At 45.6% G+C, this 288,358-nt stretch overlaps 2 protein-coding genes across 2 annotated transcripts; one reads left to right on the top strand and one right to left on the bottom strand.

The window, feature by feature from the left end:
- Positions 1 to 72,454: 72,454 nt before the first annotated feature.
- On the bottom strand, positions 72,455 to 211,575 carry SLC9A5 (solute carrier family 9 member A5). Its single transcript, XM_082270038.1, has 16 exons — positions 211,299 to 211,575; positions 189,397 to 189,699; positions 179,441 to 179,604; positions 165,590 to 165,668; positions 156,319 to 156,496; positions 136,837 to 137,057; positions 132,415 to 132,617; positions 121,089 to 121,178; positions 117,042 to 117,112; positions 116,266 to 116,395; positions 112,523 to 112,611; positions 111,785 to 111,911; positions 109,067 to 109,231; positions 77,563 to 77,632; positions 74,567 to 74,689; positions 72,455 to 73,182 (listed from the first exon to the last, which is right to left on the bottom strand). The coding sequence occupies exons 1-16, from the start codon at positions 211,444 to 211,446 to the stop codon at positions 72,713 to 72,715; spliced, it is 2,631 nt and encodes an 876-aa protein (XP_082126164.1). The 5' UTR covers positions 211,447 to 211,575; the 3' UTR covers positions 72,455 to 72,712.
- On the top strand, positions 211,414 to 276,311 carry LRRC36 (leucine rich repeat containing 36). Its single transcript, XM_082270047.1, has 14 exons — positions 211,414 to 211,528; positions 238,105 to 238,232; positions 240,601 to 240,793; positions 251,028 to 251,112; positions 255,386 to 255,474; positions 256,678 to 256,751; positions 258,192 to 258,246; positions 259,762 to 260,190; positions 263,728 to 264,017; positions 267,186 to 267,345; positions 269,626 to 269,750; positions 271,189 to 271,312; positions 273,377 to 273,491; positions 275,984 to 276,311. The coding sequence occupies exons 1-14, from the start codon at positions 211,426 to 211,428 to the stop codon at positions 276,192 to 276,194; spliced, it is 2,181 nt and encodes a 726-aa protein (XP_082126173.1). The 5' UTR covers positions 211,414 to 211,425; the 3' UTR covers positions 276,195 to 276,311.
- The last annotated feature ends 12,047 nt before the right edge of the window (positions 276,312 to 288,358 follow it).

Raw genomic sequence — 288,358 nt, 5'->3', positions numbered from 1 at the left:
GCATGGTCAGTTCCTTCTCTAGCAGCAGATAGTAAATCCCCACAGCAGACAGAAGCTCCCCGTTTCCAGTGATATTGCAGCTCACCATCCGGTCACCCACAGCCATTAGTCCACCCTCTGCTCTGCACCCAGGTAACTCTAGCTGTCGGCACACCTGGATTCAGCACTCCGGATCCTGCTCCAGCTGCCAACATGTAGTAGAGATGGTGCACACTGGACAGCGATGTGCAATCTCTAATTTCCCTCATGGCAACCGGAAGCGGTGTCCTGGCAAAATGCATCTCTTTCCCCTCCTCCTGCCAAGCCCCTTCTGGGAAATGCAGCGAACAAGTTCTGGATTACAGTAGAGTCTCTCTCCTCTGGAACTACAGTTCCCACAGTTCAGTGCTGCCTGCCTCAGTCTATTAAACTCTTATAGGATTTACAGGCTGCCATTGCTAACATCCCCTTCTAATGTTGTAATCTTGTCCATCCAGTCTTGAGATTTACCCAGCTCTGTCACGTAGCGCAGTCAAGTTGGTAATCTGCCCATTTACAGTAGATATATGTGTGTGCACAGAGAAGGGCCAGGACAAGGGGTGGGCAGGAGGGACGACTGCCCTGGGCACTGTGCTATCATGTGAAGGGGGGGGGACACCACGAGAATGGGGGACAGGGGATTTGTACTGGAAGGGGGAATTTTGAGGGCTGCAGGGGGTGTGTATTGTTCTAGGAGGGGAAATTCAGGGGGATGCTAAGAATAGTGATTTTGGGGGATTTGTGTTTGGAGGAGGATGGGGGGGAGACGATTTGTGCTAGGAGGGGAATTTGTGCTGGAAGGGGGGGGGGGTTGATGTGGGGGGGAACTGTTTTATTTTTGGGGGGGCATTTTAGCTGGAGGGGGGCAGATTGGTACTGGGAGTAGGGGGAATTTATGCTTAGGGCGTAAGCATATAGTCTAGTGCTTAGTGGTTTTTTTTTTGGGGGGAGGGGGGTTGTTGACATATGATGCGCATACATCTTGGGGGGGAGGGGGTGCAGTTCGGCATGTTCACCCTGGGCTCTAGATGACCTTGTCCCGGCACTGGTGCCAGGGCTGTCTTTGCTGCAGGGCAAAAGGGGCAGCTGCCCTGGGTCCAGTCATTGTTGTGGGGCCCCTTGAGCCCGCACTGCCCGCAAATAGTTGATAAGTGGATTTTAAGAGGGCCCAAGAAAATGTTTGCCCACGGTCCAATCAATATTAACCACTTGCCGACCGCTCACTGAGCTGCTACTGCGGCAAAGTTGCTCCTTATCGTCTGGCGACATAGACCTACGTCACCAGACTCTCCCCTCTCTCGGAGGCGCGCTCCCGCTGTATTCATACACAGCAGGAGTCGGGCCAGGGGAGGAGAGGCGGTGATCACCGCCGCTCTTCCCCGATCGTCGGGGATCGAGTGTGGAGATCCGCCCGCTTGCGTAAACAAAGCGGCCGGATCTCCTATGTGACAGGCAGTGACAGATTACAGGATTCAGCATAGCTGAACCTGCGATCTGTGTCTGTGTCACACAATCCCCTCCCCCCACACACGTCAGTAAGCATGAGGCATACATTTAACCCCTTGATCACCAATAAAGTTAACCCCCTTCCCTGCCAGTGTCATTATTACAGTAACATTGCATATTTATTATATTATAGCACTGATTACCGTAGTAATGTCACTGGTACCCACAAAAGTGTCAAAAATGTCAGTTAGGGGTCCGATCTGTCCGCCGCAATGTTGCAGGCCCGCAAAAAAAATCGCAGATCGCCGCCATTACTAGTAAAAAAAAATAAACAATAAAAATGATATAAATCTTTCCTGTAGATAGCAAACGCGATAACTTTTGCGCAAACCAATCAAAATACGCTTATTGTGATTTTTTTTTTTTACCAAAAATATGTAGCAGAAAACAAATTGGCCTAAAATGTTAAAAAATTTTGATTTTTAAATTTTTTTTTTGGGAATGTTATATATCAGAATGTGAAAAATATTTTTTTTTCAAAATTGTCGCTCTTTTTTTCAAAAATGTAAAATTGCACAGGTGATCAAATACCACCAAAAGAAAGCTCTAGTTGTGGGGAAAAAAGGACATAAATGTAATTTGGGTACAGCGTCGCACGACCGCGCAATTGTCCGTTAAAGTAACGCAGTGCCGAATCGCAAAATATGGCCTGATCAGGAATGGGGTAAAATCTTCTGGTCTTAAAGCGGTTAAAAATACGCTCATTGAGGATTTTTTTGTCAAAGACATGTAGCTAAATACATTTTGGCCTAAATATATGGCAAAAATTGAATATATTGGATATTTATAACTGTCAAAGTAGAAAATGTCAATTTTTTCGCAAAATTCTCGCTCTTTTTATTAATATCGCAAAAATTGAAAAAACGCAGAGGTGATCAAATACCAGCAAAAGAAAGCTCTGTTTGTGGGAAAAAAAGGACATAAATTTCATTTGGGTACGGCGTTGCATGACCGCGCGATTGTCATTTAAAGTCGCGCAGTGCCAAGTTGCAAAAAGTGGCCTGGACGTTAAGCAGGAAAATCCTCCGGTGGTAAAGTGGTTAAAGACGGCCCTGACTGGTGCAGAGATGCGTTTTTTTTTTTTGTAGCGTTAAGAAGCAGGTAGCCATCATGTATTAACGTGCGCTTCCCTTGTGCATTACAACAGGGGTATTAAATTGCAACTGTAGCAAATTGTGTAACTTGGATCCATCGTTTCTTTTTCTTTTTTTCCAAAACATAATTATATTAATTGGTATTTTTTAAATCTGCCTAAAGTTCAGCTTTAACAAATTTAAAGTTCACCAGCTCAGATCATACTGTCCAATAATAAGATTATAATCATCATCCACTATATCGAATACGCCATTATAATCAGCCCTATGAATTATGGGGGATATGCGATACACAGGAGACGCAGAACATGCATTGAAGCTCAGGGTTGAAGTGTTTCTCTAAGCTCACAGTCTGATGAAATGCAAACAGTCGGAAAGTCTGAGAACACTTCAGACAATAATTCTAATCAATGTCAGACTATAACAATAACATTTCCATCACATGAAGTCATCAGCTGAAACCAAATCGCCAAACGCCATAGAATAACATAGAGAAGACTCTGTGTGTAGCTCAACACTGCCCCTGCTGGTAAGATTGGGGTACTACATATTATTCAATCTTCATTATCATTTTCAGTACTGGGCCTCATGCACACAAGAGTATGCATTGATTTAGGAACTTGCTGGCCAGGGGGCAGGGGGGCAATTGCCCCCTGGGCCACTCTGATGCCCCTTAAAAAGGCTGCGCTGCTACTGCCACAGACATGCCTAAAGGATTCCTGGTGAAGAGAAGTAAAAAGTCCCCCACCACTGACCTACTGAGTGCAAGATGAAGACAAGGACAGAGCGCAGGCCTCAACTGTGTCTGAGCAGAGGCCGGTTTCATGCCCCACTGGAGACTCTTCTCCCCTGGGCCAGCCCCAACCAAGCTGTCCCAGCTTCCCCCAACCGCCCCCTGCTCAGGGCTGGATTAAGAACATCATGGGCCTGGTGCTGAGGATTTTGGTGGTTAAGGGCTTCAGGTATGAATGAACACAGTCAGTGATCATTAAGGATCAGTACCTAGAGAGCAGGGGGAATCTGATGGACAGTCTGGGGTGAATGGTGCAGGGGGGGGGGGAATTATAAGCACTGATCTCCCTCTATGGCTCACAAAGAAAGCAACTGAAAGCCCCATGAGGGAGAGGAGGAGAAGGGGCTTTCAGCTGCTTCATGTAGAGTCAAAGAGGGAGATTGGTGCTTGTAATTACCCCCCCCCCCCCCCACTGCACTGATAAACCCCCAACTGTCATATTTGCCCTGCTGTAGGAGGTGCCAGGAGCCTCCCATGGTGCCCCCTACTGGCCCTGAGCTGAATAGTCAGTCTGCCCCTACTGGGCCTATATTAAGGTGGGGACCTGGAGCTGCAGCTCCAATAGCCCCTACGTTAATCTGGCCATGCCCCTGCTGGCCATGTCGGAAACCCGGATTCAGCCGGTAAGTAGAGAGTATCTGGAGCAGGGCTTCAGCTTGGAATGGGGGTCAGGAGGAGGACTGGAAGAGGGAGAGTGGGAGGAGGGCCGAGTTGCTGCACCACGGGCCTCTGGTTTGTACTTGCCCCCTGGGCCGAAAGTTGCCAGGCTGCCCCTGTTGCTGGCAGAAAGTAAGTAGCAAGATCCTGCGTAAAAAGTGATCTGTAATACATCTCATGCATATGGGCATACCCAAGCCGCAGGAGCAGGGATGTGTACTTATATGTTGTTGTTAATCTCCGCCAGTCTTGAATGACTCAAAAGAGTCATTCACTAGGAAGCGGTGGTGGTGCAGGGCAGAGTAATCCTAACCCTCATTACCTGTACACATAAACAATATGCAGGTAGTGGCAACGGGGCAGAATGCACTTAGTTCTCAGTAACGCGTAGCACTGCCCCCTTGAGGACTGCTGGATTTTCACACTTTCGGGTCCCCCTGGGTTACCGTTAGCAACTTTGACATTCGCAGTCCATCACTTTACTTCTTGGCTCAGTCAATAATTAGTCCAGGGGTATGTAGTTGTTTTGTGTTTATTGTATAAATTAGGGATGGGAGAAGGGAATAGTGGGGATACTCCGAATTAACTATGCACAAAGTTTGGAGGACATCTATCTGTAGATTTGACAAAGTCGGAAATGACGAAACACGCGCCAGGGCGTGACCATACGGCAAACTGAATTTTCCAGGGGCGATGAGCGGGTGGCTTGGAGGACTCTACACCAGCGTGGAGCGGGTGAGGAGAGCCAGGACGGTCCGTGAGTGCACCCACATATTTTATCTAAATGCATTATCATTATTTATGCTTGTGAGTGGCATTTTTTTTTAAAGGGATATTAAAACTGGAGTTTTAAATGGTATCACACTAGTGCGGTCCTTTCTGTTGTTCTTTCCCCCAAACTGCTGTCATCCATTTGGAGACCGTGGAGGAGCTGAGAAGAGGGGTGTGTTATAGCTTGAGGGACCCGGAGTGGATACCATCTCAGGAACCAGGTGCCAGGCCAGTGTGGAGATCATCTATTATGCCTTTTTGCCTTATCCATGACAGTGGGTAGGCATTGGGCTCTGGTGAGTTACCATTTGCACTGAATCTATCTGCACAGTGGTGAAGGAGTGTTAGGTGGTCTCTGCTGCACACTGGGATTCCTGTGGGTCTGGTCTTCAAACATAAGCCTATCCACTGATATATAGACTCTACCAAGATGTTCTATCTAATCTAATGGACTGTGCATGTTCTGTGGATTGGTGTTTTATGGGACAATTTAATTGTTGCTCCTGACTAAGTTTTGTCTGCGCTATAAATACCAATTACTATCTTTGGATTGAATGGTGTTTTTTCTATCTGTAGATACAGCCAGGCTGTTGATCCACCTTGCCACTTAGATGGATTTAGGATTAAGTCTCTTGCTGGACGACTTGATGAACTAATGTTATCTTCAGGACACTCTCTTAGCATCCCCTTTCTTGACCACTGACACCCGTCCACTGACTATCCTACACCTGGGTGGCCCCCCTCAGGTCAGGCCCCTTGACACGATCCCCTCTACTCACAATACTGTTTTTCTAGGGTCTCTAGTGTCTCCCCCTCAGTCAGCTTTCCTGGACCTCTGGGTTCAGCTCTGTTCCTCTGGCCCTCAGGACGACCTCCTGATGCCATGTGCCACTGCTAAAGAGGAGGAGGCAGCCGCCACCCTCCCTCCGGGACTCTGCTCACCAGTCAAATGGCACTTTTCCACTGCAAGTACCGGCTCGGCTCCACTCGGCCCTGCTTGGCTCTGTTTGGTTTTCCACTGCATGGTACGGTGAGGTGGTACTGTTTAAGCGAGCCGTACCGTTCGGTTCCATATAAGTGAAAAGCGCCGCCGTACCATACCGTACCGTACCGAACCGTTCCTACACCGTACCATGTGGTACCATGCAGTGGAAAAGCACAAAAGCGAGCCAAACCGTTTGGTTCCATGCAGTGGAAAAGCGCCAAAAGACTCCGCAGCACACATGCTCCTGGCTTTTATACAGTATCCCAGAATGCACCGAGACAATCTGTCTCTGACAATCACCAGGGACTGTATCAAAGCCTATGTACCCATTGGTCAGGTTCCCTTCCACTGTCCAACATGCCTCCCTATTGGACCAGTGTGAAACACTCTCTAGACATAATGAATCACACACTGAGCACAATGAGCAGACCTAACTCACAGATCCTGCTCTCTTGTAAGCAGAAAGCAATATAGATTTGCCTGCTGCTCCTCTGATGGGCAGACAGAGCCAAAAACTATACTCTCTCACTAGCACCTACCTAGGAGGGTGCTACACATAAATGAATGAAGCCTGTAAAAATAAACAATGTGTAGGTAGTGGCGGTGGGACAAAATGACCTTGGCCTTTGGTAATGAATGAATGAAGGCTGTAAACATAAACAATGTAAAGGTAGTGGCGGTGGGATAAAATGACCTTGGCCTTTGGTAATGAATGAATGAAGGCTGTAAACATAAACAATGTGTAGGCAGCAGCAGCGGGACAAAATGACCTTGGCCTTTGGTAATGAATGAATGAAGCCTGTAAACATAAACAATGTAAAGGCAGTGGCGGTGGGATAAAATGACCTTGGCCTTTGGTAATGAATGAATGAAGGCTGTAAACATAAACAATGTAAAGGTAGTGGCAGTGGGATAAAATGACCTTGGCCTTTGGTAATGAATGAAGGCTGTAAACATAAACAATGTGTAGGTAGTGACAGCGGGACAAAATGACCTTGGCCTTTGGTAATGAATGAATGAAGCCTGTAAACATAAACAATGTGTAGGTAGTTGGCCGCAGGGCAGAATTTCCTTTTGCCATCGGTAATGTGTGATGGAAAGCCGTAAACATTAACAAAATGTAGCCAGCAATGTCTGAGTAAAATGACCTTGGGCCTAAGTAATGAATGACTGAAGGCTGTAAACATACAATATACAGATGTTTATGTTTATGTAAACATCAAAAATGTGTATGCAGTGGCATTGGGGCAGAATAAACTTGGCCTTCAGTTATGAATGACTGGAGGTTGTAAACATAAACAATATGCAGGTAGCGGAGTCTAGGCAGAATTACCTTAGGCCTTCAAAAATGAATGACTGAGGGCAGTAAATAATAATAAAGTGTAGCTAGCAGTGTCTGAGCAGAATGGCCTCAGCCCTCGGTAATGAATGACTGAAGGCCAAAAACATAATCAATATGTAGGTAGTGGTTGGTATCTGGACAGAATGTCCCTGGCGTTTGTTAATGAATGACTGAAGGCTGTAAACATAAACAATGTGCAGGAAGCGACATCTGGGAAAAATGGCCTTGGCCTTTGGTAATGAATGACTGAAGGCCGTAAACATAAACAATGTGCAGGCAGCAGCATCTGGGAAAAATTACCTTGGCCTTTGGTAATGAATGAATGAAGCCTGTAAACATAAACAATGTGTAGGTAGTTGGCGGCAGGGCAGAATTACCTTTTGCCATCAGTAATGTGTGACGGAAGGACGTAAACATTAACAAAATGTAGCCAGCAGTGTCTGAGTAAAATGACCTTGGGCCTAAGTAATGAATGACTGAAGGCTGTAAACATACAATATACAGATGTTTATGTAAACATCAAAAATGTATATGCAGTGGCATTGGGGCAGAATAAACTTGGCCTTCAGTTATGAATGGCTGGAGGTTGTAAACATAAACAATATGCAGGTAGCGGAGTCTAGGCAGAATTACCTTAGGCCTTCGAAAATGAATGAATGAGGACAGTAAATAATAATAAAGTGTAGCTAGCAGTATCTGAGCAGAATGGCCTCAGCCTTCGGTAATGAATGACTGAAGGCCAAAAAACATAATCAATATGTAGGTAGTGTTATCTGGACAGAATGTCCCTGGTGTTTGGTAATGAATGACTGAAGGCCGTAAACATAAAGAAACAATGTGTAGGTAGCGGCATCTGGGGAAAATGGCCTTGGCCTTCAGTAATGAATGAAGGAAGGCCATAAACATAAACAATGTGTAGATAGTGGCAACGGGGCAGAATGAACTTACTCCTCACTAATGAATGACTGAAGACCGTAAACATAAACAATGTGTAGGCAGTGGCGGCGGGACAAAATGACCTTGGCCTTTGGTAATGACTGAAGCCTGTAAACATAAACAATGTGTAGGTAGTTGGTGGCAGAAGGCCGTAAACATTAACAAAATGTAGCCAGCAGTGTCTGAGTAAAATTACCTTGGCCCTAAGTAATGAATGACTGAGTCCTGGTTCACACATATGTGATATCAGACATCGCATGTGATTCGCACCAGACTGGTACACAAATCACATGCGCTGTCTGTGCGATGCAAATTTAGCCATACAGATTGTATGGCTGAATTCGCATCGCATTCGGACCAAAGTTGCAATGGACCCTTACTGGTCCCCCCAAAAGTGTCAAAAATGTCAGTTTAGGGTCCGATCTGTCCGCCGCAATGTCGCAGTCCCGCTAAAAATTGCTGATCGCCGCCATTACTAGTAAAAAAATAAATAAATAAAAATGAAATAAATATTTCCCCTAGTTTGTAGACGCAATAACTTTTGCGCAAACCGATCAAAATACGATTACTGTGATTTTTTTTTACCAAAATTATGTAGCAGTATACAAATTGGCCTAAAATGATGAAAAAATTATTGATCTTTACATTTTTTTTACTGGGAATGTTATATAGCAGAATGTAAAAAATATAGTTTTTTTTTTTGTCAGGATTGTTACTCTTTTTGTTTATAGCGCAAAAAATAAAAATTGCAGATCGCCGCCATTACTAGTAAAATAATAAAAAAGACATAAATGTTTTCCCTAGTTTGTAGACGCGATAACCAATAAAAATACGCTTATTGGGATTTTTTATAACAAAAATATGTAGCAGTAAACAAATTGGCCTAAAATTATGTAAAAAAATAAATAAAAATGACATAGATCTTTCCCCTAGTTTGTAGACACGATAACTTTTGCTCAAACCGAAAATACGATTATTGGGATTTTTTTACCAAAAATATGTAGCAGAATACAAATTGGCCTAAAATGATGAAAAAATTAGATTTATCCATTTTTTTTATTGGGAATGTTATATAGCAGAATGTGAAAAATATTGTTTTTTTTGTTTTTTTTCAGAATTGTCGCTCTTTTTTTGTTTATAGCTCAAAAAAAAAAATCGCAGATCGCCGCCATTACTAGTAAAAAAAAAAATAAAAAAAAAATTACATAAATCTTTCCCCTAGTTTGCAGACGCGATAACTTTTGCGCAAACCAATCAATATACACTTATTGGGATTTTTTTTAACAAAAATATGTAGCAGAAAACAAATTGGTTTAAAAGGATGAAAAAATTAGCTTTTTCCATTTTTTTTTATTTGGAATGTTATATAGCAGAATGTGAAAAGTATTGTTTTTTTTTTTTCAGAATTGTTGCTCTTTTTTTGTTTATAGCGCAAAAAATAAAAAATCCTTGATCGCCACCATTACTAGTAAAAAATAAAAATGACATACAGTAAATCTATCCCCTAGTTTGTAGACGCGATAACTTTTGCGCAAACCCATCAATATACACTTATTAGGATTTCTTTTACCAAAAAAATGTAGCAGAATACAAATTGGCCTAAAATGCTGAAAAATTTCGATTTTTTTAAAAAAAATTTTATTGGGAATGTTTTATAGCAGAATGTGAAAAATATTGTTTTTTGTTTTTCAAAGTTGTCGCTCTTTTTTTGTTTATAGTGCAAAAAAAAAAAAAAAAATCGCACAAATACCACCGAAAAAAAGCTCTATTTGTAGGGAAAAAAGGACATCAATTTTATTTAGGTACATCGTCGCACGACCGCGCAATTGTCAGTTAAAGTAACGCAGTGCCGAATTGCAAAAAATGGCCTGGTCATGAAGGGGGGTAAATCTTCCAGTCCAGAAGTTGGTGAATACCCCTGTAGTCAGTGTTTGTTGCCATGATTTGGGTGCAACAACAAGGTTGCTGGTGTGATGATGGCAGCCCATGAAGAGGAGAGTTTTGCTGCGTCTCATAAAACACTGACTGGCTGGGTGTCACAGACAAGCCGGGGACAAAGCGGTGACCTTGCATGTCCTCTGCTGTCTGTCACCGCGGCCAGATACCTCTCTGGGACATCACAAGACAATGGCGATAACACAAAGCCGCCTCACTACCATAGGCCAGCCTTTATCAGCCTCCACCGCTTCCTCCCACAGAGCCTCTGCATTGTTCCTCCACACAGGGCAGCCAGTGACACGCATTTCTTTTATCCCACGAGGTCTGCAGATTTAACCCGTTACATTGTTTCATCCTGGAATTCCAAAAAGAAATCCAAAAAGTACCCACGGATGTCAGAGAAGTTTGGTCCAGTCCATGACTATGATTGGATAAAGCGGGGGGGGGGGGGGACAGTTTACTGTCCTTCAGACTTTCAGGGAGGGAGGGGGTCAGTGGAAGAATTATGCCCCATCATTGGTGTCAGTGGAAGAATTATGCCCCATCATTGGTGTCAGTGGGAGGAATAGTGCCCCATCATTGGTGTCAGTAGGAGGAATAGTGCCCCATCATTGGTGTCAGTAGGAGGAATAGTGCCCCATCATTGGTGTCAGTAGGAGGAATAGTGCCCCATCATTTGTGTCAGTAGGAGGAATAGTGCCCCATCATTGGTGTCAGTGGGAGGAATAGTGCCCCATCATTGGTGTCAGTGGGAGGAATAGTGCCCCATCATTGGTGTCAGTGGGAGGAATAGTGCCCCATCATTGGTGTCAGTGGGAGGAATAGTGCCCCATCATTGGTGTCAGTGGGAGGAATAGTGCCCCATCATTGGTGTCAGTGGGAGGAATAGTGCCCCATCATTGGTATCAGTGGGAGGAATAGTGCCCCATCATTGGTGTCAGTGGGAGGAATAGTGCCCCATCATTGGTGTCAGTAGGAGGAATAGTGCCCCATCATTGGTGTCAGTAGGAGGAATAGTGCCCCATCATTTGTGTCAGTAGGAGGAATAGTGCCCCATCATTGGTGTCAGTGGGAGGAATAGTGCCCCATCATTGGTGTCAGTGGGAGGAATAGCGCCCCATCATTGGTATCAGTTGGAGGAATAGTGCCCCATCATTGGTATCAGTGGGAGGAATAGTGCCCCATCATTAGTGTCAGTGGGAGGAATAGTGCCCCATCATTGGTGTCAGTGGGAGGAATAGTGCCCCATCATTGGTATCAGTGGGAGGAATAGTGCCCCATCATTGGTACCAGTTGGAAGGAATAGTGCCCCATCAGTGGTGTCACTGGGAGGAATAGTGCCCCATCATTGGTGTCAGTGGGAGGAATAGTGCCCCATCAGTGGTGTCACTGGGAGGAATAGTGCCCCATCATTGGTGTCAGTGGGAGGAATAGTGCCCCATCATTGGTATCAGTGGGAGGAATAGTGCCCCATCATTGGTACCAGTTGGAAGGAATAGTGCCCCATCATTGGTGTCAGTGGGAGGAATAGTGCCCCATCAGTGGTGTCACTGGGAGGAATAGTGCCCCATCATTGGTGTCAGTGGGAGGAATAGTGCCCCATCATTGGTGTCAGTGGAAGGAATAGTGCCCCATCATTGGTGTCAGTGGGAGGAATAGTGCCCCACCATTGGTGTCAGTGGGAGGAATAGTGCCATCATTGGTGTCAGTGGGAGGAATAGTGCCCCATCATTGGTGTCAGTGGGAAGAATAGTGTCTTATCATTGGTGTCAGTGGGAGGAATAGTGTCTTATCATTGGTGTCAGTGGGAGGAATAGTGCCCCATCATTGGTGTCAGTGGGAGGAATAGTGCCCCATCATTGGTGTCAGTGGGAGGAATAGGGCCCCATCATTGGTGTAAGTGGGAGGAATAGCAAAGGGTCGCTGTTTGGAGATCACTGGGATAAAGGATTGTATGGTTTAGGCCGGGGTCACACATATGGTAATTGGATGCGGGTTTTCCTGCATCCAATTCACATGACAGAAGACTGTTACCGGCTCTCAATGGAGTCAGATCACACAGCTCTGGGGAGGCAGAGGCCACGATCACGATCTGCATTTGGAAAAGGTCCTGTGTCTCTTCTGGTCCCATTCAGGTGTGAATTCAGCCAAAAATTTGGACCTGATTTGCACCTGAATTGGCCGTGGCCACTTAGATGGGCCATTCCTATGGCTGTACAGGACGGGAAATCGGTGGAAGGATCAAACTGGGAGGAACTTCACTTGTGACTATTACATATATCTTTTTTAGTTATTTGTTCGGCTTTAAGGATTTTGGTTCTGTAAGAAGTCAGCAGAGCGGCCCGGACTCTACAAACTGTGAACACTTCTCTCTGGAAGAGACTGAACCCCCCCATCCTATCACCCCCCCCCCCCCAGTCCTATTTACTAAACTGAAGGAATACTGAATGTTATACTGCAGACTGTTAGTGGGAAAGTGAGAAACAATGTTTCAGGTGAGTGTGAAGTCACACCTCGGGGTCTCCGGTGAAGCCGGGTTACGAATATTTGTGCTACAAAAACACAGAGGTGTGAAATCTTCCTCTTCCACATTTCTGAAGTTCCCATGAAAAGGAAATAAAATGCAGTGAAAGCGGAGCGCGTACACACGAGGATTTTGGGAAAAAATTTTGGAACATTCCCAGAACAAGGCGTAAAGTCTGCAAACAATTTCCGAAACTGCAATTTTCATCAAAGTTGTATCAAAAGAAAAAGTGCGGCTCGAAGTAATGAACCTCTCCCCAGAAGAGAGGTCCGCCCGACGCGTTTCACCCCGTAATTGCTCACAGAACGCCAACTCACTGCAATGTATGATGGCTTTAGCTCTGCTCTCCCTCCCCAAAAGAAAGGTCCCTCACACGTTTCGCCCCGTATTCGCACACAGGACGCTGATTCACTGAAATGTATGATGGTTTCAGCTCTCCTCTCTCCCTGAAAGAGACGTCCCTCACATGCATTTCGCCCTGTAATCTCACACAGGGCACCGACTCACTGGAATGTTTGATGGCTTCAGCTCTTCTCTGCCCCAGAAGAGAGGTCCTTCAGATGCGCTTTGAACACAGGACGCCGACTCAGTGTGACTGTGACCCTACTGCAACCCAATAGGACCATACCTCCACCCAATAGGACCGTCCCGCAACCCAATAGGACCATACCACAACCCAATAGGACCATACTGCAAGCCAATAGGACCGTACTGCAACCCAATAGGACCATACTGCAACCTAATAGGACCATACTGCAACCCAATTGGACCATACTGCAAGCCAATAGGATCGTACCACAACCCAATAGGACCGTACAGCAACCCACTAAGACTGTACTGCAACCCAATAGGACCGTACTGCAACCCAATAGGACCGTACCGCAACCCAATAGGACCGTACCGCAACCCGAAAGAACTGTACCGCAACCCAATAGGACCTTACAGCAACACAATAGGACCGTACTGCAACCCAATAGGACCGTACCTCCACCCAATAGGACCGCACCGCAACTCAATAGGACCGTCCCGCAACCCAATAGGACCATACCACAACCCAAAGGACCATACTGCAAGCCAATAGGACCGTACTGCAACCCAATAGGACAGTACCGCAACCCAATAGGACCATACTGCAACCTAATAGGACTATACTGCAACCCAATTGGACCATACTGCAAGCCAATAGGACCGTACCACAACCCAAAAGGACCGTACTGCAACACAATAGGACTGTACTGCAACCCAATAGGACCGTACAGCAACCCAAAAGGACCGTACTGCAACCCAATAGGACCGTACCGCAACCCAAAAGAACTGTACCGCAACCCAATAGGACCGTACCGCAACCCAATAGGACCGTACCGCAATCCAATAGGACCGTACCGCAACCCAATAGGACCGTACCGCAACCCAATAGGACCGTACCGCAACCCAATAGGACCGTACCGCAACCCAATAGGACCGTACCGCAACCCAATAGGACCGTACCGCAACCCAATAGGACCGTACCGCAACCCAATAGGACCGTACCGCAACCCAATAGGACCGTACTGCAACCCAATAGGACCGTACCGCAACCCAATAGGACCGTACCGCAACCCTGGTGGTGACAAACTACTACTTCAGCGTGGAAAAAAAAACGCACAGACATTCAGGAGGCAGTGGAATCACTTCCTTACTGCCTGATGCCTGCAAACCACCTTTGAAAAGCGATCCACCACCAATCGGGAAAAGGGCGGCAGGGACTGCGGTTTGTATGAGGGGGGTCTAAGAAAGAGTTAAGGCCGCAGCAGAGCTGGAATCGCTGGTGATGTAATCGATGTGACGGCAGCGGCACTGAGGCAGAAAGAGGATTAGGAATCAGCAGAGATGCCGGACTAATACCTGGCAGTCCTCCCATCCCCCGATACTTGCACCTCTTTATTATACATCTGCAATATATCCCTACAGAAACCTATTCTCACTGTGCTGCATGTTACATTCTCAGAACCATTTCACCCTATACACTGTGCTGGGCCTGATATACTCCAATCTCTCCCGCTCTATACACTGTGCTGGGCCTGATATACTCCAATCTCTCCCGCTCTATACACTGTGCTAGGTGTGATATACTCCAATCTGTCTCACTCTATACACTGTGCTGGGTGTTATATACTCCAATCTGTCCCACTCTATACACTGTGCTGGGTGTGATATACTCCAATCTGTCCCGCTCTATACACTGTGCTGGGTGTGATATACTCCAATCTGTCCCACTCTATACACTGTGCTAGGTGTGATATACTCCAATCTGTCCCGCTCTATACACTGTGCTAGGTGTGATATACTTCAATCTGTCCCGCTCTATACACTGTGCTAGGTGTGATATACTCCAATCTGTCCCACTCTATACACTGTGCTAGGTGTGATATACTTCAATCTGTCCCGCTCTATACACTGTGCTAGGTGTGATATACTCCAATCTGTCCCACTCTATAAACTGTGCTGGGTGTGATATACTCCAATCTCTCCCGCTGTATACACTGTGCTGGGTGTGATATACTCCAATCTCTCCCGCTCTATACACTGTGCTGGGTGTGATATACTCCAATCTGCCCCGCTCTATACACTGTGCTGGGTGTGATATACTCCAATCTGTCCGACTCTATACACTGTGCTGGGTGTGATATACTCCAATCTGTCCCACTCTATACACTGTGCTAGGTGTGATATACTCCAATCTGTCCCACTCTATACACTGTGCTGGTTGTGAAATACTCCAATCTGTCCCACTCTATACACTGTGCTAGGTGTGATATACTCCAATCTGTCCCGCTCTATACACTGTGCTAGGTGTGATATACTCCAATCTGTCCCACTCTATACACTGTGCTAGGTGTGTTATACTCCAATCTGTCCCACTCTATACACTGTGCTGGGTGTGATATACTTCAATCTCTCCCGCTCTATACACTGTGCTAGGTGTGATATACTCCAATCTGTCTCACTCTATACACTGTGCTGGGTGTTATATATTCCAATCTGTCCCACTCTATACACTGTGCTGGGTGTGATATACTCCAATCTGTCCCGCTCTATACACTGTGCTGGGTGTGATATACTCCAATCTGTCCCACTCTATACACTGTGCTAGGTGTGATATACTCCAATCTGTCCCGCTCTATACACTGTGCTAGGTGTGATATACTTCAATCTGTCCCGCTCTATACACTGTGCTAGGTGTGATATACTCCAATCTGTCCCACTCTATAAACTGTGCTGGGTGTGATATACTCCAATCTCTCCCGCTGTATACACTGTGCTGGGTGTGATATACTCCAATCTCTCCCGCTCTATACACTGTGCTGGGTGTGATATACTCCAATCTGCCCCGCTCTATACACTGTGCTGGGTGTGATATACTCCAATCTGTCCGACTCTATACACTGTGCTGGGTGTGATATACTCCAATCTGTCCCACTCTATACACTGTGCTAGGTGTGATATACTCCAATCTGTCCCACTCTATACACTGTGCTGGTTGTGAAATACTCCAATCTGTCCCACTCTATACACTGTGCTAGGTGTGATATACTCCAATCTGTCCCGCTCTATACACTGTGCTAGGTGTGATATACTCCAATCTGTCCCACTCTATACACTGTGCTGGGTGTGATATACTTCAATCTCTCCCGCTCTATACACTGTGCTGGGTGTGATATACTCCAATCTGTCCCACTCTATACACTGTGCTGGGTGTGATATACTCCAATCTGTCCGACTCTATACACTGTGCTGGGTGTGATATACTCCAATCTGTCCCACTCTATACACTGTGCTAGGTGTGATATACTCCAATCTGTCCCACTCTATACACTGTGCTGGTTGTGAAATACTCCAATCTGTCCCACTCTATACACTGTGCTAGGTGTGATATACTCCAATCTGTCCCGCTCTATACACTGTGCTAGGTGTGATATACTCCAATCTGTCCCACTCTATACACTGTGCTAGGTGTGTTATACTCCAATCTGTCCCACTCTATACACTGTGCTAGGAGTGATATACTTCAATCTGTCCCACTCTATACACTGTGCTGGGTGTGATATACTCCAATATGTCCCACTCTATACACTGTGCTAGGTGTGATATACTCCAATCTGTCCCACTCTATACACTGTGCTAGGTGTGATTTACTCCAATCTGTCCCACTCTATACACTGTGCTAGGTGTGATATACTCCAATCCGTCCCACTCTATACATTGTGCTGGGTGTGATATGCTTCAATATGTCCCACTCTATACACTGTGCTGGGTGTAATATACTTTAATCTGTCCCGCTTTATACACTGTGCTAGGTGTGCTATACTCCAATCTGTCCAACTCTATACACTGTGCTAGGTGTGATATACTCCAATCTGTCCCCCTCTATACACTGTGCTGGGTGTGATATACTCCAATCTGTCCCACTCTATACACTGTGCTAGGTGTGATATACTCCAATCTGTCCCGCTCTATACACTGTGCTGGGTGTGATATACTCCAATCTGTCCCCCTCTATACACTGTGCTAGGTGTGATATACTCCAAACTGTCCCACTCTATACACTGTGCTAGGTGTTATATACTTCAATCTGTCCCACTCTATACACTGTGCTAGGTGTGATATACTCCAATCTGTCCCACTCTATACACTGTGCTAGGTGAGATATATTCCAATCTGTCCCGCTCTATACACTGTGCTAGGTGTTATATACTCCAATCTGTCCCACTCTATACACTGTGCTAGGTGAGATATATTCCAATCTGTCCCACTCTATACACTGTGCTAGGTGAGATATGTTCCAATCTATCCCGCTCTATACACTGTGCTGGGTGCCCCCCCCCCCCTGTGGTGCCCCTCCATCTCACATGATATCACAGTGCCCAGGGCAGCCGTTCCTCCTGCCCCCCCCCTGTGGTGCCCCTCCATCTCACATGATATCACAGTGCCCAGGGCAGCCGTCCCTCCTGCCCCCCCCCCGCCCTTTGTTCTGTCCCTGGTCCTAGGAGTGACAGGTACTCTGTAGTATCCAGTATCTGCAATGGGATTTGCTGGGAGTCCAGTATACGGCTTGGAGGACCCCCCCCCTCCCCCGAACGGGACCCCATTTCCTCCTCTCTCTGCAGTGCGGATCAGCCCACCTGGGCTACTATCTCTGCCGGAAACGCACTTCCTCTTCCATCATCTTGCGTTTGTTTTCCTCTTATGGGAACTGTGAGCCAATCACAGCCCAGAAAAGTCATGACTTCACCGCGGTGTACACTGACATGTCATTGGCAGATGTCGGCGTAGAATGGGAAGACAAAGTAATCACCGAACACAAGAAATTCATTCCCCGCATCAGCGAGCGAATAAATTCCTGACGTCTCACAATGTACAGTGACAGCAGGGCCGGGATAAGGGGGGGGGGGCAGAAGGGACGGCTGCCCTGGGCACTGTGGTATCGTGAGAAATCAGGGGGGGGGGGCACAAGGAGATTGGGGGGGGGGGGGATTTGTGATATTGGGAGTATTTGGAGGGAATATGTGCTGGGAGGGGGAATTTAAAGTGGGGGGAGGGAAATGTGTGCTAGTAGGGGAAATTGTAGGGGACAAGGGGTGGGCAGAAGGAGCGGCTGCCCTGGGCACTGTGGTATCATTAGAGGTGGGGGGGGGGGTGCCACAAGGAGATTGGGGGGGAGGGGGAGAAAAGATTTGCGCTAGTTGGAGGATTTGAAGGGAATATGTGCTGGGAGGAGGAATTTAAACTGGGGGGGGGGGGGGATGTGCACTAGTAGAGGAAATTTTAAGGGACAAGGGGTGGGGGTGCCACAAGGGGATTGGGGGGAGGGGATTGGTGTTACAAGGGGGATTTAGGGGGCTGCAGGGGGTAAGTGTGGTTCTAGGAGGGGAAATTGCGGGGGTGCTAAGAGTGGTGATTAAAAGGGATTTGTGTTAGGAGGGGGATGGGGGGAAGAGGATTTGTGCTAGGTGGTGGATTTGGAGGAAATATGTGCTGGGAGGGGGAATTTAAAGTGGTGGGGGGGGATGTGTACTAGTAGGGGAAATTTTAGGGGACAAGGGGTGGGCAGAAGGGTCGGCTGCCTTGGGCACTGTGGTATAATGAGAGGTGGGGGGGGGGGGTGCCACAAGGAGATTGGGTGGTGGGGGGGGGGAGATGATTTTTTGCTAGGTGTGGTATTTGGAGGGAATATGTGCTGGGAGAGGGAATGTAAAGTGGGGGGATTTGCACTAGTAGGGGAAATTTTAAGGGACAAGGGGTGGGGGGGGGGTGCCACAAGGGGATTGAGGGGAGGGGATTGGTGTTACAAGGGGGGATTTAGGGGCTGCAGGGGGCAAGCATGGTTCTAGGAGGGGAAATTGCGGGGGTGCTTAAAGGGGATTTGTGTTCGGAGGGGGGTGGGGGGGGGGAAAGGATTCGTGCTAGGTGGAGGATTTGGAGGAAATATGTGCTGGGAGGGGGGATTTAAAGTGGGAAGGGGGGAGATGTGTACTAGTAGGGGAAATTTTAGGGGACAAGGGGTGGGCAGAAGGGGACAGCTGCCCTGGGCACTGTGGTATCATAAGAGGTGGGGGGGGTGCCACAAGGAGACTGGAAGGGGGGGGGGAGAAGATTTGCGCTAGTTGAAGGATTTGGAGGGAATATGTTCTGGGAGGGGGAATTTAAAGTGTACCCCAACATGTACCCCATAATACTAATATTCATTATTTTATTATTATTATTTTATTATTTAGTATACAGTACCGAAGGAACTACTTTTAAAACATTTATTACACGGCCGCAAGTCTCCTAAACCTCCCCGCCCCGCCCCCTGTAAGAACTCGATGATATTTGCATCCGTACCGCCTCCTCTCAGGTGTACCGCCTCCTCTCAGGTCTACTAATCCTCCCCGCCCCGACCCCTGTAAGAACTCGATGACGCCTCAGCTCCGCCTCTTCTCAGTCAGCTGTTCATCGGACCTCCAGAAAACCTTGTGCGCATGCGCGCCGGGGCGGAAGTGACGAGGGTCTGAGCGGGTATAGCATTCTGTCACAACAGCGGCAACTTCCTCAACATTGCCGTCCCTATGGAAACCAGTACTATGCCAATCGCATAGTACTGGGCATGCGCGAGATTTTGCGCTGGACTCACAGGCCTCCGCCCACGAGAACAAGGAAGAAGAGAAGACATTTCCCCACAACGGACTCGGCGATCCAGAACAAAAGATGGCAGCGCTCGTCATACATTTTATAAAGTAAGATTTTATACGTGCAAACCGATTATTTCATTGTAAGAAACAGGATTAGCGGATGTATAGAGGTCTAAGGGTCACTGTTTGGGGGACATTAAAAAAAAAAACGATTCTGTGCCCGGAGCTCCGCTTTAACTGCTGTAGAGAAAAATAAGGCGACTGACCAAGCCAAGCATAAGTGCCGTCATCCCAAGACTAGCCAAAAACACTTTATGTATCTATACAATCCCTACACAAATCATATTGTAATTGAATGTTATTAAAAATCACCTTTCCTTTTCAATCTGCAGCCGCTGTCATTTTCTGTAAAATGCAAAATGGCCACCTGGAGGCGCTCTGTACACAGATGGTATACAGAGCCATGTCGTCCCCTCCCCCGCCGGAAATGTAATTTCCTGCTTGTGTGATTGGCTCACTGATTTTTTCCCAGAAGTCTGCACTAAGATACAAGTCAGATTTTAGGCATCCCCTGCATCAAAAATTTCATTTTTGGTGAGATACTCCAAACAGGAAATCACATCTAAAGGGATGCAGACCCAGCAACATTCCTCATAAGAGCCCTGCAAGTTCAGCAGCTGATTGGTAATTATAAAGTCACTCCCTTTTACAATGACTTAGCACATGGACACAGAGAAACAATCAGCTATTTCTTCAGAATAACAAAAGGAATCTGTAACAAAGGAGTAGGAATCTGCAACAAAGTTTGCTACTATCCCTGCAATGTACAGAGATCACCCAGAGGGGAATGTTTTTTTTTTCTCAACTAAAGTAGAGTTACTCTTTAAAGGGGTTGTAAAGGCCGATAATAATTCCTGGCAGCCCCTCTGCAATGAGAAGAATTAGGTGACCGCACATTAGTGACGGGAACAAAGGTATTTACCTGCAGAACTAAAAAAAAACACAAACTTTCTACTACATCTTCTTATTGCAGAGGGGCTGGCAGGAATCGACAGTTACATTTTACAAGCAAAATAGTGGCAGGAGGGGAGGTGAGGAGAGGGAAGGGATGGGACGGGGAGGTGAAGGGCAGGGTGGGGAGGAGATGGGAGGGGCAGGGCGGGCAGGTGTGGGAAGGGGAGAGGAGGGGTGGTAAGGGGAGGGCAGGGGTGGGGAGGAGAGGGGAGGGGCAGGGAGGAGAGGAGAGAAAAGGGGTGGGGCGGAGAGGGGTGAAGAGGGAAAGAGAGGGGTGGGGTGGAGAGGAGAAAGGAGGGGTGGGGAGGGGGGTAGAAGGGAGGGGGAGGGGTAAATGAGGAGGGGAGGGGGGTAGAAGGGAGAAGGGAGGGGTAAATGAGGAGGGGAGGAGAAGGGAGGGCCGGGGAGGAGAGGAGAAGGGTGGGGAGGAGAGGAGAGAAGGGAGAGGTGGGGAGGAGAGGGGGAGGGGCAGAGAGGAGAAAGGAGGGGTGAGGCGAGCAGAAAAGGAGAAGGGAGGGGAAGGGAGGAGAATGAAGGGGTGGGGCAGGGAGGGGAGGGGAGGAGAGGAGAGGAGAAGGGAGGGGCAGGGAGGAAAGGAGAGGAGCGGGGAAAGAGAGGAGAGGGAAGTAGAGGGGTGGAGAGGTGAGGAAAGGGGTGGGGAGGAGAGGGGAGGGGAAGGGAAGAGAGGAGAGGGGAGGGGCAGAGAGGGGTGAGGAGGGAAAGAGAGGGGTGGGGTGGAGAGGAGAAATGAGGGATGGGGTTTGGAGGGGGTAGAGGAGAAGGGAGGGGTAAATGGGGAGGGGAGGAGAAGGGAGAGCTGGGGAGGAGAGGAGAAGGGAGGGGAGGAGAGGAGAGAAGGGAGGGGTGGGGAGGAAAGGGGGAGGGGCAGAGAGGAGTAAGGAGGGGTGAGTCGAGGAGGAGAGGAGAAGGGAGGGGCAGGGAGGAGAATGGAGGGGTGAGGCGGGGAGGAGAGGAGAAGGGAGTGGCAGGGAGGAAAGGAGAGGAGCGGGGAAGTGAGGAAAGGGACAGGTAGGAGAGGGAAGTAGAGGGGCGGGGAGATGAGGAAAGGGGCGGGGTGGAGAGGGGAGGGGAGGAGATTGTGTTCTTCACTACTGACTATGGAACTGACAGGGAGAGGGAGGTGCAGAGACGCACAGGGGAGAGCTGTTATAATGGAGGCATGTAAACTGACCATACTTTCTTGGCTCAGCAGCCATGATAAGCGTGGTCAGCTTACAGAGGGGTAATCGGGACCAAGCCGGTGTTGTAGAAGATAAAAAGGGGCATTGAAAAAGTAAAAGCACTATGCTACAGCTGGCACCCTAAAGGGACAGGAACAGGATTTTTTTTTTTGGGGGGGGGGGGGGGGTAACAATCACTTTAACTGTGTAAGTAGCCTGTTGCCTGCAGCTTTAAATGAAATACGTGTGTAATATAAAATCTGGGTAAACTGATGGAAAAAAGACTAAAATAAATAAATAAAAACCCAAAATATCATTTTACAAAGAAGCAGAAAAAGATGTCTAATGATAGTCCTGTAATGTTCTGCGCCAGTTCAGACCGCTGCAGCCTGTGATTTCCCAGGCCGGGGGGGGGGGGGGGGGGGGGGAAGACAAATAATAACAGTTTATTAATTCCCCGATGACATCATCCTTCCATGACTTCAGCCGCGTACACAAGAGGACGCTTGTGATGTAACCCGACACGGGCCGAGCTGCGAGCTCCATTATAGCCGGGAAGCGGGTAATTATAGCCGGGAAGCGGGTAATTATGGGCTCAGTGATTCAGCAGCAAGGCCGCAGCGTCTTCCCCTCTGCAGGGATTGCGGTTTGGAAGATTTCGCCAGGAAAACTTCTGCGCAGCGAGCGGGAGCCGAGGACCTCACTCCTAGGAAGACCCTCCATGTCTGCCTGCGGGGGGCGCTCTCCTATCTGAGAGAAAATCACACACCCAATGTACAGATATAAAGAGGACCTGTCCCCCCCAGAAACTGAATATAAAGAGGACCTGTCCCCCCCCCCCCGAAACTAAATATAAAGAGAACCTGTCCCCCCAGAAACTGAATATAAAGAGGACATGTCCCCCCCCGAAACTAAATATAAAGAGAACCTGTCCCCCCAGAAACTGAATATAAAGAGGACATGTCCCCCCCAAACCTGAATATAAAGAGGACCTGTCCCCCCAGAAACTGAATATAAAGAGGACCTGTCCCCCCCCCCCGAAACTAAATATAAAGAGAACCTGTCCCCCCAGAAACTGAATATAAAGAGGACATGTCCCCCCCAAACCTGAATATAAAGAGGACCTGTCCCCCCAGAAACTGAATATAAAGAGGACCTGTCCCCCCCAAACCTGAATATAAAGAGGACCTGTCCCCCCTGAAAATGAATATGAAGAAGACCTGTCCCCCCAGAAACTGAATGTAAAGAGGACCTGTCCCCCCAGAAACTGAATGTAAATAGGACCTGTCCCCCCAGAAACTAAATATAAAGAGGACCTTCCCCCCAGAAACGAAATATAAAGAGGACCTGGCCCCCCCCCAGAAACTAAATATAAAGAGGACCTTCCCCCCCAGAAACGAAATATAAAGAGGACCTGTCCCCCCAGAAACTGAATGTAAAGAGGACCTGTCCCCCCAGAAACTAAATGTAAAGAGGACCTGTCCCCCCAGAAACTGAATGTAAATAGGACCTGTCCCCCCAGAAACTAAATATAAAGAGGACCTGTCCCCCCCAGAAACGAAATATAAAGAGGACCTTCCCCCCCAGAAACTAAATATAAAGAGGACCTGTCCCCCCCAGAAACTAAATATAAAGAGGACCTTCCCCCCCAGAAACGAAATATAAAGAGAACCTGTCCCCCCCAGAAACTGAATATAAAGAGGACCTGTCCCCCCAAGAAACTGAATATAAAGAGGACCTGTCCCCCCAAGAAACTGAATATAAAGAGGACCTGTCCCCTCCAGAAACTGAATATAAAGAGGACCTGTCCCTCCCAGAAACGAAATATAAAGATGATCTGTCCCCCCCAGAAACTGAATATAAAGAAGACCTGTCCCCCCCGAACCTGAATATAAAGAGGACCTGTCCCCCCCAGAAACTGAATGTAAAGAGGACCTGTCCCCCCCGGAAACTGAATATAAAGAGGACCTGTCCCCCCCAGAAACTGAATGTAAAGAGGACCTGTTCCCCGCCCCCCCCCCAGAAACTGAATGTAAAGAGGACCTGTCCCCCCAGAAACTGAATATAAAGAGGACCTGTCCCCCCCAGAAACTAAATATAAAGAGGACCTTCCCCCCCAGAAACTAAATATAAAGAGGACCTTCCCCCCCAGAAACTGAATGTAAAGAGGACCAGTCCCCCCAAGAAACTGAATATAAAGAGGACCTGTCCCCTCCAGAAACTGAATATAAAGAGGACCTGTCCCTCCCAGAAACGAAATATAAAGATGATCTGTCCCCCCCCAGAAACTGAATATAAAGAAGACCTGTCCCCCCCGAACCTGAATATAAAGAGGACCTGTCCCCCCCAGAAACTGAATGTAAAGATGACCTGTCCCCCCCAGAAACTGAATATAAAGAGGACCTGTCCCCCCCAGAAACTGAATGTAAAGAGGACCTGTCCCCCCCCCCCGAAACTGAATGTAAAGAGGACCTGTCCCCCCAGAAACTGAATATAAAGTGGACCTGTCTCCGTGGATGCCTAATACACAGATTCAGGGCTAGTTCACACCACATGCAGTCCAGTGCGGTTTTTTTTTCTGCATCAAAAATGCATGTATAGTAGGTTATATGGTTTCCAATGGCATAGTTCACACCAGTGCTTGTCATTCCAGTGCCTTCCAGTTCCAGAAAAGAAAAGTAGAACATGCTGCTTTGTTTTTGCACTGTACTGTACTGGAACGCTATAAATTGCATCACAAACGCACTGGAACACACTGGAACGCACTGGAACGCATCTGAAAAAAGGGGAAAAATGCGCTGGACTGCATCATACACACCCTGGAAAACACGTCAAAAACACGCATACAGAAACGCATTTGGAACACATCCAGACTGCGTTTCTATGGTGTGAACTGGCCCTTCTCAAAACCAAAAATTTAATCCATTGCAGCTTACTAATCATTAGATGTGGCGCCTGCATTCGTTTTCTTTTTTTAGGCTTTATTCCCTCTGTTATCACCTGGTGATCTGGCCAGTGACACACCTCCTGTATTAGAGCCCCCCCCCCCCACTCTGGATGACAGAGCAAAAGAAGCAGCCGCGTTTGGGGTGCCATTGCAAGTCACAGGAATCGCACGGGGGTCCCGTAATTTATAATGATTCGGGACTGCGGGCAGAATTGCCGCTATTCTGCCCGCGATGCCTATATGTGAATGGAGCATAAATATAATACAGGTAGACCGCGCTCATAAACAGCCAATGAAAACATTCCTATTGATAATATATTCGTTTTATTTCACAGTTATTGTATTAATCCTGTGCACAAGTGCGGGGGTGTACATACACTCTATAATATAAATTATATGTGAATGGAGCCTAAATAATGTGTTCCAGTGCGTTTGGTGCGTTTTTGATGCGTTTTACCGCGTTCCAGTACAGTTCAGTGCAGAAACAATGCTGCATGTTCAACTTTTTTTTTCTGGAACTGACCGCACAGGTGTGAACTAGGCCATTGAAAACCATATAACCTACTTTCCATGCGTTTTTGATGCAAACGCACTAGACCGCATGCGGCGTAAAATGGTCCGAAGAACCACTTTAAAGCAGACCTATCCTCCCAGACACTAAATATGCAAAATTAACCGGTTCCGGACCGCCCTCCGCCGATTTACTGCGGCAGGGCGGCCCTCCGGCGTGAAACTACGTAGGTCTATGTCGGCCGCATGCCTGCAGCTAGGGGGCGAGCGCGTGCCGCCGGCAGCTCGCTCCTGCCCCTCACTCATTAGCGGGGAAGCCGATGCACGGGGCCGGTGGCTCCGATTGCCGCCTGACACCCACGATCTCTCCCCGCTGAGAGAGAAGGACGGTCGGCTGTTGTAAACACAGCCGACCGTTCTTCTCTCTGGAATGATCACAGAGTGCCTGTGATCCTTCTATATAGGATCACAGGTCTCTATGGTCATTTCACAAGCCCAACCCCCATACAGTTAGAAACACACTCCTAGGTACATATTTAACCCCTTGATCACCCACAGTATTAACCCCTTCCCTGCCAGTGTCATTATTACAGTAACAGTACATATTTTTAGCACTGATTACTGTAGTAATGTCAATGGTCCCCCCAAAAGTGTCAAAAATGTCAGTTAGGGGTCCGATCTGTCCGCCGCAATGTCGCAGTCCCGCTAAGAATCACAGATCGCCGCCATTACTAGTAATAAATAAATAAAAATGACATAAATCTTTCCCCTAGTTTGTAGACGCGATAACATTTGCGCAAACCAATCAAAATCCGCTTATTGCGATTTTTTTGACCAAAAATATGTAGCAGAAAACAAATTGGCCTAATAGGATGAAAAATTTTGATATTTAAATTTTTTTTTGGGAATGTTATATAGCAGAAAGTGAAAAATATTGTTTTTTTTTTTTCCAGAATTGTCGCTATTTTTTTGTTTATAGCGCAAAAAACTAAAAATCGTACAGGTGATCAAATACCACCAAAAGAAAACTCTATTTGTGGGAAAAAAGGACATCGATTTTATTTGGGTACAGCGACGCACGACCGTGCAATTGTCCGTTAAAGTAACGCAGTGCCGAATCGCAAAAAATGGCCTGGTCATTAAGGGGGCAAATCCTTCCGGTCCAGAAGTGGTTAAAGTAGACCTAAATATGCAAAATTAAAGAGGAACTGACCCCACAGTTACTCAATATACTGACTTCCAATGGACTCATGTTTACAATTAACAAAACTTTCTTAGGGCCGGTTCACACATATGCGATGCGGGAGCCCTGCGAATCCATTGCGGGTTCCCGCATCCCCCCCAACTCGCAGGCAGTTCACACTGCCATATGCCAATCACTCGGGGTGTCAATACAAAGTTAACGACACCCCCAGATCAGTTTGCATATCGCAGTGCAAACTCGGATCTCATAGGTGTGAACACCCAAGTGATCCGATTCTGGTGCGGTCCAAAAAAAAGGGTCCTGTGCGACTTTGGTCCGAATGCGATGCAAATTCAGCCATACAGATTGTATAATAAAGAAAATTGCTGCACTAACTGAAATTCATAGCTTCAAACATACAAACTTCAGAAGTTGGTAATAAAATCCAAATAGAAAAGCTGCTACACAGAATCTGGAATAAAAAACAGATCTAAAAGCAATATAAGAACAATGTAGCGCTAATCATCAGTAAAAAGTCTGATGATTAGCGCTACATTGTTCTTATATTGCATACAGATTGTACGGCTGAATTTGCATCTCTCAGACATCGCTTGTGATTTGCAAAGCAGTGCGCTCCAAATCACGCGCGATGTCTGACATTGCATATATGTGAACCGGCATTCAGAGGTGATATATTAGTTGTTAGAGCAAAAAATAACCTTTTTTCACATTTAGGGCCCAATAATGTGTTTTTAATTAAAAGCCCTGAAGCCTACAAAAAACGAATTCACAGCTGCTGCAGCTGTTAGCGTGTTTTAAGCACTTGAGCATCTGGGCGTATCCGACACGTCCAAAGACCTCAAGTCATTAAATAAACATTTCGGGAGACATAAGGTACAAGATTACGCTTTAACTTTGCATTTTCCAAACCTGTCCTGGGGGACCAATAGCAGCTCATGTTTTCCAGATTTCATGACGCAATCAGAAGTTAAAGAATTGTTTCCTTTACATAGTTACATAGTTACATCAGTCCATCCAGTTCAACCTATGATGTGTATGTCCTTTACATGATGGTCAATCAGTGCATCTTGGCCATCTGGAAAACATGACCTGTTGGAGGTCTCAGAGGAGCAGAATTAAAGACGTTGTAAACCCTCTTATAACTTGGACCTATAATATTATATAATATAATATATATATAATATAATAATAATAATATAATATAATAATAATAATAATAATAATAATAATATAATAATATAATAATAATAATAATAATAATAATATAATATAATAATAATATAATATAATAATAATAATAATAATAATATAATATAATAATAATATAATAATAATAATAATAATAATAATATAATATAATAATAATAATAATATAATATAATAATAATAATAATAATAATAATATAATAATAATATAATAATAAAATAATAATAATAATATAATAATAATAATAATATAATAATAATATAATAATATAATAATAATAATAATAATATAATAATAATAATATAATATAATAACAATAATAATAATATAATATAATAATAATAATAATAATAATAATAATAATATAATAATAAGATAATAATAATAATAATAATATAATAATAATAATAATAATAATAATATAATATAATATAATATAATATAATATAATAATAATATAATAATAATAATAATAATATATTTATAATATAATAAATAATAATAATAATATATAATATAATATTTATAACTTGTACCTATAGGTAAGTCTTTAACCACTTCAGCTCCGGAAGGTTTTACCCCCTTAAAGAGGAAGTAAACCCTCCTCTGACACTTTTCCCTATAGGTAAGCCTATGATAAGGATTACCTATAGGTACTGTAAATATCTCCTAAACATGTACCGTTTAGGAGATATTTACCTTACATGCAGCCAGTGACGTCACTTGCGCATGCGCTCTGAAGGAACGCCCACTGGGGCCCATGCGCGGGAGTGACGTAATCGCGGGTCCAGCCAATCAGATAGCCGGATGCCGCAAACCCGACACATGTCACCCATGGGAGAGGTGAGCGGTCGGCGCTTTGGGGCTTCGTTCTAAGGTAAGTATATCATAATGAGCTAGTATGCAACGCATACTAGTTCTTTATGTGTTTGTCTTTCAGGTGTACTTTAAAACAAAAAAAAATTCTGAGGTTTACAACCTCTTTAATGACCAGGCCATTTTTTGCGATTCGGCACTGCGTTTTTCCCCACAAATAGAGCTTTCTTTTGGTGGTATTTGATCACCTCTGCGGTTTTTAGATTTGTGCGTTATAAACAAAAAAAAGAGCGACAATTTTGAAAAAAAAAAATAATAATATTTTTACTTTCTGCTATAAAACATTCCCAATAATAAAATATAAAATAATCAATATTTTTTTTATCAGTTTAGGCCAATTTGTATTCTGCTACATATTTTTGGGAAAAAAAAAAAATCTCAAAATGCTTATTTTAATTGGTTTGCGCAAAAGTTATAGCTTTTACAAACTACGGGATAGATTTTTGGACTTTTTATTTATTTATTTTTTGTTTTTATTAGTAATGGTGGCGATCTGCGATTTTTAGCGTGACTGCGACATTGCGGCGGACAGATCGGACCCCTAACTGACATTTGACACTTTTGGGGGGACCAGTGATATTACTACAGTAATCGGTGCTAAAATTATGCACTGCTACTGTAATAATGACACTGGCAGAGAAGGGGTTAACCCAGGGGCAATCAAAAGGTTAAATGTGAGCCTAGGGGGCGCTTTCTAACTGTGGGGGGGATGGGCTTATGGAATCAACACAGAGACCTGTGATCCTAAATAGGAGGAACACAAGAGCTCTGTGCTGATTCCGGTCTGCTGTGTTTACAATAGCTGACTGCCGTTCTCTCTTCGTGGGGAGCGATTGCGGTACTTTTTGGGGACCAGTGACAGTGATCAGTGCTAAATAATAGGAACTGTTACTGTATAAATTACACTGGCAGGGAAGGGGTTAACACTGGGGATGATCAAGGGGTTAAGTGTATGCCTAACTGTGCTTACTGACTGTGTGGGGGAAGGGCTCTGTGACAGACACAGAGAGATCGGGGTTGTAGCTTAGCTGAGACTCCTGATCTCTCTCTGCCTGTCTGACAGAAGACTCCCCTGCTTTGTTTACATAAGCAGGTGGGTCTTCTGTCAGTTTTTCTGGCAATCGCCGCCACTCCTCCCGTGGACCGCCTCCGGCTGTGTCTAAACACAGTGGGAGTGCGGCTCCAGCGGCACCGCCGAGATCGCATGCACAAAATCACGTAAACCTACGTGATTTTGCACAGGCGAGCCACCCTGCTGCAGTATATTTTCGTGGGGCAGTCGGAAAACGCTTAATAAGGCTTACCTATAGGTACTGTAAATATCTCCTAAACTTGCACCATTTAGGAGATATTTACTTTTAATGCAGCCGATGACGTCATCGGCGCATGCGCTCTGCAGGAACGGCCACCCGTGCCGTTCCTTCGGAGCCCTGTGCCATGAACGGCGGCTCCCGCGCGCATGCGTGGGAGTGATGTCATTGCGCCTCCAGCCAATCAAATGGCTGGAGGACACGAACCAGGAAGCAGGACGGCTGAACATGTCGGCCATCCTGTCGCTGAGCGGGCGGCACTGCGAGGGGCTTCGTTCTAAGGTAAGTATGCGATGCATACTAGCACATTATGCCTTTGACTTACAGGTTTTTTTTCTTTTTTTGGGGGGGTTTACTTCCTCTTTAAGGCTCGTGCACTTTGCAGCTAAATAAAAAAACAAAACAAAGTGCTGCTTTTTCCAGGCGTTTGAGCTTTCATTTCTCTGCCTCTAATGATGAGAAGGAACAGGGGAGAGGACCTGTAGGAACAAAGCCCCCGTTGTACTCATCCCCCCCCCCCCCTGTAGTAAGTCTGAGATGTAGGTTGGTGTGGTGAGGAGTCCCCAGGTGCACATAGTGATCTCCGCCGTCCCCGGCCATATTCACAATGACAATATTCATGGACGGCCTACCCCTCCCCCATCCAAAAAACAGCTGCTCAGATCATCAAACGCTCGCAGGCTTCCGAACAAGTGACAGGCGGGGGGGGATTCCGAAAGGTGAACCCACAGAGCTGACAGCGCCAGTATCAGCTGACACAGGAGAGATGAAGACTGCAAACTGCAAAAGAGTATTTGTTTTATTTGTTATTATTATACGGGAATTATACAGCGCCAACAGTTGGCACAGCACTTTATTAAAGGGAACCTGTAACTGGGAAGAGAAGTCAGCAATCCACAACTTATACAAAGTAACAAAGTTTCCCCTGAGTCTTTCTGTCTCTGGATTCAAGTTACAATGTAACGCTAAGTTCACATTAGACAAGGCCATGGGAATAATTACCAGGGCTGCCTGGCCATGCTGCATGGCTCTCTTTTATAGACTTAAAGTGGTTGTAAATCCCCCTCTGTAAGTTGTACCTGTAGGTGAGCCTGTAATAAAGCTTACGTATAGGTACTGTAAATATCTCCTAAACTCGCACCGTTTAGGAGAGTTTTACTGTATAGTGCGCCAATGACGGCCGCCCGTGCCGTTTCTTCAGAGCCCTGTGCCGTGACCGGCGGCTCCTGCGCGCACGCGCGGGAGTGACGTCACACGGCTCCCTGCCAGTAGCATAGCTGGAGTCCGCAGACCCAGAAGGAAGGCGGCTGAAGATGGATGTGGCCTCCAGCGGGGACGACGAGGGCTTCATTTGGAGGTAAGTGTCACATAATGTGCTAGTAGGCGATGCATACTAGCACAGTATGCTTTTACTTTTCGGGGGGGGGGGGGGGGGACAAAAATAAACCACGCTGGGTTTACTTCCTCTTTAAAGGGGCTCTTCAGTAATTTTTTCATCTTTCCATCAATTAAATCTTCTGCCCTTTTGTTTTAACTTTGAATAGTAAAACATTTTTTTTTTCTGCCAGTAAATACCTTATGCAGCCCACTTCCTCTTTCTTGTCTGGTAATTAGCCTAAGCTAATGACATCATGCCCAGCTCTCTCACTCATTCTTGTGAGTTTGCCAGCAAGGGAGGGAGGGATTAGTCATAGGAGAGCCAATGAGAGCTGCAGAGCTGGAGGGGGCTGGATAAGGGCAGAGATAAAAGGAGACCGCAGAGATCCATGAGTATTCATCAAGAGAGTAGAAATGTGCAGGTAAGCAGAGGTGTGTGTGTCTGTATATATATATATATATATATATATATACAGACACACACACTGTCTCCACGGGGAGCGATCGCGGGTGCCTGGCGGCAATCGGGCCGGCCTGACCCGCGAATTGGCTCCCCCTGTGGCGAATGGTTGTGAATGCTTTCGGCGGCACGTGGGCTCCCCCCTCTAGCGGTCCTGCAAAGAGACGTACGGTTACGTCGTTTTGCGGGACAGAGGCGACACGCCGTAGTATATGTACTGCTGGCTGGTCGGCAAGTGGTTAAAGAAGGAGCATCAGTACAAATGTTAAAATCCTTATACAGTCCCCAAGGAACCTAATGCATGGAGCACTTGATCTTGTTCTGATCCGTAACTGCATTTTATAAGAAAATTAATTATTTTTCTATGTTTCTGCTGGCTGTAGCTCCACCCTAGGCAGAAGCCCAATTTACGGTCTTTCCTATGAGGGAGCTACAGCACCACACTGTTTGCAATGCATACCTTTTTGTTTGCAATGCACTTTTAACCAGCTTTTCTCTTATTCATGCAGGATTTTGCTGGCTGGCTATCCAGAGGAGCATGAACACCAAGCAGACATAATGGTGGCATCCATAGGCTGACTCTCTGCTCAGAATGGTGACATTGATTAATCTTCTTGCAAGCAGTGTCAGTGTAGTCCAGCAACAGTAGATTGCTTCTCATTTTGATGCTCAATTGGGATCCTGAATTACCCACCCTGTGCTGGAGTATGAATATCCAAGTTGCCTTTGACTATCAATTTACTAAACTTTATTACATGGGTTATGAGATCTTTCGCAGTTCCGTAGTTTTGAGGCTCTAGGACTCTTTGCAAAAAAGGCTCTTATGATGCATAATGTATATAATACCTCTTGTAACTCCTGATGAAGCAGATGTTGAGAATTGGGAAACATGTTGAGTTATCCTCATCCAACTGCATGAATCAGCGTTATTGAGTGGAAATATGTCATTTATCATGCTGAGTCAGCCTTTGAAGTCCAAATTTGACTTTGTATTAATTAGCTGAACAGCAGGTAGTTGAGATTCAATATGGAGGCATTATGGATTTGTCCTTGAATATTTGCTGTGAAAACATGAACCTTTCTCATATGTTTTGTTATTTTATTTATATACACTATATTGTCAAAAGTATTGGGACGCCTGCCTTTACACGCACATGAACTTTAATGGCATCCCAGTCTTAGTCCATAGGGTTCAATATTGAGTTGACCCACCCTTTGCAGCTATAACAGCTTCAACTCTTATGGGAAGGCTGTCCACAAGGTTTAGGGGTGTGTCTATGAGAATGTTTGACCATTCTTTCAGAAGCGCATTTGTGAGGTCAGGAACTGATGTTGGACAAGAAGGCCTGGATCGCAGTCTCCGCTGTATTTAACCCACAGGTGTTCTATTGGGTTAAGGTCAGGACCAGTCAGGTACTTCCACCCCAAACTCACTCATCCATGTCTTTATGGACCTTGCTTTGTGCACTGGTGCGCAGTCACGTTGGAACAGGAAGGAGCCATCCCCAAACCGTTCCCACAAAGTTTGGAGCATGAAATTGTCCAAAATGTCTTGGTATGCTGTCACCTTAAGAGTTCCCTTCACTGGAGCTAAGGGGCCAAGCCCAACCCCTGAAAAACAACCCCACACCATAATCCCCCTCCATTAAATGATATGGACCAGTACACAAAGCGAGGTCCATAAAGACATGGATGAGCAATGTTCTGATGTCTCTGACCATCTCCTGTATCAGGCCCATAGACTATGACCATCTCTTGTAGCATGTGCATAGTCTCTGACCATCTACTGTAGCAGGTTCAGAATCTCTGCCTATCTCCTGTATCATGTTCATAGTCTCTGACAATCTTCTGTAGCATGTAAATAGTCTATGACGATCTGTTGTAGCATATTCATAGTCTCTGACCAACTCCTACATTATTGTTTGCAGTCTCTGACCATCTCCTGTTGCATATAATAATTATTATATCTCCTGTAGCATGCCCATAGTCTCTAACATCTCCTGTAGCATGCCCATAGTCTCTAACATCTCCCGTAGCATGTCCATAGTCTCTAACATCTCCTGTAGCATGTTTATAGTCTCTAACATCTCTTGTAGCATGTCCATAGTCTCTAACATCTCCTGTAGCATGTTCATAGTCTCTAACATCTCCTGTAGCATGTCCATAGTCTCTAACATCTCCTGTAGCATGTCCATAGTCTCTAACATCTCCTGTAGCATGTCCATAGTCTCTAACATCTCCTGTAGCATGTTTATAGTCTCTAACATCTCTTGTAGCATGTCCATAGTCTCTAACATCTCCTGTAGCATGTCCATAGTCTCTAACATCTCCTGTAGCATGTACATAGTCTCTGGCATCTCTTGTAGCATGTCCATAGCCTCTGACCATCTCCTGTAGCATGTCCATAGTCTCTAACATCTCTTGTAGCATGTCCAATGTCCATAGCCTCTGACCATCTCCTGTAGCATGTCCATAGTCTCTGACATCTCTTGTAGCATGTCCATAGTCTCTAACAACTCCTGTAGCATGTCCATAGTCTCTAACTTCTCTTGTAGCATGTCTATAGTCTCTAACATCTCTTGTAGCATGTCCATAGTCTCTAACATCTCTTGTAGCATGTCCATAGTCTCTGACATCTCTTGTAGCATGTCCATAGTCTCTGACATCTCTTGTAGCATGTCCATAGTCTCTGACATCTCTTGTAGCATGTCCATAGCCTCTGGTCATCTCCTGTAGCATGTCCATAGTCTCAACATCTCTTGTAGCATGTCCATAGTCTCTGACATCTCTTGTAGCATGTCCAATGTCCATAGCCTCTGACCATCTCCTGTAGCATGTCCATAGTCTCTAACATCTCTTGTAGCATGTACATAGTCTCTAACATCTCCTGTAGCATGTACATAGTCTCTGACATATCTTGTAGCATGTCCATTGTCTCTAACATCTCTTGTAGCATGTCCATAGTCTCTAACATCTCCTGTAGCATGTCCATAGTCTCTAACAACTCCTGTAGCATGTCCATAGTCTCTAACCATCTCCTGTAGCATGTTCATAGTCTCTAACATCTCCTGTAGCATGTCCATAGTCTCTAACCATCTCCTGTAGCATGTCCATACTCTCTAACATCTCATGTAGCATGTCCATAGTCTCTAACATCTCCTGTAGCATATCCATAGTCTCTAACCATCTCCTGTAGCATGTCCATAGTCTCTAACATCTCCTGTAGCATGTCCATAGTCTCTAACAACTCCTGTAGCATGTCCATAGTCTCTAACCATCTCCTGTAGCATGTTCATAGTCTCTAACATCTCCTGTAGCATGTCCATAGTCTCTAACCATCTCCTGTAGCATGTCCATACTCTCTAACATCTCATGTAGCATGTCCATAGTCTCTAACATCTCCTGTAGCATATCCATAGTCTCTAACCATCTCCTGTAGCATGTCCATAGTCTCTAACATCTCCTGTAGCATATCCATAGTCTCTAACCATCTCCTGTAGCATGTTCATAGTCTCTAACATCTCCTGTAGCATGTCCATAGTCTCTAACCATCTCCTGTAGCATGTCCATACTCTCTAACATCTCATGTAGCATGTCCATAGTCTCTAACATCTCCTGTAGCATATCCATAGTCTCTAACCATCTCCTGTAGCATGTCCATAGTCTCTAACATCTCCTGTAGCATGTCCATAGTCTCTAACATCTCCTGTAGCATGTCCATAGTTTTTAACATCTCCTGTAGCATTTGCAACAAAGGAAAAGGTTTGGGACTTTATATGAGGCAACGCCTAATCAAGGCTGAGGTGCCTCCATCCCTGGTCATAATAACAAATGGGGGAAGGGTTTTTGTTTACTTTAGCCATGTTATACACCCCAACCAATATGCACTTCATATAAAGTCCCACTTGTCCCCCTTATTTATGTTTTCCTTAGTGTTTAGGTTGCTAGGCCTTCGGCTTTTTATAAATTACTATTGTGGCATGGATTCATCCACATGATACCTGTCTTTACCTTATGCCTTATGCACGCCGATTGTCCTATGTATTTTAATTCTACCCCCTTCCCCCATTTGTTATTATGACCAGGGATGGAGGCACCTCAGCCTTGATTAGGCGTTGCCTCATATAAAGTCCCAAACCTTTTCCTTTGTTGCAATTGATCAGGGATGGAAGCAGGGCCGCTGATAGGGCAGTACAACCAGCCCTGTTGTACCGGGCCCGGGCTCCATCAGCTCTACAAGGGGCCCGGGCAGCATCACAGTTAATTTCTGCATGTTCAAAAAAAAAATCGTTTTTTCTAAACCTTTTCCTAATTTGTAATTACTTGGGGTGTAATTACATTTTCCTGGTCCCTATAATGACAGCAGAAGGGCCCAGGAGGTGAGTGCAGTGGCGGGACTTTTTTTCCATTTTCGGGTCGCATGTATACATGGGATTTAGTTCCATGGTGATTTGCTGCCATATAGTCCTGGCTGCTGCTGTCCACTGCCTTGCCTGGCGGAGGGATACAATAATTCTCTGCTCAGCCCCGCCTCCCCTTACTCAAGTGCAGAGTGTGATCATGTACGGAGGCAGATTGCTCAGCAGCTGACAGGGAACAGCAGGAGGACAGCGTGGCTGGATAGGACACAGTGAGTGAAGAACAGATAAGAGTCCTCACTGTGTCCTATGATCAGCAGCATGAAAATCACACAGGCTACAGGTGCCCTGTCACATTGTCACATGAATGCTGGGGATGCTGACTTTAAGCTATGACTGTAGTGAGTGTTACTGCATAACAAAGTCAGCATCCCCAGCATCCATATGACACTGTGACAGGGCACCTGCAGCCTGTGTGATTTTCATGCTGGTGATCATAGGACACAGTGAGATGCTACTTTAAACTTGTGTTTGGGGGACAGTAAACATGTGCAGTCAAACCACTCCCCTTTAACCTCTTCCCGCCCATTGATGTATCAGTGTTCTGTCAGAATAGCGCTACCTATCAGATTCTGCTAGCAGAAGTGGCATTCGGAAAGAACAACTTACTGCGCATGTACCATGTGTTCCAACATGGCGACTATGCGTTCCAATAGGTTTCCTAATGTGACAGAACACCAAGCAGCGGCGGACATCTTCTTACACCCACGCAAGTTTTGAATTTTATATTTATTTTAGCAGTAAACTCACCTTATATACTGAAATAGACTATTTCACCGCGACCGAGTGGAACAGTCTATTTCACTATAGAATCAGTTTGTCGCTGAGCAGTGCGGGTGTACCAAGATGGCCGTCACCACATTGGCCGCAGGTTTCTCGCTATATTTACTAGAATACAATAATAATACAAATGTAATACTGTGATTTATTCTATAAGGTCAGTTTACTGATAAAATAAATGTAAAATTGAAGACTTGCGTGGGTGTAAGAAGATGCTTCGTGTTCTGTCACATTAGGAAAGCTATTGGTACGCATAGCAGCCATGTTGGAATGCATGACGCATGCGCAGTAAGTTGTTCTCGTCTGTATATTACTTCCGGTAGCAGAATCTGATAGGTAGCGCTATTCTGACAGAACACCGGCACGTCACTGGATTGGAAGGGTGATATCTTGGTCATCCCTGCAGCATGATAGCCCCAGCAACTTTGCACAAAGTAACATAAATAATAAAATAAAATGTAAAACCTTTTTAAAACCCCCATTCCCCCTTGCTCATGCGTAATTGCAAACATGCATGTTGGTCCCGCACATATACGTAAACGGTGAAAAACCTGCATTTTGTTTTGAGGCAGGGCCAGGGATGGGGTTGAAGGGGGCCCCATCAGGTAGGCTGTACGGGGCCCCATCATTCCTAACAGCAGCCCTGGATGGAAGTGCTTATTTGGTTGGCTATATGGCTTCTTTACCTATCTACTATATTATGGGGTGCCCTATGCCGCACTTTTTCATTGATTGTAACAATTGCCATCACCTGCCCTGTACTATGATCATGTTGGTCAACACTATGTATTGATTCATGTCACTGTGTGGACGGTGGTGCCGTCCGGGCTGCCGTCAGGCGCCGGGAGCTGCGAGGCACACCGGGAGCCTCCCTCCTCCCCCTCAGCCTTGACGCGGGGACGTGGGAGGGCTTTGCCTGCTGTGCTTCAGCGTCACGCATCCCGTGCCGCTACGTGCGACGTCATCACACTTGGCGCCACGGCGTCGGCACGTTGGGTTCCATCTGCACTACTTAATGGGGGGAGTTCATGGCGCCACAGCTCGGGTTGGCTGCTGCCACCCGTGTTGTGGCATCCTCTTCCCTCCTTGTGAGTGCTGACGTGACGATGGGAGCTATTCTGTGGCCGTTATTGGGTACTATTTAAGGACATCTCTTCTGGTTATCTTCATTTATCTCTCCTTTTCTTTTTCCCAGTCTTTTCTCTGGCAGTCTTGGTTTCTTTGCTTCTATTGGGTCTATACCTACCGCTTCTTGCTTTGGGATGTGGCTTATTACCCTGGCCACTCCTTGTTCTATATACTTACTATTTCTTTACCTACTTCTTACTAACTCTCACATTCATTTTCTATATGCAGTATCCGTTGGCTAGTCACCCATCTATGCCATCTACTCCACACACTTGGGTTTATTCAACTCTTCCTTTTGATGTCCTCTTGTCGTCCCCTACTGGCCGGGGACCGGGCTCCCACAGCTCCCGGTGAGACGTCTTCCCCGGTTGCACTGTTGCCCACACAGTACATTACCATATTTTTTCATCATCAAGCTGTAAGTACCAAGGGTGAAGCTGGCTCAGATCGGGCTGTTATATTCTTTCTTCATTTACGCCTGTTTATCTGCTACCATGTTTATTATATTACTGTCTATAAGGGGGATCTCTTTTTTCTCTCTTTTGCAGTGACAAGGGATGCATCTGCTCCTGAAGAAGTGGAATTTATTCCACGAAACGCGTAGAGCCGTTACCATGCATTCCTTTCAATACCTATTATATCGAATTGGTTTTACATGCCCAATTTTAGCCATGGCTTCATCTGTTCAGGATCCATCAGCTCTCGATTACTGTGTTTTTATACGTTATTTCATTGTGTTACCTTTGTATTCATCGTTTTTATACTTATACCTATGCCTTTTTGGTCTTTTGTATGGATGGTGACAATTATCATTAAAATGTTGTTCTTTCTGCTATTTGGTTGCACACCCATTTGTTTACTTTAGCCATGTTATACACCCCAACCAATATGCACTTCATATAAAGTCCCACTTGTCCCCCTTATTTATGACGGCATAGTCTCTGAACATCTCCTGTAGCATGTCCATAGTCTCTGACCATCTCCTGTAGCATGTCCATAGTCTCTAACATCTCTTGTAGCATGTCCATAGTCTCTAACAACTCTTGTAGCATGTCCATAGTCTCTGACAATCTCTTGTAACATTACATTCACTGAACATTATGTGTGGCCCTTTTCATGACATTGAAGCCCCCTATATTATGAAAGTTGACCACTACTAGCCTAGGGTCACATGAGAGCGTCTCACGTCATATCAGATGAGACTATTGCCTTCCAAAAATCTCTGACAGTCCCTACAGAGTAGTCTCAGTGACAACAGTGAAGCTGCTGGATCAGCATGACTGGACAGCAAAGGATGGCTATTTATTTCTCTTGCTGCATTTACACGGAAGACAGATGCATGTAGCTCATATAAGTAATTATACACATTAAGTAAATAAAAACCCAGCAACAAATTTTCATATAAGATTTAACATGTTAATACTATTCTAAAAGTTGCTGTTAATCTATTAAAATCTCCAGCTTTGATGAGAATTATACACGGTGATCCTGCCATGAGAATCCACGTTCAGGCACTTCCTGTTATAGGGTGACATTGCTCTGTCCTCCTGTCCTAATTGTGCTCCTGCGTTGTCACCCTGTCACATGCGCCCCTAGTGGTGATTACGAGCAGCCAACACACATTGCACTAGTATGGTTCACTCACTGTTGTCACTATCAGGAAGCCACTCCAGTCCAATGATGTGCAGCTGATGCTGGAGAGATCAGGAAGTGTCTGAAACAGGATGCAGGAGACCAGCAGCACTGGGAGGCAACGATGGGCAAAAACAGCATTTAAAAAAAAAAAGTCTACTGTTATGCATCACTGCTTTCAGAAACTAAATGGTTTGGAGTAACACAGGAATATACCATTTGTCATATTGCTATTGTGAAAGGGGATACTAGGAGAGTATCAATAGACTTCCACTTTCTATCAGCTAATATAAAAATATATATAAAACACATTATTAATATTAAATACTGTAAATAAGCAGCTGCCAGTACTAAGTGGCTGTATGACTTACAATATAAAGTGATATTGTAAAAATGACATATCAATAGATTTCCGTGCTCTATCAACTAATTTACAAATATATACTGTATATAAATACACAATTAAACATTTAAAAATTAAATAAACAGCTACCAGCACTAGGTAAAAGTAGGAATTACAGTATAAAGTGTGCATATTATAATCACATAATATTTGTGAATATGGTATATATTGTATATCAATGGACTTCCATGATCTACTGATATAAAAAATATATAAATAAATAAATAATAAATAATCAGCTGCCAGCGCAAAGTGACAGTAGGATTAACTGCATAAAGTGAGTATATATTGTATACTCATATGATTTTGTAAAATATATATATCAATAGACTTTCATGTTCTACTAATTAATTTAAAATATATAAATACACAATAATAATAATAAAAAACAATCATCATCATCATAATAAATAAAAAAAAAATCAACTGCCAGCACTCTGTAACAGTAGGACTAACAGCATAAAGTGAGTATATATTTTATACTCACACTATATTGTGAATAATTATATACCAATAGACTTTTATGCTGTACATACCAATATAAAAAATATATTAAATACATAAAAATATTAATAATATTAATAATAAAATAATCAGCTGCCAGCGCTAAGTGACAGTTGGACTGTCCGCATATAGTGAGTATATATTTTATACTCAAATGATATTATGAATAATTATATACCAATAAACGTAAACACTCCACAAACCAATATAAAAATATATGAATACATAAAAATATTAATAATAATAAAAAAATAATCAGCTGCCAGCACCAAGTAACAGTAGGACTAACAGCATAAAGTGAGTATATATTTTATACTGAGACGATATTGTGAATAATTATATACCAATAGGCTTTTATGCTGTACAAACCAATATAAAAATTATATAAATACAAAAAAAAAAAAATAAAAAATAAAATAATACTATTAATAATAAAATAATCAGCTGCCAGCACTAAGTGACAGTTGGACTGACAGCATAGAGTGAGTATATATGTTATACTTACGTGACATTGTGAATAAGCCCCCAGCAGAGGGTTAGTACATAAGGGGATGGGACTCCCGGTGACAGCTATCCGCAGTCCTCAGACCTCAGCCATGGAGGCTGGAAGCTCCTGACACTACAAGCCAAGCTAAACTCCAGTTCCTGGGATTAAAGCAAGAGTCTAAACAGGCAGAGAGGAAACTTCTGCAGGAAGAAAACTTCAGCACTGACATGAATCACAGAGTCAGCTTACTGTGCCCCCCCCCCTCCTCACCCCCCCCCCTCACCTCTCCCCTTCTCATCTGCATACACAGACTGCCCTCCCTGGCTGGCACTCAGATCTCTGCCCATTGACACTGCAGGCATGCGACCATCGCTGCAGGTACGAGCAAACTCCATGGGAAACATCGCCTCCCATAAATGCCACATTGTAATTATCGCCGTCATTGCTAGAATCTCTTAGAGATGAAACGTTAAGAACATTTGTGAAGACGCATTTCAAGTTTCTGCAAAACAGATGTGCAAAGCTGTACACCAAGGAGAAAGTTACCATGGGTACAAATACAACTACACAAACTGTATCACACAATGAATACAAGGGCGGCAACAACAGTACTGCAAAGGGAGTATAACTTTTCTATTAACTTACATAGGTCGTTCAAATTTCACATGTTCTATAGTAACTCTTCTTCTTCTTCATTTTCATTGCAGGTAAATAATGGATTCCAAGCTGAAGTGTTGGTATTGAGTTCTTGATGAAGGAGGGGTGCAGGCAATCTGACATCCACAGAAAGCTACAGAAATTTTACAGAGGTGACATCATTGGCAAATCACCAATGGCAATGGTGTCACCTCTAGTACAGGCTGTCTGACATCCACAGAAGGCCACAGAAAGTTTATGGAGATGACACCATTGGCAAGTCACCAATGGCAATGGAGTCACCTCTGGTGCAAGGCTGTCTGACATCCACAGAAAGCTACAGAAAGTTTATGGAGGTGACACCATTGGCAAGTCACCAATGGCAATGGTGTCACCTCTGGTGCAGGCTTTCTGACATCCACAGAAAGCTACAGAAAGTTTACAGAGGTGACACCATTGGCAAATCCCTAATGGCAATGGTATTACCTCTGGTGCAGGCTGTCTGACATCCACAGAAGGCTACAGAAAGTTTACAGAGGTGACACCATTGGCAAATCACCAATGGCAATGGTGTCACCTCGGGTGCAGGCTTTCTGACATCCACAGAAGGCTACAGAAAGTTTACAGAAGTGACACCATTGCTATTGGTGACTTATCAGTGGTGTCATCTCCATAACCTTTCGTTAGCCTTCTGTGGATGTCAGACAGCCTGCACCTCTCCTTCATCAAGAACTCAATGATGTCACGTTGCTTCTGCTTGGAATCCATTATATACCTGCAACGAGAAAGAAGAAAAGGAAGAGTTACTATGGAGGAAGAGTTTCTCAACACCATGTGAAATTTGGATGCAATGCTGCAAAATTGGTTTATCTCAATTTTCAAAATAAGGTCCTGGGCAAGCACAAATATTAAATGAATATATGTGTAGCACCCTCCTAGGTAGGTTCTAGTGAGTGAGTATAGTTTTTGGCTCTGTCTGCCTATCAGAGGAGCAGCAGGCAAATCAATAATGATTTCTGCCGACCAGAGAGCAGGATCTGTGAGTGAGGTCTGCTCAATGTGCTCAGCGTGTGATTCATTGGGTCTAGAGGAGTGTTTCACACTGGTCCAATAGGGAGGCATGTTGGGACAGTGGGAGGAAACCTGACCAATGAATACATAGGTTTTTGATACAGTCCTATTGATCAGTAGAAGCAGGCTGTCTCAGTGCATTCTGGGATACTGTATAAAAGCCAGGAGCACATGTGCTGCGGGGTCTTTGGCTGGTAAGCAGAGTCCCGGAGGGAGGGTGGAGGCTGTCTCCCCCTCTGTAGTGGTGGCACATAGTCGCAGGCGGACGGCCTGGGGAATTGAACCCAGAGGTCCAGGTGAACTGACTGGAGGGGTAGAAACACTGGAGACCCTCAAAAAACAGTATCATGAGTACAGGGAATCGTGTCTAGGGGCCTGACCTGAGGGGGGGGGGGCACCCCGGTGTAGGATAGTCAGAGGACGGGTGTCAGTGTGTCAAGTGAAAGGGGATACTAGGAGAGTATCCTGAAGATAATCAAGTCCATCAAGTTATCTGGGTAGAGACCTAATCCAAATTCACCTAGTGGCAAGGTGAAACAGCAGCCTGGCTGCATCATCAGAAGTAGGAGTCCTCCGCATTGTGAATAGTTAATTTGGAGTATCCCACTATTCCCTTCTCCCATCCCTAATTTAAATAAACCACCAAACACAACTCCATACCCCTGGAGTGATCATTGACTGAGCCAAGAAGTAAAGTGTTAATCTGTGCATGCTGAAATTGCTAATGGTAACTCAGGGGGACCCGAAGGTGTGGAATCCAGCAGTCCTCAAGGGGGCAGTGCTACATACTGTATGTATTTTAAAATTAAATATAAAAAAATCTTTTAGCATTTTTTGCACTCTGTGGCTAGGGTGTCCCTTCAGAACCCCCACTGGTCAGTTGTTTAAGCCATATTTTTCTAAATATATTTAATGTTCTGATGGGCAGGTGCTCCCTCTAGTGGCAATCTGTATGTGAGACATTAAAGTATACTATTTTTGGATAGGGTACTTTTGGCCATCTGTGTCCCATTGGAGCTCTATATATTCACATGTTCTATAGCAGGGATCTTCAAACTACGGCCCTCCAGCTGTTGCAGAACTACACATTATTTATTGTAAAACTCTGACATTCACAGACATGACTAGGCATGATGGGAATTGTAGTTCCTGAACAACTGGAGGGCCATAGTTTGAAGACCCCTGTTCTATAGTAACCTTTTATTCTTTTTTTTCATTCCAGGTAACTAATTGGTTCCAAGCTGAAGCAACATGCTGCTATTGAGTTATTGACGAAAGAGGGGTGCAAGCTGTCTGACATCCACACAAGGCTACAGAAAGTTTATGGAGATGACACCATTGACAAGTCAAGAGTTTTAAGCCTTGCCATTGTTGACTTATCAGTGGTGTCATCTCCGTAAACTTTCTGTAGACTTCTGTGGATGTCGGACAGCCTGCACCTCTCCTTCATCAATAACTCAATGACGGCATGTTGCTTCAGCTTGGTATCCATTATTTACCTGCGATAAAAAAGAAAAACAGCTACTATAGAAGAAGAGTTACTCTACCAGCATGCACAGTTTGAGTGACCTATGACTTTTCTTTTGGCTGGGCAATGAATGACCAAACAAGTAATAATGTTACATTTATATAAATCCAGTTGTATAATGATGGGGTCAAAGGGATGTCTCAATGCGTTTTGTGGACATAACTACTTCTTTAGGTGACTTGGCACTTTTCCACTGCAAGTACCGGCTCGTACTGGCTCGGCTCATCTCGGCCCTGCTTGGCCCGGTTTGCTTTTCCACTGCTGGTACCGCATGGTATAGTGTCGGAACGGTTCGATACGGTATGGTATGCTTTTCCACTAAAGTAGTACTAAAGTTAAGTGGGTGGGATAACAACGGGGTGGGTGGGATTCTCTGACCAATCAGTGGCTAGTAGTGACTGCATGCAAAGGATTGTGGGATATGGTACCAGTTTGGTACCTGTTGGAACCACAATCGAGTAGGTACTGTTTTTTCAGAGCCGTACCGTACCGTACCGTTCGGTTCCATGCAGTGGAAAAGCAAACCCATACCGTACCGTACCGAACCGTTCCGACACTATACCATGCGGTACCAGTAGTGGAAAAGCACAAAAGCGTGCCGAACCGTTACGGTTCCATGCAGTGGAAAAGCGCCAGAGGATAAGAATCTTAGAAATAGTGGGCATGAAGAAGGCATAGAGAGCTATGAATGAAGGGATGAGTCCACCAGATAACCAGTGGAGACCCCTACATTAACCTCAGATGACTGGCAGGTTACCCTGATTGGGTGCATCTGATGCTCTGAGTCTGTTGATCAAAACTTGCAAGTTTAGTGTTTGGAGGATAATCAGCTTTAAAATAAGATTCCAAGTCTCCTAAAGAAGTGGGTTTTTTTTATGTCCAAAAAAACGTGTTGGAAGTTCCTGAGTCTGCACACATGAAAATATAGCCTTATGTTATAGAGCCCTTTATTCCAAATTGCATACAACTGGTTCAGGCTTCTTTGGTCATCATCAGTGCAGTGTACAGGAACCATGGCTTCCATGATGTAGGGCTTGGGACTCAACAGGACAGTATAAAAATACAGATCATGATGGGAAGGAACTAAAGCCCCGTACACACGCGTCGAAAATTGGCAGGGAATTTTCGTCCGACGACCGATCTGCCGATTTTCGGCTTGCTAGTATGATGCTTCCGACAACCAACTCCGACTTTTCGGCCGAAAAAAATCTGGTGTGCAGGCTATAAAATTTTTGTTGGCCGTCAACACAACGGCCGATTTTCGTGCAGTCAGTACAGATTTCGACAGGGAAAAATCTGATGAGCAAGTCTGGGCATGCTCAGAGAAGAAAGAACACAAAGAAAGCAAACCAACACATGACATCACTTCTGAAGTAAAATTTTGTTGGGCGAGAAAATTCGTGTGCAGTCTAAGCACATTCCAACCAACATAACACCACTCTGGACAAAAGACGGACGATCGGTCGGCCGGTAATCGTTGCGTGTGTACGAGGCTTAAGGGAATCATAAAGCCCTCCAAACAAATCAGAGTGAGCACAGTGATGCCTTCTTTATTCAGGTCTCATTCCATCAAATATCCTCAAAAATAAGAGGATTTTTCCATCTTTCAGGACACTGAAGAATGGAGAACGTAAGAAGAGGAGGAGATGGAACTCCCAGGTAGACAGAAACAGAGTCAGGAATTATGGAGGGGAGATCTTATCCTTGAGTTAGCCACATACAGTACCTTGGAGTCTCAAGCTTTACCAAAACTATTCAGTAGAATCTCTACACAAACAGTCTACTCTGAATCTGGTCAGTTAAGATCTCAGAACAGTGGAAGCCACTGTTCCAGGGGACCAAAGGCAGAGTTGTACAAAGTACTCGAAACCCATACTTGAGTAAAAGTACAAGTGCTCGATCAAAAAGTGACTTGAGTAGAAGTGGAAGTGCTCGATCAAAAAGTGACTTGAGTAGAAGTACTAAAGTATTCAACATTTTTTGTACTTAAGTATAGCAAGTAGTTTTTTAAAAAATTTTGCTACTCAAGTACTGAAAGTAAAAGTACAAGTACTGTGTTATGTAGTTATTAAAGAAAGAAGTCAAAAGTTTGAACATCATATTGTTTTTTTATTATTTCAAATGCAGCTTTTATTTATACATACAGTAGCATTTATTTTCAAATGCGCTGATAATACACATGTTTTGAGCTTCATGAAACCTGCCATCTACTGTTCTGGCAGTGGTAATTTTTATAATAGTAACTAGTAACTATGCAGCACAAAAAAAAAATATCGGAGTAGAAGTATTGAAATCATCGAAAAAATGTAGTGAAGTAAAAGTGGAAGTAGGAGAAAAAAATTCTACTCTAGGAAAGTACAGATACCGCCTTTCGGTACTTAAGTACAGTAGTAAAAGTAGTTCTACTTAGTTACTATACATCTCTGACCATAGGACCTGCTAAAGCAAGTGCTTGAACCCAGAAGTGAAGCTGCAAGATGGAAACCTCCCTCGCCCAATGTCACTCACTGGGGAACGTGTGTTGAAGCATTCACGCCTCTTCATCACATCAGCAAGTCATGTTTGGCGACGGTACGGCCCATGTGTACAGCCTTGAGCAGCTGCATGCACTTACACCATATTGTCAAAGGTATTGGGACGCCTTCCTTTACACACACATGAACTTTAATGGCATCCAAGTTGGTAGGGTTCAATATTGAGTTGGCCCACCCTTTGCAGCTATAACAGCTTCAACTCTTCTGGGAAGGCTGTCCACAAGGTTTAGGAGTGTCTATGGGAATGTTTCACCATTCTTCCAGAAGAGCATTTGTGAGGGCAGGCACTGATGTTGGGGAAGAAGGCCTGGCTCGCAGCCTCCGCTCTAATTCATCCCAAAGGTGTTCTATCAGGTTGAGGTCAGGACTCTGTGCAGGCCAGTCAAGTTCCCCCACCCCAAACTCGCTCATCCTTGTATTTATAGACCTTGCTTTGTGCACTGGTCCAAATCATTTGGTGGAGGGGGGGGGGGAGGGATTATGGTGTGGGGTTGTTTTTCAGGGGTTGGGTTTGGCCCCTTAGTTCCAGTGAAGGGAACTCTTAAGGCATCAGCATACCAAGACATTTTGGACAATTTCATGCTCCCAACTTGGGGATGGCCCCTTTCTGTTCCAACATGACTGTGCACCAGTGCACAAAGCAAGGTCCATAAAGACATGGATGAGTGAGTTTGGGGTGGAGGAACTTGATTGGCCTGCACAGAGTCCTGACCTCAACCCGATAGAACATCTTTGGGATGAATTAGAGTGGAGACTGCGAGCCAGGCCTTCTCGTTCAACAAACAAAGAAACACAGCTGTAGAAAGGAGACAGACAGCGCACAGCCAACCTCGCGTAATAACGTTTATTAAGGCACATAAAACATAACAAATTAGTTCTACTCACATGTCCAATAAAAATGACAGGCACTTCAGCAAGGACCTTCTCCCCCTCTCCCTCTCAGATGGCCTCCGGTGTACCCTGTACACAATGATCCGCCTAGGATACCGCCTCTGCCTCTCCGTCTATGTCCGGTCTCCCTTCCAGGTACCTACAGGTACGGGCTGTGGTTTTGCTGTGATTGTTGCACGGTAAATCTCGCTGCAATCGCAACATAAAAAAAGGAACATGAGCTTCTTTTGGGATGACAGCGTTGAGCGATTTTCCGCGATTGCAGCTTGATTCATCACACAACAATCGCTGCAAAATCACGGCATTTTGGGGTGACATTAGAAGCAGTGGCAGCTGGTGCTCCATGGGCCGAGGGGGGGGGGGGACGGCAGACAGACCACACCATACCCCCCTGACCACTCCTGCTCCAGCCCGCACAACTGTTCCTGCGATCCTTATCCGGACTCGTGTTATCCAGTGACTACAGTTATTCCTGGACTTCCCTTCCCATTGTATTCCTGCTGGTCCTGCTTATTGGAGCACCTTCCCTGCCAAGCCCCCGTGCACAGATTCACAGCCCAGGTGGCTTTCTTACCTGGTCACCTTGGACTGTGGATATCTGCAAGTGTGAGCGTACATCTCTGCGTTACAGACTCCAACAAAGGTAAGCCCCCGTGACACCCTGGGCAGGCAGCGGCGGCTTCCCCCTCAGTCTTCTCGGTGGGCTTCCCCTGCGTCTCCTCCCTCCTCCTCCTTGGCCAATAGCATGGCTTCTCCTTTTGGCCAATCGGGAAACGGGTCTCAGGACCCGCTTCCTGATTGGCCAGGAGGAGAATTAGTGTGGAAATAGCGAATATTCATTCGGTATTGTCACACAACTGGGTGGGCTCGGGCGCAGTGCTCTGCGCCCGAGCCCACCCTTCTTTGAAGCCTATTAGAGCCTCTGGCTCTAATCACGTGCTTCAAAAAAAAAGACCCATTGGAATCCATGCGTCTGGCGCCCTGCATGAAGATTAGGGTGCCGGATGCATGGATGGGTGGGCGGGCCCCTGTGCCCCCAATGGACGGACCGCCACTGATTAGAAGTAATGGCATCGCAAACGCTCCCTAGGCCTTGCAGCGTTATGAAATTGCGGGTGAAATAGCGACAATTCCGCCCGCAATCAGGTGTGAGAGAAAGAAGTTTTAGGCTCTATTCACATCAATGTCGTTTGCTTTTGAGCATTTCTGCAGTGCTTTTTGCATTTTTTTTACAGCGATTTTACGCCTTGCAGCGATTTAGGATCACAGGTGGAATAGCTGCGATTCTGCCCCGCGATTAGGTGTGAATAGAGCCCTAGGCTCCATTTACACCTATGTATTTTGCTTTTGAGCATTTCTGCAGTGCTTTTTGCATTTTTTGCAGCGATTTCACGCTTTTCAGCGATTTAGGATCGCAGGTGGAGTTGCGTCGCTTCCGCCCTTGATTAGGTGTGAACGGAGAGCCTTAGGCTGGCCTGCACAGAGTCCTGACCTCAACCCGATAGAACACCTTTGGGATGAATTAGAGCGCAGACTGCGAGCCAGGCCTTCTCTTCCAACATCAGTGCCTGACCTCACAAATGCGCTTCTGGAAGAATGGTCAAACATTCCCATAGACACTCCTAAACCTTGTGGACAGCCTTCCCAGAAGAGTTGAAGCTGTTATAGCTGCAAAGGGTGGGCCAACTCAATATTGAACCCTACGGACTAAGACTGGGATGTCATTAAAGTTCATGTGTGTGTAAAGGCAGGCGTCCCAATACTTTTGGTAATATAATGTATATTGTGATATCAGGAATGTATTGGTGCAGAATTGAAGAGTTACTGAAACAAATACCGGCATGGCCAGCAAACCCATACAAGCTGCCCTTGTGTACAAAACCTAATTGTCATTGACCGGTGCGGTGCAATGGGAGGTCAGGTTCACAGAGCCGGGGATAAAAATACCCCTCACTATAGTGGCAGCTGCAGAACACCTGGCTTCTAACAGTCACTGCTAATCACAGGCCTCTGTCATCAAACACAAGGTTCCCTATGAAGATAGGGAGGATCCCATGCTGGGGCGGCCCAGCCTGTCACACACCAGTTAATCACAAGTTCCCCTGATCATGCCGAGCAGCCCAGGGGGGAGTTTATGGGTTTTTGGGGGCTGCAGACTGGACAGAGGTGATTGTGATTTCTGTGTTGTGTCACTCTGAAGACACTCAGCCATAACTAGTTTTAAAGGGTCAGTCCACTGCTGCAGCCATCACAGCTAAGAAATGGTAAGTTGCAATATAATAAATGTTTACTTTTGGGTTTAATAATAAGTTTCTTAACCACTTTCCAACAGCACTATAGCACAAAGATGGCTATCGGTTCCTCCCCATCAGTGCTGCCTATCAGTGCCCATCAGTGCCACCTACCATTGCCTCTCCATCAGTGCTGCCTATCAGTGCAGCCTCATCAGTGTCTCTTACTAGTGCCTACATTGCTGCCTGATCAGAGCCGCCTCATCAGTGACCATCACTGCCGCCTATCATTGCCTCTCCATCAGTGCCGCCTATCAGTGCCCATCAGTGCCACCTATCATTGCCTCCCTATTAGTGCTTCCCATCAGTGCATTCCCATCAGTTTTGCCTATCAGTGCCTCTCCATCAGTGCCACCTTATACTGGCCATCTGTGCCGCATATCATTGTCTCCCCATCAGTGCCTCTCCATCAGTGCTGCCTATAAGTGCCACCTATCAGTGCCCATCAGTGTGTCATCTATCATTGCCTCTCCATCAGTGCTGCCTCATCAGTGACTCTCATTAGTGCCCATAAGTGCTGCCAGATCAGAGCCGTCTCATCAGTGCACATCAGTGAAGTAGAAAGATTACATGTTTGCAAAATTTAGTAACAGAGACAAAGAAATATACTTTAGCCAATTGCCTGCCGGACAATTTCACCCCCCCCCCCCCCCTTTCCTGCCCAGGCCAATTTTCAGCTTTCAGCACTGTCTCATTTTGAATGACAATTGCGCAGTCATGCAACACTGTATATGAAAGTTTTATCATTTTTTTTTCACACAAATAGAACTTTTTTGGTTGTATTTCATCACCACTGAGATTTTTATTTTTTGCAAAATAAATAAAAAAAGTGCAAAATTTGGGGAAAAAAATTGTTTTTTTCCCCCCCAAAAAATGCATGTGAAAAACTGCTGTGTAAATACTGTGTGACAAAAAAAATTGCAATGACCGCCATTTTATTCTTTAGGGCCTCTGCTAAAAAAATGTATTAAACACAATTCTGAGTATAAAACTCAGAATTTGGAGAATAAAGGCAGAATTCTGAGTTTCAAAGTCAGAATTCTGAGATTAAAAGTTTGGGCCATAATAAAATTTATTAAACACGATTCTTAGTATGAATGTCAGAAATCTGAGTTTCAAAGTCAGAATTCTAAGATTAAAATTTTGGGCCATGCTAAAAATTTAAACACAATTCTGAGTATGAAACTCAGAATTTTGAGAATAAAAGTCAGAATTCTGAGATTAAAAGTTTGGGCCATAGTAAAATGTATTTAACACAATTCTGAGTATGAATGTCAGAAATCTGAGTTTCAAAGTCAGAATTCTGAGATTAAAAGTTTGGGCCATGCTAAAATTTAAACACAATTCTGAGTATGAAACTCAGAATTTGGAGAATAAAGGCAGAATTCTGAGTTTCAAAGTCAGAATTCTGAGATTAAAAGTTTGGGCCATAGTAAAATTTATTAAACACGATTCTTAGTATGAATGTCAGAAATCTGAGTTTCAAAGTCAGAATTCTAAGATTAAAATTTTGGGCCATGCTAAAAATTTAAACACAATTCTGAGTATGAAACTCAGAATTTGGAGAATAAAAGTCAGAATTCTGACTTTGAAAGCCAGAATTCTACGTTTCAAAGTCAGAATTCTGACTCCGAAACTCATAATTCTGTAGAATACATTTTAGAATGGCCACAGGGCTCTTCCATTATTCCAAAAGTAACAAAACTGCTGTAACCGACTATAAAGTGTGAGATGGAGTTTTGCTTCCATTTGTTAGTGTATCTAAATCTGCAAGTATATCTAACACTCCCCTCCCCCTGGACTGACAATGCTGCTGTCCAAAGGAGTCTTCTGTCCTCCTTCATGCAGAGTGGGGGCGCTCTATTACAGGAGGTGTGTTACTGGCCAGATCACCAGGTGAAAACAGAGGGGGGAAAAGAAAACGAATGCAGCCACCACATCTAATGATTGATGTGTGAGATTTTTGGTTTGGGGTTTAATGCTGCTGTAAACAGCAATGTCAGTTCCCATATTTGTACCCTGATAGGGTCCCTTTAACAGATTTCTTGTTTGTTCTTCTTATGCTTTGAACATTTACACAATGGGGATATTCAGCTCGGATCTTAAAAAATTTTTTTTTCTTCTGGTGAAAAGTTCTGGATTGGTACACGGTGGGACGAGCTGCTGCGGCTGCTACTTCTTGCTTGGCTGCCAGCCGCAGATTAAGCTGGCGGTGGTCTTAAAGGGTTTGTGGATTATGTCTGTGTGGGGGAGGGGAGTAGAGGACGGTAAGAGGAACAGCGTGATCACACGGGGCGATTGTACTGATTGTAATGTGGGCCGCCATGTCCTTCTGGTAGTTGGAACACGGGAACCCCTTACCTCAATGGGACGTACTGTACATGCATGGTCAGCCCAACGCCAGACATAATTTTCCTTTTGTTTCGCTTTGGACAGAGTAGGGAAGGGTTAGAAGCTCTGTCAGGCTTTTATTGGAGACAATAAAAAAGTATCACTTTCAAAACTTCTCTTTATTGTTTCCCATAAACGTATTGTACTTTGAAGAGTATCCATTAATAGACTTTATAGGTGAGTTTAGGGCGGTATTAAACCCAAAAAGAAAACCAGACCTGTTCTGACACTTCTTATTTACAAGTGAAAATCTGTATTTTTTTGCTACAAATTTATTTAGAATACCCAAACGTTATATATATTTAGCGTGGCCCAAACTTTTAATCTCTGAATTCTGACCTTAACCACTTTACCACCGGAGGATTTTCCTGCTAAAAGACCAGGGGGTTTTTTGCGATTTTTTACTGCGTGAATTTAACGGACAATTGCGCGGTCGTGCGACGCTGTACCTAAATGAATTTCACGTCCTTTTTTTCCCACAAACAGAGCTTTCTTTTGGTGGTATTTGATCACCTGTGCGATTTTTTGATCACGCGCTATAAACAAAAAAAGAGCGTAATTTTTTGCAAAAATAACAATATTTTTCACTTTTTTTTATATGAAATTCCCCCCCCAAAAAATTAAAAAATCTAAATTTTTTAACATTTTCGGCCAATTTGTTTTACGCTACCTATGTTTGGTAAAAAAAAATCGCAAAAAGCGTATTTTGATTGGTTTGCGCAAAAGTTATCGCGTTTACTAACAAAGGGAAAGATTTTTGTCATTTTTGGTGTTTTTTTTTTTAACGAGTAATGGCGGCGATCTGCGATTTTTTTTGCGGTACTGCGACATTGCGGCGGACAGATCGGACCCTTGACTGACATTTTTGACACTTTTGGGGGTACCAGTGACATTACTGCAGTAATCAGTGCTATATATATGCACTGTTACTGCAAAAATGACACTGGCAGGGAAGGGGTTAACTGTATTGGACAGGGAGGGGTTAAGTGTGTCCTAGGGGCGTGCTTCTAACTGTAGTGGGACATTGCTATTGGTGTAAAAACAAAGATCAACGGTTCTACATAGTAGAACCGTCTGATCTTCATTTTTACACAGGGAGAACTGACAGGCGGCTTGTATACATAAGCCGCTCTGTCTTTCTCCCGCTGTACCGGCGATCGTAGTGTGACCGGCGGACATCTGGTCCGCCAGTCACACTCCCGCACTCCTCCGTGAACGAGCCGAGGCGGGCGCGCACCTCGGCGGGCGCGCGCTCGCCCGCTATTGGCTCTAGAAGGAGTGACAGGCGAGCGACGTAGACCTACGTCACTCTGCCTGGCCGGGGCCGACTGCCGCAGTAAATATACTGTGAGCAGTCGGCAAGTGGTTAAAAACTCAGAATTCTGACATTCATACTCAGAATCATGTTTAATAAATTTAAGTATGGCCCAAACTTTTAAGCTCAGAATTCTGACATTGAAACTTAGAATTCTGACTTTTATTCTCAAAATTCTGAGTTTTTTACTCAGAATTGTATTTAATAAAATTTTAGTATGGCCCAAACTTGTAATCTCAGAATTCTGACTTTAAAAACTCAGAATTCTGACAGTGATACTCAGAATTGCGTTTCATAAATTTTACTATGGCCCAAACTTTTAAGCTCAGAATTCTGACTTTGAAACTTAGAATTCTGGCTTTCAAATTCAGAATTCTGACTTTTATTCTCAGAATTCTGACATTGAAACTTAGAATTCTGGCTTTCAAACTCTTAATTCTGACTTTTATTCTCAAAATTCTGAGTTTCATACTCAGAATTGTATTTAATAAAATTTTAGTATGGCCCAAACTTGTAATCTTAGAATTCTGACTTTGAAACCCAGATTTCTGACTTTCAAATTCAGAATTCTGACTTTTGAATTTAGAAATCTTCCTTTCAAACTCATAATTCTGACTTTTAATCTCAGGACTCTAACTTTCAAAAAGCGGTAACCTCGAGTCACACTCAGGGTTACACTGTAGTATCTCTGTAGTGTCACCTATCTTGTCCCTGTGATCCCCCGATGTCCTTCCGCTGTGTCCTCCGGCCGATGCCAGCATCCGTCTTCCGGGCTCCCTTCCCTGCAAGCACTGGTGACGCAGAGGGGCGGAACCAGGCGGGAAATTCAAAAAAGTACACAAAACATGACATGATACATTGTAATCTGTTAGGACTACATTACTGTATCAAAAATTTCACCTCAGTTTTGTCCCCAGTGCTTTGTCCAGGGCCCTGCCTGCACTTTTACCGTTCTTTCTGCCTGGAAACTTGATGACGTCCATGGCATCCAAAAAGCGTTCCTTTAGGTGAAAAGCGGTTTTAGACCAGATAGAAAACAGCGATAGTGAATTGGAATTACTTCCAGAATTGAGCAATAGTGATTCATCAGACACTGAAAGTGACGGCAGCGACGATTCTGGGACTGAGCTCAGTGAGAACTTGGTGCTCTATTGACTGCGGTACGGATCTGGCAGCACCCCTCAAGATTCCCATTTACAGGAGCACCTGGTATGAAAGTTGACGTTGACTATGACAACCCCTTGGCATACTTACAATTATTTCTGACCGATGAGGTTATTGAAAAAATAGTTACGGATACAAAGAGCAACAATTAGCTACTCTGCATCAGAAGTTTTCAAGAAGCAGAAAGTGGGAACCACTGACCAAAGAGGACATTTGGAAATTTCTGGGCCTAATAATTCTTCAGGGAGTGGTGGGGAAACCCCTGTAGAAGTGGTATTGGCAAGGCTTTTTTTCCTCAGAGAAAGGGTGCAGGAACTCCCCTTTCAAGTCACCCCTTGTCTCCGCCCCCTACCAACCTGTGTGTGAGGCAGCAGCAGCAGCAGCAGCAGCTGCAAGCAAGGCAGGGAAGAGAGAGCCATGTGAACCAATAACAGCGGCGACGACAAGGACCTGACAGGACCTGACTGGGGACGTAAGGTAACAACTGATCAGCTGGTGGGGTGACTAAAAGCACAACACTACTATCACCGCGACTGACCGCTCTGCGACCGACTGACCGCTCTGCGACTGACTGACCGCTCTGCGACGGACTGACCGCTCTGCGACTGACTGCTCTGCGACCGACTGACCGATCTGCGACCGCTCTGCGACCGACTGAACGCTCTGCGACCGACTGACTGCTCTGTGACCGACTGACCGCTCTGCGACCGACTGACCGCTCTGCGACCGACTGACCGCTCTGCGACCAATTGACCGCTCTCCGACCGACTGACCGCTCTGCGACCGACTGACCGCTCTGCGACTGTCTGACTGTGCTCTGCGACTGACTGACTGTGTTCTGTGACCGACCGACTGGTGAAGATCTTTGGACGGGTGAGTATCCTTGCGACTGGTGAGTATCTTTGCGACTGGTGAGTATCTGCGACTGGTGAGTATCACCTTGCCTTGATTCCTCCCTCTATCCACCTCCCAGTTCTACCAAGTATCATTTTGTAGTCATTTTTTGGAATTTGTTATTGATAAGCCATAAAATATATCCACTGCATCCAGCAACAATACACCCCCCCCTTTCAACAATAGTTTCCCCCAGGAACAAAAGACCCCCCCACAACAAATTACCCCCCAAGCAACAATGGATCCATCAGAGCATTATTAGACCCATTCAGCAACAAAAGATCTCCTAGCAGTCAGCATCAATAGACCCTCTATATCAGTGGTCCTCAACCCTGGCCTACAGGGCCCACCAACAGGCCAGGTTTGCAAGATAACTGAAATACATCCCAGGTGATATCATTTGCTGCTCAGTGATTGCAGTACTCTAGTCTGCATCTCCCCAAGGTAATACTTAAAATCTGGCCTGTTAGTGGGCCCTGAGGACCGGAGTTGAGGACCACTGCTCTATATTATATAAATAGTATATCCCTCCCAGCAACAGATGAACCCCAGCAACAATAGATCCTCCAGCACACCTCAACGCCCCTTGCCATTTCATGCATTCAGTGCTAGAGGTGCCGGAACTGCGTTCCCCCGCTTTCGCGCTGAAAAAAAGCCCTGGGTATTGGACAACTATTACATTACTTGCCATTCCATTCTTCGGCACGGTCATATCAAAGTACAGATTTTCCCGGGTCATGAAATTTTTACACTTCGAAAACCAACGAAGAATTTGATGAAACTACTCATCCTGCACCAAAACTAAAGAAAATTTGGGAAGTATCTCAAAGGATTCTAAAGAATTTCCAATGGAGCTATGAGCCAGAAAGAGACATCAGCATAGATGAAAGTCTAATGGCCTACAAGGGAAGTCTCAGCTGGGTGAAATACATTGCATCAAAGAGGGAACGATTTGGTGTAAAATCTTACAAGCAATGCGAATCGTCAACTGGCTACATTTGGAATTCAGTCATATACACTGGAAAAGGAACAAATTTCCATCCAAAATACAGCAACTATGGAATGGCAACATCTTCTGTTCTTTCACTCATTGAGCCATTGCTAAATCAGGGCTATTGCATAACAACCGACAACTTTTATACGTCTCCTGAACTTTGAGTTTCTTCTGCAAAACAAAACCAATGCCTATGGAACCGTCAGGGCTAACATGCCGCCAATGTTTGGCAATAAGAAGCTGAAGACAGAAGAAATGGTTGCCTGGCAGAAAGGAAAAATGATGGCACTGCGATGGAGGGACAAGAAAGACGTGTGCCTAATGAGTACAGATCATTACACCTCCACTGTTATGGTACGCACGAAAGGTGGGGAAGAAATCTTCTATTATTATTATACAGGATTTATATAGCACCAACAGTTTGCACAGCACTTTACAATATGAGAGAAGACAATACAGTTACAATACAATTCAATACAGGAGGATTCAGACGGCCCTGCTCATTAGAGCTTACAATCTAGAAGGGAGGGTCAAGTGAAACAGAAGACAATAACTGTGGGGGATGAGCTGATGGAGAAAATGGAAGTACGGTTGTTAGGTGAGGATAGGCTTCTCTAAAGAGAAGGGCTTTCAGGGATCGTCTAAAAGCTAATGGAGTAGGAGATAATCGGACAGATTTGGGTAAGGAGCTCCATAGGATTGGAGAGGCTCTGGAAAAGTCCTGGAGGCGAGTATGGGAGGAAGTGACGAGGGAGCTAGAGAGCAGGAGGTTTTGAGAGGAGTGAAGAGAGCGATTAGGTTGGTATTTTGAGACGAGGCTAGTGCTGTAGCCGGAGGCTAACTTGTGGATGGCTTTTTATGATAGTATTTTGAATTTAATTAGTTGGGTGAGCGGAAGCCAGTGGAGGGATTGACAGAGAGGAGTAGCGGACACTGAGCGATTGGTAAGGTGGATGAGTTTGGCAGCGGCATTCATGATGGATTGAAGGGGGGATAGCCTATGTAGAGGTAAGCCAATGAGAAGGGAATTGCAGGAGTCGAGGCGCGAGATGACCAGGGAGTGAACTAGGAGCTTTGTTGTGTAATTGGTTAGAAAGGGGCGTATTTTGGAGATGTTGCAGAGATTGCAGCGCTGTGGAGGAAGTTAATATCGCAGTGCTACACTTACACAATACAATAGCAAATGGACTAGAGCATGGGTGTCCAACCTTTTGGCTTCTCTGGGCCACTTTGAGTGTAGAGAAATGTCCTCGGGCCGCATATAAAATATATACTATAGTTAAGATATGTAATAAAATGCCGCTGCGCCCTTCCCGCGCCGCCGCGCCCCCCGCACTAATTTAACACAACTAGAGGGTGATGAAATTAATGGAATCAGTATACGGAGGTTTACTTCTTCTGAGAGCTAATAAAGGAACACTCTAACCACCATGACCACAGGTTGGACATGCCTGGGCCGCAGGTTGGACATGCCCGGACTAGAGTATTATTAATCCTAAAAGACTGGGGACATCTAGTGGTGGTAAGCAATTACTGCAGGGGACAGTTCTGTAGAGGAGTTGAACATTGCAGCACTACACTAACATAACACAATAGCGCATGGACTTGAGTATTATTCAACCCAAAAGACTGAGGGCATCTAGTGGTAGAAAGCAATTACTGTAGGGAATAGTTCTGTAGAGGAGTTGAACATTGCAGCACTACACTTACACAACTGACGACATCTAGTGGTGGAAAGCAATTACAGCAGGGGGGCAGCGCTGTGGAGGAAGTGAATATCGCAGTACTACACTTACACAATACAATAGCAAATGGACTTGAGTATCATTCAACCTAAAAGACTGAGGACATCTAGTGGTGGAAAAAAATTACTGCAGGGGGACAGTTCGGTAGAGGAGGTGAACCATGCAGCACTTCACTTACACAACACAATAGCGCATGGACTTGAGTATCATTCAACCCAAAAAACTGAGGACATCTAGTGGTGGAAAACAATTACTGCAGGGGGACAGATCTGTTAAGGAGTTTAATATCACAGCGCTACCCTTACACAACACAATAGCACATGGACTCCAGTATCATTTATCCCAAAAAGCCGAAGACATCTAGTGGTGGAAAGCAATTACTGTAAGGAACAGTGCTGTAGAGGAAGTGAATATCGCAGTGCTACACTAACACAATTATATAGCACATGGATCTCAGTATCATTAAACCTAAAAGACTCAGGACATCTAGTGGTGGAAAGCAATTACTGCAGAGGACAGCACGGTAGAGGAACTGAATATTGCAGCCAGAGATGCTTTTTTTTTATTTTAAAACTTCCAGTGGCACCATTAATAAAAAAAAAAATCGAAGTTGGGCTTCAAACGCAGATTACCATGGCAAACGCAGATTACCATGGCAGCCAGAAAGCTATTTTTTCAGCAATCGTTGACCGTTTTCACTTCAGTGTGGCAGTCTGGTGCAAATAACCACATGTTCAGGGTGAGCAAATTGTTCCCCTCGTGAGCATTTTAAGGTTTCATTTTAAATTTTGATTGGAGTGTCCCTTTAAGCGCTTACCTGATGCTTTTCTCCAACTGAATTTGGACCCCGTCTTTGCCGATCTTGGTCTACGACAGGTTTAAGATCCTGGGTCAACCTGGGACTGAAATTTAGCAGGTCCTTCCTCTAGTTCATAGTGTCTTTGTAGCCTCTGTAATATTCAAGTTTCCTGAGCTGCCCAGGAGGAGGTGGGAGGAGGGGAGGGGGACCTAAGCTGCCCAAATCAATAGAGCAGGCTTTGTGCAGGTGGTGACAAGGTATTTAACAAGTCCTCTATAAAAGCCAGGGATTTATATCCACACACATACTGAGTCACAGAGAGGCTAGAAAAACAATAATCAGGTTCCTCAAATCCTCTCCTGGTGCTGCAACCTTTGGCTGAACTGCTGCAAGTGGCCTCCTTCCACCCTCCTGCTACACAATGCCGCTACCGATGGTGTTTAAATTGGCATGGGTCACCCTACTTGCCATTACTTTTCCTCACATCCAGTCCTACTGCAGCTGGCTGTATCATTTTTTTTTTTTTATTTTAAACGTACTGAAAATAGCCGCTCTAGTGAGAACAGGACCCAGGGACACCAGTTTTTTAAGCAGTATACAGTCTTTATGTCATGAAACTGGGCAAGCATGGAATTCTGCATCTCCGGTGAATAAGCTGCATTAAGGTGCCATTTACACTTTCACCTTGTGGTATCACAAGTAGCATGCGTTGCAGGGTCATTTATATTGCACATCAGGCTGCCTTCATTTTCTGAATTTTTCGACACCCCTCACCCTTTGTACCCTTTTCCACAGCTCACCTCTGCACCCTTTTTGTCCACAGTTCACCTCTGCACCCCCATCTACAGCTCACCTCTCTACACCTATCTACCTGCAGCTCACCTCTGCTCCCCTGTCCACAGCTGACCTCTGCACCCCTGCTCACAGCTAACCTTTGCAACCCCATACACAGCTGACCTCTGCAACCCCATACACAGCTGACCTCTGCAACCCCATCCACAGCTCACCTCTGCATCCCCATCTACAGCTCACCTCTATAAACCTCCCCACCCACAGCTCATCCCTACATCCCCATCCACAGCTCACCTCTGTACACCTCCTTACTCACAGCTCACCTTTGCACCCCTGTCCACAGCTCACCTCTGCACCCCCATCCACAGCTCAACTCTGTACACCTCCCCTCCCACAGCTCACCTCTGCACCCCCATCCACAGCTCACCTCTGTACCCCCATCCACAGCTCACCTCTGTACACCTCCCCACCCACAGCTCACCTCTGCACCCCCATCCACAGCTCACCTCTGTACATCTCCCCACCCACAGCTCACCTCTGTACCCCCATCCACAGCTCACCTCTGTACACCTCCCCACCCACAGCTCACCTCTGCACCCTCATCCACAGCTCACCTCTGCACCCCCTGTCCACAGCTCACCTCTGTACACCTCCCCACCCACAGCTCACCTCTGTACCCCCATCCACAGCTCACCTCTGTACCCCCATCCACAGCTCACCTCTGCATCCCCATCCACAGCTCACCTCTGTACCCCCATCCACAGCTCACCTCTGTACACCTCCCCACCCACAGCTCACCTCTGCATCCCCATCCACAGCTCACCTCTGCACCCCCTGTCCACAGCTCACCTCTGTAAACCCCTGCATTAACAGCTTACCTCTGTACACCTCTGCACCCACAGCTCACATCTGTACCCTTTTCCACAGCCCACCTCACCTCTGCACCCTTTTTGTCCACAGTTCACCTCTGCACCCCCATCTACAGCTCACCTCTCTACACCTATCTACCTGCAGCTCACCTCTGCTCCCCTGTCCACAGCTGACCTCTGCACCCCTGCTCACAGCTAACCTTTGCAACCCCATACACAGCTGACCTCTGCAACCCCATACACAGCTGACCTCTGCAACCCCATCCACAGCTCACCTCTGCATCCCCATCCACAGCTCACCTCTATAAACCTCCCCACCCACAGCTCATCCCTACATCCCCATCCACAGCTCACCTCTGTACACCTCCTTACTCACAGCTCACCTTTGCACCCCTGTCCACAGCTCACCTCTGCACCCCCATCCACAGCTCAACTCTGTACACCTCCCCTCCCACAGCACACCTCTGCACCCCCATCCACAGCTCACCTCTGTACCCCCATCCACAGCTCACCTCTGTACACCTCCCCACCCACAGCTCACCTCTGCACCCCCATCCACAGCTCACCTCTGTACACCTCCCCACCCACAGCTCACCTCTGTACCCCCATCCACAGCTCACCTCTGTACACCTCCCCACCCACAGCTCACCTCTGCACCCCCATCCACAGCTCACCTCTGCACCCCCTGTCCACAGCTCACCTCTGTACACCTCCCCACTCACAGCTCACCTCTGTACCCCCATCCACAGCTCACCTCTGTACACCTCCCCACCCACAGCTCACCTCTGCACCCCCATCCACAGCTCACCTCTGCACCCCCTGTCCACAGCTCACCTCTGTAAACCCCTGCATTAACAGCTTACCTCTGTACACCTCTGCACCCACAGCTCACATCTGTACCCTTTTCCACAGCCCACCTCACCTCTGCACCCTTTTTGTCCACAGTTCACCTCTGCACCCCCATCTACAGCTCACCTCTCTACACCTATCTACCTGCAGCTCACCTCTGCTCCCCTGTCCACAGCTGACCTCTGCACCCCTGCTCACAGCTAACCTTTGCAACCCCATCCACAGCTCACCTCTGTACACCTCCTTACTCACAGCTCACCTTTGCACCCCTGTCCACAGCTCACCTCTGCACCCCCATCCACAGCTCAACTCTGTACACCTCCCCTCCTACAGCTCACCTCTGCCCCCCCATCCACAACTCACCTCTGCACTCCCATCCATAGCTTACCTCTGTACACCCCCCACTCACAGCTCACCTCTGCACCCCCATCCACAGCTCACCTCTGTACACCTTCCCACCCACAGCTCACCTCTGTACACCCCTGCATTCACAGCACACCCCTGTATACCTCCACACCCACAGCTCCCCTCTGTACACCTCCACACCCACAGCTCACCTCTGTATATCTCCACACCAACAGCTCACCTCTATAAACCTCCACAGCCACAGCTCACCTTTGTACACCTCCAAACCCACAGCTCACCTTCCCCCCCCCCCCCCCCACAGTCCACAGCTACCTTTGCACCCTCTGTCTACAGCTCACCTCTGCACACCTCCCCATCCAAAGCTCATCTCTGCATCCCCATCTGCAGCTCACCTCTGTACACCTCCCCACCTACAGTTCACCTCTGCACCCCTGTCCGTAGCTCACCTCCTCACCCCTGCCCACAGCTCACCTCTGCACCCATCAACAGCTCACCTCTGCACCCATCAACAGCTTACCTCTACACCCCTGTATCCACAGCTCACCTCTGGAGCCCCTGTCTGTGGCTCCCCTCTGCACATCATCCCCATCCACAGCTCACCTAGGCACCACCCCATCCACAACTCATGTCTGCACACCTCCCCATTCATAGCTCACCTCTGCACCCCCTATCCACAGCACTTCTGTACACCCTATGCCCACATCTTACCTCTGCACCTTTTGAGCAGGCTGCCCTAATGCAACGATCATTACATCACCATAAAGAATTGAATGGGCCTTAAAGTAGAGGTAAACCTCATCTGAATGACATTTCATTTCCTAAAGTGGCTTGTATCATAAATAATTGTGTTTTTTTTATACACTACTTGTTTACACTTTGTTTTTTTTTTTTATTGTTTTTGCATCTTTTGTTGCATTTCAGTGCTCCTACATCCTCTTTGAACCTGCTTTATGTCTACATGCACTTCAGAAATCAATAACTGTATGGAATTTCCCAGGGTGGGTTTTCTGATGGTAACAGCAGCGGCCCATGCCTACATGATGTGCCCCGGTACAGCTGCTTCTAATTGCCATCACCTGTGTGACAATGCAAGAGCTCAGCTGGGACACAGGGACAGAGCGTTGTCACCTTACAACAGGAAATGCAGATAAAGGACCTTTATGGAAGGACCACCATCTATAAAAGCTGCAGATTTTAAAAGATACAAAATAACTTTTGAAATGACACGAACACAATAGAGCCTGTGCAAGGACAGTTTATTGACTTGAGATACTGTAACATAATTTAGAGGCAGAACATTTTTGAGTAACGAAAACAGAATTTAAAAAAGATGTATACAGTATCTCACAAAAGTGAGTACACCCCTCACATTTTTGTAAATATTTTATTCTATCTTTTCATGTGACAACACTGAAGAAATGACACTTTGCTACAATGTAAAGTAGTGAGTGTACAGCTTGTATAACAGTGTAAATTTGCTGTCCCCTCAAAATAACACACAGACATTAATGTCTAAACCGCTGGCAACAAAAGTGAGTACACCCCTAAGTGAAAATGTCCAAATTGGGGCCAATTAGCCATTTTCCCTCCCCGGGGTCATGTGACTCGTTAGTGTTACAAGGTCTCAGGTGTGAATGGGGAGAAGGTGTGTTAAATTTGGTATTATCGCTCTCACTCTCTCATACTGGTCACTGGAAGTTCAACATGGCACCTCATGCCAAAGAGCTCTCTGAGGATCGGAAAAACAGAATTGTTGCTTTACATAAAGATGGCCTAGGCTATAAGAAGCTTGCCAAACCCTGAAACTGAGCTGCAGCACGGTGGCCAAGACCATACAGTGGTTTTACAGGACAGGTTCCACTCAGAACAGGCCTCGCCATGGTTGATCAAAGTGCACGCGCTCAGCCTCATATCCGGAGGTTTTCTTTGGGAAATCGACGTATGAGTGCTGGCTGCATTGCTGCAGAGGTTGAAGGGATGGGGGGTCAGCCTGTCAGTGCTCAGACCATACGCTGCACACCATCAAATCAAATTGATCTGCATGGCTGTCGACCCAGAAGGAAGCCTCTTCTAAAGATGATGCACAAGAAAGCCGCAAACAGTTTTCTGAAATCAAGCAGAGTAAGGACATGGATTACTGGAACCATGTCCTGTGGTCTGATGAGACCAAGATAAACGTATCTAGTTCCGATGGTGTCAAGCGTGTGTGGTGGCAACCAGGTGAGTGAGGAGTACAAAGACAAGTGTGTCTTGTCTACAGTCAAGCATGGTGGTGGGACTCCAGTGGCTCCCTGGGAAGCTCTGGTGAACTCCATGCCCAAGAGGGTTAAGGCAGTGCTGGAAAATAATGGTGGCAACACAAAAAATTGACACTTTGGGCCAATGTGAACATTTTCACTTAGGGGTGTTCTCACTTTTTTTGCCAGTTATTTAATAAAATATTTACAAAACTGTGAAGGGTGTACTCACTTTTGTGAGATACTGTAAAAGACCTATCAAGACAAATGTTTTATAGGTATCAATGCCAACATGAGCTGTATAATAAAGTTAGCAGGAGCATTTCAGTATCTAGTGCTGGTCTTAAAGAGTTAAAAAGTTTCAGTACTTTGCCTGTAGATGTACAAAATATGATAAAAGTTTGTGGATACCTGAACATCACTCATACCCAGTAAAGGGACAAAACCATCCAGTGCTCAGGCCACAGCAAACCTCTGCAACCCCCCCGGCCACAGGTCACCTCTGCAACCCCCAGCCAAAGCTCGCCTCTGCACCCCCCTCGACAGCTCACCTCTGCACCTCCCCTCCACAACTCACCTCTGCACCCCCCTCCACAGCTCACCTCTGCACCTCCCTTCCACAGCTCACCTCTGCACCTCCCCTCACCTCTGCACCTCACCTCCACAGCTCACCTCTGCACCTCCCCTCCACAGTTCACCTCTGCACCCTTCGTCCACAACCCACCTCTGCACCCTCTGGTCACAGCACACCTCTGCATCCTCTGGTCACAACCCACCTCTGCACCCTCTGGTCACAGCTCACCTCTGCATCTTCTGGTCACAACCCACCTCTGCACCCGCCAGCCACAGCTCACCTCTGCACCCCCCCAGCCATAGCAGCTCACCTCTGCACCGTCCGTACACAGCTCACCTCTGCACCCCCCAGCCATAGCAGCTCACCTCTGCACCTCTGCACCTCCTGGTCATAGCAGCTCACCTCTGTACATCCCCTATCCACACTTAACCTCTGTACAACCCATCATCCACAGCTCACCTTTATACCCCCTCTACAGCTCACCTCTGAACCCCCCCTCCTCCTCCACAACTCACCTCTGCCCCACCCCTCCACAGCTCACCTCTGCTCCCCCCCATTCACAACTTACATATACACCCCCCTTCCACATGTACACCCCTGATACACAGCTCACCTCTGCTCACCAACCTATTCACAGCTCACCTCTAGACCCCCCCACTCCGCAGCTTGCTTCTCCACCCCACAGCCCATCTCTTCACCCCTTGTACACAACTCCCCTCAGCACCCATTGTCCTAAGCTCACCTCTGCACCCTTTACCTATGCACTTCATGTCCAAAGCTTTCCTATTCACCCCTCACCTCTGCACCCATTATCCAAAGCTCAGGTTTGGACCCCGTGTCAAAAGCTCAGCTCTGCGCCCCTTGTCCTCACCCCTCTCCTTTGCCATCTAGCTCACCTCTGCCCCCCCCTCCCATCTACAATTCATGACTGCACCATCCACATCTCACTTCTGCACTCCCTCTCCTCAGCTCTCACTTCCGCACCCCCTTTACCCCACAGTGCTCACTCCTGCACTATCTTCCCTTCCAAAGCTGACCTGCCTTCATGCCTACCTGTGCACTACTTTCTCTCTTTGTTAAAGCGGCTTGCTCGGCTTTAGTACCTAATTGGCTTTTGGCTGTGTTTTTTTTCCCCCCAAACAGTGCACTAAGTACATGCTCATTTGCTGCTCTGTCTCTCTCAGCTTGCCAGAAACGGCAGCGAGAATGAACATGGCGGAGGCATGGGAATCTGGGCAATGGTCAAGAAATAGGTATTCATGAGGTGTGCAGCTTGACCCCAACCCCCCCCCCCCCCCATAAACACCTTGCAGACATGGCAGCTGTTCCTCCTGCCCTTCTTTCCCTCATCCTGGCCCTGCTACTACCACTATATAGCAAAAGTATGTGGTCACTCATTCCAATTTTTGATTTCAGGTGTCCTGTGCACTTCCAACCTGTGGTAACACTTTTTTGAAGGCACTTTTCTGTTCCAGTATGACTGTACCCCTGTGTACAAAGCCAGCTCCATAAAGACCTGGTTTTAAGAGTTTGGTGTAATGGAATTTGAGTGACCTGCATTAACTCCGTCCTGACCACAACCCTACTGAACTGGAACATTGATTCTGACCCAGGTCCTCTCATCCAACATCAGTACCTGACCCCCCCAGACACACACCAAGATCTCGAGGACAGCCTTCCCAGAAGAGTGGAGGCTGTTATAGCTACAAAGAGAGAGGGGCAATTCTGTAATAATGGCCATGGTTTTGGAATGGGATGGGCCACAAGCTTCTATAGATGTGACGGTCAGTTGTCCACAAACTTGGCCATATAGTGTAAAGGTGCCAAATTCTGCTGGGCTTCAGTTCTCCATACATTAAACACTGGTGGGCAGAGCTGAATGGGTTTGACAATCATTGCTGAAAATTTTGCGGAAGAACAAAATTGATGCAATCTCTAAAAGACCAGTACTGATACACTACGCATTTCAGGAGAAGCAATGAAGACATCTTGTGCTGCTGTTACAGAAAAAGCCAGAGTCAAAGCTGCAGGTAACAATAATAAACAGGTCCCTAGTGTGTAATATTACAGTTCTTCATACAGTAGTTGTTTCTACTCACCAACATAAATATTACAAAGTGTTAGTTTTGGCACTTTTCTATTGCTTTGGTCACATAACCTCTACGACTTCCTCTTATACACGTGGACCAAGGCAGCGTTTCATCAACAAGCACCAGGACGGTGGAATGACATACCCATGGCATGGAGATTAGGAAAAATAACAATCTATAAATTAAAACAGAAACGTTTTCTTTCACAGTCATAAAAATTCACGCTTGGCTCACAGTTCTGAGCAAAACAGTCTCATTCTTCATCTGATTCTGTACATATACGTCCTGCTGCTATGAAAAACCTGGAGGTTCTCAGGAATGCTGGTCCTCAAACAAGCATGAGAAGACCTTAAAGGGCCTGTCCGCACAAGGCAGTGCAAATTGCAAAGAGGATGTGCAAACTGCAACAAACCACCGTAGCCAACCAGATCTCAGTTTTCTGATGTCTTATCAGTGCAGGGTGTGTTCTGGTAGCTATGGGTTACTGCACTGGGCATCTAGCCGTAGAGCGAGAACTGGTCATGACTAGATTTATACAAAAACCAGAATATAGTCTAAAATATTTACCATTAAAGTGTTACTAAACCCAGGAGCCTGCAGTCACTATACCTGCTCTCCCCAGGAGCCTGCAGTCACTATATCTGATCTCCCCAGGAGCCTGCAGTCACTATATCTGATCTCCCCAGGAGCCTGCAGTCACTATATCTGCTCTCCCCAGGAGCCTGCAGTCACTATATCTGCTCTCCCCAGGACTCTGCATTCACTATATCTGATCTCCCCAGGAGCCTGCATTCACTATATCTGCTCTCCCCAGGAGCCTGCAGTCACTATATCTGCTCTCCCCAGGACTCTGCATTCACTATATCTGATCTCCCCAGGAGCCTGCATTCACTATATCTGATCTCCCCAGGAGCCTGCATTCACTATATCTGCTCTCCCCAGGAGCCTGCAGTCACTATATCTGATCTCCCCAGGAGCCTGCAGTCACTATATCTGCTCTCCCCAGGAGCCTGCAGTCACTATATCTGCTCTCCCCAGGACTCTGCATTCACTATATCTGATCTCCCCAGGAGCCTGCATTCACTATATCTGCTCACCCAGGAGCCTGCATTCACTATATCTGATCTCCCCAGGAGCCTGCATTCACTATATCTGCTCTCCCCAGGAGCCTGCAGTCACTATATCTGATCTCCCCAGGAGCCTGCAGTCACTATATCTGATCTCCCCAGGAGCCTGCATTCACTATATCTGCTCTCCCCAGGAGCCTGCAGTCACTATATCTGCTCTCCCCAGGAGCCTGCAGTCACTATATCTGCTCTCCCCAGGAGCCTGCATTCACTATATCTGATCTCCCCAGGAGCCTGCATTCACTATATCTGCTCTCCCCAGGAGCCTGCAGTCACTATATCCGATCTCCCCAGGAGCCTGCAGTCACTATATCTGCTCTCCCCAGGAGCCTGCATTCACTATATCTGTTCTCCCCAGGAGCCTGCCTTCACTATATCTGCTCTCCCCAGGAGCCTGCATTAACTATATCTGCTCTATCCAGGAGCCTGCAGTCACTATATCTGCTCTCCCCAGGAGCCTGCAGTCACTATATCCGATCTCCCCAGGAGCGTGCAGTCACTATATCTGCTCTCCCCAGGAGCCTGCAGTCACTATATCTGCTCTCCCCAGGAGCCTGCAGTCACTATATCTGCTCTCCCCAGGAGCCTGCAGTCACTATATCTGCTCTGCCCAGGACTCTGCAGTCACTATATCTGCTCTCCCCAGGAGCCCACATTCACTATATCTGCTCTCCTACAGTACACAGAACATGGAAATGCAATTAGTTTAATAAATATAAACTGCTAAATACCGTTTCTCATCAGCAGTATATAGCAGTCTTGTGACTTCTATCAGTGTCTGGTTAAAGCTTGTAGGAGGAGTTTTCAATCTCCTCTGGTTGTCCTATGAGGCTAAATGACCCCTGATTCTCTGCCTGGACAGTGCTGATTGGCCCTGTGCTATTTGTGATGGTACTCACCGTCACTGGGAGTGAAAGACAGATACTTAAAGGACACTGAGAAAATGGTTTGGATAACTTCAAATGGGAGAGTAATATTTATCAACAATATCTCTCAAGAAATATGAAGATTTAATCCCATTTTACACTGTGAGACCTATAGCCTGGGTCCAGGAAGTCTGACTCCAAAATAATCATAGCAATACGTAGATGTGTATTCTATGTACTTCAATGTAGGAGACGGACAGACTGTCATTGGCAGTCTTGTCCTATTGTCTGTTTTGAGGTGGGATGTGGATTGTGTTACGTCTGCCTGTCCCATTGTTAAATGTTAATGAGCCCACATTGTTCTGTCCAGATGGCTAGATAATTAGTTCAGGTTAATTCGGTTTCTGTATACAATTCCATCAGCATATGCTAATGTAATCAGACTCACCTGACCTGATAGTGTATATAATGTGTGTGAGTGGGTTCAATAAATAGTTCTACTTCACCCTCAACTTAGAGTCCTGTCTCTTATTGGGGGAATCTGCTACAAGGGATTGCTATACTCTTCATACTCCTTTGAATAATCAGTAAGCTCTTGTAAGAGCTTGTTCCTGTTCCTGCTTCACTCTCTGGGGAAAGAGGTTAACCCACTGGAACCTGGAGCCTTGTTGTAGGTCCAGGGTGGGTAGGAGGCGGCGAGACCGGCAACAAAACTGCGGTGGTTCCTGGAGTCTGAGGGGGTAAAGTGTCTGGTTGAGAGCTTGGAGCCCTCGGGAAGCACTAGGAGCATCCGTCAACGGAGATACCCAGTCGGGGTGCCAGGTGCACTGTTACGCTATTCACATACACCTTCCCAAAAAAAAAACTCTCTAGCAATAAAGACCAAACTGAGCATGTGCAGAGTGACTCCAAAGGCTCTGTCTTATCAGGAGACAAATTTGGCACAGTGGAAAAAGGGGAGGATCAGAGAAGACAGGATCAAACAGTCTTTTTACCCAATGTGCAGGAATAACCCCTTAGGTTCCACAGTGAGCATACCAAGCATGCGTTACTGCATATACAGACTGATTTTATTGTTGTTGGTTTAGTAACACTTTAAGCAGACTTTAAATTAAAGATTTATTTTTGCACCCTTAAAAAGGAACCTATAATTTGCCTGGACTACTATACACAAGCAAGCTATACCTACCTTTCCACACCATTCTGATCTGCTACTGTTGGTCATCAAAAACCCAGTGCTTCAGTGGGGAATATGTGAAGTTTCACCTGCACTCCAGGGCTGAGGGTTGTCACATGGGGGAAGGGGGTGGGGCACAGACACAGGAAAATTTAGACTTTGTGAAAGTCGAAATTTGCACAGGAATTTTCCTGTGCAGTGACTCTGGGGAAAGAGGAGAGGAGGGCATGGGTAAGAATGTATATCTTGAAGGCCTCACTATCAAGCACACATTTGCCTTTGCCTAGCAGTGTTTGTCCATTCTCAAAGTGGTTGTAAACCCTTCCATATACCCAGTGAAGTGACTGGCCTCAGATGATACACAGAGATTAAACAAATCCTCCTGCATAAGTTGTACCTGTTTATCTGTTGTCTTATCTTCTCTACATCTGTTCAAAGTCCAGAATTTATAAAGCTTGTCTGAGCTTTCAGAAAGCAGGAAGCTGAAGCTACACTCTGCAGAGCTCAGTGAGGAGCAGGGGTGTAACTACAGGGGTTGCAGGGGTCGCAATTGCAACCGGCCCCATGCTCCAGGGGGCCTGTGCTGCTCCCCTGTACACCTTGATAGGAGGGGCGGCGGGGGCAGCAAGTAGAGAAATTACTGTCTGCCTTTTTCCTCCTGTAGTTGCAGGAGGAAAATGGAGGAGATTGGTTCCTCTGTATGCTGCCCCCGCCACTCCTCCTATCCAGTTCACTTGTTTTTCTGCTGTCTCTGGACCCCTGTATGCTCCCCTGATTCCTCCCCCCCCCCCCCCCACTGTGCTGCCAGCTTCCTCCCTCCCTTCTCCCGCCAGCTGCTGCAGGGGATGTGTCACAACAGAGAACCAGGAAGGGGTCAGTAAATATGTAATTTACCAGCTCCTTCCTTTTCTGAATTGACAGAGTCATAGTCAGTAACATTGTAAAAAAATTAAATAAAATGATAAAAAATAATACAATTAAAATACCAAAAAAATAAAAACTACTGACACCAGTGGGGGAACTTCCAGGATCGCAAAGGTCCCACTTGCAACTGGGCCCTGGCATTCCACCACCGTGGGGAGACCCCAAGATGGCAGGAAGGGGGCCCCCTGCAAAACTTGTGCAAGGGTCCCGCTACGGGACTGTAATAAAGGGCCCCACAACGAGAGTAAAGGGCCCCAGGATCAGTGGGAAGAGCCCCAGGCTTGAAGAAAAGCGCTAAACCGGGCCCTAAAGGTTTTAGTTACGCCTCTGGTGAGGAGAGCTTTGAGAGCTGATTGGATGGAAGGGACAAGCCCCTCCCCTCCACATAGCACACAGCAACAAAGCTGAGGATGTCAATCACAGGCTGTGTGATGGAGCTCCCTCCTCTATCACCTTTTTTCTCTTGGTGTCAGGAAAACTTGTCACTCACTTGTGACTCATGCATATAGATAAATATGTAAAAATTACACCTTGTGCTCTGGATTGAGACAAGTACATACAGATATGTATATAGAGGGATATGCTTTGTTTGTATTTCATGTCTGAGGTTTACAACCACTTTAGGTATTTGAGGCCACATAGAGTCTAAAAGCTCATTCCCTGTCTACTGACTGGCCTCATACAATGTCCTCCAGCTCCTATATTGTCACAATAGTGTGACAAATACAGAGCCCTCTAGTTAAACAACAACAGGGCACTGTTTGTTGACACTGTTATGCACACTCAGAAGCTGGGAGGTAGTATGTGAGGTCTGGCAGTTGACATGGCAACAACTGTCAAACCTCATGTGAACTCTCAAGCACACTATTCGAGAGGTGAACATGCAACATATGTTCGGTCCCTGTAATATAAATCTTTCACACTTTTTAGCTTATAAAGTGAACCTGTGCTTTGTATGTGCAGCACAGAAGACTAGAGTGACTCTAGTGAAGCCCCCCACCCCCATGTGACATTGCAGGGCCAATGCATACTATGCCATACTATGCCATGGCCCATACTATGCCATACTAGGCCAGTGGATAGTATGCCATGCATACTCCTCCATACTCGGAAGTACGGGTATTTTCTTAACTCAGTAGCTGATTGCGGCGGTGGGTAGCGGAGGAAAGGTGCGTATGTGCAGCTGGAGAAGGGTTTACAAAAATTACCATGTTCCTTTGCCCTACATGGAAACCGGTTTGCTTTAGGACTGAATATTCAGATACTCCCAGCAGATGTTTCTACAGCTAAGGTTTAACACTGCTACTCCAAAGCCTCATACCATTGCTTATGTAAATGCCGAGATAACTTTGGACCTTAACCTGCAAGACCAAAGTTTTCCATTGCACTGATATGTCAAATTCTTCTTGGCCAGGCTCAGGCCACCCACACTGTATCAGATTTTAGAGGGCCGATGCAACTGCAACAGTCTTTTGCTATGACTGTGTCTGCTGGGCTGAGAACTATGTCCAGAACCCTCTCCCCTAGGCATTAAGGGTTGTAGTTCTTGCTGCTCGATATCTGTTGGGTCTCGATGGCTTCTGCAACTGTGTGACGGAGAATTAGTAAAAGGAAAACAGCTACAGGTCTCCGGGAGAGTCTGAAGGCCAGGAGGACTGCGGAGATCTTGTCTCAAACACCTGGCTGCGTCTACCTGTAGGTCAGGAGCTGGAGGAGACCCAATACTCTCTAAAGAGGAGATGCTCTGCTTCCAGGACCTCTTGAGATCCACAGGGACGATCTTTGTAGTCTCTGAAGAGATGCACACTGTGTTCTGATCTGGGTCTCCTTTCCAAGGCAGCACCTTCTCAGCCATGGTTGGTGATGGTGGCACCAGATGAGGACTCTGACAGACTCCCAGCATTCCTGTGGACAATAAACCTTTGTCAGACATCAATCATAGGCAATACATTGGGGGGTTCCGGGTCTAGTTATGAGATGAGGTACACTATATGCCCATACCACCTACATGAGTTTCTTGGATATCCCATTCATAAACAATGGGCATTAATATGATGATGACCCCACATTTGCAGGCAATTAAAATTCCATCACACGAAACCCATCAAACCATGTCTTTATGGAGCTGGTTTTGTACACAGGAGCACAGTCATGCTGTAACAAAAAGGGGCCTTCACTAAACTAGGGCTGATGTCAGGGCTCTGTGTTGGCCACTCGAGTTCTTCATAATCCAATTCACCCAACCATTGTCTTTATGGAACTGGCTTTGTACACAGGAGCATGGTCATGCTGGAACAGAAAATGGCCTTCACCAAACTAGGGCTGATGTCAGGGCTCTGTGTAGGCCACTCAAGTCCCCCATCGTCAAATTCACCAAATCGTGTCTGTATGAAACTGGCTTTGTACACCGGGGCACAGTCATGCTGAAACAAAAAAGTGCCTTCCCTGTTCCCATGAGGTTGGAAGTACAGAATTCTTGAAAAGGTCTTTGTATGCTGTAGCATTAACAATACCCTTCATTGGGAACACCCAAACTCAATCTTTTGGAGTGGTGTCAACACAGTGCTCTTTTTCCCATATACTTCAGGGGTCACCAAACTTTCTTAACACAGGGCCAGTTTACCGCCCTTCAAACTTTATGGGGGCTGGGCCCTGTCATTGGTATTATTGGAAGGAATAGTGCCCCATCATTGGTATTAGTGAAAGGAATAGTGCCCTGTCATTGGTGTGAGTTGGAGGAATAGTGTCCCATCATTAGTATTAGTGGAAGGAATAGTGCCCCATCATTGGTATTAAAGGAAGGAATAGTACCCCATCATTGGTATTAGTGGAAGGAATAGTGCCCCATCATTGGTATTAAAGGAAGGAATAGTACCCAATCATTAGTGTTAGTGGGGGGAATAGTGTCCCATCATTGGTGTTAGTGGGGGAAATAGTGCCCCATCATTGGTGTTAGTGGGGGGAATAGTGCCCAACCAGTGGCATTAGTGGGAGGAATAGTGCCCCATCATTGGTGTCAGTGGGAGGAATAGTGCCCTGCCCCATCATTGGTGTCAGTGGGAGGAATAGTGCCCCATCATTGGTGTTAGTGGGGGGAATAGTGCCCCATCATTGGTGTTAGTGGGGGGAATAGTGCCCCATCATTGGTGTTAGTGGGGGGAATAGTGCCCCATCATTGGAGTTAGTGGGGGGAATAGTGCCCCATTTTTGGTGTCAGTGGGAGGAATGCTGCCCAACCAGTGGCATTAGTGGGAGGAATAGTGCCCCACACACTCCTTTTGCCTCTTACCTGTCACTGTAACCCCCTGAAGGATCTCATCTGTTGCTCGAGCCACAAAAGTGATACCCTCATCTTCTTCTACCTCAATGTTGGAAAACTCGTCCTCAGAGTCCGCTGTTATCACGATGGATGCTGATCAGGAGAGATAGGACAGCGTTGGTCTTACAGTATTAATTTTATGATCAAAAAACACCCGACCTAAGGGAAATACAGAAGCTGCACTGCTGACCTCCTTCTGAAAATGCTCCTTGCCTGGCTTTCTGAGTCACCTGCTGTATACTTGTTCTGAGCCTGGGACTCATTATTGTCAAACAATAATCATCACAGCCAGGTAAGTTGCATTCACAGAGGGCACAAAAGGCGACCATCATTATCGTTTTTTCTTGGACCATTCATGTGCTCCATGCTGCAAAACATTTCAAGTTGGTTTTTGGAAGCTGTGCCCCCAAAAATTGCCAGGCAGATGACAAAGGAAAAATGTTCTACACCGTATGAAACAAACACAAATTGGACTAAAAACAAAAACAAGTGAAATCAACGTAGTGATAATTAACCACTTAAGCCCCGGAAGATTTTACCCCCTTCCTGACCAGGCCCTATTTTGCGATTCGGCACTGCGTGAATTTAACGGACAATTGCGCGGTCGTGCGATGCTGTACCAAAAAGAATTTGGCGTCCTTTTTTTCCCCACAAACAGAGCTTTCTTTTGGTGGTATTTGATCACCTGTGCAATTTTTTGATCATGCGCTATAAACAAAAAAAGAGCGACAATTTTGCATAAATAACAATATTTTTCACATTTTTTATATGAAATTCCCCCAAAAAAATGTAAAAATCAAAATTTTTTAACATTTTAGGCCAATTTGTTTTCTGCTACATATGTTTGGTAAAAAAAATCGCAATAAGCGTATTTTGATTGGTTTGCGCAAAAGTTATTGCATTTACTAAGGGAAAGATTTTTGTAATTTTTATAGTTTTTTTTTATAACGAGTAATGGCGGCGATCTGCGATTTTTTTTGCGGGACTGCGACATTGCGGCGGACAGATCGGACCCTTGACTGACATTTTTGAGACTTTTGGGGGTACCAGTGACATTACTACAGTAATCAGTGCTATACATATGCACTGTTACTGTAAAAATTACACTGGCAGGGAAGAAGTTAACTTTATTGGAGAAGGAGGGGTTAAGTGTGTCCCTAGGGGTGTGATTCTAACTGTGATTGGCTGTGGCTTGAGATGTATGAACAGTGATCAACGGTTCTACATAGTAGAACCATATGATCATCATTCATACACCGGGGAGAATGACAGGCGGCTTGTTTACATTAGCTACCTGCCTTTCTCCCTCTCCACCGACGATCACGAGTGACCGGCGGACGATCGGGTCCACTGGTCACACGCGCGGGGGGGTTGTGGGGAAAAAAAGGACGCCAAATTCGTTTAGGTACAGCATCGCACGACTGCGCAATTGTCCGTTAAAGTCATGCAGTGCCGAATCGCAAAATAGGCCCTGGTCAGGAAGGGGGTAAAATCTTGCGGGGCTTAAGTGGTTAAACCACTATTTTTGGAGCGGCAGCTGCAAGTACTAGATTATTAATTAACACAGTTTCATATGTTTTTCACTATTGCCACAAGTGGATTTATATTTTTCAGTGGACAAAGGACTAGTCACAAGTATTACCTGTGATATCCCTGCCGCTGATCATCCCCATTACTGACTAACCATGCCTTGTTCTGCGCTGTGTGGAGGCGGCCATCTTGGTAGAGGCAGGGCTTTGTCTCCTCATGTCTGAGCCTCCAGTAAGGAGAACAATAAAGAACTTCACCAGCTTGACTACCAAATCTTCAGAGACCAGCAGCCAGAGGCAGCAGTGCCTTCCATCTCACACTGCAGATAAACAGCTATGAGGATCCAGGCACTGGAGCGCCTAGCAGTGTTGCCAACCTATCAGATTAAAATCTACTGACAAGACACCCAAAATTTACTGGCACAGCCAAGTTTTTACTGACATTACCAAAAGTTACAAAATTACAGTTTTAAGTGCAAATTTCAGTATTTAAGCTACAAACAAGTACAATATGCAGTTAGCAATGTTATTTAGGGTCGATTTTAAGGCAAAACACTTATTTCTTACTTTATTTTCGATATAGTAATAAGTATCTCAGGGAAATTAGAATGGGTGCACACACACACACAAAATTGATTCAATTCAATGTAGGAGACAGACAGACTGTCACTGGCAGGCTCTCCCTATTGTCTGTCTATTGAGGTGTGATGTGGATTATGTTAAGTCTGTCTGTTCCATTGTTGAATGTTAATGACCTCACATTGTTTCTGTCCAGATGGCTAGATAATTAGTTCAGGTTAATTATATTTCTGTATACAATTTCATCTGCATATGATAATGTAATCAGGCAACCCCTGACCTGTGTTTGGTAATCTGATCAGGAGGGGGAGGTCCATGCTGTATAAAAATTCTGTGTGACTGTTCATTAAAGGAAGATTCCAGTACAAGCTAAGTTGTTGGCTAGCTTTGTATGGGGCTGGCTGGAAAATCTGATATCTATGTTCACGACTGGGAGGAAGCCATATACTGACGGAAGTCCACAAGTACAGTGTGGGTTGCGGTTTCGTTACAGGCTCCTCTCATGTTCTCTCCTAGTGACGGAGAAGGGGGGCTGGGTGTAGGGAAAATCTCACAAAAATAGGACACAGACAGCAAAAAAAAAACTGTTAGGGGTTCTAACCATTATCTACCCCATTACTAAAACCTTTAGTTCAGCTTTTCCTTTAAGCCGTACACAGGGCCAGGAAAGGGGGTGGGCAGGAGGGGTGGGCAGGAGGGACAGTTGCCCTGGGTGCAATGGCTTATTGCAGGGATGGGGGGGGCTTTGACCTTAACCCTAAGGGAAGGGGGGAGCGCAGTTTGGCATCCTTGTCCTGGGCGCTGGATGACCTTGTCCCGGCACTGGCCGTACATCACTAACAAGGTTCAAGATCTCACCTGTGTTCTGCCAGCTCACGGCTCTACTTTGCCTTCCTTTCTGTGGCTCGAAGTCTTCGCTAACTCTTCTCTATGTGGGAAAAGTAAAACAAAAAACATATATTATAATATGATAGCATGAACCAATCACATGGCAGGTATTAAACCCAAGCAACGACCTTCTCTTGTTGGCTGCTATGTAATCTGCTAAATGTATCATTAAAGTGTCATTGAACCCCAATCATCAAAAACTGTCAATACACGCTTTATTACATTGTGTTCATACTCACCCACTACAGCATTTGTTTTATGTAGACCGCAAAAATCCTTGTTGATCCTGCTGTTCGCTGTCCCTCCCTCCTTGTCTATGTCCCCACTGCAGCCTGAGATTGTGTAGAGCAGCTATTGACATCTACTGAGCATGCTCCAGTTTCAGTTCCCTTCTAAGCTACTCATTTGCTCCTTTTTCTTATCTGTGCAGCCCATGTGATTATAGATTCACACATGTAGACTGAAAAAATTATGGTTGATCCTGCTGTTCACTGTCCCTCCCTCCTTGTCTATGTCCCCACTGCAGCCTGAGATTGTGTAGAGCAGCTGTTTACATGTACTGAACATGCTCCAGTTTCAGTTCCCTTCTAAGCTGTTCATTTGCTCCTTTTTCTTATCTGTGCAGCCCATGTGATTATAGAGTCACACATGCAGACTGAAAAAATCCCGGTTCATCCTGCTGTTCGCTGTCCCTCCCTCCTTGTCTATGTCCCCACTGCAGCCTGAGATTGTGTAGAGCAGCTGTTGACATGTACTGAACATGCTCCAGTTTCAGTTCCCCTCTAAGCTGTTCATTTGCTCCCTTTTCTTATCTGTGCAGCCCATGTGATTATAGAGTCACACATGTAGAATGAAAAAATCCTGGTTGATCCTGCTGTTCGCTGTCCCTCCCTCCTTGTCTATGTCCCCACTGCAGCCTGATATTATGTAGAGCAGCTATTGACATCTACCGAGCATGCTCCAGTTTCAGTTCCCTTCTAAGCTGTTTATTTGTCATTTTTCATATTTGTGTAGCCAATGTGATGTAGACTGAAAAAATCCTGGTTGATCCTGCTGTTCACTGTCCCTCCCTCCTTGTCTATGTCACCACTGCAGCCTGAGATTGTGTAAAGCAGCTGTTGACATCTACTGAGCATGCTCCAGTTTCAGTTCCCTTCTAAGCTGTTTATTTGTCCCTTTTTCTTATTTGTGTAGCCTATGTGATTATAGAGTCACACACGTGGGCGTATACACAGTGATCAATGACACTCCTCCTCTCTCCCTCCTCCTCCATGTCCTCCTATCGCCATATGGTCTGTTAAATATATAATTAAGGTATCATTAACCACTTGCCGCCCAGCCGCCATAGTTTTACAGTGGCAGTCGGCTCTGTTATGCAAGACGACGTACCTGTACGTAACGTCGCTTCGTGTAGCAGATAGTGGGAGTGCGCGCACGCGCCGATTGGCTAGAGGGGAAGCCAACCTGGGGTCCGGTGGCCGCGATGTCTGCCGGGCACCTGCGATCGCTCCCCATTGAGACAGAACAGTGGTCTGCCGGTGTAAACGTGGCAGACTGCTATTCTGTCAGTAATGAACACAGGGATCCTCCTATTTAGGAACACAGGTCTCTGTGTTCATCCAGTGAGCCCATCCCCCACACAGTTAGAAAGCAACCCTTGGCACACATTTAACCCTTTGATCACCCTGCAGTTAACCCCTTCCCTGCCAGTGTCACTAGTACAGTAACAGTTTATATTTTTAGCACTGATTACTGTAATAATGTCACTGGTCCCCCCAAAAGTGTCAAAATTGTCAGTTAGGGGTCCGATCTGTCCGCCGCAATGTCACAGTCCTGCTAAAAATCGCAGATCGCCGCCATTACTAGTAAAAAAATAAAAATAAATAAAAATGAAATAAATCTATCCCATAGTTTGTAGACGCGATAACTGTTGTGCAAACCAATCAATATATTGGGATTTTTATTTTTTTTTATTGGGAATGTTATATAGTAGAAATATATATATATATATATATATATATATATATAGCAGAAAGTAAAAAATATTGTTTTTTTTTTTTTCAGAATTGTCGCTCTTTTTTGTTTATAGCGCAAAAAATAAAAATCGCACAGGTGATCAAATACCACCAAAAGGAAGCGCTAACACACCTCCTGTATTAGAGCGCTCCTACTCTGGATGAAGGAGCACAGGGGGCATCTTTGGACAGCAGCATTGTCAGTTTGGGGGGAGGGGGGTGTTAGATGTACTAGAAGATTTAGATACACTAACAAATAGAAGCCAAACTTCAAAACTTCAGCTATTACAGGTGCATCTCATAAAATTAGAATATCATCAAAAAGTTAATTTATTTCAGTAATTCAATTTAAAAAGTGAAACTCATGTATTTTATTTAAATGCGTTACACACAAAGTGAGAGATTTCCAGCATTTCTTTCTTTTATTTTTGATGATTATGGCTTACAGCTAGTGACACCCCAAAATTCAGTATCAGAAAATTAGAATATTACATAAGACCAATAAAAAAAAATGATTTTTAATACAGAAATGTTGGCTTAGTGAAAAGTCTGTCCATGTACAGTATAGGATGCACTCAATAGTTGGTCGGGGGTCCTTTTGCATGAATTACTGCATCAATGCGGCGTGGCATGGAGGCGATCAGCCTGTGGCACTGCTGAGGTATAATGGAAGCCCAGTTTGCTTTGATAGCGGCCTTCAGCTTGTCTGCATTGTTGGGTTTGGTGTCTCTCATCTTCCTCCTGACAATACCCCACAGATTCTCTATGGGGTTTAGGTCAGGCGAGTTTGCTGGCCAATCAAGCACAGTGATACCACGATCAAGTGACCAGGTATTGGTAGTTTTGGCAGTGTGGGCGGTGCCAAGTCCTGCTGGAAAATGAAATCAGCATCTCCATAAAGCTGGTCAGCAGAAGGAAGCATGAAGTGCTCTAGAATTCCCTGCTAGAGGGCTGTGCTGACTTTGGACTTGATAAAACACAGTGGACCAACACCAGCAGATGACATGGCTCCCCAAATCATCACTGTCTGTGGAAACTTCACACTGGACCTCATGCAACTTGGATTCTGTGCCTCTCCACTCCTCCTCCAGACTCTGGGATCTTGATTTTCAAATTAAATGCAAAATTTTCCATAGTCAATGGTGATTTGTGGAGCTTTAAGTACCCCTGCCAGAGTTAAATGGTTTGTCTCATCTCTGTAAACTGATACATCTGGAAGAGAGCTTGTTCTTTTGAAAAATAACAGACTTACTGGCAAGATCACCAGATAGAAATAGAAGAAAGAAAGCCTTAAAAAGAAAACGAATGCAGCCATCATGTCTAAGAATTAGTAAGCTGCAATATCATAAATGTTTGCTTTTGGGTTTATTACAGCTTTAACCACTTCCCGACCATCATATAGTAAAATGACGGCCGCAAAGTGGTTGTCCCATCCCGGCGTCATATGATATCCAGCAGGATGCCGGGGGGCGCGGCGATCGGTGGTTCGGTGTGGTACTCTGACACACCGCATCTCCGATCCCGGTAAAGAGCCTATGATGTATGCTCTTTACCATGTGATCAGCTGTATCCAGTCACAGCTGGTCACATAATAAATAGGAAGTGCTGTTGATCGGCTTTCCTCAGTTCGCGCCTGACAGGGGTGGGGGGGCTGTGCTGGTAATCAGAGCATTGATTACCAGTGCAGACTCTTGGGGGGTGCCACTAGAGCCACCAGGCATTGCTCACCCCTGGCCACCAGGGATGCCCACCCATGGCCACCAGGGATGCCAATCAGTGCTCAGGGAGTCTGTTAGTGCCCTCCTCATCAGTGCTGCCCATCATTGCCATCTATCAGTGCCTCTCACCAGTGCCCATCATTGCCCATCAGTGCCGCCTATCAGTGCCCATCAGTGCCATCCTATTAATGCTCATCAGTGCCACCTATCAGTGCCCATCAATGCTGCATATCAGTGCTACCTATCAGTGCACACTAGTGCTGCATATCAGTGCCACCTATCAGTGCCCATCAGTGCTGCATATTAGTGTCTCATCATCAGTGCCACCCCATCAGTGCCTGCCAGTGTGGCCTCATCAGTGCTCGACAGTGCAGGAAAAAAACGTATCTATTTACAACATTGTATAACATAAACAAAAAAATTTTTTTTTTTTTTTAACTTTTCGGTCTTTTTTTATTTGTTTAGCAAAAAAGAAAAAACCTTGCGATGATCAAATACCACTAAAAGAAAGGTCTATTTGTGGGGAAAAAAATACATCAATTTTGTTTGGGTACAGTGCTGCATGACCGCTCAATTGTCATTCAAAATGCAACAGCGCTAAAAGCTGAAAATTGGCCTGGGCAGGAAGGGGGTGAAAGTGCCCGGTATGGAAGTGGTTAAAGAAGAAAACTAATGCAGACTGGTAGGCTACAATGTATTACATTTTTGCTTTTAGATTTAGATACACAAAAGCGGGAGGAGGCAGACAGTTGATCAGGTGACCAGGCTATTATTTTCCAGAGCAGGTGTAACGTGAGAATTACCTACCCCTCGTCACTTCCGGCCAGAAACAGCTGAACAGCGCAGCAGTGCGCATGCTCAGAGCCCCGGATACCTAATGGAAGAACTGAGAAGCTGACTAGTGCGCATGCGCACTAGTATGAAGAGATCATGGTGTACCGTGAAATAAACCTACCGACGCGGCGCTTACATAAAACAGCTGTGCAGAAATACGAGTCATCCCCGCTCCTGTCCCGGTCACTTCCCTGCTCTCGGCAAGTAAATATAAAAGCGGCTTTCGGCTCCGTGATGTATGTTTTCATACACCCGCCGCCGCTTTTATATTTACTATCCGAGAGCAGGGAAGTGACCGGGACAGGAGCGGAGATCACTCCTATTTCAGCACAGCTGTTTTAATGTACCCGCTGCATTACATACAGTGCCGAGTACCGGAAGTGACGAGGGGTAGGTTTTTCTCACGGGTAGGTAATTCTCACGGAACACAGGCACAAAGCCTTGACCTCAGGGGCTCCTGAACAATGGACGTGACCTCTGACCCCTATGGTTGGCAGGATGTGTTGATACATTAAACTGTCACGTGAGACAATCACAGGTGGGAAACTTCACCAATAAAGAGACAAAGGAAATCCATAACAAAAGAATGGAGTATAAAGGGACACAAAGCCAACATTGCAAAATATGTATTGTAGGCAACACATGGGAAGCTGTGTAGTAACCAGTTATAGGATCGCCAACCAGGATCGCCAACCAAAGAGGATCAGTCCACCCAAAAGAGATCATTTGTGCTTGGGGAGTTGAGGCAGCCCTGCTTTCTTATGTCTTGGATGTTCTAACAAGTGAGATCTCCCAATCATAATTACTGCCTCTGTCTACCTGGCAGTTTTGGGTGTTCCCGCCCACTTTTGTGTGTCCGAGCTCCTTCTATTTTCACATTCTACAATATATGAAATAAATAGAAAAGCCATCATCAGGGATGGTGGGAACCCCTCATAATGGTCACAGCAGGTGTGCAGAGCAAGGAACTCAGCACAGGGATGATGGGAACCCCTCATAATGTACAAAACAGATGTGTAGAGCTGGGAACTAAGCACAGGGATGGTGGAAAAACCCCTCATAATGGCCACAAGAGCTGGGAATTTTAGTAAAAGGATGGTGAAAACCCCTCATAATGGACACAACATATGTGTAGAGCTGGGAACTCAACACAATGATGGTGGGAACCCCTCATAATGGACACAACAGATGTGTAGAGCTTGGAACTCATGCAGAATACCATCTCTGAACGTATAACACATCGAACCTTGAAGCAGATGGGCTACAGCAGCAGAAGACCACACCGGGGGCCACTCCTGTCAGCTAAGAACAGGACACTGAGGCTACAAGTCGCACAGGCTCACCAAAATTGGACAATAGAAGATTGCAAAAACGTTTCCTGGTCTGATGAGTCTCAATTTCAGCTGTTACATAGTTACATAGTAGGTGAGGTTGAATAAAGACAATAGTCCATCCAGTTCAACCTATGTAGGTGTGTGTGACTGTAATCATCTAACATAGCCCTTAATCTCCTGATCCTTGAGATGTAAGTCTAAGAGTCTTTTGAAAGTCACCATACTTCCCGCAGAAACCACCTCTTGTGGTAGAGAATTCCACAGTCTTGTAGCCCTTACAGTAAAGAACCCTCCTCGTTGCCTGAGGTTAAAACGCTTCTCCTCTAATCGCATTGTATGTCCTCGAGTCCTCATGCAATTCCTTCGAATGAACAGCTTTTTTTCTAAGCTGAGATCCCCATTAAGATATTTATAAATTGCTATCATGTCCCCTCTCAGACGTCTCTTCTCCAGGGAAAATAAATCGAGCAATTGCAGACGCTCTTCATAGTTAAGGTCCTCCAACCCCCTAATCAGTTTAGTTGCCCTTCTCTGGACTCTCTCCAGCTCCAACACATCCCTCCTGAGGACTGACGACCAGAACTGGACAGAATACTCCAGATGCGGTCGGACCAGAGTTTTATAAAGTGGAAGGATTATAGTCTTATCTCTGGAATACATCCCTTTCTTTATGCATGCTAATATTCTGTTGGCTTTGGAAGCTGCCGCTTGACATTGCATGCTGTGACATTCAGATGGTAGGGTCAGAATTTGGTGTAAACAACATGAAAGCATAAGTCTATTGTGCTATGTATCAATGGTTCAGGCTGGTGGGGGTGGTGTAATTGTGTGGGGGATTTTTTTTTTTTTTACACACTTTGGGTCCCTTAGTACCAATTAATCATGGTTTAAATGCCACGGCCTACCCGAGTATTGTTACTGAGCATGTCCATCCTTTTATGACTACAGTGTCCCTATCTTCTGATGGCTCCTTCCAGCAGGATAATGCACCATGTCACAAAGCTCCAATCATCTCACCACTGGTTTCTTCACCATGACAATGAGGTCACCGTCCTCCAATGGCCTCCACACTCACCAGATCCGGTCACTGTACTTCAATGGCCTCCACACTCACCACATCTCATCCAATAGAGCACCCCTGAAATGTGGTGGAACGGGAGATTGGCATCATGGATGTGCAACCAACAAATCTGCCACAACTGCGTGATGCTATCATGTCACTATGGATGAATGTTCCCAACACCTTGTTGAATCTATGCCATGAAGAATGATGGCAGTTCTGAAGCCAAAAGCGGGTCCAACCTGGTACTAGCAAGGTGTAGCTAAAAAAAGTGTCCGGTGAGTGTATATTTTTATTACTAAAGAGCTCGATGTTCTTGACTGGGCATGTAAAGACACTCTTACCTGACAAGGCTTTAAAACGGCCAACAGGTCCTCGCTATGGTACACACCACAAAGGCATACTGCTATAAGTGGTTGCAATGAGAGAGAAATATTTTTTTCTTTTGATTTCCATCATCGCAGTGTTTTCCCAGATCCGTCCTCGAAAGGCCATTTCCAACAGTCCGTATAGCCGAGCCTCAATCGTATCTCCGAAGGCCATTTATCCTCAAGACTCGCCAGTCACGCTCCATTTTGCACCAAAAGATCAAGAGGTGGCTTTGTAGTCTGTTCAGCAGAGCAGAGATGACAGTCTCTAATCATCGCCCCTCATCCAGAGAAAGATAAACCTACTTAGCAATCATCGGAAGAATGAGCAGGATCCCAATTTAGAGGAATCAATCAACTATTCCAGTAAATGGCGCGGCTAATCTTTCTACGTCCCGCCGCTTCAGGAGGTTGAAAGAGATTTAAACCCTACCTGGATATTTAGGGTACCAAAACACCATGGGGTGGACTTACTAGCGCAAGTGCAGTTGCTCCAGAGCAGGGGTCTCTAAACTTTCTAAACAAGGGGCCAGTCTAGTGTCCTTCAGACTTTAAGGGGGCCGGACTGTGGCCATTGGAAGTAGAAAAAGTCCCGGCATCAGTGGTAGTAAACAATGCCCATCTTTGTTGTCGGTGAGAGGAATTGTGCCTCATCATTGATGTCAATGAGAAGAATCATAATCATGCCCCGTCATTGAGAGGAATTTTGCCCTATCATTATGTCATTGTGTCCCATAGTTGGTGTCATTGGGAGGAATTGTACCTCTTCATTGGTGTCATTGTGTCCCATTATTGGTGTCATTGGGAAAAATTGTGCCCTATCATTGATGTCATTGTGTGCCATCTTTGGTGTAATTGAGAGGAATTGTGCCCCATTGTTGGTGTCATTGGGAGGATTTGTACCCCTTCATTGGTGTCAGTGGGGGGAATTTTGCAGCATTGCTGGTGTCATTGGGAGGAACTGTACCACATTGTTGGTGTCACTGTGTCCCATCGTTGATTTCATTGGGAAGAATCATGCCCCACAGTTGGTTTCATTGGGAGGAATTGTACCCCTTCATTGGTGTCATTGTGTCCCATTGTTGGTGCTATTGGGAGAAATTGCACCCCATCATTGGTGTCATTGTGTCCCATCGTTGGTTTCATTGGGAAGAATCATGCACCATAGTTGGTTTCATTGGGAGGAATTGTACCTCTTCATTGGTGTCATTGTGTCCCATTGTTGGTGTTATTGGGAGAAATTGTGCCCCATCATTGGTGTCATGGTGTCCCATTGTTGGTGTCATTGGAAGGAATTGTACCCCTTCCTTGGTGTCATTGTACCACTTCCTTGGTGTCATTGTGTCCCATCATTGGTGTCATTGTGTCCTATCGTTGTTGTCATTGGGAAGAATTGTGTCCCAAATTCCCAATGTTGGTGTCATTAGGAGGAAATGTACCCCTTCATTGGTGTCAGTGGGTGGAATTGAGCCCCATCATTGGTCATTGGAAGAAATTGTGTCGCATCATTGGGAGGAATTGTGCCCCATTATTGGAGTCATTGGGAGGAATTGCGCCCAATCATTGGTGTCATTGTGTCCTATTGTTGGTGTCATTGGGAGTAATTGTACCCCTTCATTGGTGTTGTTGTGTCCCATCGTTGGTGTCTTTGTAAGCATGCCAGGAGTGGTGAAACGTGTCAAGGAAGGTTGGTTTCCAAGTGGAGACATTGTTGTATGCTGTTGTGCTGTCTATGCTTGGGAACCAATCTTCAATGACGCGTTTCACTACTTACTCCTGGCTTGCTCACAAGGATAGTGGAAGTTGTATCCTTGTAAATATGCCAGCAGTGGTGAAACGCATTAAGCAAGGATGGTTCCTGGGTGAAGATATTATTGTATGCAGTCGTATTGTCTCCACCTGGGAACCAACCTTCTCTGATACCTTTCACCACTCCTGACTTCCTCACATGGATGGGGGAAGTCCTATCTTTGTGAGCATGTCAGGAGCGGTGAAATGCGTCGAGGAAATGGATCCCAGGTGAACACATTGTTGTATGCAGCTATGTTGTCTCCATTTGGGAACTAACTTTCTCTGATGCGATTCACCACTCCTGGCTAGGACCTCCCTATCCTTGTGAGTAAGCCAGGAGTGGTGAAATGCATCAACAAAGGTTGGTTCCCAGATGCAGACAACACAAATGCATACAACATCTCCACCTGGGAACCATCTCTCCTCCTTCACCACTCCTGGGTAGGCTGGCTCTCAGAATGGTTACTGGAGATCAGTGTAACCAGCATATGGTAAATTGGCATAGCTCTAGATGATAGTGGTGCAACTATGTATAAAACATACTGTGAGAATATGGAAGTCCATCGAGGAAGAAGAGGCAGTCCGCAGCAGAGGGCAAGCTCCGCAACACAGGAAAAGTCTGGGCTCTGTGAAAGGGATGAGAGAAAAGAAACACGGAGCGCCTCTAAGTGCAGTCTGCTTTAATCAACGATTACACATACAATGTAACAACTCCCATGAGGTACAGGTGTTATAGGCTCAAACAATGGTGGCGGCAGATGGTAGTAAGTCCAGTGTCCGAAGGTGGAATACGGGTGGAAACCAAGGGATACAGCGGGGAGACAGACTGAGCCGGCTGTTGTCATCCGGGATCCAGTACTTCCGCGTGTCGGCTGGAACGCAGCGCAGAGCCGCGTGACGTCACCAAAGTCAATAGGAAGAACACAACGCATTTCAGAGCATGCGCCAAGCTCCCATGCTCTGAAACGCGTCGTGTTCTTCCTATTAACTTTGGTGACGTCACGCGGCTCTGCTCTGCGTTCCAGCCCGACAAGCGGAAGTACTGGATCCCGGATGACAACAGCCGGCTCAGTCTGTCTCCCCGCTGTATCCCTTGGTTTCCACCCGTATTCCACCTTCGGACACTGGACTTACTACCATCTGCCGCCACCATTGTTTGAGCCTATAACACCTGTACCTCATGGGAGTTGTTACATTGTATGTGTAATCGTTGATTAAAGCAGACTGCACTTAGAGGCGCTCCGTGTTTCTTTTCTTTCATCTCCTTCACCACTCCTGACTTGTTCACAAGGATAGGACTTTCCCCATCCTTGTTAGCAAGGATTGACAGGTGGACTTTCCCCATCCTTGTGAGCAAGTCAGGAGTGGTGAAACGCGACAAGGAGGAGATGGTTCCCAGGTGGAGATATTGTTGTATGCAGTTGTGCAGTTGTGTCTTCATTAATGCGTTTCACCACTCCTGCCTTGTTCACAAGGATAGGGGAGGTCCTAGCCAGGAGTTGTGAATCACATCAGAGAAAGTCGGTTCCCAAATGGAGACAACACAGCTGCATACAACAATGTCTTCACCTGGGAACCATCTCCTCCTTGACGCCTTTCACTACTCCTGACTTGCTGACAAGGATGGGGCAAGTCCTATCCTCGTGAGCATGCCAGGAGTGGTGAAACGCATCAAGGAGAAGACGGTTCCCAGGTGGAGACATCTCCTCCTTGTCGAATTTCACTGCTGCTGGCATGCTCACAAAGATAGGACTCCCCCCCATCCTTGTGAGCAAGTCAGGAGTGGTGAAAGGTATTAGCCGCTTGCCGACCGCCGCAAGTAAATTTACTGCGGCGGTCAGCCCCAGCCAGGCAGAGTGACGTTAATTAACGTCACTAGCCTGGGAGGGTCTGGGGAGCGAGTGCGCGTCCGCGGAGGCGCGCTCCCGCTCCCGCGCGGTCACGGACCCCCCCGCGCGTGTGACTGGCGGACCCGATGTCCGCCGGTCACTCAGCGATCGTCGGGGGAGAGGGAGAAAGTCAGACGGCTTGTGTAAACAAGCCACCTGTCATTCTCCTCGGTGTAAAAACACTGATCAGACGGATCTACTATGTAGATCCGTTGATCAGTGTCCTTACACCTCAAGCCACAGCCAATCACAGTAGAAAGCACGCCCCTAGGGACACACACAGCCCCTCCCTCCCAAATAAAGTTAACCCCTTCACTACCAGTGTATTTCTACAGTAACAGTGCATATTTATAGCACTGATTATTGTAGAAATGTCACTGGTAACCCCAAAAGTGTCAAAAATGTCAGTCAAGGGTCCGATCTGTCCGCCACAATGTCGCAGTACCGCAAAAAAAACCGCAGATCGCCGCCATTACGCGTTAAAAAAAAACCAACAAAAATGACAAAAATCATTCCCTTTGTTAGTAAATGCGATAACTTTTGCGCAAACCAATAAAAATACGCTTTTTGCGATTTTTTTTTACCAAACATAGGTAGGATAAAACAAATTGGCCGAAAATGTTAAAAAATTTTGATTTTTACATTTTTTTTGGGGGGAATTTCATATAAAAAAATGTGAAAAATATTGTTATTTTTGCAAAATTTACGCTCTTTTTTTGTTTATAGCGCAAAAAATAAAAATCGCACAGGTGATCAAATACCACCAAAAGAAAGCTCTGTTTGTGGGAAAAAAAGGACGTCAAATTCGTTTAGGTACAGCGTCGCACGACCGCGCAATTGTCCGTTAAATTCATGCAGTGCCGAATCGCAAAATACCCCCTGGTCGTTTAGCAGCCAAATCCTCCGGGGCTTAAGTGGTTAGAGAAGGTTGGTTCCCAGGTGGAGGCAATACAACAATGTCTCCACCCAGGAACCCTCCCTGCTTGATGCGTTTCACCACTGCTGGCATATTCACAAGGATACAACTTCCACTATCCTTGTGAGCAAGCCAGAAGTGGAGAAACGCGTCATTGAAGATTGGTTCCCAGGCGGAAACAGCACTACAGCATACAACAATGTCTCCATCTGGGAACCAACCGTCAATGACGCGTTTCACCACTCCTGACTTGCTCACAAGGATAGGAGAAGTCCTATCCTTGTGAACATGCCAGGAGTGGTGAAATGCGTCAAAGAAGGACGGCTACCAGGTGGAGACATTTTGGTATGCAGTTACTTTGTTAACAACTAATAAATGCAGCTGATACAGTTTTTCATATTTCTGAACTTCTACTGAATGCACTCAAGATGGGAGTGCGGGAATAGCTCCACCAGGGATGCATACAGCCATAAAAAGCTTCCAGGGGTTCTAGCTTTCCCCCACTCTGCATTATTTTTTCAGTCGGTGTCCCCATTTTAGACTTTCCCTCATTCCCCAACTGCTTAGACTGGTGTCACCGTGACTACAAATAAGGAGAAATTTTTCCTAAGGATTACCAAATAGCAGCAAAAACCCCGAAGGGGCTCTAATCCTTTCCTACTCTATCCAGAACAGAAAAAAAATTGGCTAGATTTGCACTTTTATTGGACACGTTAACAATTGTTTTCATATGTTTTCTGAAGTCTCTGTCTATATTGGAAACAGAGGCCATGTGAGTGTGCGAGAGTCCCGGGGACATGCATCGGTCTGGGTACAAGGAGCAGAGAAGGTTCAGCCAAGAGCCACTGGTTGGGAATTGTACAGAAAATAAACTCCAATCTGGATCTGTCTCTGCCTCCGGGGGGAGGGGTGGTGGATTGTGACCAGCGTGTCATTCAGCTGACAAAAGTTCACGCTTTACATGTGATAAGTAAGACGAGATGAAAACTTAATTCCATACTAAGCCCACCAACAGGACTGTCCAAACCTTTATTTGTATTACACAGTCCTGACTTCTCTTTTTGAATGTCGACTGGCTTTGGTCAGGTTTTTATTGCTCATCATTAGGAGACTTACCATCACTTCCTGTGCGGGGTCAACAGGACCAGAAGTGAGGAGAATCCCTTCAATGGGGACACAGACAGCAATTAAAACACTTTTAATAGTTGTAGAGAGTAGGAGAGAGTGCAAACCTCTGTTTTTTTGTTGCCTTGTTTTCTTATTTTTTTGTTGTGCAAGTAAAGAATCAACACGATGGGGGACACAGACAGCAATAAAACCTGGCAGGGGCTCTAACATTCTCCACTTACCCTAAGGCCTCATTCATGCTTTTGCATCTACTGTAGCACTGCAATGCATGACAATGGAAATCACATTATTCTCTATGGTGCCTGTTCACGTCATGCAATATGGCATAGCTCCCAACTGTCCCTGATTTCAAGGGACTGTCCCTGATTTGGAACAAAATCCCTCTGTCCCTCTTTCCTCCTCATTTGTCCTTCATTTTGGTCTGATCTATATAGTTGTATAAAAATTACACTTTTTATCTTTCATAAAAGTGTTTTCCAGCGCTAAACTTTTCATCCAATTTCTAAATTGCTGCAAAGCCAGTATAAAGTAATAGTAGTGATACTTAAAAAATAGGTGCAGGAACTCCCCCCTTATGAGTCAACTCTTGTCTCAACCCCCACCCACCTCCAAGCTCGGTTCACTGGTTCCACCCCCTACCCACCTCTAAGCACCGTTCATTGGTAGCACCCCCTACCCACCCCTGAGCACCGTTCATTGGTTCCACCCCCTACCCACCCCTGAGCACCGATCATTGGTCCCACCCCTGAGCACCGTTCATTGGTTCCACCCCCTACCCACCTCTGAGCACCGATCATTGGCCCGACCCCTGAGCACCGTTCATTGGTTCCACCCCTACCCACCCCTGAGCACAGATCATTGGTCCCACCCCTGAGCACCGTTTATTGGTTCCACCCCCAACCCACCTCTGAGTACTGTTCATTGGTCCCACCTTCGAGCACCGTTCATTGGTTCCACCCACTACCCACCTCTGAGCACCATTCATTGGTTCCACCCACTACCCACCTCTGAGCACCATTCATTGGTTCCACCCACTACCCACCTCTGAGCATCATTCATTGGTTCCACCCACTACTCCCCTCCAAGCATCCTTCCTTGGTTACACCCCCTACCCACCTCCGAGCACCGTTCATTGGTTCCACCCACTACCCACCTCTGAGCACCATTCATTGGTTCCACCCACTACTCCCCTCCAAGCATCCTTCCTTGGTTACACCCCCTACCCACCTCCGAGCACCGTTCATTGGTTCCACCCCCTACCCACCTCCGAGCACTGTTCATTGGTTCCACCCTGTACTTACCTCCAAGCACCATTCATTGGTTCCACCCTGTACTTACCTCCAAGCACCATTCATTGGTTCCACCCCATATCCACCTCCAAGCGCCGTTCATTGGTTCCACCAACTACCCACCTCAGAGCACCGTTCGTTGGTTCCACCAACTACCCACCTCAGAGCACCGTTCATTGGTTCCACCCTGTACTAACCTCTGAGCACAGTTCATTTGTTCCACACACTACCCACCTCCAAGCACCATTCATTGGTTCCACCCCCTATCCACCTCCAAGCACCGTTAATTGGTTCCACCCCTACCCACCTCCAAGCACCATTCATTGGTTCCACCATCTACCTACCGCCGAGCACCGTTCATTGGTTCCACCCCCTACCTACCTTTAGAGCACCATTCATTGGTTCCACCCCCAACCCACCTGCTGGTGCTGCCCCTTTTAGAGAATACAGAGGTAGAGTTTGAAATTTGAGCTTGTAACTCTAGTACACTATGGCTGTCTACCATGCGTCAAGGATGCTTTTGGGCAAGGTGGTAGCAAATGCCAACAAATGTCTCCCCACTTTGAGCATGAAAGGCAGTGAATGAGTATGCATGCACTACAAAGGCAATGTGCACATGTGCAGTAGCTATGACAATTGGAGGAGGCCGCACAGATGCAGTAGAAGGGCTCCCGCCAATGCCAGTGAAATTACCAGTGAAAGCCAAGACATTAACCCTAGAAGGGATGAGTGGCCCAGCACACAACAGAGCTCCCAGAAGGGCAAAGCCCTGACTTATTTTTGCTGAGATTAGCAAGGTGCCCTGTGACTACTAACACAGCAGGTGCCAGCAGGACCTGGGATCAAGCCCCTTTAAGTCTCTTGCCCCACCAGTGGGCATAACACCTAGAAGTCTTCATGGACAGGCCTCCACTAGCCAGTGTAACATGTCCATAGACACGTAAAGCACTCTGCAGATAACTTACATAGTGCCTAAAAAGGTCCCCAAGAGGAGCCAAGTGCCAAATGGGTCCCTTTACAGACCAACCTTGCATCTTGAAAGGTCTAGCGATTTGCTGATTGAGGAAGGTCACGTGCTTCCAAAGATAAACTGGGGGAGCAGCAAAGGTAGGTATCAGTAGGTGGGAAGAAATGGGCTTTCAAGAGAACCTGTGATTTTGCCCTGGATGGGCCAAGTAAGAGATTCCTTTTAAAGAGCCAGAAAAGGTGCCACAAAGGTGGGCAAAATTGCCCTGGGTGTGCAAGAACACCTCTAACTGCAATATCATTTCTGGGTAGATTGACACTTCTTTTAAAGAGCCAGAGAAGGTGCCACAAGGGTGGGCATCATTGCCCTGGGTGTGCAAGAACATCTCTAACTACAATATCGTTTCTGGGTAGATTGACACTTCTTTTAAAGACTCAGAGAAGGTGCCACAAGGGTGGGCATCATTGCCCTGGGTGTGCAAGAACATCTCTAACTACAATATCATTTCTGGGTAGATTGACACTTCTTTTAAAGAGCCAGAGAAGGTGCCACGAGGGTGGGCATCATTGCCCTGAGTGTGCAAGAACATCTCTAACTGCAATATAATTTCTGGGTAGATTGACACTTCTTTTAAAGAGCCAGAGAAGGTGCCACAAGGGTGGGCATCATTGCCCTGGGTATGCAAGAACACCTCTAACTGCAATATAACTTCTGGGTATAGATTGACACTTCTGTTAAAGAGCCAGAGAAGGAGCCACAAAGGTGGGCATCATTGCCCTGGGTGTGCAAGAACACCTCTAACTGCAATATCACTTCTGGGTAGATTGACACTTCTTTTAAAGACTCAGAGAAGGTGCCACAAGGGTGGGCATCATTGCCATGAGTGTGCAAGAACATCTCTAACTACAATATCACTTCTGGGTAGATTATCACTCTTTTTTAAAGAGCCAGAGAAGGTGCCACAAAGGTGGGCATCATTGCCCTGAGTGTGCAAAAACACCTCTAACTGCAATATCACTTCTGGGTAGATGGACACTTCTTTATTTTGTAGCATCAACTATATTTTAGTTTTGCTTGGCCTTTAAAACAAGGATCCCGGCACAATGCATGCTTGGCAATTTGGCATCCGCTCCAGACAAAGTAAAATGAAAAAAATAAAAACGGGGTTAGTATATTAAAACCAGACTGAAAATCTATCACACTCTCACCACCATGCAAGCTCTCAGTGGAAAATACGACTCAGAGCATCATCTATGGATTATTTAGGCAGCAGCCTTCCCTCTTAGTGAGTGTGTGTTCTAGGCTCGTAAAGTATTGGAGCCGGTAGGAAATTAGGGTTTTTGACTCCAAGAATGGCTGTAAACCTGCGGCTGAGGATTGGTTGTTGGCACAATGTGGACAGGACACGTCTCCCGCTCCCCAAATCACGTTTTGTTGGATTGCTTTCTTGCAGAGCTGGCAAGGTCTGGGTACGGGGGGGGGGAATTTGGATTAATAATGAGAGTGTGTGCTTTCAGATTGCTGACTTAGCATTTGCTATTAAGGTACAATGTGGTAGGTCCCACTCTCGTGCATCTGGCTGATACATATTTCTATAGGCCTGCACAGGCTTCTGTGAAACAAAAGAGAAGGTTGTTTTATAGTAATATGTGTCAGCACAAATGCTTGAGCGCTGCAGCTTTTTTTTCTACCCTCATTGAACACGTCGGTGGGGAATTCTAGCGTTCTTCAGATGTATTTTTGGTTATTGCTGCCTTAAAGTGAACCTATGGCTAGGAACTGTGGGCCCTAACGTGGTCTCATAGAATGCCTCATCTCATAGACCTTTGGTCCTGCATTGTACTTGGTTACATCAAAGTGTGACCTCCAGGGTGCCCCTTAAGTCTAGGGGGTGGAAGAGTAAGCTTTAAAACGTACCTTGTTCCTCCCTTTGGCAGGCTTCAAGCGCTTACAACCCAGACAGGTCCTTACTATTCCCACATAGATTGCAGGACTTCTGGTCCTGGATTGTACTTAGTTACATCAGAGTGCAACCTCCATGTACGCAGGTGTAGTCCACTCCACTGAAGGTGGCGCTCATCTGCAGGTATAAGAAGAAGTCAAGAGGAACCTAGTTCCTCTGTGGTTTCCTCAGTCACAGAGGTAGCATCAGACTCGATGCTGGCACCCCATGTGACTTTGGTGGCCATCTTGGGTCAGGCAGAGTCTATATAAGACAATAGGCACTTTTCCACTGCATGTGTACCGTTTTCGTACGATTTTTGTACAAGAAAAATCAGAAAAGAAAGACTGCGCATGATCAGAAACAATAAACAACAAAAAAAGCCTTTGTCGTACGAGAATTTTCGTAAGAAAATTCTTTCATCGGTTCCGATTTGCTGTGAAACAACGAGGAAAATTGGACAATCGTTTGCCAAATTTTCTGATAGTGTGTACCCCACTTTACTCTAAACAGTTAACGTATAGAAATTTTTATAGTGTCACCTATAATGATTTTAAAGTACCAATGTTTGACGCCATTCCACGAGCGTGCGCAATTTTGAAGCATGACATATTGGGTATCCATTTACCCAGCATAACATTATCTTTTACATTATAGAAAAAAATTGTGCTAACTTTACTGTTTTTATTTATTTTTTAATTTAAAAAAGTGTATTTTTTCCAAGAAAATTGCGTTTGTAAGACCACTGCACAAACACGGTGTGATATTATTGTAACGATCTCCATTTTATTCCCTAGGGTCTCTGCTAAAATAAATAAATGTTTGGGGGTTCTAAGTAATTTTACTAATACTAATTTTAAGTTGTTAACAACATGTGTCAGAAATAGGCCTGCTCCTTAAGGCCACTTTCACACAGGCGGACCGTTCAGATCCGCCTGTCCGTTTTTTTTGGCGGATCTGAACAGTCCCCCCATGCATTCCTATGGGGCATCGGATGTCAGCAGAGACATGTCCGCTGCATCCGATCCGATCCGTCAAATCTGGATGGATGGAAACCCTATTTTCCATCCGTCCAGCGGATTGGATCAGATGGGATCGGATGAGAACGGACCGACGGTCCGTTCCCATCCCATTTCCCCCATAGAGATGTATAGGGAACTGACAGCTGTGTCTCCGCACACAGCGCGGAGACACAGCTGTCATCCTCAACTCAGTGGGGGATCGGCGGATCGATCCCCCGCTGAGAAAAACAGACTCCGTCCGACGGACGGAGTGTGTGAAAGGGGCCTTAGGCTATGTTCACATGAGGGCGTAGCGGATCACGGGCAGAATCAGCGCGATTCTGCCCGCAATCAGGAATCATTGCAAATCACAAGACGTCTGTGCGTTGCCCGTGATTTGCAATGGCACCCCAAACGATGTGCAATGTTGCCGCGACTCCCGCCTGCCGAAACGCGGTAACATCGTGCAACAGAATCGCGGGACGCATGACGCCCAAAAGAAGCTCTTGTACCTTTTTAGGGCGTCAAGCGTCCCGCGCTTTTGTTTGCGCGATGTTACCGCGAATCGGCAGGCAGAAATCGAGGCAACATCGCACATCGTTTGGGGTGCCATTGCAAATCATGGGCATTGCACAGGCGTCCCACGATTTGCAATGATTCTGGATTGCGGGCAGAATCGCGGTGATTCTGCCCGCGATCCGCTACGCCCACATGTGGACGTAGCCTAAGTGGTTAAACATTGCATATATCAGTCCCATTTTCTCTCCACGGATAAAATTTCTGTCTACAGAAACAGATACAAGTTGCCCCTCAATCAACGGTCCTCATGATGACAGGCACACGTCTGGCTGGCAGACCCAAGCGAGATTTGACCATAGCACAGAACTGCGCAGAGAATACAGTATGTGCAGACAAAACACACAACTGAAGAAATGAATCATAGCTGAGAAAGTGACTCGGATCTTCCATGAAACAAATCCATCGGAGTCTTTCTTTAGGGGTTTGTGTTTTGGCCAGGCGCGGTGATAAGTTGTAACAGGGATTTCTTGGCAGCGGTTCTGCCAGTGAATGAGGCACGGAATAGAAAACAGTGCAACATTTCATGAAATAATGGAAATTCTGAGTTTTCGCAGCATAAAACATCTGAACACTATGGAACCGTCCATTCTATGGAGCCTGCAGAAAGTTAAGACGTCCAGCCTTTTGCTAAGAAGGAACTTGTAAGGGGACTTGCGGATGGCTAAAGTCCCTGTAAAGTCCCTGCCCTGCTTCAGAACACCCCGACCCCCCCCTTTCACCCTCTGCTATCTTGTGCCCATCTCCTTGCCAAAGGCCTCCTCACGACATTCAAGGTCATTGACTTTTTTTTATCTTAAAGCGTAACTCCACTTTGGTTGAGAAAAAAAAAAAAAAAAAAAAAAACATTCCCCTCTGGGTGATCTCTGTACATTGCAGGGATTTTACCAAACTTTGTTGCAGATTCCTACCTTTTTTTATTCTGAAGAAATCATTGTTTGTTCCTCTGTGCTGAGTGGGTCAAATGGGAGTGGTTTCATAATTATCTATCAGCTGTGGCAGCTGCAGGGCTCTAATGAGGAAATGAAAGTGTATAGCCTCAAGATAGGGGCTACCTATAGCGCTTGCTAATTGTTATGGTTATTGGCGCGAGGGATATACTCTTAGTATATTCACCCCACACTCTAATAAGGAAAGCTGCTGCATCCCTTTAGACGTGTTCCTATTGGGAGCATCTTACCAAAAATGACATTTTTGTTGCAGGGGATGCCAAAAATCTGACTTGTATCTTAGGCAGACTTCTGGGAAAATTGGTGAGCCAATCACACAAGCAGGAAATGATGTTTCTGGGGGTGTGGTCAGTATACATTCTGTGTACAGAACAGCTCCAGGCGGCCATATTGCATTTTCAGAAAATTACAACAGCTGCAGATTGAAAAGGAAAGGTCATTTTTAATAACATTCAACCACAATATGATTTGTGTCGCAATTGTATACGCTATATTGTTTTTTCTGTATTTGCTATTTTTTTTCCCCCCACGAAAGTGGAGTTACCCTTTAACCACTTAAGCCCCGGAAGATTTTACCCCCTTCCTGACCAGGGCCTATTTTGCGATTCGGCACTGCGTGACTTTAACGGAAAATTGCATGGTCGTGCGACGCTGTACCCAAATCAAATTGACGTCCTTTTTTCCCTACAAACAGAGCTTTCTTTTGGTGGTATTTGATCACCTGTGCGATTTTTTGATCATGCGCTATAAAGAAAAAAAGAGCGACAATTTTGTAAAAATAACAATATTTTTCACATTTTTTTTATATGAAATTCCCCCCCAAAAAATATAAAAATCTAAATTTTTTAACATTTTAGGCCAATTTGTTTTCTGCTACATATGTTTGGTAAAAAAAATCGCAATAAGCGTATTTTGATTGGTTTGCGCAAAAGTTATTGCGTTTACTAACTAAGGGAAAGATTTTTGTCATTTTTATTGTTTTTTTTTTTAACGAGTAATGGCGGCGATCTGCGATTTTATTTTGGGGGACTGCGATATTGCGGCAGACAGATCGGAACCCTGACTGACATTTTTGATACTTTTGGGGGGACCAGTGACATTACTACAGTAATCAGTGCTAAAAATATGCAGTTACTGTAAAAATGACACTGGCAGGGAAGGGGTTAACTTTATTGGAGAAGGAGGGGTTAAGTGTGTCCCTAGGGGTGTGCTTCTAACTGTGAAGGGATGTGGCTGTTTGTGTAACCACAGAGATATACGATCCTACATAGCAGGACCGTATGATCTCTGTTCTTACACAAGGTAGAATGACAGGCGGCTTTGTTTACATTATCCGCCTGCCTTTCTACCTCTGCAGCGGACGATCGCGAGTGGCCGGCGGACATCGGGTCTGCCGGTCACACGTGCGCGGGGGGGTCCATTCACGAGCGGGGGCGGTAGCCCTACATCGCTTTGCCTGTGAGGGGCTGACTGCCGCAGTAAATATACTGTGGGCGGTCTTCAAGTGGTTAAGGAAGGAATGTTCACACACATTAGGACTGTTACACCTTACTGATGTTACTTTATGATGGTATTACAGTCACATCACAGAGACATACTGTCTGGGGTCACTTATTTATTTATTTTTTTCAGTTACTTATATAGCGCCGTCAATTTACGCAGCACTTTACATATACATTGTTCATTCACATCAGTCCCTACCCTCAAGGAGCTTACAATCTAAAGTCCCCGAACTCACATTCACACATACACATACTAGGGTCAATTTGGACAGGAGCCAATTAACCTACCCGCATCTCTGTGGAGTGTGGGAGGACTTCATTTTGTCAATTACATACAGTGGACGAAACGCAGCAGTCACATGTGAAAGCAGAACACTTTTAGTAATCCATCTTCCCTGTTCAGTAGGGAATTTATATTTTATAAATTTTATATTTTATTTCTTTATCATTGGTTGATTGATGCTACCAGCTGTTATCTTACAAGCGCGGTTTTCTTTCTTTTTACATAAATATCGTGTGACATAAAAAATTGCACCCCTTTTTTTTTTTTCTACAGAGTCTTTGCTTTTAGAAAATATATAATATGCTGGAGCGTTTCAGTAATTTCATAGCCAAAAATGCAGATTTTTACATGTGTGCAAAAAATAAAATTATAATACAAATTAGAATACAAATTGGCAAAATAAAAATCAGAATACAAACTGGCCTAAAAGGATGAAAAATTTTGATTTAAAAATTTCTTTTTGGGGAATGTTATATAGCAGAATATGAAAAATTTTTTTTTTTTTTTTTTTTTCCAGAAATGTCACTCTTTTAGCACGCAAAAAATAAAAATCGCAGAGGTGATCAAATATGTTTTTTTTATCAAATATATATTTTATCAAATATACTTTTTTGCACATATAGATAGCTCTTTAATACAAATTAGTAGAGTGAAAGTCTTGGGGAGGGGTGAATAGCCTTATGTTTTTCCCCCTCACATGGGGTCTATCTTTGGGGGAGCCCCACCTAGTACTTGGGAAGATCTTGCCTCAGCAGGTCTCGTGAAGAATGGGGTCTGCCTGGTTTATGCCAGGTGTGGACGATGAGTACCCAGTCTTCATCAGGAGACTTAAGCCTAGGGGGTTTCTTTCTCCCAGGGTCATCAGCACTCACTTAGAGGGTCTTGGTCAGCCCTGGGCCATGTGTATACAGCTCACTGCTCCTCACAGGTAGCCCGCCAGAGTAAGGGTCACTGCAGTCCCCTCTGGCTTGGCTACACTTTTCCCAGGTTCTCCAGGGGGTTAGCATCATTACAGAGAACACCTGGCCTGGCCTAAAAAGCCTTTTGCAACCCGCCCTAGCCTCCTCCACCATAAGAGTCAGGATGTCTACAGCCAGGGCCGGTGCTAGACTGTTTTACGCCCTAGGCTAGATCAGCTATTTGCACTCCCCCCCCCCCCAAAAAAAATAAAAAGGGAAGGGGTTAAAAACTGTCATATCCAGTGACCCCGATCTGATGGTTCCCCCATGACACCTGGGGACCCTGATGTCCCCCTATGTCACACCCAGAGACCCTGATGTTTTTCCATGTCACATCCTGGGACCCCAATATTCCTCCATATACTGCTGTCATACCCACTGGCCCTGATGTTCCTCCATGTCATACCCAGGGACCCCTGTGTTCCTCCATGTCATGCTGTCATACCCAGTGACCCCAATGTTCCTTTATGTCACATCAGGGGTCCCTGATGTTCCTCCATGTCATACCCGGAGACCCTGATGTTTTTCCATGTCACACCTGGGGACCCTGATGTTCTCCATGTTGCACCTGGGGACCCTGATATTCCTCCATGTCACACCTGGGGACCTCAATCCCCCATGGCACACCCAGGGATCCCAATTCCTCATGGCACACCTGGTGACCCCAAACCCCTGTTACACTTGTGACCCCTCTCCCCCATTTTACACCTGGTGACTCCGATTCCCCATGGCACACCTGGTGACCCCAATTCTCTTTCACACCAGGGATCCTCCATGTCACACCCAGGGACCCCGATTCCCTGTTCTGGGGACACTCACTGGGCAGTATGAACAGAGTGGCCCGCACTCTGCCCTCCTTCACCGTGATCATGCTTATTCCCTCTCCCAGGACGCTCCTCTCCTGGACCACAGTGCTCACCACAGCTCCAACCAGCTCCTGGTGGAGGGAGAAGCAGCAGTCAGAGAGCTTTGCACCTCCATCACCAACATTCTCAGACCATTCCGGTGCCTCATCGCTTCTGCTCCAGTAAAGGTTCCGCCCTCCAGTGCCGAGCTCCGGTTCAGCTCTCCTCCATTCCCTGCTTAATACCGACCCAGGGAAATGAACGGCTGCCCACCAGCTCAGTGTAGAGAGTCACTTCCCGCCCAGGGATTGGGCCACTCAGCTCCAGGCGAAGAGGATCATTATGCAGGTAGCACTCCGGTGGGCTCCTTTCCTGCCCCTTGGGGCTACCCCAACAATGGTGGAAAGTCAGGGCCTGGTAGTTCTGCCACTGCCCCAGACACCTGGCATCTTCCTCTGTCCCTTCTTCCTCCCCCACTGCCGCCCCTCCCCTCAGCTCACAAGGATCATTCATGACGGAGAGTGAGTGCTGACTCGTGGCTCTTCTGTATGCAGGTCTACCTCCCCCTATCCTACAGCCCAGTCCAGGGCCTTCACTTGCTGACTACATCTGCCTGATGTTGGAGTCTCTGCCTCCCATGCCCCAACTGCAATAGGACTCCTCCAAACTTGGCTTATATATGGGGGCTGATTCAACCATGACATCACTACAGGACGGCTCTAACTAAAAGGGACCTAACACCTGCTTACACTATTCTCTGTTACCAGCACTATTCTGGAAGACTAGCTAACTGCACCTGCTTACAAATGCTTTGTACAGAGGTCAACAGCTAAAGCCCTATTCTAGACATGTTCCTTTCTGTCCGAATTACAATTCGGACTAATTTTTCGTTATTTGGAAATTCAGATGTATGGAATTTGAGTTTGAATGGTTTTCAAATCAAATTCCAATAGTTATCGAATCAGAATAGTTTTTGAATGGAATTAGAATAGTTTTCGAATCAAACTCGAATTTTCAAAGAGAATAAAATAGAATAGAAAATAAAGGAATAGAAAATAAAAGAATAGAATGTAGAAGAGTAAAACAGAACAGAATAGAATAGAAAATAAAAGAATAGAAAAAAAAATAGAAAAGAAAAAGCCAGAATAGAAAAGAATAGGGTATAACAGAACAAAATAGAATAGAAAATAGAAGAACTTAATAAAATAAAATAGAATAGAAAATAAAGGAATATAATAGAATGGAATAAAAATTAGAACAAAATAGAAAAAATACAACCATCTTCTAATATTCTAATTTCGAATAGAATAAACTCAAATTCGAATAGAATGGAAATGAATGGAATAGAAAATAAAACAATAGAATAGAAAAAAATACAATAAAATAAACAGAAAATAATAGAATAGAATAGAAAGAATATAACAACATAACCATTTTCTGAATAGAATATAATAGAAAAGAAAAGAACAAAATAAAAAATAAAAAAATAGAATAGAAAAAACAATAGAATAGAAAGAATATTACAATTTCCAAAATTTGAATTTCGAATAGAATAAATTTGATTTTGAATGTAATCGATTCGAATTGGAATGGAATTTAAAAAATTTGATTCGATAGGAATAAACTAAACTAATTCCGAAATCAAATTAAACTAAATAAACAAATTTAAAGGACAACTTTATAGGATAATTCCACTTTGGGGGAAAAAAAAAATAGCAAATAAAGAAAAAACAACATAGCGTATACAACTGTGACACAAATCATATTGTAATTGAATGTTATTAAAAATAAATTTTCCTTTTCAATTTGCAGTCGCTTTAATTTTCTGCAAATGCAATATGGCCACCTGGAGGCGCTCTGTACACAGAATGTATACTGACCACACCCCCAGAAACATCATTTCCTGCTTGTGTGATTGGCTCACCAATTTTCCCAGAAGTCTGCACTAAGATACAAGTCAGATTTCTGGCATCCCCTGCAACAAAAATGTAATTTTTGGTGAGATACTCCCAATAGGAACACGTCTAAAGGAATGCAGGCCCAGCAGATTTCCTCATTAGAGCCCTGCAGCTGCCACAGCTGATAGATAATTATGAAGCCACTCCCATTTTCCCCACTCAGCGCAGAGGAACAAACAATGATTTCTTCAGAATAACAAAAGTTAGGAATCTGCAACAAAGTTTGTTACAATCCCTGCAATGTACAGAGATCACTCGGAGGAGAATGTTTTTTTCTCAACAAAAGTGGAGTTAAACTTAAGGCTGCATTCACATGTCAGCGTTTGGATCGCGGGCAGAACCGCCGCGGTTCCGCCTGCAATCCGGAGATTATTGCAAATCGCGGGACGCCTAGCGTTGCCCGTTGATTTGCAATAGCCCCCCAAACGCCGAGCGATGTTGCCGCGATTTCCGCCTGCCGAATCGCGGCAACATCACGCAAACAAAATCGCGGGACGCAATACGCTCCAAAGAAGCTCTTGTACCGTGGCGGTTCTGCCCGCGATCCAAACGCTGACATGTGAATGCAGCCTTAAAAAAATTTATGTAAATAACAAATCTAAACAAAAGAAAACAAATTTTTCTCGTTCATGTCCACCCCATTCATGTTTTCTTTTGTGTTAAAGGGACATACCTCCCAGCTCTTTAATAAAAAAGAGAAATTTTAAATTATCTGTAAAGTTAAAAGCAAAAGTAACACCTTTCCCTATCCAAGTTTCTCTTGACTTCAAGTCTTGTGCCTCTTTATTGGTCCTTTATTGTGATGGGTTGCCTCACTGACCAATAGCAAGGCTCAGGAGGCGGGGAAAAGACAAGACTCATATAACTTCAGCTGCCTATATCTCTGGATGTACGGATCATTTTTTTTACATTACCTTTTCACTAATTGTCACCTTTTTTTCGTCATAAGCTCATTTTATTTTAGTGTCGGATCGGATCGCAGAGCACAGCCAGTAGACGGTTAAACATTAGAGGACGTGAATTGAAATGATCTGCAATGAAGGCAAATTAAATACTATCCAGTTATATGTAGCTCTTGGCTTGTCTTAAAGATTCCATTTTGCTGGTTACCCTGAGGTTTTCCTTTCAGTTACTTTCGGAGAAGTGGGAAAAATGTTGACATGAATCCGACTCGATAACCATCTGCGGATTGAATTACCGTTTGCTAACAAACCGAGCGGCAGGGCTCAGTATGGAACAATTACGTAAATAGGACAAGCTTGTAAATAAATACATCGCAGACGTCTCCGCTATCCAGAAGGTTGTCTTGGAAACGGCATTCGCACAGCATTATGCGTCCTGCTGCCAAAATACATTAAAACCCTTTATAAGACAGAATGTACCAACTTACGGCATCCTATTATATCATTTATACAACTGGCCAAGAAAATAAGTTATATCTGTTCAGAGAATTAAAATATCATAAGGCCAATCGGTAAAGAGGACCTGTAGTAACTGCCAAAGGTGTTCTTGGCTAGTCACAATATAGAGCAGCATTTCTCAACCTTTTCAACACAGAGGAACCCTTGGAATATCTTTTTGGTCTAAGGGAGCCCCTGCTAAAACTGACCGACTATATCTACAACTCATGATACATTAATGTGATAGTCAGTGGGAAAAATGCTCCTCACACTTGTAGTCATTGGGATGAATTGCCCCCTTATAGATAAAAAGGTCAATGGTGGAGGAACCCTAGGGTTCTGTGGAACCTTGCCTGGGGAAGAATGCTCCTTACATTTATGGTCATTGGGAAGAATTAGCCCCTTATGGATAGCAAAAAGATCAACGGTGTCAGTGGGAACTTACATGAGAGTTAGAAATTCCTCAGTGCTCAAGGAACCCCTAGCAACCTCTGGAGGAACCCCAGAGTTCTGTGGAACCTTGGCTGGGGAAGAATGCTCCTTACATGTGGAACCTTGGCTGGGGAAGAATGCTTCTTACATGTGGAACCTTGGCTGGGGAAGAATGCTCCTTACATGTGGAACCTTGGCTGGGGAAGAATGCTCCTTACATGTGGAACATTGGCTGGGGAAGAATGCTCCTTACATGTGGAACCGTGGCTGGGGAAGAATGCTTCTTACATGTGGAACCTTGGCTTGGGAAGAATGCTCCTTACATGTGGAACCTTGGCTGGGGAAGAATGCTCCTTACATTTTTGGTCATTGGGAATAGTTAGCCCCTTACAGATAGCAAAAAAGATCAATGGTGTCAGTGGGAACTGATCTAAGAGTTAGAAATTCAACATTGCTCAAGGAACCCCTAGCAACCTCTGGTGGAACCCTAGTTGAGGAAGAATGCTCCTTACACTTGTGGTCATTGGGAAGAATTGCCCCCTTACAAGGAACCCCTAGCAACCTCTCGTGGAATCCTAGTTATTTATCGTTTTGGTCCAAGGGAGCCTGTGCTAAAACTGACCGACTATATCTACAACTTATGATACATTAGTGTGATAGTCAGCGTGAAGAATGCTCCTCACACTTGTGGTCAATGGCATGAATTACCCCCTTACAGATAAAAAGGTCAATGGTGTCAGTGGGAACTTATCTGAAAGTCAGAAATTGCTCATTGCTCAAGGACTCCTTAGCAACATCTGGAGGAACCCTAGGGTTCTGTGGAACCTTGGCTGGGGAAGAATGCTCCTTACATTTGTGGTCATTTGGAAGAATTAGCCCCTTACGGATAGCAAAAAAAATCAATGGTGTCAGTGGGAACTTATCTGAGAGTCAGAAATTCCTCATTGCTCAAGGAACCCCTAGCAACCTTTGGTGGAACCCTAGTTATTTATCTTTTTGGTCTAAAGGAGCCCCTGCCCCTGCCTGCACTGACGGACTATATCTACAACTCATGATACATTAGTGTGATAGTCAGTGGGAAAAATGCTCCTCACACTTATGGTCATTGGGATGAATTACCCCCTTACAGATAAAAAGGTCAATGGTGTCAGTGGGAACTTATCTGAATGGCATAAAATGGCATTTCTCAAGGACCCCTTAGCAACCTCTGGAGGAACCCCAGAGTTCTGTGGAACCTTGTCTGGAGAAAAATGCTCCTTACATTTGTGGGCATTGGGCAGAATTAGCCCTTTACAGATAGCAAAAAAAGATCAATGGCGTCTTTGGGAACTTATCTGAGAGTCAGAAATTCCTCATTGCTCAAGGAACCCCTAGCAACCTCTGGTGGAACCCTAGTTGAGGAAGAATGCTCCTTACACTTGTGGTCATTGGGAAGAATCACCCCTTTACTAGTAACAAAAAAGAACAATGATGTCAGTGGGGAAATATCTGAGAGTCAGAAATTTCTCATTGCTCAAGGAACCTCTAGCAACCTCTTGTGGAACCCTGGTTGAGAAACCCTGATATAGAGCAACAAAATGATCATCTTCAAAAAAATTCTGCCTTTTTTTGTTAAAAAGCCATCCTGGAACTCCAGTCCCATGATGTTGCCTAGGCTCAGATGATGTCATCAGTATGCTGCAGGCATTCCATGAAACCTTGGTTGAGGAAGAATGCCCCTTACACTTGTAGTCATTGGGAATAATTACCACCTTACAGAAGGTGAAAATTATCAGTGGCGTCAATGGGAACTAACTTGATAAGCAGAAATTGCTCATTGCCCAAGGAACCCCTAGCATCCTCTGGAGGAACCCTAGTTGAGGAAAAATGCTCCTTCCACTTGTGGACATTGGGAAGAATTACCCCTTTACGGATAGCAAAAAAGATCAATGGTGTCAGAGGGAACTTATCTGAGAGTCAGAAACTTCTCATTGCTCAAGAAACCCCTAGCAACTTCTGGACGAACCCTAGGGTTCTGTGGAATCCTGGTCGAGGAATCCTGATATAGAGCAACAAGATGATAATTTTAAAAAAGGTTCCACGTTTTATCGTTACAAAACCATCCTGGAGCTCCAGTCCTGTGACGGTACCTAGGCTGAGATGATGTCATCAGTCTGCTGCAGGAATTCCATGGAACCTTGGTTGAGGAAGAATGCTCCTTACAAGTGGTCATTGGGAATAATACCTTACAGATGGTGAAAAAGAACAATGGTGTCAGTGGGAACTTCTCTGAGAGTCAGAAACCTCTCATTGCTCAAAGAAACCCCTAACCACATCAGGGGGAACCCTAATTGGGAATCGCTGATATAAAGCAACAAGATGATCATTTTCAAAAAAGCTCCCCCTTTTATCGTTACAAAACCATCCTCAAGCTCAAGTCCTGTGCTGTTGCCTAGTCTGTAATGATGTCATCAGTATGCTGCAGGCGTTTCCTCAGTCTCCTCTCCCCAGTGATCTTTAAAACAAAGCGCTCCTCCCCTTCATCGAATGCCCCCATAGAAAGCCGCGTTCAATGGGGGGCACCCATGCAGACTAACTCCCAAATCCCGCTGCTGCGTCCATTGACACAGACAGCGGGACTCGGCCCCGTCCCCCGCTCCCATGTCACTGGTTTTGATTGACAGCAGCGGGAGCCAATGGCTCCTGCTGCTATCAATTTGTCCAATGAGGAGAGAGACAGTGGCTGGAGCACCTGGGCTCGTGCACATTGCTGGATCGGGCTCAGGTAAGAAAATGGAGGACTCTAGGGGCAGCTGTACCAAAGAAGGCTTTTCACTTTAATGTATAGAATGCACTAAGGTGAAAAAGCTTGAGACTTTACAATCACTTTAACTGTATCCTCTCTAGTTTTGGACAATGCATTGTTTGGGCTAAGTCCTTCATCTGATTCTTACATGTACTAGGATATGTAACAACATCACCTCTGTGTGCCTAGCCATGCAGCACTGTGGAAGAAGCCGGTGTAAACATATAAAAACAGCAATTACAGTATTTGCAGCGTGGATCCAAAAGCTATTGGTTCTCCTAGGAGGTCCAAATGGCTGGGATCTGTTCTGACAGCAATCCCAATGCTAGTCATACCAGCCAATCAGATGTTTCTTTTAAAGAGACCCTGTCGCCAAATTAAACATAATAGTGATGTAGCGGCCAGCGGGAAAACCCTCAACGCCCAACTAGGGGACACTATCTGATACTCTTGGAATCGTTACCATCAGAAGCGCCTACAAGTCTTCAAGAAAGCCAAAATTTTGCTTTTGTGGTAAGTCGAGACCTGGATATTTACAAGCTCAACTGAATTCCAGGAACTTATCAACTTTGGAAAAAGCGTAGGCACACTATGAGTTAAGTTCAATTAGGTGCACGTTATCTCCAGGACTTATTGCTATTAAATATGTGTGACAGGTTTTTTGCACTCGTCTAGGATATACTCTGGCTCTGAAAGGAAAGAAGCACACACAGCATCTATACCCACCCCTATCCTGTGCTTCACTTTCACAGAAGCCTTTGTATTTTGTGAATGAGCTCACATAATTCAAAGGCTTCTGTGAATGGGCAGAAGGAGGGGGAGGCATAGCAGTTCTCTTGAAGGAACCACAGTGAGCAGCGAGTTATCTTCCTGGAGCATAATAAACCTGTTGAATGTGAATAATAGAGATAAGTCTACGAGGTGGGCATGCTAACCCAAAAAAAACATATCTTTAAACAAAACAAAAAAAAAAAAGAAAGCTGAAATTTCTTGCACCATGTGCCGGAAAGATAAGTAAAAATTAGAGGGACATGTGCCCTGGGCACTGCATTGAGAGGGGCACCGCCATCCCAATGCTCCAAGGGGCCAGTGTGGCCTCCCTGTCACAGGAGGGGTGGCAAGGAGAGCATCGGGGCAAAAACTAGGTGGGGGTGGGGTCATGTGCCCCGGGCACATTGAGAGGGGCACAACCGAGTATAAAATATTTTTTTACTGTTTGCCATTTCTTTACGGGGTCTACTAATGCTCACCTTCTAAAAGTGCTGGCTGCTTGGCTGTTTTGCTGCCAATGGCTCCCATACCTTCTAAGCCTCCAACTTGGAAAAAGTAAGCAGATCACAGAACAATCAGAGGTCCTTTTTTGTACTAGTATCGAAGCCATAGGATCAGTATCACAGCCAGGCACTTTCAGAAGGAGAGCTCAGCAAAGGAAGCCTACATCTTGACGGCTTATCTAAGGCAGTTTACAAAATAAAAGGAAGCATGGGATGCGTCATTCATACAGTCAGCTCCTCTTTCAGGACCATCCCTACCTTCTTACGACCGTCTTTTTTGACTCGGGACTTGGACGCGCAGGTGTTGTGTTTGGTAGATTTGAACGACTCCAGCCTCCGCTTCATGTTTTGCTGGAAGACTTCCTTCTCCTGGCGCTCCTGCTCATCCTGCGTCATAAAATGGCGACTGTAGCTTGACTTGCACTGCAAGAGTTATAGACAATGGGCTGAATTCACAAAGCTAACACACGGGAATAGGCATCCTTATTTTCAAAAAACATGACCATTTTTTTCCAGTTGAGTCCAATGAAATTTGAAAAAAATGACAGTCACGTGGCTGAAAACAGAGTGCTTAAGGCTAGTGTTAAAATGTTACTAAACCCACAACAGTAAAGTCAATCCATGTAAATAAAAGATAGGGGGATCCCAGTTGAGGGTCCAATAGGTGCAAATCCACACAAAGGGTGCTGAGAAGAATTCGTCACCAAAAGCAGAAGTACACATTGACCCATACTCTAAGTGATGGACTACTAAGCCAAAAGCAGTCAAATGCGCTTGAAGATAACAAACTCCAGCTCTCCACACATATAGGATAATGGGTCCCTTAAGCATTGACAGGATCCGACACAGACAGGGTAAACATATTAGTTAAGATCGCATGTATATCCTTGTATCACTGGGAATGTTTCCAACTGGTAAGATGGCTAAGTACCAAGCTTGGCGACGTCACATGACCAGAATCCTCCAAATGCGTTTCGTCACACACAGACATCATCACACAGCAATAATAGACCCCTAGGTGCAAATCCACACAACGGATGCTGAGAAGAATCCATCACCAAAAGCAGAAGTAAACGCTGACCCTTACCCTAAGTGATGGACTACTAAGCAAAAAGCAGTCAAATGCGCTTGAAGTTAACCAACTCCAGCTCTCCACCCATATCCGATAATGGATCCCTTAAGCATTGATAGGATCCGACACAAACAGGGTAAACATAGTAAAGATCGCATGTATATCCTTGTATCACTGGGAATGTTTCCAAACAGTAAGGCGGCTGAGTACCAAGCGTGGCAATGTCACATGACCAGACTCCTCCTGATGCGTTTCGTCACACACAGACATCATCACACAGCAATAATAGACCCCTTGGTGCAAATCCACACAAAGGGTGCTGAGAAGAATCCTTCACCAAAAGCAGAAGTACATGCTGATCCTTACCCTAAGTGATGGACTACTAAGCCAAAAGTAGTCAAATGCGCTTGAAGATAACCAACTCCAACTCTCCACACATATAGGATAATGGATCCCTAAAGCATTGACAGGATCCTTGTATCACTGGGAATGTTTCCAACTGGTAAGATGGCTAAGCGTACAAAGTACAAAGCGTGATGACGTCACATGACCAGACTCCTTCCAATGCATTTCGTCACACACAGACATCATCAGATGGACCCATTATCCTATATGTGTGGAGAGCTGGAGTTGGTTATTTTAAAGCGCATATGACTGCTTTTTGGCTTAGTAGTCAATCACTTTGGGTAAGGGTCAGCGTTTACTTCTGCTTTTGGTGATGGATTCTTCTCAGCACCCTGTGTGTGGTTTTGCACCTAGGGGTCTATTATTGCTGTGTGATGATGTCTGTTTGTGATGAAAGGCATCGGGAGGAGTCTGGTCATGTGATGTCGCCACGTTTAGTAGTCAGCCATCTTACCAGTTGGAAACATTCCCAGTGATACAAGGATATACATGCAAACTTAACTACTATGTGTACCCTGTCTGTGTCAGATCCTGTCAATGCTTAAGGGATCCATTATCCTATATTTGTGGAGAGCTGGAGTTGGTTATTTTCAAGCGCATTTGACTGCTTTTGGCTTAGTAGTCCATCACTTAGGGTAAGGGTCAACGTTTACTTCTGCTTTTGGTGATGGATTCTTCTCAGCACCCTTTGTGTGGATTTGCACATAGGGGGTCTATTATTGCTGTGTGATGATGTCTGTTTGTGACAAAACGCATCGGGAGGAGTCTGGTCATGTGACGTCGCCACGCTTGGTAGTCAGCCATCTTACCGGTTGGAAACATTCCCAGTGATACAAGGATATACATGCGATCTTAACTACTATGTTTACCCTGTCTGTGTCAGATCCTGTCAATGCTTAAGGGACCCATTATCCTGTATGTGTGGAGAGCTGGAGCTTGTTATCTTCAAGCGCATTTGACTGCTTTTGGCTTAGTAGTCCATCACTTAGGGTATGGGTCAGTGTTTACTTCTGCTTTTGGTGACGGATTCTTCCCAGCACCCTCTGTGTGGATTTGCACCTAGGGGTCTATTATTGCTGTGTGATGATGTCTCTGTGTGACGAAACGCATCAGAAGGAGTCTGGTCATGAGATCCCTCTATCTTATATTTACATGGAGTATATTTAGCTTATAAGCTCGGCATTTATATCTTATTATTGTTGTTTTTTTAAACCAGGAAAACTGTGCTAGCAGCTTTGTTATACAACTTTTGACACTTTGTGAGTTTATGAGTGCAGGGTGGGCAATATTGTATAAGACCCCTCCCTCAACAATAGATCCCTCCCAGCAACATAAGACCCTCCCAGAAAAAATGGACCCCCTGCAACAATCAATATCCCCCCCAAGCACATCCCACCACTCCTTGCCATTACTTAAAGGTGCAGGAAATGCGTTGCCCCACAGGTCCTTTAGGTGGTTTCTATGAATGTGAAAGTAGATTCCATTTAGTAGGGTCTTACCATGCGCCGTGGCTTGTAGAGGCCCCCCCTCAGCACATGGTGCATGACTGCATCCTCCCTGTCCCGCCCACTGCGCACGGTGTCTATGGCCTGCAGGTCCAGACATGCCTTGCTTCCGTTCTCCCTGCTGAGGGGTGAGAAGCAGAAAGAAGTCAGCAAAAAAGAAGAGTACTGATGACAGAATAAAAACATTGGATTTTACCAGCCCATATACAGACTTTAATCCTGGTTCAAAATTGGTCGATTAAAAAACGAGTGCAGGTTATCTTCAGTGCAAACCACAGATCCAAAGGACCAGCCGATCCAGACATGGTTATGACTTTTCCTCTAAAGTCAAGCTTGGCCTCACCCCCTCCCACCACCTTATTGGTCAGTGTGCCATAATATTTTGGATAGAGTGGACCCCTGTCTGTTTTTTTTTGTTTTTTTGTTTTTTTGCAATCTGTGTCACACATAAATGATTTCTATCCCCAAACTCTTCCAAGTAAGGTAAATCCCTTCTTAGACAGTTGTCACCAGAACAGGTGTCCCCACTGGGAAATTTTCCTTCTATTCCCGTTTTGGTGGCACCTTAAAATTTTACATTTTCCAAGCAAATAAAAGGCAATAAAAGTGGGGTTCTAAACCCTCCAAAATTCAAAACTCAAAAGAAAAAGTTTTGATTTCAGTTATACTTAGAGCAAATACACTGCCCCCCCCCCCCCCCAAAAAAAACAAGAAAATTAAATTCCAACTTACAGCAGGTTAGTCACGGAGGTCTCAGACATGGAGGCACGACTTGGCATTGATGGCAGAGAGAGCCTATCGGGGGACAGTATGTGACCACCCTATAGGGAAAGAGACTAGAATTAGAAGTGTGGACACGTGGATGATTTCACTGGGTTACTGCCTCAGCCTTGTCCTGCTCGCTGTCCCTCATTGGCCCTTGGTTTATAAGCGGGCCACTCCCCTTTCTCCACACACCCAGGGTAGATGCCTCTGGTGTGGGTCCTTTTGTAACATGGTAAATGTTAATTTTTTTCTTTTGTGGACCAGTGACCACAATGATTAGAGGACCAGTGACCACAATGATTAGTGGACCAGTGACTACAATGATTAGAGGACCAGTGACCACAATGATTAGTGGACCAGTGACCACAATGATTAGAGGACCAGTGACCACAATGATTAGTGGACCAGTGACCACAATGATTATTGGACCAGTGACCACAATGATTAGTGGACCAGTGACCACAATGATTATTGGACCAGTGACCACAATGATTAGTGGACCAGTGACCACAATGATTAGAGGACCAGTGACCACAATAATTAGTGGACCAGTGACCACAATGATTAGTGGACCAGTGACCACAATGATTAGAGGACCAGTGACCACAATGATTAGTGGACTAGTGACCACAATGATTAGAGGACCAGTGACCACAATGATTAGTGGACCAGTGACCACAATAATTAGTGGACCAGTGACCACAATGATTAGTGGACAAGTGACCACAATGATTAGAGGACCAGTGACCCCAATAATTAGTGGACCAGTGACCACAAAGGTTAGTGGACCAGTGACCACAATTATTAGTGGACCAAACACCACAATGATTAGTGGACCAGTAATCACTATGACTAGTGGACCAGTGACCACAATGATTAGTGGACCAGTGACCACAATGATTAGTGGACCAGTGACCACAATGATTAGTGGACCAGTGACTACAATGATCAAAGGACCAGTGACCACAATGATTAGTGGACCAGTGACTGCAATGATCAGAGGACAAGTGACTACAATGATCAGAAGACAAGTGACTACAATGATTAGAGGACCAGTGACCACAATGATTAGTGGACCCGTGACTACAATGATTAGAGGACCAGTGACTACAATGATTTGTGGACCAGTGACTACAATGATTAGAGGACCAGTGACCACAATGATTAGTGGACCAGTGACCACAATGATTAGTGGACCAGTGACCACAATTATTAGTGGACCAAACACCACAATGATTAGTGGACCAGTGACCACCATTATTAATGGACAAGTGACCACAATTATTAGTGGACCAGTGACCACAATGATTAGTGGACCAGTGACCACAATGATTAGTGGACCAGTTACCACAATGATTAGAGGACCAGTGACCACAATTATTAATGGATGGAGGCACTGGACTGGCCTGCACAGAGTCCTGACCTCAACCTGATAGAACACCTTCACGTCAGACATCAGTGTCTAACCTCACAGATGCTCTTCTGGAAGAATGGTCAAACATTCCCATAGACACACTCCTAAACCTTGTGGACAGCCTTCCCAGAAGAGTTGAAGCTGTTATAGCTGCAAAGGGTGGACCAACTCAATATTGAACCCTGCGGACTAAGACTGGGATGCCATTAAAGTTCATGTGCGTGTAAATGCAGGTGTCCCAATACTTTTGGCAATATAGTGTATATGGTTTTTCTGAGCCTTATAGTTTTTAAAACCATCTAAGCGGGAGAGGTTTGGAGGATGTTGGGCTGCAGGAGGAAATGAGAACAATCATATGTGCTCCATCAGTGCTTTCTAAAAAGGTTCCTCCAGCTGCCAGCCCAATCCCAGCCTGACTCATGGTCTATAGTAATGCCGGATATCTATTTCTGCTCTTATGGATGGATCTGCGGTCCTGCGATGTCTCTGCTCCGCAGCTGTGAGATTAATAATCTGTCATCCTGCCTGGTGTGGACATGACAGCTCTGCTGACTGCACAGTCCTCCGTCCTCCCCGTCCTCCCCGTCCTCCCCGTCCTCCCCGTCCTCCCTGATCACCACAAATCCCCCATCTTTTCATTCGAGTTTTTAACCACTTCAGCTCCAGAAGACTTTCCCCCTTAATGACCAGGCCATTTTTTTGCGATTCGGCACTGCGTTACTTTAACGGAAAATTGCGCGGTCGTGCAACGCTGTACCCAAAAAAAAATTGATGTCCTTTTTTTCCCACAAACAGAGCTTTCTTTTGGTGGTATTTGATCACCTCTGCGATTTTTATTTTTTGTGCTTTAAACAAAAAAAGAGCGACAATTCTGAAAAAAAATATATATATATATATATATATATATATATATATTTTCAGATTCTGCTATATTACATTCCCAAAAAAAAAAAAAAATTTAAACATCCAAATTTTTCATCATTTTAGGCCAATTTGTTTTCTGCTACATATTTGTGGTAAAAAAAAAAAAAAAAAAAATCGCAATAAGCGTATTTTGATTGGTTTCCGCAAAAGTTATGGCCTCTACTAACTACGGGAAAGATTTGTCATTTTTATTTATTAATTTTTTTACTAGTAATGGCGGCAATCCGCGATTTTTAGCAGGACTACGACATTACGGTGGACAGATCGGACCCCTAACTGACATTTTTGACACTTTTGGGGGGACCAGTGACATCACTACAGTAATCAGTGCTAAAAATATGCACTTTTAGGGCTCTTTCACACGGGCGGTCCGATCAGATCCGCCTGTCAGTTTTTTAGGCGGATCTGATCGGATGCCCCATTCAGCCCTATGGAGCAGCGGATGTCAGCGGTGACATGTCCGCTGACACCCGCCACCATCCGCATCCGATCCTGTCCGTGAAATCCGGACGGATGGAAACCCTATTTTCCATCCGTCCTGGGGATCGGATCGGATGGGATCGGATGAGAGCGGACAGGCGGTCCGCTCTCATCCGATTCCGCATAGAGAGCAGCGGGGGCTGTGACACCTCCCTCTCCGCACTGCAAGCGGAGACGGAGCTGTCATCCGCCGGCTCAGCGGGGATCGCGGATCGATCCCCGCTAAGCAGCATGGATCCGCCTACGGAGGCGGACCGTGTGAAAGAGTCCTTACTGTAATAATGACACTGGCAGGGAAGGGGTAACCCTGTGGGTGATCAAGGGGTTAAATGTGAGCCTAGGGGAGTGATTCTAAATGTATGGGGGTGTGGCTTCTGAAATGACCATAGAGACCTGTGATCCTATATAGAAGGATCACAGGGGCTCTATGATCATTGCAGGGAGAAGAACGGTCGGCTGTGTTTACAACAGCTGACCGTCCTTCTCTCTCAGCGGGGAGCGATCGCGGGTGTCAGGCAGCACTCGCCCCCTAGCTTCCCGCGCGCGACCGACGTAGGTCTACGTAGGTTTGCGCAGGAGAGCCACCCTGCCGCAGTAAAAAGGCGGAGAGTCATCGGGAAGTGGTTAAGTGGTGAATTATTTTTAATATTCAAAGCAAACTGACCAATCCCTCCATGTCTCCATGCTTTATTTTGAGAAATCACCCTGGAAAACAGACATAGCTGCCTCCATCTTAAGTAAGGGCAGATGATTCATGTAGCATTTACTTCCTGGAATCCATCTGAGTTTAGCTCAGGCATGCAGGCAGGAGGTCACCCAACCCCTGCTACAAAGAGTACCTGACACACTACAAGACACAGCTGAGAAAGGATGGAGGTAGTGAGGCCGATACCTGGTCTGCCAGACTTAAAGCATCGCGGATGTTGAGTTTGTAGCAAACCTCCCAGATTTCGTCTTTGATGCGGTACGCGGATTTCCTCATCAGCCATTGGCTTAGATATTTCTTATCAAACTGTTCCCACCTGTGTAATGAGAGGAAGAATAAAAGTTAAAGCAATATTAACCCCAAAACTAAAAATGTCAAATATTTCAACATACCTAGATGTGGTGGCTGCATTCGTTTTCTTTTTTTTAGGCTTTTTTCCCCTCTGTTTTCACCTAGTGATCTGTCCAGTAACACCCCTCCTGTATTAGAGTGCCCCCACTTTGGATGAAGGAGCACAGGGGGCACCTTTTGACAGTAGCATTGCCAGTCTGGGGGAGGGGAGTGTTAGGTGGACTAGCAGATGTAGATACGCTAACAAATTAAAACCAAACTCCAGCTCACAAGTTATCAGCAGTTACAGCATTTTTTGTTTCCTTTTGGGATATAGGTTTTACATGAATAAATAAAAGCTGATTAATGTAAGCACCCCCGCCAGTGTTAAATGGTTTGTATCATCCCTGTAACTGATACATTTGTTGGAGAGCTTGTTCTTTTGAAAAACAACAGACTTACTGGCTGGATTACCAGATGAAAATAGGAGTAAGAGATGAATGCCACCATCACATCTAAGAATTGGTAGGCTGCAATACAATACATGTTTGTTTTTGGGTGTAATGCCGCTTTAGGGATCTTCAACCTTCAGATGTGATTAATGATAGTTTCAATAATCTGGATTTACTCACTTATCCCTCCAATGGTGATAGCCATGATGGCCGACTATGTCCTCTACAGCTGCCAGGATATGATCAAAAGCCTCGAAAAGACAGAAAATTCACCATAAATATTATGTTTTAAAAAATCATGTAATGCATATTTCGAAAAAATCTTCAACAATAGAATAAAGCCTAACATGAGGTTTTATGTTGTACGCACGGGCTTCATCATTACTTAAAGTGTTACCAAAGCCAGGACTCTGCATTCACTGTATCCGGTCTCCCCAGAAGCCTTCATTCTTTATATCCGGTCTCCCCAGGACTCTACATTCACTATATCTGATCTCCCCAGGAGCCTGCAGTCACTATATCTGATCTCCCCAGGACTCTGCAGTCACTATATCTGTTCTCCCCAGTAGCCTGCAGTCACTATATCTGCTCTCCCCAGGACTCTGCAGTCACTATATCTGCTCTCCCCAGGACTCTGCAGTCACTATATCTGCTCTCCCCAGGACTCTGCAGTCACTATATCTGCTCTCCCCAGGACTCTGCAGTCACTATATCTGCTCTCCCCAGGACTCTGCAGTCACTATATCTGCTCTCCCCAGGACTCTGCAGTCACTATATCTGCTCTCCCCAGGACTCTGCAGTCACTATATCTGCTCTCCCCAGGACTCTGCAGTCACTATATCTGCTCTCCCCAGGAGCCTGCAGTCACTATATCTGCTCTCCCCAGGAGCCTGCAGTCACTATATCTGCTCTCCCCAGGAGCCTGCAGTCACTATATCTGATCTCCCCAGAAGCCTGCAGTCACTATATCTGATCTCCCCAGGAGCCTGCAGTCACTATATCTGATCTCCCCAGAAGCCTGCAGTCACTATATCTGATCTCCCCAGAAGCCTGCAGTCACTATATCTGATCTCCCCAGGAGCCTGCAGTCACTATATCTGGTCTCCCCAGAAGCCTGCAGTCACTAGATCTGGTTTCCCACAGTACACAAAACATGGAAATGCAATTATTTTAGTAAATATAAATTGCTAAATACCTTTTCTCATCAGCAGTATATAGCAGTCTTATGACTTCTTTCAGCGTCTGGTTAAAGCTTATAGGAGGAGTTTCCATTTTCTCATGATTGTGCAATGAGGCTGCAGGACCCCTGACTCTCTGTCTGGACAGTGCTGATTGGCCCTGTGCTAATCACATGCACCCTCCCCAAAAAAAAAAACTCTCTAGCAATACACACAAAACTGAACATATGCAGAGTACCCCCAAGGCTCTGTTCGTTCAGGAGATGGATTGGGGACAGTGAAAGATGGGGAGGATCAGAGAAGGCAGGATCAAACAGCCTTTTTACACAATGCAGAGGATTAACCTATTAGGTTCTACAGTGAGTATAACAAGCATGCTTTACTGCATATACAGACTGATTTTACTGTTGTAGGTTTAGTAACACTTTAATCCACCTACAGAAGAATGTCTTACTTTGTCCCTCCCCCTCCCTCTTACACAAACCCTTCTACTTCTATTCTACTTTTTAAAAAAATATATATTTTTGTGCTGCAAGGCAACACTTTCAGGGCTTCCAGCCTGGGCCGGGCACCACTGCCTCCTGGGATTGCTATGTCACAGTTAACCCAGGAAGGCAGTGTGTTACTAAATTGCAAGTTTGTGGAGCATGTTGCGCACTTGCATACATGCAGCAGTGCACTATAGTGCCCATCCATCAGAAGTTGGCAGCATTTGTGCGCACGCACAGAAATCTGCCATGTGTGCGCAAATGCCCTGCTGGTCTCTGCCAGCTCTCAAATGCCTTGGAGAGACCAGCGGCACATATGCACGTGTGCCTTTCTTTTTACTATAGTGGCGCAGAACAGCAGTAAGGGGGAGATAATTTAGGAGTGGTCAAAGCGGATCTTCTCTCATTGTCAAGTTCCCTCCTCTCCACCTATCCTCACCCTCTTTTACATGGGGGGTGCACTTTTTTAAAAAATTTCCTTTTTTTTTTAACTGAAAGTTCAGTGCCAACCCGCCCCGGGCCAAATGATCTTCACTGTCTTTCTTTTGCCTCTCTGCCTTCTGGAATATGTGACATGCGTATCCGAATTGATAAAGGAGGAGGGGGGGTCCTGCAGCGTGTCAGAGCTGGCGGGCCTCCAGATGATAATCACAAAAGAATATGGCGGCACGGGACTGAGTGGGGCAGATTTCTGAGGGGATTCTGCAGGAAACCCCTGGATCCATTGGGAAAGTAAGGATCTGAGATAGTTAAAACCCGCATCAAAGTAGGCAGGGGTATGAGAAAAAAATGAGAGGGGCGAGGCTGGAGATCTGCTTTAAGTTTCGCTTTGAAGTGTATCTATAAACATAAGTTTTCTTTTTAGTTTTGGATAAAGTAGAGAATTTTTAGAGCCCCTGTCAGTTTTTTTTTTTTTTTTTTTGTTGCTGTGTCCCATTGGGGTGATTTCCCATCACTTCCTCTTCTGCAGACACAACAGGAAGTGGGAGGAAATCACATTTTAGTGAGATGTCATTGGAACAGGTGTGCCCTATTGCCCCAAGATTTCCCCTTCATGTCTTGTTCTTGTTATCAGAACAGATAGAGAAGGTGACTCATCCTAGTTGGGGCACAGACAGCAATTAAAATCGGGTTTGAGTCCTAACCCCTCGCTAATCTATCCAATATTTAAAAAAAATAAATAAAAAAAAAAGTTTTGTCAATAAATATACTTTAACCTCCCTGGCGGTATGATTATGTCAGGAATTATGTACCAAAAGCGGTACAATTTTTTGATATTTATAATTTAATATATATATATATATTATAAAATATAAATATATATTATAAAATATAAATATTATATTAATAATAGATATATTATAAAATATATTATAAAATATAAATATTATAATATATATTATATATATATATATATATATATATATATATATATATATATATATATATATATATATATATATATATATATATAATATATATTAATAATATAATTTATAATTTACAATTTATAATATTTGATATTTTTCTGATACTAAGGTGATACAGTGTAATCCTCTCAGATTACACTGGATCACCTCCTTTTTATGTGTTTGTGTTGGTGCAACATTTGAATTTCCCTCCCAGTTCCGCTCCCATGCACCATTGCTGCTGCAGGGAACGGAACCAGGAAGTCATCACAGCGACGGACGGCGCGGCGGGGATCTCGGCGGCGATCACAGAAATGGGAGATCATCGCTGGATCGCCAGGAGAAGGTAAGGAACCCCGCTGCAAGCTCTGCACATCTACCCCGAGCGTGACCCGGGGATACCGATCCTAGCATGAAAAAACCACCCCGAGTCACGCTCGGGTTTACCACTAAGGGAGCTAATAAAGATCTCACAGACAGAAGCTACTGAAATTGGCTCTGGCTCTGCTTTCTGGTAGGGGTGCTGCTCACATATACTGTATGTATCTCAATGAGGGGCGTAGATAAGGGGGGGTGGGGGCATCGGTCAATTTCACAGCAGCTAGGCAGGTGTAGCCTATCAGCTGCGGGAGCCGCACTGCCACCGGGAAGACCACCTGTCTCATCCACGAGGCTGACAGGCAGGGCCCGGCTTACATTGAAGCCATGTTCACTATTTGCTTCACTAACAGATGTGCCTGCTGGGGGCGCTGTATATACTGTATATATTTACACACCACAATTTGTCACAGCGTGGCAGGCGTGATAATTATTGTTCTCTGGGTACTCAAGGCTGAACCCCCCCCCCCCCAGGAAAAAAAATCATCTACGGCCCTGATCCCAACAGTCTATTTAGCTATATAAATGCAATTATGATTTCACTTTAACAACTCTTTAAAATGCCCTCTGCCAGAAGACGTAACTCCCCTCCATGCCAATGTGATGACCTTCCCTGCTACTCACTCCATCCATGGCCTTTCTTTCCTCCAAACCACAGAAAACATGAGCAGGTCTTTGTGGTCGGATGAGGACACCTAATTAGATGGCATGGATGATTTACCAAGGACGGAAGTACAACAGCTGCTGGGGGGGCCGAAGATCTGAAAGGCTTACATGCTCTTGTAATTCCTCATTTAAGGTCGGCTTGTGGTGGTCTCTTCTTTTCACTTTCAGCCACTTGACAAGAGGTTTGATGGTCAGGCCCTGAAATAGAAGCGAGAGGGCGGCCATTTTACTCTACATGCAGCAAATTAATCAGCTTGCCCAAACTTTGTATGGCTTTGTGTACGTGGGAAAACATTTCATCTTTTCACCCAAAACAGTCGGTTCCTGAACCTTCATAGAAGGATCATAATTATAAGACAGTTGTCACTTCATAACAAATAGGTTCCTGAACAAGGACCTTCATGGAAGGACACGACCAGGAAGTAGTTGTCACCCCCTAACAGGTTCTTGATCAGGAATCTTCATGGAATAATCAAAACCAGGAGACAGTTATCACCCCATAACAGGTAGTTCCTGAACAAGGACCTTTATGGAAGGATCACAACTAGGACACAGTTGTCACCCCATAACAATGCGTTCCTGAACAAGGACCTTCATAGAAGGATCACAACTATAAGGCAGTTGTCACTCCATAAGAGATAGGTTCCTGAACAACAACAGTAATAGAAGGATCATAATCAGGAGACAGTTGTCACCCCATAACAGTCGATTCCTAAACAAGGACCTTCATAGAAGGATCACAACTATAGGACAATTGTCGCTCCATAACAGATAGGTTCCTGAACAAGGACCTTCATGGAAGGACACGACCAGGAAGTAGTTGTCACCCCATAACAATGCGTTCCTGAACAAGGACCTTCGTGGAAGGATCACAAGTAGAAGACAGTTGTCACTCCATAACAGATAGGTCCCTGAACAACAACATTTATAGTAAGATCACAACCAGGAGACAGTTATCACCACATAACAGATAGTTTCTTGATCAGGGATCCTCATAGAAGATTTAAAACTAGGAGACAGTTGTCAACCCATAACTAATATGTTCCTGAACAACAACAGTTATAGAAGGATCATAATCAGGAGACAGTTGTCACCCCATAACAGTAGATTTCTAAACAGAGACCTTCATGGAAGGACACGACCAGGAAGTAGTTGTCACCCCATAACAGGTTCTTGAACAGGAATCTTCATGGAAGAATCACAACCAGGAGACAGTTATCACCCCATAATAGGTAGTTCCTGAACAAGGACCTTTATGGAAGGATCACAACTAGGAGACAGTTGTCACCCCATAACAATGCGTTCCTGAACAAGGACCTTCGTGGAAGGATCACAAGTAGAAGACAGTTGTCACTCCATAACAGATAGGTCCCTGAACAACCACATTTATAGTAAGATCACAACCAGGAGACAGTTATCACCACATAACAGATAGTTTCTTGATCAGGGATCCTCATAGAAGATTTAAAACTATGAGACAGTAGATTCCTAAACAAGGACCTTCATGGAAGGACACGACCAGGAAATAGTTGTCACCCTATAACAGGTTCTTGAACAGGAATCTTCATGGAAGAATCACAACCAGGAGACAGTTATCACCCCACAACAGGTATTTCCTGAACCTTTATGGAAGGATCACAACTAGGAGACAGTTGTCACCCCATAACAGTAGATTCCTAAACAAGGACCTTCATGGAAGGACACGACCAGGAAGTAGTTGTCACCCCATAACAGGTTCTTTAACAGGAATCTTCATGGAAGAATCACAACTAGGAGACAGTTGTCACCCCATAACAATGCGTTCCTGAACAAGGACCTTCGTGGAAGGATCACAACTAGAAGACAGTTGTCACTCCATTACAGATAGGTCCCTGAACAACAACATTTATAGTAAGATCACAACCAGGAGACAGTTATCACCACATAACAGATAGTTTCTTGATCAGGGATCCTCATAGAAGATTTTAAACTAGGAGACAGTTGTCACCCCATAACTAATACATTCCTGAACAAGGACCTTCATGGAAAGTTGTCACGCCATAACAATACGTTCCTGAATAAGGACACTCGTGGAATGATCACAACCAGAAGGTAGTTGTTTTACCGTAAGAGATAGGTTCTTGAACAAGGACCTTCATGGAAGGATCACTACCAGGAGGCAGTAGTAACCCCATAACAGTAGGTTCCAGAACAAAGACTTTCATGGGAGGACAAAACAGGAGAAAGTTGTCACACCATAACAATAAGTTCCTGAAAAAGGACCTTCATGGAAGGATCACAAGCAGGAGGCAGTTGACACCCCATAACAGTAGGTTCTTGAACAGGGATCTTCATGGAAGAATCACAACTAAGAGACAGTTGTCGCCCTATAACAATAAATTCCTGAATAAGGACATTCATAGAAGGATCACAACTTGGAGGCACTTGTCACCCCATAACAGAAAGGCTCCTGAACTACAACATTTATGGAAGGATCATAACAGGTGGCAGTTGTCACCCATAACAATACGTTCCTGAACAAAGACCTTCATGGAAGGATCCTAACCAGGAGGCAGTTGTCACCCATAACAATAAGTTCCTGAATAAGGACCTTCATGGAAGGATCCTAACCAGGAGGCAGTTGTCACCCATAACAATACGTTCCTGAACAAAGACCTTCATGGAAGGACACTACCGGAGAAAGTTATCAAGCCATAACAATAAGTTCCTGAACAAGGACCTTCATGGAAGGATCACAACCAGGAGGTAGTTGTCACCCCATAACAGTAGGTTCTTGAACAGGGATCTTCATGCAACAATCACAACTAAGGGACAGTTGTCACCCCATAACAATAAGTTCCTGAATAAGGACATTCATGGAAGAATCAAAACTTGGAGGCACTTGTCACCCCATAACAGAAAGGCTCCTGAACTACAACATTTATGGAAGGATCATAACAGGAGATAGTTGTCACCCATAACAATACGTTCCTGAACAAGGACCTTCGTGGAAGGATCACAACCAGGAGACAGTTGTCACCCTATAACAGGTAGGTTCTGGAACAAAGACCTTCATGGAAGGACACAACCGGAGAAGGTTGTCACACCATAACAATAAGTTCCTGAATAAGGACCTTCATGGAAGGATCCCAACCAGGAGACAGTTGTCACCCTATAACAGGTAGGTTCTGGAACAAAGACCTTCATGGAAGGACACAACCGGAGAAGGTTGTCACACCATAACAATAAGTTCCTGAATAAGGACCTTCATGGAAGGATCCTAACCAGGAGGCAGTTGCCACCCCATAACAGTAGGTTTCTGAACAAAGACCTTCATGGAAGGACACTACCGGAGAAAGTTATCAAGCCATAACAATAAGTTCCTGAACAAGGACCTTCATGGAAGGATCACAACCAGGAGGTAGTTGTCACCCCATAACAGTAGGTTCTTGAACAGGGATCTTCATGCAACAATCACAACTAAGGGACAGTTGTCACCCCATAACAATAAGTTCCTGAATAAGGACATTCATGGAAGGATCAAAACTTGGAGGCACTTGTCACCCCATAACAGAAAGGCTCCTGAACTACAACATTTATGGAAGGATCATAACAGGAGATAGTTGTCACCCATAACAATACGTTCCTGAACAAAGACCTTCATGGAAGGATCCCAACCAGGAGACAGTTGTCACCCTATAACAGGTAGGTTCTTGAACAAGGACCTTCGTGGAAGGATCACAACCAGGAGACAGTTGTCACCCTATAACAGGTAGGTTCTGGAACATGGACCTTTATGGAAGGAGCACACCTAGAAGATGGTTATCACCCCATAACTAATAAGTTCCTGAACAGGGACCTTCATGGAAGGATCACCAGGTATTAGTTTATAATATTTAGGAAGGGATTGGGTTTAGGGGTCCATATGAGGATGAATATCACATCAAAAGGCTACAAAGTAAAATAGCTGATACTGAAATAAAGACGATCAAATGCTGTCTGAAGAATATAGAGTCAGTAGAGGATGAATAAATTATCAGGAGTATTAAATTGTAAACACATGTCTGCTGCTAAATGACAAGCAGAATTTAATTAATGTAAAAGGGGGATGCATCAACCCCCCCCCCCCCCCCCCCCAAAAAAAAGCAGAGTTTAGAGAAGTACATTGCATTAGTCAGCTATCAAGTCATCACAATGACTGGCAGCTCCAACCCCTTCCAGACAGGCTTCATTTGTCCTGAACCTGGTGGGCGAGACAACGTGAGCCGAGGCAAATCTGTCATTATCAGTCTGGGCTGTCATTAACCGCTTCTCGTGTCACGACAATTCAATTCTAGTTTTTGTATCTCCCTTGCACATTGACGTGGCTGTGATGGGGTTAAATCTCGGTAATTCGCTGAATAATAATCAAATCACTTACCGCACACAGATGTCCATACACAATGAGATGCAGATCTGATTTAACTATTGAAGTGAATTAGGAGAGACGCGTCTGTCGGACGGACGATAAATCTCTGCCTGCTTTTTGTATAGCACAAAGTATAATACACAAGCAGGGTGTAAATAAATTACACGGTAAAAGGAAAGTTAATGGACATGTCATATTATCATGTTAACCTAATCGGACGCGAGCTGCCGCTTCTCTCAGTGACCACAAATAAACCGTTTTGTGACCTGCGGGTCACCGCTGAGGATGAAAAGCGGAAAGGGAGAATGGTTTGAGATTGCTGATGTCTTAATGAAAAAAAAAAAATGAATCTGGAGGGATAACATGACAGACAATGGCTAGAATAAGCTCTAATGAAGGAAAATAGATGTTCCCAGGCAGGGCTGCTGTTAGAAATCGCGGGGCCCCCGTACAGACTACCTGGCAGGGCCCCCCCAAGAAAATATTAACCACTTTACCACCGGAGGATTTTGCTGTCTTACGTCTGGGCCTCTTTTTGCGATTCGGCACTGTGCGACTTTAACTGACAATTGCGCGGTCATGCAACGCCGTACCCAAACGAATTTGACGTCCTTTTTTTCCCACAAATAGAGCTTTCTTTTGGTGGTATTTGATCACCTGTGCAATTTTTTGATCATGCACTATAAACAAAAAAAGAGCGACAATTTTGCAAAAATAACAACATTTTTCACATTTTTTTATATGAAATTCCCCCAAAAAAATTTAAAAATCCAAATTTTTTAACATTTTAGGCCAATTTGTTTTCTGCTACATATGTTTGGTAAAAAAAATTGCAAAAAGCGTATTTTGATTGGTTTGCGCAAAAGTTATTGCGTTTACTAACTAAGGGAAAGATTTTTGTCATTTTTATTGTTTTTTTTTTTTAACGAGTAATAGCGGCGATCTGCGATTTTTTTTGCGGAACTGCGACATTGCGGCGGACAGATCGGACCCTTGACTCACATTTTTGACACTTTTGGGGGGACCAGTGACATTACTACAGTAATCAGTGCTATACATATGCACTGTTACTGTCAAAATGACACTGGCAGGGAAGGGGTTAACTTTATTGGAGAAGGAGGGGTTAAGTGTGTCCCTAGGGGTGTGCTTCTAACTGTGATTGGATGTGGCTGTGTGTGTAACAGCAGAGATCAACGGTCCTACATAGCAGGACCGTATGATCTGTGCTGTTACACAGGGAAGAATGACAGGCGGCTTTGTTTACATTAGCCGCCTGCCTTTCTCCCAGTGTAACCAACGATCGCGAGTGACCGGCGGACATCGGGTCCGCCGCTCACACGAGCGGGGGGGTCCGCGAGCGAGCAGGAGCGCGCCTCCAGCGGCGCGCGCTCGCTCCCTAGAGCCTCATAGGCTAGCGACGTAGTACTACGTCACTTTGCCTGTGAGGGGCTGACTGCCGACGTAAATCGTTAGGCAGTCGGCAAGTGGTTAATGTTGAAAAATGTAAGGTATTGCCAGAAATACGAATGCAAGTTCCTCACTAGGGGGAGAGCCTTTGGGGGAATCTAAGATGGAGAAGGACCTTGGGATCCTAGTGGACGACAAGCGTAGCAGTGGCATGCCAAATCAAGCTGCTGCAAGCAAAGCCTACAGAATACTGGGTTGTATAAAAAAGGGGATTCACTCCAGAAATAAAGAGATTATTCTCCCTCTCTACAAGACTCTGGTCCGGCCACATCTGGAGTATGCTGTACAGTTCTGGGCACCGGTCCTCAGGAAGGATGTGCTGGAACTGGAGAGAGTCCAGAGAAGGGCAACAAAAATAATTAGGGGAATGGAGGATCTAAGCTATGAGGAAAGACTACAAGCACTGAACTTATTCTCTCTGGAGAAGAGACGATTGAGGGGGGATATGATATCAATGTACAAATACTGTACTGGCGACCCTAGCATAAGGAACAAACTTTTCAGTGAAAGGGAATATAAAAGGTCTTGCGACCATTCGCTAAAATCAGAAGAGAAGCGGTTTACCCTTAAACTGTGTAAAGGGTTCTTTACCGTCAGGGCGGTAAGGATGTGGAATTCTCTTCCACAAGCAGTGGTATCAGCAGGGAGCATCAATAGTTTCAAAATCTATTAGATGGGCACCTTAACCACCACAACATACAGGGGTATATACAATCATAGGTTGAACTAGTAATAAATGCCACAGCAGGTATGTAGATTTCACAAACAGAGCCTCTGAAGGATAGAAGAAACTGCCAAAGGGTTTAACTCTACAGCATCTACCAAATACTGAATTATCAGCTTTGGGTGGGAAACTGACCTGCTGAATTACCTTTCAGTTGAATGCAAACAGAGAAACTTGAAATGTGACTTTATCAATCAGAAAAGCATGCAGAGTGTGCCATCTTGTGGACATTTTTAAAAACTACAGCTATGGAAAATGAACTTTTGTAGGTAAATTATTGATTCAGTACAGCTTTTCAACAAGCTTTGCCTGCATTACAGTTTCCATCTAGACTTTTTGTTAAAGGGGGGGGGGGGGCTAAAGTTCCATTGTTGGTTGCTGCAAGCAGGCAGTTTTTTTTAAATTACAAAACAGACATGTAATGCATCTTCTGCAATAAAATACACTTACCTGCCTGTTTGCAGTGTCCCCAGCATGTGAACTGAGCTGCGCATGCACAGCTCAGCTTGAAATAGCCAAGTCAATCAGTATGTGCCAGAATGGTGGCCTCCTGTGCATGAGCAGGAGGGATGTCACCCTGCGCCCACCAATGAAGATGGCTGAAAACAGACACATGGGGGGACCATGCCGGCACCAGCAAGGGATGAGACCGTTGGAGGAAAGGTATACTATAAAGTAAACTGCCTTTGATTCTGCTTTAGGTCCAATTATAAAGGAACACGCTCTAGCTTCAGATCCAGCAGGGAAATTTCCAAAATATGCACATAGCAATGCAAGAGGTTCCAATACAGCAGCTTGCTATGGGGCAATCGACAGGGGGGAGGAGCCAGGAGCGCCCAAGAGCAGGTAAATTTAACATGTTTGTTATTTAAGAAAGATAAAAATCCCTTTAGCACTCCAGCATCTGCCAAAAACTGACAAATCAGTTTTGGGTGGCTTCAGACCCCGTTCACACAGGGGCGACGCTACTTGCTGGGGCGACCTGTGAAGTCGTGGTGCACAGCGTGCACCGTGACCTCGGCGCGACATGCACGGACTTCATATCATTGAAGTCAATGCAGGTCGCCCCAAAGTAGCTCAGGACCCTTTTTCTAAGTCGGAGCGACTTGTGTCGCTCCTATTAGAACGGGTCCTGTGATAATCAATGGCAGGCGACCGACCACGACTTGTCAGGCGACCAAGTCGCCTGACAAGTCGCGCTAGTGTGAATGGGGACTAACACTTTTAACAGTTCACCTTTGTATCGAAATTTGTGTAAACATTTCCTGAATCCTGCTGCTATGAAAGGGGAAGGAGATAGCACGGAACATGTACAACCACTTGTATGAGCGCTGCTGTCCTTAGATCAGCAAATGTCAACTTCTGAGATAAAGGGGGGCCTCAAATACGGCGCCTGACACCCCCAAAGGGCCGAACATACTGTTGAATATATGTAATGCTTGGGAGGACTGTCAGAGACTGCAGACCTGATAGAGGAAATGAGGGTCAGAGAGTGAGGACAGGATACATTGTTAGATGGGGAGATGCTGCAGAAGATGATACAAAGCTGGGAACAGGATACATGTGGCTAATAGAGATCAATGTTATTCCCCTAATCAATGTTCCCACTACAGACTGCTGGGGTCCAAGGGCTGCATGTGGCCCTCAGGCGTATTTCCCAACTGTCCCTGATTTCAAAGGGACTATCCCTGATTTGAAACAAAGTCCCTCTGTCCCTCTTCATTTGTCCCTCATTTTGGTCTGATCTATAGAGTTGTATAAAAAATGCACTTTTTTATCTTTCAGAAAGAGTTTCCCAGTGCTAAACTTTTCACCCAATTTCTAAATTGCTGCATTTGGAAATGTCAAAAACCAATATCAAGGAAAAGTAGTGTGGAAAAAAAAAAAGCACTTGTGGGTTTAACTAAAGTTTTTTTTTGTATAATTCTCCTTTAAGGGGGCGTGGCAGGGGGTGTGTCCTATGACTACATACTTTTGCTAGGTGTCCCTTGTTCCCATCTCAAAAGTTGGGAGGAATGCCCTCGGCTGCAGGTTGGGGTACCATGGCCTTAGATGTTGGTGGAGCTCCTTAGATGCTGGTGCTGCACCCAATGGTTCCCATTTCCTAGATTCTGGCAGATCTCTCTCAAAAAGGGTTTCAGGAAACTTCAGGATCACTCTTCAGTGATGTCGGCTAGCATGGATCAAGAGACTCTCTGAACTGCAGATTTCAGCACCAGCCAGAGTGATCAGCCCATCCATCCATCCCTGAGGGTTTTCTCCACCCCTCCCCCCCCAGTGGCTGTTTGATACTGTGTACCTGAGCCGGTCCCTCACAACGAGAGACCCTCACCATGAGATGTCCTCAATAGGTTTGTACAGCCAGTGCCGGGACAAGGTCATCTAGAGCCCAGGGCAAACATGCCAAACTGCACCCCCCCCCCCCCCACAAGGTGTATAAACATTATGTGTCAGAAAAAAACAACCCCCACCATCCCCTACACACAAAAGCACTGAGCACTATTCTACAAGTTTAACCCCTAAGCATTCATCCCCCCCCCCCCAGTACAAGTCCGTCCCCCTGCTGAAATCCACCCTCCTTTTGCCTCCCCCCAAAATGTCCCAGTACACATCTTCTCCCCCCCCCCCCATTTTGAATCCCCCCTCCCAGCACAAATTCCCCCCAAATCCTCCCTCCTAACATGAATATACTCCCCACCCCCATCTCCCCTCCCAACACAAATTCCTCCTAAATCCTCCCTCCTAGCATGAATCTACTCCCCCCCCCCCCATCTCCCATCCCATCACAAATTCCCCCCAAATCCTCCCTCCTAACATGAATCTACTCCCCCCCCATCTCCCATCCCATCACAAATTCCCCCCATATCCTCCCTCCTAACATGAATCTACTCCCCCCCCCCCCCATCTCCCCTCCCAACACAAATTCCTCCTAAATCCTCCCTCCTAACATGAATCTATTCCCCCCCCCCCATCTCCCCTCCCAACACAAATTCCTCCTAAATCCTCCCTCCTAACATGAATCTATTCCCCCCCCCCCATCTCCCCTCCCAACACAAATTCCTCCTAAATCCTCCCTCCTAACATGAATCTATTTCCCCCCCCCCATCTCCCCTCCCAACACAAATTCCTCCTAAATCCTCCCTCCTAACATGAATCTACTCCCCCCCCCCCCCATCTCCCCTCCCAACACAAATTCCTCCTAAATCCTCCCTCCTAACATGAATCTACTCCCCCCCCCCCCCCCATCTCCCCTCCCAACACAAATTCCTCCTAAATCCTCCCTCCTAACATGAATCTACTCCCCCCCCCCCCCCGCCATCTCCCCTCCCAACACAAATTCCTCCTAAATCCTCCCTCCTAGCATGAATCTACTCCCCCCCCCATCTCCCCTCCCAACACAAATTCCTCCTAAATCCTCCCTCCTAACATGAATCTACTCCCCCCCCCCCCCCATCTCCCCTCCCAACACAAATTCCTCCTAAATCCTCCCTCCTAACATGAATCTACTCCCCCCCCCCCCCCATCTCCCCTCCCAACACAAATTCCTCCTAAATCCTCCCTCCTAACATGAATCTACTCCCCCCCCCCCCCGCCATCTCCCCTCCCAACACAAATTCCTCCTAAATCCTCCCTCCTAGCATGAATCTACTCCCCCCCCCATCTCCCCTCCCAACACAAATTCCTCCTAAATCCTCCCTCCTAACATGAGTCTACTCCCCCCCCCATCTCCCCTCCCAACACAAATTCCTCCTGAATCCTCCCTCCTAACATGAATCTATTCCCCCCCCCCATCTCCCCTCCCAACACAAATTCCTCCTAAATCCTCCCTCCTAACATGAATCTACTCCCCCCCCCCCCCCATCTCCCCTCCCAACACAAATTCCTCCTAAATCCTCCCTCCTAACATGAATCTACTCCCCCCCCCCATCTCCCCTCCCAGCCCAAATTCCTCCCTCCTAACATGAATCTACTCCCCCCACCCCATCCCCACTCCCAACACAAACCCCCCCCCAATCCTTCCTCCCAACAAAAATTTCCCCCAAATCCTCCCTCCTAGCATGAATATACCCCCCCATACCCCTCCCAACACAAATATCCCCGAAATCCCCTCTCCTAGCATGGATCTTCTAATCCCCCCTCCCAACACAAATCCCTCTAAATCACCACTCTTAGCACCCCCCTTCGCCCAAAATTTTCCCAATTAGAACAATACTGTACATACCCCTGCCGCCCCCCAAATTCCCCCTTCCAACACAAATCTCCCCCCTCCCCCATCTCCTTGTGGTGTCCCTCCACTTCACATGATATCACAGCACCCAGGGCAGCCATCCCTCCTGCCCACCCCTTGTCCTGGCCCTGTGTCCAGACACTTCTGGGGTTTCCTGCGTTTCACCGCGGTCAGATCATTACACTGTGCAGTTCATTGCTACTTGTTTAATTTGTTGTATCATATTGGTGTATGAGTGATCCTGGGATGTGGGCTTTTTAGCGGCAACCTTGTCATATTAACCCTTATCTGTAATCTGCTCTTACTATTATCTGTGTTTGATTTTTACATATTATGCATCAATAAAGATTGTTTTACATAAAGTCACCGTGGTCTGCCTGATTCCCTATAGAACTTCTTTGGGTTCCTCCCCCCCCCCCCCCCCCCCACTTCCTTTTCAGGTGTCAGGAAAGCCATCCTTGGCCTACAGGGTTACCATTTAAAGTAAACTCTTTTTTTCTCCATTGTTTTAAAAAGTCTGGGGCCCATTTATTGCATAGCAAAATGAACGAACGTTTTAATCTCATGCAGCAGCAGAGTTAAACCATCAGAGACAGAAGAAGACACAGATGTGAATCCGTATACTGACCTGAAACATCACCGTGAAAAACACTACGACTATTGTTGTGGCCACAAAGTATCCCTTGGCTTTGACTTTCTTGCTGTCCAACAAGGTCACAAGAGCGAAGGCCACCGCCCCTCGCAGGCCGCCATACGACATCACAACCTGATCTATCTTGTCCAGTGGGAGGAGTCTAAAGTGATTTAAAACGCAAGTCTGCAGGATAACACCTGGAATATAAAGCAAACCTGTCATTAGAGTTTATGTTTTACCGTAGGTCCACATACAGTATCTGCGTTTGCACGGGCACGGCAGTCTATTCAAATGAATGGGCTGATGTGCCTGCAAAAAAAAAAAAAAAAGTGCATGCGCATTTTAAAAAATGCGACCACAGGGGCAGCGTCTTTTTGACCATGTGATTTCTCTGCAGTTCTCGCATTCACTAACGCGCTGAGATGCATGGGGGTGCCATTCAGAAAGAGCAGCGCGATTTGGCTGCGGGTGGCTGCAGGAACAGATGCGACCAGTGGCGGCGTGTCCATTGGGGGCGCAGGGGGCGCCGCCCCCCCCCTTTCCAGCCATCCGGCCCCCTAATCTACATGCAGGGTGCCGGACGCATGGATTCCAATGGTTTTTTTTTTTTTTAAGCATGTGATTAGAGCCAGAGGCTCTACTAGGCTTCAAAAAACGGTGGGCTCAGGGTGCAGAGCACTGCGCCCTGAGCCCACCCAGTTGTGTGACTATAGGGAAAGAATATTCGCTATTGTCACACGGATTCTCCTCCTGGCCAATCAGGAAGTGGGTCCTGTGACCCGTTTCCTGATTGGCCGAAATGAGAAGCCATGCAATTGGCCAAGGAGGAGGAGGAGGAGGGAGGAGACGCAGGAGACTGAGTGGGAAGCCGCCGCCACCGCTGCCTGCCCTCCACATGACCGGGGGGGGGGGCTGGTGTGGCCCGGAGGGGGGGGGGTATGGTGTGGTCCGTCTGCTGCCCTCCCCCTGCCCATGGAGCACCAGCCGCCACTGGATGCGACTCCCGCAGCTGCAGGCAGAGGTGTGGACCAAGCCTTAAAGGTGATTGTTTTCCCATCTTCAGAGCTCTTAGAATTTGGAGAGTGGCAGTATGCAGTCCTTATTCCTGCATGATCTGTGATGACATAACAATGTGTGATTTCCATTAAGAGTAGTAATACTGTTAGCCCAGGGAGCCATCAATACACCCACAGGCAGGGCTGCTGATAGGAGGGGACCACCAGTCCTCAATTAGGGGGCCCCAGGCACATAGGGGGGCCCGAACAGCAGGGAAAATCGGTGCGATCGGGCAGAAGGGCAATTACAGAAAGAAGCCCCGTGCAGCTCTCTGCAGCAGCTGAAAGCCTGGTTCTCTCCCTCCCGCTGGCTTTCAGCTGCTGCAGGGAGAGACACAGACACAGGGCATTGTTCCTGTAACTGCTTCCCCGGCCCCCTCCCAATTCTGTCTGTTTCTGATGCCCCCATGTGCCCCCGTCAGTCTGACACCTCCAGACTTTTAAACATTGTAATCAATAATTTTTAAAAATTGTAAAATAAAATAAAAGAGTTTTAAAAATGTAAAAATGTAAAAAAAAACAATTATAAAAGGGATAATTCACACGGGTTCTCTGTTATGTTTGTGTCCACTAATAATGATTTTAGTGTATTTTAAGTGAAAAAATTGCTTTGATATGGGTAGGCTGTACGGGGGTCCCATGATTTCTAACAGCAGCCCTGCCCACAGGGGGTGTGTCCATGACAGCCTGGGCTTAAGGAAGGGGTTATACAACGCATGGTGTCATTGAACCCTGAAGCCCAGTGGCAGCCGGATGTAGCAGGATTTCTGCAGTGGATACTGGCAGAGAGGAGGTAAATATCGCAGAAAAAGCTGATTTGTGTTCAAAATGCACTTGATTTCAAGTGATTATACCGGGATGATGCCCGAGCATTCATCATTTCCGGTTTTCCTGGATGTAAACAACGCCATTTTTAAAATTGGAAAGTATCTTATCACACCGATCTTGGTATGATCAGATGCTTTTAAGGGCAAAGGAGAGATTTGGGGTTTGATAGACCCCAGTTCTCTCCATAAACAGTACCTGTCATTGTCTATTGCTATGACAGAGTATATTCATAATCCCTGTGATAAACATAAAAGTGATAAAAAAAATAAATTAAAGAGAAATAAACTAAATAAATATTTGAAATACATTTTTTCTCTTAAAGCGCCCCCTGTCCCCCTATGCTCGTGTTGGTCCCGCACACATGCAAACAGCGATCGTAGGTAACGAGGTAACACCGCAAACGTCAGATCATGGGCAGTAATTCAAGCACCAGACCTCCTGTGTAAATCTAAAGTGGTGACCTGTAAAGGCTTTTAAAGCGTTGCCTATGGATAGTACAATTTACGTTGTTTGTCGCCAGTGCACGAGCGTGCGCAATTTTAACCACTTTACCCCCGCTCACTGTGCCTCTACTGCAGCACAGTGGCTCGTTCTCATCCAGCGACGTAGACCTACGTCGCTAGACCACTCCCCTTGTGGGCGGCGCTCGCGTGCCGCCGGAGGCTCGCTCCCGCTGTATTCAGTCACAGCGGGAGTCGGGCCAGGGGAGGAGAGGCGGTGATCACCGCTGCTCTTCCCCGATTGTCGGGGAATCGAGTGTGGAGATCCGCCCGCTTGTGTAAAAAAAGCGGGCGGATCTCCTAAGTGACAGGCAGGGTCAGATTGCAGGGTTCAGCATAGCTGAACATCCGATCTGTCCCTGTGTCACTCAGTCACCTCCCCCCCCACACGTTAGTAAGCACCAGGCATACATTAACCCCTTCCTCTCCAATAAAATTAACCCCTTCCCTGACAGTGTCATTTTTACAGTAACAGTGCATATGTATAGCACTGATTACTGTAGTAATGTCACTGGTACCCCCAAAAGTGTCAAAAATGTCAGTCAAGGGTCCGATCTGTCCGCCGCAATGTCGCAGTCCCGCAAAAAAAAAAAAAATCGCAGATCGCTGCCATTACTCGTTAAAAAAAAAACACCAAAAATGACAGAAATCTTTCCCTTAGTTAGTAAACGCAATAACTTTTGCGCAAGCCAATCAAAATATTGGGATTTTTTTTACCAAACATAGGTAGCAGAAAACAAATTGGCCTAAAATTAAAAAAAAAAATTTGATTTTTACATTTTTTTGGGGGGGGGGGGGATTTCATATAAAAAAAATGTGAAAAATATTATTTTTTCAAAATTTACGCTCTTTTTTTGTTTATAGCGCAAAAAGTAAAAATCGCACAGGTGATCAAATACCACCAAAAGAAAGCTCTGTTTGTGGGAAAAAAGGACGTAATTTCGTTTGGGTACGGCGTCACACGACCGCGCAATTGTCAGTTAAAGTCGCACAGTGCCGAATCGCAAAAAGTGGCCTGGACGTAAGACAGCAAAATCCTCCGGTGGTAAAGTGGTTAAAGAATGACATGTTTGGTGTCTATTTACTTGGTGTAACATCATCTTTTACATTTTACCAAACAATTGGGTATAATATGTTTTTAAAATCGCGTTTGAAAAAAAACGCTGCGCAAATAACGCGTGACATAAAAAATTGCAACACCCACTAATTTATTCTCTAGGGCAGGGATTCCCAAACTATGGCCCTCCAGTTGTTCAGGAACTACAATTCCCATTGTGCCTAGTCATGTATGTGAATGTCAGAGTTTTACAATACCTTATGGGATGTGTAGGTCCGCACAGGGCAGCCATCGGAAATTTTGGGGCCCCTTACACAGCTTAAGGCCTGTGCCCCACCGGGCCTGACCACCAACATTCCGCAGGGCCTGCCCTCTGGCCGTCCCACAGAATCCACCCACTGGCCATCCCACCGAGTCCTTCAGTGCACCCACTTCTATTTTAACACTCTTACAACTTAAGAGTCAACGCAATCCAGCAAAGAGACATCCGTCCAGCTGCATTGGCTTACTCTGCAGTCGCTATGCTTTAGCAATTGCTAGTTACTGCAGCTGCAACTACTCGGTCTCCTTGGTTGGGGCCAGGGCAGCCGGGCCCCTCGGAACGCCTGGGCCCCTTACATGTGTATGGGCTGTGCCCCCCTGATGGCTGCCCTGGGTCCGCAACAGCTGGAGGGCCGTAGTTTGGAAATCCCTGCTCTAGGACTTCAGCATTAAAAAAAAAAAAAGGTAATTTTCTAGCAAAAACGACTGATTTTTACATGTAAACAAAAAGTGCCAGAAAAGGCCCGGGGGGGTCAAATGGATATATAGACAACTGAATTTTTTTTATTTTTTTTTTTTTTATAAATTCAGGATTTGAAATTAAATGTTCTGTTGGCACAGAATACAGACGTACGGAATCCTTTACCAAGGAAAATATTTTATGAAACATTCTGCAGGTATTGTGGATAATAAATAGTTTGAGAATCGGACTCACCGATTGCTCTGAAGACAAAGATAAAGATGAGCGTGGAAAGGACCAGCGCCGAGTCCCAGATCCACTTGGAGGTGTCCACAGCGGAGATGCCCAGGAAGATAAAGATGATGGTCTCGGAGCTGCTGGCCAGGGTCTTCATGGTGTATTTGACGGTGGTCCGGGATTTGTTGGAGATGTTGGCTTCTACGTACTTCTTACAGCACAATCCGCAGAACGTCACCCTGCAGGAGGAAAGTGAAAGATTCCACCACTCAACACATTCATCAGGCTCATAAATTTCAGATAAACTCAAAATCAAAGTGGACCCAATTGAATGAAATTCCTGACATGTAACAGTATGCAGCAACTGTGGGGGTCGACCAATATAGTTTTTTTAGGGCCGAAAACTACTTTTTGCCCACCTTTCAGGCCGATAGCCGATGTCAGGTGCCGATATTTAACCACTTAAGCCCCGGAAGATTTTACCCCCTTCCTGACCAGGGCCTATTTTGCGATTCGGCACTGAGTGACTTTAATGGACATTTGCGCGGTCTGTTTGTGGGAAAAAAGGACGTTGTATCTAAACGAATTTGACGTCCTTTTTTCCCACAAACAGAGCTTTCTTTTGGTGGTATTTGATCACCTGTGCGATTTTTTGATCATGCGTTATAAACAAAAAAAGAGCATCAATTTTGCAAAAATAATAATATTTTTCACATTTTTTATATGAAATTCCCCCAAAAAAATGTAAAAATCAAAATTTTTTAACATTTTGGGCCAATTTTTTTTTTTACCATATGTTTGGTAACAAAAAATCGCAAAAAGCGTATTTTGATTGGTTTGCGCAAAAGTTATTGCGTTTACTAACTAAGGGAAAGATTTCTGTCATTTTTGTTGGTTTTTTTTTTTTTAACGGGTAATGGCGGCGATCTGCGATTTTTTTTGTAGGACTGCGACATTGCGGCGGACGGATCGGACCCTTGACTGATATTTTTGACACTTTTGGGGTTACCAGTGACATTACTACAGTAATCAGTGCTATACATATGCACTGTTACAGTAAAAATGACACTGGCAGTGAAGGAGTTAACTTTATTGGAGAGGGAGGGGTTAAGTGTGTCCCTAGGGGCGTGATTCTTACTGTGATTGGCTGTGGCTACTAGTGTAAGAACAGAGATCAACGGTCCTACATAGTAGAACCGTCTGATCTCCATTCTTACACAGGGGAGAATGACAGGCGGCTTTGTTTACATTAGCCGCCTGCCTTTCTTCTGGTGTAACGGAAGATCGCAAGATCGGGTCCGCTGGGCACATGCGTGGGGGGGTCTGTGACCGCGCGGGAACACGCTTTCGGAGGCGCGCGCTCGCTCCCTAGAGCCTCACAGGCTAGTGACGTAGCCCTATGTCGCTCTGCCTGTGAGGGGCTGACTGCCGATGTAAATAGTCGTGCGGCGGTCGGCAAGCGGTTACATAATATACATTAACCAGTTCCGGACCGTCCGCGGCAGATATACTGCGGCAGGCAGGCTGCTCCTGCACGAACCGACGTAGGGGTACATCGGTCGCGCGCCTGGTGCTGGGGGGCGAGCGCGCACTGCTGGTGGCGCGCTGCCGCCCCCACTAGGCAGCGGGGACTCCGATGCACGGGGCAGGCGCCTCCGATTGCCACGGTCACCCGCGATCGCTCCCCACTGAGAGAGAAGAACGGTCAGCTGTTGTAAACACAGCTGACCGTTCTTTTCCCTGGAATGATCATAGAGCCCATGTGATCCTTCTATATAAGATCAAAGGTCTCTATGATCATTTGCAAACAAAAACACAAAAGAAGGGCGCACCGACCTAGCGCATTATCCTCAATATAGGCTTTTAATATTAAAACATAAAAATGGCTACTCACAAACGCAGGTGAAAATCAATCACATCAGACTCATAAACTTGAGTATCAGAAGTAGTCCATGCATGTGTCCATAGTCTTGTTAGGATGACGGCTGACGCGTTTCGAGGCATATGCTCTTCCTCAGAGCCCCAGCTCTATGATCATTTCACAAGCCACGCCCACCACAGTTAGTAAACACTCCCCTAGGCTTACATTTAACCCCTTGATCACCTCTAGGTTTACCCCTTCCCTGTCAGTGTCATTAGTACAGTAACAGTGCATATTTTTAGCACTGATTACTGTAGTAATGTCACCGGTCCCCCCCAAAAGTGTCAAAAAATGTCAGTTAGGGGTCCGATCTGTCCGCCGCAACATCGCAGTCCAGCAAAAATCGCAGATCGCAGCCATTACTAGTAAATAAAAATTACATAAATATTTTCCCCTAGTTTGTAACCGTGATAACTTTTGCGCTAACCAATCAAAATACGCTTATTGCGATCTTTTTTTTACCAAAAATATGTAGCAGAATAAAAATTGGCCTAAAAGGATGAAAAAATTTGATTTTTCAGTTTTTTTTTTTTTGGGGGGGGGGGGGGGGGGGAATGTTATAAAGCAGAATGTAAAAAATATTGTTTTTTTTTTTTTTTTTCAGAATTGTCGGTATTTTTTTGTTTATAGCGCAAAAAATAAAAATCGCACAGGTGATCAAATACCACCAAAAGAAAGCTCTATTTGTGGGGAATCAAGACATCAATTTTATTTTGGTACAATGTTGCATGACTGCGCTATTTTCCATTAAAATAACGCAGTGCGGAATCGCAAAAAAATGGCCTGGTCAATAAGGGGGCAAATCCTTCCGGCCCAGAACTGGTTAAAAGTTTTTATTTTTAGACAGTCCTTTTACATTTTTTTTTATTTATTTTTTTATCACTTTTATTGCTGTCAAAAGCAATGTAAACATCCCTTGTGACAGTAATAGGCAGTGACAGGTACTCTTTATGGAGAGATCGGGGGGGAGGGGGGGAATGTGACAGTAATAGGCAGTGACAGGTACTCTTTATGGAGGTATCGGGGGGGAGTGGGGGGAATGTGACAGTAATAGGCAGTGACAGGTACTCTTTATGGAGGTATCGGGGGGGAATGTGACAGTAATAGGCAGTGACAGGTACTCTTTATGGAGGTATCGGGGGGGGAGGGGGGGAATGTGACAGTAATAGGCAGTGACAGGTACTCTTTATGGAGGTATCGGGGGGAGGGGGGGAATGTGACAGTAATAGGCAGTGACAGGTACTCTTTATGGAGGTATCGGGGGGAGGGGGGGGAATGTGACAGTAATAGGCAGTGACAGGTACTCTTTATGGAGGTATCGGGGGGGAGGGGGGGGAATGTGACAGTAATAGGCAGTGACAGGTACTCTTTATGGAGGTATCGGGGGGGAATGTGACAGTAATAGGCAGTGACAGGTACTCTTTATGGAGGTATCGGGGGGGGAGGGGGGGAATGTGACAGTAATAGGCAGTGACAGGTACTCTTTATGGAGGTATTGGGGGGGAGGGGGGGAATGTGACAGTAATAGGCAGTGACAGGTACTCTTTATGGAGGGATCGGGGGGAGGGGGGGAATGTGACAGTAATAGGCAGTGACAGGTACTCTTTATGGAGGGATCTGAGGTCTAAAAGACCCCAAATCCCTCCTCTGCACTCAAAAGTATTCAAAACGCCAAGATCAGCGTTTTTAAATACTTTCTATTTTTTAAACCTGGTGCCTTTAAGATGCCAGTAAACCGGAAGTGATGTCATGATGTCGCTTACCATTCCGGCTTTGTTTGGGTCTCCAGTCAGCCAGCGGACATGGCGGCTGGTTGCTCGGGCCTCCCGGTGGGACAGGTGACCCGGATGAAGCGACAGAAGGCGGTGGGGGGGGGGGGGAACAACAACATCCCCTTCCGCTGCTTGTAATAACAACCGAGCGGCTGATTAGCCCCATCGGTTGTTATTACAAGAAAGCCGACCAGAAACTATTATCTCTACAAAAACCACATCCACTTGACCTCCAGGCCTTTTCTGGCACTTTTTTTACATGTAACAATCAATTTTTTGTCTACAAAATTATACATTTTTTAACCAGAGGCCCTAGAGCACAGGTGTCAAACACAAGGCCCGCGGGCAAAATGCGGCCCACCAAGCCATTTTATGTGGCCCTCGCACCCAGGGCATTTTTTCAGCTGGAATGTGGTGGAACTCAGTTCTGCCACCCCAGACTCTTGCAGCCTGCATGCACTCACAGCAGGGCACAGCAGTGCCAACCAAAGATCTCCCTTCAAGTAAGAGAGAGAGCCACCTACACTGCCGGACGGTACTAGAGCCAGGCAGATGAGATGTATGGAAGCTTTTTGGAGGATGGGCACTCTGTGCTCCACATACTCCTGAACTCTACACACCGTGAACTTCTCATCTCTGCACGTAGTGCACCCATAAACCCTGCACTCTGTATGTCATACACTCCTCAATCCTGCAGTCTGTACATAGAATTCTGCATTCTGTATGTAGCACACTCATGAACTCTACACACCTTGTACTTCTCATCTCTGCACTCTGTACATAGCGTACCCATAAACCCTGTACTCTGTATGTCATACACTCCTTAACCCTGCAGTCTGTACATAGCGCACCCCTGAATTCTGCAATCTGTATGTAGCGCACTCATGAACTCTACACTCTGTACAGTGCATATTTCCGAGTATCTCTAAGAAGATGCATAGTCTTACAGATACAACAGGTCCTTTGAGAACAACACTAATGCTGATGCGGCCCACAATGAAATTGAGTTTGACACCCTTGCCCTAGAGAATAAAATGATGGGTGTTGCAATTTTTTATGTCACACAGTAATTGCGAAGCCTTTTTTCAAAAAAGTTTCTTTGAAAAAATATATTTTTATGAATTTTAACGCTAAAAACGCAATATATAACCTATTTTTTTTTTTTATAAAATATAAAAGATGATGTTAAGCCAAGTAAATCTCCATAGGCGACCCTTTAAAAATGTTTACAGGTTACCAGTTTTGAGATTTTCAATACTAATTGCTCTTATTGGTAATTTTATGTTCTGTTCATTATTGTGATCTTGTGTTGTCTTTGTTGAGTGTAGCTGTATAGCAATAATGGGAATGGGATTTTTACAGTATTCTGAATCTGACTCTAAATAGCGTTACGGAGGAGGTATAGCGCTAGAATTATTGCTCTCGCTATAATGTTCGTGGCGATATCTCACATGTGTGGTGCAGACACCGTTTACATATGTGGGCGTGACCTATGCATGCGTTCGCTTCTGCGCGCAAGCATTAGGGGATGGGGGCACTTTAAACATTTTATTTAAATTATTATTTATTTTACACTGTCCCTATAAGTGTTTTTTTAATCACTTTTATTCCTTTAACAAACAGAATGTTCCTTTATTGTAAGCAAAGCAATGGTACAACAATAAAAAACATGGAATTAGGCAAAGTTATATCATCACAATAAGCCCTATGAATACGTCATATAAGACGAAACGCGTCAACGCCGGTTTTTTTTTTTAATCACTCTATTTACTACATGCTGGTTACCTGCAGGTGTCTGTAAGTGTTTTTGACCATTTTAAATAAATCTTATTGAGGCAGTTTCACACTATGTATGTACACTTTGGCTTATTTCTATATATCGGTGTGCTGCCGGGAGACAAAGCCATCACAACCCAGTATATATATATATATATCACAATAAGAAATGAAAGCGAGGTAATGACCATATAACAGAAACACCCATAAATTGAACACCTGTACACCCTTACAGAGAAAATAGAGTCCCCTCCATTATTTATAGAAATTCAATCAAGGAGGAGAGGGGGTATCGCAGCCAACCAGCAAATCATCGAAGCAGGGATTAGGGCCAAGGCGCCACTAAGCTGTCCATGGCTGTCACACCCTTTAAAACTTCTTAGGACAATTCCTTCCAATGTAAGTCCGTTTATCTAACGGCAGGGCTGCATTATTAGCTTTTTCCCAGGAACCCATGGAGGGAGGGGGGGGGGATGGGCATTCCATTTAAGTATGATTTAATCAGTTTTATTCCTTTCACAAGAAATGTGAATATGATAGAAATAAGGCATGACAGGTCCTCTTTATGGAGACATCTGTAGTCAATAAGACCCCAGATATCTCCTCTACCCTGAAAAGCATGAGATAAAAAAAAAACAAAAAATAAAAAACATTGATCTCTGCTTTCCAGGAAAAAAAATGGCAGTGTTTACATCCGCCATAACCAGGAGTGATGTCATGTGGTCGCTTCTGACCTCCCAGAATCATAGAGATGGCCGGGGGACCAGCTCTATGGTAACCCGGTGGCACTGCCGGACTGGATACTGGGATCCCCTGGAGAGCCCCCGAGAGAGGCGCACTAATCAGCCGCTAGGATGGCTTTTATATTGTAGGAATCGCTGGGTAAAAAAAGTCTAGGACGTCATACGGGCAGGAAGTGGTTAAAGATGTGTATGATAGTAAAACACAGATCTGCAAATACTACCAAGCAGTGCTAAAATAAAATGTGCCACAATGTGCTATTTAAAATGAAATGTGCTAAAATTCATAAATAATTCATTAAAAATTGTAAGAATAGCTTGTGTGCGATTGCTGCTAATTTCTATATGTGCAATAAATAATACATAAAATATAGTGGAAGAAACATATATAATATGTTTATATACAGTATATATATATATATATATGCACACACACACACTATATATAGTGATTTACCAGGATTATGGCTGAAGATACAGTATTTCACAAAAGTAAGTACACCCTCACATTTTTGTAAATATTTTTTTCTATCTTTTCATGTGACAACACTGAAGAAATGACACTTTGCTACAATGTAAAGTAGTGAGTGTACAGCTTGTATAACAGTGTAAACTTGCTGTCCCCTCAAAAATGTGAGGGGTGTACTTATTTTGTGATGTACTGTATATCTGAAATCTGCAGCTAGAGGCATCATCCCAGTACTGGTGTCCATAGCTGACGGTTGGCTGTCTTGTAATGACAACTGATGTGGCTGAGAAGCTGCGGAGCTGTCATTACAACAACTCCTATATACCGCTCCCCTATAACCCTCTCTTATATACCTCTCCCATATACCTCTCCCCTATACCCTCTCTTATATACCTCTCCCCTATACCCTCTCTTATATACCTCTCTCCCATATACCTCTCCCCTATACCCTCTCTTATATACCTCTCTCCCATATACCTCTCCCCTATACCCTCTCTTATATACCTCTCTCCCATATACCTCTCCCCTATACCCTCTCTTATATACCTCTCTCCCATATACCTCTCCCCTATACCCTCTCTTATATACCTCTCCCATATACCTCTCCCCTATACCCTCTCTTATATACCTCTCTCCCATATACCTCTCTCCTATACCCCTCTCTTATATACCTTCACTATACCCCTCTCCTATACCTCTCTCCTATATACCTTTCCCCTATACCCCTCTCCTATATACAGGACCCCCCCCCCCCCACCCCCGGGCTTCTGCCTGCACGGTCGCTGAAGACCCGATCAAAGCCGCGTTTGGCTCTGATCGGGTCTCCATGTAAAAACCCGGAAGTGAAGTCATGACATCACTTCCGGGTACTCGGCACCAGATTAAAAAAATGACAGCATTCAAAACGGCCAAACTTGGCGTTTTGAATGCTTTTAAGTGCAGAGGAGGGGTTTGGGGTCTTTTAGACCCTCAGATCCCTTCACAAGAGTACATTAAAAAAAAAAAATAAATAAAGATTTTTTTTTTTTTAATGTACGAAAATATCGGCCGATATCGATATGCAATAACCAAAATATCGGTATCGGTAATAAAAAAACGATATCAGTCGATCACTAGTTAAAACTGTTGCTATGAACTTGAACTATACTTTATCATGTCACGCTCCCATTGGTGGGTGAGCCAAATTATTTGCTCCCCCCCACTTTTTATTGCGATACAAACACTGATTTGTAGCCCCAGTCTGACCCTGAAGATCACACAAAGTGGCCTTTCCATGTTTTATTGAAGGAACCGGACGAGGAAGAAGTGAGAAGTGGCAGTTGATGATGGCTGCGTGGGCGGCGTCGTGACTATGCTCAGCGAAGCGGGTCACATGTATGAGTCACCGGTGTGTGTGAGACTCTGTGTTCTCTATGAAGACCCTCTTCACCTTCTCACATCTCTCTTGTGACTCAGCTGTTCTGTAACGAGCCGACGGTCTATAGACGACTTTGTATCTTCTGCAACAAAGCAACACAGCGACAATGTGCGGCACGCATCAGAGTACGCTACGTGGGCGCTGTCTGTGTCACCGCTGTTGTCTCACTCCGTGTTCAGCCTGTTTTCACGGTCACAGATGTTTTAGAGTCTCTGGAGTACGCACATTCTGGGAAATCTGCTACTTCACTCGATGTAGCAGGATTTCAAAGCCGCAGGTCAGTGTGATTTCAGGTGCGACTTGTGTGATTTCAGGTGCGACTTGCCTGACCTTTGTGCGACTTCATGCACGAATGTCTATGCAAGTCGCACCTGCAATCGTGAAAAATAGCACGAGAGCCTTCGTTTCAAATCGGTGCAGCAGCGCAAAGTCGGAGTCGCATCGATTTGAACAGTTCCATTGCCGACAAGACTGGTGCAAGTCGCAACCAGTGTGAACGGGGACTCCTCAAAGCCTAATAAGAGCCGGTTCACACGAATCCGACTCAAAGTCGCCCCGACTTCATCGCGGCTTGCAAACGACTTCTCATAATAGAAGTCAATGCAAGTCGCTCCGACTTCGCCAAAAAATAGCGCAGGAACCTTTTTCTAAGGCTACGTTCTCATGTAGGCGTTTTGGGGCGTTTTTGGGGAGTTTTTCTGCTCTAGGATCAGCTCTCAAAACGCCCAACAAGACAAATCCTATTCATTTCAATGGCCCCTGTTCACATCTGAGCGTTTTGACGCTGTGAGCAAAACGCCCAACGCTCAAAAAAGTACATGAGCTTCTTTTTGGGCAGATTACAGGCGTTTTCCATTGGTCTCTAATCTAAAAACGCCTGCACAAAAAACGTCTGTAAAAACGCCTGTAAATCACGGTAAAAATTGCGGTAAAATTGCAGTAGAAAACGCTACGCTCAGGTGTGAATGTAGCCTAAGAGCCGGTTCACATAGCAGCGACCCGACTAGCCGGGGCGACCTCAGAGAGACCTGCACGGACTTCATATCATTGAAGTCAATGCAGGTCGCCCCAAAGAAGCTCAGGACCCTTTTTCTAAGTCGGAGCGACTTGTGTCACTCCTATTAGAACGGGTCCACAGCTTCTCTATGGCAGGAGACCCACGGCGACTTGTCAGGCGACCAGGTCACCTGACAAGTCGCCCCAGTGTGAACCGGCTCTTAGTTGGAGCGACTTGGGTCGCTCTGATTAGAACGGTTCCATTGCACAGCATTGGGAGCTACTTGCTACAAGTCGGAGTAGTGTAAACCGACTCTTTGGCTGCATTCACACTTGCAATTTACCGCATTTTTTCCCGCGATTTTTCCCGCGATTTTACCACGATTTTCAGATGTTTTTTTCAGGCGTTGTTGGAGGCAGGCATTGACATCTATCAAAAACGCTGGTAATCAGCCCAAAAAGAAGCTCATGTACTTTTTTCAGCTACAGGCGTTTCGCAAAACGCTCAGATGTGAACAGGGGCCATTTAAATGAATGGGGTTTTACTTGTTGGGCGTTTTCGGAACGTTTTTTTTGAGCGTTTCTGGAGCTGAAAAACGCTCAAAAACACCCAGGTGTGAATGGAGCCTTGAACAAGCTGACGTTAGAAGCTGGATACCATGCACAGCTGCACCAGAATCTGGGTAAATCCCCCCCCCCCCCATGGGTTGTAGTTACATCATTATCCACTTTAAGACCAGAAGGATTTGCCCCCTTAGAGTTGGTTCACACCAGGGCGACTCAGTCGCCCCGACTTTGAAGTCGCCCGTGCAGCACGACTTCATCGCGGCTTGCAAACGACTTCTCATAATAGAAGTCAATGCAAGTCACTCCGACTTCGCCAAAAAATAGCGCAGGAACCCTTTTCTAAGTCGGAGCGACTTGAGTCGCTCTGATTAGAACGGTTCCATTGCACAGAATGGAGCGCTACTTGTCAGGCGACCAAGTCGCCTGACAAGTCGGAGTAGTGTGAACCGGGTCTTAATGACCAGGCCCTATTTTGCGATTCGGCACTGCGTTACTTTAACTGACAATTAAATAAAATTGATGTCCTTTTTTTCCCCACAAACAGAGCTTTCTTTTGGTGGTATTTGATCACCTGTGCGATTTTTATTTTTTGCGCTATAAACAAAAAAGTGCGATAATTTTGAAAACAAAAAAACAATATTTTTCACTTTCTGCTATATGACATTCCCAAAAAAAAAAAAAATGTAAAAATCTAACATTTTAGGCCAATTTGTTTTCTGCTACATATTTTTGGTAAAAAAAAAAAAATCGCAATAAGCGTATTGTGATTGGTTTGCACAAAAGTTATCACATCTACTAACTAAAGGAAAGATTTATGTCATTTTTATTGGTTTTTTTTTGTTTTGTTTTACTAGTAATGGTGGCAATCTGCGATTTTTTGCGGGACTGCGACATTGCAGTGGACAGATCGGACCCCTAACTGACATTTTTGACACTTTTGGGGGGACCAGTGACATTACTACAGTAATCAGTGCTAAAAATATTGTATTTTGCCTCTACATTTCCTCCAGCCCTGTGAGCATCTCCAGCGGCCTCGGTGAACCGGTTAGCCCTAAGTAAATTATTTTGCATGTGGCCAGATATTAACTGTGAGTTCTAAATTTTTTTTAAAGTGCCCACCAGATGGCGCTTTAATCCCTTTCTATACACACGCACAGGAGCGGTGGGGGAAATCGCATTCTTTGCAGTGCAATTTGCACCTATTTATTTTGTATCGAAGCAAATCGCACCACGAAGTATCGGTTGCGATATCAGGAGCGATTGTGCTAGTTCCGATACTCGCGCAAATACATGGGATTGGTATCAGTGCATCCCTAGTAGCGATATCGCCAAATTTCACTCCAACTCTGGTCAGATTCTAGCAGAATTTGATTCTAGAACTCTAGCATCAATGCCTTAGAATCAGGGGTGTCAAACTCAATTTCATCGTGGGCCGCATTAGCATTATGGTCAGTGGCGGCCCGTCCACTGGGGGCGCAGGGGCGCCGCCCCCCCTATCCATGCGTCTGGCCCCCTAATCTACATGCAGGGCGCCGGACGCATGGATTCCAATGGGGTTTTTTTTTAAAGCACATGATTAGAGCCAGAGACTCTAATAGGCTTCAAAAAAGGGTGGGCTCAGGGCGCCGAGCCCTGCACCCCGAGCCCACCCAGTTGTGTGACAATAGCGAATGAACATTCGCTATTGTCACATGTATTCTCCTCCTGGCCAATCAGGAAGCGGGTCCTGAAACCCATTTCCCGATTGGCCGAAAGGAGAAGCCATGCTATTGGCCAAGGAGGAGGGGGAGGGAGGAGACGCAGGGGGAGTCCGACCCATGGAGGAGACCGAGGGGGAAGCCGCCACCACTGCTGCTTGCCCAGGGTGAGTGAGCCAGTAACCCGGGGGGTGGGGGGGTATGGTGTGCGGGCTTGAGCTGGTGTGGTCGGGGGTGGGGGGGTATGGTGTGGTCCATCTGACACCCGCGATCGTTCCCCGCTGAGAGAGGACGGTCGGCTGTTGTAAACACAGCTGACTGTTCTTCTCTCTGGAATGATCACAAAACTCCTGTAATCCTTCTATATAGAATCACAGGTCTCTATGGTCATTTCAGAAGCCCCTCCCCCCACAGTTAGAATCACTCCTCTAGGTACACATTTAACCCCTTGATCACCCACTAGGTTAACCCCTTCCCTGCCAGTGTCATTATTACAGTAACAGTGAATATTTTTAGCACTGATCACTGTAGTAATGTCACTGGTCCCCCCCAAAAGTGTCAAAAATGTCAGTTGAGGGTCCGATCTGTCCACCACAATGTCGCAGTCCCGCTAAAAATCGCAGATCGCTGCCATTACCAGTAAAAAAAATGAAAACATTTAAATGACATAAATCTTTCCCCTAGTTTGTAGACACGATAACTTTTGCGCAAACCAATCAAAATACGTTTATTGCAATTTTTTTTTTTTACCAAAAATATGTAGCAGAAAACAAATTGGCCTAAAATGATGAAAAAATTAGATTTTTAAATTTTTTTTGGGAATGTTATATAGCAGAATGTGAAAAATATAGGTTTTTTTTTCCCCAGAATTGTCGCTCTTTTTCGGTTTAAAAAAAAAATAAAAAAATCGCACAGGTGATCAAATACCACCAAAAGAAAGCTCTATTTGTGGGAAAAAAAGGACATCAAATGTATTTGGGTACAGCGTCGCACGACCACGCAATTGTCCGTTAAAGTAACGCAGTGCCGAATCGCAAAAAAATGGCCTGGTCATTAAGGGGGCAAATCCTTCCGGTCCAGAAGTGGTTAAACTGACAATAGAAGGAGACCCCCCAGTAGCAGACTGTCCGTCTCCTACATTGAAGTACACGGAATCCACATCTAAGCAATGCTTTGATTATTCAGGAGTCACAGACTTCATGGCAGCGGTCTACAATAGTCTATGAGGCAAAAGCTCATACAATCTTCTATCATTCTGATACAGTGTAATTAACCGCTTGCCGACCGCCGCACGACTATATACTGCGGCGGTCAGCCCCTCACAGGCAGAGTGACGTATCGGTACGTCACTAGCCTGGGAGGGTCTGGGGAGCGAGCGCGCGCCGCCGGCGGCGCACTCCCGCGCGATCGGCGGGGGAGAGGGAGAAAGTCAGGCGGCTAGTGTAAACAAGCTGCCTGTCATTCTCCTCGGTGTAAAGACACTGATCACACGGATCTACTATGTAGATCCGTTGATCAGTGTCCTTACAGCTCAAGCCACAGCCAATCACAGTAGAAATCACGCCCCTAGGGACACACACAGCCCCTCCCTCCCAAATAAAGTTAACCCCTTCACTACCAGTGTATTTTTACAGTAACAGTGCATATATATAGCACTGATTACTGTAGAAATGTCACTGGTAACCCCAAAAGTGTCAAAAATGTCAGTCAAGGGTCCGATCTGTCCGCCCCAATGTCGCAGTACCGCAAAAAAAAATCGCAGATCGCCGCCATTACGCGTTAAAAAAAAAAACAACAAAAATGACAAAAATCTTTCCCTTTGTTAGTAAACGCGATAACTTTTGCGCAAACCAATCAAAATACGCTTTTTGCGATTTTTTTTACCAAACATAGGTAGCATAAAACAAATTGGCTGAAAATGTAAAAAAATTTTGATTTTTACATTTTTTTGGGGGGGAATTTCATATAAAAAAATGTGAAAAATATTGCTATTTTTGCAAAATTGACGCTCTTTTTTTTGTTTATAGCTCATGATCAAAAAATCGCACAGGTGATCAAATACCACCAAAAGAAAGCTCTGTTTGTGGGAAAAGAAGGACGCCAAATTCGTTTAGGTACAGCGTCGCACGACCGCGCAATTGTCCGTTAAAGTCTCGCAGTGCCGAATCGCAAAATACCCCCTGGTCGTTTAGCAGCCAAATCCTCCGGGGCTTAAGTGGTTAATGTATCATAGATTTCTTAAGGGGTATTTCTGATAAATCTTGCTGTCCCATTTGAAGTAATCCAAACCAAATTCTCAGTGTCCATAAAGTAGTTGTCCATTCCTTGGTCACCCTGTGCCCCTATTAGACACGGGGTGACTTACACATAAGAGGGGCCTAGGGGGCTGAGAGGGATTTCCTAACCTATCTAAGGTAAGCTGGGTTCCATGCCCCCCCCCCCCCACAGCCAAAGTGACTCCCATCACAGGTACCAAGGTCCACCGAATGCAAGATATAAATAAACAGCCCAAATATGTGGTTTCGTCACACCGGCATCTACCAAACCGGACATTTCTACCCAGACACATTGCAGAACAAGGTCAGTAATGGGGAAAGGTCGGCTGCCGCCTGCAGACAATACTGGTGACTTGTTCTGTGTCCTCTGCTTGGCTCTCTTGGGCACAGCTTTCTCTGTATATGTCCTCATTAGGATCAATCAATACAGGCTTTTCAAGCTAAATATCAATCAAAAGATTAAAGAAAATGGCCACCTCCTCCTGATCATTAAGGTCGATCAATGTTTGTTTTTCAGGGTAAATATTGATAAAATTATTGATGACATTTAGTGTCATTTTCTGGTTATTAAAGTGTTACCAAACCCACAACAGTAAAATCAGTCTGTATCTGCAGTAAATTCTGCTTCTACAGCCTCGCACACACGTAGCGATTGTCGGCCGTAAATATTCGGCCGACGACCGATCGGCCGATTGTAGGCCTGTTAGTATGATGCTTCTGACAGCCGACAGCGCATTTTCGGCCGAACAGAATCTGTCGTGCAAGCATTAAATTTTTTGTTGGCCAACACCAGAACGGCCGATTGTTCGCCAGCCAGTACAGAATTCGGCCGACAGACAGCAGATTTGCAAGACTGGGCATGCTCAGAAAAGAAAAAAAAACAGGAAAGTTAACCATTACACTTCTGCAGTCGGGTGTTGTTGGCCGACAAAATTCGTGTGCAGTCTTTTGCAGTTTTCAACAGACAAGACATCCCTGAACAAAAGACGGCCGATCGTTCGGCCGATGATCGGTACGTGTGTACGGGGCTTTATACTCATGGTGGAACCTAAGGGGTTAATCCTCTGCATTGTCTAAAAAGGCTGTTTGATCCTGTCTTCTCTGATCCTCCCCTTCTTTCACAGTCCCCAATCCATCTCCTGATAGTACAGTAGTGTTGCCACCACATCCCTTTAACCACTTAAGGACCGGGCCTATTGCTGACACTTGTTGTTTACAAGCTAAAATCATTTTTTTTTTTTGCTAGAAAACTTGGAACCCCCAAAAAATTATATATATATTTTTTTTAGCAGAGACCCTAGGGAATAAAATGGAGATTGTTGCAATATTCTTTTTCACACCGTATTTGCGCAGCGGTCTTCCAAACGCAATTTTTTTGGAAAAAAATCACTTTTTTAATTAAAAAATAAGAAAACAGTAAAGTTAGCCCAATTTTTTTCAATAATGTGAAAGATAATGTTACACCGAGTAAATAGATACCCAACATGTCATGCTTCAAAATTGCGCACACTCGTGGAATCCGCCGCTGAGATTACCCTTATCTTAAAGAGGACCGCCCGCCGTTTCGAAAAATACCGGGGTTATGGCAGCTATCTGCTGCCATAACTCCGGTATTTAGCGTCACAGTACCGACGTAAATCAACGGCGGGCGGACGGTCGGTAAGGTCACATATTTAAACAGGTTCTGAGGCCAATATAATGCAGATAAGGCACTAATTACCACCTTAATCAGCCACAGAATCTGTGTCATTATTATGTGTCCTGGATTAAAGGGATGAGGTGACAACCATATAGTACAGAGCCTTAGGGGCATCCTGTCTGGTTTAGTGTGTATTGCTAGAGAGTTTTTTTCTTTTCTTGGGATGGTGCATGTGATCAGCACAGGGCCAATAATCACTGTCCAGACAGAGGGTCAGGGGGTCCTGCAGCCTCATAGGACAGTCAGAGGAGAATGAAAACTCCTCCTACAAGCTTTACCCACTTCTGGACCAGAAGGTATTGCCCACCTGTGCGATTTTTATTTTTTGCGCTATAAACAAAAAAAAAAGAGACAATTCTAAAAAAAAATATATATATTTTTTCACTTTCTGCTATATAACATTCCCAAAAAAAAACATTTAAAAATCAAATTTTTTCATCCTTTTAGGCCAATTTGTATTCTGCTACATATTTTTGGTAAAAAAAGAGCGACAATTCTGAAAAAAAAAACAACATTTTTCACATTCTGCTAAATAACATTCCCAAAATCAAAGTTTTTCATAATTTTAGGCCAATTTGTTTTGGTAAAAAAAAAAAACCCCAATAAGCGTATTTTGATTGGTTTGCGCAAAAGTTATCGCGTCTACTAACTACTGAAAAGGTTTATGTCATATTTATTTTTATTTTTTTTGGCGGCGATCAGTGATTTTTAGCGGGACTGCGACATTGCGGTGGACAGATCAGACACCTAACTGACATTTTTAACACTTTTGGGGGACCAGTGACATTACTACAGTAATCAGTGCTAAAAATATGCACTGTTATTATAATAATGACACCGGCAGGTAAGGAGTTAACCCAGGGGTGATCAAAGGGTTAAGTGTATGCCTAGGGGGTGTTTTCTAACTGTGACGGGGAGGGACTTGTGGAATCAACACAGAGACCTGTGATCCTAAATAGGTGGATCACAGGCGCTCTGAAAGAACAACGGTCGGCTGTGTTTACAACAGCAGACTGTCGTTCTCTCTCACCAGGGAGCGATCGCGGGTGCCTGACAGCAATCGCGGCTGCCGGTCCCGTGGATCAGATTACCTGCTTCCTAATGGGGGTAGGCGCGTGTGCACCGTCGTAGGCTCCCGAAAACCTCACGTATCCGAGCCAGCCTGCTGCAGTAAATCTGCGGCGGGAGGTCGGCAAGTGGTTAACCAGACACTGATAGAAGTCACAAGACTGCTATATACTGCTGATCAGAAAAGGTATTTAGCAGTTTATATTTAGTAAAATAATTTCATTTCAATGTTCTGTGTACTGTGGGAGAGCAGATATAGTGACTGCAGGCTCCTGGGTTTAGTAACACTAAGTCCCCATTCACACTAGCGCCACTTGTCAGGCGACTTGGTCGCCTGACAAGTCGCGGTGGGTCGCTCGCCATTGATTAACACAGGACCCGTTCTAATAGGAGCGACACAAGTTGCTCCGACTTAGAAAAAGGGTCCTGTACTACCTCGGTGCGACCTGGAGGCGACCTGCATTGACTTCAATGATATGAAGTCCGTGCATGTCGTGCCGAGGTCACGGTGCACGCTGTGCACCGCGACTTCACAGGTCGCCCCAGCAAGTCGGGTCGCCCCTATGTGAACGGGGTCTTAGTAAGATTGAATGATACCATCCTTTCCAGCTAAATATTGATAAAAATTGATATCTTCCCGCCACAACAGATTGTCTGAATTGTAATAAAGCTGTAAAATAATCATGTACGGTCCATGGCAGTCTTTGGCAGAAATTATTTTGAACCAATTTGATTATACCATTAAAAATGGTGATTTATTAGCTGGTTAGAGATGTGAAGTATAAAGAGTGAGGATTTGCTATATTATAGAGTGGGGCCTCCAAACTTTCTAAACAAAAGGGCATTTAAATGTCCCTTATTCTTTAGGGGGGGGGGGCAGTAGGAATAGAGTGTCCTGCCATCTCTAACAATGCCCCATCATTGGTATTAGTAGGAGGATAAGTATCCCATTGTTGGTGTCAGTGGGAGGAATAGTGCCCCATCATTGGTGTCAGTGGAAGGAATAGTGTCCCATCATTGGTGTTAATGGGAGGAATAGTGCCCCATCATTGGTGTCAGTGGGAGGAATAGTGCCCCATCATTGGTGTCAGTGGGAGGAATAGTGCCCCATCATTGGTGTCAGTGGAAGGAATAGTGTCCCATCATTGGTTTCAGTGGGAGGAATAGTGCCACATCATTGGTGTCAGTGGGAGGAATAGTGCCCCATCATTGGTGTCAGTGGGAGGAATAGTGCCCCATCATTGGTGTCAGTGGGAGGAACAGTGCCCCATCATTGGTGTCAGTGGGAGGAATAGTGCCCAATCATTGGTATCAGTGGGAGGAATAGTGCCCCATCATTGGTGTCAGTGGGAGGAATAGTGCCCCATCATTGGTGTCAGTGGGAGAAACAGTGCCCCATCATTGGTGTCAGTGGGAGGAATAGTGCCCAATCATTGGTATCAGTGGGAGGAATAGTGCCCCATCATTGGTGTCAGTGGGAGGAATAGTGCCCCACCATTGGTGTCAGTGGGAGGAATAGTGCCCCACCATTGGTGTCAGTGGGAGGAACAGTGCCCCATCATTGGTGTCAGTGGGAGGAACAGTGCCCCATCATTGGTTTCAGTGGGAGGAATAGTGCCCCATCATTGGTGTCAGTGGGAGGAATAGTGCCCCATCATTGGTGTCAGTGGGAGGAATATTGTCCCATCATTGGTGTCAGTGGGAGGAATAGTGCCCCATCATTGGTGTCAGTGGGAGGAATAGTGCCCCATCATTGGTGTCAGTGGGAGGAATAGTGCCCCATTATTGGTATTAGTGGGAGGAATAGTGCCCCATTATTGGTATCAGTGGGAGGAATAGTGTCCCATCATTGGTATCAGTGGAAGGAATAGTGTCCCATTATTGGTATTAGTGGGAGGAATAGTGTCCCATTATTGGTATCAGTGGGAGGAATAGTATCCCATCATTGGTATCAGTGGGAGGAATAGTGCCCCATCATTGGTGTCAGTGGGATAATAGTGCCCCATCATTGGTGTCAGTGAGAGGAATAGTGCCCCATCATTGGTGTCAGTGAGAGGAATAGTGCCCCATCATTGGTGTCAGTGGGAGGAATAGTGCCCCATCATTGGTGTCAGTGGGAGGAATAATGTCCCATCATTGGTATCAGTGGGAGGAATAATGTCCCATCATTGGTGTCAGTGGGAGTAATAATAACCCATCATTGGTGTCAGTGGAAGGAATAGTGTACCATCATTGATGTTGGTGGGAGGAATAGTGCCCCATCATTGGTGTCAGTGGGAGGAATAGTGCCCCATCATTGGTGTCAGTGGGAGGAATAGTGCCCCATCATTGATGTTGGTGGGAGGAATAGTGCCCCATCATTGGTGTCAGTGGGAGGAATAGTGCCCCATCATTGATGTTGGTGGGAGGAATAGTGCCCCATCATTGGTGTCAGTGGGAGGAATATTGTCCCATCATTGGTTTCAGTGGGAGGAATAGTGCCCCATCATTGGTGTCAGTGGGAGTAATAATAACCCATCATTGGTGTCAGTGGAAGGAATAGTGTACCATCATTGATGTTGGTGGGAGGAATAGTGCCCCATCATTGGTGTCAGTGGGAGGAATAGTGCCCCATAATTAGTGATGGCTGGCTCTATCTAAATTGCTACAGCTTCTTACGCACTCTGTTTTAAGCTCACAGTGTGCAGTGAAGTAATATCAGTCCGGGAGAGGAGTTGGTAAAACTGTGCTAGACTGAAGGGAAGGTTGGAAATCAGCTTCAAATATGACTCAACTAGGGCAGCTTGTGTACTTCTATCATCACAGGCTCTCTTTCACCTTTCTGCAATACTCCATACATAGACAGACAGATACATGGAAGTGGCAGCCAGGTGGTGTAGAAGGAGCTCTAATGAGGCTTCCTGACGTTCTGGAATGTTCCCTTTTCTGAACAGATGTCACCTGCACTGGGAGCGTCACAGCAGGAGTATAATTGATTGCTACGAGAGACGATTCTAGTTCCCATCATCTCATGTGAAATCTCCAAGGAATGAGCCTCTGTCTCCGAAACGCTGATACATGATGATCTTACCATCATAACGGTGAGCAGTAAAGAGTACTTACGCCAGTATGGAAGACAGCGAGACCATTTCTGCGGTGAGGTGGGCGAGATAGACGATGAGGAAGATGAAGAGGGGCTCTATCATGCGCACCCGCTTGGTGAACCGTGTGATTAAGGCGAGCAGGAAAGCGAACACCAAACCCACCGCCGTCCCTCCTAGACTGACCACAAAGAAGGAGCCTGCAAGAGAAGCAATAGTCAGCTGAGGTTTTGTGTATATATATATATATATATACATATACAGTCCGGACCATAAATATTGGGACATTGGCACAATTCTAATCTTTTTGACTCTATACACCACCACAATGGATTTGAAATGAAACAAACAAGATTTGCTTTAACTGCAGACTTTTAGCTTTAATTAGAGGGTATTTACATCCAAATCAGGTGAACGGTGTAGGAATTACAACAGTTTGTATATGTGCCTCCCACTTTTTAAGGGACCAAAAGTAATGGGACAGAATAACAATCATAAATCAAACTTTTACTTTTTAATACTTGGTTGCAAATCCTTTGCAGTCAATTACAGCCTGAAGTCTGGAACGCATAGACATCACCAGACGCTGGGTTTCATCCCTGGTGATGCTCTGCCAGGCCTCTACTGCAACTGTCTTCAGTTCCTGCTTGTTCTTGGGGCATTTTCCCTTCAGTTTTGTCTTCAGCAAGTGAAATGCATGCTCAATCGGATTCAGGTCAGGTGATTGACTTGGCCATTGCATAACATTCCACTTCTTTCCCATAAAAAACTCTTTGGTTGCTTTTGCAGTATGCTTCGGGTCATTGTCCCTCTGCACTGTGAAGCGCCGTCCAATGAGTTCTGAAGCATTTGGCTGAATATGAGCAGATAATATTGCCCGAAACACTTCAGAATTCATCCTGCTGCTTTTGTCAGCAGTCACATCATCAATAAATACAAGAGAACCAGTTCCATTGGCAGCCATACATGCCCACGCCATGACACTACCACCACCATGCTTCACTGATGAGGTGGTATGCTTTGGATCATGAGCAGTTCCTTTCCTTCTCCATACTCTTCTCTTCCCATCACTCTGGTACAAGTTGATCTTGGTCTCATCTGTCCATAGGATGTTGTTCCAGAACTGTGAAGGCTTTTTTAAGAACTCTAAGCTGGCCTTCCTGTTTTTGAGGCTCACCAATGGTTTACATCTTGTGGTGAACCCTCTGTATTCACTCTGGTGAAGTCTTCTCTTGATTGTTGACTTTGACACACATACACCTACCTCCTGGAGAGTGTTCCTGATCTGACACACATACACCTACCTCCTGGAGAGTGATCTTGATCTGGCCAACTGTTATGAAGGGTGTTTTCTTCACCAGGGAAATAATTTTTTCGGTCATCCACCACAGTTGTTTTCCGTGGTCTTCTGGGTCTTTTGGTGTTGCTGAGCTCACCGGTGCATTCTTTCTTTTTAAGGATGTTCCAAACAGTTGATTTGGCCACACCTAATGTTTTTGCTATCTTTCTCATGGGTTTGTTTTGTTTTTTTCAGCCTAATGATGGCTTGCTTCACTGATAGTGACAGCTCTTTGGATCTCATATTGAGAGTTGACAGCAACAGATTCCAGATGCAAATAGCACACTTGAAATTAGCTCGGGACCTTTTATCTGCTCCTTGTAAATGGGATAATGAGGGAATAACACACACCTGGCCATGGAACAGCTGAGCAGCCAATTGTCCCATTACTTTTGGTCCCTTAAAAAGTAGGAGGCACATACACAAACTGTTGTAATTCCTACACCGTTCACCTGATTTGGATGTAAATACCCTCAAATTAAAGATGAAAGTCTGCAGTTAAAGCACATCTTGTTTGTTTCATTTCAAATCCATTGTGGTGGTGTATAGAGCCAAAAAGATTAGAATTGTGCCAATGTCCCAATATTTATGGACCTGATTGTATATACTGTATATACTGTATAAGGGTTTTAGGGTAACATGAATCATTTTATGTAACTTTCCAAGATTCATTAAAAATAAGTTGTTTTTTTAAATACATTTTATGATATAATAAAATATCATATCTGATCATCTCTTTCAGACATTCTTCAGTCTCTGACCATCTCCTTTAAAATACTGTAGTCTCTGACAATCTCCTGTAGACAGTTTGCCGTCTCTGACCATCTCCTCCATCTCCTGTAGAAAGCTCCTGGAGACTCACTGAGGAGCTGGAAACGCATGATGCCAGTATAAGCTTGGACGTGGCGGCCATCTTGTTGGTTTGGAATGCTGATCGACCATGTAAAGCCATGATCTTTGTTTATCATCACCATGCAGTGTTGCCAACCGGTCGTTAATTTACGGGCAGCCCGTAAATTTCAGCCCATTTTCGGTCTGCCCGTCAATGCCCTTTACGAGTAGCGGTGCCCATAAAAAAAATGGTTGCGGGCCAACATTGTAACTGCGCATGCGCCGTTCCCGACGCCTGCCGGGCTCAGGAAAGCTCGTACAAGCTCGGTCTGGCAGGCGCATGTGCAGTTACGTAATGGCGCCGCCTGGCGCCATTTTTTAATTGAAGGCACTCATTTTCGACGGCGCCTCGCCGCCACAGCAGAGGGGGAATCCCCAGAGCGAAGACAGGACAGTCACAGACATGAAGATAGGATGTGGCAGCTAGAGATGATTCTTTGAAAGGGAGGAGGGCAGAAGCAAGGCAAGCATATGTTCTCAGACTTCCTTACCTTAAAATATCAGATAATTCCCACATATGTACATGCAGTCTTGCTTGCAATCACCTTTGTGGATAGAAGGATGACATCATTGGGTTATGGAGGGAGAAAGTGACGAAGGGATGAGGTAATAAATAGAGGAGGGGGATGGAGTTTTGGATGGAGTGAATGAAGGAATGATGGAGAAACAAAGGACAGAAGGAGACAGGATGTGATGGGGGCAGGAGGTGATGGAGGGATGGAGACAGGAGGTGATGGAGGGATAAATGGAGACAGGAGGGGATGGATTCAGGAGGTGATGGAGACTGGAGGGATGGAGACAGGAGGTGTTGGAGGGATGGTGTGATGGAGACAGGAGGTGTTGGAGGGATGGTGTGATGGAGACAGGAGGTGGTGGAGGGATGGAGCCAGGAAGTGATGAAGGGATGGTGTGATGGAGACAGGAAGTGATGAAGGGATGGTGTGATGGAGACAGGAGGTGTTGGAGGGATGGTGTGATGGAGACAGGAGGTGATAGGGGCAGGAGGTGATGGGGGCAGGAGGTGATGGAGGGATGGAGACAGGAGGTGATGGGGGCAGGAGGGGACGGAGGTGATGGAGACAGGAGGGATGAAGACAGGGGGTGTTGGAGGGATGGTGGCATGGAGACAGGAGGTGATGGAGGGTTGGAGACAGGAGGTGATGGGGGCAGGAGGTGATGGAGGGATGGGGGCAGGAGTTGATGGAGGGATGGAGACAGGAGGTGATGGAGGGATGAAGACAGGAGGGGATGGAGGGATGGAGACAGGAGGGGATGGAGGCAGAAGGTGATGGAATCTAGAGCGATGGAGACAGGAGGTGTTGGAGAGATGGTGTGATGGAGACAGGAGGTGTTGGAGGGATGGTGTGATGGAGACAGGAGGTGATAGGGGCAGGAGGTGATGGAGAGATGGATACAGGAGGTGATGGAGGGATGGAGACAGGAGGGGATATAGGCAGGAGGTGATGGAGACTGGAGGGATGGAGACAGAAGGTGTTGGTGGGATGGGGACAGGAGGTGGTGGAGGGATGGAGACAGGATGTGATGAAGGGATGAAGACAGGAGGTGATGGAGACTGGAGGGATGGAGACAGGGGGTGTTGGAGGAATGGTGGGATGGAGACAGGAGGTGATGGAGGAATAGAGACAGGAGGTGATTGGGGTAAGAGGTGATGGAGGGATTAGGGCAGGAGGTGATGGACTGGACAGAGGTGATGAAGACTGGAGGGATGGAGACAGGAGGTGTTGGAGGGATGGAGACAGGAGGTGATGGGGGCAGGAGGTGATGGAGGGATGGAGACAGGAGGTGATGGAGGGATGGAGACAGGAGGTGATGGAGGGATGGAGACAGGAGGTGATGGGGCAGGAGGTGATGGAGGGATGGAGCCAGGAGGTGATGGAGGGATGGAGACAGGAGGTAATGGAGGGATAGAGACAGGAGGTGATGGAGGGATAGAGACAGGAGGTGATGGGGGCAGGAGGTGATGGAGGGATGGAGACAGGAGGTGATGGGGGCAGGAGGGGACGGAGGTGATGGAGACAGGAGGGATGAAGACAGGCGGTGTTGGAGGGATGGTGGGATGGAGACAGGAGGTGATGGAGGGTTGGAGACAGGAGGTGATGGGGGCAGGAGGTGATGGAGGGATGGGGGCAGGAGTTGATGGAGGGATGGAGACAGGAGGTGATGGAGGGATGAAGACAGGAGGGGATGGAGGGATGGAGACAGGAGGGGATGGAGGCAGAAGGTGATGGAATCTAGAGCGATGGAGACAGGAGGTGTTGGAGGGATGGTGTGATGGAGACAGGAGGTGTTGGAGGGATGGTGTGATGGAGACAGGAGGTGGTGGAGGGATGGTGTGATGGAGACAGGAGGTGGTGGAGGGATGGAGCCAGGAAGTGATGAAGGGATGGTGTGATGGAGACAGGAGGTGTTGGAGGGATGGTGTGATGGAGACAGGAGGTGGTGGAGGGATGGAGACAGGAAGTGATGAAGGGATGGTGTGATGGAGACAGGAGGTGATGAAGGTATGGTGTGATGGAGACAGGAGGTCTTTAGAATTGGGGACATAAATTCTGGTGATCCTAGGGATTTTCCATCACTTTCTGTGGTAGCTATGGAACACAAATTAAGGGGAAATCTCTCCAGTTGGACATAGGTGACAAAAACTGATGGGCTAAATAATCCGCCCTTATTATATCGAAAATAACAGCAATATGTTTTTTTACCTTAATATTCACTTTAAATCACATTGCTATTTGCATATTGTACTTGTTTGCAGCTTAAATACTGCAATTTGCACTTTAAACTGTAGTTTTGTAACTTTTGCAAAATGCCAGTAAAAACTCTGGCTGTGCCAGTACATTTTGTGTCAGTAAATTTCAATCTGGTAGGTTGGCAACACTGCCATCATGTGAGTGAATTTCTAACAGATTTATAATAAATTGGCTGGAAACGTCTACTATGAGGAGCGTTCTGTTGGCCTCTATGAGTCATTTAAGCCCTGGGGAGAAGAGGAAAGAGGTTGCTGGCAGTCCAGGGGCCCGCTGAGATATAAACCCCGCTGGTTCAGACCTTTGTAGTGAGGGCCATGAACGGATGGTAAGCGGCCGTATTGTTGGGTGTCGGTGGTGGCCTCTGCACACTATTAGAAGTTGCACTCTAGCACGTGAACCTCTCTGCGATTATTCTACTTCATGTGGACTTTTAAATTGATTCATTGTATTTACTATTTAGCGCTGCACCACTCTCCTTTTTTATGTTTATTATATTGTTTTTATTCCACAATATTGTGTTAGCTGCTGCTGTTATTATCGAATTATTATTGATATACTCGTACTAAGCGCAGCAGGTTTAAAGCTTTGATTCCTGTTTACATGCCCCATTATGCCATGCCCTGAAAGCACTGGCGATCATAATACATTAGCATTGACTCACAGGCTTCTTCCTTGTCTCAGTAATGACACGGACTGTCGAGGCGGGCAAGATGAAGCAGAATAAATATAGCTGGCATTTCAATACGGGGATGGGAACATTAGCCGTGTTCAATAAAAAAATAAAATTACTGGTGGAGCTTTAAGTGTGCTCATCAGAGTCCTGCATGGCACCCATGAGGCTATTTATTTACAAGTATGCTGAAGATTCAACCAGCCAATCTTTTATTAGCGGGGATTGGATAAAGAGAGACTGCTTAGCATCCGTGTTGGAGACTATCTAAAACAGTGCTGGTCAACTCATATGACGGAGGAGGCCTCCAGTGTGGCCCCTGACATCACCGAAGGGTCTCAAATAATATTATGTGAATAGAATGTCACAGAAAGTTGACAAGGACTGCAAATGGGCAACAGAAGATGGTCAGAGACTACAGGCATGCTACAAGAGACAGTCAGAGATTGCAGACTTTCTGCAGGAGATAGTCAGAGAACATGGGCATGCTACAAGAGATAGCTGACAAAGCTTCTACAGGAGATGGTCAGAGACTGCAAGTATGCCCCAAGAAGCAGTTAGAGACTGCAGAAATACCACAGGAGATGGTCAGAGACTGCAGAAATACCACAGGAGATGGTCAGAGACTGCTGACTTTCTACTGGAGATAGCCAGAGACTGCAGAATTTCTACAGGAGCAGGTCACAGACTGCAGACATACTACAGGAGATGGTCAGAGACTGCGAATTTCTACAGGAGATGGTCAGAGACTGCAGGACCGCTACAGTTGATGGTTAGAGACTGCAAAGTTTCTACAGGAGCAGGTCAGAGGCAGCTGCCATACTACAGGAGATAGTCAGAGACTACAAACATGATACAAGAGATGGTCAGGGACTGCAGACATACTACAGGAGATGGTCAGAGACTCCAGAGATACCACAGGAGATGGTCAGAGACTGCAGACATACTACAGGAGATGGTCAGAGACTGCAGACATACTACAGGAGATGGTCAGAGACTGCAGACATACCACAGGAGATGATCAGAGACTGCAGACATACTACAGGAGATGGTCAGAGACTGCAGACATACCACAGGAGATGGTCAGAGACTGCAGACATACTACAGGAGATGGTCAGAAACTGCAGGAATGCTACAATTGATGGTCAGGAACTGCAAAGTTTGTACGGAAGTTGGTCAGAGGCTGCAGACAGTCTCTGACCATACTACAGGAAGTGGTCAGAGACTGCAGACATGATACAAGAGAAGGAGAGAGAGTGCAGACATAATACAAGAGATGGTCAGAGACGGCAGAATTGCTACAGGAGATAGTCAGAGACTGCAGGAATGCCACAGTTGATGATCAGAGACAGCAGGAATGCTACAGGAGGTGGTCAGAGACTGCAGACTTTCTATGGGAGATGGTCAGAGACTGCAGGCATACTACAGGAGATGGTCAGAGACTGCAGACTTTCTACAGAAGCTGGTCACAAATTATAGACATACTACAGGAGACGGTCAGAGACTGAGATAATCAGAGACTGCTAACTTTCTACAGGAGATGGTCAGAGACTGCAAACATACTACAGGAGATGGTCAGAGACTGAGATAATCAGAGACTGCAAACTTTCTACAGGAGATGGTCAGAGACTGAAAACATACTACAGGAGATGATCAGAGACTGCAGAATTCTTACTGGAGAGGGCCTGACTCTACAAGCTTGCTACAAAAGACAGTCAGAGACCGCAGACTTTCTACAGGAGATGATCTGAGAATATGGGCATGCTACAAGAGATAGTCTGATGAAGTGGTGAGATGGTCAGAGACTTCAGACATACTACAGGAGATGGTCAGAGACTTCAGACATACTACAGGAGATGGTCAGAGACTGCAGACATGATCTAAGAGTTGTTGCAGACTGGAGATGTGTTGGGGATAGATATAGCTCGGGGACACATTATATGAGACTGCTAGAGATCACAGACTCTTTACAAACCAATGCTTCCACACAATAAGTGCCATAGGGTGCTCTAGGCTGCTGGTTGGGCCCCAGGGTTCTGGCACCTTTAACCACTTGCTGACCAGCCGTCATCGATATACGGCAGCCGGTTCCCATGAATCGCCGTACCTGTACGGCAGCTCGCGGGAGTGATCCCATGGATTGAGAATGGCGGCATACTGTTGTAAAAACACTAGACTGTTGTTCTCTCAGGAATCAATACAGAGTGCCTGTGTCCCTCCTATTTAGGAACACAGGTCTCTGTGTTGATTCCATAAGCCCATCCCCCCCACAGTTAGAAAACACCCCCTAGGCTCACATTTAACCCATTGATTGCCCCTGGTGTTAACCCCTTCCCTGTTAGTGTCATTATTACAGTAACAGTGAATATTTTTAGCACTGATTACTGTAGTAATGTCACTGGTCCCCCCCCCAAAAGTGTCAAAAATGTCAGTTAGGGGTCCGATCTGTTCGCCGCAATGTCGCAGTCCCGCTAAAAATCGCTGATCGCCGCCATTACTAGTAAAAAATAAATAAATACATTTTAAAAATGACATAAATCTTTCCCCTAGTTTGTAGGCGCAATAACTTTTGCGCAAACCGATCAAAATATGCTTATTGGGATTTTTTTCTTACCAAAAATATGTAGCAGAATACAAATTGGCCTAAAATGATGAAAAAATTTGATTTTTAATTTTTTTTTTTATTGGGAATGTTATATAGCAGAATGTGAAAAATATTGTTTTTTTTTTTTTTCAGAATTGTAGTTTTTTTTTTTGTTTAAAGTGCAATAAATAAAAAAATCGCACAGGTGATCAAATACCACCAAAAGAAAGCTCTATTTGTGGGGAAAAAAGGACATAAAATTTATTTGGGTACAGCGTCGCACGACAGCGCAATTGTCCGTTAAAGTAACGCAGTGCTGAATCGCAAAATATGGCCTGGTCATTAAGGAGGTAAATCCTTCTGGTCCAGAAGTGGTTAATTAACCCCTAACCGTAACACAAAATAATAAATAAATAATAATAGTACCGGGAAGTTTGCCAGGGGTCTGCCCAGGAAGGGGACCACTCCAGTGGAGTGTCAGTGGATAGGAGTTCAGCACACACAGAAAGTAAGAAAGGGGGTGCCAAGTTAGACCCTGAAGAGTAACACAGCCATTAATGTCTAAACTGTTGGCAACAAAAGTGAGTACACCCCTAAGTGAAAATGTACAAATTGGGCCCAAAGTGTCAATATTTTGTGTGGCCACCATTATTTTCCGCACTGCCTTAACCCTCTTGGGCTTCACTTCAGTGGCAAGGTGAAGCAGCGGCCTTGCCGCACACATTGCAGCTAGTGTCCTCAGAATTGTGCATAGTTCATAGTCGGAGTATCTCACTCATCCCTTCTCCTATCCCAGTTCAAAATAAAATACAACTAAACCAACATCCCCCTGGATTGATTATTTACTGAGCCAAGGACTTTAAATGGTATTTGTCTGCTATCAGGTGCTAAGGGTAACCCAGGGGAATCCAGAAAGTGCAATTCTCAGCAGTCCTCTAGGGGGCAGTGCTACGGGAATTTTTTTTTTATATTTTTGCCTTTATTCCCGAAACGTGTCTGGCAGGTAAAACTTTGTGAATCACATCCCACATTACTCACCGACGCCTTTCATATAATCCACAGCCTGGACGTTGTGTGGGCCCATCTCAACAAAACAGTTAAACACCTTATACAGAACCTGCAAAAAAAAAAAAAAAAAAAGTTAAAAATAACCACGATAAACAGGAGACGGTATAAATGTCAGTGAGCGCAGAATCTTCACAGGTACAGAACAAGAAATGAAAGCATAAACCATATAAACATCGTTAATTACAGCTGGGAGAATTATGAAATAGGAAAAATTTGTGTAGTGTAGTCTGTAAGTAAAGCGTTCAATCAGAGGCAAACAGCATTTGCGCAGGCTGTGCAGCCGCATAAGGGCCCTTTAGGATTTAGGGGCCCATTGACACCACATGTTGGCCTGGGCTGGTGCTGGGACCTCCTGCTGCCACATACAGTTTCTCACAAAAGTGAGTACACCCCTCACATTTTTGTAAATATTTTATCCTATCTGTTCATGTGACAACACTGAAGAAATGACACTTTTGCTACAATGTAAAGTAGTGAGTGTACAGCTTGTATCAGAGCCCATTCACACTAGCGCGACTTGTGAGGCAACTTGTGTTGCCCCAGGTCGCTTGACATAACAAAAGCAATGTTAATCAATCAGTGCCGTCTTAATTGGCACTACTGAAGTCGCTCCGACTTCAGAAAAGGGTCCTGTACTACTTTGAGGCGACCTGTGATCCGACCTGTCCCATAGACTTCAATGGGAGTCGCCTCCTTATCTTTCCAGGAAGAAGAAAGAGATTAGCCAGGCATTCCCCACATTGCAGCCATGCCTATAATGGAATATATATACCATTACATATATATATATATATATATAATGGTATATATATTCCATTATCTCTACTTGGTCTGTGTGAGTGTCACTGGTGGACACAGATAAGTGGCACTGGTGGACACTGATTCATGGCACTGATGCGTGGCACTGATACGTGGCACTGGTGGACACTGATTCGTGGCACTGATACGTGGCACTGATTCGTGGCACTGATACGTGGCACTGATACTTGGCACTGATACGTGGCACTGATATGTGGCACTGATACGTGGCACTGGTGGACACTGATACGTGGCACTGATACGTGGCACTGATACTTGGCACTGGTGGACACTGATTCGTGGCACTGATATGTGGCACTGGTGGACACTGATTCGTGGCACTGATACATGGCATTGATACTTGGCACTGGTGGACACTGATTCGTGGCACTGATATGTGGCACTGGTGGACACTGATACGTGGCACTGACACGTGGCACTGATACGTGGCACTGGTGGACACTGATACGTGGCACTGACACGTGGCACTGATACGTGGCACTGGTGGACACCGATTCATGGCACTGATACGTGGCACTGGTGGGCAATGAGGAAATGAGTAAAAAAAAAACAGAAAAGGGGAATTAGGTCACAACACATCATATTCTGATTGGCCAAACACAAAGTCGTCTGTCATATAAGTCCTGCAAAATGATTCACAAGTCGCGGTAAATCGCGGTAAAAAGTCGCTCAGACATGGGGCGACTTTATGGTCGTGGCAGTGTGAACCGGCTCTAACAGTGTAAATTTGCTGTCCCCTCAAAATAACTCAACACACAGCCATTAATGTCTAAACCACTGGCAATGAAAGTGATCCCCGCTGAGCAAAACAGAGTCCGTCGGGTGCACCGGCCGCGTGAAAGGGGCCTAAAGGGGGTGAATATAAATGCACCCCACACTTTTCACATATTTATTTTAAAAAATGTTGAAAACCATTTATCATTTTCCTTCAACTTCACAATTATGTGCCACTTTGTGTCGGTCTATCACATAAAATCCCACCAAAAAAAAAAACATTTATGTTTTTGGTTGTAACATTAAAAAATGTGGAAACTTTCAAGGGGTATGAATACTTTTTCAAGGCCTGTAGATTAAAATAAAAACAAGAGTTTAATACGGCTTTCACTCAGAGCGAGGCCCACTTGCTGACAGAGAATTGCTAAGGCCTGCCAAGGCACAAAATTAAAATCAGCAGAATAAAACAGACAATAAAACAGACAATAAAACATGAGAAATCCAAAATTCTGTTACCGGACAGACTACCAAAATTCCAAAAGATTTGGTACCACGGAAACTGAAATAACATTCATAAGACCCTAGAACAAACTCTCCTCACAATCTAATAAATCCCTAAAAGAATGTTAAAGCGTATGTAAACCCAAGAAGAAAAATGTTATATATTGCAGCTTTCCAATCCTTAACCGGTTGCCGACCGCCGCAAGTACATATACTGCGGCGGTCAGCCCCGGCCAGGCAAAGTGACGTACCGGTACGTCACTAGCCTGTCACTGGCTTGTGAGCCAATAGCGGGCGAGCGCGCGCCCGCCCCGGCTCGTTCCCTAACAAGTCAGTGCGTGTGACCGGCGGACCCGATGTCCGCCGGTCACTCGCAATCGTTCGCCGGGAAGGGAGAAAGGCAGGCGGCTGATGTAAACAAAGCCGCCTGTCATTATCCCCTGTGTAAAAATGGAGATCAGACGATTCTACTATGTAGGACCGTTGATCTCTGTTCTTACACTAGTAGCCATGTCCAATCACAGTTAGAAGCATGCCCCTAGGACACACTTAACCCCTCCCTCTCCAATACAGTTAACCCCTTCCCTGCCAGTGTCATTTTTACTGTAACAGTGCATATGTATAGCACTGATTACTGCAGTAATGTCACTGGTAACCCCAAAAGTGTCAAAAATGTCAGTCAAGGGTCCGATCTGTCCGCTGCAATGTCGCAGTCCCGCAAAAAAAAAAATCGCAGATCGCCGCCATTACTCGTTAAAAAAAAAAAACACCAAAAATGACAAAAATCTTTCCCTTTGTTAGTAAACGCGATAACTTTTGCGCAAAACAATCAAAATGCGCTTATTGCGATTTATTTTTTACCAAAAATATGTAGCAGAAAACAATTATGCCAACAATGATAAAAAAATTTGATTTTTACAATTTTTGGGGGGAAGTTCATATAAAAAAATGTGAAAAATATTGTTATTTTTTCAAAATTTTCGCTATTTTTTTTGTTTATAGCGCAAAAAGTAAAAATCGCACAGGTGATCAAATACCACCAAAAGGAAGCTCTGTTTGTGGGAAAAAAAGGACGTCAATTTTGTTTGGGTACAGCGTCGCACGACCGCGCAAGCTGTTCTGTCTCCACAGGGAGTGATCGCGGGTGCCCCGCAGAAATTGCGGCCGCCGGACCCGCTGATTGGCTCCGCCTGTAGCTGATCGGCGAGTGCGCACGCCCCCCACTAGCGGTCCCATGAAATGACGTACAGTCACATTATTTTGCGGGACAGAGCCGACCTGCCGCAGTATATGTAATGCTGGCGGATGGCAAGTGGTTAATTAAACATGTCTATTCCCCCATTCTCTCGCCTGACCTCCTTCTGTACCTTTTTTATACTCCGGAAGCTACAAAGAAACTTCCCCCACACTGCAGCAGCGTGAATCTTCTCTTACATCTCAGGTCAGTCGTCCTGCAGCATTTGGCCGCTGGGAAAACTGGGTTAATAATGCACAATAAAAAAGCGCACTCCCGCCGTGCATACAGAACTCCGACTTCTAAGGAGCCGCTGAGACTTTCATAAAATGTAATTGGTGTTATCGATCACGATTTGGAATTCTCGTTTCGTTTTCAGTAACCCCCACAGGGCTACAGCTTGGAAAAAGAAACAAAATGACGTGCAGGATATTGATTAAACACAGCGAGATGTTCAAATCACTAAATGCACCCAATTAAAACATATACTGTCTGTACATAGGTCTTCCTGTATCCGGAGGGGGGGTATAATATAATTTTTTTTACTTTCAGAGCTGCAAATGAGTAAAAATGACAACCGCTCCCTATATTTTACCAAGCGGGCAAGGTATCTATTTTGACCGGTTCTGGACCGGAAGGATTTGCCCCCTTAAAGCGGAGTTCCACCTAAAAGTGGAACTTCTGCTCATTTGCTTCCTCCCCCCCTCCGGTGCCACATTTGGCACCTTTCAGGGGGGAGGGGTACCTGTTTTTGACAGGTACCCTTCCCCACTTCCGGGAGACGGTGCCGCAGCGCTGTCCCTCAAAAGTTTGGCCCCCTCCTCCTTCCCCCACCAACGAGCCAATCCGAATGCGCAGCACGCTTCGCGCATGCGCATTAGGGACTCACCCGTGAAGCCGCAAGGCTTCACTGCTGGGTTCCCTCACCGGCAAAGGGGGCGGCAGCACCTGACAACCAATGGGAACATCGGCTGTGGTGCCGACATCACTGGACTCCAGGACAGGTAAGTGTCCTAATATTAAAAGTCAGCAGCTACAGTATGTGTACAGTGTGTGTACAATATGTGTAGCTGCTGACTTTTAATTTTTGGAGGGGGGGGGGCGGAACTCCGCTTTAATGAGCAGGCTAATTTTTGCGATTCGGCACTGTGTCACTTTAATGGACTATTGCGCGTGCGACGCTGTACCCAAATAAAATTGATGTCCTTTTTTTCCCACAAATAGAGCTTTCTTTTGGTGGTATTTGATCACCTCTGCGATTTTTATTTTTTGCGCTATAAACAAAAAAAGAGCGTCAATTTTGAAAAAAAAAAAAAAAACAATATTTTTCACATTCTGCTACATGACATTCTCAAAAAAAAATGTTTTAACATTTCATGCCAATTTGTTTTCTGTTACATGTTTTTGGTAAAAAAAAAAAAAAAAATCGCAATAAGCGTATTTTGATTGGTTTGCGCAAAAGTTATCGTGTCTACAAACTAAATAATAAAATTGATGTCCTTTTAAAAAAGATAAAAATGCACAGATTAAGAATATAATGACAAAGGGAAAGATTTTATATCAGAACTTGAAACAGAAAGGAGAGTTAAAGACTTTGAATGAATGGCGGTTAGAGCTGCACGATTAATCGTTAAAAAAATTGCGATCTCGATTCACCCCCCCCCCCCCCCCTCACGATCCTAAAATGGCATTTCCTCGATTCTCAGGCTCCTTTCACACGGGGCGGTGCACCGGATGGAGTCCGTTTTGCTGGCAGGCGGAGGACAGCTTAGTCTACACTCTGTGTGCAGAGACGGAGCTGTCAGATCTCCTCTATGGGGAGATCGGATGAGAACGGACCGCCTGTCCATTTTCATCGGATCTTATCCAATCCGATCCTCCAAATGGATGGAGAATAGGATTTCTATCTGTCCGGATTTCACGGACAGGATCGGATCAGATAGCAGCAGGTGTCAGCGGGGATGGAGCATCCGATCCAAACCGCCTAAAAAAACTGACAGGGACCGGATTGGAAAGCCCATGTGAAAAGGGCCTAAGGGGCCTAAGGCCCCTTTCACACCTGGCAGTCCGTTGGCGGACTCTGTTTTTCTCAGATCGATCCGCTGATCCCCCGCTGAGCAGGCGGATGGCTGCTCTGTCTCCGTGCTGTGTGTGGAGACACAGCTGACAGGTCCCCGCTGCTCTCTATGGGGGAATCAGATGAGAACGAACCGCCTGTCTGTTCTCATCCTATCCCATCTGATCCGATGGACGGATGGAAAATAGGGTTTCCATCCTTTCAGATTTGACGGATCGGATGGGATGTTAGCGGATATGTCTCCGCTGACATCTGATGCCCCATAGAGATGCACTGCGATATGCGAACTGATCTGGGGGTGTCGTTAACTTTGTATTGACACCCCCAGTGAAAAATATTGTTTTTTTTTTTTTTCAAAATTGTCGCTCTTTTTTTGTTTAGCGCAAAATCTAAAAACCGCAGAGGTGATCAAATATCACCAAAAGAAATCTCTATTTGTGGGGAAAAAAGGACATCAATTGTATTTGGGTACAGCGTCGCACGACCGCGCAATTTTTTATTAAAGTAATACAGTGCTAAATCACAAAACATGGCCTGGTCATTAAGGGGTAAAACATTCCAGGGCTGAAGTGGTTGAAAACAAAAGAAATAAAAGCTGAAAAAGCTGAAATACCCAGCAACAAATGATGCAACAGATGATTGCTTTCTCTATTGGTTAATAAAAAAAATGCAAAAGCTCACACACTGCATAAGTCGCGCATAAAAACGGTCCAAAATCGCGCATAAAAACACCCAAAGATGCTTCGCTCGGGTGTGAATGCAGCCTTAGGGTTGTCATAAAACTCTTCTGTAATACGAACATTGTCCTATTTTACAGAAAGTTCCACCTTATTGTCATTCACCTTACAACACCTCCAGAGCACGACGTCTCTGTGTGACGGCCAACGCAAATAAAGAGCGAGGAAAAACAGATCAATAATTCCAATTACTTGGCAGGGGAGGAAAAAAAAAATGGGTTTAATCCGTGTTCTAGACAAACAATTCATATCTGCGTTCGGTGTTATCAACCTAGATTCTGGGCAGCTGATTATATTGACTTAGCTTTATAAAGGTTTCATTAAAAAGCCACTTTCACGGGAAAAAAAAACCGCAAATAAAAAAAAATAAATAAATAATCTAGCATATTTGTTCTCTTTGTTCCTCCCAAGACCTCCTGCTCTCAAGCTGTCTTGTCACCTCCTCTCATTCCTGCCTCCAGGACTTCTCCAGAGCCTCCCTCCCCCATCCTCTGGAACTCCCTACCCCATTCTGTCCAACTATCTCCTACTCTGTCCACTTTTAGACAATCAGAAACAGTGCAACGTTTCAGAGCCACGCAGGACCTCTTCGTCAGGCATCCCCCAGGACCCCGTCCCATGTTTGACGAAGGGGTCCTGCGTGGCTCCGAAACGTTGCACTGTTTCTGATGTGATCTTTTCTGCAATAAAAATCTTTTGGACTGTATGTACCTGTGATAGATCCAGTGTCTAGCTGGTGATCGCTTCAGCACCCAGTACATATGTGCCTATATCCAGGAAGGTGTGCGATGGGAATATGAACTTCAATAAATCAGGGGAGGACTGGGCCAGGGGGCTGGGGGGCAATTGCCCCCCCGGGCCACTCTGATGCTCTGTAAAAAGACGAATATGTATGTACCTCCCCTGATTTAAATCCACTTTAACTAAATAGTAAGCTCTTCTGCACAGACATTGTGTATTTTCTGCCAATCTGGATACATCTGTCATATACTAGCATACATGTGATATGTACACTCGCAGATAACTGCAGCAGTTGGTCTCCTGCTCTCATGCCATCTGATAGGAATAATGATCCTATAGATGGCTCAGCCAAGAGAGCGCAACACGACAGAACGAAAGAGGTCTGCGTGTCACTCAATGCCGATAAATAAAGGATGAGACCAGCAGGGGAGCTCACTTCCAAAATGTCTAAATTAAATTATAATGAGGACAGATTAAAGAATTTAAAACTTAAATGGAGGACTTTTTGTTTGCCTAAAGCACTACATAAGATAAAATACTTCTTTTCGCTTTCTTTTAAATCTTCTGTTGCAACTTGATACAACGGACCTCCTGCAGCCCCTTTCTGCCTAGATGCACTCCCTCCAGCAATAGCTGCATGGCATTTCTCATGGCAGGTTTCCTGATTATGACAATGGTGATCCATGCCTACATAATATGTGCTGGAACGGCCACTTGAAGTCTATGTCTATAGCTTGGGTGACAACTGTAAGATTCTGGTACCTTTGGTACCCTTATTGCCCATTTTCCTTTTCATATTGCGTCCCACCTTTTTAGTTAGGTGGAACTCATATACCTTTAAGCCGTATGACATCATCACTGAGCGCCGCTCTGAGCGGCTATTTCAATCGCCGGCTTTCTCTCTCAGGTTGTTCGTTCAAACCGCATGCTTACAAGCCTTGTCTTATGCTGCCGGAGCCTCCAGCTATTCTCTTTACCTGGAACAGACCGGAACCTCGATACTGATCCCGTATCTCGCTACCGGATCACTCCCTCACTACCGGACCCCTCTACTTACTAACCTTACTAGTGATAAGTACCCCACAGGGGATTCCTCCATAACAAACTTACACTATCTACTTCTGCACATTAAGGACTGTACTATCTATGCATTACTAATTCTATCATCTGCACTGTTACATAGATTGCTAGCTCTTGAGTCTACTACCATCTATCCTTGCACTGGGTTAGTCTCTCCTGTATATCATCTGCTGTCCTTACCACCTATTACCATACATGATTACTAACCTATCTGCATCCTACCTATTACCGTCTACTACTCTCCTGAACATTACTATCAAGTGCTTATCATTGCTATCACTGCTCACGCCTGTCCCTTCAGCACATCACCTCTATACTATCATATACATCCTATCACTCCAGGAACATCTTATTGAGTGTGTGTATATCTGTATGCTGAAGCAGGCGGGTCCACAGTGATGAGTCTGGAGAGTTGGATCTGGTAATTCAACACATCTCTACATGACTACTGAGTGGAGATTCTGCAGCTGCAAATCCAGCTTACTATAAAAACGCAGGAGCGTTACAACAACATAGAAGCACAATTGGGAGACAGGGACAGAGCGTTGTCAATCTATAATAGGGAGTGCTGAACAAGAGCCTTCATGGCAGGATCACCAGGGATTATCATAATAAAAGCTACACATTTAAACATAATAAACCCTGCAATAACATGCTTAACTGGTTGCCGACCGCCCGCCACAGTTATACTGCGGCAGGCAGCCACTCCTGTGCAAACCGACTCAGGTATACATCAGTCAGGCGCCTGCAGCTAGGGGGCGCGCCCCCGCCCCCACTTGTCAGCAGGGACTCCGATGCACAGGGCAGGCGGCTCTGATTGCCGCCGGCCACCCGCGATCGCTCCCCGCTGAGAGAGAAGAACGGTCAGCTGTTGTAAACACAGCTGACCGTTCTTCTCCCTGGAAAGATCATAGAGCCCCTGTGATCCTTCTATATAGGATCACAGGTCTCTATAGTCAATTCACAAGCCCCTCCCCCCACATTTAATAAACACTCCCCTAGGCTTACATTTAACCCCTTGATCACCCCTTAGGTTAACCCCTTCCCTGCCAGTGTCATTATTACAGTAACAGTGCATATTTATAGCACTGATTACTGTAGTAATGTCACTGGTCCCCCAAAAGTGTCAAAAATGTCAGTTAGGGGTCCGATCTGTCCGCCGCAATGTCGCAGTCCCGCAAAAAATGGCAGATCGCCGCCATTACTAGTAAAAAAAAAATAAAAAATAAAAGTGACATAAATCTATCCCCTAGTTTGTAGACGCAATAACTTTTGCGCAAACCAATCAAAATACACTTATTGGGATTATTTTTTTTTAAAAAAAAAATGTAGCAGAAAATAGATTGGCCTAAGAGGATAAAAACATTTGATTTTTAATTTTTATTTTTAGTTTGGGAATGTTCTATAGCAGAATGTGAAATATATTGTTTTTTTATTTTCAGAATTTTCACCCTTTTTTTTGTTTATATTGCAAAAAATAAAAATCGCAGTGATGATCAAATACCACCAAAAGAAAGCTCTATTTGTGGGAAAAAAGGCAATCAATTTTTTTTGGTACAGCGTCGCATGACCGCGCAATTTTCCGTTAAAGTAACGCAGTGCCAAATCGCAAAAAAATGGTCTGGTCATTAAGGGGGAAAACCTTCCCATCCAGAACTGGTTAAAGTGATAATAAAGTCTCTTTTTTTAAACAAACATGCTATTCTTACCTGCTCTGCGCAGTTGGTTTTGCACAGAGCACCCTTAATCCTCCTCTTCTCAGGTCCCCCGCCGGCGCTCCTGGCCCCTCCCTCCTGCCGAGTGCCCTCATAGCAAATAGCTATCCATACTTCTCTTACTTGACCACTTAAGCCCCATAGGATTTGGCTGCTCAATGACCAGGCCCTATTTTGCGATTCGGCACTGCGTGACTTTAACGGACTATTGGACAGTCGTGCGACGCTGTACCCAAACTAAATTGACGTCCTTTTTTTCCCACAAACAGAGCTTTCTTTTGGTGGTATTTGATCACCTCTGCGCTTTTTATTTTTTTGCGTTGTCTGCTTCCTCTGACCGGCCACCGCAGTTGGCTTTTCGGAGCAGAGCTCAGCCATTTGGGGTGATGGCAACTGCGAGTCGGAATGTACCTTTTGTTTGAGATTCTAAGCATGGAGGAGTTTCAGAGTGGATTGAAGGTACATTGAAGGCTCATCCCTATTGATATCCCGGGGGCACACCAAGGCTGTGTATTATCCCGCATCTGAGGCTGGAGGTTGATTCTGAGGTGTAGTTTTCATATATATATATATATATATATATATATATATAAGGCTCAGAATTCACCTAAGTCTGGTGAGTGGATCCCCAAAAGGGTTCTTTGGAAGCACTTGGCACTTTTGTGTGGAGCACGATATTCAGCACCTTATTTGATTCAAGTGGACTGTATACAATCTTTGGACTGCACTATATATTTGTTTGCACTTTTTGCACATCTGGCACTTTATATACAATACATTTTTCTGCACTTCAAATAATCATATAGTACATTTTTCTGCACTTTAAATAATTATGCGATTGTATGGTAATTATTTTTTATCACTGATGCACTTTACTAATATCATCAATACATTTTTTAGTGCACTTTATATCTATTTTTTACGCCTGGTAGTGCTGTTTTAAAATATCCTATTGTTTTCTTGGTCTTATCCTAAGTGAGCAGCGGCTGCAGGTAGTAATAGTACACATTAATTTAGCACCGGTTTTAACATTATCTTAGTTCACGTCATTTTTATTGTTTTTTTTTTTTTTTTACTAGCAACGGCAGCGATCTGCGATATTTAGCAGGACTGCGACATTGTGGCGGACAGATCGGACCCCTAACTGACATTTTAGACACTTTTTGGGGGTACCAGTGACATTACTACAGTAATCAGTGCTAAAAATATGCACTGTTAAGGTAAAAATGATACTGGCAGCGAAGGGGTTAACTGTACTGGTGATCAAGGGGTTAAATGTGTCCCTAGGGGCGTGATTCTAACTGTGGGTGGGCGTGGCTTGTGAAGTAATCACAGTGACATGCGATCCTATATAGCAGGATCACATAGTCTCTGTGATCGCTTCAGGGAAAATGACAGATGGCTGTGTTTACATCAGCTGTTTGTCCTTCTCTCTCAGCTGCGGGAGATCATGAGTGACCGGCGACCATCGGAGCCGCCGGTCACACGCGCTGACTCCCCAGGGAACGAGCGGCGGCACGCACTCGCCCCCTACAGTCTCCTGAGCGAATGCTGAAGGAGGGCTACATCGCTTTGCCCAGCAGTGGCAGAGTGCCGCAGTATATGTACGGTGGGCAGGGTTAAAGTGGTTAAAACAAATCAAGAAAAAACAATATAGCGTATACAATTGTGACACAAATCATATTGTGATTGAATATTATTAAAAATGACCTTTCCTTTCCAATCTGCAGCTGCTGTATTTTCTGAAATTGCAATGCAATATGGCCGCCTGGAGCTGTTCTGTACACAGAATGTATACTGACCACACCCCAGAAACATAATTTCCTGCTTGTGTGATTGGTTCATCAATTTTCTCAGAAGTCTGCCTAAGATACAAGTCAGATTTCTGGCATCCCCTGCAACAAAAATGTATTTTTTAGTGAGCTACTCCCATTAGGAACACCTCTAAAGGGATGCATGCCCAGCAGATTACCTCATTAGAGCCCTGCAGCTGCCACAGCTGATAGATAATTATGAAACCACTCCCATTAGACCCACTCAGCACAGAGGCACAGAGGAACAAACAATGCTTTCTTCAGAATAACAAAAGGTAGGAATCTGCAAGAAGTTTGATAAAATCCTTCTAATGTACAGAGATCACCCAGAGGGGAATGTTTTTTACTCAACAAAAGTGGAGTTACATTTTAAGATGCCGGCTCCTGGACCTGAAGTTGATTGAAAAATCGGCTCGGGTGAAGAAATCGCTGGATCCCTGGACAGGTAAGTGTCCTTATATTAAAAGCCAGCAGCTACAGTATTTGTAGCTGACTTTAATTTTTTTGGGGGGAGAGTGGAGCTCCTCTTTAAGGAGAGAAGTGTTGAGCCGCTTACCTGTCACTGACATACATCTTCTAGAACTGCAGCCAAGGGGGCCAGATGTGGCCCTTTGCTTTAGTTTATCCTGCTCTTGGGGCAATGTTCCTCTCGCTGATACAAGACACAATTCCTCCCACTGATACCAATGATGGGGCACTATTCCTCCCACTGACACCAATGATGGGGCACTATTCCTTCCACTGATACCAATGGTGAGGCATAATTTCTCCCACTGATACCAATGATGGGGCACTATTCCTCCCACTGATACCAATGATGGGGCACTATTTCTCCCACTGACACCAATGATGGGGCACTATTCCTCCCACTGATACCAATGATGGAGCACTATTCCTCCCACTGACACCAATGATGAGGCACTATTCCTCCCACTAACACCAATGATGGGGCACTATTCCTCCCACTGATACCAATGATGGGGCACTATTCCTCCCACTGATACCAATGATGAGGCACTATTCCTTCCACTAACACCAATGATGAGGCACTATTCCTCCCACTAACACCAATGATGAGGCATAATTCCTCCCACTGACACCAATGAGGGGACACTATTCCTCCCACTAACACCAATGATGAGGCACTATTCCTCCCACTGACACCAAGGATGGGGCACTATTCCTTCTACTGACACCAAGGATGGAGCACTATTCCTCCCACTGATACCAATGATGGGGCACTATTCCTTCCACTGATACCAATAATGAGGCATAATTCCTCCCACTGATACCAATGACGAGGCACTATTCCTCCCAGTAATACCAATGATGGGGCACTATTCCTTCCACTGACACCAATGATGAGCCACTATTTTTCCTACTGATACCAATGATGAGCCACTATTTTTCCTACTGATACCAATGATGGGGCATTATTGTTATTACTGATACCAACAATCGGGTACTATTCCTCCCACTGACCCCACTGTCCAGCCCCCTTAAATTCTGAAGGATAATAAACTGACCCTTAGTTTAGAAAGTTTGGAGACCCCTGTTCTAGAAAACCAATGAGGTGTCACAGCTTTCTTGGTTGGTGCTTGGGTGTGGGACTTATCCCATGTCTTTTTAGGGTTCTCTCATGCTGGTAACAAAACCAATACATAGCTTTAGGCCTCGTCAGGGGAGGACTAGGCCAAGGGGCAATAGCCCCCTGGGCCACTCTGATGCCCCATAAAAAGGCTGAACCGCTTCTGCAACAGACATGCCTAAAGGATTCTTGGTGAAGAGAAGTAAAAAGTCCCCACTGCTAACCTACTGAGTGCGGGATGAAGACAAGGACAGAGCGCAGACACCCCCCCCTCCCCCTCCAGCATTAATGGTGTAAACTGTGTGTGAGCAGAGGCCGGTTCCATGCCCCACTGGAGACTCTCCTTCGCCATGCAGCTCCAACCAAGCTGTCCCAGCTCCCCCCAACTGCCCCCTGTTGGCCAGGTCGGGAACCCGGATTCGGCCAGTGAGTAGAGAGTACTGGAGCCCAGCTTCATTCTAGAATGGGGGTCAGGAGGAGGCTGGAAAGAGGGAGAGTGGGAGGGGGTCCAAGTCGCTGCACCATGGGCCTCTGGGTTGTACTTGCCCCCCTGGTCCGAAAGTTGCCAGTCAGCCCCTGGGCCTTATTCACACAGGCTTACTTAAGCGTTTGCCCGTGTGAGGGACATGTTTGCCCAACGGAGATGCACAGGTATTCCATGCATCCCCATGCAGGCGGTCCTATTCATATCAATTAGGATGCAGTTGGTGCTCCTGGTTTGAGTGCACAGCCCCCTACACAGTGTGCCTTTGTCCTATCACGGGGAAATCGGCTGAAAACTTTTGAGCATGCAGCACCTACCACGGTCACGGCGTCATTCAGCAGAGACTCTCCGAACACGATGATGAAAAGGGTCTCGTTGACGTGAACCTCCTCAAACACGGCCAGCACAGCGACGGGGTCCACAGCGGAAATGAGGCTTCCAAAGAGTAGGAAATCCATCAGGCCGGCCTCTACCTGGGGGTCTTAAGCAATAATGGTTCCAATTAGGGATGCACCGATACCATTTTTTTTTACAATGAGAACCAATACTTTAGTTTTTAGTTTTTTTAAACCCTCCCATATACTCAGTGAAGTGAACAGCCTCAGATGATACACAGAGATGAAACAAATCCTACTACATACATTTTTATTTGTTTACACTGTTTAGAAAGTAAATATTGCATTCAAATTTTTACTTCCTGTTCCAGCACTGGGTGTGGAGACTTGGCATACACTGTGTGACAGCTGATTGGAGGAAAGGCAAACACCCCCTCCACATAGGCAGAGGAAGGAAGAAACATGCAGAGCTGTGCTGTGAATAGACCAGCTCTCTGTTAATCTACCTCTATGCACCCACCCCGACACAAATTTCAAGCTGCTTTTATCTCCTGTGTCGGAGAACTTGTCAGAAGTTATCATGCTGATAACAGAGGATTGGAGCAGAAGAAAGAAACGGGATTTAGGGCTTCAGAGAGAGATAAGTAAACACTACAGATATATGTGCATAGGTCAGATTTTATGAATGGGGTTTACATCCACTTTAATTAAGGCTGGTTAGAATAAATAAGGGTTAATAAGGGGTTAAACAGAGGAACATTTAATAAAAAACAAATATATATATATATATATATATATTTATTTATTTTACTTGACAGGTTGCTTTAAACTGACTTCATCTGCAGAGAAGTTCATCCCTTTGATCTGGAGATGAATAAACAGAAAGATACAAAAAGAAACAATGTATCTTTTTATCTTCCTGTTTCACATTGCCCAGCTGCTTTTTTTATTTTTTGGACAGCCCCAATTGCCAGGACTTTGTATACACTTCAGCTGTCAACAGGGGAACCCCACTGACAGCTGAATGAGTCATCAGTTTTTAAGGACGCGGCAGCCCGCTCATTAACAACCAATAATTGCTAGCTTTTTTTTTTTTTTTTTTTTTTTTTACATTTCAGCTATCAGTGGGGGAATCCCGCTGACAGCTAAAAAAACTGAGCCTGAAAGTATTGATTTCAGGTATCGGAGCATTAGCATTAGTATTAGTACTCATGCAAATGCTTAGTAACGGCACTGATACCGATATCGGTGCAACCCTAGTTACAATTTAGAAACTATTCTGACTGCTAGCTAACCTATAGCATGCTTGTAATGTTAATTGGCTCTGATTGTCTTAGCAACGTCCTAGCAACAAGACAGGACGATGCCATCTCAGGGAGTTTTTTTTGGCCAGGCTTCGGGAGGTATGTAAACGGCATCTATAACAAGGGCATTACCGTGTTTCCCCGAAAATAAGACCGGGTCTTATATTAATTTTGGCTACAGAAAACACATTAGGGCTTATTTTCAGGGGGGGTCTTATCTATGTCCCCTGTCTTCTCTCCCCCTGTCAGCTCAGGAGTCATCATTATCACATCTTTAATCCCCAAAATAAACCTTATACAAAAGTCGAGACTTGGGGGTGTGGGGCATAGGTTGGGACTTTACAGGGTACCGTTGTTAAACCAATAAATATGGTAGATTAAATATATTAAAATATACTTTATTAAATACACATAGTTATACAAAAGTCATTGTAAAAGTATGTAATCTGTTTTATAACAAGATTATATAATGTCCAGTGAGTCTCCTTTTGTAACTTTATTGTCGAAAATACCTTATTTACAGCGCCGCTGGGCGCTCACGGGATCCGCCGGATCTCTTTTTCCCCGCTCTGAGCACTGCCGAGGAAAGGGCCAAGATCCTCGTTGACGTCAGCCCCACTATAAGCACTGCAGAGAGAGAGGGGCCGCTGATGTCAGTCGGGAGGAAATGAGAAGATTTCACGGCGGGTCACGTGAGCGCCCAGCAGCGCTGCAAATAAGGTTTTTTTCGACAATAAAGTTACAAAAGGAGACAAACTGGACATTATATAATCTTTTAACAAAACGGATTGCATATTTACAAGAACTTTACTAGGGCTTATTTTCGGGGTAGGGTTTATATTGCAACACTCCCCGAATATCATGCTAGGTCTTATTTTCGGGGTAGGGCATATTTTTGGGGAAAACTGTATATTTACCTTTGGTCATAGCTGCACAGTTTGTTTTTATCTACAGATGCCCCTAACCTGCATAGGCAGTTTTTTTTGTGTAAAAGTGAATCAACCCTTTAATCATGTAACCATGAGTTCTGCTTAAGGTTTCCCGCACTCTGATAGGATAATTGGTAAGCATGCATCGACTCTTTCCCTTGAAAACACAACCGAGCGGAAATCTGTCTTGCTTTCTTGAAAATGGGAACATCAGCTTTTTTCTCGTCTCCGCTAACAGCATGTTATTATCCATCATTTCCCACACACAAACATTCTGCGGAGTGCTCCGGATTATAGGCATTGTGTTATGTATCATCTGAGTGACACCGCTCCCTAAATGAAACCCTGGAAAGGAAAGCGGAATTTTCGAAGGGCCAACATAGAAAAACAAAGAAGCGCTATACACATATTGTGAAGACATAATACTGACGTTATAGCTTTGTGTCTTCTTATAAGTGTCTAAAAAATTGTTTTTTCATTGAGCCTTTTATTTCAACTGAGCCTTAAAGCAGGACCTAAGGAATAACTGTGAGCTTCTCCAATGTGCATTGGAAGCTGCAGCAAGTCAGAAAGAGCCGGCCAAATTTCCAGGATGGAAGACATCCAGCACCATTTAGCTCTTTTCTTCTCAGCCTGACTGTCTCTGGCTCCTGTCATTTGCTGGATTTCAGTTTTTTTCAATCAGGGAGGAACAACATCACAGGTGGGCGTTACCTAGGATGATCTGCATGTAAATGTAACCTGTTTAGGAACACCCACCGTAATGGCGCTGACCAATCAAAATTAATCTTTCCTGGAAGCGCTGATGGAGAAAAGGGAGAAGAGAGGGGCTTTTTAAATTCCTGGACTGCTAGACCAGATTCGGGGGCACTAACAGTTCAGTATTCCCAGAGGAAAGTATAGCAGGGACCGAGGGGGGGGGGGTGTGTGTTGGGTGCAGTGCGGGGAGAGTGCCCAGTGTTACTTTTTTTCAGTGAAGGTAAACTAACCCTTTAAGTTGCTACACTCTCCCAGCTGCTAGAGTAGGGATGTGGCTCCTCCCACTGACACCAATGGTGTGGCACCATTTCTTCCACTGACACCAATGATGGGGCACCATTCCTACCACTAATACCAATGTTGGGGCACTATTCTTCCCACTGACACCAATGATGGGGCACTATTCCTCCCACTGACACCAATGATGGGGCACTATTCCTCCCACTGACAGCAATGATGGGGCACTATTCCTCCCACTGACACCAATGACGGGGCAGTATTCCTTCCACTGATACCAATGATGGGGTAAAATTTCTACCACTAATACCAATGCGGGGGCGCTATTCCTCCCACAGACACCAATGATGGGGCATCATTCCTCCCATAAACACCAATGATGGGGCACTATTCCTCCCACCGATACCAATGATGGGGCACCATTCTTCCCACTGATAACTGATACCAATGATGGGACACCATTCCTCTCACTGAAACCAATGATGGGGCACTATTCCTCCCTCTGATATCAATGATGAGGCATCATTGCTCCCACAGACATCAATGGTGTGGCACCATTCCTCCCACAGACACCAATGATGGGGCACCATTTCTCCCACAGACACCAATGATGGGGAACCATTCCTCCCACTATTACTAATGATGGGGCACTATTTCTCCAACTGATACCAATGATGGGGTATCATTCCTCCCACAGACACCAATGATGTGGCAAGGTTTCTCCCACTGATACCAATGATGGGGCACCATTCCTCCCACTGATACCAATGATGGGGCACCGTTTCTCCCACAGACAACAATGATGGTGCACCATTCCTCCCACTGACACCAATGATGGGGCACTATTCCTCCCATAGACACCAATGATGGGGCACCATTCCTCCCACTGATACCAATGATGGGGCACCGTTTCTCCCACTGACAACAATGATGGGGCACCATTCCTCCCACTGACACCAATGATGGGGCACTATTCCTCCCATAGACACCAATGATGGGGCACCATTCCTCCCACTGATACCAATAATGAGGCACTATTCCTCCCAATAAAACCAAGGATGGGGCATTGTTTACTCTCACTGATGTTGGGGCATTTTCTACTCCCACAGCCTGGCCCCCCTAAAGCCTAAAGAACAGTAAACTCACTCTTGATTTGAAAGTTTGGAGACCCCTGGAGTAGGGAATGGTTAGATCCTCTGTCCACTTTGTTTTGCCTTCTGTATCCTGCTGGGGAGAATTACTCTTTACTTCTCAGTCCCGGAGACAAAACAGGAAGAGAGAGGACATCTTTTCAGAATGACAAAAAATCCTTTCTTAGGTCCTTTTCACACGGGCCCCTCTGTCTTGTGGATTCCACTTGCTCAGCGGGGGATTTCTTCGCTGATCCCCGCTAAGCAGGCAGATGACAGGTCCTGTCCGTTTCGCCATGCAGAGCAGACACGGACACATCCTCGCTCTCCTCTATGGGGAAATTGGGTTGAAATGGACAGCTTGTCCATTTTTATCTGATCCTATCTGATCCAATCCGCTGTGCCCCCAATGCACCAGACACCACTGATCTACAGTCTTCTCTTCTCTTCTCTACAGTTCAATGTACAGAATCTACACAACATTCCTCAGCTCCAGAAGACAGGGTCGGGATCTGATGTTAGACACTGCACAGCATCTAGCAGGAAACTGAGTGTAACCTGAGACCTGAGTGGTAGGAATGGACACCCCCACCCCTTATACACTGTCTCATAGGGAAACATGCAGAGTTGAGGCTGTCAATCACCGCCCGTATGTTGGAAAGGGGGGGGGGGGCAGGGCCATCTCCAGGGATTGTTGAATGTTGGCACAGACTGTCGTGATTGACTCATATAGATAGCGGAGGAATAAGACAGCAGACAGGAATCACACTAGGTGATTTGGGTTTATGCAAGCACACACTATAGAAGGATATGCTTTGTTCATTTTTTTATTTCAGAGGTTTACAACCACTTTAACCACTTAAGCCCCGGAGGATTTTCCTGCTAAACGACCAGGGGGTATTTTGCGATTCGGCACTGCATGACTTTAACGGACAATTGCGCGGTCGTGCAACGCTGTACCTAAACGAATTTGACGTCCTTTTTTTCCCACAAACAGAGCTTTCTTTTGGTGGTATTTGATCACCTGTGCGATTTTTACTTTTTGCGCTATAAACAAAAAAAGAGCGTCAATTTTGCAAAAATAACTATATTTTTCACATTTTTTTATATGAAATTCCCCCCAAAAAAAATTTAAAAATCAAAATTTTTTAACATTATCAGCCAATTTTAATGTTTTATGCTACCTATGTTTGGTAAAAAAAAAAATCGCAAAAAGCGTATTTTATTGGTTTGCGCAAAAGTTATCGCGTTTACTAACAAAGGGAAAGATTTATGTCATTTTTGTTGTTTTTTTTTTTAACGCGTAATGGCGGCGATCTGCGATTTTTTTTGCGGTACTGCGACATTGCGGCGGACAGATCGGACCCTTGACTGAAATTTTTGACACTTTTGGGGTTACCAGTGACATTTCTACAGTAATCAGTGCTATATATATGCACTGTTACTGTAAAAATACACTGGCAGTGAAGGGGTTAACTTTATTTGGGAGGGAGGGGCTGTGTGTGTCCCTAGGGGCGTGCTTTCTACTGTGATTGGCTGTGGCTTGAGGTGTAAGGACACTGATCAACGGATCTACATAGTAGATCCGTCTGATCAGTGTTTTTACACCGAGGAGAATGACAGGTGGCTTGTTTACACAAGCCGCCTGACTTTCTCCCTCTCCCCCGCCGATCGCCGAGTGACCGGCGGACATCGGGTCCGCCAGTCACATGCGCGGGGGGGGTCCGTGACCGCGCGGGAGCGCGCCTCCGCGGGCGCGCGCTCGCTCCCCAGACCCTCCCAGGCTAGTGACGTTAATTAACGTCACTCTGCCTGGCAGGGGCTGACCGCCGCAGTAAATTTACTTGCGGCGGTCGGCAAGCGGTTAAGAATGGAACTAAGGAGCAAAGGGTTAAAAGTGAAGCTTTCCTTTCATGTTAATTATTATTAAAAGATCAGACCATTGAATCATCCTTCATAACCTTCCTCTTTGGGTCTGACTCTCTCTATGGATGCCACTAATTCCTTCTGAACTAATAAAGAGAATATTTTATAGATTAAACCGCAGCCTCCGCAGATCAAGCTGATGCATCTATTTAATACTCGAGCATGGATTTATCTTTGAGCGGGGGCAGGGAGGGAAAAATGGCATGCATTACCATATAATTTCTGATACTGAAGTCCTTTAAAGTCAAATTATAAAATTTTTCAGCTTTCCATAATTTATGACAAGATGATGAATATGTGAATTCAATCATCTTCACAAAAACGGAGTTGAAGCGAGAGTGACAGAACCTCTCCCCTCCACTTTACTTCACGGAGAACCTACAACTGCAAAATCCCTTGCTTGGAGTGGAGGTAAACCTTAACAGAAGGATATTTAGTATGCCAACGCATTGTATTGTATTGTAGACTATTTACTTTTTTTTTTAAAATAAAATGCTTCTTTCAACTTTTCCTTATCCCATGTTGCATCCTAGTGCTGGTGATCTTCTGTAGTCACTATGACGGGAGTCACTTTGGCTGGGGGGCTCGTGGAACCCAGATTACTTTAGAGAGGTCAGGAAACTCCTTGCCCAGCTTCCCCAGCATGGGCGTCCGCAGAACTTTTTTCAGGGGGGGGCAACATTTTAAGGTCACCCATGTTCCGCCCCTTTTCAACAATGTCATTATACCTATTTTGAGTATTTATTTTTAAAAAGCAAACAGCAGCAATTACAGTACAGTATTTATAAAGCCTCTAACATAAAAAGAAAAATTGATCCTGTTACCTTAAAGCATGTTATACAGCACAGTGCTTTGCTGTGTAATTTGGCCCCTTCTATGACCTAAAATACCTGGCTGATCCTGCCTGGCTATGTCCTCCCCTCTGTAAACTGACCACGGTATACCATGGTGGCTGAGCCCTGACACTGTTGTCAGTTTACCTGCCTCCGTCATCCTGTGTACCCCCTGTGTCTGTGTTTTATAAAAATAAGCCATTCTTTACAAGTTTTCAGAGCGCCACTCGTCGCTCATGTGACCCGCCGCCTCTCTCCTCCTCCCCTCCCGACTGACATCATTGAAGAATCCTCGGCCCCGCCCGCTGTAGGCAGCTGTCAGATGGGAGAGGAGAGAGCCGACCAGTCACGTGAGCGGTGCTGGACCCTCTGAACATTGGTAAAGAATGGCTTATTTTTTTAAAACAGATACACAGGCACACAGGATTATTAAACAGACCAGACAGGATGGTATAAAGTGGTTTAACAATCACTTGAAAGGGGAACTTGAGATTCCAGGGGGGGGGGGCATTTTCCCCCCTTGCCCCTACCTGCGGATGCCCATGCTACCCACAAAGGACCCTTGGACAATCCAGTCAGTCCAGCGCAGTCTCCAACACAAGCAGATATTTTAAGGAAAGCTGCAGATACAAAATTACTTTACAAATGACGTTATCATGTTATAGCATGGATGACATTTTAGTAAATGGGTTTGCATATACTTAAAGCAGTCTTTCTCAACCGCTTTACCCTGGAGGAACCCTTTAAAAACTTTTGAGGTCACTGACACCAGTGATGGAGCACAATTCCTTCTATTAATGCCAATGATGGGGCACTATTCTTCCCACTGACACCAATGATGGGGCACAACCCCCCCCCCCCCAAACACACACTGATACCAATGATGGGGCACTATTCCTTCTGCTGATACCAATGATGGGGCATAATTCCTCCCACTGATACCAATGATGGGGCACTATTCCTCCCACTGATAACAATGATGGGGAACTAATTCTCCCACTGATGCAAATGACGGGACACTATTCCTCCCACTGATACCAATGATGGGGCACTATTCCTCCCACTGACACCAATGATGGGGCACTATTCCTTCCGCTGATACCAATGATGGGGCATAATTCCTCCCACTGATACCAATGATGGGGCATTATTCCTCCCACTGACACCAATGATGGGGCACTATTCCTCCCACTGACACCAATGATGGGGCACTATTCCTCCCACTGATGCAAATGACAGGACACCATTCCTCCCACTGATACCAATGATGGGGCACTATTCCTCCCACTGATACCAATGATGGGGCACTATTCCTCCCACTGATACCAATGATGGGGCATTATTCCTCCCACTGATACCAATGATGGGGTATTATTCCTCCCACTGACACCAATGATGGGGCACTATTCCTCCCACTGACACCAATGATGGGGCACTATTCCTCCCACTGATGCAAATGACAGGACACTATTCCTCCCACTGATACCAATGATGGGGCATTATTCCTCCCACTGATACCAATGATGGGGTATTATTCCTCCCACTGACACCAATGATGGGGCACTATTCCTCCCACTGACACCAATGATGGGGCACTATTCCTCCCACTGATGCAAATGACAGGACACCATTCCTCCCACTGATACCAATGATGGGGCACTATTCCTCCCACTGATACCAATGATGGGGAACTAATTCTCCCACTGATGCAAATGACGGGACACTATTCCTCCCACTGATACCAATGATGGGGCACTATTCCTCCCACTGACACCAATGATGGGGCACTATTCCTTCCGCTGATACCAATGATGGGGCATAATTCCTCCCACTGATACCAATGATGGGGCATTATTCCTCCCACTGACACCAATGATGGGGCACTATTCCTCCCACTGACACCAATGATGGGGCACTATTCCTCCCACTGATGCAAATGACAGGACACCATTCCTCCCACTGATACCAATGATGGGGCACTATTCCTCCCACTGATACCAATGATGGGGCACTATTCCTCCCACTGATACCAATGATGGGGCATTATTCCTCCCACTGATACCAATGATGGGGTATTATTCCTCCCACTGACACCAATGATGGGGCACTATTCCTCCCACTGACACCAATGATGGGGCACTATTCCTCCCACTGATGCAAATGACAGGACACTATTCCTCCCACTGATACCAATGATGGGGCATTATTCCTCCCACTGATACCAATGATGGGGTATTATTCCTCCCACTGACACCAATGATGGGGCACTATTCCTCCCACTGACACCAATGATGGGGCACTATTCCTCCCACTGATGCAAATGACAGGACACCATTCCTCCCACTGATACCAATGATGGGGCACTATTCCTGCCACTGACACCAATGATGGGGCACTATTCCTTCCACTGATACCAATGATGGGGCACTATTCCTCCCACTGATACCAATGATTGGGCACTATTCCTCCCACTGATACCAATGATGGGGCACTATTCCTTCCACTGATACCAATGATGGGGCACTATTCCTCCCACTGATACCAATGATGGGACACTATTCCTCCAATTAATAACAGTGACAGGGAACTACTCCTCACGCTGACACCACACATGGCATCATTGGGCAGATATGAATTCTCCCCATTGGTATCCAGTGATGTAATCTCTGGGGACTGCTCATGGAACCCCTACAGTTCTGCCGAATCCAGGTTGAAAAACCCTGTTTTAGAGAAAACAGGTTCTGACTGGCATTCAAAAATTCAAAAGCATATTTGTAAACTATAGGTTTTAGATACACCTTAAATAACCTTGACACTTACCCATGAGGCCCATAAGCTTTACCCCCCACAGCGCAGTCCCTGTTGCAAAGGAATTCCAGACAGTGCCCACCACAGCGTACATCAGGATGGCTCCGATGTTATCAAAGAAGAGTCGACTGGGCATAAAGTATCCAGAGTCCAAGACAATGGGGGGCAACAGAAAGAGGAAAAATAGGCTTGGCTCCAGCTGGAACTCTGCCCTCTGGGCTATGGCCAGGACGATCCCTCCGAGAGCCAGACCAAGGATGATGAGGAGGCAGCTCTCAGGAACCACGGTCGTCACCTTCCTGGACAGGTGGAACACTGCAATGGACAACAACAAAAGGAATGTAAGGAAAGGCATTAAAGTATTGTTCATGCTTTACTTTTTTTTGTTTGTTTTCAGTCAGGTAAAGCATATATTAAAATATACCAAAAGCCAAAATGTAATTTTCCAATTTAGACAGAATAATGATGGGTTAACACCTATCATTCTTTTTGACATCTCTGTCCCATCCAAATGATTTCTCTTCACTTGCTGCTGTAAATACAATAAGTGAGAGGAAATTTCCCCTCTTAAACAGTTTTTACCAGAACAGGAGACCAATTTATAAAATGCCCCCCTATTTCTGTTCTGGAGTTCACATTTTGGATTCTCTATTACTTTTTGTCCCAGTAACAATGGTCACCACAACAAATAGAGAAGGCGACTATATGCAACAGAGAAACAGATAGCAATAAAAGCATGACACGGATTCCAACCCTTCACCTTAATCCAAAAAAAGCCTTTGAGTACACTTTAATATTAGACAGTCTTCTATCTAGCCACAAGGTGGAGCTCTAGTCTACGTTTCACACCATAAACATTGTATCCTTTTCAGCTGTGCTGTTTACAAAATAAATCATCACAGTAGCAATTCATCCCCTATTAAAAGGCTCAATAGGGCTCTCTGGACCAGTATCTGAACCTTTGACCTCTGCTGTGTCTGGCAGCTGTGTCTGCTTGCTGAGCCACAGCTCCCTGCCTGGTTTCTTTAGACTTGTGTCTTGGTTCTCCTGAACCTTGAACCCTTTGCTCCTCCCATTTACTTCCTATTTAAGCCATGTCTCAGCACTTCCTGTTTTCAAGATTATTGTGCTCTTTCCAGCCAATATCTTGCTTTTGTTACTCCTGCGGCGAAAGGAGATATATTTGCTACCACTTGTTACTGACCTTTGGCCTGCTCCTCAACTACGCTTCTGCTTGCTCCTAACCTGCGACCACTTGTTACTAACCTTTGGCTTGTTCATTGACTATGCTTCTGCTTGACCCTTGCCTACTATATCTGCTACTAGATACTAGATACTAGATACTATCAGCTGGGCTTCCATTATGCCCCCAATTACCTTTCAGGAGGGATGGGCCACCTCCAGGCTCACCTGCCCCCTATCTATCCATTAGCTTGCATGTGCTCCCACTGTGGAGACTCTTTAAAATTCATTAGAGTTAGGACTGCAGGTAACAGGGAGCCTTGACGTGGCCCTGCAGCTTTCACATGCGTTTGCAAATGTGTGCTAACTAAACCCCTGTATTGACGCAAACTGTTAGACAGGCCAATTTGGTTGGTAAGCAGACTGGTTGGCAAATTGAACTGGGAATTTTATCTTTGTTTGTTTCATATATCTGCTACTAGACCCAGGCTTTCTCACCTCCTGGTGGGGCTATGCCATCCAGAGGATCATGACTTGGTACTAACACGCAACAAAACCCATCCAAACATCAGGAGATCCTGCAACTGGGGTGAGCCTGTGTCCTTCGCCAGGGTGACCTGCTTGAATACTTATCCTGTTGGTTGGTGGGAGCTTCTCTACTGCTTTAGGCACTGGTCTCCGAGCCTGACCCCTGACCATGACAGGCTCATTTGGAGGTTAAAATCAGACAAAATTAGCTTTTATAGCATGTTGCATCTGCTGTGCTGACTCTTTAGCTAACCCATAGTGTTCTGGAAAACCTTTGTCATGTATTATATGTCACGGCGGTCACATGACCTTAAGCCCTGCCCTTCCTCCCGGCATGTAAAACCCCTTAAGGGGCCGGCACCCACTATCTCCAAAGGGTTAATAACATTCAATTACATTATGACTTATGTAGTAATTGTATATGCTATATTATTATTTTATTTGCTATTTTTTCCCTTTCGAAAATGGAGTTACCTTTTAATTTTCAGCACTCTCTGCCATGTTGCGGTTCTATAACCCCCGCGTCTAATGCAGCATAGCGGTGTAAATTTGCTCTGTGCAGCACTAATATATATATATTTGTATGAGTCATAGGATGTTCACATTGCGTAACCCACCCATGGAAACACTGCTGAGGTTTGCAAGATTCGGAAACATCAGGCAGAATCAGACCGGGAGCTTCGGCATGAAGGTTAAAGCGGCGTTCCACCCGTTTTGGTGTTTATTAAAAGTAAACAGCTATAAAAAGTGTATCTGCTGACGTTTAATAAACACGCACTCACCTGTCCCACGGCCGAGCGATGCGGCGGGTGGAAGCCTCCGTTCTCTCTCTCTTTTCCCCATCTCTAGTGTGGACACCCGGCTGTGACAGCTTGCGACTTCACAGCCGGGTGCGCACTGCACATGCCCGTCCTGAGTGGTTGGGCAATTTTCTGGGACCTGTGACGTGTCCCAGAAGATTGCAGGGAGGCAAGGGGAGAGGAAAACTACCGCTCGACCCGTCTAAGTATTCAAAATGCCATTTTTTTAAATCGGTGCCATTAGCAGCCAGGTAAACCAGAAGTGAGGCCGTGACTCCGGCTTCGACTCCAACCAGCCGGCGGGCGTTTTGACTGGTTGCTTGGGTCTCCTGGTGGGACGAGAGATCTGGGCAGAGCCCCAGAAGGCGGAGGGGGGGGGGGACGTCCTTTCCTGCTTGCTGGGATAATGGCCGAGCGGCTGCTGAGCCGCATCGACTGTTATCTCCTGAAAGCCGATCGCTGGCTCTAAAAAACGGTACCGGTACAACCACTTCTGCAAGTACGTCGGTTTGCGGGAAGTGGTTAATTTGTTTTTAATGTTCAAAGAAAACTCTCCCCCTATCAATGTCTCTGTGCTTTATTTTGTTGAGAAAACACTTCTAGCTGTGGCCATCTTGAGTAAGGGCAGATGATTAACCACTTCAATACTGGGCACTTTTACCCCCTTCCTGCCCAGCCCAATTTTCAGCTTTCAGCGCTGTCGCACTTTGAATGACAATTGCGCGGTCATGCAACACTGTACCCATAATACATTTTTATCGCTTTGTTCACACAACTACAGCTTTCTTTTGGTGGTATTTAATCACTACTGTTTTTTTTAATTTTTCGCTAAATAAATGAATAAAGACTGAAAAGTTTGAAAAATAGGCATTTTTTTTGGTTTCTGTTAAAAAAGTTTGCAAATAAATAATTGTTCTTCATAATTTTAGACCAAAATGTATTCTGCTACATTTATTTGGTGAAAATAACCCAAATCAGTGTATATTATTTAGCCCGTAGGAAAGTAAGGAGTCCACAAACTTTGGGATATACTGTATCTGAAATTTGATCAATCCTGATGTACTGACAGCCCACACGGGCTTTCTGATCCGGTCCGCCTCTCAGTTTTTCATGGATGCTCCATGCACCCTTATGGGGCAGCGGATGTCAGCAGAGACATCTCTGCTGACACCCGCTGCTATCCGATCCTGTCCGTGAAATCCGGATGGATGGAAACCCTATTTTCCATTCGGGTGGAGGATCGGATCGAATGAAAATGGACAGGCGGTCCGGTTTCATCCGATATCCCATAGAGGAAAGCGGGGATCTGACAGCTCTGTCTATGCAAAGTAAGCGGAGACGGAGCTGTCATCCGCCTGCTCAGCGGGGATCAGCGGATCGAGTCCGTCAGGCCCAAAAATGCCAGAACAGTACAAATATCCCCCAAATTACCCCTTTTTGGAAAGTAGACAGTCCAGGGTATTTAGTAAAAGGAGGCATAGCGAGTTTTTCGAAGTTGTATTTTTTTTTCATAATTTTTTGGAAAATGAAGACATTAAAAAATAAAAATTTCAACTTTTTTTTACATACTATCACCAGTGCAGTCCAGCGCCATCATTGTACTGTTCTGGCCAAAAATGCCAGAACAGTACAAATATCCCCCAAATTACCCCTTTTTGGAAAGTAGTCTGTCCAGGGTATTTAGTAAGAGGCATGGTAAGTTTTTTAAAGTTTTATTTTTTTTGTCATCATTTTTTGTAAAATTAAGACATTAAAAAAAAAAAAAAAAATTCTCAACTTTTTTTTTTTTTACATACTGTCACCAGAGCAGTACAGCGCTGTCATATACCTGGTGTGGTGGTGATCAGGGACACTGACTGTTGACAGTACAGACATTTTTTTCATTATATCATTTTTATTTTTATTTCTTTACAAATTTGCTCAACACACTGTGACCCGAGCAATATATTGTTACCATAGTAACATTGCACAACTCTGGGGAAGTGATCAGGATTGTTTTTTTTTTTTTTTAACACATTATGATTGCCTAAAGCAGTGAATTTCATTGAATTAGAATTTTGCATTTAACTGAATGAAAGGGTCTGGTATGGATTTTGGGGGGATCCCTCTCAGTCCTTTATTTTTTTTTACTGGCACTTTTTTTTTTTTTTTTAATTCAGCTGTCAGCGGGGAAACCTATTGACAGCTGATGACTGATCGGTTGTTAAGGACGCTACGGCCGGCTTCCCGGCCCCGCTCCTTAACAACCAATTTACACTGTGTTTAAATGGCCAAAGCTTTGCCCAATCAAGGCGCAGAATGCACTGTGCAGTGCTCAGTGCATTGCAGGTTTTTCGTCTGCCCGAACACCCTGCAAATTCAGGTGTTTGGCGAATGGCCAAACAAGCAAACTCATGCTCGGGCTGAGCCTTTCGCCCATCCTTAATCTTGAGTAAGGACAAATGAGTCAAATGAAGCATTTTCTTCCTGGAATCCATTTTCCCTTAGCTCAGGCTCGCAGGAAGGAGAGTGTGCTTAGTAGGGATCGACCGATATCGTTTTTTCATTGCCGATACCGATATTTTGGTCATCGCATATCGGTATAGGCCGATATGTACATTTAAAAAAAAATATTTTTTTTTGACAGGTACTCTTGTGGAGGGATCTGGGGGTCTAAAAGACCCCAAACCCCTCCTCTACCCTTAAAACCATTCAAAACGCCAAGTTTGGCTGTTTTGAATGCGGTCATTTTTTTTAAATCTGGCTCCGAGTACCCGTAAGTGATGTCATGACATGGAGACACGTTTAGAGCCGAATGCGGCTTTGATCGGGTCTTCGGCGGCTGTGCAGGCTGGTTGCCCAGGTCTCCCAGTGGGATGGGAGACCCGGGCGAGCTGCGGAGGGGGGGGGGGGGGGAGGGACGTCCCCTCCCGCTCCTTGTAAAGACAGCCAAGCGGCTTCTCAGCTGCATCAGTTGTCATTACAAGACAGCCGACTGTCAGCTATGGACGCCGGTACCAGGGTGATGCCTCTAGCTGCAGGCGTCACTCCGGTACAGCACTTTCCCGAAACATCGGTAATATCAGCCTTGGTGGCCGATTGCAATATATTGGGGAAAGTGCATATCGGCCCTCGATATATCGACTTTGCCGATAATCGGTCGATCCCTAGTGCTTAGCCCCTCCTCCTCTCCTGTCGACTCCTGGGATGTATGACATCATTTGCCTAGACCAGATACCAGGAAGTAACTGATGAAACAGGAAAAAAAAAAAGTTTTAAAAAAGTAAATATGATATACCTTCTATTTACTAATGCTAGCAGCATAATGAATAAAAATAGTCAATGCTGCTTGAGAGAGTGAAGTTCTGCTTTAGCACGTAGGCCGGAGAATGTAGCTGAAGTGTGGAATCATCACTAAAGATTACAGTATCTATTCTAATAACCGCAAATTAGTCGGCTTGCTTTATACAAGCAATGACGGCCCCCGCCAGCCCCTCCAGGGCTCTTCACACTCTACCCTCCTTTTTCAGCCCAATGTCATTACACCCCGCTTATGCACGAGCCACCCCCGACTCTGCAGCACGCGGCTCCTATTCTGAGTCGCCTAAGTGCTCGCTCTTACAGAACACAGCCGGGGAGGAATAAATAGTACTCCAGCTTGCTGAATGTGCACCATGGTAACACTTGCTGTTCAAGGACATCTTTATCGTTCTCATCAATCCAACTCCAGGAAAGAGGGAGATAGAGATTGCACATTATAGTTATACACACTGCAATTTTTTTTTTTTTCCGATGGCAGCAGATTGTTAGTTATTATTGTAATGTTCACTTTAACAACTTACGGACTGCCCGCCGCAGTTATACTGCCGCAGGCTGGCCCTCCTGCGCAAACCGCCGTAGGTATACGTCGGTCGCCGCCTGCAGCTAGGGGGCGAACGTGCTCCCGCCCCCACTCGGCAGCGGGGGCTCCGATGTACGGGTCAGGCGGCTCCAAATGCCGCCTGACCCCCGCGATCGATCCCCCCTGACAGAGAAGAACGGTCAGCTGTTGTAAACACAGCTGACCATTCTTCTCCCTGGAATGATCACAGAGCTCCTGTGATCCTTCTATATAGGATCACAGGTCTCTATGATCACTTCACAAGCCACGCCCCCATACAGTTAGAATCACACCCCCTAGGTAAACACATTTAACCCTTTGATCACCCACAGTGTTAACCCCTTCCCTGCCAGTGTCATTATTACAGTAACAGAGCATATATTTAGCACTGATTACTGTAGTAATGTCACTGGTCCCCCCAAAAGTGTCAAAATGTCAGTCAGGGGTCCGATCTGTCCACCGCAATGTCGCAGTCCCGCTAAAAATCACAGATCGCCGCCATTACTAGTAAAAAATAATAAAAAAAAAAAAATGACATAAATCATTCCCCTAGTTTGTAGACGCGATAACTGTTGCGCAAACCAATCAAAATACGCTTTTTTTTTTTACCAAAAATACAGTGCCTTGCGAAAGTATTCGGCCCCCTTAAACTTTGCGACCTTTTGCCACATTTCAGGCTTCAAACATAAAGATATAAAACTGTATTTTTTTTGTGAAGAATCAACAACAAGTGGGACACAATCATGAAGTGGAACAAAATTTATTGGATATTTCAAACTTTGTTAACAAATAAAAAACTGAAAAATTGGGCGTGCAAAATTATTCAGCCCCTTTACTTTCAGTGCAGCAAACTCTCTCCAGAAGTTCAGTGAGGATCTCTGAATGATCCAATGTTGACCTAAATTACTAATGATGATAAATAGAATCCACCTGTGTGTAATCAAGTCTCCGTATAAATGCACCTGCACTGTGATAGTCTCAGAGGTCCGTTTAAAGCGCAGAGAGCATCATGAAGAACAAGGAACACACCAGGCAGGTCCGAGATACTGCTGTGGAGAAGTTTAAAGCCGGATTTGGATACAAAAAGATTTCCCAAGCTTTAAACATCCCAAGGAGCACTGTGCAAGCGATAATATTGAAATGGAAGGAGTATCAGACCACTGCAAATCTACGAAGACCTGGCCGTCCCTCTAAACTTTCAGCTCATACAAGGAGAAGACTGATCAGAGATGCAGCCAAGAGGCCCATGATCACTCTGGATGAACTGCAGAGATCTACAGCTGAGGTGGGAGACTCTGTCCATAGGACAACAATCAGTCGTATACTGCACAAATCTGGCCTTTATGGAAGAGTGGCAAGAAGAAAGCCATTTCTTAAAGATATCCATAAAAAGTGTCGTTTAAAATTTGCCACAAGCCACCTGGGAGACACCAAACATGTGGAAGAAGGGGCTCTGCTCAGATGAAACCAAAATCAAACTCTTTGGCAACAATGCAAAACGTTATGTTTGGCGTAAAAGCAACACAGCTCATCACCCTGAACACACCATCCCCACTGTCAAACATGGTGGTGGCAGCATCATGGTTTGGGCCTGCTTTTCTTCAGCAGGGACAGGGAAGATGGTTAAAATTGATGGGAAGATGGATGGAGCCAAATACAGGACCATTCTGGAAGAAAACCTGATGGAGTCTGCAAAAGACCTGAGACTGGGACAGAGATTTGTCTTCCAACAAGACAATGATCCAAAACATAAAGCAAAGTCTACAATGGAATGGTTCACAAATAAACATATCCAAGTGTTAGAATGGCCAAGTCAAAGTCCAGACCTGAATCCAATCGAGAATCTGTGGAAAGAACTGAAAACTGCTGTTCACAAACGCTCTCCATCCAACCTCACTGAGCTCGAGCTGTTTTGCAAGGAGGAATGGGCATAAATTTCAGTCTCTCGATGTGCAAAACTGGTAGAGACATACCCCAAGCGACTTACAGCTGTAATCGCAGCAAAAGGTGGCGCTACAAAGTATTAACTTAAGGGGGCTGAATAATTTTGCACGCCCAATTTTTCAGTTTTTTATTTGTTAAAAAAGTTCGAAATATCCAATAAATTTCGTTCCACTTCATGATTGTGTCCCACTTGTTGATTCGTCACAAAAAATTACAGTTCTATACCTTTATGTTTGAAGCCTGAAATGTGGCAAAAGGTCGAAAAGTTCAAGGGGGTTGAATACTTTTGCAAGGCACTGTATGTAGCAGAAAACAAATTGGCCTCAAGGGATGAAAAAATTAGATTTTAACATTTTTTTTGGGGGGGATGTTATATAGCAGAATGTGAAAAATATTGAAAGAAAGCTCTATTTTTGGGGGAAAAAAGGACATTAATTGTATTTAGGTACAGTGTCGCATGACCGCGCAATGGCCCATTAAAGTAATGCAGTGCCAAATCGCAATAAATGGCCTGATCATTAAAGGGGCAAATCCTTCCGGTCCAGAACTGGTTAACGAATCTAAACGAAACAAATTTTTTCGTCATGCGCATATCTACTGTCTGTTTTGACCCCATAAATGGCAGAACACTGTGCAGCAACTGTGTGCCTAGTGCACATTTCCAGGCCAGTTGCGGCGTGGCCCCATTTGTTTGAATGGGTCAACAAGGGGTATAATTCCTGCCACAGCTGAAGCATGTATACTGGTCGCTCCCTTTTCAGCTAAAGGGGGAGCAGTTGAGCAGTGGTTTTTACTAGCCCCCAACCACTAGAGAAAATGAGCCCAAACTAACTGGATCAAGGGGGTGAAATGTGCCCGGGATCGATTAAAACTCCCAGTGTGAATGCACCCGTAGGGCCGGTTTACACCACAATTTCTGCGTTCCAGGTGCATCTTTGCATGCATATTTCTGATGCAATCTAGTGCGCTTTTTTCCCTCTTTTTCCTCATCTTAATTGAGGACATGTGTGTTTTCGATGCGTTTTGCTGCATTCCAGATGCGTTCCATACAGAAAAAAATGCAAAATATTCCACTTTTGTTGTCTGCACTGTAATGCACTGCACTGGTGTGAACAATGGCCATTGGAATACAAAGAGAACACTGTCCATGCGTTTTTGATGCAGAATAAAAACGTGCTGGACTGCATCTGGTGTGGACCAGCCTTTACAAAGTCCATTGTTTTCAAAGAGTCGGCCCTGACTGATAGACCTGCATTGGGTTAAACCACTGTGCAGCCTTACTAAGCTAAAAGCAGACCCTCCATGCGTAACAAGTATGTATGGTTGCCCCCCCTATTATGTCATTACATAATTACAAACTATACAGTCACCTCACATATAGTGCCAATTAATGCTGTTCCCGTAAAGAATAAAGTGAATACTAACATCTCGCTGCTCCACTGAATAGAAATGCTGCATTGAAGTTTCTCCAGAAACTGATGCTGAGTGTTCATCTCTTGGTTTCTGCCAAACATCTGTTGTTCCTTACATCACCCCATACATTAATTTCTTTAGCATAACCCTGTCTGCCCTAAAGTGAACTTGTATTCAGACTATGCCCAGTAAAGTATTTACATATTCTGAACAATCAGTAAAAGCACTTTTAAAACAAGCCCCCATTCACCACTGCAGCTAAAGGCATGGTGGAGAAACTCATCTTCAAAGTTCACAACAGAGGCACAGAAATCTTAGCTCTTTTCTGTGGAGAGCAGCATCTTGGCAAAACTCTAATGTAAACACACGGGGGGGGGTGTTTTTAAGAGGCACAGTGAGAGGCTGGGTATAAAATTCTATGCCAGGGCAACCTCCGGTACCAGGTATAGCCTGCCATACAAGTGAATGACTCAATACAGCCATACTCTTGGAAATGTCAATGCCTCCCCTTCATGCATTGGCATTTATCTGTGCATACACCTATAATGTATATTCTGAACACTAAACTTCTATGCATGGGTAAACGCTGCTGATGGGCTGTACATGGAACCCAAGGCATGGGAAAACACCTTTCAGCCTCTCACTGTCTATATGCATTAAGTCTAAGCTGTAAGAAACTGACCGAAGCCCGACTTTATTGTCTTTATTGTGAAATTTAAAAATGAAGTACTTTACAGTACAAGCAGCTAGATAGGTCATTGATAGCTTGATTTAGCTCTTTGACTGCTTTGTACTGTAGACCAAAAAGGAGTACCGTGATAAGCATGCCATCATCCCCATAGAACTATAGAAGAAAACAAATTTAGGGACCAAGAGAGGTCCCAAAGAGCGGGACTATACCGGCATGTGAATGGTTGTAGGGATGCAAACACAACAACACTATATAAAATACATATTCATTTTATTACAAAAGGATAAAAAGCCACATATGATATCACATAACGAAAAGACACATACAAAGATAAATTTTGTTTGGGTAAAGTGTCGCACGACCGCGTAATTGTCAGTTAAAATAATGCAGTGCCGTATCGCAATAAAATGGCCTGGTCATGAAAGGGGGGGGGGGTAAATCTTCCAGAGATAAAATGGTTAATTTCTATAGTGTGAACTACTTCGCAGTACACACAGCTAGACGGGTCATTTAAAGCGAAACTTCACCCCTAAAGGCAAGTTCTGCTTTTCTGCCTTCTCTGCCAATTTCATCTTTAAAACACCTTTTTTTTTCTGGGTAGCGGGTACCTGGTTTTGACAGGTACATGCACCCACTACGACTACAGTAGTTTCCTCCTCCTGAAGCTTTCTGGGACACATCACAGGTTCCAGGAGGCTTTGGGACCATTCACAAGGTGCATTGCGGCTCATGCATGCGCAGTGGGAAGCCGGCTGTGAAGCTGTATACAATGTACTATATAATGGACACTGTTTATATACAATGTATTATATATTAGATTCTGTATGTAAAAAATGTATTATATATTGGATCCTGTATGTATACAATGTATTTTTCTGATGAATCCTGTATGTATACAGTGTATAATGGATCTTGTATGTATGTATACAGTACATGTATTATATATATATTAGATTCTGTATGTATACATTGTACTACATAATCAATCCTGTATGTATAGAATGCATTATAAAATGTATCCTGTATGTATACAATGTATTATTTAATGAATCCTGTATGTATACAATGTATTATATATTGTATCCTGTATGTATACAGTGTATTATATAATGGATCCTGTATGTATACAGTGTATTATATAATGGATCCTGTATGTATACAATGTATTACATAATCAATCCTGTATATATAAAATGCATTATAAAATGGATCCTGTATGTATACAATGTATTATTTATTGAATCCTGTATGTATACAATGTATTATATATTGTATCCTGTATGTATACAATGTATTATATAATGGATCCTGTATGTATACAATGTATTATTTATTGAATCCAGTATGTATACAATGTATTATATAATGGATCCTGTATGTATACACTGTATTTTTAAGATGAATTCTGTATGTATACAATGTACTGTGTTATATAATGGATCCTGTATGTATACAATCTATTATATGATGAATCCTGTATGTATACAATGTATTATATAATGGATCCTGTATGTATACAATGTATTATATAACAGATCCTGTATGTATACAGTGTATTATATAATGGATCCTGTATGTAAACAATGTATTATATAACAGATCCTGTATGTATACAATGTATTATATAACGGATCCTGTATGTATACAATGTATTATATAACGGATCCTGTATGTATACAATGTATTATATAATGGATCCTGTATGTATACAATGTATTATATAACAGATCCTGTATGTATACAGTGTATTATATAATGGATCCTGTATGTAAACAATGTATTATATAACAGATCCTGTATGTATACAATGTATTATATAATGGATCCTGTATGTATACAGTGTATTATATAATGGATCCTGTATGTATACAGTGTATTATATAATGGATCCTGTATGTAAACAATGTATTATATATTGAATCCTGTATGCATACAAAGTAATATATAATATATCCTGTATGTATTCAATGTGTTATATAATGGTTCTGTATGTATACAATAAGTTATATATTGGATTCTGTATGTATTCAATGTATTATATAATATATCCTCTATGTATACAACGTATTATATAATATATCCTCTATATATACAATGTGTTATATAATGGATTCTGTATGAATACAATATATTATATAATATATCCTCTATGTATACAAAATATATTTTTCTCCATTCAGAGGAGAAAGAAAACGCATGGGCAGGCTGCACAATGATTGATCACTATTGTAGCCAATCAGAAACTATCATAGCGACCAGGTGATTGGGAACTGGGAGTCCTGGTTCCTGATCATTAGTACGAGACCCAGGATTCTGAGTGAGAAGCCCAAACTCTATGCTGGAAGCACTGATGTGTACAGGCGGCAGAAAGGGCTTCAAAATCTGAATCCACTAAGTGGCTGCGGATCCAAGTTTTTTTGCTTCCCATCCTGGTGCCATAAGGCAGCTGGCTAAACAGCCTTTTGCTGGAGCTGGCCCTGCCTTCACCCGCAGCTAAGGCCCCGATCATATGGGGCATATGAATCTGTGCCCCGTGCACCCACACCAATGTCACATTGGGAGCAGTAGCTGTGTCTGTGCAGTCATATGATTGCCTGCATGGGGTATAGGACACCTTTGCATCTATGTGCAGGTAAACACGGCCTTCACATGGTAAGCTTGGACAACATCCGCTTATATTCCCGCAATATTTGCTATTAAGTGCCTGTAGTGCAATTCAAGAGGCAGTTACCAGCGCATGTTGTAAATCGGGTTGTTGTATCAGGATGTGTTTTTTGGCTCAAATCACATGGTCTGCAATGACTAGTGCTGTCCTGAACACACAAACACTTGTGTAGACCGCACAGATTACAGAGGTAGGGTGTGTAGAGTGCACAAATTACAGAGGTAGGGTGTGTAGAGCGCACAAATTACAGAGGTAGAGTGGACAGAGCGCACAGATTACAGAGGTAGGGTGGGTAGAGCGCACAGATTACAGAGGTAGGGTGGGTAGAGCGCACAGATTACAGAGGTAGGGTGGGTAGAGCGCACAGATTACAGAGGCAGTGTGGGAAGAGCGCACAGATTACAGAGGTAGGGTGTGTAGAGCGCACAAATTACAGAGGTAGGGTGAGTAGAGCGCACAGATTACAGAGGTAGGGTGTGTAGAGCGCACAGATTACAGAAGTAGGGTGGGTAGAGCGCACAAATTACAGAGGTAGGGTGTGTAGTGCGCACAGATACCAGAGGTAGGGTGTGTAGAGCGCACAGATTACAGAGGTAGGGTGTGTAGAGCGCACAGATTACAGAGGTAGGGTGAGTAGAGCGCACAGATTACAGAGGTAGGGTGTGTAGAGCACACAGATTACAGAGGTAGGGTGATTAGAGCGCACCAATTACAGAGGTAGGGTGGGTAGAGCGCACCGATTACAGAGGTAGGGTGCGTAGAGCGCACAGATTACAGAGGTAGGGTGTGTAGAGCACACAGATTACAAAGGTAGAGTGGACAGAGCGCACAGATTACAGAGGAAGGGTGTGTAGAGCGCACAGATTACAGAGGTAGGGTGTGTAGAGCACACAGATTACAGAGGTAGAGTGGACAGAGCGCACAGATTACAGAGGTAGGGTGGGTAGAGCGCACAGATTACAGAGGTAGGGTGGGTAGAGCGCACAGATTACAGAGGTAGGGTGGGTAGAGCGCACAGATTACAGAGGTAGGGTGGGTAGAGCGCACAGATTACAGAGGTAGGGTGGGCAGAGCGCGCGGATTACAGAGGTAGGGTGGGAAGAGCGCACAGATTACAGAGGTAGGATGGGTAGAGCGCACAGATTACAGAGGTAGGGTGGGTAGAGCCCACATATTACAGAGGTAGGGAGGGTGGAGCACACAGATTACAGAGGTAGGGTGGGTAGAGCGCACAGTTTACAGAGGTAGAGTGGGTAAAGTGCACAAAATACAGAGGTAGAGTGGGTAGAGCGCACAGATTACAGAGGTAGAGTGGGTAGAGCGTACAGATTACAGAGGTAGGGTGTGTAGAGCACACAGATTACAGAGGTAGGGTGGGTGGAGCGCACAGATTACAGAGGTAGGGTGTGTAGAGCGCACAGATTACAGAGGTAGGGTGTGTAGAGCGCACAGATTACAGAGGTAGGGTGGGAAGAGCGCACAGATTACAGAGGTAGGGTGGGAAGAGCGCACAGATTACAGAGGTAGGGTGGGTAGAGCGCACAGATTACAGAGGTAGGGTGGGTAGAGCGCACAGATTACAGAGGTAGGGTGGGTAGAGTGCACAGATTACAGAGGTAGGGTGGGTAGAGCGCACAGATTACAGAGGTAGGGTGGGTAGAGCGCACAGATTACAGAGGTAGGGTGGGTAGAGCGCACAGATTACAGAGGTAGGGTGGGTGGAAGGTCAGGTGAAGGAGGCAGATCACTATAGATCGGCACAGGGATGAGATCAGGTAGGAATGGATAAAGAGATTTAAACATACACTGAAGAAGAATGGCCGAATGGAGATAAAAATAGATTAAAGAACTGCGCTCTGAGAGCGAATGAAACTGATCAGAATATGAAATAAATAATGTCACTACTCTACTATGGGCTCTGCTTAGATATACTGTATAGAGCTGCTACTGTATACATTTTGCCAAAGAAAGCTAAAGCACGGGCAGAAAACCCAAACACACACGGTGGAGCCTAACCCAGACCCCGGTGCTGCAAGGCAAAAGTGCTGACCATGTACAGAGGTTGGGGAATGGTGAAATAATAGGTAAAATGAATGCACTGCTATGGGGATAACTCAAGGACTAAGTGATAAATTGGGAACTGCTGCTACCAGGTATTGCTCATACTAACAAAGTGTTCAGTGCAAGATAGAGAATAATAGGGGGCATAGAAATAAAATAAATATACAGAGAGGGCACAGTACAGGGCACAATGAGAGGGCACAGTACAGAGTACAGTATGAGGGCACAGTTTGGGGTACAATCAAGGGACACAATACAAAGTACAGGGCACAGTGAGAGGGCACAGTACAGGGTATGAGTGGGCACAGTACAGAGTACAGGGCACAGTGAGAGGGCACAGTACGGGTACAGGCTAGAGTGAGAGGGCACAGTACAGGGCACAATGAGAGGGCACAGTACAGAGTACAGTATGAGGGCACAGTTTTGGGTACAATGAGAGGGCACAATACAGAGTACAGGGCACAGTACAGCGTACAGGCTACAGTGAGAGGGCACAGTACAGGGTACAGTGAGAGGGCACAGAATAGGGCACAGTACAGGGTACAATTAAAAGGGAACAGTACAGGGTACAGTATATGGCAAAGTAGAGGGTACAGTACAGTAAGAGGGCACATTACAGGGTACAATGAGAAGGCACAGAACAGGGAATAGTGAAGGGAGGCACAGAACAGGGTACAACGAGAGGGCACAGTACAAGTTGCAGTTATGGGGTACAATATAGGGCAAAATACAAGTTACATTAAGAGGACATATTACAGGGTACAATTAGAGGGCACAGTACATGGTACAATGAGAGATTACAGGATACGATGACAGGGCACAGTACAGGGTACAATGACAGGGCACAGTACAGGGTACAGTGAGAGCGTACAGGGTACAACGAGAGGGCACAGTAAAGAGTACAATGAGAGGGCATAGTACAGGGTACAATGAGAGATTACAGGGTATTATTAGAGGGCACCGTACAGGGTACAATGAGAGGGCACAGTACAGTGTACATTATGAGGGTACAGTGCAAGGTACAGTGAGAGGGCACAGTACAGGGTACAGTGTAGGGTACAGTACAGGGTATAGTGAGAGGGCACAGTGCAAGATACAGTGAAAGGGCACAGTACAGGGTACAATGAGAGGGCACAGTATGGGGTACAGTATGAGGGCACAATATGGGATAAAGTGAGAGGAAACAGTACATATGAGGGCACCGGCACAGTACAGGGTACAGTGAGAGGGCACAGTAAGGAGTACAGTCAGAGGGCACAGTAAGGGGTATAGTATGGGGTACAGTATGAGGGCACAGCACGGGGTACATTATGAGGGCCCAATATGGGGTACAGTGAGAGGGCACAGTATGAGGTACAGTATAGGGTACAGTACAGGGTGCAGTATGAGGACACAGTAGGGGGTACAGTGAGAGGGCACAGTACGGGGTACAGTGAGAGGGCACAGTATGAGGTACAGTATGGGGTACAGTACAGGGTATAGTGAGAGGGCACAGTGCAAGATACAGTGAAAGGGCACAGTACAGGGTACAATGAGAGGGCACAATATGGGGTACAGTATAAGGGCACAATATGGGATAAAGTGAGAGGAAACAGTACGGGGTACAGTATGAGGGCACTGGCACAGTACAGGGTACAGTGAGAGGGCACAGTAAGGAGTACAATGAGAGGGCACAGTAAGGGGTACAGTGAGAGGGCACAGTAAGGGGTATAGTATGGGGTACAGTATGAGGGCACAGCACGGGGTACATTATGAGGGTCCAATATGGGGTACAGTGAGAGGGCAAAGTATGAGGTACAGTATGGGGGTACAGTACGGGGTGCAGTATGAGGACACAGTAGGGGGTACAGTGAGAGGGCACAGTACTGGGTACAGTGAGAGGGCACAGTACAGGGTACAGTGAGAGGGCACAGTACGAGGTACAGTATGGGGTACAGTACAGGGTACAGTGAGAGGGCACAGTAAGGGGTACTGTGAGGGGGCACAGTAAGGGGTACTGTGAGGGGGCACAGTAAGGGGTACAGTAAGTGGGCAAAGTACTGGGTACAGTGAAAAGGCACAGTACCGGGTACAGTAAGAGGGCACAGTACATGGCACAGTGAGAGGGTACAGTGAGAGGGCGCAGTACAGGGTACAGTGAGAGGGTGCAGTACAGGGTACAGTGCGAGGTACAGTATGAGGGCGCAGTACAGGGTACAGTGAGAGGGTGCAGTACGAGGTATAGTATGAGGGCGCAGTATAGGGTACAGTGAGAGGGCACAGTATGGGGTACAGTGAGAGGGTGCAGTACAGGGTACAGTACGAGGTATAGTATGAGAGCGCAGTACAGGGCACAGTGAGAGAGCACAGTACGGGGTACACTATGAGGGAGCAGTACAGGGTGCAGTGAGAGGGCGCAGTACAGGGTACAGTATGAGGGTGCAGTACGAGGAACAGTATGAGGGCACAGTACAGGTTACTGTGAGAGGGCACAGTACAGGGCACAGTAAGAGGGTACAGTGAGAGGGTGCAGCATAGGGTACAGTGCGAGGTACAGTATGAGGGCGCAGTACGGGGTACAGTGAGAGGGCGCAGTACAGGGTACAGTGAGAGGGCACAGTGCGGGGTACACTATGAGGGAGCAGTACAGGGTACAGTGAGAGGGCACAGTACGGGGTACACTATGAGGGAGCAGTACAGGGTACAGTGAGAGGGCGCAGTACAGGGTACAGTAAAAGGGTGCAGTACGAGGAACAGTATGAGGGCACAGTACAGGGTACAGTGAGAGGGCACAGTACAGTGAGAGGGCACAGTACAGGGTAGAATGAGAGGGCACAGTACGGGGTACACTATGAGGGTGCAGTACAGGGCACATTACGAGGTACAGTATGAGGGTGCAGTACAGGGTACAGTGAGAGGGCACAGTACGGGGTACACTATGAGGGCGCAGTACAGGGTACAGTAAGAGGGCGCAGTACAGGGTACAGTGAGAGGACACAGTACAGGGCACAGTACGGGGCACAGTAAAAGGTAAAGTCAGAGGGTGCAGAGCAAATTAAAGGGGCACATACAAGGTGCCAACCCAAAACTGTGCTTTTCTACCCACAGCTGGCCATACAATTACAGACAGCTCAGACATGACAATGACAATATCAGACTATATTCCCTATACTGATTGCTTATTTTGTGATTGTTTTGTTTGCAAAAACTCTGCCATATTGGTAACATTTAAACATGTGAGCCATGCCCAGGCAGGTTGGCAAACTACAATACTGCACAGCTTGCAGAAAATCATCCACTTAACAAGAGAAAAGAACACCGGGTTGTTGGCTTACACTGCCAAGCAGGAAACAAGAATTACTTTTTGGATTTTGCACATTGCAGAGCATTTGCATGGATGGCAATCCTGGGCACAGAGCATGGCAGAGTGACCTGGCACTGTACATGGGAAATGTTACCAGTGAGCATTCCCTGAATAGGAAGGGGTGAGAGGACCCAGCATAAGCTTCAGGCTACCAGAGTGCACTATATGGGTAAGAGGGAACACAGGGTACGGTAAAAGGGCACAGAGCAGGGTACGATAAAAGAGCATCTTTGGAAGGTAAAGGAGAGGGCACAGTGCTGGGCATAGAGGGTACAGAGAGGTCTATTATAGAATAAAGTGAGCTGGCACTGTACAGGTATAGTCTATAATAGGCTGGCACCAACAATGATGATAAAGGACACAACTAAATGTACTCTCCCCTACGCACTTCTATGTACATGGCCTGTCTTAAAGCGGCATTAAACTCCCAAAATCAAAAAAGTAATAGATTGCCGCTTACCAATCATTAGATGTGATGGCTGCCTTTGTTTTCTTTTTTTAGGCTTTTTCCCCTCTGATTTTACCTGGTGATCTGGCCAGTAACACACCTCCTGTATTAGAGCACCCCCCACACACACACTCTGGATGAAGGAACACAGGAGGCACAGCAGACAGCAGCATTATCAGTCGGGGGGGGGGGAGTGTTAGCTGTACTAGCAGATTTAAATACACTAACAAATTGAAGCCATACTCCACCCAACACTTTGTAAGCAGTTACAGCAACAGTATCAGAATCGCAGGCAGTTCACACTGCGCCCTGCAAACCGCTGCAGGTGTCAATATAAAGTTAATGACACCCCCAAATCGGTTCGCAGAACGCAGTGCGAACTGCGGAATCGGATCGCATGAGTCTGAACACCCATGCGTTCCAATTCCAGTGCGGACAAAAAAAGAAAAAAAAGGGTCCTGCACCTGTTTGGTGCGGACAGGGCCGGCGCTACCTATAGGCAGGGTAGGCGCCGGCCTAGAGCGCACATCAGCCAGGGGCGGCGCTTAGTGATGTCGGCGGATCGAGTGCGAATTGAGCTAATCTATGGCTCAATTTGCATGCCATTGGTACAGGAATCCGGTGCGATTCCTGTACAAATGTCATGCGATGTGGTACACAGCATCAGTGTGAACTTTGAAGTCGCCTGTGTAGCACGACTTCATCGAGGCTTGCAAACGACTTCTCATAATAGAAGTCAATGCAAGTCTCTCCGACTTCGCCCAAAAATAGTGCAGGAACCTTTTTCTAAGTCGGAGCGACTTGAGTTGCTCTGATTAGAGCGGTTCCATTGCACAGCATGGAGCGCTACTTGTCAGGCGACCAAGTCGCCTGACAAGTCGGATTAGTGTGAACCGGCTCTTAAGGTTTTAAATAAATAAATGCTAATTATTGTAAGCTCCCCTGTCAATGGTAAATGGTTTGTCTATTTTCAGCATCTGATATATTCTGCTGGAGAGCTTGTTCTGTTGAAAAACCACAGACTGGCATGCTCACCTGGTGAAAATAAAAAAATGAAAATGAAAGCTTAAAGTGGTCGTAAACCCACCTTGAGAACTTTTACCTATAGGTAAGCCTGTAATAAGGCTTACAAAAAGACAGAACCCAATGGGAGTTCTGGAGTGAAGACGGGGATTAAAGCCTCACCTACTCACCCCTAGAAAAGGGGGTGTTGGATACCCTATGGCTTTAATAGGCCTTTATTAAGGCTTACCTATAGGTACTGCAAGTATCTCCTAAACTTGCACCATTTAGGAGATATTTTCATTGCATGCAGCCGCCCGTGCCGTTTCTTCAGAGTCCTGTCCCGTGACCGGCATGACCCGTGACGCATGCGCGGGAGTGACGTCACGCGGCTCCGCCCAGTAATACGGCTGGAGTTCGCAGACCCGGAAGGGAGACGGGCGAAGATGGATGCGGCTGCCAGCGGAGACAAGGCGGGTTTCATTTGCAGGTAAGTGTTACATAATGTGACATTATGGCTGCATTCACATGTCAGCTTATAATCGCGGGCAGAACCGCCGCGGTTCCGCCCGCGATTCGGAGATTTATTGCAAATCGCGGGACGCCTAGCGTTGCCCGTTGATTTGCAATAGCCCCCCAAACGCCGAGCGATGTTGCCGCGATTTACACCCGCCGAATCGCGGCAACATTGCGCAAACAAAATCGCGGGACGCAATACGCTCCAAAGAAGCTCTTGTACTTTTTTGGAGCGTATTGCGTCCCGCGATTTTGTTTGCGCGATGTTGCCGCGATTCGGCGGGCGTAAATCGCGGCAACATCGCTCGGCGTTTGGGGGGCTATTGCAAATCAACGGGCAACGCTAGGCGTCCCGCGATTTGCAATAATCTCCGAATCGCGGGCGGAACCGCGGCGGTTCTGCCCGCGATTATAAGCTGACATGTGAATGCAGCCTATGTGATTTACGTTATTTATTTTTTATGTTATAAATATTTATGTTTATAACATAAAATATGTTTACTATATATAATAAACATAAATACTATTTATAATACTATATATAATAAACATACTATATATACTAAACATAATATATATATACAGTATATAATATATATATATATATACATACTATATATATAATAAACATATAATATGTTTACTATATTTATTATTTATGTGATTTACATTATGTGATGCACATTATACATTTACTTTGCAGGGAAAAAAAAAATAGGAAGAGTTTACTTCCTCTTTAAAAAGAAAAGTAATGCAGCAAACACATCTAAAGCCCCGTACACACGCACCGATTGTTGGCCAACCGATCGGCCGACTTTTGTCCAGTGTTGTTGTGTTGGTTGAAATGTGCTCTAGACTGCACACTAATTTTTTCGGCCAACAACAACCAACTTCAGAAGTGATGTCACGTGATGGTTTACTTTCCGTGTGTTTTTTCTTCTCTGAGCATGCCCAGTCTTGCTCGTCTGATTTTTGTCGGCCGAAATCTGTACTGACTGACGAACAATCGGCCGTTCTGTTGACGGCCAACAAAAATTTTATAGCATGCACACCAGATTTTGTTCGGCCGAAAAGTCGCAGTCGGTTGTCGGAAGCATCATACTAACAAGCCGACAATCGGCCGATCGGATGTTGGCCGAAAATTTACGGCCAACAATCGGTGCGTGTGTACGGGGCTTTAGAATCGGCAAGCTGCAATATATGAAATGTCTGCTTTTTTTAATACGGCTTTAAGAATGATCTCTCTGTATTGCATTGTTCTTCATTTTTTTGTTTTTTCTTTCACTGCCTCGGTGCGCAGCGGTTATGTCTCTTTGTTCTTAAATTGTAATAAATCTCTCTAAATAAAATCTGATAAAAAAATAAATAAAAAAGGACACAGTGGGATGATGTGATTGGCACAGACAGATGGAATTGTTCAGCACACAAGCCATCTCTCCTACACACACAGACCGTCACTCACCGATCTTGGCCAGGCTGGCCACCAGGATCCACACTACCACCAGGTACGGAGTTTGCACCATGTGCCATTCCCAGCGCACCACCTGGAAGCCCCCCGGCGCCCCCTCCCCCTCCTCTCCCTTGTCCTCATGGTAGGCAGCGGAGCTCATCTCCCCGATCTCTTGCGCTACTCCCCGGAGTGGAGCCCTAAAGCCGGCGGTGACGTCATGATGCCGCGCCACCAATCAGCAGGTAAGCGGTGTGATGCTGAGGACCATGTGCTGCAGCATCCAGCGAGCACTCAGTGCACATGTGGTGGCATCCTCCCCTCCTTTGTACCTTCCCCAGCACAAAGCCTGGAATTCATAAAGAACGTTGCAGACACTCATTAAAATTCTGTCTCCTGCCAACGTGAGAAATGCACAATGTGTGACAAATTCTTGTATCTTCCATAGTTAGTCTGGTTGAAAAAAGACACAAGTCCATCCATTGTCTATTGGAAACACGTTAATGAATTTGTCGCACCAATCTTCTGAAAGGTGCTGAGCAGGAGAAGCCTCTATGTGCTACCATGCCAGCACTGAAGGAGTCAAGCGCACGACACAGCAAGGCTGTCACCATGTACCTCCCCTAATACATAAAATGCTAAGCCACCCCCCCCCCCCCAGCAGTCTATTGAGCAGCCCCCACCTCCATACACACAGAAAGCAAGATTTATGTCCTGCCTATCAATGCTTGCTCTAGCTAGGACCTGCGCTCTGCAAGGCTGGGAAATCCATCAAACCTGTTCCTGGAAAAGGGGGCTTGCCATAGCTCCCTATACTGTTCTCTCTCTCCTCTCTATTTTTTGCACCGTCTCTTTAAATCCTTGTAGCCCTACTCCCAAAGGATCTGCTGGATAGGATGGGTCCTCTCTTCTTTGCCTCGAACCTCTCAAGAACATCAACCCCTCTGACACAGCAGGTTGAGTGTGAAAACATGATTTTACAGGAAATCACTGAAAGAAATACAGTAAAACCATGGATTGTGAGCGTAATTCGTTCCGGAAACATGCTTGTAATCCAAAGCATTCGTATATCAAAGCAAATTTCCCCATAAGAAATAATGGAAACTCAGATAATTTGTTCCACAGCCATTTATTCATAAATCCTTCCGTTTATAGTCCATATAAAAAGATTATAGCGATGTGATAGGTTGTGTAACCATAAAATGTCCATCCACAAATGGCGCCTCCACAAGGGGATTAGAAGCAAGATCCAGTAGGAGATACAGAGTATAAAAGAGAAGAGAGGATCCTCTAAGTGTAGCAATATGGTTACATTTAATGAAGGTTCAACATTTAGCAACTCACATGGTTGACGATTAAAAGAGGCACATATAAGTATGCAGGCATCCGGGGTAAAGCTGTCCACATAGACCAGGGTTTCTTAACCTTTTTTGAGTCAAGGCACCCTTAAAAAATGATGGACAGTCTCAAGGCACCCCAGTCTAAAATGTAAAAACTATTCTAATAGTTTTGCACAACAAAGCAGGATTAACACACGTAGGACACCCAACGTTAGAGGTGATTTATTCTTCCAAATGCAAATTGTTACTGACTAGTATTCCAATGTTTCTCTTACCCCTCAATTATTCTCCATCACTCAGCTAAGGTGTCCTGAAGAAGGTTGTAATGATGCCCAATGAAACCCCGTGGATTTGTGTAACTAAAAAAGGCAGTTTTATTCACATAACAACTTGTATACTGTGACGGGGGTCACTTTGGTTGGGGGGACTGTGGAACCCAGCTTACCTTAGAGAGGTTGAGAAATCCCTGACTCAGCCCCCTAGGCCCCTCTGATGTGTAAGTCACCCTGTGTCTAATAGGGACACAGGGTGACCAAGAAAATGGATAGGTACTTCATGGCAGAGGCGTAACTAGAACCTTCAGGGCCCTGATGCAAGTAACCATGAAGGGCCCCCCAGACCCCTGGCCGGGGCCCTTACCTTCAAGCCCAGGGCTCTTCCCACTAATCCTGGGGCTCTTTACACTCGTTGCATGGCCTTTTATTACGGTCCCGCAGCAGGATTCTTTCACAAGTTCTGCAGTGGGCCCCCTTCCTGCAATCTTGTGGGCCCACTTCCTGCAATCTTGGGGCCTCCCCACAGTGGTGCAATGCCAGGGTCCGGTCGCAAGTGTGACCTTTGCGATCCTGGAAGTTCACCCACTGGTTTGCTACCGGGCCCCCTGGAGCATGGGGCCCGGTAGCGATTGCAACCCCTGCAACCCCTGTAGTTACGCCCCTGCTTCATGGACACAGAGTATGGTTTGGATTACTTCAAATGGGACAGTAATATTTATCAATGATATCTCTCAAGAAATATGAAGATTTAATTCCACTTTACACTGTGAGACCTATGGCCTGTTGCCATGAAGTCTTTGGCTCCTAAATAATCAAAGCATTGCTTAGATGTGTATTCCATGTACCTGTCCATGTACAATGTAGGAGACGGACAGACTGCTACTGGGGTCTCTTGCTTTTGTCTGTATAAGGTGTTCTGTGTTTATACTTAGAATATTGTGTAATTTTGTATTTTGTTTTAGCCTTGTTGCCGGCAGTCTGGTCCTCCAGTCTGGTTTAAGTGCGCTTAATTAATTAGCATGTTAATGTAGCAGGATTCCCAGCCATTTTGCTGGATATGGGTCCGCCTGGGTTACCGCTAGCAACAACAGCACATTTAAGCATGTTCTCCGAGTGTGAGCACTGAGACAATGACCAGTCCAGTATCTTTGGGTTTTTGTATTTATTGAGAACTTGGATGGGAGAAGGGATGAGTGGCATACTCTTCCAGCTCAACTATGCACAAATTGCTGGGGACAACTGAAAAATGCCTATTGGCACTGACTTGACGCTGGCTAGATGCCGGTCAACACTGGTTTACGCTGGCTTGCTGCCTGGTAACTTCAAACTGACTTTGAACCCTCTCTGGTACAAAGAAGTCTTTTTTAAGCTCCCTTAAGCACTCCTTGCTGAGCTAGCTACTTGTATAACTGCTGCACTGCTGAACACTTCAGGGCCCACACCGGTGCCCCCTTTATACTCACTTATCTTCAGGGCTTAGACACTGGCACCCCCTTTCTAAGCCTTTTCTACTGGTTAGCTGGCTCCCGCATCCCTCTGACCTTCTGGAGTGGTCCCCTCTCCTAGGCAGACCCCTGGGCAGTTTTGAGTACTCACAATACTATTTTTCCTGGAAACTTCCGCCCAGCAGCTCCACTCGGTCCACAGCACACTGGATCCCTCTCTGCAACTCAGCTCAACCTTCATCCTCTAGGCCGACTGCCAAGGACACCTTCACTAGCGCTGACATGATGAGAGACAACCGTCACCCTCCTCCCGGGACTCTGGTTCCCGCCAAAGACACTCTGTCATGTGCTCCCCTCAGACTTATACCCCATCCCAGGGTGCATTGCAGCAGGTTCCGCCCACTGAGACTAATATAAGCCATGGTGTGCTATTGGTCAGGTTTCCTCCACTGTCCAACAAGAGCCTTTATTGGATACAATGGGGAAACTCCCCAAGCTCAACAGACAAACCTGGAAACACATGAAAGCCTAGCTGAACAATCATGCCCCCCTGATAAGCAGACAGAGCCACAATATGGTTTTCCTAGCACCTACCTAGGAGGGTACTACATTAATGATAATCTTGTCTAGATTCGATTAGCCATGAGTCAGCTGTACCTCGTTATCTAACCATTGTGTGATGTTTTGGGAAAATATTCAGGTAGTGACTGACATATTTCTCAAGTGTATAAAAAGTCTGTTTCTTGTTCAATAAAGAGTTAGTTGCTTTCAGACACATACAAGCTAAGTTCAGGCTAGTTTTGTATGGGTGCAGCTGGAATAACTGATACAGTATCTATGTTCAAGACTGTAGGAAGCCGTATACTGAAGGAAGCCCACAAGCACAGTGTGGATCACGGTTCCGTTACACTGGTTGGCAGCGGTGGGATGCTTCTTACAGTCTGGAACATCCAAACATCCACTGGGATCCAAGGTCTAGATAGTAGAAGAGGAGATACCAGTCGCCATGGAGCAGGAATTCGGAAGAAGGTTGCGAGAGATGCGGTATGTAACCCAAGTGTGCCCATGGACAGCGGACAACAGCCCAACAGAAGGCTTTGGCTATGGCAGCCTGGGACTGTCATTAGAGAATTGGTCAGAGGACCCTAACTTTTGGGAGCGTTTTGGAGTGGAATTTAGAGGAAATTATGGATTACAGAGAAGCGATCCTGAACATCTCGGAAGTGTTCTGAGCACTGGAAGATATGGATTTTCTGGCAGTTCAGCAATGGGAGCTGGAGATTGACTACAGATGGCTGCTAGACTCTGCCCAGCACCAGCCAGCATTACTGGGAGAGGAGATTGTTGGTCCCTCGTCCCAGCAGCAGCCAACAGCACTAGGAGTGGAATCGGTCGGTCCCACTACCCAGCACCAGCCAGCGTTACCGGGAGAGGAGATTGTAGGTCCCTCGTCCCAGAAGCAGCCAACAGCACTGGGAGTGGAAATGGTCGGTCCCACTACCCAGCACCAGCCAGCATTACCAGGAGAGGAGATTGTAGGTCCCTCATCCCAGCAGCAGCTAGTAGCAATGGGGTGGAGATGGTCGGTCCCACTGCCCAGGCCCCAGCCACGGATTACAGATTTAATTGACTTTTCCTCTGAGGATGATAGGGATGATAAATCACCTGCCAAAGTGTTGGTGCAACTTTTGATGCGACTTTGGTCCAGAGAATGTAAAGTCGGATCAAAGCTGCACCAAAAGTCGTGCTCCAGTCCAGAAGCACACTGGAAATCGTGCAACTTTAGAGATGCATTAATGCGAGTGGAACCTAAAGAAAACTATACACTCAGTACAACCAGCTGAGATGCCAGCCTTTTTTCCATACTGAGATTTTAAGTACAAGCCTGCCATCTAGTGGTTAGTTCGGCTAACTACAGTGCCTGGGCATCCAAATTCAGCTTGTGACGAGGAGCTTGAGATTGCCCACTAGCAGGGCCAGGGCAAGAGGTAGGCAAAAGAGGCAACTGCCTTTAGCAGGAGGGAAGTGCAAAAAAGGGCAGGACCTGCAAGTTATGCTGCTGAGGCAGTTCACTGCTCATACTCAGTAGCAGACTCCTTGCCCTCTGGCTATATCACTGCTCATACTCAGTAGCAGACTCCCTGCCCTCTGGCTATATCACTGCTCATACTCAGTAGCAGACTCCCTGCCCTCTGGCTATATCCCTGCTCATACTCAGTAGCAGACTCCCTGCCCTCTGGCTATATAACTGCTCATACTCAGTAGCAGACTCCCTGCCCTCTGGTTATATCCCTGCTCATACTCAGTAGCAGACTCCCTGCCCTCTGGCTATATCACTGCTCATACTCAGTAGCAGACTCCCTGCCCTCTGGCTATATCTCTGCTCATACTCAGTAGCAGACTCCCTGCCGTCTGGCTATATCCCTGCTCATACTCAGTAGCAGACTCCCTGCTCTCTGGCTATATCACTGCTCATACTCAGTAGCAGACTCCCTGCCCTCTGGCTATATCCCTGCTCATACTCAGTAGCAGACTCCCTGCCCTCTGGCTATATCCCTGCTCATACTCAGTAGCAGACTCCCTGCCCTCTGGCTATATCCCTGCTCATACTCAGTAGCAGACTCCCTGCCCTTTGGCTATATCCCTGCTCATACTCAGTAGCAGACTCCCTGCCCTCTGGCTATATCCCTGCTCATACTCAGTAGCAGACTCCCTGCCCTCTGGCTATATCCCTGCTCATACTCAGTAGCAGACTCCCTGCTCTCTGGCTATATGTAATGTTCCGGTACCTTTGGTACCCTAAATTACACTTTCCACAAGTGTATGCGCCCCACCATTTACTTTTGGAAAGGTGCGCATACACCTTTAAGACTGGAGCTGTCATCACCCAGCGCCGGACTAGATGGCTATTTAAAGCGCCGGTTCTCACTCACATGTGTTCGTTCAAACACCCTTACCTGGATGCTAACCTTGCTTGAAGCTTCCATGCTTGCAAGCTTACTTCGCTGACGGAACCTCGCTGCGCTGATCCCTGTATCCCGCTACTGGATCATCCGCCTCTCCTGAACCACCCTTCGGCTGTATCGCTAATAGTGCTAAGTACCCCGCAGGGGAATTCTCTATAAACTTATACTAAGCTTACACTATCTAGCTCTGCATAGTAAAGACTGTTTATCATATCTGCATAACTAGATTGCTAGCTCTTGAGACTACTGCTACTTTTCTGCACTGGGTTGATCTCTTTTGTATGTCCACCTGCTATTCTATCATCTGCTATCATACAACATTGCTAAACCTTCCTGCATCCATCTGCTACTGTCTCACCTTCAAGTGTCTATCACCTACCACCTCCACTCAACCTATCCCTCAACCTTCATCATTGTGTTACCACATACATAAAGTCACTCTAGGAACCAGCTTGCTAATTGTGTGTATTTACTGGCTGAAATAAGACCTTCCACACATGATGAGTCATTGAGGTTGGGAATGGTATCTCAGCATATCTCTTACATGACTACTGACGTGGAACTATTTCTGCAGCTGAAAATCCCCACCATATAAAAACGCAGGAGCGTTACACTATATCACTGCTCATACTCAGTAGCAGACTCCCTGCCCTCTGGCTATATCCCTGCTCATACTCAGTAGCAGACTCCCTGCCCTCTGGCTATATCCCTGCTCATACTCAGTAGCAGACTCCCTGCCCTTTGGCTATATCCCTGCTCATACTCAGTAGCAGACTCCCTGCCCTCTGGCTATATCGGTGCTCATACTCAGTAGCAGACTCCCTGCCCTCTGGCTATATAACTGCTCATACTCAGTAGCAGACTCCCTGCCCTCTGGTTATATCCCTGCTCATACTCAGTAGCAGACTCCCTGCCCTCTGGCTATATAACTGCTCATACTCAGTAGCAGACTCCCTGCCCTCTGGTTATATCCCTGCTCATACTCAGTAGCAGACTCCCTGCCCTCTGGCTATATCACTGCTCATACTCAGTAGCAGACTCCCTGCCCTCTGGCTATATCTCTGCTCATACTCAGTAGCAGACTCCCTGCCCTCTGGCTATATCCCTGCTCATACTCAGTAGCAGACTCCCTGCTCTCTGGCTATATCACTGCTCATACTCAGTAGCAGACTCCCTGCCCTCTGGCTATATCCCTGCTCATACTCAGTAGCAGACTCCCTGCCCTCTGGCTATATCCCTGCTCATACTCAGTAGCAGACTCCCTGCCCTCTGGCTATATCCCTGCTCATACTCAGTAGCAGACTCCCTGCCCTTTGGCTATATCCCTGCTCACTCAGTAGCAGACTCCCTGCCCTCTGGCTATATCGGTGCTCATACTCAGTAGCAGACTCCCTGCCCTCTGGCTATATCCCTGCTCATACTCAGTAGCAGACTCCCTGCTCTCTGGCTATATGTAATGTTCCGGTACCTTTGGTACCCTAAATTACACTTTCCACAAGTGTATGCGCCCCACCATTTACTTTTGGAAAGGTGCGCATACACCTTTAAGACTGGAGCTGTCATCACCCAGCGCCGGACTAGATGGCTATTTAAAGCGCCGGTTCTCACTCACATGTGTTCGTTCAAACACCCTTACCTGGATGCTAACCTTGCTTGAAGCTTCCATGCTTGCAAGCTTACTTCGCTGACGGAACCTCGCTGCGCTGATCCCTGTATCCCGCTACTGGATCATCCGCCTCTCCTGAACCACCCTTCGGCTGTATCGCTAATAGTGCTAAGTACCCCGCAGGGGAATTCTCTATAAACTTATACTAAGCTTACACTATCTAGCTCTGCATAGTAAAGACTGTTTATCATATCTGCATAACTAGATTGCTAGCTCTTGAGACTACTGCTACTTTTCTGCACTGGGTTGATCTCTTTTGTATGTCCACCTGCTATTCTATCATCTGCTATCATACAACATTGCTAAACCTTCCTGCATCCATCTGCTACTGTCTCACCTTCAAGTGTCTATCACCTACCACCTCCACTCAACCTATCCCTCAACCTTCATCATTGTGTTACCACATACATAAAGTCACTCTAGGAACCAGCTTGCTAATTGTGTGTATTTACTGGCTGAAATAAGACCTTCCACACATGATGAGTCATTGAGGTTGGGAATGGTATCTCAGCATATCTCTTACATGACTACTGACGTGGAACTATTTCTGCAGCTGAAAATCCCCACCATATAAAAACGCAGGAGCGTTACACTATATCACTGCTCATACTCAGTAGCAGACTCCCTGCCCTCTGGCTATATCCCTGCTCATACTCAGTAGCAGACTCCCTGCCCTCTGGCTATATCCCTGCTCATACTCAGTAGCAGACTCCCTGCCCTCTGGCTATATCCCTGCTCATACTCAGTAGCAGACTCCCTGCTCTCTGGCTATATCCCTGCTCATACTCAGTAGCAGACTCCCTGCTCTCTGGCTATATCCCTGCTCATACTCAGTAGCAGACTCCCTGCCCTCTGGCTATATCACTGCTCATACTCAGTAGCAGACTCCCTGCTCTCTGGCTATATCACTGCTCATACTCAGTAGCAGACTCCCTGCCCTCTGGCTATATCACTGCTCATACTCAGTAGCAGACTCCCTGCCCTCTGGCTACTTCACTGCTCATACTCAGTAATTTTTATTAAAAAAAAAAAAAATCGAATTTCATCATAACATTTTAGGTTTGTATTCTGCTAAATACTTTTGATACGAAAAATCCCAATATTCCTATATTGACTGGTTTGCGCAAAAGTTATAGCGTCTACAAACTATGGGATACATACTGGAATTTTTCTATATATATATTTTTTTATACTAGTAATTGTGGCGATATGCGACTTATAGTGGGCCAGCAATATTGCGGCAAACAATCTAACACTAACTGACACTTTGTGGGAGCTAGTGACACTAATACTGTACAGTAAACAGGGCTAAAAATATACACTGTCACTGTACTAATGACTGGCTAGGAATGGGATAAACATCTAAATCAAAGGGCTAAATGTGTGCCTAGCCAGTGTTTTTCTGTACACAGTGTGGTGCTTTTACCAAGGGATGTGCTTTGCAGGGGAACAAAATCCAGCACATCCCTGCTGATAGGATGGAGCTCTGCATGGTTTATATATGCAGAAATCCATCCATTGTGTCTCCTGAGCAGTTGGCAGGTGCCAGCGGACATCCATTGGCTGGCAACCTGCCGATCAGCTTCTGCTGAAGCGGCGCGCCAGCAGCGCCCCCTACCAGGAAGTGCAGAATCAGGTATATACTGTATACATGATTCTGCGCAGAGCGGCTGCCCTGTAGCATTAAATCTGCTATAGGACGGTCGGCCAGTGGTTAGACAATGAAACCTTGAGAGACTTCAGCGGCCATCTTGGGGGAGGAAATCTTTTAAATAAGGAGACCCACATCACTTCTGGTGAATGAATGGTCAGGGACAGGAAACCTGCTTGAGAGGGAGAGTGCAAAGCAAAGTCATTATATGGTGTCGCACTCCGCAGCATTTAGAAGAGGGTAAAGAGGACCTGTGACAGCATCAGATCCAGTAAGAGAAAAAAAAAGGCACTTGTAAAGCATTCATTGGTTTCAGTGTGCTACAAAATGAGGTGCCAATGAACAATTATATTTATTAAAGAGGAAGTAAACCCTCCTCTGCAAGTTGTACCTATAGGTAAGCCTATGATAAGGCTTACCTATAGGTACTGTAAATATCTCCTAAACATGTACCATTTAGGAGATATTTACCTTACATGCAGCCAGTGACATCACTGGAACGGCCGCTGGTGCCGTTCCTTCAGAGCCCCGTGCCGTCGGCTCCCGCGCGCATGCGCGGAAGTGACGTAATCGCGGCTCCAGCCAATCAGATGGCCGGATGCCGCAAACCCGGAAGAAGGGCGATAGAACATGTCACCCACGACAGAGGTGAGCGGTCGGCACTTCGGGGCTTCGTTCTAAGGCAGGCATGTCCAACCTGCGGCCCGGGGGCCGCATGCGGCCCAGAACCGCAGGCAATGCAGCCCACTGCCCCCTGACAATTTTTTTTTTTGCTGGGGAGGAAGGAAGTTGAGTTGGGGGCACGGCCACAGAGGCAGCCTCGAAGGGGATCATCCACTAGTTGTGTTAAATTAGTGCTGGGGGGGCGCGGCGCAGCAGCACGGAGAGGCGCGGCAGCGTTTTATTACTTGTATACCTTAACTTATAGTATATATTTTATATGCGGCCCGAGAGAATTTCTGTACACTCAATGTGGCCCAGAGAAGCCAAAAGGTTGGACACCCATGTTCTAAGGTAAGTATTTCATAATGAGCTAGTATGCAATGCATACTAGCTCATTATGTGTTTCTCTTTCAGGTGGGAGGTTTACAACCTCTTTAATAATAAAAACTCAATCATTGGTTTAGCCCCACACTTTGTGAGGTGAAAAACAAAAATGATCATTATAGTGAGGCCCGAGGACAAGTTTTGAGAAGCTCTGCAACAACAGCACGGCCATTGGTGGCGTTGGGTTACTTTGGGTTAGATGATAAAAGCTGTGTGGTTTATGGGATTCGGCCAAAATCAATACCTATGTTCAGTAGGAATAATAAAGAACCGTTTGTCGGATCACTCAGTTCCAAGACACACAAACACTAAAGGTGCATAAACAAAGGTAATGAATGTTAATGCAACAGACAGAACAACTGAATAAAGCAAGGCTAAAAGAAAAAAAAACAGAAACATAAAGTAGCGAGGCAATTAAAGAACTACAAATTCTTTAAATTGTGCAAATTAGGATTCGACTTACATAGTAACTTGGTTAGTCAGGTTGAAAAAAAGACACAAAAGTCCATCTGGCTCAACCAATAAAAAACAAAAAAGAAAACAACCATACAATCCCATATACACAATCCTATACGCTGGTGTCCATCCGCCGTGTCCCTGCTGTGGAACGGCGGACCACCTGATGTGAGTTTCTTGCATATTTACAGAGAATAGCGCACACATGCAAAAGAAATGACTATCAAATATAAAGGCAATCAATAAATAAAAATGGGGATTTAGTCCCGCCATATGGCCATATCGTGCTCAAGCCCCCCACTACGTCAATATCTGACTCAACCAATAAAAAACAAAAAACAAAACACAACCATACAATCCCATATACAAAATCCTATACGCTGGCGTCCGTCCGCAGCGTCCCTGCTGTGGAACGGCAGACCACCTGATGTGAGTTTCTTGCATATTTACAGAGAATAGCGCACACATGCAAAAGAAATGACTATCAAATATAAAGGCAATCAATAAATAAAAATGGGGATTTAGTCCCGCCATATGGCCATATCGTGCTCAAGCCCACCACTACGTCAATATCTGGCTCAACCAATAAAAAACAAAAAACAAAACACAACCATACAATCCCATATACAAAATCCTATACGCTGGCGTCCGTCCGCAGCGTCCCTGCTGTGGAACGGCAGACCACCTGATGTGAGTTTCTTGCATATTTACAGAGAATAGCGCACACATGCAAAAGAAATGACTATAAACTATAAAGGCAATCAATAAATAAAAATGGGGATTTAGTCCCACCATATGGCCATATCGTGCTCAAGCCCACCACTACGTCAAAGTACCCCATTGTCAGTGGGTTCTACACTATCCATAAAAAGAAGGATGAATCCAGCCTCTAAACCATTGGAGATACTTACTCCTTACTGGGAGAGATGTGCAACTGCACTATAAGGGACTCCTCCTATATCTTACTTGCTAGTGGAGAATGACAGTTTACAGGTGTGGGAGGGTAGATATAGCAAGTATGTAGCAAGTAGAGCGATCGTGGGTGCCAGGCGACAATCGGAGCTGCCTGCCCCGTTTATCGGAGTCCCTGCTGCCGAGTGGGGGCGGGAGCGCCCCCTAGCTGCAGGCACGTGACCGACAAAGTCCTTCGTCGGTTTGCGCCAGAGGGGCTGCCTGCCGCAGTAAAACTGGTTAAGGACCGGACAATTAGTCACTACTTAGCGCTGCACTCACCCTTGTTTTTCACAATCCTATACCCGCAGTTGATCCAGAGGAAAGAAAAGAACCCCAGTAAAGCATGATCCAATTTGCTACAGCAGGGGGAAAAAATTCCTTCCTGATCCCCCGAGAGGCAATCAGATATTCCCTGGATCATCTTTACCTATAAATATTAGTACCCATTTATATTATGTACACCCAGGAGATAATCCAGGCCTTTTTTAAAGCAATTCTACTGAGCTGGCCAGAGCCACCTCTGGAGGAGTCTACTCCACTTGTGGGACCCAAACTCGCAGGACATGTGAAATGCCATGTGTCTCTATGAGAGCCGTTCCAATGGAAACTACTGAAGTCACTGCAACTTCAGGAAAGGTTCCTGCACTACTCTGATTCACCTTTGACAGAAGTTCAATGCCAGAGAGTGGAAAAGTCTTATCAAACTCACTTTAGAGCCCATTCACACTGCAGCGGCACGACTCTGTACTACTTCGGGGGCGACTTGTGAAGTCCCGTGCACCACGACTTTGGCGCGACTTGCACGGACCTCATATAATGAACGTCTATGCAAGTCGCCCTGAAGTAGTACAGGACCCTTTTTCTAAGTCGGAGCGACTTGTGTCGCTCCTATTAGAACGAGTCCAGTAGCAGTCAATGTACCGCGAGGGACCGCGACTTGTCAGGCTGACAAGTCGCCTGACAAGTCGCTCTAGTGTGAATGGAGCCTAATTCCAAAGTTGCACTAAAAATCACACCACTTGGAAGTCGCCTAGTGTGAAAGGTCTAAATCTTTTATTTTGCTAAATAATACTATGGAAAACTTTGAGAATGAAGAATAGCTCCATATATTTGATCCTGCTAGCAGTTAGATAAACTGGACCTGATCTCAGGGGGTGAAGATTTGGTGTCTTACAGGGGAATAGCTAGGAATGACTCTAATATATTTTATATACAATGTATGAGGATAGGGGAATTGAATAACTTTCCATTAGGAAGGATCTGATTTGTTGTATATAGGAGGGATCTGATTTGTTGTATATAGGAGGGATCTGATTTGTTGTATATAGGAGGGATCTGATTTGTTGGTAAATGAGGTCAGAGATGTGCTAGTCTAGTTCAATACGAAGGATACAGAGAGGCAGCCAAACGTTAGCTTAGTTCTTGTGGAAGGAATGTTAATTGTGTTAGAAGGCATTTGGATGTGATCTGCGACCTAGAATTTAGAGATAATCAATGACCAGACAAGTGGAAGGAAGCTGGGTCAAGGGAAGAAAGCAAAAGAGCTGGGTAGAGGAGTGAAGGAGGAGGAGCTGGGTAGAGGAGTGAAGGAGGAGGAGCTGGGTGGAGGAGTGAAGAAGGAGGAGCTGGGTAGAGGAGTGAAGGAGGAGGAGCTGGGTGGAGGACTGAAGGAGGAGCTGGGTGGTGGAGTGAAGAAGGAGGAGCTGGGTGGAGGAGTGAAGGAGGAGGAGGAGCTGGGTGGAAGAGTGAAAAGGAAGGAGGAGCTGAGTGGAAGAGTGAAAAGGAAGGAGGAGCTGAGTGGAAGAGTGATGAAGGGAAATTTAGTTGGAGTAAAGAAGAAGAAGGAGGAGGAGCTGGGTGGAGGAGTGAAGAAGGACAAGCTAGGTGGAGAGGTGAAGGAGAAGGAAGAGCTAGGAAGAGCTGGGTAGAGATGTGAAGGAGAAGGAAGGGCTGGGTGGAAAAGTGAAAAAGAAGAAGCTGGGTGGAGAAGTGAAGATGGAGGAGCTGGGTGGAGAAGTGAAGATGGAGGAGCTGGGTAGAGGAGTGAAGGAGGAGCTGGGTGGAGACGTGAACAAGGAACAACTGGGTTGAGGAGTGAACAAGAGACAGTTGGGTGGAGGAGTGAAGGAGGAGGAGGAAGTGGGTGGAGGAGTGAAGAAGCAGGAGGAGTTTGCAAAGGAGTGACGAAGGAAGAACTGGGTATAGGAGTGAACGAGAAGGAGGAGCTGGGTGGAGGAGTGAAAAAAAAGGAGGAGGTGGGTGGAAAAGTGAAAAAGGAAAATTTAGGAGGAGGAGTAAAGAAGAAAGAGGAGGAGCTGGGTAGAGAGGTGAAGGAGAAGGAAGAGCTGGGTAGAGATGTGAAGGAGAAGGAAGAGCTAGGCAGAGAGGTGAAGGAGAAGGAAGAGCTGGGTAGAGAGGTGAAGGAGTGGGAAGAGCTGGGTAGAGAGGTGAAGGAGGAGGAGCTGGGTAGAGAGGTGAAGAAGAAGGAAGAGCTGGGTAGAGAGGTGAAGGAGAAGGAAGAGCTGGGTAGAGAGGTGAAGAAGAAGGAAGAGCTGGGTAGAGAGGTGGAGGAGAAGGAAGAGCTGGGTAGAGAAGTGAAGGAGAGGGAAGAGCTGGGTAGAGAGGTGAAGGAGAGGGAAGAGCTGGGAAGAGAGGTGAAGGAGAAGGAAGAGCTGGGTAGAGAGGTGAAGGAGAAGGAAGAGCTGGGTAGAGAGGTGAAGGAGAAGGAAGAGCTGGGTAGAGAAGTGAAGGAGAAGGAGGAGCTGGATAGAGAGGTGAAGGAGAAGGAAGAGCTGGGTAGAGAGGTGAAGAAGGAAGAGCTGGGTAGAGAGGAGAAGGAAAAGAAGAGCTGGGTAGAGAGGTGGAGGAGAAGGAAGAGCTGGGTAGAGAGGTGAAGGAGAAGGAAGAGCTGGGTAGAGAAGTGAAGGAGAGGGAAGAGCTGGGTAGAGAGGTGAAGGAGAGGGAAGAGCTGGGTAGAGAGGTGAAGGAGAAGAAAGAGCTGGGTAGAGAAGTGAAGGAGAAGGAGGAGCTGGGTAGAGAGGTGAAGGAGAAGGAAGAGCTGGGTAGAGAGGTGAAGAAGAAGGAAGAGCTGGGTAGAGAGGTGAAGGAGAGGGAAGAGCTGGGTAGAGAAGTGAAGGACAAGGAGGAGCTGGGTAGAGAGGTGAAGGAGAAGGAAGAGCTGGGTAGAGAGGTGAAGGAGAAGGAAGAGCTGGGTAGAGAGGTGAAGAAGAAGGAAGAGCTGGGTAGAGAGGTGAAGAAGAAGGAAGAGCTGGGTAGAGAGGTGAAGAAGAAGGAAGAGCTGGGTAGAGAGGAGAAGGAAAAGAAGAGCTGGGTAGAGAGGTGAAGGAGAAGGAAGAGCTGGGTAGAGAAGTGAAGGAGAAGGAAGAGCTGGGTAGAGAGGTGAAGGAGAAGGAAGAGCTGGGTAGAGAGGTGAAGGAGAAGGAAGAGCCGGGTAGAGAGGTGAAGGAGAAGGAAGAGCTGGGTAGAGAGGTGAAGGAGAAGGAAGAGCTGGGTAAAGAGGTGAAGGAGAAGGAAGAGCTGGGTAGAGAGGTGAAGGAGAAGGAAGAGCTGGGTAGAGAAGTGAAGGAGAAGGAAGAGCTAGGTAGAGAGGTGAAGGAGAAGGAAGAGTTGGGTAGAGAAGTGAAGGAGAAGGAAGAGCTGGGTAGAGAAGTGAAGGAGAAGGAAGAGCTGGGTAGAGATGTGAAGGAGAAGGAAGAGCTGGGTAGAGAGGTGAAGGAGAAGGAAGAGCTGGGTAGAGAGGTGAAGGAGAAGGAAGAGCTGTGTAGAGAAGTGAAGGAGAAGGAAGAGCTGGGTAGAGAGGTGAAGGAGAAGGAAGAGCTGGGTAGAGAGGTGAAGGAGAAGGAAGAGCTGGGTAGAGAGGTGAAGGAGAGGGAAGAGCTGGGTAGAGAGGTGAAGGAGGAGGAGCTGGGTAGAGAGGTGAAGAAGAAGGAAGAGCTGGGTAGAGAGGTGAAGGAGAAGGAAGAGCTGGGTAGAGAGGTGAAGAAGAAGGAAGAGCTGGGTAGAGAGGTGGAGGAGAAGGAAGAGCTGGGTGGAGAAGTGAAGGAGAAGGAAGAGTTGGGTAGAGAGGTGAAGGAGAAGGAAGAGCTGGGTAGAGAGGTGAAGGAGAAGGAAGAGCTGGGTAGAGAGGTGAAGGAGAAGGAAGAGCTGGGTAGAGAGGTGAAGGAGAAGGAAGAGCTGGGTAGAGAGGTGAAGAAGGAGGAGCTGAGTAGAGAGGTGAAGGAGAAGGAAGAGCTGGGTAGAGAGGTGAAGGAGAAGGAAGAGCTGGGTAGAGAGGTGAAGGAGAAGGAAGAGCTGGGTAGAGAGGTGAAGAAGGAGGAGCTGAGTAGAGAGGTGAAGGAGAAGGAAGAGCTGGGTGGAGAGGTGAAGGAGAAGGAAGAGCTGGGTAGAGAGGTGAAGGAGAAGGAAGAGCTGGGTAGAGAAGTGAAAGAGAAGGAGGAGCTGGGTAGAGAGGGGAAGGAGAAGGAAGAGCTGGGTAGAGAGGTGAAGGAGAAGGAAGAGCTGAGTAGAGAGGTGAAGGAGAAGGAAGAGCTGGGTAGAGAGGTGAAGGAGAAGGAAGAGCCGGGTAGAGAAGCGAAGGAGAAGGAAGAGCTGGGTAGAGAGGTGAAGGAGAAGGAAGAGTTGGGTAGAGAGGTGAAGGAGAAGGAAGAGCTGGGTGGAGAGGTGAAGGAGAAGGAAGAGCTGGGTAGAGAAGTGAAGGAGAAGGAAGAGCTGGGTAGAGAAGTGAAGGAGAAGGAAGAGCTGGGTAGAGAAGTGAAGAAGAAGGAAGAGCTGGGTAGAGAGGTGAAGGAGAGGGAAGAGCTGGGTAGAGAAGTGAAGGAGAAGGAAGAGCTGGGTAGAGAGGTGAAGGAAGAGCTGGGTGGAGAGGTGAAGGAGAAGGAAGAGCTGGGTAGAGAGGTGAAGGAGAAGGAAGAGCTGGGTAGAGAAGTGAAGAAGAAGGAAGAGCTGGGTAGAGAGGTGAAGGAGAAGGAAGAGCTGGGTAGAGAGGTGAAGGAGAAGGAAGAGCTGGGTAGAGAGGTGAAGGAGAAGGAAGAGCTGGGTAGAGAGGTGAAGGAGAAGGAAGAGCTGGGTAGAGAGGTGAAGGAGAAGGAAGAGCTGGGTAGAGAGGTGAAGGAGAAGGAAGAGTTGGGTAGAGAGGTGAAGGAGAAGGAAGAGCTGGGTAGAGATGTGAAGGAGAAGGAAGAGCTGGGTAGAGAGGTGAAGGAGAAGGAAGAGTTGGGTAGAGAGGTGAAGGAGAAGGAAGAGCTGGGTAGAGAAGTGAAGGAGAGGGAAGAGCTGGGTGGAGAGGTGAAGGAGAAGGAAGAGCTGGGTAGAGAGGTGAAGGAGAAGGAAGAGCTGGGTAGAGAGGTGAAGGTGAAGGAAGAGTTGGGTAGAGAGGTGAAGGAGAAGGAAGAGCTGGGTAGAGAAGTGAAGGAGAAGGAAGAGCTGGGTAGAGAGGTGAAGGAAGAGCTGGGTGGAGAGGTGAAGGAGAAGGAAGAGCTGGGTAGAGAGGTGAAGGTGAAGGAAGAGCTGGGTAGAGAGGTGAAGGAAGAGCTGGGTGGAGAGGTGAAGGAGAAGGAAGAGCTGGGTAGAGAAGTGAAGGAGAAGGAAGAGCTGGGTAGAGAGGTGAAGGAGGAGGAGCTGGGTAGAGAGGTGAAGGAGAAGAAGGAGGAGCTGGGTGGAGAGGTGAAGGAGAAGGAAGAGCTGGGTAGAGAGGTGAAGGAGAAGGAAGAGTTGGGTAGAGAAGTGAAGGAGAAGGAAGAGCTGGGTAGAGAGGTGAAGGAGAGGGAAGAGCTGGGTAGAGAGGTGAAGGAGAGGGAAGAGCTGGGTAGAGAAGTGAAAGAGAAGGAGGAGCTGGGTAGAGAGGTGAAGGAGAAGGAAGAGCTGGGTAGAGAGGTGAAGGAGAAGGAAGAGCTGGGTAGAGAAGTGAAGGAGAAGGAAGAGCTGGGTAGAGAGGTGAAGGAGAGGGAAGAGCTGGGTAGAGAGGTGAAGGAGAAGGAAGAGCTGGGTAGAGAAGTGAAGGAGAAGGAAGAGCTGGGTAGAGAGGTGAAGGAGAAGGAAGAGCTGGGTAGAGAAGTGAAGGAGAAGGAAGAGCTGGGTAGAGAGGTGAAGGAGAAGGAAGAGCTGGGTAGAGAAGTGAAGAAGAAGGAAGAGTTGGATAGAGAGGTGAAGGAGAAGGAAGATCTGGGTAGAGAGGTGAAGGAGAAGGAAGATCTGGGTAGAGAGGTGAAGGAGAAGGAAGAGCTGGGTAGAGAGGTGAAGGAGAAGGAAGATCTGGGTAGAGAGGTGAAGGAGAAGGAAGAGCTGGGTAGAGAAGTGAAGGAGAAGGAAGAGCTGGGTAGAGAGGTGAAGGAGAGGGAAGAGCTGGGTAGAGAAGTGAAAGAGAAGGAGGAGCTGGGTAGAGAGGTGAAGAAGAAGGAAGAGCTGGGTAGAGAGGTGAAGGAGAAGGAAGAGCTGGGTAGAGAGGTGAAGGAGAAGGAAGAGCTGGGTAGAGAAGTGAAGGAGAAGGAAGAGCTGGGTAGAGAAGTGAAGGAGAAGGAAGAGCTGGGTGGAGGAGTGAAGAAGGAGGAGCTGGGTAGAGAAGTGAAAGAGAAGGAGGAGCTGGGTAGAGAGGTGAAGGAGAAGGAAGAGCTGGGTAGAGAGGTGAAGGAGAAGGAAGAGCTGGGTAGAGAGGTGAAGGAGAAGGAGGAGCTGGGTAGAGAGGTGAAGGAAGAGCTGGGTAGAGAAGTGAAGGAGAAGGAAGAGCTGGGTGGAGGAGTGAAGAAGGAAGAGCTGGGTAGAGAAGTGAAGGAGAAGGAGGAGCTGGGTAGAGAAGTGAAGGAGAAGGAAGAGCTGGGTAGAGAGGTGAAGGAGAAGGAAGAGCTGGGTAGAGAGGTGAAGGAGAAGGAGAAGGAAGAGCTGGGTAGAGAGGTGAAGGAGAAGGAAGAGTTGGGTAGAGAGGTGAAGGAGAAGGAAGAGCTGGGTAGAGAGGTGAAGGAGAAGGAAGAGCTGGGTAGAGAGGTGAAGGAGAAGGAAGAGCTGGGTAGAGAGGTGAAGGAGAAGGAAGAGCTGGGTAGAGAGGTGAAGGAGAAGGAGGAGCTGGGTAGAGAGGTGAAGGAGAAGGAAGAGCTGGGTAGAGATGTGAAGGAGAAGGAAGAGCTAGGCAGAGAGGTGAAGGAGAAGGAAGAGCTGGGTAGAGAGGTGAAGGAGTGGGAAGAGCTGGGTAGAGAGGTGAAGGAGGAGGAGCTGGGTAGAGAGGTGAAGAAGAAGGAAGAGCTGGGTAGAGAGGTGAAGGAGAAGGAAGAGCTGGGTAGAGAGGTGAAGAAGAAGGAAGAGCTGGGTAGAGAGGTGGAGGAGAAGGAAGAGCTGGGTAGAGAAGTGAAGGAGAGGGAAGAGCTGGGTAGAGAGGTGAAGGAGAGGGAAGAGCTGGGAAGAGAGGTGAAGGAGAAGGAAGAGCTGGGTAGAGAGGTGAAGGAGAAGGAAGAGCTGGGTAGAGAGGTGAAGGAGAAGGAAGAGCTGGGTAGAGAAGTGAAGGAGAAGGAGGAGCTGGATAGAGAGGTGAAGGAGAAGGAAGAGCTGGGTAGAGAGGTGAAGAAGGAAGAGCTGGGTAGAGAGGAGAAGGAAAAGAAGAGCTGGGTAGAGAGGTGGAGGAGAAGGAAGAGCTGGGTAGAGAGGTGAAGGAGAAGGAAGAGCTGGGTAGAGAAGTGAAGGAGAGGGAAGAGCTGGGTAGAGAGGTGAAGGAGAGGGAAGAGCTGGGTAGAGAGGTGAAGGAGAAGAAAGAGCTGGGTAGAGAAGTGAAGGAGAAGGAGGAGCTGGGTAGAGAGGTGAAGGAGAAGGAAGAGCTGGGTAGAGAGGTGAAGAAGAAGGAAGAGCTGGGTAGAGAGGTGAAGGAGAGGGAAGAGCTGGGTAGAGAAGTGAAGGACAAGGAGGAGCTGGGTAGAGAGGTGAAGGAGAAGGAAGAGCTGGGTAGAGAGGTGAAGGAGAAGGAAGAGCTGGGTAGAGAGGTGAAGAAGAAGGAAGAGCTGGGTAGAGAGGTGAAGAAGAAGGAAGAGCTGGGTAGAGAGGTGAAGAAGAAGGAAGAGCTGGGTAGAGAGGAGAAGGAAAAGAAGAGCTGGGTAGAGAGGTGAAGGAGAAGGAAGAGCTGGGTAGAGAAGTGAAGGAGAAGGAAGAGCTGGGTAGAGAGGTGAAGGAGAAGGAAGAGCTGGGTAGAGAGGTGAAGGAGAAGGAAGAGCCGGGTAGAGAGGTGAAGGAGAAGGAAGAGCTGGGTAGAGAGGTGAAGGAGAAGGAAGAGCTGGGTAAAGAGGTGAAGGAGAAGGAAGAGCTGGGTAGAGAGGTGAAGGAGAAGGAAGAGCTGGGTAGAGAAGTGAAGGAGAAGGAAGAGCTAGGTAGAGAGGTGAAGGAGAAGGAAGAGTTGGGTAGAGAAGTGAAGGAGAAGGAAGAGCTGGGTAGAGAAGTGAAGGAGAAGGAAGAGCTGGGTAGAGATGTGAAGGAGAAGGAAGAGCTGGGTAGAGAGGTGAAGGAGAAGGAAGAGCTGTGTAGAGAAGTGAAGGAGAAGGAAGAGCTGGGTAGAGAGGTGAAGGAGAAGGAAGAGCTGGGTAGAGAGGTGAAGGAGAAGGAAGAGCTGGGTAGAGAGGTGAAGGAGAGGGAAGAGCTGGGTAGAGAGGTGAAGGAGGAGGAGCTGGGTAGAGAGGTGAAGAAGAAGGAAGAGCTGGGTAGAGAGGTGAAGGAGAAGGAAGAGCTGGGTAGAGAGGTGAAGAAGAAGGAAGAGCTGGGTAGAGAGGTGGAGGAGAAGGAAGAGCTGGGTGGAGAAGTGAAGGAGAAGGAAGAGTTGGGTAGAGAGGTGAAGGAGAAGGAAGAGCTGGGTAGAGAGGTGAAGGAGAAGGAAGAGCTGGGTAGAGAGGTGAAGGAGAAGGAAGAGCTGGGTAGAGAGGTGAAGGAGAAGGAAGAGCTGGGTAGAGAGGTGAAGAAGGAGGAGCTGAGTAGAGAGGTGAAGGAGAAGGAAGAGCTGGGTAGAGAGGTGAAGGAGAAGGAAGAGCTGGGTAGAGAGGTGAAGGAGAAGGAAGAGCTGGGTAGAGAGGTGAAGAAGGAGGAGCTGAGTAGAGAGGTGAAGGAGAAGGAAGAGCTGGGTGGAGAGGTGAAGGAGAAGGAAGAGCTGGGTAGAGAGGTGAAGGAGAAGGAAGAGCTGGGTAGAGAAGTGAAAGAGAAGGAGGAGCTGGGTAGAGAGGGGAAGGAGAAGGAAGAGCTGGGTAGAGAGGTGAAGGAGAAGGAAGAGCTGAGTAGAGAGGTGAAGGAGAAGGAAGAGCTGGGTAGAGAGGTGAAGGAGAAGGAAGAGCCGGGTAGAGAAGCGAAGGAGAAGGAAGAGCTGGGTAGAGAGGTGAAGGAGAAGGAAGAGTTGGGTAGAGAGGTGAAGGAGAAGGAAGAGCTGGGTGGAGAGGTGAAGGAGAAGGAAGAGCTGGGTAGAGAAGTGAAGGAGAAGGAAGAGCTGGGTAGAGAAGTGAAGGAGAAGGAAGAGCTGGGTAGAGAAGTGAAGAAGAAGGAAGAGCTGGGTAGAGAGGTGAAGGAGAGGGAAGAGCTGGGTAGAGAAGTGAAGGAGAAGGAAGAGCTGGGTAGAGAGGTGAAGGAAGAGCTGGGTGGAGAGGTGAAGGAGAAGGAAGAGCTGGGTAGAGAGGTGAAGGAGAAGGAAGAGCTGGGTAGAGAAGTGAAGAAGAAGGAAGAGCTGGGTAGAGAGGTGAAGGAGAAGGAAGAGCTGGGTAGAGAGGTGAAGGAGAAGGAAGAGCTGGGTAGAGAGGTGAAGGAGAAGGAAGAGCTGGGTAGAGAGGTGAAGGAGAAGGAAGAGCTGGGTAGAGAGGTGAAGGAGAAGGAAGAGTTGGGTAGAGAGGTGAAGGAGAAGGAAGAGCTGGGTAGAGATGTGAAGGAGAAGGAAGAGCTGGGTAGAGAGGTGAAGGAGAAGGAAGAGTTGGGTAGAGAGGTGAAGGAGAAGGAAGAGCTGGGTAGAGAAGTGAAGGAGAGGGAAGAGCTGGGTGTAGAGGTGAAGGAGAAGGAAGAGCTGGGTAGAGAGGTGAAGGAGAAGGAAGAGCTGGGTAGAGAGGTGAAGGTGAAGGAAGAGTTGGGTAGAGAGGTGAAGGAGAAGGAAGAGCTGGGTAGAGAAGTGAAGGAGAAGGAAGAGCTGGGTAGAGAGGTGAAGGAAGAGCTGGGTGGAGAGGTGAAGGAGAAGGAAGAGCTGGGTAGAGAGGTGAAGGTGAAGGAAGAGCTGGGTAGAGAGGTGAAGGAAGAGCTGGGTGGAGAGGTGAAGGAGAAGGAAGAGCTGGGTAGAGAAGTGAAGGAGAAGGAAGAGCTGGGTAGAGAGGTGAAGGAGGAGGAGCTGGGTAGAGAGGTGAAGGAGAAGAAGGAGGAGCTGGGTGGAGAGGTGAAGGAGAAGGAAGAGCTGGGTAGAGAGGTGAAGGAGAAGGAAGAGTTGGGTAGAGAGGTGAAGGAGAAGGAAGAGCTGGGTAGAGATGTGAAGGAGAAGGAAGAGCTGGGTAGAGAAGTGAAGGAGAAGGAAGAGTTGGGTAGAGAAGTGAAGGAGAAGGAAGAGCTGGGTAGAGAGGTGAAGGAGAAGGAAGAGCTGGGTGGAGGAGTGAAGAAGGAGGAGCTGGGTAGAGAGGTGAAGGAAGAGCTGGGTAGAGAGGTGAAGAAGAAGGAAGAGCTGGGTAGAGAGGTGAAGGAGAAGGAAGAGCTGGGTAGAGAGGTGAAGGAGAAGGAAGAGCTGGGTAGAGAGGTGAAGGAGAGGGAAGAGCTGGGTAGAGAAGTGAAAGAGAAGGAGGAGCTGGGTAGAGAGGTGAAGGAGAAGGAAGAGCTGGGTAGAGAGGTGAAGGAGAAGGAAGAGCTGGGTAGAGAAGTGAAGGAGAAGGAAGAGCTGGGTAGAGAGGTGAAGGAGAGGGAAGAGCTGGGTAGAGAGGTGAAGGAGAAGGAAGAGCTGGGTAGAGAAGTGAAGGAGAAGGAAGAGCTGGGTAGAGAGGTGAAGGAGAAGGAAGAGCTGGGTAGAGAAGTGAAGGAGAAGGAAGAGCTGGGTAGAGAGGTGAAGGAGAAGGAAGAGCTGGGTAGAGAAGTGAAGAAGAAGGAAGAGTTGGATAGAGAGGTGAAGGAGAAGGAAGATCTGGGTAGAGAGGTGAAGGAGAAGGAAGATCTGGGTAGAGAGGTGAAGGAGAAGGAAGAGCTGGGTAGAGAGGTGAAGGAGAAGGAAGATCTGGGTAGAGAGGTGAAGGAGAAGGAAGAGCTGGGTAGAGAAGTGAAGGAGAAGGAAGAGCTGGGTAGAGAGGTGAAGGAGAGGGAAGAGCTGGGTAGAGAAGTGAAAGAGAAGGAGGAGCTGGGTAGAGAGGTGAAGAAGAAGGAAGAGCTGGGTAGAGAGGTGAAGGAGAAGGAAGAGCTGGGTAGAGAGGTGAAGGAGAAGGAAGAGCTGGGTAGAGAAGTGAAGGAGAAGGAAGAGCTGGGTAGAGAAGTGAAGGAGAAGGAAGAGCTGGGTGGAGGAGTGAAGAAGGAGGAGCTGGGTAGAGAAGTGAAGGAGAAGGAGGAGCTGGGTAGAGAAGTGAAGGAGAAGGAAGAGCTGGGTAGAGAGGTGAAGGAGAAGGAAGAGCTGGGTAGAGAGGTGAAGGAGAAGGAAGAGCTGGGTAGAGAGGTGAAGGAGAAGGAAGAGTTGGGTAGAGAGGTGAAGGAGAAGGAAGAGCTGGGTAGAGAGGTGAAGGAGAAGGAAGAGCTGGGTAGAGAGGTGAAGGAGAAGGAAGAGCTGGGTAGAGAGGTGAAGGAGAAGGAAGAGCTGGGTAGAGAGGTGAAGGAGAAGGAGGAGCTGGGTAGAGAGGTGAAGGAGAAGGAAGAGCTGGGTAGAGATGTGAAGGAGAAGGAAGAGCTGGGTAGAGAAGTGAAGGAGAAGGAAGAGCTGGGTGGAGGAGTGAAGAAGGAAGAGCTGGGTAGAGAAGTGAAGGAGAAGGAAGAGCTGGGTAGAGAGGTGAAGGAGAAGGAAGAGCTGGGTAGAGAGGTGAAGGAGAAGGAAGAGCTGGGTAGAGAGGTGAAGGAGAAGGAAGAGCTGGGTAGAGAGGTGAAGGAGAAGGAAGAGCTGGGTAGAGAGGTGAAGGAGAAGGAAGAGCTGGGTAGAGAGGTGAAGGAGAAGGAAGAGCTGGGTAGAGAGGTGAAGAAGGAAGAGTTGGGTAGAGAAGTGAAGGAGAAGGAAGAGCTGGGTGGAGAGGTGAAGGAGAAGGAAGAGCTGGGTAGAGAGGTGAAGAAGGAAGAGCTGGGTAGAGAAGTGAAGGAGAAGGAAGAGCTGGGTAGAGAGGTGAAGGAGAAGGAAGAGCTGGGTAGAGAAGTGAAGGAGAAGGAAGAGCTGGGTAGAGAGGTGAAGGAGAAGGAAGAGCTGGGTAGAGAGGTGAAGGAGAAGGAAGAGCTGGGTAGAGAAGTGAAGGAGAAGGAAGAGCTGGGTAGAGAGGTGAAGGAGAAGGAAGAGCTGGGTAGAGAGGTGAAGGAGAAGGAAGAGCTGGGTAGAGAGGTGAAGGAGAAGGAAGAGCTGGGTAGAGAGGTGAAGGAGAAGGAGGAGCTGGGTAGAGAGGTGAAGGAGAAGGAAGAGCTGGGTAGAGATGTGAAGGAGAAGGAAGAGCTGGGTAGAGAAGTGAAGGAGAAGGAAGAGCTGGGTAGAGAGGTGAAGGAGAAGGAAGAGCTGGGTAGAGAGGTGAAGGAGAAGGAAGAGCTGAGTAGAGAGGTGAAGGAGAAGGAAGAGCTGGGTGGAGGAGTGAAGAAGGAGGAGCTGGGTAGAGAGGTGAAGGAGAAGGAAGAGTGGAATCTTTTAATTTCTCCCTACAACACCCCGTCCTGCTTCCCTCATTATCTGACAAACCCCGCCCACCACCTGTAGAACTAGAGCCCCGCCCCTTAGACCTCTCCGTCCTCCACAGAGGCGCCGAACTCTCCTGTCCCCGCTTCAACTCGTTTTCCCGCCCCCTTCTCCATGACAACAGCGTCCTATAGAAGGCCAGTTCAGTTGTCGCTGGCGCTATTGGTTGCTGAACAAGGGAAAGCTCCGCCCCCAGCTACTGTGTGTCCCGCTCTACCCCGGAACCTTTCCCTCCTCTCTCCTTGTTTCCCGCCGTTGCTATGGGGAGTGTTGATGAAGCTGCACCCATTCAATGGGATGGCGGTGAGGAGGGTTCGTTTGAAGGAGAGCTGGGTGTGCGAGAGAGCCGGGCTGCAGCAGCGGGCGGGGGCAGGTAATGCCAGGAACACACCGAGTAACAATACTAATACGGGGCGGATTATGGCCTGCTGTAACCCGTAGCAACCATCCATAGAGGGCTTCTGTAACAATGTATTCCATAGCAACCATCTGTGGCGGGTTGCTATAATAATATTCATTATAGCAACCATCCATAGAGGGCTGTTATAATAATAATCATCACCATAGCAACCATTCATAGAAGGCTGTTATAATAATAATCATCACCATAGCAACCATGCATAGAAGGCTGTTATAATAATAATCATCACCATAGCAACCATTCATAGAGGGCTGGTATAATAATTATCATCACCATGGCAACCATCCATAGAGTTCTGCTATAATAATTTTCACCATGGCAACCATCCATGGAGGGCTGCTATAACAATAATCATCACCATGGCAACCATCCATAAAGGGCTGTTATAATAATAATTATCACCATAGCAACCATGCATAGAGGGATGCTATAATAATGTTCACCATGGCAACCATCCATAAAGGACTGGTATAATAATTATCATCACCATGGCAACCATCCATAGAGTTCTGCTATAATAATGTTCACCATGGCAACCATCCATGGAGGCTGCTATAACAATAATCATCACCATGGCAACCATTCATAGAGGGATGCTATAATAACATTCACCATGGCAACCATCCATAAAGGACTGGTATAATAATAATCATCACCATGGCTACCTTTAATAGAGGGCTGCGTTAATAATATGCACCATGGCAACCATTCACAGAGGGCTGCTATAATAATAATCATCATCACCATGGCAACTATTCATAGAGGGATGCTATAATAATATTTACCATGGTAACTGTCCATCTATAGAGGGCCTGCCATGGTGATCATTATTATAGCAGCCCTCTATGGATGGATGGTTGCCATAGTGAACATTCTTACAGCTCCCCTTTATGGGGGGGGGTGTGATGGTGAACATTACTGTAGCAACCCTCTACGGATGGAAGGCTGCTATAATAATGTTCACCATAGCAGCCATCCATCCATCCATCCATCCATAGAGGGCTGCTATAATATTGTTCACCATGGCAACCATCCATTGAGGGCTGCTGTAATACCGTCACCATGGCAACCATTCTTAGAGGGCTGCTATAATAATGTTCATCATGGCAACGACTTTTAGAGGGCTGCTGTAATAATCTTTAGAATAGCAGCCATTAACAGATGTTTGCTGTAATAAAGTATCCCAGGCCCGCTGATATAACATAGCTCATAGCAACCTTCAGTAGAAGGCTACTGTAATAATGTAGATCCATACATTCCTATAGCAATGTAACTACTGGCAACCACAGGTGGCTTCTGTAACAATATTTCCTATAGCAACCATCTGACTATTCATTAAGGGTCGTTGTAATAATTTGTCCCATAGCAACCACCAGTGGATGTTTGTTGTGATCAGGTATCCGTAGTAACCATTAACAGTTCTGCTATAATATTGTAGCCCATGGCCACTATCAATAGAATTGTCATGATATACTATGTAACCATGTATACACAGTTTAATTGGAGAAAAAGAAGTCTCACTTCTAGTGCTGCAATTTGTAGAACATACAGTATATACATAGAATTCTAACTGTACAGATTTCACCCTTTTCTCTCACTGACACTTGTAAATATGTGCTAATGCTCCTTGTATAATATTTAGCACAGCGCAGTGGTTTAGTGGTCAGCAATTCTGCAATGAGGTCCCTGGTTTAAATCCTGGCCAGGGCACTGTATGCATGTTGTCTCTGTGTTCACATCGGTAAAATCTTCATTACCATCTTTCTAGGTACGGTGGAGTCTCTGGCACTACAAGGGACGTACCGAGAGAAGATTGTCAGCTTGGGGGATGCATTTAAAAACTTCAAAAGTCTCCGTTCCCTGGACTTGTCTAGAAATATAATAATCAGTTTGCAGGTAAGTTCACTTATTGACAGCACCCTATTCAGAATTGTTCAGTAGACGTTTCAGGGCTCGTTCCCACTAGCGTGTTTTTACTCTTTCCCCATTAGCTGAAGAGGCAGCGGCTGGGGGTGTACATATGTCACAATGCCTTGGCAGGGATTATACCCTCCGTTGCTTTCAGCAGGTGTAGTGCCCGCCAAGCGCGACCCATGCAAGTGAATTGGACCTCTTAGCAAGTACCCTGCAAACGCGTACAATGCACAAGGTTGCAGCGCATGCAAGTGCAGGGTTTAAAGGGCAAAGGGTTAAAGCAGGCAGTGAGGAGGCAATACAATGCCTGTCAGATGCTCTCTGAATCCAAACACAGATCGCTTTTCAGAGACCAACACTAGTTTGAACAATCCCTAAGGCTCCGTTCACATGTAGGCGTTTTGGGGAGTTCTTCTGCTCTAGGATCAGCTCTCAAAATGCCCAACAAGACAAATCCTTTATCTAGCGGCAAAACTACAGTATATGTTCATACGCTAAACCAATCATAACTTAACAACCTCCAGCACAATCCCTGAGGAAGGGGTTTTTACCCCGAAACGTTGGATAAACCTGGAGTAGATGGTTGAGTGTATCTGCATTTTTACAATCATTAGTTTTGCCACTTTTTATTGTATATTTACTGTATTATCCTATACTTTTGTATTTTTTCTCTTTTTTTTTGTATATTTAAATAAAATTTACTAAAACCGACAAAGATTTTATACATTTGAGTTGCCTAAAAAGTCCCACCCCCAGGGGATCAAACACTTTCAGACAAGACAAATCCTATTCATTTCAGTGGCCCCTGTTCACATCTGAGCATTTTGACGCCTTGAGCAAATCGCCCAACGCTCAAAAAAGTACATGAGCTTCTTTTTGGGCAGATTACAGGCGTTTTCCATGTGTCTCTATTCAATCTAAAAACGCCTGCACAAAAAAACGCCTGTAAAAACGCCTGTAAAACGCCTGAAAAAACGCCCATAAAAACACCTGTAATAGCAACGCCAAGATGTGAACGTAGCCTTAGGGTTTCAGCATTTCCAAAAGGAAAGACACATCATCGGGGACACAGTAGCGTGGCAAGCCTGATAACTTAGGCCTCTTTCACACGGCCGATCTGGGTTTTTTTTTTTTCTCCGCTCCGGTACTTTTTTTTTTTTTTTTTCATGGACACGGATGACACTTGTGTCATCCGCTCCGTATGTCCGCATATCATCCCATCCGTTTGCGGATGAAATACGGACATAATGTAAGTCTATGGGGATTGCGGATGTCGGCGGATGACACCGCTGACATCCGATTTTGCATCCGTTCCGTTTTTTTAACGGGAGAAAAAAAAGGGTTCTGTTCCATTCCAAAAAAACAGAACAGAGCTGAAAGGACGCAAATCGGTTATCAGCGGATGGTCATCCACTTACATCCGCAATCCCATTGACATGCATTATGTCCGTATATCACCCGCAAACGGATGGGGTGATATACGGACATACAGAGCGGCCGTGTGAAAGAGGCCTTAGAGAAAAAAATATATAACTTTTCAATTTTATTATTGAATACACTTAATATATAAATAAATATGTGTTGTTAAGAAACAACATTCAGACAGGATCTTACCTTTTTATGTCTTGGCACTCACCCTCCTTCCTCTCCCAGCGGTCCACAGTGAAAGTGAAGCCCCTGTTTGCCCTCTCCAGGGCCCAGCACACCTCGCCCAGAGTCTCCATGATGAGGAGCTCTATGCTGGTCTTGGTGTCCTGGTTCTTCTCCTTCAGATCCTCTACTGGGGGTCACAGAAGCTGCCATGAACTCCTGACACCGCCGGGCATCCCGGTCCTCCTATGACACCGAGCACCGAGGCTGCCGTCTCTGCCCACTATAGCTGAGAGAATCCCGCCACCAGTCTAGCCACCACCGCTGTCGCCAGCAGGGCCAAGGAGCTGACTCTGCACCCCATGAACATATCCTACATAACAGCCCACATATGTACTCACTGATGCAAGTATCCTCCTCGCGGGAAATGCAGACCAGCCTCCGTAAACTGTGCGGCGGGGGGGGGGGGGGGGGGTCCTGAATCCATCGCGATTTGACTGCTCTGGCTCTCTGTAATTTGCGGGGGCTCACACAACACAATTTAAGCAGGCACGCTCTCAGTGATTTCCGGCTCAGCAGGACCCACTCAAACGCAGCTCGCGACCCACCAGTGGGTCAACCCACAGTTTGGGAACTCCTGATCTAGTGTATCCATGCACTTGAATGTCCTATATTGCTTTACTCTGCTGTGTATGTGACTAGTTTGCAGATATAAAACAGGCGGCATGTAATAAGTCATTTTTTCGTTTTGCTTTCACAGGGAATTGAATACTTACACTCTCTTTGTTACCTGAACTTATATTATAACGACATTGCATCTCTTGAGGAGGTAAAGCATCTCAAACGTTTGGCACAGCTGAAAACTCTGGATCTACGCCTTAATCCAGTGACCAGACAGAACGCTGATTACCGTCTTTTTGTCATCCACATCGTGGGGGCATTGGATACACTAGGTGGGTACTAGGCAGTGCTGGGTAAGCGTTTGGAGAGGTTTTAACGTGGAAGAAAAGCCTAAGGCTGGCCATACATTATGCAGTTTTCTTTCCTTCTACCACGGGTTGGAGAAAAGAAAATTTGCTCTACTCCCCCATCCCCACAGTCAGTGTTGATGGGGGAATCCCTCCTGCAGAGCCATTGTATTCTGACAGCAGGAGGTTTCCCAGCCATCAGAACACAATGATCACTGCTGGCAGCTATAGCCGCTCTGTGATCGAATGAAAAAAAAAAAAGAGTCTGATTGTACTCAAATCGATACAGGCGGTCCCTAGGTTACAAACATCGACTTATAAAGCCCCCTTTCTTACAAACAGAGAGAGACAACAGGAAGTGAGGGGAAATCTACCCCTAGGATGGGAAATTCATGGGAAAAAGGCGTCTCCACTGAAGCTTTATCACTAATCCTTGTTTCCACAACAACCAAAAATGTTCAAAATCCAGTTATCATAGGGGACAGAAAGTGAGGTGAAATCTTCTGAACATGGGGTACAGACAGAAAAGCAAATGTTACAGGGGTGTTAACCCTTCCCTATGCTATCCAACAAAATGTAAAAATTATTCTTTTGGCTGGAGCTACACTTACAAAATGTACCTGTTCCGACTTACAAACAATTTAGACTTAGAACAAACTTACAGTCTCCATCTTGTTAGTAACCCGGGGACCGTCTGTAGATAGATCGACTTCAGTACAACCAGCCTGCCCATAGATGGATCAAAATGAGCTAGATAAATTTTGATCCCTCTATGGCCAAATCTACACTAACTATCCTTAAAATTGTTCCCTGCTGCCTCTTCCTACCTATCCTGCCTACCCTGTGTAAAGGGAAAAAAAAAAAAAATATATCATCTATATACTTTTTTTTTTAAGTTAGGATTGGTCCAATCGTGTGATCCAGCAGCTGCGACTTCCCTGTGTCGATGAGAAGCTGCTGCAGGGAAGAGGAGGGAATTTGAACAATAGCTGGGCCATGGGAGCCTATGGATGACATCATGGCACCCGGAATTCCCAGCTGTTGATGAGTGCTCTGAGACAGGGGAGTCGGAGCTGCAGGTTCACATGACCAGAGCGGATCACAATTCAAGTATACAGATCTACACAGGGTAGGCAGGATAGGTAGGAGGAGGGGGAAGGGAAATGTTTTAAGGATAGTTAGGACTGGGACTCACATGTATGGTTGAGGGGCAGTAAAACCCCGCACCTGAGCTGTTGTTTTTACCAATCCCCCCAACCACACCCCTTTAGCTGCAGAAGCAGTGGGGGTGTAGACATGCCAAGGCTTTGCAGCCATGTCAACAATTATACCCAGAGTTGTATAAAGTACTCGAAACCCATACTTGAGTAAAAGTACAAGTTCTCGATCAAAAAGTGACTTGAGTAGAAGTGGAAGTGCTCGATCAAAAAGTGACTTGAGTAGAAGTACTAAAGTATTCAACATTTTTTGTACTTGCAAGTAGTTTTTTAAAAAAATTTGCTACTCAAGTACTGAAAGTAAAAGTACAAGTACTGTGTTATGTAGTTATTAAAGAAAGAAGTCAAAAGTTTGAACATCATATTGTTTTTTATTATTTCAAATGCAGCTTTTATTTATACATACAGTAGCATTTATTTTCGTATGCGCTGATTTACACATGACATTATACACATTTTTTTGAACTTCATGAAACCTGCCATCTACTGTTCTGGCAGTGGTCATTTTTATAATTGTAACGAGTAACTATGCAGCACAAAAAAAAAATATTGGAGTAGAAGTATTGAAATCATTGAAAAAATGTAGTGAAGTAAAAGTGGAAGTAGGAGAATGAAATTCTACTCCAGGAAAGTAGAGATATCGCCTTTCGGTACTTAAGTACAGTAGTGAAGTAGTTCTACTTAGTTACTATACATCTCTGATTATACCCCCGTCGCTTCCCGCAAGTGGTAGTGAATGAGGCTGGTTTGCAAGCAGGGGCTGACTGGCAACTTTCAGCCCAGGGGGCAAGTACAAACCAGAGGCCCATGGTGCAGTGACTCGGCCCCCCTCCCACTCTCCCTCTTCCCGGCCTCCTCCTGACCTCCATTCCAGGCTGAAGCTTTGCTCCAAGTACTCTCTACCCACTGACCAAATACAGCTTCCCGACCTGGTCAGCAGGGGGTAGTTGGGGGGAGATAGGACAGCTCGGTCGAGGCTGCCTGGGGGAGGAGAGTTTCCAGTGGGGCATGGACACAGTTTACACCATCCATGCTGGGGGGGAGGTCTGCGCTCTGTCCTTGTCTTCATCCTGCACTCAGTAGGTCAGCAGTTTTACTTCTCTTCATCTGGAATCTTTTAGGCAAGTCTGTGGCAGAAGCGGTGCAGCCATTTTACGGAGCATCAGAGTGACCTGGGGGGCAATTGCGCCCCCTGGCCCAGTCCTCCCTGTCTGCAAGTACCCTGCAACCGCGTAGAATGCACATTGCAGTGGGGTGCAGGGGGTAAAGCAGGCGGTGGAAAGGAAATGCCTCCTCACTGCTTTTCAAATACTCTCTGAAGAGTGATCCGAATAAGGACCGCTTTTCAGAGACCAAAACACACGTGAACAAGTCCTTAGGCTTTAATTCCTTTTTAAGCTGACTATACACACAATTTCTCTAAGATCTCTCAGCAACTATGTTGTGCAGGAGCCTGCCTGATTGGATTATTATTTTTTTGATATATTATCTTTATTTATACATAATATTCGAGTACAAAACAAGGTCGTTCAAAGACACTGATTGGATCATTTAGCTGGGCCCTCAGATTTCATTGTTTTGTAAAAACTATGGGAAACTGTACTATCATTTTTTGTGTTTTAATAATTTTTATTGGGATTTTTCGTGGAAAAACAAATAATACAAAAAGGAACGAAAACTCTGGTACTTCCAGGTGTACATTATCTCCTACAATGTACGTCGGATATCATATAACAGCGAGTCTTGCATGAATACAATGATATATGAGGAATTACCATTAACCTTAAAAATCAAGTGTAGTGATATAACCAATTCTTAGGAAGGCAGGAGTCTCAAAGACCCCCCCCCCCCCCTTCTGGGAGCACACTGGGCCATGGGACGGAGGGTGAGACCGCCAGCCCCCCACCCCCCCCCCCCAGTCAGATAATTTCTATTGAGACATACAGTGGGTACGGAAAGTATTCAGACCCCCTTAAATTTTTCACTCTTTGTTATATTGCAGCCATTTGCTAAAATCATTTAAGTTCATTCTTCTTCCTCATGAATGTACACATAGCACCCATACTGACAGAAAAACACAGAATTGTTGACATTGTTGCAGATTTATTAAAAAAGAAAAACTGAAATATCACATGGTCCTAAGTATTCAGACCCTTTGCTCAGTATTTAGTAGAAGCCCCCTTTTGATCTAATACAGCCAGGAGTCTTTTTGGGAAAGATGCAACAAGTCTTTCACACCTGGATTTGGGGATCCTCTGCCATTCCTCCTCGCAAATCCTCTCCAGTTCTGTCAGGTTGGATGGTAAACGTTGGTGGACAGCCATTTTTAGGTCTCTCCAGAGATGCTCAATTGGGTTTAAGTCAGGGCTCTGGCTGGGCCATTCAAGAACAGTCACGGAGTTATTGTGAAGCCACTCCTTCGTTATTTTAGCTGTGTGCTTAGGGTCATTGTCTTGTTGGAAGGTAAACCTTCGGCCCAGTCTGAGGTCCAGAGCACTCTGGAGAAGGTTTTTGTCCAGGATATCCCTGTACTTGGCCGCATTCATCTTTCCCTCGATTGCAACCAGTCGTCCTGTCCCTGCGTCCTGTCCACTTTCCGGCAAGGAGTTGACAAGGAGCTCTGAAGGTCCATCGGACCTTCAGAGCTCATGCGCCACTTGTTGCAGGGGCTGCATGCAGGGTGAATATATCCTAAACCGTGGAGGTTTAGGAGATATTAATTTTACCTACAGGTAAGCCTCATTATAGGCCTTATTATAGGCTTACCTGTAGGTAAAAGTTAAAAAGCGGAGTAAACTACCACTTTAACAGGGAGCAGGATCTGTGAGTTTGGTCTGCTCAATGTGCTCAGTGTGTGATTCATGTGGTCTGAGGGAGTGTCCCCAGCTGATCCAATGGGGAGGCACATTGGCCAGTGGAGGAAACCTGGCCAATGAGTACACATGCTTTGATACAGCCCCAGGGATTGGCACAGACTGCTGTCTCGGTGCATTGTGGGGTGTGGTATATAAAAGCCAGGAGCACATGTCCTCGGGGTCTTTGGCTGGTGAGTCCCGGAAGGAGGGTGGCGGCTGCCTCCTCTTCTGCAGTGGTTGGCGATGGTCACAGGCAGTCGGCCTGGTGAGCCAGAAGTGTGGAGCTGAACCCAGAGGTCCAGGAGAGTTGACTGAAGGAGTTGAGGCACTGGAGAACATGGAAAGCAGTATTGTGAGTACAGGGGATCGTGTCTAAGGGCCTGACCAGGAAGGGGGCCACCCCGGAGTAGGGTAGTCAGTGGACAGGTGTCAGATGGTGGAGAGAAAGGGGGTACTAGGTGTGTACCCTGAAGAGAAGTACTAAAAGGAACAATTACCTCAGATTCATCCAGTGTCAGGATGAAGCTGCGGCCTTGCCGCATTCTCAGTTAGAAGTCCTCAGCATTGTGAATAGGTCAAGTGTTGGAGTATCCCACTCATCCCTTCTCCTGTCCCCATATAAAATAAAACAACAAAAACATCAACCCCAAGACTGTTCATTGACTGAGCCAAGAAAGTAAAGTGTTAAGATTCTGCATGCAGTCGCTATGGGTAACCCAGGGGAATCCAGAAGTGTGAACAAACCAGCAGCTCTTAAGGGGGCAGTGCTACATTTTATGAGGGTGCAGACTCCAAACCTCGTTCTCCATAGTGAGTCACTGACCTCAACAAGCATGCATCCAGTGAAATGTTCAGACATCTGATATGTACATACTTGGTCTGGGTCAGTGATAAGCACTGAGGCCAGGATCAAAATAGCAGCCCCCCAAATTTACTTTATTAGCTGCTCTCGTAAATCTGTTGTGACAGGTGCCTTTTAAAAAAAACTGTATACTTGGCAAAGCGTTCAATCTAACCCTGACCCACAAAAATACGGTTTTGGGGGTTTTACCAATGTCATTTGTTGTCTGCTTCCTTCAGTTTTTATTTTTGTAACGGCCTTCCTTTGTGTAGTGCAAAATAATAATAAACTAACTCATCGCTGAACTGAGATGGTTGCCTTCCATGTAAGGGTTAATTTCAGAGGATTACATTACCAGAGTCCCTAGCAACCCTGGAAGGACTATTTTTATTAAAGCGAACAAATGTTTGCCACGCAGATTGCACCATTTAACTTAAAGTGATACTAAACATACAAAGTTTAATTACCATCATCCCTTCTTACCAATTTATTTCATTTCATATAAAAAAATCATGTGAGTCCCTTATTTAACTGTGTAACCGGTTCCCGACCGCCCGCTGCCGATTCACTGCGGCAGTGCGGCCTTCCTGCGTGAAACGACGTAGACCTATGTCGGTCGCGCGCCTGCAGCTAGGGGCGAGCGCTCCCGCCCCCACTCGGCAGCGGGACTCCAATGCATGGGGCAGGCGGCTCCGATTGCCGCCTGACACCCGCGATCGCTCCCCACTGAGAGAGAAGGACGGTCAGATGTTGTAAACACAGCGACCGTTCTTCTACCTGGGATAATAACAGAGCCCCTGTGATCCTTCTATATAGGATCACATGTCTCTATGATCATTTCCCAAGCCACGCCCCCCCAGCTAGAATCACTCCCCTAGGCTCACATTTAACCCCTTCATCGCCCACAGTGTTAACCCCTTCCCTGCCAGTGTCATTATTACAGTAACAGTGCATATTTTTAGCACTGATTACTGTAGTAATGTCACTGGTCCCCCCAAAAGTGTCAAAAATGTCAGTTAGGGGTCCAATCTGTCCGCCGCAATGTCGCAGTCCGACTAAAAATCGCAGATCCCTGCCATTACTAGTAAAAAAAAAAAACACAAAAAAATGACATAAATCTTTCCCGTAGTTAGTAGACACGATAACTTTTACGCAAACCAATCAAAATACGCTTATTGCGATTATGTAGCAGAAAACAAATTGGCCTAAAATGTTAAAAAAAAAAAAATTTCAGAATGTTATATAGCAGAATGTGAAAAATATTAGTTTTTTTTTTTTCAGAATTTTCGCTTTTTTTTGTTTATAGCGCAAAGAATTAAAATCGCAGAGGTGATCAAATACCACAAAAAAAAGCTCTGTTTGTGGGAAAAAAAGGACATCAATTTTATTTAGGTACAGCGTCGCACAACAGCGCAATTTTCTGTTAAATTAGCGCAGTGCCGAATCGCAGAATATGGTCTGGTCATTAAGGGGGAAAATCTTCCGGTCCAGAAGTGGTTAAAGACCAGCTGCCGCAGATATACTGCGGCAGGCTGGCTCTCCTGCGCAAACCGACGTAGGGGTACGTCGGTTCACGGAAGCGGGTCTCGGGCTCCTGCTGCTGTCAATCAAATCGTGTGACATGGAAGCAGGGGGGCGGGGCCAAGTCTCGCTGTCTGTGTCAATGGACGCAGGGGAGGGGCCTGGAGAGTCGGTGGAGGACCCCAGAAGAAGTGGATAGAGTCTGCTCTGTGCAAAAGCATTGCACAGAGCAGGTAAGTATAGGCATGTTTGTTATTTTACTACAAAAAAAAAAAGCTTTACAACCACTTGCGGACCAGCCGCCGTAGTTTCGCCTCTATTACGCAAAACAATGTACCTGTATGTCGCTTCGTGTAATAGATAGTAGGGGGATGCACACTTCGTCGGAGGCGCACACACGCGCCGATTTGCCAGAGGGGGAGCCAACTGCGTCCGCCGGCCACCCGCAATCACTCCCCAGTCAGAACGGTGGTCCGCCGATGTAAACAAGGCAGACCGCTGTACTGTCAGTCATGAATACAGGGATCCTGTGTTCCTCCTATTTAGGAGCACAGGTCTCTATGTTCATCCAGTGAGTACAACCCCCATACAGTTAGAAAGCACCCCCTAGGAGCACACTTAACCCTTTGGACGCCCCTGGTGTTAACCCCTTCCCTGCCAGTGTCAGTACAGTAACAGTGCATGTTTTTAGCACTGATTACTTTATTAGTGTCACTTGTCCCCTCAAAAGTGTCAGGTGTCCGATCTGTCCGCCACAATGTCGCAGTCCTGCTAAAAATCGCAGATCGCCGACATTACTAGAAAAAAAAAAAAATAAATAATAAAAAAAAATGACATAAATCTTTCCCCCCCCCCCCCCCTTTGTAGATGCGATTACTTTTGCGCAAACCAATCAATATACACTTATTGGAATTTTTTTTTACCAAAAATACGTAGCAGAATACAAATTGGCCTAAAATGATGCACTTTTTTTTCTTTTTTTTTTTTGGGAATGTTTTATAGCAGAAAGTAAAAAAATATTGTTTTTTTTTTTTTCAGAATTTTCGCTCTTTTTGTGTTTTATAGCGCAAAAATGAAAAACCACAGAGGTGATCAAATACTACCAAAAGAAAGCTTTATTTGTGGAAAAAAAAGACATTAATTTTATTTCGGTACAGCGCTGCACAACCGCGCAATTGCCTGGTCATTAACCACTTGCCGACCGCCGCACGACTATTTACTGCGGCAGTCAGCCCCTTACAGCCAAAGTGACGTAGGGGTACATTGCTCGCCCACGAGCCCGCTCGTTCCCAGGGGAGCCAGCGCATGTGACCGGCGGCTCCGATGTCCGCCGGCCACTCGCGATCTCCCGCAGGAGAGGGAGAAAGACAGACGGCTGATGTAAACACAGCTGCCTGTCATTCTCACTAAAGTAATCACCGAGGCTATGCGATCCTGCTATGTAGGATTGTATGTCTCTATGATTACATCACAAGCCACGCCCCCCCGTTAGAATCACGCCCCTAGGGACATACGTAACCCCTTGATCACCAGTAAAGTTAACCCCTTCCCTGCCAGTATCATTTTTACAGTAACAGTGCAAATGTATAGCACTGATTACTGTAGTAATGTCACTGGTATCCCCAAAAGTGTCAAAAATGTATCCGATCTGTGTGCCACAATGTCGCAGTCCCATTAAAAAAATCGCAGTTCGCCACCATTACTACGGTAGTTAAAAAAAAACAATAAAAATGACATAAATCTTTCCCGTAGTTGGTAAACGCAATAAATTTTGCGCAAACCAATCAAAATACGGTTATTGCGATTTTTTTTACCAAAAATATGTAGCCGAAAACAAATTGGCCTAAAATGTTAAAAAATTTAGATTTTTTTCAATTTTTTTTGAGAATTTCATATAAAAAAATGTGAAAATATTGTTATTTTTTCAAAATTGACGCTCTTTTTTTGTTTATAGCGCAAAAAGTAAAAATCGCACAGGTGATCAAATACCACCAAAAGAAAGCTCTGTTTGTGATAAATTTATAAATATTTAATTGGGTACAGCGTCGCACGACCGCGGAATTGTCCGTTAAAGCAGGCCTCGACAAAACCCGGGCGCCAGGTCGCATTTGCGACTAGAATTAGCGACCTGGCGCCTGGGGTGCCCTGCAGAAGGTGTCCTGTCCCTTTTGCATGGACTTCCGCGCACGGAGTGCACCGACTTCCGGGCCGTCCGAAAATTGAGGCCCCGGCTTTTCGGCCTACTTGAGAAGAGAGGCTTCCAATAGGGAACTGGCGCCCTCTTGTGGTGGCCGGGAGTAATGACTTGTAATTACTGTTTCCACTGCCTGATTGTTCACAATGCATTACCATCTCCCTGTCCAGTTAGTTACCTTTGACAGGGAGTGTGGTTATTTATTATTAATTTATTTTTTAAAATGTAAAAACGAAATAATATTTTTTTCTTTTTAATTATTAAAAAAATATATATTTTTTTTGCAATTATTACTATTAAAAAAAAAAATAATATATATATATATATATATATATATATATATATATATATATATATACATATAATTTTTTTTTTTTTTCCTCATCACCATGCCACAGCCGAAGGCCCTTTTCACACGGGCTGTCTGATCAGGTCCGCCTGTCAGTTTCTCAGGCAGACCTGATCGGACCCTTCATTCTCCTCTATGGAGCAGTAATCTGCCGCCATCTGATCCTGTCCACCAAAAGCAGACGGATGGTGGTTCTATTTTCTATCCATCCCGTGGATCGGATCAGATGGCATCGGATGGAAAGAGACAGACAGTCTGTTTTCATCCAATTGCGCTATCGAGGAGAGTGGGGTTCTAGTCGTATTTATGTGTAAATTTAGTATCCGTTTTATTAAATAAAGCTTGGTTGTTAGTTTAAAAAAAAAAAAAAACTGGCTCCTAACTTTTTTAGCTGGCTCCTAGATTTTAGGAAAATTTGTCAAGCCCTGCGTTAAAGTCACGCAGTGCCGAATCACAAAATAGGGCCTGGTCTTTGAGCAGCCAAATCCTCTGGGGCTTAAGTGGTTAAAGGGATAAAACCTTCCAGTCCTTAAGTGGTTAATACATTCTCTGCATTATCTGATTCCCCCTTATACTTACCAGAGCTCCTTTTCGATCCCCTCTTTTTTTCCTCTGGCAGACTGTTAGTAGCTGTAGCCGTTGGCTTCTGCTGCTGTCAATCAAAACCTATGACAAAGGCAGCCGCTGATCACTGTGTTCTGACAGCAGAGGAGTCCCACTGTCAAATATACAGTGGCACAGTATGAAGGATTCCTCTATCCGCCTTGCATGTGTGGATGGGGGAATCTGGCATTTTATTTTTTTCTAAACAGCCCACCGGCTGATCAAAAAAAAAATGGATCTGCCTATGGCCAGCCTTAGTTTTCCTAACATCCCCGGAGGGCTTCCGCTTGACGTGATTTTATTTTGTTTTTTATTTTTTTCACTTTTAAAATTTGGATAGATTTTTTATTTTTTTATCATGCAAGGTAGTTAAATGGTTAACCCAAAGCAATCTTACCCACAGAGTGAGTATAATAAGGGAGGTCCCTGCCCAGGTTTCTGTTGTGTACTGCCTGGGATTGTTGCTATGGCTTCCTCAGGAGTTTGTTTGGCTTATGCATGAAGTTCAGTTCATCCAACTGTCAGCCAGGCCCATTACTCCTCACTGCACCGGCCATGCAGCACTAGGAGGGGGGTCAGCACAGCATTTCACACCTCCGGTGAGCGAGATCTAACTCCAAGATATGTCACTCTTTTCAGATGAGAGACCGGTGAGGGAGAGCGAGAGGAAAAGTGCAACATATAACTTCCATCTGAAATCTCAGGAGACGTCGGAGTCGGGGAGGTGAGTGCTTACAGTCAGTAAAGTTCCCTTTTATTGTTTTGGAAAGAAATAAAATACTATTGTCATGCGTGTGAATGGAGCTACAGCTGGATGTGCGGCTTGTCCGCTGTTTGCAGTGTAGAGATGCCTGCAGGGCTGTTCAAGCTTGTCTATACCTGCGTGAGATTTTTTATTTTTTGCATGCTAGTCTCCATACTGAAAACTAAGAGGTTACTAAAGTACGAAAATTCTCGTACGGCCGAATAAAAATTTGGAAGTGATGTAATGTATTGTATTTGTATTGTAGTTTTGGACTAATACTGTACTGATTAAATGAAAATCGCACAATCTGGTTTACATGTTTGACCCTTTGGATAATTTTCGGGCGACTAACGATCAGATTATTGCACAATCGCTTCTAAAGCGTTATTTTTTTCTACAGTTTTCTGATCGTGTGTGCGGGGCGGGGGGGGGGGGGGTGGGCTGAGATTGGTAGACCTTTCTGGCTGCTTTTACACTTATTTTATTTTCTTCTGTTTTTGCGTTACAATAAGCGGAAGAAAAATGCACGACCATTAAAGCAGAGTTCCGCCGCCCCCCCCCCCCCCCCAAAAAAAAAAAATTAAAAGTCAGCAGCTACACACACTGTACACATACTGTAGCTGCTGACTTTTAATATTCGGACACTTACCTGTCCTGGAGTCCAGCGATGTCAGCACCGGGTGCTGTCGGGTGCTGCCGCCGCCATTGCCATTCAGGGAACCCGGCATTTGAACCTTGCGGCTTCACGGGTGGGTTCCTACTGCACATGTGCGAAGCGCGCTGCGCATTAAGATTGGTTCGGCGGCGGGGGAAGAAGGAGGGGGCCAAACTTCCAAGGGACGGCGCCGCTGTGCTGTCTCCCGGAAGTGGGGAGGGGTACCTGTCAAAAACAGGTACCTGTTCCCCCCTCCCCCCTGAAAGGTGCCAAATATGAGGGGGGGGGGGGAAGCAAATGAGCGGAAGTTCCACTTTTGGGTGGAACTCCTCTTTAAATCTTACAGAATCCTTCACCACAGTCAGTGGCGTTTTTAAAAGTCTGGGTGTGGTGAATGGAACTACAGCTGGATGTGCAGATTGCTGCCTGTTTACAGTGTAGAGATGTCTGCAGAGCTGTTCAACCTTCTCTATACCTGCTTAAGCCTAGTACACATGATGAGATTATCGGACGAATGATCGCCTGTTTTTTTTGCATGCTAGTTTAAAATCGCACCAAAAAGGTACTTCTCTATTGAAACAGCATCAAAAACTCACCCGCAGTTGTGTTTGGTGCGTTTTTTGAGTCACGTCCTTTTTTTCACAGGTGCAGGCTGTCGTCAGGCAAACAAAAAAATGCACTGCAAACGCGGCAAAAACACATATGCGTTTTTACCACATTTTTGCAATGGAGCAGCTTGAAAGCAGCCTAACAGGACGTCAACTAAGTCTTACCTGGTAGAGCTCATGCTTGTTGCTTGTAGTTCCCCAGCAACTGCCAGCAGCTCAGACCTGTTTTATAACTGCAGCCAACTGTACTAAAACATTGAGACTTGTAGACCCCAAAAACTGAAGTCACAGGATTCCTAAGAGAATTTTTTTTTTATTCAGGTTTTACAAGAGTAGAAAAAGTTAGTAATCAGGTGCCAGCAGTGCAGCATTGTAAATACAGTACATATATAAGGGGATATTTTAACAGATTGGAGTCATATGTGACAGTTTCCTTTTGTAGGACTGAGGGCTGCTGTTAGGAATCAGGGGGCCCCATACAGCCTACCTGACAGGTCCCCCTTCCCCTGTCTGAAAGTGACTGAGGACATAGATTTATCAGTCCCTTTCTCAGTAGCCTTAGCTGTACAGATGAATGATTAGGAAGCACTCTGAGGCTTTCTGCTCATTCAGAAACTGAAGTATAGTAAACACAATTTACTATGCTTCACTAATAAATGGACACAGGAGTGATTGGTACCAGTCGTTCACTGTGTTCATTCAGGAAAGGAAAGGGCCAGTAAATTACATATTTATTGGCCTCTTCCCCCACTCTCCATCTTGAAACATCCTCCGGTGTGTCCGCAGCAGCTGCCAACGGGAGAGGAGGGAAGCTGACACCGCTGCCGGGGACAGAGGCACAAAGGGATGCCTGGACAGCTGATGGAAGGGGTGCATGTGCTGGAACCAACCCCCCTGCAGTGCAGCCGGAGGGGGAAAGAAGAGAAGAAGCTGCCAGCCCTGCAGGGGGAGGCAGAAGAGGATTGGTGTTTACAATAAGATATTACAGACGGACCTCCTGCTAAACAGGTAAACCAGAGCTTCACAGGTTGCCACTGGAGTCCTCTTCCACTCCTACATGATGGCACCACAGAGCTGGTGAATGTTATAGACCTTGCACTCCTCCACCTTCTGTTTGAGGATGCCCCACAGATGCTCAATAGGGTTTAGGTCTGGAGACATGCTTGGCCAGTCCATCACCTTTACCCTCAGCTTCTTTAGTAAGGCAGTGGTCGTCTTGGAGATGTGTTTGGGGTCGTTATGTTGGAATACTACCCTGCGGCCCAGTCTCTGAAGGGAGGGGATCATGCTCTGCTTCAGTATGTCACAGTACATGTTGGCATTCATGGTTCCCTCAATGATCAGTAACTCCCCAGTGCCAGCAGCACAAATTTCAGCCCCAGACCATGACACTCCCACCACCATGTTTGACTGTAGGCAATACACACTTGTCTTTGTACTCCTCACCTGGTTGCCACCACACACGTTTGACACCATCTGAACCAAATAAGTTTATCTTGGTCTCATAAGACCACAGGACATGGTTCCAGTAATCCATTTCCTTAAAAAAACGAATTGAAAAGGATTAAAAGAGGTGCATGGAAGCCAGCCAGCCCCCAGTCTGATGTACTCACCCTCCAGTCTGCCACCAACCAAGTAGACCTGTCTCATGATATAAATAAAGAACATGGGTTTAGTTGACACGCATTTGCAAACGCATATGTAAGCTGCAGAGCCACGACACGGCACCCTGTTTTATCTGCAGTCCCTAACACTTTTAAATTTGAGTGTCTCCACTCTGGGAACACATGGCTGCTAATGGATGGATAGGAGGCAGGTGAGAGGGAGCAGCCCAAACTCCCCCCAACCCACCTCCATCCATGACTGGTCTAGTATATCAAAACTCTAATAGCAATGTTCTTAAGATGGTACAAATTGAAAACGACCAGCTGAGAAGCATACACCTCCAACCCCTTGGTGGATGCAGTGTAAAACACAGATTGGGACTTTATATGAGGCAATTTGCCTGTATAGCACAGTGCCTCCATCCCTAATGTCATAAAATATTTGGGACTTTACATGAGACAAACCAGTCATGCTATGGTCTCCATCCCTGTATATGAAAAAAACTGGGGTCAAATTAGACTGCATCCACCAAAAACGCACGAAAATCGCACAGTGGGACTTTAAATGAAGCACCAGCCTGTAGGCAAGGTGCCTCCATCCCTGGTTACATAGATAATGTGGGCTATGTGCGACTTTAAGTGAGACACCAGCAGGTATGCCCAGCATCTCCATCCCTGTATCGGAAAAAACGAGTTGAAAAGGATTAAGAGAGGTGCATGGAAGCCAGCCAGCCCCCAGTCTGATGTACTCACCCTCCAGTCAGCCACCAACCAAGTAGACCTGTCTCATGATATAAATAAAGAATAGGGGTTTAGTTGACACGCATTTGTAAACGCATGTGTAAGCTGCAGAGCCACAACACGGCACCCTGTTTTATCTGCAGTCCTACACTTGTAATCCATGTCCTTAGTCTGCTTGTCTTCAGCAAACTGTTTGCGGGCTTTCTTGTGCATCATTTTTAGAAGAGGCTTCCTTCTGGGACGACAGCCATGCAGACCAATTGATGCAGTGTGCGGCGTATGGTCTGAGCACTGACAGGCTGACACCCCCCCCCCCCCCTTCAACCTCTGCAGCAAGGCTGGCAGCACTCAAACATCTATTTCCCAAAGACAACCTCTGGATATGACGCTGAGCATGTGCACTCAACCTCTTTGTTCGACCATGGCGAGGCCTGTTCTGGCTCTATTAAACCACTGCATGGTCTTGGCCACCGTGCTGCAGCTCAGTTTCAGGGTCTTGGCAATCTTCTTATAGCCTAGGCCATCTTTATGTAGAGCAACAATTCTTTTTATCAGATCCTCAGAGAGTTTTTTGCCATGAGATGCCATATTGAACTTGTAAGGGATGTAAGAGATCAATAATAAATTGCTATTGCTATTTTCAGTTCTATGAACAGCCCATCCCGCAGCCATCTCTATGGAGATAGAGGAGGAGCTAAAGTTCACCTCGATTTCGGATCGAGCAACATGACTGGTAAGGTTTTTTTTTTTTTGAAAAATTATTTTTTATTGAGACTGGTAAGGTTTTAAACTGGATTAGGCAGATTCATATTTATTCTAGTAATGCAAACATTTATTTTATTATCAGAGGGGCTACATGCGAATAGAATCTCAAACGAGCCCTGGTTTGTATGTGACCAGAACACAGAGAGGTTGGTTTACTAAAGGCAAGTATACTGTGCACTGCAATTGCATTTACTCTAGATTTAAAGGGAAGCTCTGAAATGAGGGTAAGCTCTGCTGGTTTCTAACATCCAATCATGTGGAAACAAAAATGTTTTTTTTTTTCCTTGCATGTGATTGGGTATTCTTTGCAAAGTGAAGCTTCACCTCATTTACTAAGCTCTGGAACAAGTGCACAGTATATTTGCCTTTAGTAAATCACACAGAGAGTTGTTGCATCCAGGGGACATGTTTGGCCACCTCTGAAAGCAGCAAACTATGTGCTTATGACCATTCATGTGAATGTAGTCTAAATGTTGGCTTTAATGCAGTGTTCTATATTGAATGTCTTCAAGCACATTTAGAGTGGCGTTGTGTAAAGGATAGGCCGATTAATACTTAGTACGGACCGACTGATTATCAATAGGCAAGGCCGATATACTGAGGGCCGATATGCACTTTCCCCGATAAATCGGACTCGGCCCCAGAGGTTACCAATATTGTCGTGACGTCATTGCGCATGTTGCGCCACGCGCCTCCGCGCACTGGGACAGCTTCTGCCTTCTTAGGCCGCCTCCCTCAGCCTCGTCTGGAGTCAGGGAGTCTCGGGACAGTGAGTGTACAGTGCACACAGTGTGTTTAACACAGCCGCCACATACATACACCCACCCACAGCTGCCCGTGCCAGCCAGCCACCCACTGCAAAATTATTGCAGTGAGTAAATGTACTACTGCAGCAGTAGTCCACTGACTCCTCCAGTCCACTGTCTAGCTGTTTGTTGTTGTCTAGCTTTTTTTCTAGCAGTTTAATTTGCAAAACTTTAAATGTTCAAAATATCGTCCGATACCGATATGCAATGGCCAAAATATCGGTATCAGCAATGAAAAAGCGATATCGGTCGATGCCTAATACTTAGTATCTGCACTGTGATACTAGCATGTTCATGAAATGTTTAATTTTCTCTGCAGCAGTTTTATAATAGAAACCATTCTGACAATGATCATTTTTTTGCAGAAATGGGCAAGACAAATAGCCAGGAACAGCATTCCAGAGATTATACCAGAGGCTCTTCTCCCTCCAAGTATCAGGCAAGTTTACCTTCTGTATACAAGGGACAAATCCAAGAATGTTTTTGCATCACAGAATAAAGGCATTACTATAAAAGCAGGGGGTGTTCTGAGCTCTCATCCCATTCTTAGGACAGACGGGTTCCCTAATACTCACAAGTGATAGGTCCAACTTCATCATTGTTTGCTGCAGACAAGCAATGTAGGAGCTGGAAAAAAAAATCAGACAACTTCATGTTCAAAAAAAGGCAATAAATCTAGATAAAGGTGACTTGACAAAGTGCATGCGCGCGAAACGCGTAGTCACGGCAACAGAGGAAGATTGCGTTCCACCCTGGTTCCTGCTAGTCGAGTGACGTCTTTCTGGTTATCGTTATCGCATTGTAGCAGAGCGGAGACGGCTCATCCTCACGCCGGCTGGTTTCCGGCTAGAATCTCCATCACAGCACACAGCGGCATTTGGCGTTTGGCCATCCATTTATCCACGTTGACGGTGCCTGTGCCTGACTCTTGGCCCAGGGTGATGTATGCACATTGGTGATTCCCCTCTCCTGTTTTTATATCAATAAACTGAACCATTTTGTATTGGACATCTCTCTTGTCTTCCCTTGGATTCCATTGGGTTGTCCCAATGTCGCTTGATTTATTCTCCCTGGAGAAGAGACGCCTGAGAGGGGACATGATAGCAATTTATAAATACCTCATTGGTGATCTCAGCATAGAAAAAAAGCTATTCAGTCGAAAGGATGAGGACTCGAGGGCATACAATGCGATTAGAGGAGAAGCGTTTTAACCTCAGGCAATGCAGGGGGTTCTTTACTGTTAGGGCTACAGGATTGTGGAATTCTCTACCACAAGAGGTGGTTTCTGCGGGAAGTATGGTGGCTTTCAGAAGACTCTTGGACGTACATCTCAAGGATCAGAACATTCAGGGGTATGAGAGATGATTACGGCCACACACACCTACACAGGTTGAACTGGATGGACTATTGTCTTTATTCAACCTCAACTACTATGCAACTATGTCCCTATGCGCTGCCATTATATGTGAATAAATCTAGAGCAGCCCATACATGAGTGGTTTTCCTCAGAACAATAATGAAGGAGAAATGCTCCATTGGGTAACCTAGTTCTGGTGACAGCCAGAAACTCCCTTACATTGGAGAGATTGCCTCTCACTTTCTGTTGTGGCTATGGGACAGGAAGTGAAGCGAAATCTCCCACAATGAGACACAGATGGCAAAAAAAAAAAAAAAAAACGCTCCAAAATGGAAAAATGTTAACAGGTCATATTAGTCTTCCAAATAAATGAATGGCTTTGTTCCAGGCATATGAATTAGGCTATTAAAGAAGTAGGATCCATATAGAAAGGGCCTGTGTTCACAATTGATCAAATTGTAATTATGATAACATTCTATTTATTGGATCTCCATTTACATGAAATGTTGTTTCCATTTACAGTCTGAAGAGCAGCAGTCCTATCTACAGCAACAAACCGACTTTGAGGATGGTATTGGTATAATATTTTGAAATGATCTTATTCATACTAATTTATATTTCTATTTTTTGAAACAATTAAACTAAAGAAAACTGTGCTTAGTGCAACAATTATTCACAAGTGTTTTATATGTACAGCAGCACTCCTAACTGCCGGTTCACACTGTTCCGACTTGTCAGGCGACTTGGTCGCCTGACAAGTAGCGGACCGTGCTGTGCAATAGGAACTGACATAGAAAAAGGTTCCTGCACCTTTTTTTTGCAAAGTCAGAGCGACTTGCATTGACTTCCGTTATGTAAAGTCGTTGCAAGCCGCGCCGAAGTCCCGGTGCACGGGCGACGCCATTAGTCGCCCGAAGTAGTGTCGGATCAGTGTGAACCGACACTTAAATATCAAAATACAAGTGCAAAAAATGTAATATAAATAATATGTGAAACAAATTAATATATAATGTGTCAACACCTCCAGTGAGATATACTGTATACTCTGTGTTATATCATATAATCCAAAAGAAATGTCCATCCAAGTGACTTAACTACTCAAAAATCTCCCAGTGAGTTCCACCACTATTGCCACACACAGCCTCTTAACCAGTCAGAAAGACCCCAAATTATAGGCGGTCTCAATACACACACAAATACCTGGGATCTGCTGCAGCAAGATGTATCCTAGGACATCCACAGGGCACACCAACAGGGATTCTGCTAAATCACATCTCTCACTCCACATACGTCAGTCTGGCAAGAGAAACATATACCAACTTCCCACAGTGTGAAACCACTAGCTTTAGTGGTCAATAAACTGTAAATCTACTTACAATTTGATGTGTGTAAAGGGCATTGCAAAAAGCTAGCTCTGGCATGCATGATGACATCAACCAGGCCTCCCCCCAACGTGTTTTGTCCCATTAGACGTTCTTAAGGGGTCATCTGAAGATGACCTCCACATACGTCAGTCTGGCAAGAGAAACAAATACCAACCTCCCACAGTGTAAAACCACTAGCTTTAATGGTCTATAAACTGTAAATCTACTTACAATCTGATGTTTGTAAAGGGCATTGCAAAAAGCTAGCTCTGGCGTGCATGATGACGTCAGCACAGGCCTCCCCCCCAACGTGTTTTGTCCCATTAGACGTTCTCAAGGGGTCGTCTGAAAATGGGATGTTATTTGTTTCACTTGCTGGATTGATGTATGCAGAGTGAGAGAGGTGATTTAGCAGAATCTCTGTTGGTGGGCCCATGTTCCCATGTCCTAGGATACATCTTGCTGCAGTAGATCCAAGAGATTGTTTTATTTAAAGGTACAACGCAGCAATATTTCTATATTTACTATGCCATTTGTAAAGGGAAATAGCTTGTGATGACCGGAATGCATAAGGGCCAACTAAATAATAAGTGCTAATGAGGATTGAAATGCTGGTTATAGCGCTGCTGACAGTTGACCTCATTTAGCAGGACAGAATGGTCAGGGCTGTTTTGCGAACTGAGCTCAAACTTTTCATATTTCTCCTTTTGCTTTGTTTTCTTGTTTAGAGTACAGGCCATTGCCATCCCCAACACGCTCTTCTCTCCGTTCTCCAGGCCCCTCTTCTCGTGGTAAAGAAGGGCATCGCGTCACCTTCGCCGACTCCACAATTTCTGAGTTTTTTCCAAAGCAAGAGGATATTTCTACGCCTATGAAAAACGAAGATGACATCGGCTCCACAAAACATTTGGGTTTTAGCTACCCGGACAAACTGGGAACGGCATTTAGCTTTAAAAATACCTACCTCACATCTACACCAGTAAGGAAAGACGCTGCGGGCAGCGAGAGGATGAGGGCAAGCACCCTAGATGGGAATGACAGGATTAGGTCTGGTGACCTCAATGACATCGGGCAAAGCTCAGAGACAAGAGACCGTCTCAAGCCCTCACATAACGGCGAAGAGTCCAGCAGAGAGAGGCTACTGCGGCTAAGTTCTGGTATCAGACTATCATTTATATCTCGTCTTTTTCTCTCCCTACTCAAAAATGTATTTTTCTCTTTTGTTTATTGACGGACACAGCTCCTGATTCTTCCTGACCACTGGGTTATACTGCCCCTTACAGGAGTAGGACACTAGGCAGGAAAAAGCTTGACTACACCTATGGGCAGTCCCAGGGGGTATACACCCACTCTCAGCTATAGGCACTCAGCTTTTTTCTGCCTAGTCAGGAGTAAGGACCTTGTTCCTTTCTGGGATCTTCGGTGCTGGCAATTGTTTCCTCTTTAAATTTAAGTTTTTCCTATCGTTGTTTTTTTCTTCCTATGAGAATCTACAATAAACTGCCGGACTGGGCAACAGACTGGGTATTTATTTACAAAATCCAGAATGTCCCCCCAGTCTGGCCAGCAAGCGCATGCAGGCCTCAGCTCTGCGCTAGCTCGGCTATGACATAGCCCCACTGGACGGGGGCTGGCCTTCAAGTTAAACGTCTCGCGAGTTCGCATACAACCTGGCCTCGGCCTGAGTCATAGCGTTGCTCCTGGCTGACAACCCCCCCCCCCCCCCCATTCCAATGGAGCCGTGGTCTGTCAGTAGCAGTGCCCACCCTGTTCCTGGTATGGTATGTAGCTGTGTCCCCCCCCCTCTACCCCTGGAGGGTTTTGGAGTGGACATGGGCCCTTCCCTGGGATGGTGGAACCCCCGGGTTCCCCTCCTTCCCCCCCCCCCCAGCCCCTCTAAAATGTTGGTGGTCACTGTGGGTCTTCCGCCCCCCCTCCCTGGTGAGGTTATGAGCTGGCTTTTGCCACATGCTCTTAAGGCCCCTTTCACACAGGCGGACCATTCAGATACGTTTTTTTTGGCGGATCTTAACGGATGCCCCATGCATCTCTATGGGGCTTCGGGTGTCAGCGGAGACATGTCCACTGACATCCGATCCGATCCGTCAAATCTGGACGGATGGAAACCCTATTTTCCATCCGTCAAGCGGATCGGATCAGATGAGAATGGACAGACGGACAGGGGGACTTGTTGGAGTTGCTGCTGGCCGGGTTTTTCCTGATGCGCACGGGGGGGGTCTAGCAGGGTTCCTCGCCACCCTGGGGGTTGGTGACTAGGGCAGGGGATGTCCTCTGGGCTCCCTGCTGCAGTTTTTGGACTGGGGGAGCGTTGGTTTAGCATCCGCTCCCCCCAAAGTGAGGTGAGAGGTTCAATGCTCTCTTGTTTATGCAGTCTTAAAAGGATATAAATGGGGCTGTGATCAGCTTAAAGGATAACTGTACTTTTAAAAGACTAGTGTACTGTATCCAGGAATATCACAAAGGTTTACTAATCTAGACTATTACCTCTGTCTATGATTTTAGTGCAGCCAGGGTGGGAACACTGATTTTGTTTTCAGTCAGCCTGTCAGCAGTCTGCACTGTAGTGTAGACAGCAGTACACCCCTGACTATGACTAAATACAAGAAAGGAAACCCTATGGATGGCCATTCTTTCTTCCACAATGGACTGCCTGGAATCCCTTGGGATACGGGTGGGGGCAGGGCTTAGCTAAACTTATCAGACACCTGTACTGAGAGAAATATAGGATGTACAACTTCTTATACCCTTCTGAAAATGACTGTTGCTTGCAATTTTCAAAAATTGCAGCTGCAGGGAAACCATATACCGTATTTTCTGGCGTATAAGCGACTTTTGAACCTCAAAAAAATCCCCCAAAAATGGGGGGTCCTCTTATACGCCGAGTATAATATCTTCAAGGTACCTTCAAGAGAGATGACCAGGAGGTGGGAGCAATGCAGGGAGTTTTTCTTCTGTATCGGGCGCATATATATTATCAGTGCCGCATCGCATGTTCAAGAAGTTCTCTTTGCCTTTTATACTTGGAAAAAAAAGAATTGTAACTCTAGACAATGCTTTGATTAAGCACAATTCGTGTGCGAAACATGTAAGCCGGTGCTCCGTTGCTTGTACATGTAGTGCTCCCTTGCTTGTACATGTAGTGCTCCCTTGCTTGTACATGTAGTGCTCCGTTGCTTGTACATGTAGTGCTCCCTTGCTTGTACATGTAGTGCTCCCTTGCTTGTACATGTAGTGCTCCGTTGCTTGTACGTGTAGTGCTCCCTTGCTTTTACATGTAGTGCTCCCTTGTTTGTACATGTAGTGCTCCCTTGCTTGTACATGTAGTGCTCCCTTGCTTGTACATGTAGTGCTCCCTTGCTTGAACATGTAGTGCTCCCTTGCTTGTACATGTAGTGCTCCCTTGCTTGTACATGTAGTGCTCCCTTGCTTGTACATGTAGTGCCCCCTTGCTTGTACATGTAGTGCTCCCTTGCTTGTACATGTAGTGCTCCCTTGCTTGAACATGTAGTGCTCCCTTGCTTGTACATGTAGTGCTCCCTTGCTTGTACATGTAGTGCTCCCTTGCTTGAACATGTAGTGCTCCCTTGCTTGTACATGTAGTGCTCCCTTGCTTGTACATGTAGTGCCCCCTTGCTTGTACATGTAGTGCTCCCTTGCTTGTACATGTAGTGCTCCCTTGCTTGTACATGTAGTGCTCCCTTGCTTGAACATGTAGTGCTCCCTTGCTTGTACATGTAGTGCTCCCTTGTTTGTACATGTAGTGCTCCCTTGCTTGTACATGTAGTGCTCCCTTGCTTGTACATGTAGTGCTCCCTTGCTTGAACATGTAGTGCTCCCTTGCTTGTACATGTAGTGCTCCCTTGCTTGTACATGTAGTGCCCCCTTGCTTGTACATGTAGTGCTCCCTTGCTTGTACATGTAGTGCTCCCTTGCTTGTACATGTAGTGCCCCCTTGCTTGTACATGTAGTGCTCCCTTGCTTGTACATGTAGTGCTCCCTTGCTTGTACATGTAGTGCTCCCTTGCTTGTACGTGTAGTGCTCCCTTGCTTGTACGTGTAGTGCTCCCTTGCTTGTACATGTAGTGCCCCCTTGCTTGTACATGTAATGCTCCCTTGCTTGTACATGTAGTGCCCCCTTGCTTGTACATGTAGTGCTCCCTTGCTTGTACATGTAGTGCTCCCTTGCTTGTACATGTAGTGCTCCCTTGCTTGTACATGTAGTGCTCCCTTGCTTGTATGTGTAGTGCTCCCTTGCTTGTACATGTAGTGCTCCCTTGCTTGTACATGTAGTGCTCCCTTGCTTGTACATGTAGTGCTCCCTTGCTTGTACATGTAGTGCTCCCTTGCTTGTACGTGTAGTGCTCCCTTGCTTGTACATGTAGTGCCCCCTTGCTTGTACATGTAATGCTCCCTTGCTTGTACATGTAGTGCCCCCTTGCTTGTACATGTAGTGCTCCCTTGCTTGTACATGTAGTGCTCCCTTGCTTGTACATGTAGTGCCCCCTTGCTTGTACATGTAGTGCTTCCTTGCTTGTACATGTAGTGCTCCCTTGCTCCCTCGCGAATAAAGTTATTTGTATCTCAGTTTGGTGTGCAGCAATCCGGACTTTCCTTTCATTAGACAATGGTTCAGGTACGGTTGATAATTGTGTGTATGTTGTATTTTTTTTTAGATCTTTATATCACAACCCATCTGGCCGACCCTCCCACGTCTTCCAGTTCTCTCTCTGCTCTTAGAAAAGGCTTCAGCGACATCTCAAAGACCTACACGCTGCCTTCTAAACCCACGCTATCGAATGCTCACTTTACTGCAAAAACGGCTGAATTGTGTAAAGATTACAAGAGCGCCTGGAATCCAGAGAAATCATCCACTTCAAACTTCACTCAAATGGGATTGAAAAGATCCAGCAGCTTGAACTCTCTGTTATCGCCAAAACCCTCTGATCTCTATTCAGATCGGCATGTGAGTCCATAACCACACTGATTGATCTTCTTAATATGGGAGAATTCCTAAAGTGGTTCTAAAGGCAGAAGGGTTTTCTTTTTACCTTAAAGGGGAGTTCCGGCCTCAAATACCTTTTTTAACTAAAAATACCCCTATAATACTAATCCATCGCCCTTTACAGAACCGCTATTCTCATACTTACAAGGTGTACAGTATCGGATTTTAGTCGAAATCTTACTTTTAAAAACTCTCTCTGGGCACGGCCATCTTGGATGTGGGCATCTGAAGCCACAGTGTAATCTGCTGTGTCCTTCTTGATTCCAGGGAGTGTTCTGGGAGTTCTTCCTGATTCCAGCCTCCTGGGAGTGATGACAAACAGCTCCCAGGATGCAATGCAAAGGGGAAGTGATGTCGGTGGCCATGGCCACGGAGGGGGGAGAAGGAGGAAGTACAATCCAAAATGCCCTGAAAATAAGGGAAGGGACCCCCGAAAAAAATGTAAAATGCCCAATTATTGATCAGCATAACGAGCACTCCAGGAATCACTAAAGTTGCAAAATAGGCCGGAACTCCGCTTTAAAGCAGAGCTCCACCCAAAAGTGGAAGCTCCTCTTTTTTGCACCCTCCACTGCCACATTTGGCACTTTTTGGAGGGGAGCGGGTACTTGGTTTTGACAGGCGATCTGGCGACAGGCGACCTGGTTTTGATAAGTCGTGGCAATTTAAGCTGGAAGACCCCCCTTCCCCTGCAGTCTACTGGGGTCTAAAAAACAAGAGAAGGGCGCACCGATCTGGTGCAATACCATAAGATATTTATTAAAAAATAATTAAAACAGCATATATTCTAGTCAATAAATATCTTATGGTATTGCATTAGGTCGATGCGCCCTTCTCTTGTTTATTTGCTTTCATTTTATGTGGATACCCATCATCCCGAGAGGGCAGCAAGACCTTTGATGCTTATGATACAGCCAATGCCTCTCTGGCCTACATGCACCTTTTGAGCGCAGGGGATATTTACTTCTCTTTTCTGCTGTCTTCTGGGATCTATGGGACCATTTACAAGGTGCAGCGCGACTCGCGCATGCACAGTAGGAAACAGGTTGTGCATGCGCAAGTTCCTGTTTCCCTTACTAGAGATGCTAAATGCACATATTCGCCAGCACACGGCGGATCCTCAAATGTAGTGCAAAAAAGTTTTTATTGCAGAACGATCACATCACAAGAGAGAGTGCAACGTTTCGGAGCCTTGCTGGACCCCGTCGTCAGGCATGTGATTTTCCAGGAACCAGCTGGTAGTCGCTCCAGCATCTCTATTAATGTCTTGCCTCTATTCCCCTCTCACACGTTCCTGGGAACAAGAATCATCAGTAGTGGGTGCTGCAGCGACTACCAGCCTGTTCCTGGAAAATCACATGCCTGACGAACGGTCCTGCGAGGCCCTGAAACGTTGCACTTTCTCTGGATCCCTGGACAGGTAAGTGTTCTTATATTAAAAGTCAGCAGCTACAGTATTTGTAGCTGCTGACTTTTCATTGTTTGGGAAGAGCCTAAAGCTTCTCTTTAATGCGTTCTATGCATTAAGGTAAAAATTCTTCTGCATGCAGCTGCCCAGCCCTCCCTTATTATTACCTGCACATGATCTAAAACCAGCGATGTGCACGAGAGCAGCAGCTCTCTCCCTCCTCATTGGCTGAGAGACAGCAGCGGGAGCTATTGGCTCCTGATGCTGTCAATTACACCCAGTGACAAGAAAACAGGGGCGGGCCGAGCCACGCTCTGTGTCAATGGACACACAGAGCCAGCTCACGTAAGCGAGCATGCACGAGTACCCCCATAGCTATAGGTTTGCTATGGGAGCAGGAGGAAGGAGCCAGGAGCTCCGGCAGGGGACCTCCGAAGAGGAGGATTAGAGATGCTCTGTGCAAAACCATTGCACAGGGCAGGTAAGTATAACATGTTTTTTATTTTAATAAACTCAAATTTTAGCTTTTAGAATAACTTTAACCACTTCCGGACCGCCTGTCGCAGTCTTACGTCGGTACTTATGATGTTAAATACCAAGGTTATGGCAGCAGATAGCTGCCATAACCCCGGTATTTTTTTAAAACTGCGGGCTGTCCGCTTTAACATAAGGGAGATCCCAGCGTGCGGGATCACCCTTATGGGCGGCGAGAGAGGTGCCCCTCCCTTCCCGGTCGTTTTCCCCGCTTACCGGACCCACTGGTAGCGGTGAAAACGATCCGGTCCGCTGTCCCCTCAGACAGGAAGTCGAGTGAGGGCAAGATGGCCCCCACTTGACTCTATGGCCTTGGAGGACCGGAGAAACGTCATACGTCGCTTCCTAGCAACGGATTTAATGAGCCCATTTTTTTTTTCATCAAATTTTTTTTTTTTCTTCTTTTTTAGTGTAGATGTGAGGTGTGAGGTCTTTTTGACCCCAGATCTCACATTAAAGAGGTCCTGTCATGCTTATTTCTATTACAGGGGATGTTTACTTTCCTTGTAATAGAAATAAAAGTTTTAAAAAAATTTTTTTCAAAAAAACTGTAAAAATAAAAAAATCCAAGATAAAATAAATAGAAAAAAAAACGAAAGCGCTTGCGCACAGAAGTGGACGCACATGCAAGTCCCGCCTACATATGTAAATGGTGTTCAAACCACACATGTGCGGTACCGTCACGATCGTTAGAGTGAGAGCAATAATTTGAGCCCTAGACCTCCTCTGTAACTCTAAACTGGTAACCTGTAGAATCTTTTAAATTGTTGCCTTTTAAGTACCAATGTTTGTCGCCATTCCAAGAAGGAAGCATGACATGTTGGGTATCTATTTACTCGGCGTAACATTCTCTTTCACATTCTAGTAAAAAATTGGGCTAACTTTACTGTTTTCCTCTTTTTTAATTTAAAAAAGTGAATTTATTTCAAAAATATTGCGCTTGTAAGACCGCTGCGCTAATACAGTGTAATAAAACATATTGCAACGATCTCCGATTTTTTTCTCTAGGGTCTCTGCTAAAAAAAATATATAATGTTTGGGGGTTTCTAGCAAAAAAAATATTTTAACTTGTAAATAAATGTCAGAAAAAGGCCCGTTCCTAAAGTGGTTAAAGCATAATATCGGTTGGTAGCAATATGCAACACAATGCTATTGTCATAGAGCATTACTATGTTTGTTGTTTTCAGAGAGAAGATTTGCTGAGTGAAAATGAGCTGAAGAAAAGGGAGAGCTTGCCCAGTAGAAGTGAAACTTCTTCCATCTCAGATGTTCTCCAGCAGCTCATGGACTTAGTGGACCGGTACTGGAATGGATCGGGGTCTCTCCTTCACAATCAGAGATTTCTGGGTGAGCATCTATAATTCTTAAAGCGGAGTTCCACCCTCAAAATGAACTTTTCCCTTCCGCTTGCTCTAAATTACCTGAAAAACAATTGGATAATTAAAATTTTTTTTTGGTTCACTTACCTTGCTTTTAAAGAAAATATACTTACCTTCCTTCCTCTTCCTCCCTCTGTGGACACGGCCGCCGACGTCACTTCCTCCTTGCATTGACTCCTGGGAGATGAGCATCATCGATCCCAGGAGTCAATGCGCCTGCACCGCCCTGCTCGTCACTTCCGGTGCAGGCGCATCATTCCCTGCTGAACAGCTTCTGGGCATGCCGGGATGCAGGGATGATGCGCCTGCACCGGAAGTGACGAGCAGGGCCGGTGCAGGGCATTCTGGGACTCCGACGTCACCGAAGAGGACACCGAAGAGGACGCTCCGGCTTCAGCTGCCCACACCTGAGATGGCAGCGCTGGACAAGACATTTTCAAGGTAAATATTTCTTCTTACAGGTAAGTGAAACAGGAGACAGTTTAGAGGCTATCGTTGCTTAAATGCACTAGCCCTGACTGTCCTGGGGGTATTTTTATCTAAAAACTCCACTTTAACAAGCATTTATAGGAGGGACAGGGAGGGTTCCAGAACAAGCAAGAAAACTCTGTTCTGGTCATTTTCCTAGAAAATTACTAAAAGGCACATTGGAGTGTCCATATGTACCAAAATATATATCAAACAGAAAATAGCGATGCTGAGCACCCTGCTTTAGCGCTCAGAACCAGGTTCCCAGGCTGCCTCAATTTCGGAACTCACACTTGGCATCCACTATTGTCTAAGCTTTGCTGCCCTCTATGACCGGGGTGGTCAACAAAACACTGCAAAATGAAAACAAAAAAAAGGGCGCCCCAGCCTAGCGCATTATCCTCAGTGGGTTTTTATTGAAAAATAATAATAATGAACTACTCACAAACATGCAATAAATTCCAGCAACTCAATTCCATAGAACAACGTCCTTATTCTAAGTCCACGTCTCGTGTAGACAAAGGGCTAACGCGTTTCGAGGCTGTGCCTCTTCCTCAGAGGCTCTGAGGAAGAGGCACGGCCTCAAAACGCATTAGCCCTTCGTCTACACGAGACGTGGACTTAGAATAAGGACGTTGTTCTATGGAATTGAGTTGCTGGAATTTATCGCATGTTTGTGAGTAGTTCATTATTATTATTTTTCAATAAAAACCCACTGAGGATAATGCGCTAGGCTGGGGCGCCCTTCTTTTTGTTTTCATTTTGCACCAAAATATATATGACTGCTCACTCCCCAAGGACAAATACAAGCAATAGTCACAAACATGCAATGATGATTCTCATATTTAAAGTGGAACTTTATTCAGAAAATTAAGTCCTGCTGGATCCTTTTAGGCTGGCCCCTTTTGCAGGTACAGCTATGTAAAACACTAAAAATAAGTGCCTATACTGTTTAACATCCAGTAATACACTGTCTCACCCTGCTCTGCACATGCTCAGTTGCTCTCTATTTTTATACAATGTGACAAATTTGTAGAGGCCGATCTGCTGACAGCCTAAATATTTACTGCTGCTCAGGGGCTCTGGGCTTCGGCAAAATGGTAGCCTCCAGCAAGAAGTAACAGGAACAATGCTGGGGCAATTTACAGCACACACTAATTTTAGTAGCATAATTATTAAAGGATAAGTTCACCTTTTTGACGAAAAATAATCAATGCACATATTTTTGCAGGTGAAAAAAATGTGCATTTATTATTTTTTGTTTCTGGAGACTGTAATGCGTTGCACTAGCTATCGGCAGATCCCTGATGCCATGGAGGTCCCCTGCAAATCTGTCAGTGTATTGGCTATGAGCAAGCCGATACATTCTGACAGGAAGAATGAATGAATTACCACAATGATCACAGCGCCATGGTAGTTTCTCTAAAACTACAAGCCGACAGCCGCAAAGGCTGCTGGACCTTGTAGTTTTCCATTCACAGAGTGCCCTGAATGAGTGACAGCTTGCGGAGCGGGGGAGAAGATCCCCCCTCTAGTTGTCACAGCAGGGGGTGCAGGGGACGGTGAATTCATAACATGTTACACCCCGAATATGGGTGTAACGTGTTATGAAAGGTGAATTTATCCTTTAATGCGGAATGTATGTTCCTTGCTAAAGAACATTATTTTTTATCAAGTTATTATGGATAAAGTTCCACTATAAGGCATTTGAACACGAGAAGTGCTTTAAAAACAATAATTTCCTTTGCTGTAGGCTAACGTGGTGTTTTTTTTATGCAAGTTCCTGCTCGAGAGCTGCTTACCAAGCTGATGACCTCCGACTCAGCCAAACAGATGTCCCCTCTGGGCGATCAGCTGCATGGTTCCAGGAACAGCCATGGAGTGCTGGAGGATGGTGACAGTATGGTATGCCATCTGTAATGCTCACAGTGTTTGCAAAGCCCCAATGTTCATGGAAAAAGTCAGCTCCAGGGAAGACAAAACACTTTACCTTTGTAACTAGAGGCCTTACTTCAGGACGCAAGTCCTGTTCCATCCAATTTCCCTGTCCAACAGCAGTACTTAAAGTGGAGTTCCACTCAAAAGTGGAACTTCCGCTTTAAGTGGTCCCGACCCCCTGACATGCCACCTTTGGCATGTCATTTTTTATGGGGGGGAGCGGGTACCTAGTCTTGACAGGTACCCACTCCCACTTCCACTCGGGCCACCTAGGTGGCTCAGGTGGAAGTTCTCCTCTTCCCCTCCCTCCCTGCAATTTTCTGGGACATGTCACAGTTCATAGAAGATTGCCTGGCCAGTCACGACGTGCAGCGCAACAAAAATGGGGGGGGTCGTCTTATACGCCAAGTATAAAAATCTCCAAGGTAAGAAGTAAGTGTAATCTCTCAAAGCGCTTGCTGTCTGTGCCCTATTAATCTCCAAGGTACCGTAAGTACCGAAAATGTAATCTCTCAGATATATCTAAAGGGAACGTAAGTAAGTAAGTATTACCGGTAGATGCGCTGGCTGTGCAGGAATCCTGTACTGGAATACCGTATGCACTGTAGCTTCGGCTACATACAGTGTACCGCGCTGAGCGATGTATTCTATTATTGAATGCAAAGCTTGCTCAGATTGGCGGACTCAGAGAGAGTAACATCAGCCCGCCTCTCTGACTCCGCCAATCCGAGCAGGCTTTGCATTCAATAATAGAATACATTGTTCACCGTGATTGGCTCAGCGCAGTACACTATATGTAGCCGAAGCTACGGTACAACTACATACGGTATACCCGTACAGAATTCCCGCACAGCCAGCGCCTTGAGAGATTACATCTACCGGTTATACTTACGGTACCTTGGAGATATATTAGAGATTACATCTGCCGGTTATACTTACGGTACCTTGGAGATATATGAGAGATTACATTTACAGTACTTCGGAAGGGGGGTAGTCTTATACGGCGAGTATAGCCCAAAACCTATGTTTTAACTTTAAAATTAGGGGGTCGTCTTATACGCCCAGTCGTCTTATACGCCCAGTCGTCTTATACGCCGGAAAGTACGATAACTCAACTAATACCTAGTTAAAGCAACAAAAACATTAGAAAGTGTACAATGCCTAATTGGGTTTGACAGATTTAGGCGAGTATAGCCCAAAACCTATGTTTTAACTTGAAAATTAGGGGGTCGTCTTATACGCCCAGTCGTCTTATACACCCAGTCGTCTTATACGCCGGAAAGTACGATAGCTCAACTAATACCTAGTTAAAGCAACAAAAACATTAGAAAGTGTACAATGCCTAATTGGGTTTGACAGATTTAGGTTTTGAACAGCGAGTATACTGTGCTTTCTATTTTTTCAGGAATCCATAAAACTGAGGCTGGTAAAAGTTATGGAGGAAAATCATTTTCTACGAAGCAAAGTCCATAAACTAGAGAACCAAGTGGCCCGCAGGGAAACAGGAGGGAATTTGCCACTAAGACAAGGTAGTCCAAATCGCTGAATGGTCCTGTGCTTCAATAAGCTTTCAATTTAACTGACCACATTAAAGTGGCCCAAGCATTACAATTTATGATAAAATAAACTGCTCTTAGTGATAATATGAATAAATCCAATGATTAGTGACAAAATGAAAAATCAATAAAAAACCGCAGCACTCACAGATATCCAAATACTGCAATAACTATAAATAATGTAAACATCAATCATCTTTGACAGGTGAAAAAATAGGTCTCAAATAAAGTTCAAATTAGAAAGTCCTCTGTGCAAAATTATCCTTTAAAACACCATCACCAATTATAGTGCTCTTCCCACCACCAATGAAATTGGCTTACTAAAGGATCAGACAAGTCAAGTCAAGGTAGGACAACCAACATTAGAGGGGATTTTGTCTTCCAGAGCAAATACACTTTTACAAAATGGTACTGACGAATATTCCGATGTTTCTCTTCTCCCTCCGTTTTTCTCCATCACTTTCCCACGCTGATGGAGAGGGGCACAGGAGGGTCAAACAAGGATGCTGTGCAGGCGAATGACATCCTCCATATGAACTGGTGATGCCATTGGTCATTAGAACGCCGGCAGCTAGAAGGTTTTTTTTAATGGTGCAGAATGAAAACCTGTGATTAGTGTAACTAAAAAGGCAGCCTTCATCCATACGCCGGCTTGTATACAATTTTTGGGCAAATTTTAGGCATTTTGCCAAGGCACCCCTGAAGAAACCTCAAGGAACCCCAGTGTGCCTGGGCACCCTGGTTGAAAAAGGCTGATTTAAACCATAGTAAAATACTTACAAGCAAGGACGTATAAACCAAGCACAAAGAAAATTGCCGCCAGTCCGAGCCGGCATGATGAGGTCACAGTGTAGCTCCACCCTAATGTGTTTCGTCCTTCAGAACATCTTCTGACTGGGATGTCAGACCAAATTACAATTTATACTCCATGTGAATCAGTAGGACATCATATCACATTATTATAGAGAAAACAAGAGTCTTTTTCCTGCCATAAATAAGAAAATGCGCTGACCTTAGGCAGCCTAGGTCAGACGGCTTCTGGTTACTAATCACGACTACAGCGACTATATACCTTTTATAATTAGCACTGAGTCAGAGAATAAGGCTGCATTCACACGTCAGCTTATAATCGCGGGCAGAACCGCCGCGGTTCCGCCCGCGATTCGGAGATTTATTGCAAATCGCGGGACGCCTAGCGTTGCCCGTTGATTTGCAATAGCCCCCCAAACGCCGAGCGATGTTGCCGCGATTTACACCCGCCGAATCGCGGCAACATCGCGCAAACAAAATCGCGGGACGCAATACGCTCCAAAGAAGCTCTTGTACTTTTTTGGAGCGTATTGCGTCCCGCGATTTTGTTTGCGCGATGTTGCCGCGATTCGGCGGGCGTAAATCGCGGCAACATCGCTCGGCGTTTGGGGGGCTATTGCAAATCAACGGGCAACGCTAGGCGTCCCGCGATTTGCAATAAATCTCCGAATCGTGGGCGGAACCGCGGCGGTTCTGCCCGCGATTATAAGCTGACGTGTGAATGCAGCCTTAAAAGGCTGCTGTCATGTACATGTATAATTACAAGCAACAGACAAACAGGCTTTTAAAACATTCATCAGAAATAATTAGATTAATTTGCTTTCTCGTGAATATAGCTAAGAAACATTAACCTCTTGCCCTCCGGAAGATTTACCCCCCTTCATAAGGCCATTTTTTGCAATACGGCACTGCGCTACTTTAACTCACAATTGCGCGGTACCCAAATAATATTTGTCATCTTTCTCCATCTCCACCATCAGGAGCTCTGATGAACACCGGTTAGTACTTTGATTCTGCACCTCAGGTGAGCCTGCGTCATCTGCCTGGGTGACCTGCCTTGGTTCCTATCCTGCGGGTTCCTGTGTGAGCTTCCACTGCTATAGCTACTGGTCTTTGAGCCTGACCCCTGATAGTGACACATGCATTCATCTGAAGGGGATATGCCACTTGCGCTATCTAGGGTCAATGGTGTTTGTAGTAAGTGATCACCGATTTCCTGTGTTTCAGATGACCTGCGGGAGAAGTACGAGCAGTTAAGCCTCCAGGTGGAGTCATTACAGCAGCAACAGAGCAAGACCAATAAACTGCAGGAGAGTGTGAATCTGCTACACAACAGTCAAAGGTAATTGCCATTTCCATGTAAAGCAGTATTAGATAACCCTCTAAAGAAAGAAAGGAACAGGGGGCGCCAACATCCAAGTGTAGACTTTTATAACCACAAGCAAATAAAAAGGTAATATGCATTCACATGCTGTAAATGATAAAAGGCGCATCAAACAGTCCTGCTGGCATCTGCAGCATTTACCAGGAAAAAGGCGAGGTGTTGCAGATTAATGCCTGGAAGCTGCTGTGTAACTTGTGCAGAGTTGGTAATGGAAGTCTTGCCAGGTGAGGTGTTGCAGGAAGCTGCTGAGTGTGTAGACGTAAATCAAGCCAGCGTGAAAGGCACCACAACGCCGGAACTGGAAGCATGATGATGTCAGTGCGTGACATCGTGATGACGTCAATAACAGTGGCGTGGCTACACGTTTCAGGGCTTTTGGAACGCCCCTTTTTTTTTTTTATGCTTCTTTAAGCCTAATTTCTGTCATTAGATTATCCTGTGCCTACATTTGAGGGATAGTAGCTTTACGCCTACTACTCAGGGCAGAGTCAATCTTTATTCCAACAGTTTACTAATGCAATGCCTCCTGAAGAGAGATCTGTGCTCAGATGTTTTTTTAGAGGGCATTTGACAAGCAGTGACGAGGTGTTATATCGCCTCCTCACCACCTGATCTAACCCTGTAATACCACCCTACTGCACCGCCATGGTGTGCGTTGCACACAGTTGTGGAGCATCCCCTTTGAACTAAGTGAGCGAGTTTGAGAGACATTGCCGCTTGTCAAACTCACTCCCAAGGTAAGATTGATGCTAAGTAAAGCATTGTGGCTGCGGCATGTGTACAGCCCTGTTTGGCTGTATTGTTAGCATTCCGGGATGCGGTAAATCTCAGGCTCAACTGCCTGTTTTTCCACACCCCATCTGAAAGAGCCCTTATAGTTCAGTAGCTTTTGACCCACACAGGATAGCTATATAGACGACTATCGGGTTGCAGCCATAAATGTTTAGATGCCTGGTTGGCTTATAAAATATCAGAGCTGAAATGAAGGACATTTTGCTGCTCTTCAAATTATTACCTGTGGGTACAATTGACGGGGCTAATTATGGTATGGAGTGAGGGCCTCCTAAGTCCAAAGGACCCAAACCATAGGAAGCACCACCCTGATAAGTAAAAAAAAAAACAGAAGAAATTTATAAAAGATGGGCATTTTAGACGGTGACAGTATGTCACACCGATACATATGTTTTTTTATAAGGTATAAAAAGTTTTTTATTTAATACATACAATTAATCGTATCAAAAAGACAGGGGCAACTAAAAGCCCACATGTATAAAGGAACACATATACGTGTCAAAAGATCATCAGCCATAAAATAACGTGTCACATGGAATCTGCCAACATGTTTCGCAGTACAGGCCGCTTCTTCAGGGCTTCATTGTGTGTGTGTGTGTGTCTTCTGTTCCCCTTCCCTTTTTTTTTTTTCTCCCTTTGCTCCCCCCTTTTTTCTTTTCCTTTTCCTTTCCCTCACCCTCCTTCCCCCCCTTCCTGCCAAGGGATAGGGTATTGAATATTGAATTCTAATGTGTAAAAATGTTATAGTTACTAATTTTGTTTTGTATTATTTTTATATATATATATATATATTAGATGCTTATGATTCAGACATGGATAATGCAGCCTGTACTGCCAAACATGTTAGCAAATTCCGTGTGACACACGTTATTTTATAGCTGATGTTTTTTTTGACACGTATATGTGTTTCTTTATACACGTAGGCTTTTAGTTGCCCCTATCTTTTTATTACGATATATTGTATGTTTTGAATAAAAAACTTTTTATACCTTAAAAAAACATAGGTATATCACAGTATGTCACACAAATACATATGTGAACCACTGTCTAAAATGCCCATCTTTTATACATTTCTTCTGTGAAGATGATAGTCCCACAACCGTTGTGATAGGTAGGAGATCCTGATGTAAACCCAGTGACCCCTCTCACACTCAAATCCTGCTTACCAGATCTTGTGTGACCAACTGTTAGAGTGGTCAACAAACGCCTGGGGGAATACCGGCTCACCAGCCACAGTGGTAATAGAAGGTCAACGTCAGGAAGTACTTTTCAGTATAAATACAGGCATAGATTGGCATATCAAATGCTAAAATCCTCGATATCCAGAAAGTAAAATGGCATACTCACGACCGGTCGTGGTGGGCGGGACGTATGCACACCACTACGCATGCGCGGTCGTGAGTCTACCTTTTTAACTGCTGGATATCGAGGATTTGAGCGTTTGATACGCCAATTTATGCCTCTATAAAGGAATATGCTTTGTTCATATTTCATGTCTGAGGTTTACAACCACTTTCATTTTTTAGGGACTCTTTAAAGTCCAACTACTGGCTCTTTATCAGACAACACACTACACATATCTCATGTATCTGTAGTTTTGGAATACAGTTATTTGTGATATAATTACAGCTGTTCTCAGGCTTTGCTCTTCTTTGCAGGTCATTGGTTAGTACAAATGAATATCTACTACAGCAACTTAACAAAATCTCTCCAAGCATGATTTCCAAGCTACCAAGATCACCTTCCCCACAAAGGATCAGCACTGATAAGTACCAGGTGCCCGAATCCTCCAATGTACCCGGTCTGACTCCAGCATACAGTACCAGCCAGTACAGGAATCCAGAGAGGCTCAGTGCCTGTCCATTGTAGCCAACATCATGACATGTAGGACAAACCAGATCCTCAGGTATATGGATACAGGCAGCTACATCTGCAGGAAGATAGTATTAGTCCACCATTGCAGACTTGTTTAATTGCTTCAATACCGGGCACTTTAACCTGCTTCCTGCCCAGGCCAATTTTCAGCTTTCAGAGCTGTCATACTTTGAATGACAATTGTGCAGTCATGCTACACTGTACACATATGAAATTTTTATAATTTTTTTTAACACAAATGGAGCTTTCTTTTGGTGGTATTTATTCACCACTGGTTTTTTTTTTATTGTATTTTCTGCTAAACAGAATATAAAATTTGCAATAGGTAATTTTTCTCCTTCACTGATGTGCGCTGAGGAGCTGCACTGATTGGCACTAATATGCAAGCACTGATTATCAGGGCAATGATGTTCAATGCTCTGATTATCTGGGTACATGTCCCCTGTCACGCTACCCGGTTACCAGCTCTCCTTTTTTCACGCTGTGACAGCGCGTGAAGAAAGTACTGCCAGTAATCGGCAAGTCTGTTTACACTGTGATTAGTTGTGATTGGACACCGCTAATCACATGGTAAAGAGCTGCTGTAATTGGCCCTTTACCGCGATCTGTGATCAGTTGTGTCCAAAGGACACAGCAATCACAGAGCGTGCCAGATGCACACCCCATGAGGCGGGAGGGGGGCATAGATCCGGGAAGACGTCCACGGAGGCCCTCCTTGAATAACAGAGCCCCGCTGTAGCAGTCTTTCAGCTATGAAGTGGTTAAAAAGTCACAGACTTTGGGGGAGATTTACTAAAACTGGAGAGTGCAAAATCTGGTGCAGCTTTCAGGATTTATTGTCAAAGCCTAATTACACAGGCTGAAGTTAGAAGTTGATTGTCTACCATGCATAGTTGCACCAGATTTGGAGTGCTCCAGTTTTAGTAAATCTCCCCCTTTGGGTAATTTCAATCCTGGCCTCACTAATATGACAGCCACTGACAAGTGCAGTATGGGATTTTACTATAAACCAAAGATCCAGCGCTGACACTGCAGTAATCACACTATATGAAAGTTCAGACTGACCAGTGGTGCTGCTGCATGGAAAATACTGATACCAGCATGAAAGTTTGCGAAAAATTATTATATGTGGGTCGTACAATAAAAACCATGCGGACACGGACCGGTGAACACCGTAGACTGATCAAAAAGGCCTGTGACAAACACAGTGTCCCCCGCCACTTCCTACAAGTACACAAGAGGGACCCCAAGGGTTAGGAGGTTATGGCAATAGAAACTGTCCCCAAAGGCACTCTGACCGCTAATGAAAGGTTTTCTCTCCTATGTAAGAGAGAAGCTTTTTTGATTTTTAAATTTGGGTCTTTGACTCCCGGCGGCCTGAATGAAGAATTGGAAGTGCATACCATTGTATAATTCATATTTTATATTGTTTTCTTCAATCACGTTCTTTTACCCATGTTTCTTTTAAATTTATATTTTTTATTAAATTTTTTCATGAATCATTTTTTTTTTGTAACATTTACATTTTCTCCTATTGGAGAATGTGTGGGTTTTGTTTTTAAAAAAACTCGATCAATATATCTGACAAAAACTTGACCAAGATATATATATATATATATATATTTTTTTTTTTAACAGATTGCACGTCTTTGTATTGATTAAGCTTTTAATCTCATGTATATTATTCTCACAACTACATAGGTGTGGGTGGTGAGAGGTTAATGACTGTTCAGAGGCACTGGGTGGCCCTTTTTTTTCCCCTCCCCTCGCTTTAAAAGTACCTGTTGCCGTCTCTTCCGGGACTTTGAAGAAATGAAAGAGGCGGGGCAACAAGGGGGACTTTTAAAGGGGTACTAAGACTATGGTCTTATCTATATCTATTGGTCTGATGACGGTACCCCTTTAAAAGTCCCCCTTGTTGCCCCCCCCCCCACCTCCTTTCATTTCTTCAATTATAATTGGGACGTGGGTACCCATAACCGTAGTACTCATATATACACTCTTTTCTGAGCTTGTCTTTCTTCCATGACTTTGACAAAGCGCGCGCGCGAAACATGTCGTCACGGCAACCTGTACCTACATGCGTTTCAAGCTGGTTCCACTTCCGGTGTTGTCACTTCCGGTTCAGGCTACTTCGTTCTGCTCGGCGCTGCATATTGAACACCGGCTGGTCCGGCGCTGTTCCCAGACTTTACCATTTGGCTGGGGCTCTCTTCATCTCATCCTGGGGATTGGACTCCTCACCCAGTGCCGCTGCAGGTCGTTACCGCCCACCACCAGCGGATACAGCCCGCATGGATACTGGTTTGGAATGATTTTTTATTGATTGAGATATTTACCATTTTATATGTTTTTCACAATAAACATGGCTGTCCTCCTACATCCATTATACCATCATTTGGATAGCGCTGCTTTTTCATCTTTTCGCAGAATGGGATTTTAAACTTCTCTGGCAGCATGCTTGTTTCAGGTTGGGGGGCCAAGATCAAAATGACAGTCCCAGGAGCTGAGCCCATACCTTTGGGGTGCCAGCCATAGTGAATGGCACCCCTATGCACAGTAGCTGCCAAATTGCAGCACAAAACTAATAAAAATAACATGCAATGTGGTGCCGTTGGAAAAATGAAAAAAGGTGCATGGATGATGATTGGTCTGTTGAGGTTACTTGGCAGCCTCTTAATAATGAATGGGCTGCCTTAAGGCAACATACCACAACAGACTAGATATGTCTAAATGGGTCCACAAAGTATTTAGCCAACAGGGCACCTTTAAATAAAGAGGGAATACTCTATCCCATCCAACAGCCCATCAGTTAAAAAGCTGCCACATCTTTCTCCAGTCGTTGGAAGCATTAAATCATCTGCGTTAAAGCGGAGTTCCGGCCGCAGAAACTATTTTTCACTAAAAATCCCCCCGGGACAGTCAGGGTTAGTGCATTCCACAATGGATAACCTCTGAACTGTCCCGGGTTGCACTTACCTTTTAGAAGAAATACTTACCTAGAAAATTTCTTCTCCAGCGCTGCCATCTCAGGTGTGGGCAGCTGAAGCCAGCGCGTCCTCTTCTGCGTCCTCTTCCGTCCCACAATGCACTGCACCGGCCCCGCTCGTCTCTTCCGGTGCAGGCGCGTCATCCCTGCACAGCTTCTGGGCATGCCCAGAAGCTGTTTAGCAGGGAATGACGCGCCTGCCCCCGAACTGACGAGCTGGGCCGGTGCAGGCGCACTGATTCCTGGGAGCGATGAAGTTCAGCTCCCAGGAATCAATGCAAGCAGGAAGAGACGGCGCGGGCCGCGGCCGCACTGGGTGGAAGTGGAAGGAAGGTGAGTATATTTTCTTCAACAAGGTAAGTAAACAAAAAAAAAAACAAAAAAAATCGGGACTATCCATTTCTTTTATAGGTGACACAGAGCAAGCGGATGGCCCAAAGTCGTTTTTGAGGCCGGAACTCCGCGTTAAAGTGGTTGTAAATCCTTCCAGTGAAGTGACTGGCCTCAGGTGATACACAGAGATAAAATAAATCCTCCTCCATATTTTGTACTAGTTTATATACAGTTTTCTCTTCTCTACATCCATTCAAAAGAATGAATACAGCTTGTATGAGCTGTCAGGGGAAAAAAAGCGGGCAGATAGCTGAAAATACTCTGCAGAGCTCGGTGTAGGGGGTAGGGACAAGCCCCCCCCCCCCCCGCCTTCCTCACACAGGAACAAAGCTGAGGCTGTCAATCACAGGCTGTGTGCTGGAGATCCCTCCCCTGTCACTTTTTCTTTTCTCTTGGTGTCAGGAAAACTTGTCAGATGTGATGTATGCAGATAGACAGAAATAACACTAAAGGCCTGTACACACGTGCAGATTGTCAGCCGAAAGGATTCAGCCGACGACCGATCGGCCGATTTTCGGCTTGTTAGTATGATGCTTCCAACAGCCGACAGCACACTTTCGGCCGAACAGAATCTGTCGTGCAAGCATTAAAATTTTTGTATGCCGACACCAGAACGGCCGATTGTTCGCCAGTCAGTACAGATTTCGGCCGACAGACAGCAGATTTGCAAGACTGGGCATGCTCAGAAAAGAAAAAACACATGGAAAGTTAACCATCACATGACATCACTTCTGCAGTCGGCTGTTGTTGGCGGACAAAATTCGTGTGCAGTCTTTTGCACTTTTCAGAGGACACGACAGCCCGGGGACAAAAGACGGCCGATCGTTCGGCCGACGATCGGTACGTGTGTATGGGGCTTTAGCGGGCTGGATTGAGACAAGTACACACTATAGAGGGATATGCTTTGTTCCTATTTCATGTCTGAGGTTTACAACCACCCTGAATAAATGTCTTCCCCTAGTTGCTGTGGTTCTTCCCTTCGGCTCATACATCCTGTAGCAACATGCAAGCCGGCGTTCTATTGAATAGTGCAGATCGTCGGATAATGCCTCTGGCGATCTGCACATGCGCAGTACATAACATCACTCTAGCCGATCAGCTGGCGTGACGTCACTGCGCATGTGCACATCATCGGAAGCATTATCCGACAATCGGCAAAGCGCCGAAGGGAGAATGTAATTGTCAGATTCTGGCTGGCTCTCTGCTCATGCACATAAATTGACCAATTACGTGACAGGCAGATTTGGGTGTGTTGCAGGGCGGGTTTTGGTGTGTTGAAAGGCGAATCCTGCAGCACACCCAAATCCACACTGCAAGATCCGCCTTGTAACCCACCCAAATCTGCCCAACCACAAAAGTATTCCCCCCTATGACGTTGATCAAGTCTCGCACATGCGCTGAGAGAGGAAGGGAGAATCTGACAATTAGCTTTGCAGATCGTCGGATAATGCCTTCAACAATCTGTGCATGTGCAGTGTTGACGTCACGCCAGCCAATCGGGAGATCAGCTGGAGTGAAGTTACGTACTGCGCATGTGCAGATCACCAGAAGCGTTTATCCGACGATCTGCACTATACGTTAGAACAGCGGCAAGAGGAACAACCGAGGCAAGGAGGTGCGGGAGCAAGTATTCTATACAGGCGGAAGTATAGAGTTTTTGCAGCGGGCAAGGAGCAGAAATATGGCAGCTTTTCAATACACGGACATCAGAAAGGCAAATATATTCACAATTCCTTAAAAGGTGAGCTATTGGTTAAAAATGGCCATGTGGTGACAGGGTTACTTTAAACACTTGCCCCACGCACATTTACTGTGGCAGGGTGGCTCGGCTGCGCATAATCACATAGATCTATGTAAATATGTGCACGTGGTCTCGGCGGGGAGCCACCCTACCGCTGTGATTAGACACAGCGGGAGCCAGACTGCGGGAGGAGCAGGTTTGATCGCCGCCGGCCTCCCGCAATCTTCACAGAAACTGACAGGAGAGCCGTCTGCCTATGTAAACAAAGCAGGCAGCTCTACTGTCAAGAGGCACAGTGAGATTGTGTGTCTCAGCCAAGCTGAAACACCAATCTCTGTGTGCCTGTCACAGAGCCCTCCCCACAGTTTGTAGGCACAATTAGGCTCACACTTAACCCCCTGATCATCCCCAGTATTACCCCTTCCTTGCCAGTGTCATTTATACAGTAACAGTGCATATTATATTTAGCACTGATCACTGTATTGGTGTCACTGTTCCCCAAAAAGTGTCACTTAGTGTCAGATTTGTCCATGGCAGTTCCGCTAAAAAATCGCTGATCACCACCATTACTAATAAAAACAACAAAAAAAAAAAAATACAAAGGCCAATCTATCCCATAGTTTGTAAACGCTATAACTTTTGCGCAAACAAATTAATATACGCTTTTTGGGATTTTTTTTTACTAAAAATATGTAGCAGAATACAAATTGGCCTAAACTGATAAAAAAAAATTTGATTTTTTCAATTTTTTTATTGGGAATGTTTTATAGCAGAAAGTAAAAAAATTGTGTTTTTTTTTTTTTTTTTTATAGCGCAAAGTCTAAAAACAGCAGAGGTGATAAATTACCACCAAAATAAAGCTCTATTTGTGGGGAACATCAATGTATTTGGGTACAGCATCGCACGACCGCGCAATTGTTAAAGTAACATTGTAGAATCGCAAAAAATGGCCTGGTTAATGTCTAGCTGTGATGAGCAGTGATGATAGTTAAAGTGCGCTCACATCCACAACAAATTCACACTGAAATCTTCAGCATCCATGAGGGAATTTATAAAGCCAACGTTGCTATAAGTTTGTATAGAGTCGTAACTACCCGTATTTTCTGGCGTATTAGACGACCCCCCTAATTTTCATCTACTGGTAATACTTAGGTTACCTTGGAGATATTATACTCGGCGTATAAGACGACCCCCAATTTTTGGGGGATTTTTTTGAGGTTCAAAAGTAGTCTTATACGCCAGAAAATACATCTATAGATCATGGGAACTCTTGCCAAGTTGGGCAGTTGTGAAAGACAAGTACAGATATTGTATGCTGACCAATGAGAAGTATCCGTGTTTGTGTGCTGACCAATGAGAAGTATCCGTGTTTGTGTGCTGACCAATGAGAAGTATCAGTGTTTGTGTGCCCCGGTTACTGGACTGCTGCTGTCTACAAACTTTTTTCTACTCATTGATTTATATTGGGCTCAGGTGACCTGAGGTCAGTGGCAGTTCCACCATCCATGGACTACCATTTTCCAATCAAAAGCTGCACCGTGCATCTGGAGATGCCAACATTTTATTATATTCAACAGTCTATTGTGAATGATTGTGTTGTGGAAGAAAAAAATGGAGGTGTGTAAAGACTTGATTATATCTTTGTATGTTTTTTTTATTACTGATAATTTGTACATTTTGCATAAAAACAAATTTTTTGTACAAAATATGGTTTTCAAGTATTATGTCTCCATGAAAACATCAGCCGACACAGTGACTGGCCCCGCCCACATGTTTGTAAACAGTGAGTTGTAAACCGTGACTGGCCCCGCCCACGTTTGTAAACGGTGAGCACGTTTGTAAACAGTGACTGGCCCAGCCCACATGTTTTTAAACCGTGAACACATGATTGTAAACAGCTACTAACCCCACCCACATGTTTGTAAACAGCGTGCACAGTGACTTGCCCCGCCCCCATGATTATAAACGGTGAGCACATGTTTGTAAACAGTGACTGGCCCAGCCCACATGTTTGTAAACCGTGAGCACATGATTGTGAACAGTGACTGGCCCCGCCCACATGTTTGTAAACCATGAGCACATGTTTGTGAACAGTGACTGGCCCCACCCACAACTGATGTAAGGGGGGAGCTCTGCTGGGCACATCTGATAAAAGAGGGAGTTATGATGGGTACATCTGATGTTAGAGGGAGCTCTGGTTGGCACAGCTGATGTAAGGGGGGGGGGGGGGGTTCTATTGAGCACACCCGATTTAGGCTCCATTCACACTGGCGTTTTTCACACTTTTTGCAGAAATGCCTTTTTTTTTTTTTTTTTTTTTTAACATGGGTCCTATGGAACACATTCAACAGGACTGAGCTGAGCTACCACAAAGGAAAAAAAAATGCTGCTGGCTATTTACTTCCTGCAGTGGCCAAACAATGGTGGAAGGAAGACTAAAGCCCCGTACACACGTACCAATCAGCCGTCTTTTGTCCCCGGGCTGTCGTGTCTGTTGAAAAGTGCAAAAGACTGCACAAGAATTTTGTCCGCCGACTGCAGAAGTGATGTCATGTGATGGTTAACTTTCCCTGTGTTTTTTCTTTTCTGAGCATGCCCAGTCTTGCAAATCTGCTGTCTGTCGGCCGAATTCTGTATTGACTTGCGAACAATCGGCCGCTCTGGTGTCGGCATACAAAAATTTTAATGCTTGCACGACAGATTCTTTTCGGCCGAAAGTGCGCTGTCGGAAGCATCGTACTAACAAGCCGAAAATTGGCCGATCGTTCGTCGGCCGACAATCTGCACGTGTGTACGGGCCTTAACAATGAAAAATAAAAAACACACACGTGTATAACCGATAATTTCAAAGTGCTCTTTTTTTTTTTTTTTTAAGCCAGTGCAGTCTTCTATAAAATCACATAGTATTAGCTAAATTCAGCAGGCAAAGGAACACAATATCAAACCAATAGGTGCTGGTGAAAACAGTTTATACATTTATTAAGATGTCGTTGTTCTGCTACCTAACATATGATGAACTTTAGCACAAACCATTTATTTGTACCTGTTTGAGGGTTTTTTTTTTTTTTTTTTTTTTTAATCTCAACTGGTGCAGTTACCCATAGCAACCAACTTTTTCCCACAAGGCTAAAAACAAAATAATTGTCTTAGACAAACCTTGTGAACTGGAGTGCAACAAATCTACTTTTAACTTTTTAATTATTTTCCTAATGATCTCTAAGCCCCCGTTCACATCAGCACAACCTGACATGAGATTAGACAGGTCAGATCACAGCCTATCGCCTGGCAGTTGGAGAGTCCCAATCAGTGCGACGCTGACTTTGCAGCGCCGCAACAATTTTCAAAAGTAGTTTCTGCACTACTTTTGCCGACTGCGGGCGTGACTTCCATAGACATCTGTGCATGAACCCAGATGGCCGTCTTTCAAGTCACCCCTGACGTCAGGCTGAAATGAGGCTTTGAAATTGTGCGAGTTCAGTGCGAACGAGAGCTAAAAGGGGATGCACAGGACAGACTCCACCCTCCACATATTCAAAATGCTTCCTTGGGGATAAATGGAAAGGAAGGAGACCAAAGACCAGGGCTGTGGATAACAGGGGGGGGGGGTACCACCAGTCCTGTACGAGGCCCGTGCAGCAGGGCGAATTGAATGTGGACAACTGGTGTTTGGGGGGGGGGAAATGTGGACAACTGGTGTTTGGGGGTCCTCCCCCCCCCCAAGTACTGGAACTGATCCCCTGGGTGGCTTCCAGCACTAGAACTGACCCCCTTTACAGATTTTAGCTTCTGGAGAAAGCGCCATGCAAGGGATCGGTTCCAGTAATTGCACCCCCGCCACACTGATCGCCCCCCCCCCCCACACGTATCCCCGCAGTGTTAACAGCTTCCCTCCTCTCCTTCCTGCTGGCAGCTACACGCGCACACACACACGCAGTAGGATCCTTTAGGATGGAAAGCGTCATAATTACCAGCCTCTTTCCAACACAATGAGTGATTGGTATAGATCACTGTTAATTCATAACTGAGGCATAGTAAACTATGTTTATTTCGGGGGGGGGGGGGGGTGGTTGGCTGTATGGGGCCCCATGGTTTCTAACAGCAGCCATACCAAAGACAGCATTGCTAAGAATGATTCTAAACTGGCATATGATGCCACAGATATGTACTGATGATTACCGAATGCCAAACAGATCGCCTGAAATGAAAAACTGTTTTTTAAAGCTGAACTAAACCCATTGATTTAACAGTCTCACAAACCAGTTACAGTCCCTGCTTGGCGGGAATGTAACTGTCGAACATGGTTGTGCTCTCAACAAAACGGTCAAACTATCAAATGGCTGGAGTCTTAAGAGGTTGTAAACCCGAGAAAAGAAAAATCTGTAAGACAACATAATGTGCTAGTATGCATCACATACTAGCTCATTATAAAATGCTTTCCTTAGAACGAAGCCCCCCCCCCCCCCTGCAGTGCCACCCGCTCACCGGTGACTCGGCCGACCCGTTCAGCCATCTTGCTTCCTGGTTCGCATCCTCTGGCCAGCTGATTGGCCAGAGGTGCAATGACATCACTCCCGCTGTTCACGGCAAAGGGCTCTGAAGGGGGGTGGCCGTTCCTTCAGAGCGCAGGCGCCGAGGACATCATCAGCTGCATGAAATGTAAAAATCTCCTATACGGTGCAAGTTTAGGAGATATTTACAGTACAGATAGGAAAGGCTTACCTATAGATAAAAGCTATAAGAGAGGGTTTACAACCACTTTAACTGATCATATGTGCAGACCCATGGGCAACTGCAGGCCAAGAAGGCTGTAAGAGGAGGGGGGGGGGTTTAGTTTCACAGCAAGTAAGCTGCCGCTTGTAACCCAGGTGATCACAACCAAAAAGAGAGTCACAGGTTTGGGCTCTCCCACCTCAGAAAGACATTGAGCATATAACAGTAAGACCCCGTTCACACTGGGGCGATCCGACTTGCCGGGGTGACCTCACAGGTCACGGTGTGCAGCTCGCACCGCGACCTCGGAGCGGCCGGCATGGACTTCATAACATTGAAGTCAATGCAGGTCGCCCCAAAGAAGCTCAGGACCCTTTTTCTAAGTCGGAGCGACTTGTGTCGCTCCTTTTAGAACGGGTCCGCAGCTTCTCTATGGCAGGCGACCAGGTCGCCTGACAGGTCGCCCCAGTGTGAACGGGGTCTTACATGGTAGGAGGAGGGAAATCATGTTGGCAAATCTAGATCTACAGCCTGTCATTAGAAAATACGAGCTTCCAAAATAATCTTCCTGTTGAAGCCAAATCGATGATTCTTCACGAATTTCCTGAACGGAGTCAGCACTCCCCCATAGGTCCTGCGTATAACTGCTGCACCCTTTAAAAAGGCCATCTTAAAGAAATCCACTTGTTCCTCAGACTTGTGAAAGCCATTTCAATTGTAAGCTCTGAGGTCTTGTCACATGAGCAGACATAAGTGCAATCTGCACCCCTAAATGTGGTAGGACCCCTAAAGTCAGCATTGTTTGGACAGACAGTCAGTAATGTTATCATTATGTGATTTACAGCAGTGTAATGTTTTATTAATGAAGTATGGAGCGCTGCTACACAAGCTATCTGGTGGCCTTCATGGGCAATACATATAAAAGTGGAACTCTGGGAAAATAGCAAATAAATTGTTAAAAGACATTAGTAAACAATTATACCCACCAAAGAATGGTTCTGCCCAGCTAATCTTGTGATTCAAACAAAACACCTTCTGCCACAATCTAGCCATTCATCTTTGCACCCCCAGGGAGACAACTGTTTGTTATGGACCGAGTTCATCATAGCCATTCACAGTCCTGTTAGCAAGCTGGAGAGGAAACCCTGAAGGCGGACCGGATTGTCAAGTGCCTGGCTGTGCGGTGTGGTATACATACATGTATCACAAGACTGGCCAGACAGAATTACAAATCATGTGACCGGTACAATAGTTCACATACAAATCTCCCCTTTTCGCTGCAAAAATACAGCAGACCGCCAAGCATATTACCGGCTGCCTACAGAGGGATGGGCACCAAGCAAAAAATATTCTTCCTCTGACCCTATAGCAGCAGACTGCATGAAAGCTATACTGAACCTTTAGTTTAAAGCGGAACTAACCCAACGATTTATTGGTTTAAAAAACAGATCACGTGCCGGGAATGTATCGGTCACATTTGCTTGTGTTCTAAATGAAACTGTCAAACCATCCAATAGCTGGTGTCAAACTGATCACATGTGCAGCAACATAGCAGTTGCAGATCACACGAGGCCAAGATGGCCGCTTCCATGGCTGAAACGATAGGAGGGTTTAGTTCCACTTTAAAATCAGTTCAATACGTTCCAAGTACAAAAAAAAAAAAAGTATGCAAGTCGTACAGTTTTCTTTAGAAAGCAGCCACAGCTAGGTTAGAAAAAGCCTGTCCTCTGCCAGTATGCTTTCTCCATGTAGAAGCAGTGGTGTTTCTGCAGAGGTCTGACACATCTGCTAAGTCAGACCTTTAGCTCACGCTCCCTGATTGGACAGAGCTGGGGGGGGGACTCAGATCAATGCTTCCACAGACTGCAAGGGACTTTCTCTGTATCATGCTGGCAGGGAGCAGCCTTTTCCACTCAGGCTGTGGCTACTTCCAAAGAACATTAATTGTAATTATTTGAATGCCTTTATATCATGCATACATTTGATACACCTTAAACATCGGATTTAAACTGAAAGTTCAGTTGGGTCTGGAAGCGGATCTAAATCCATTGATTAAATGGTTTAAAAAAAAGGGTTACATTCCAGGCATGCTGAGATGCCAACTGTCAAATTTGGTTGTGCTTTCCACCAAACGGTCACACCATCCAATGGCTGGTGTCATAACTGATCACATGTGCAGCTCCATGGCAGTTGTAAATCAAACAGATAGATGTATATTAGGAGCTGCGCCAGACATATATTAATCACAGTAATACAGTCCATGAACAATCTAATGGGAGTAGAACTGCAAGTAGAAAGAAAGGACCCGATCCAATCAGCCAATCA

The sequence above is a fragment of the Pelophylax lessonae genome, assembly GCF_965119305.1.
Source record: "Pelophylax lessonae genome assembly, chromosome: 10".
Taxonomy (NCBI): Eukaryota; Metazoa; Chordata; class Amphibia; order Anura; family Ranidae; genus Pelophylax; species Pelophylax lessonae.
Note: the sequence above shows the minus strand (reverse complement) of the source record. Positions and strands in the feature narration are given on the sequence as shown.

Coding starts and splice junctions, on each gene's coding strand:
- LRRC36 (XM_082270047.1), top strand. CDS start 211,426: ATGGTAGGCAGCGGAGCTCATCTCCCCGATCTCTTGCGCTACTCCCCG. Junction 260,191..263,727: donor GCTACTGCGGCTAAGTTCTG/GTATCAGACTAT, acceptor ATTTTTTTTTAG/ATCTTTATATCACAACCCAT. Junction 264,018..267,185: donor ATCTCTATTCAGATCGGCAT/GTGAGTCCATAA, acceptor TGTTGTTTTCAG/AGAGAAGATTTGCTGAGTGA.
- SLC9A5 (XM_082270038.1), bottom strand. CDS start 211,446: ATGAGCTCCGCTGCCTACCATGAGGACAAGGGAGAGGAGGGGGAGGGG. Junction 189,700..211,298: donor GGCCAGCCTGGCCAAGATCG/GTGAGTGACGGT, acceptor TGTCCATTGCAG/TGTTCCACCTGTCCAGGAAG. Junction 179,605..189,396: donor AAAGCTTATGGGCCTCATGG/GTAAGTGTCAAG, acceptor TTATTGCTTAAG/ACCCCCAGGTAGAGGCCGGC.